The sequence below is a fragment of the Squalius cephalus genome, assembly GCF_949319135.1.
Source record: "Squalius cephalus genome assembly, chromosome: 24".
NCBI classification, from domain to species: Eukaryota; Metazoa; Chordata; class Actinopteri; order Cypriniformes; family Leuciscidae; genus Squalius; species Squalius cephalus.
In genome coordinates this window covers 14,825,592-15,110,264 of record NC_137145.1, presented here as the reverse complement: position 1 = coordinate 15,110,264, position 284,673 = coordinate 14,825,592, and the positions used below count along the sequence as shown (strand labels likewise).

At 37.6% G+C, this 284,673-nt stretch overlaps 9 protein-coding genes across 26 annotated transcripts; 3 read left to right on the top strand and 6 right to left on the bottom strand.

Moving 5' to 3' along the window:
• Window positions 1–23,249: 23,249 nt before the first annotated feature.
• On the bottom strand, window positions 23,250–42,941 carry postna (periostin, osteoblast specific factor a). 3 transcript variants are annotated; one of them, XM_079862033.1, is made up of 27 exons: window positions 42,741–42,933; window positions 41,784–41,882; window positions 37,894–37,958; window positions 37,208–37,365; window positions 36,814–36,975; window positions 35,636–35,782; window positions 35,330–35,471; window positions 32,980–33,192; window positions 32,682–32,816; window positions 32,319–32,467; window positions 31,914–32,050; window positions 31,654–31,784; window positions 31,440–31,570; window positions 30,197–30,299; window positions 29,910–29,977; window positions 29,720–29,765; window positions 29,566–29,598; window positions 27,047–27,112; window positions 26,549–27,007; window positions 26,386–26,451; window positions 25,986–26,078; window positions 24,919–24,978; window positions 24,777–24,836; window positions 24,631–24,690; window positions 23,878–23,964; window positions 23,749–23,790; window positions 23,250–23,511 (listed from the first exon to the last, which is right to left on the bottom strand). In XM_079862033.1, exons 1-27 carry the CDS (start codon window positions 42,857–42,859, stop codon window positions 23,459–23,461), a joined length of 3,084 nt encoding a protein of 1,027 aa, XP_079718159.1. In that variant the 5' UTR covers window positions 42,860–42,933; the 3' UTR covers window positions 23,250–23,458. The 3 variants fall into 3 exon arrangements, with proteins under 3 accessions (XP_079718159.1, XP_079718157.1, XP_079718158.1); XM_079862031.1 differs by having other exon boundaries at window positions 26,549–27,112; window positions 42,741–42,941; XM_079862032.1 differs by having other exon boundaries at window positions 26,392–26,451; window positions 26,549–27,112.
• Window positions 42,942–45,835: 2,894 nt separating this feature from the next.
• ftr54 (finTRIM family, member 54) lies at window positions 45,836–50,167 on the bottom strand. The gene is made up of 4 exons (XM_079862034.1): window positions 49,372–50,167; window positions 47,677–47,833; window positions 47,513–47,569; window positions 45,836–47,433 (listed from the first exon to the last, which is right to left on the bottom strand). Exons 1-4 carry the CDS (start codon window positions 50,014–50,016, stop codon window positions 46,880–46,882), a joined length of 1,413 nt encoding a protein of 470 aa, XP_079718160.1. The 5' UTR covers window positions 50,017–50,167; the 3' UTR covers window positions 45,836–46,879.
• Window positions 50,168–54,039: 3,872 nt separating this feature from the next.
• Window positions 54,040–70,999, bottom strand: trpc4a (transient receptor potential cation channel, subfamily C, member 4a). Its single transcript, XM_079860952.1, has 11 exons — window positions 70,623–70,999; window positions 67,285–67,688; window positions 63,262–63,780; window positions 60,949–61,315; window positions 60,713–60,852; window positions 57,565–57,884; window positions 57,273–57,468; window positions 56,888–57,082; window positions 56,436–56,477; window positions 56,128–56,217; window positions 54,040–55,382 (listed from the first exon to the last, which is right to left on the bottom strand). The coding sequence occupies exons 2-11, from the start codon at window positions 67,660–67,662 to the stop codon at window positions 54,843–54,845; spliced, it is 2,787 nt and encodes a 928-aa protein (XP_079717078.1). The 5' UTR covers window positions 67,663–67,688; window positions 70,623–70,999; the 3' UTR covers window positions 54,040–54,842.
• A 40,657-nt stretch (window positions 71,000–111,656) lies between these two features.
• ufm1 (ubiquitin-fold modifier 1) lies at window positions 111,657–118,783 on the top strand. The gene is made up of 6 exons (XM_079862116.1): window positions 111,657–111,928; window positions 112,034–112,090; window positions 114,621–114,678; window positions 115,915–115,954; window positions 117,045–117,077; window positions 118,116–118,783. Coding segments are annotated over exons 1-6 (273 nt in total). The 5' UTR covers window positions 111,657–111,926; the 3' UTR covers window positions 118,199–118,783.
• A 10,980-nt stretch (window positions 118,784–129,763) lies between these two features.
• Window positions 129,764–200,154, top strand: frem2a (FRAS1 related extracellular matrix 2a). 2 transcript variants are annotated; one of them, XM_079860949.1, is made up of 25 exons: window positions 129,764–134,819; window positions 136,768–136,857; window positions 147,337–147,483; window positions 151,297–151,527; window positions 160,509–160,634; window positions 162,383–162,634; window positions 184,900–185,049; window positions 186,185–186,394; window positions 187,345–187,542; window positions 188,609–188,773; window positions 188,983–189,165; window positions 189,414–189,544; window positions 189,647–189,805; window positions 190,728–191,031; window positions 191,222–191,353; window positions 192,564–192,895; window positions 195,040–195,232; window positions 196,192–196,296; window positions 196,404–196,433; window positions 196,538–196,665; window positions 197,430–197,564; window positions 197,782–197,908; window positions 198,211–198,398; window positions 198,967–199,113; window positions 199,263–200,154. In XM_079860949.1, exons 1-25 carry the CDS (start codon window positions 129,824–129,826, stop codon window positions 199,755–199,757), a joined length of 9,354 nt encoding a protein of 3,117 aa, XP_079717075.1. In that variant the 5' UTR covers window positions 129,764–129,823; the 3' UTR covers window positions 199,758–200,154. The 2 variants fall into 2 exon arrangements, with proteins under 2 accessions (XP_079717075.1, XP_079717076.1); XM_079860950.1 differs by having other exon boundaries at window positions 196,407–196,433; window positions 199,263–200,146.
• Window positions 200,155–202,419: 2,265 nt separating this feature from the next.
• Window positions 202,420–209,766, top strand: trim47 (tripartite motif containing 47). Its single transcript, XM_079861374.1, has 8 exons — window positions 202,420–202,720; window positions 202,990–203,207; window positions 203,414–203,459; window positions 205,736–205,831; window positions 205,964–206,188; window positions 207,087–207,109; window positions 207,207–207,322; window positions 207,572–209,766. The coding sequence occupies exons 1-8, from the start codon at window positions 202,535–202,537 to the stop codon at window positions 208,099–208,101; spliced, it is 1,440 nt and encodes a 479-aa protein (XP_079717500.1). The 5' UTR covers window positions 202,420–202,534; the 3' UTR covers window positions 208,102–209,766.
• A 1,398-nt stretch (window positions 209,767–211,164) lies between these two features.
• trim3b (tripartite motif containing 3b) lies at window positions 211,165–240,924 on the bottom strand. 8 transcript variants are annotated; one of them, XM_079861364.1, is made up of 14 exons: window positions 240,795–240,924; window positions 239,834–239,897; window positions 222,632–222,813; window positions 220,684–220,924; window positions 220,204–220,355; window positions 219,402–219,582; window positions 218,589–219,321; window positions 218,372–218,475; window positions 218,025–218,192; window positions 215,838–216,006; window positions 214,938–214,997; window positions 214,559–214,629; window positions 212,358–212,498; window positions 211,165–212,239 (listed from the first exon to the last, which is right to left on the bottom strand). In XM_079861364.1, the coding sequence occupies exons 3-14, from the start codon at window positions 222,775–222,777 to the stop codon at window positions 212,087–212,089; spliced, it is 2,319 nt and encodes a 772-aa protein (XP_079717490.1). In that variant the 5' UTR covers window positions 222,778–222,813; window positions 239,834–239,897; window positions 240,795–240,924; the 3' UTR covers window positions 211,165–212,086. The 8 variants fall into 8 exon arrangements, with proteins under 8 accessions (XP_079717490.1, XP_079717494.1, XP_079717491.1 ...); XM_079861368.1 differs by lacking the exon at window positions 214,938–214,997; XM_079861365.1 differs by lacking the exons at window positions 239,834–239,897; window positions 240,795–240,924 and adding an exon at window positions 236,095–236,318.
• A 2,306-nt stretch (window positions 240,925–243,230) lies between these two features.
• Window positions 243,231–250,318, bottom strand: fhdc3 (FH2 domain containing 3). Its single transcript, XM_079860951.1, has 12 exons — window positions 250,239–250,318; window positions 248,810–249,314; window positions 247,738–247,799; window positions 247,446–247,545; window positions 246,980–247,065; window positions 246,722–246,822; window positions 246,280–246,350; window positions 245,980–246,087; window positions 245,799–245,869; window positions 245,601–245,718; window positions 245,286–245,450; window positions 243,231–244,816 (listed from the first exon to the last, which is right to left on the bottom strand). Exons 2-12 carry the CDS (start codon window positions 249,254–249,256, stop codon window positions 243,563–243,565), a joined length of 2,583 nt encoding a protein of 860 aa, XP_079717077.1. The 5' UTR covers window positions 249,257–249,314; window positions 250,239–250,318; the 3' UTR covers window positions 243,231–243,562.
• An 801-nt stretch (window positions 250,319–251,119) lies between these two features.
• arfip2b (ADP-ribosylation factor interacting protein 2b) lies at window positions 251,120–268,634 on the bottom strand. 8 transcript variants are annotated; one of them, XM_079861106.1, is made up of 11 exons: window positions 268,383–268,634; window positions 265,445–265,555; window positions 263,457–263,489; window positions 260,690–260,798; window positions 258,015–258,077; window positions 257,066–257,152; window positions 256,676–256,791; window positions 256,356–256,577; window positions 255,492–255,649; window positions 254,460–254,634; window positions 251,120–253,809 (listed from the first exon to the last, which is right to left on the bottom strand). In XM_079861106.1, the coding sequence occupies exons 2-11, from the start codon at window positions 265,541–265,543 to the stop codon at window positions 253,654–253,656; spliced, it is 1,218 nt and encodes a 405-aa protein (XP_079717232.1). In that variant the 5' UTR covers window positions 265,544–265,555; window positions 268,383–268,634; the 3' UTR covers window positions 251,120–253,653. The 8 variants fall into 8 exon arrangements, with proteins under 8 accessions (XP_079717232.1, XP_079717226.1, XP_079717225.1 ...); XM_079861100.1 differs by lacking the exon at window positions 257,066–257,152; XM_079861099.1 differs by lacking the exon at window positions 257,066–257,152 and having other exon boundaries at window positions 263,433–263,489; window positions 268,383–268,616.
• Between the last annotated feature and the right edge of the window lie 16,039 nt (window positions 268,635–284,673).

Sequence of the window (284,673 nt, the reverse complement as noted above, 5' to 3'; positions counted from 1 at the left end):
CGCATTACTTCTGCAGTGAGTTGGGCAGCTGTGGTTTTATGTTTTTTGAATACAATCTGGGTTAGAACCTTTCAGACAGCTCCTATTACATTGATAGTTCCTCCTGTTGGATGCGGTTCATCCTTCATGGAGGTATGCAGACATTACCCTGGATATCATAGCTCTCAAAACACCACAAAGACTTGCTGTCCTGGTCACAGATTAGCCAGCGAGACGCACACCAACAATTTGTCCTCTTTTGAACTCCAATATGTCCCATTATGTTGTGTGGAATGCAATATTTTATGTACAGCTGTGCTATTGCTCTGCCAATTCAACCTTCACACGGTGCTCTTACTGATGGAATGTTAAATCAGTGAAGATTGGCCACCAGGCCGCACATAGGCGTGAAACCTCCAACATACTGGCCACTGTTTCACTGTTTCATATATATATATATATCAACGCATTCTCATCCTTGGGCGTCATAACATTTTATATTACACATTATTCCATAATTTAGAATTTTATTTTTATTTTTATTTATATAGTTTCAGTTTAATAAAGCTCATTTTTATTACATTTTATTGCCATCTAACACTTGTATGTACTCAAAAGTCCAATGCTACTCTAGACTTGACCGAAAGTTAAAGATCACTGGATCAGAAAGGAATGTTGAGGGAATCGTAACTCAGGAACAAATATAGACCAGCGCTTCATACTGTATTATTGTTGGAAATTTTGACAAATTACTTTGTGGTTGTGCGATGTGGTTTTATGAAAATTTACAAGGGTTTTAAATTCATACCAATGAATCAAAATGTTGACAGACCATGAACACGACCAGCTTTCAAACCTATTTGGGTTTTTGTGCATACGATCAGCTTGTTTTACTGACCATGTTTCTCTGTGGGTCAGAGTGTGTTAAACACTTAAACCTCAATCAATTACAGAAGTGCCGCAATAAAACTGTAAATCACTGCCATTTAAACCACAGGCGCTATAAACGAATTTACCAGTATTTATTCAAACAAAGCTCCATAATGATTGAGGATAATTACTTGTTGGATTTGAGAATGTAGCGGCTTGATTTTACCTCAATGAAAATGCATTTTTAGAGCTGAGATGAATTTTTTTTTTTTTGTCACACTGGATGCTTCACACATTACAATTTCAGTTTGCACAACCTTTTAAGGATCAATTAGATACAACTACTCATACTGATCATGTTTGCTGTGATTCTTCCTGCAAAATCTCATTTTGACAAAACACAGACCTTTTAAATACCAAGAAAATCCACTAATTGGTTTCAGGAAATGCAAACAAACAATTGCTGAAAAGAACAAAGCACCAAAGGGAATTGTAATGAGCTCACCAAGAAGTGTTCACAGCAACAGTCTATTTACCTTTACATGTGTGCTCTGGAGCGCCTTCAACTTTGTGTTTGTAAAAATGGCCAGCCAGCAGGAAGAATTTAAATGAGTCTTGCAGCAATCATCTTTGTTCGCAGTACTGTTTGAACTGAGGTTTCTTATTGCTCAGCATCTGATGGGAGGAAATCATTCGTCATAAAGGACGACTAAAAATAAATATGTAATTTTTTTCTTGATTGAAATGTTTATAGCTTTATTATATAAATGAGAGATATGACTGAAAATGAGGCCATGATTTAAAAGGCTGATGGAATTATAGGCCTGCATTGTATTGCATGTGTTACTTTTATGCCACATGTTGTGATGCACAAATACAAATTTGACATTTCTATATGTAGTGATGAAGAACTAAACCCGCATTGTTTTTAGCCGAGATAAAATATTAGCTTATCTACGCATCAGGCATGTACTGGACACTGTGTATGTATGTTTTCACCACCATTGCATCATTTCCCATTGGGTAACTGGGCATTTACAAGCCTTGAAAAACTGATAAATGACTTTTATTTCCCATGTGTCACTTACAAGTATTTCAGTTCTGCATCTAAGTCTGTCCATCAAAAATCCAGACTTAATTGCATGAAAAATATGTGATGGGGGAACGATTATTTGTGTTTGGCAGCTAAAATCCCTCTATGATTTTTGAATTTCTGAAGCTGGCACTGCTACTACATTCACTTCACAGGATGCACTATGCAAATTATTTAATATATTCATAAACCAAACCCTAAACAGCACAGAGATGTGTGCACATATATTAGGCTTATCTCCCATGTGGTGTCAAATGCACAATGTGAGCGATTTCAACAGCATTCAGAAACAACACGTCAATTTCCTGTATGATCACGTCGAATATTTTAAAAATGGTTTCAGGGGACCATCTGGAGCTCGACACACATAATAAGGACAGAGGGGAATGAATCTTCTGAGTGAAACAATGCCTGCATTCACAGAGCCGCTGAACATGATTGTCACTCCTGTTTTATAGTACTACATATACATATTATATAGAAATCTTTATCTTGTGTGTATAGTTTATGAGTTAAAACTATATTTTTTCTCATCGCAGGTGTGAGCATATAAAGTAATTATGGGCTTCAGTGAATCTAGAGCAGGGCACAACAGATCTGACACTCTCTGAGTGCCTCTAACAATGGATTTTTCTGGAAGTGGAAGTAATTTGACTGACAGATGTTATTTACTGTTGTGAAAGCCCAGCCTGGGATCCAAGTCCCGTCCATCCACGCAGCCCACATCTCCTAAACCTGGCAAGACTCTCTTATTAAGTCATGTTTCATGCATTTTACAGTCTGGGACAGAGTCTGTTTTCTTAATCCTTTATTTTCGGCCTGTTTTTATTACTGAACACTGAGGTGACTTAACAATTGTAAAAATATTTGTAAATATGTCTGTATGAAAGCACATGTTTCACTCTCTAATGAAGATTAAGCTCATGGGCTTTTTCCATTGGTGGTGCTGAGTAGATTCCCTTTTGTCATTTGATGCAGTTAAGACAGTCATAATATTACCTTATCCTATTTCTTTTCCATGGAGTAATGGGGTCTACCTGTGACAGGAGGATTAACTAAGTGTTAGTCTTAAATAAAAGCTTTCCTCTGTAAATTGAGCTGCCAACCTTTGCTCCCTCAAACAGCTGCATTAGAAAATATGTATTATTTTAAACTCAAATCGAGCCATTACAGGTTTGGCAATGGCAGCCTCACACAGCGAGTGCACAGATGGCTCAAAAAGGAGAATTACAGAATGGAAGAAGGTGCTCACAGGCCTTTTGTGTGCTCAAGAGGAATCTTTATAGATCAGATATAATACATCTCACAACAGAGCGCACAATAGAGAACATTTAGATGGAAAGCTGACACAGCTCCTGGTTTGTCTTGCTTCCTCTTGGTGTAAAGGTAGTTAAACCCTAGGTTTTAATCTCATAAAGTCTCCTGAGGACATTATAATATATCCTTTAACTCACTAGTTGCCTGTGGTGTGAATCAGTATATCATGAACATAAATTCGGACTCTAGAAAGGACATTGATTCACTAATGATCATTCAAATACCTGTATAAGGGGCACAAAGAAAGCTGGTAACATATTGTTGTAGCTCTTAAAATATTCAGAAAATTGTACAGATTCACCATTTTTATAAAGAAAAACAGATAATGTACATAAACATCTGCATTCAAACATTAAACAAATTTAGGCTAATACAAATCTGCAGAACGCAATGCTCAGAATTTAAGTTTTATTTATCAATAAAAAGTGTACCACGTTTTCTTTTTTACAAAAATATTAAGCAGCACAACTGTATAATAAGAATAAGAAATATTGGTAACACTTTACATTAAGGTTGCCTTTGTAAAGGGTTTAAAAAAGTTTTTGTTAATGACTAATTAGTAATTTACAAGTGCATTATAAATAGTTGATAATCATTTACAACTGCATGAATAAAATGGGCAGCTTTAACGCAATACCTAGTGAGCCTTTTCTAACTCACATGTTATTAAAGGGATAGTTCACTTTGAAATTAAATTTTGGTATGTTTTAGCTTACCTCAAGGGCATCCAAGATGTAGGTGTCTTTGTTTCCGCAGTAGTTTCAATTTTGATATTTTTAGGTCAAACCGTTCTTGTCTGTCAGTCATATAATGCAGGTCTATGGTCACTATCTCAAAGAGCATGCACAGAGAAGTCCAAATTAAACAATTCCCCATCGTAAGTACACATTGATGGCCTAAGACACGAAACGAGCGGTTTGTGTGAGAAAACGAACAGTATTTATATCGTTTTTACCTCTTGTACACAACCACATCCAAGTGATCTGAGGGCGCGCGCGCTTCCTGGTTTGTGACGTGTGCGTGCGTTCTGGCTTAGTCTGCGCAAGATATTTCGGATATATCGAAATCGTCTTCCATTGCGATTTCCTGTACGTCTAAATATGTTTAGATCTTCACAGTGAACGGTAACACTTCCGAAATCTCTGTGTAAACAATGAGTGACATAAGAGTGACACTTCCGGCGCTTGCGCAGACTAAGCCAGAACGCCAGGAAGCGTGCGCGCCCTCAGATCACTTGGACGTGGTTGTGTACAAGAGGTAAAAACAATATAAATACTGTTCGTTTTCTCACACAAACCGCTCGTTTCGTGTCTTAGGCCATCAATGTGTACTTACGATGGGGAATTGTTTAATTTGGACTTCACTGTGCATGCTCTTTGAGGTGGTGACCATAGACCTGCATTATATGACTGACAGACAAGAACGGTTTGACCTAAAAATATCAAAATTGAAACTAAACAAAGATACCTACATCTTGGATGCCCTTGAGGTAAGCTAAAACATACCAAAATTTAATTTCAAAGTGAACTATCCCTTTGAAGAAGAACTCCGGTCAATTTTAACATTGAGCTAATTTTTTTGTACATTTGGAGTGCTGTCAATACAGAGAACAATGACAAAAATCGGTGTTGCCTACACCGTGTTATCCTCTTTTTAAAATTTGCACCCTGTTGACTTCATTGGGGCACGTTTTAAACCTGCTTTTAGCCTCTTAACATCCTTGATGTGTCATTACAAGTGCCCAGCCATGTGAGTGATTCCTTCAGAGGGAACACGGTGAATCTGACTGCAGTAGATGTGAAAGATATGAATAAAAATGATGTTTATTCAGACAGCGCACATACCTGTATTTACATCCTGTTTTCGGTCGAAGTCCATAGTAATCGATTGTCGAGTTCACGCGCATGATCATAGGTACTAAACCAATGCGCGTGAACTCGACAATCGATTACTATGGACTTCGACCAAAAACAGGATGTAAATACAGGTATGTGCGCTGTCTGAATAAACATCATTTTTATTCATATCTTTCACATCTACTGCAGTCAGATTCACCGTGTTCCCTCTGAAGGAATCACTCACATGGCTGGGCACTTGTAATGACACATCAAGGATGTTAAGAGGCTAAAAGCAGGTTTAAAACGTGCCCCAATGAAGTCAACAGGGTGCAAATTTTAAAAAGAGGATAACACGGTGTAGGCAACACCGATTTTTGTCGTTTGTTCTCTGTATTGACAGTGACTCCAAATGTACAAAAAAATTAGCTCAATGTCAAAATTGACCGGAGTTCTCCTTTAATGCTTTGTAAATGTACTTATTCACACTTATTTGACTTAAAACCAGGGGCCGTATTCACAAAGCATTTTATCTTACCACTAGGAGTACTCCTAAATCGCACTAAAAGATTTTAGCTAGGAGTTTTCTCTTAAAAGTTATTCACAACGCCTTTCAGACCTACTCTTAGTAAAGAAAAATGACAACTCCTAAACTAAGAGTGAGTCTTCGTTGCTATGGATGACGTCATTACTCATGCACGAGCTTGACTGAAGTGACCACATTGATTGGCTGATGATTGTAACGCGGGAATGATTCCAAACACCTCCCCTACGATGATGAGTGACAGGTGACAGGTCTGAGAATGCGTGCGCTACACAAGTAGTGCGAAGGACGGAAGATGATGAATAACTGAATAAATAGTCTAAATGAATAAAGAGTAAGGCAAAACAAATAGCCTAGTAGCCTAATGAAACATATGGATTGATGCAATATCTTTGCAACATTATTGAATTAATCTGTCACTATATGCTTCTGCCTACGTTTGCAAAGAGAAGAACATTTTAATTTGATTCACAATGAAACGTTACAATTACTTTACATGCAATGAGTAGTCTAGTTTTGGTTGTTGTTGGCGGCGTTATTGCATCCCTAGTTATGCCTACAATGCGAAATTGTTCCCTCGCGATTGGAAGCTCCTGTAGCCGCCGCATACGCATTTCAAAACATCGCAACGTGAAATGCCACAAAAAGCGGTTTGTGAATAGGTCTTAGTGAGTTAGGAGTCCTCTCGACTTCTTTTAAGCTGTCCCAGGCTTAGGTGCTACTTTTAGGGCTAAAATGCTTCGTGAATTACTCTTAGTCAAAAAAATTAGGAGTCCTAAAGTTACGAGTGACACGCCCATTATTTTTAGGAGTTGCTCCTAAATTCGCCAGTTAGGAGCTACTTTTAGCCTTAAAATTCTTTGTGAATACGGCCCCTGATTCCTGATTTATTTCATGATGCAGCAAACAATGACTATCATAGTGAGACTGAAGGGTGTTGTATTTGTGGTTTTGGTAACACTTTACAATAAGTTTTATTAGTTAACATTAGTTAAAGGTGACCAATTATCTCAATTTTAATGTATAATTAAATTATATTGTAATATATTTGTACATTGTAATATTGATGACATAAAATACATTAAGCTGTTAAGTGTCTTGAAAAAGGTGGTTGCTAACAAGTGGCTAAATGGCAGAGGCTGTCGAGGAGAGTAAACGTCATCACACGTACTGAACAGGTTAGCTCGTCCGCTATTACAGCATCATTATGCTTATAATTGTGATAAACTAGTCTAACTCAAGTTTTTAGGTAAAAACTGAAAGAGTTGTCGGAAGCTTAGTGATGGTGATGTTGAATTCGTTGGACCGTGGTGTAGTCCGTTTATTGCCTACCTTTAGTTTTTTACTTCTGGCGACTGCATTCAGGCTTCAAAATTCATAAAAGTTGGGTTCATATGTGATAATTATATTGATGGATAAAATGTGCAAGTATCATAAACATAAACAAGAGCTTGTTTTTAGAGATAATCCAAAAGCCTATGGGAAAATGCTATTGGGTTTTTCTCAAGGGAACCAGCGTGATGCTATCTGTCGGTTGGCCTATAAGTGACGTCATACATGCACCACTCTATTTTGATGCTGACTCTGTCCAAAATGGCATACTCTTTGATTAGGTATTTCTTTTGCTTTCTGACCATTTAAAAAGTATGTTATATATATGTGCGTAGTATGCAATCTGGACATAATACATCAACCATGTGGTTAGTGGCATGTGACCCGCAACAAGCATTGCATTACTTATGCTGTGTTCACACTATACCGCTATACCGCAATTTCGGGATGACAACACGTTAGGTTAGCTGACAAATAATTTATTTGTATTTTTTTTACAGTGAAGGGTGTGTTGTATTTTATTAACTGATGTGTGCAGACAGATTTGTGGGAGATTGTTTGATGGATGGTGCTGGAGTCCGTTCAGAGAGGTACAAAGGAGATCGCTCCGAGCTATTTTTTTTATTGTGCTTAGCAGTTTTTGAGTTATAAGAGAGACGCTGTCCGCTTTAAGAGTAATGTCAAATAACACAATACTTGACAAGATTAACTTTGGAATAAAAAGAGAACGAAAAATTGATCACACAGCTGCCTTGCCAATTTGCTATTATAAATTCAGGTGTTACAAAAGATGAAAGATAGCCTGTGCTGCCCAGCTTCTATGTGTGGGTTCATAACAAAAATCATACTATGAAACATATTAGCCTTTGCTCATGTCCTAAATAAATATCATTTTTCCTGACAATTCTGTTTTTAACCAGCTCTCACAACATTTGGGAAATGGAAACTTTGAGTCACTATGGAACTAGCACATGTAGGCTACTAGTATTCAAACATGCCTAGGCATCACGCTCTATGGAAGAATCTTCTTGAGCTTCTCATGTCACTGTCCAACATGAGACGCCTCAACAAGTTTGAGCTGAAATGAGTCCCACTTTGAAGATGTGATGTATTCATCATCCAAAAGAAAGAAAATATAGAAACATATTCACTAAAAGATTTATGACCTGGACATCTTAGAAGTTTTTTTTTAATTTGTGAGTTATATATCTCTGAAAATAATAATAATAATAATTTCTTTCTGAGGCCATACCATCATGCTTCAGTTGTAATTGTTTTCACGCAATTATACATTTCTATGAAACTTCATACAATATTCAATATTTTCAGTTATCAAATTCCCCCATTAACATAAAAAATATAGAAAGCTTAAAGAAAACATAATATGTTAATAAATAAAATTTTTAAAACTGTGTATAACACAAATTTATGCCATGGTCACACAAATTGTGTGATAAATCAGAAAAAGTTTCCTTGATGCGAACACAGAAATACCAAGCAATACAAGTGTGATTCACATTTTCTAAAAATCTTCCAAAACTATGGTAACTGAAATGAATTTTCTGGTGCAGTACAGATGTTCTGTGATGTTCTTTTCCAGCTAATGAAAGAGAGTTATGGCAACTGATCAACAAACAAACAACAAAGTCCTGCTTACAACTCAATATGACATAAAATGAATTTATATGAAAGACTCCACTGGCCAAAAGGATGTTATAGTTAAGGTGTTTATTTTTTGACGACTCAGATTCATAGAGCCGATGGTGTTCCCAGTATGATTTATGAAGATATGTTGCTGTTTTAACCTAACCTATACCCTCATTTTTTTTCTACATGAGACTTACATTAATCATCACTTCATCCACAGGATACATCAGTGTCTAGAGAACGAAAGTTTAAGAAGGGACTGTTTTATTTTACACCCTGACTAGACAGTTACAAGGAATGTTACACTTCACAATCCTTTAACCGGCTTTCCTCAGGAGTGGTGTGCTAAACAGTGATGAAATAGTGAGGAGACTCATTTATTCTTAGAATTAATCTAAAGTCACGGGCCAGTTGGACTGGTTCTCATGAAGTGCACAACAGAAAAAGCAGGTCTGTTAGTATTCCCATTTTGTACATCAAGAGCATCAAACTAATAACTCTCTACAGCCACTTCCATAAAAGCTGTCACAGCATTGGAAAAAAATGTATGGTGCTGATCCATGATGACCATAGAGAGTCCCAAAAGCCAAAAACATATATGAAACCCTTTAACACCTTATCTGGCCACTTCCATTGTATTTGCCTGTAATGTGGTGTAATGGACGTTGAGTTTTTCAATGAGTCATCATAGCAGGACTTTTAGATAGTCACATATTCCATTTCCTTCTGAAGAAACAGTTCCATTGGTAAGTTCATGTTTTGAACTTCATGTCATGAACTTCATGTTCGGAAGTTCATGTTTTGAACTTACCCCCCCCCCCCCCCCCCCCCCCAAAAAAAGGAAAAACACAAAACAACACATTCAGTGTGAAGCCGAGTGTGAAAACCACTGTAAAACCTAAATATCAATATTTACTATATTAAATAAATACATTTTATTTTTTTAAATAGTATGTTCCCTGATATTAGACAAAATATTTAGTCTAGGTTTAACACACATTCTTAGCTATCTAAATGGAGACATACCCACACCGTAACGTTTTGCATTTGAATACCTCGGGTCAAAAACAAAAGAATAGGAAGTATCATCAGCAAAACTTGAAATGGCTTAGCGATTTACTGCAGAGCAATTACTGAACGCAATCAAATGTAAGTGTCACTGTCACTTGATGGTGGATCTGGCGAAGAAGCTGTCAGCGAATGTTTTTCTACAATCCATTATGATCACAATTTCAGCATATCATACAAATTACATCTTCTCTTCTCTTTACTTATGAATTGATTTTCCAATTTCAGACGTCCCCAAAGAGAGACTTTGTCATATTTAGCTCTCTTTTGGGGACAATTTAGTCTATAAACCACAGCTAAGCACGTACAGTACAAACACACATGCACTTTTTCACTTTTAGATGACGATCTTTCTTGAGAAAGCAAAATGTGTAAATGCCAGAAACAAGGATCCAACTTGAGTCCCATCCAGATTAGCCATTCCAATTGAAGAGATACTGTAACCTCAATGGCTTCAGTTAAAAGAGCTGCATAAAACACGTTCCAAGCCTCGGAGCATCCCATCTGTCTGATTAGCCAATGAACTTTGGTCACATTCAAATCGTTTTTTAAATGTTCTTTAGAAATGTCTTTAGGGGACCAGATGCAGAAATTTAGTCATTAATCTTGACGCTTTAGAGTAACAGTCATAAAGAACGCACTCTTTGAACTTTGTATTTAGTTCATAAATCAAGAAATCATCATGCACGTGCGCTTAAACAGTTTGGAGTATAGTTCTTCTGTGGCAGGTATACTGTGTCTTCAAGCACCAAAAAGTAACTCTCCATTTCATCTCAAGTAAATAAGTCCAGCAATATCTCAAGGGTGTTACGCAACACTGTGGGCAAGGTAAACATTTGTGTGATGACCCTGGCCTGAGTCACTTTGGGCCAGCTGTCAGATGGTGACTCACTGTGTGAGGTGGGGCTGAGAATATTCTCTGTCTGTGAGTTTAGGTGAACGGGACCCTGTGGTGCCATCATCAAGTTCCTGATGACTCCACTTAAGAGTCACTACAAAATCAATATCAAGTCAAGATCAAAAAGGAAGGATTGATTATATCAGGTGCATTTACGCTAATTGTAAGAGATATTCAGACCAAAGCAACAGTGATTTCCTCACCACATCTGAAGCACAATTTTCATATTGTTTTGGAGGCTGATGACAAGATATGGTCCAAACATAACAGAACAAATGTTAACATCACCCCATCTGTGTTGTTTTTATCTTCATATTTTGGTGACTGTGAAGTATTTATGGTGAAGTGATCTAACAGAATTTGATGACATGAACTTTAAAATAACAACAATAAATCCTATTGTGTACTTTTTCACTTATTTTAAATGATCTTTATAGACAACAAATTATTACGTGAATACCACCCCACCCATAAGAAAAAGAAGTTTACTCAAGTGTGCTATTAGTATACTGATTTTAAACTAAAAATAATAAAGTGTACTTTTTATGTACTTCTCAGAAATATCTACTTAAAATTGCACTCAAGTTTACTTGACTTATACTGACAGAAACGTATATTTGGCCTACTTGTACTCAGTCTTTTGATCGAGGTATACTTTACCGTGTAATTAAATATTCAAAGTATACTTGGCTTGATTGAGTATCCTATTAAATACTTTTTTTTTCACATAGTTTTACATACAGCCTTATAAACTTACATTATGTTACTTACATACATTATGTTCTTAATTCAGAGTACCTGCATTTTTGTGTAGGCTAGTCCACTGGTAGTGTACATAGGAGTTTTCTTCAAATATACTTTACTTTTTCCCCACCTTTGACTGAATATTCCATCTATCCATGTTTTCACCATTATATGGTAGGGGGCGCTATTACACATCATACATCACACATACAGAATCTCCAAAAACACAGGTGAAGAATCAGAAACAAGTGATAGAAGATTGCTTACGTAAATGTAAAACAACATGATTATCAAACATTAAACAGCATATAAACTACCCAACGTTACCGAATGAAATGTCGACCAGGTTTAAAGACTGTGAAGCTTTGTGTGTTGATGAATTCGATCTACTCCATCTATGTTTTGACCATCCTTCTGAATCCGATCAACGAAGTCTTTGACAAAAATACGATTTTCTCAGCTTTTTGTTTAAAATGTTGCTTTTTTAATGAAACTTACCCAGATTCAAGTGTTGATAAAAAAAGGGGGCATGAAGCTAAAATAAAATGTTTTGAAAATGCAAAGAGTTACAGCACATTTAAAGGTATATTTCATACCTTTACATAGTAGTATAGTACTTAAAGTGTAAAATGAATATATAAATAGTTAACTATACGTAGAAATTTAGTTGTGAACTTAAAATTTACTACTGTTACAGTATTTATATACTAAAAAGTGGGCCACTTTTGTCACAAGCATTATTGAAATAGTACACATAAAGGGATAGTTCACCCAAAAATGAAAATTCTGTCAGTAATTACTCACCCTCATGTTGTTCCAACCGCGTAAGACCTTCGTTCATCTTCAGAACACAAATTAAGATATTTTTGATGAAATCTGAGTGCTGGATCACTTCTCCATAGGCTGCTAGGTGGCCCAAACTTGCTGGCCCAGAAAAGTTATTAAAGAGATCGTTAATATAGTTCAAGTGACTACAGTGGCTCAATCTTAAGTATATCAAGCGACGAGAATACTTTTTGTGCTCAAAAACAAACAAAAATAACGACTTTATTCCACTATTCATTTCCTTCTCTCTGGGCCTCGTAGTGTTTTTGCGCTGCGCGTCTGTGTTATACGTCATCACGCATCACACACATGACCAGCTTCGGCCAATAGTGAGCCTTCGTGGTGACGTGTAACACAGACGCGCTGCGCAAAAACACTACGAGGCCCAGAGAGAAGGAAATGAATAGTGGAATAAAGTAGTTATTTTTGTTTGTTTTTGCACACAAAAAGTATTCTCGTCGCTTGATATATTTACGATTGAACCACTTTAGTCACTTGGACTATATTAACGATCTCTTTAATAACTTTTCTGGGCCAGCAAGTTTGGGCCACCTAGCAGCCTATGGAGGAGTGATCAGCTCTCAGATTTCATCAAAAATATCTTAATTTGTGTTCCGAAGATGAACGAAGGTCTTACGCGGTTGGAACAACATGAGGGTGAGTAATTACTGACAGAATTTTCATTTTTGGGTGAACTAGCCTATCCCTTTAAATGTTTACTACTAGTACATCAATAATAGTATACGTACTACATAAAGTACTTAAAATATACTTGAACTTTACTTAAGTATACTTCATAAAATGAACTTGCTGTGCTCGTTGCGTTCTGTCTTCCAGTTTGTATTTCCACAGCATGAAGATAAGATCTTACGTATTTGTAAATGAACCGCTTGTTTTAAAATCTTGCCGCATTCGTTGACTTGCTAACGCACTTTTGATAGCTTTCATTAACTCTACAAGTAAATCCTCTTCACCAGCTAATTACACTTTGACAGCGATGCCATAGAAATATACAGACCTACTGCAAAAATGGAAGTTCCAAGACAAAATTCAAAAGATGGCAGAGCAATTGTTTCTCTGGAGAATAAAGTCAAAACAAGCAATGTTGTCTGTTGCCAGTGTAGATAATCTTGGCAAAATGTGACTTAATGAAATAGCACCATTTTGATGATCACAATTTGAGACGGTCTTTATGTAAGCAATTGTCAAGAGAGCACATTTTATCCGTAATGGGGAAAAGATGGTTCCACAGTAGGGGACATTAAAAGCTGACCCTTGCAAGATGACCATGATGTTCCAAGACAGACAAAGCACGAAAACACAAGATTTAACTGAAAAAGACAGAGCTTCACAAGCTTGTAGATTAATGGGACTTTAATGAACACAAAGAATCACTAAGTGCACTACACATCAAACATATACAACACAGATTATAGAACTAAGAAAATACGCATGGAATGATAATCAATGGAAAAAGGAACAGGTGTGTAACTAATTAGAAACCATAACAACAAACAATGACCAAGAACTCAAATAGTGACAGGGTAAACGAAACCAAACAGAACAGACCGTGATATTTAGGCCTATACAGCAATCATTGAAGGGCTGCATGCAGGCAAGACAAATAACGAATAAAGGCTTATTTTATATCCGTAAAAAACATCTGTTCTCCAACTCATTTTAAAATGTGCTATACCCAGAGGTTTGGCGAACTCTTTAGACATAATAATCTAGTCAGACTTCCAGGACTTGCATATTCATGTCCATTTATTGAAATTGACCCTTTTGGCAGTGTTAACTTGTTAGCTAAGTGCACTGTCTCCTGCTGTTTCATTTGTGAAGGCAACATTCATGTTTTCTGCCATATTCTAAGTCCTAAGGTTGATTTTTGGCCCTTTGTTTCATGTAATTATGAGCAGCACTCGTATCCAGAAGTTTTAGTGAATTAAACTTAAATACACATGGTTTGCCGCCAAATGGTCACCAAAATGTGGACTGTGCCAAGGGTAAATTACAGATCCGTGTTTACATCACAGTTTGTGTTGTGATTGTTCTGTTCCATCCCCAAAAAGTACTAAATAATGCACAACTCATTTTAAAACAAGGACTCCTTTTATACCGTCAATTATCCTCACACAATTAAATGCACAACAACACTGAAACCAAAGCATTCTGTGGTTAATAGGCAATAAATACGTCTGTACATGTTTATAGATGTCACATCTATAAACATACGGGCGTATTTATTTGATTCTATAACCTTATGAAGGATGTAAGCATCGTAAACACAGTGGGCTGTAACTAATTTTGCAAATCAAAGCGTGTCCTTACATAAAAGATTGATTTGCTGGGTGTGATGTTCCCGTCTATCATATGTGTCCTGCATCTCTTGAAAAAGCAGCCTGAAGATACATGCATGTCATCGGGTCTTTTTTTCTTTGTAACTAGCCGTAACAAGGTCACGCATGCTTGTGTGACTGCGCATGGATGTATGACTTGAAACATGTTTATACAAAGAATTTTTTAACATGCCAGGTTGAAACGTTGAAACCCTGCGAGCTTTCCATAAACTCTTTGTTGCTTAATACAGCCTTTCAGAACATAACCAGTGGTAATAATGACAAACCTAGACATTATATTTTAGGATCTCAATTCTTTATGGCTCCATTTTAGAAGGCTTGCAAACCTAGACATTATATTTTAGGATCTCAATTCTTTATGGCTCCATTTTAGAAGGCTTGCAATTTTAGGAGTTTTGGGATCCGGAGTTCAGAAGAACTGTGCTGAAGTGATTTGAGGTAAAAGAGATCAAGGCAATCTAACAAATGATTCTTCTCTCCAAATGTCATGAAAAGGAATGAGATCATTTTGGCACTCAGTTACAACTGTGTTGTGAGCCATTTTAAAAGGATAGTTTGCTCAAAAATGAGAAATAATGTCATCATTTAGGCTATTCACTCTCATGTCGGTTTAAACTGTCTTGGAACACAAAATAAGATATTCTGAAGAATGTTTCTGTGTGATGAAAGTCAGTGGGATTTAAATCAACACTGGACTGACTTGTATAAATGGAAGAAAAAAAAAAGCACTGAAATGTATATATTTTTAAATATCTTCTTTTGTATTCAGAAGAAAGAAAGTCACTTGAAACAACATAGAATGAGTAAATAATTGTAATTTTTCAATACATTTTTTTTGAAAAACATGTTCCAGATGACACTGGGACTAATGTAAAGCTTCTTTCACACTGTTTTTTTTTTCTCTCTGTTCCTGAAAAAAGTTTAAACAGCTGTAGGCCTGAGTTCTACCGCAGCTCCAAAACCAAGGTCACTCCTGAGTAAAATAAAATGGTCTCATCTCTCACATATCATATTTCATCAGATTTTCCCTAGAGCCAGGTATGACAGATGACAAATGAATGCATGTCTTCTGCTTGTTATCTACCACAGACACATTCAGCTTACAAAGCACTATAATTTGTTAAATAAGCCTACATTTACATTTCATACATTTCAGAAATGAAAAATGTAAATCATCCGTTCAATCAGAGCATAAAATAACTGCAGCCTCTTATAGACAAACATTGTTTAGTTTATCAAACAAAACAATGAATTATTGGCCAATATGATTGGAATTACACAGAACTCAGAGCGAATGTCAAACAAAAATGTTATAGCCATGGTGTTTCAATATGAAATGTCATAAATTAAGTTCAAATCAGTTCTCTTATTCTCTCAGTATGGTGCACAGCTGAGGAATTTCAGATATGACCTGTAAAATAATGAGCTAAGAGCCGTGAAGCTGAACTTTATGTCCACTCCATTGGAATATGTCTGCTTCATCTAAAATGTCTCTTAAAGAGCTTAATAGAAAATTCCAAATAAAACACAAACCCACAGGAGCTACACGGTTAAATTACTGATGAACAAAATGTTCTCAGTCATAGAAGCCATAAAAGCCTAAAAGCACAACAAAATTAAAACTAAACCCATATGATAGCAAAAGTGTGCCTGACTGACAGGGAAAAAACAGGAATATTACCATATTAGCAGTTATATTAACAGTATTGAAAACTGCAGAGGCAAAAATATTAAATTGATGGATTCCTTTTAGCTAGCTTGCTTGCTTGCTTATTTGTTTATTTAAATGAATAACAAAACTGAAATTCTAAAGAAAAATGTTCTTTCAGTTTTGGCTCTTCTGTTAATGACGACTTAATTTTCCTTATAAACTTTATGTGATAGAAATAGCTACATTTTGATAACAAATTAGCTTTTGCAATATAAATATATACACTCACCTAAAGGATTATTAGGGACACCATACTAATACTGTGTTTGACCCCCTTTCGCCTTCAGAACTGCCTTAATTCTACGTGGCATTGATTCAACAAGGTGCTGAAAGCATTCTTTAGAAATGTTGGCCCATATTGATAGGATAGCATCTTGCAGTTGATGGAGATTTGTGGGATGCACATCCAGGGCACGAAGCTCCCGTTCCACCACATCCCAAAGATGCTCTATTGGGTTGAGATCTGGTGACTGTGAGGGCCATTTTAGTACAGTGAACTCATTGTCATGTTCAAGAAAACAATTTGAAATGATTCGAGCTTTGTGACATGGTGCATTATCCTGCTGGAAGTAGCCATCAGAGGATGGGTACATGGTGGTCATAAAGGGATGGACATGGTCAGAAACAATGCTCAGGTAGGCCGTGGCATTTAAACGATGCCCAATTGGCACTAAGGGGCCTAAAGTGTGCCAAGAAAACATCCCCCACACCATTACACCACCACCACCAGCCCGCACAGTGGTAACAAGGCATGATGGATCCATATTCTCATTCTGTTTACGCCAAATTCTGACTCTCCCATCTGAATGTCTCAACAGAAATCGAGACTCATCAGACCAGGCAACATTTTTCCAGTCTTCAACTGTCCAATTTTGGTGAGCTCATGCAAATTGTAGCCTCTTTTTCCTATTTGTAGTGGAGATGAGTGGTACCCGGTGGGGTCTTCTGCTGTTGTAGCCCATCCGCCTCAAGGTTGTGCGTGTGGCTTCACAAATGCTTTGCTGCATACCTCGGTTGTAACGAGTGGTTATTTCAGTCAAAGTTGCTCTTCTATCAGCTTGAATCAGTCGGCCCATTCTCCTCTGACCTCTAGCATCAACAAGGCATTTTCGCCCACAGGACTGCCGCATACTGGATGTTTTTCCCTTTTCACACCATTCTTTGTAAACCCTAGAAATGGTTGTGCGTGAAAATCCCAGTAACTGAGCAGATTGTGAAATACTCAGACCGGCCCGTCTGGCACCAACAACCATGCCACGCTCAAAATTGCTTAAATCACCTTTCTTTCCCATTCTGACATTCAGTTTGGAGTTCAGGCGATTGTCTTGACCAGGAGGACCACACCCCTAAATGCATTGAAGCAACTGCCATGTGATTGGTTGATTAGATAATTGCATTAATGAGAAATTGAACAGGTGTTCCTAATAATCCTTTAGGTGAGTGTAAAACTGATACTTCTTTATGTTAGGAGTAATTTGAAAGGAATATTTTTTGAAAATCCTCACCTCAAGATAGGTTGGTGATTGTAACAGGCTATCCATATGATTCGTGTCATCTTCAGAAGTCATACGATAGCATTGTGTGAAAAACAGACGAAGATTGAAGTCGTTAATAACGTTAACAAAATTTGAATTTGACGACTGTTTGTTTACGCGTGGCACTTGTGAACGTGCTCTACACCATATTCGAGAAATGCACACAGACATCATTAGGGTTGCCACCTTCAGTGAGGCAAAAATAACTACACAAAAACGGCAGCCCCTCTGGTGCATTCAGTGTCTGAATTCTTTCAAGTGAACTGTAATGTAGTGTGCTAATGTATCAGCAATATAGTAAACCACAATGATCCAATCAATTCATGATGGACAAAATCAAGTCCCGCCTTACATTTTTTCTTGTTCAAGAAGCCATTCCGCTCAGATACACATCATAGGGAAGAAAATACTATTGCAACCTTTTTATGCCGACTTTAATTTGCGAGAACTAGCTTTGAGAGGGTGCGGCAATATTGACATATTGGATTAGTGAAAATATTTTATCATTATTTTTGTGAATGTACTCTAAAATGTGTAATAGACAGGACCCTGCTCCACCAAGTGTTGCATAGAGCTCCAGCAACATGGAAAGTCAGTGAATGTCATTTCACCAAGTGCAACATGTTCCTGGATCCACATTTGTGTTGATCCTGGAACAAAATTCCAATCGACCAATCAAATTTGAGAGACAAGTTTACAGTTAATGTCAGTTTAGGCTTACAACCAGGGTTACATGCTTCTACATCAGTGATATTCACCTATCATTTCCCTCAGATTTTAGGGATAACTTATGGGTATGGTTAGGTTTCACGGGTAGGGATAAGGTTAGGACAACATTTTTGGATAGGAATGTTGTTTCAGGATCAACAAAATATGTTGAAACATGTCTTACTTGGCTATCAGAGTGACCATGGAAAGTCATGGATATACTGTTGTGTGCAACAAGTCCCTCTTTACAACTCGTTTATTGTTAAATTCGATCTCTAAGAACTGACACAGAGCTTCCAGTGAAGTCTTACTTGGAGCCAGACTTCACTGGAAGCTCTGTGTCAGTTCTTCACTGGAAGCCAGTGTCCATCAAGAGTGTTCCTTGGCTGTCAAATCAACGAGAACGATTCTTGACATGAAAGTCACAAGAGAACATATTTTACTCTGAATTTGGGCTTTTTGGCCTCCAGTGTTGCATACAAACAGCAAAGTCACCATTTTGCCAGCAAGCTGCATGCTATCTGTCATTTTTACAGCTTTGTGTAAGACTCTCCAAAGCCATTAGTCTTACAGATTTGTGTTATTGACCTCATTGATTTGCTCTATATTCTATTCAATAAACTTCCTGCTGTGAGAGAAATAAGGCATGCTTACATGTTTTGGTGTTTCAACAATCTCATGGCAATTAAAAACATATTTTGATGATGGATTTTCATATTTAAAAAACAAAGCTGTAATGTTTACCACCTTAGACTTAAAAGTAGCCATAAAATCACCCTTATTCACCTTTAAACTATGTGCTAACTGCTAAGTGATTTTTTGCAAGTCAGAAAAAAGTTAGAGACCATAATAACTTTCGGTGACAGCAAGAAGCAAAAGTACAGTTATTTACTTGGTTTGAAAGGTCTGAAGCCCCATGATGAAACGGACCACAGCTGCTACAGTATGTTTTATGACTCGTTTGCTCTCGTAAAAACTCCTAATCACAGCAATCATCCCCACGTGCAGGGATGTTTGGGCAAAGACTGTTGTGCACCGCCAGAGAGCCTTCTCCTTTCTGCAACTTGACACACACAGTCTGATCTTCCATAGAGATATGTCACAACTGATACAAGTCCAAAATTATCCTGTTTTATCTACTAGAATGTTCACTGTGATACAAAATGTAAAATTTTAACTTTAAACCAATGGATGGATGGATGGATGGATGGATAGATAGATAAACCATCAGACATATGGATAGATAGATAGATAGATAGATAGATAGATAGATAGATAGATAGATAGATAGATAGATAGATAGATAGATAGATAGATAGATAGATAGATAGATAGATAGATAGATAGATAGATAGATAGATAGATAGATAGATAGATAGATAGATAGATAGATAGAAAAAAACAGCCCGTTAGATTTAACTGCATGACCATGAGAAACTCCAATAAAATAATAATTGTTAAAGGGTTAGCCCTTTAATGATCATCTCTCTGGTTTTATCACTTAAATTCCCATATTTCAACATGAATGCAGTGAAAAGAGTGTTTATTCAGTTCTCTTGCCAATGGCACTTCAGCAGATGTACTTTTGACTTTCTTAGTTGGAGCCCATCTCTCAATACTGAAGCAGCCAAAGGAGGGAGTTCTTGAACCCTGTAGGCATATCACTCCGCATCACCTCACTCCCTATATAAATCACTGTAAAACTACATGCTTACAGACATGATGACTTTATGTCAGATATATGACTGGAGTCAAAGGCATGCCAACACACTTATGTCACGGACAGCATCTTGTTAAACAGAAGGAGGTGCTTCTCAGCTCTATCATTCCCATCACTGCCGATCTTGACACAAAGTTACTAATTAAATATCAGTGATATTGCACTCAATTAAGGGCATTTGTGGTAAATAGAAAAGTAATCATAATTGCTCAAAAATATAAATACATTAATTGTATTAAAAATATTAAATACAATTTTTTTAGACACATATTTAGTTGAATTGGTCATAACAAATGTTTTTATATAAATAATATATTTTATTAGCCTGACGTTGTCACACTCAGATTCTAGTCAGAATATGAGTCTGATACTGCTCATAGACAGTAAAAGAAATGAACACAGCGACTCCATTGGATTCAACGGAGAAAAGTGAAGTCAATTAGAAGTACTCACTTCCTGATGGCTGAGCGTACTGCGCAGACTCAAACTGATCTTGACGACGTAGATGTGACGTGAGCAACCCGTCTGTCTTCTAGTAGCTGTGCCAAGAATAATCTGAATCATTGCCTTCCGAAACTTGCAGAGACGGAGAGTGTGAGTAGGAGGTGTCCATGAGCTAGGAGTAGGAGAAACTTTTGCTAAGTATTTTGATTAATAATTTTGTCATTTTGCCTCCACGTCCCCCCGATTGCCCGCGAGCTTCTCCTCCTGTCCATACGGTAATCTCTCTACTGTGCGACAGAGAGTCGCGTGGTTATGACGCAATCGTTAGCCTATTTTTACAAAAACTGCATCTACGGGGCCATAACGTAAGATACAAGGTAATGGAGCCTTTTATACATTGTCGTGTTTCTTTAGAAATAAATAATGGACAAATGGAGTCTTTAAACGCCTCAGATGTAAAGTTATTCGCTGTCAAAGTGACGCCAAAATGAATGGGAGTCAATGGAATGCTAACAGCAGGTGATGGTCTGCTAATCAGTAGCGTCGCCCGGGGAAGCTTCAATGTTTTCCGAATGATTGCCCCCCTGATACTGCTCCATTGGGCTGTGATTAAGGGGCGTGTTTCAACCGAACCAGGAAATAAAATGCCTCTGCACTCAATTAGATCAGAGCCCATCTATGGAGAGCCTGCGCACTCCCTATTAAGTCCTATTGTACAGAATTTTGGTTGTAGTTCCACAAGAGTTCCACTGGGGGCATTCAATTTTCGACCTATAACCCGGCCATGTTGAACTTGCAAAACCTACAATTAAATCTGAGATTTCTCAACGGCAATCAGGTGAAAGAGACCAATTTAGCCGTCTAGCCCCATAGACTCACATTCAGTCTGCACTCGCCCGCGATCACCTCCAGTGGAATTCTAATGGAACTGCAACCAAGATCGATACAATAGGAAGTGCCAAGGCTCTCCGTAGACGGGCTCTGGATATACCTACAACCTGTCTATATGCCTACAACCAATCAGAGCAACAGAGTAAGTGACGCAGGCCTATGTTCTTCATTCATCTTTCCGATCGACAAATGCCTTGATCGCGGTTCTCTGTTCCTCTTTTAAAATGAATGCGCTGTCGATATCTTCTATAACAGACGCGATGGCGGAATCTACACATCTCAATTCTCCAGCGGCAGCCTTCTTTGTTGTAAATGTAAACGAATTCAACCCAAGCGCTCTTTGGTGACGTGAATGTTTACGTTACTGTTGATCATCTGTCCATCATCGTATAAAGCCCGCCCTGACAATTGGATTGGTCCGAACAGCTCTGGTTCGAGCATTGTTGCTCCACAACGGATCAAGTCCAGACCGAACTTTCAGACCTCAAATCAAATTTGATTCTGGGCTGTAACTTCTTTGTGTAGTTATCCAAGCATCTCTCATCTCTCCAAACATGAGAAATCCTGTTCTCGCATACATAGAAGAATAATAGAACACATATGTGAACCTGCAAGTTCAGCCACAATACACAAGACTTTCTCTGTGGTATTTGTGTGGAGAAAGAAATGGCCTTTTCTATTGTCCTTGAGTTAAGGTCAGTTGTTGTTGGCTAGCTAAAGACAAAGTAAGATCACTAGCCAGTATGACACTTGCACAAAGAACTGTTAAAGGAAATGTGCTGAAAGCTGGCAATCTAAAGTTAGGCTACATAGCAATCACTAGCAATGGCAAAAACAATGTATGTTTCATATTAAGCAGATTGAAGTCAGATTGTTTTTGCAACTGCCTGAAAGGTTTTTATATTTTATTTAATTTTAATGAAAATGTTTCTTTATGGTTTTAATTTTAATGGATCATTTGGATCGATATTAGGTGTGAATTTAGCAGCTTTCACTTTAGACCATTGCAAACAATGGAGAATTTTGAGTATACATACATCTAAAACAACTTGCTAGACATGTTCATCCTCCCAATGTTTTTTCAATAAAGTATAGGGTTTCAGGTTTAGGAGCAAAGCTTTACTTCTTTCAAACATAAAGTCATCCATATGTCATGTGTAAAGGCATATACATGCAGCTACATAAGCCCTTATGTCAACATGTGCTTCTTTTACTCTGCAGTGTTAGTTTTTGCATTCACTTCATGTCATTTTTGACATGCCATGTATCTATAAATGAGGACATAAAGGGATTAACGTGTTTAGCTCACAGTAAACTCAAGATGGATAGCAAATCATCATGACTTTTTTTCCAATAAAATCACAAGTAGAGTTCTTTTAAAATGAAATTGTTTTATTTATTTATTTTAGCTACATTGAGGCTTATTTCAATGTGATGATTTTAATTTGTACAATTGAAAAGTCTTGTCTGTTTTAAAAAAAGTTTTAAGTGAATAAATTCATAAAAATGAACTATAGCTGAATGATGGACAGTTAAAAGCTGCATAATTTAAAGTAAACACAAAAGCCAAAGCTTTGCTGATCCTGATCAGATAAAAAACGCATTCAAGTGTCGGAATGCAAGCACCATGAAATATAATGTGCATGACAAGCTCAATGACAAGGCTCATACAGTATATATTCAAAGAAACAATATAAACAGCTGGAAAAAAAAAAGGAGCAAAGTCTCTTTGTAACCACCACCATTTCAAGTACCCCTTATCTGAGTTGAAGTGGGGTGTTTGCCACACAGATCCAAGATATTACTGCGCTGGTTTGTAATGTGTAAACATTCCATGCGGTTTGTAGCAAAAGTGTATTTTCAGGACAAACACACTGTTCTACAACACTGTCTTTCACTTAAGCTGGATCTCCAAGTACAGTGAGCGTCCATTCATCTCATTGTCTTGGTTTGGAGGGATGCCTGACCAGTCTCACTCTTCGTCTTGATCCTGTGTTTTAGTCCACAAACAAACACACACACACACACACACACACACACATATAAAAGTTAATCTACACATCTAGGGTTCATTTTCCTCTTTGTCGATGGATTATGACAAAGTTGGGTTTAAAAAAAGAAAAAGGTGCTAAAACTATTTGAAAGTATTTTAAATCTTAATCGGTATAAAAAGAGCAACACAATGACTTCAAGAACACATCAGATGTTAATGAACTGAAATGCATACCGTGTGGTTGTCTGATGGCGGCTCGTTTTTTAAAGCGCCCCTCTGAAGACAAAAAATAAATAAAAAATCAATTAAACTTTCGGCATCAGATCCTTCATATCATTCGCACCGAGCTATGAAGCCACTAACCTTTGATGATTCTGGTGATTCTCTCAGTTTCTGATTCAAAGAGTTCTGGATTGTCCTTCAAAGATACAATCTTTGAGAAATCTGGTACTAAAATAGGCATAAAATAAACTTCAGTAAATATTCAAATATGTAATATTATTACACTCAATCATTATCTACTAAAGGGTTCTGTCAGGCACTTCATATACAGTATAGAACCTTCCCAATATGGGATCATTTTATAGATTTAGGTTTGGTTGATTTTTTAATTACATTTTATGAATTAAACAGCTCATAAACATACTTTATCGCTAGAATTTTTTAAATAACCCATTAAACATGAAAGTATTATGCCATGACATTTCTCCTTATACAGAACCTTTTTGGCATAAAGTGTTCTTTAAAATTGAGTGACGAACTGTAAGGTTCTATATTAAACCTAACTGAACCTTTTTTCTAACCGTGTAAAGTTATTGAAACTGATATTTAAATTCTGGCTGATTGTGATAAGCCAATAATTGTCATGTTATAATAATCAAATTCTTTCACTTTAAACATCACAGCTGAATTTAGGCATTAAACATTATAATGTACAGCATAAAAAAATGACATTTTGAGAGTTAATAAAGATATCACAGTGTTAATTAATTTATGTTTTTAAAGATCGTAAAAGTAGGGGAAATTAGTATGCATAATTGCATATCAAATATCAACTTAATTAAAAAAAACTACAACAAAAAAATCTCTATCAGAAGTGTAAATATCACATCTTACCTTCAATGATCTGCGGTTCTGGTTTAATTACTCTGGTAATAGTGGTTTCCCCTGGTGCACCTTTGAGCACAAAAAGATGACCGTTTGATTTGGTTCAAATTTTAAAACCACATATTACCTCTATGTATTTATGTATTACGTCTCACCTTCAGTGATCTGAGACTCTTTCTTGATTACTCTGGTAAAGGTGGTGATCTCTGGTTCGCCTTCAAGCAAAAAGAGAAGTCTATGACACAAACATCTGGGCAAACCCTATATCATATCATCATTTGCTTTATTAAGTCTTACTTTCAACAACCCGGGGCTCTGGTTTGATTACTCTAGTTATAGTAGTGATGCCTGGTCCACCTTTGAGAACAAGGAGACATGAGAACAATGGATGAACAAACTTCTGGGCAAAAGTGAAACTAACCCTGAGCCAAATCAGTGAGTAATAGTCAATAATGAAAGCCTTAATCTTACTTTAACTGTCCTGCTTAAAGATTCTGGAGTAAAACCATTCTTTCTTTTAGCTAAATCATAAGTGTGATCTTGCCAAAAAATGAATGAAAACCATAGGGTAGGAATTTAAATCAAAAGCATCTGGAGTAGAGCCATATGAGTGAGCCATGGGAAAACCAACGGAGCTTTATTCTATTACGTAACTAGGGATTGTAATCCGTGGGCATAAAATTAGACAGACAAACAAACATTAAACATTACTACACAAGAATGAATCACCGAGTTCACAGCTGTTCTCAATAAAAATGTCAAGCTCTTTAGGAAGCTACAAAAGAGTCTTACAGATTGCAAGCCTTTCAAAATCATAAATCAAATTAATGTTTGGATCAATGGCATAAAAAAAAAAAAACACAATATGGGAAAGAATCATTGATCATTACATATGCCAAGGATTACAGGGAAAAAATGTTTGGCAGCAGAGAATGATATCTGAAAAAATTGTGATTTGTTGTAATTGTCTCTTGGGTCAAGTGTAAATGGCCCACTGATTTAAGTTTGATCTGTTCAAAATACATGAACCTTTAAATACAAGTACCAAGGTCAGTGTTATTGTTGACTAAAACTATTAAAAATAATTTGCATTAATTGATATAAAGATGAAATTTAAAAAAACTATTAATATTAGATTAAAATTTTTAAAATGTTGACTTGGCAACTGTCTAAAATAAAATACTAAAACTAAAATTTAAATGAAAACCGAAAATATAAAAATAAAAAGCTAATTAAAATTACTTTAACGCATAAATAATATGTTGTGTTCAATAATGCAGTTAATATCAGATAAAGGGTTGCTTTTACCGTTCAGCAACATTACGTTCAAATCCATAACTCAATTAAAACTCTCTTAGACCAACCTCCCTGAGTGATTGTGTCAGTGATTTGTCTGATGTCTTCCTCCCGGAGCATGTGTACGTCACCATCCTGAAACGTCTGAAGCTTGGTTATATCTACAACATATAAAGTGATAATATTTGACATGGCTGTGCCACAAGAATCCTTTCAATGTTGTATCAGACAGAATAGGACAAACAACTTTGTTTACAGCCACTCTGAACCAAACTGAATTGTTTAAGTACGAGGAACTTGTTTTGAGAACAGACTTGAACATGCTGAGTATCTCTAATCCAGTTCTAACTACACTAGAATCCTTTCTCAAATGTTTAATAAAAGCAACTGGACATTTTAACTCTTAACAACTTGGCCAAATAGGAATGTTGAAATATACAACCAAATAAAGCTGTTCAAATTAATGACCTTCACCCATGATTCTCTTGATTTCTCCCTCAGAATCAATTTCACCATCAGATGAGGCACTGTGAGCTGAGCAAAAAGAATGAATGCAAAATCAATGTTACAAGAAAACAGTGTATTTTTTTATAAAATTAACCTTGATACTTAATTTGAAGTTTGGACATACTTTCAATAAGCCTTGTGTCCTTTGAAACAGACGGCTTTCCTTGAACCACTCGTGTAACTTTGGTGATGCTTGGTTCTCCTTCAACCACTCTTGTAACTTTGGTGACTCTTGGCTCTCCAACCACTCTTGTAACTTTGGTGATGCTTGGTTCTCCTTCAACTACTCTTGTAACTTTGGTGATGCTTGGTTCTCCTTCAACTACTCTTGTAACTTTGGTGATGCTTGGTTCTCCTTCGACTACTCTTGTAACTTTGGTGATGCTTGGTTTTCCTTCAAGTACTCTGGTAACTTTGGTGACTCTTGGCTCTCCAACCACTCTTGTAACTTTGGTGATGTTTGGTTCTCCTTCAACTACTCTTGTAACTTTGGTGATGCTTGTTCCTCCTTCAAGTACTCCGGTAACTTTGGTGACTCTTGGCTCTCCAACCACTCTTGTAACTTTGGTGATGCTTGGTTCACCTTCAACCACTCTTGTAACTTTGGTGATGCTTGGTTCACCTTCAACCACTCTTGTAACTTTGATGGGCTCACGCTCAATGACCCTGGTCACCTTGATCTCGGGACCTGTGGGAAAGGTACAGAAAACCAATCAGGTGTCGTGTCAAATAATAGTGGTCATGATATTTTCAACAATGTTCTCAAAAATTATTCAGAGACATTTTCCTTTCTTGGAATAAAGTACGACTGTCTTTTTAGATACTTTTAAGTTAAAGTTAGTGTGGCAAGCAGGGAGGGCCCGAGAGCTGAGAGAACGGATCCTTGAGTGACTCACGGAGAAGCTCCAGATGCATAAAAGGAGGAGTGACGACAGTGAAGGACGAGAGAGGACCAAGCCTGGACTTTAAGTTGTGTTTTGTTTATGAAGGTGCGGCAGTCGTTCGTGAGGGGCTGCCGCTTTACTTTCGTTTTGTGTTTGTTTATTTTGATATTGAAGTATGCTGCTCGTTTGCCTGTTCTGGCCTCCTTCTTCCCTGAATTACTAACCTTGCTACAGTCAGGTTTGCTTCCAATTGCGGCAAACTTGTTCTGAAATCTATTCGTGCATTGTGCCAAAGTGAAATAAATCACAAGTAAATGATCAAAGATGAGAATGGAAGTCAAAGCCAGTCATTAATAGTCACTGGAGCTTTCAGAGCTGTTAATGAACACCACGTCGGCCTTTCTCTCTAGACACTGCAACAGGGGTCACGTTTCGTGCTACTGCTGGATTCATTAAACAAAAATCAGGATATTCTGCCAAAGATGAGATAAGACATTGTGCACATGTGGCTGTGGATCAGGATCCTGACTTTTTTTGATTGCAGGCTCAGCATAAATGGTACTTTGTGATTTATGGTGGAACTCAAACACAGTGTGCACTGACTGTATATAAGAAACTGTAAAAAAATTAAATACTACATTACACACACACACACACACACACACACACACTACCGTTTAGGGTCGGTTTCATGTTTCATCATTCAGTAATCAAGTCTTGACTGGTAAGCAGTCAAGAAGTGTCTATATGAATTTTCTATTTTTGTATATTTTGTTGTGAATTATAGTGTAGTGTATTTCTGTGATGCAATGCTGAATTTTCAGCATAATTACAGTCTTCAGTGTCACATAATCCTTCAGAAATCATTCTAATATGCTGATTTAGTGCTCAAGAAACATGTCTTATTTTTTTATCAATGTTAAAAACAGTTGTGCTGCTTAATACTTTTGTGGGAACAAAATATGATACACTTTAGGATTCTTGATGAACAAATTAAAAAAGCATTTATTTTAAATTGAAATCTTTTGTAACATTATTATTATAATTATCATGATCGTTGTGCCCTTGCTTAATAAAAGCTTAAAATCTTACTGTTATGGTTTGGTCACACTCAACATTTAATTCATTGATTAAACCATTTACTTTGTCGTTATAAAGGTTTCATTGTACTCTGTGTGGTTTTGAAGACTGATTGGAACCATGACAGATGCACAATTCGATAAATGAATGACATATGCGAATGTTTCTCTGTAACATCGACTTAAATTAAATTAAATTAAGCCGTACAAAGACTCCAAATGACTTGACTTTCATCAGTCACATCTGTATTTCATTTATAACTTGCTTTGTCATTAAAAGATCTTTCATGGAAAAAGTTTGCTCATTTACTAATAAGTAAGGGTCCCGCTATGGGATTGGGTCTCTTACAGCTGTACCCTCGCAAAGGTTCCAGAGAATCTGGGGTTGAATCTGAGGTTCTAGATCTGACCAGCCCTCAGAGGATTCATCAAGACTTATGATTGTAAAGTAACACATAAAAGGCTTCAGAATTTTAGATGCTGTCAGTGTGTATACATTGGTTCAGCCAATGTCGGGCTGTTTTGACACACATTAGCTTTACAAAATTGTGGGACTATTTTTTTTTTTTTAAGAAGAAAGGTAGCTCTGCTCTAGGTCGTAATTCTCGCAACCACTGCCAGTACCTAAGCTTTAATCAGTTTTTACCTTCACAAATACACATTTTAAGCCAAGTTTCCAATAGCTTCAATTCACATAAATTCCATTTAAAATTTTCTGAGCTTCGACATTCACTCCTACTCAACAGGAAGGTCTCCAGCCATGGTCTGAGGCGAAATCCGCTCTCTCTCTGTCTCGAATGGCTCTTTATCTGCTGTATCTGTCCAGCGACTGCCACAGGAGATGCCAGTGCTGGTTCAATCCAACAAAACAACACGTTCTCGCTCTCCTCTGGGGCTCTATGATCAATCAGGTTTACTTGGAGTTGCATTTAAGGCGAAGTTCAGGCTTGTTGTTGTATTGAATAATAATTGAGTAAATACATAATTGTACAAATATCTAAAAGAGCTTCTGGGAATAATTGGCTGGCAGAGAAGGGCTTGCCTGAGGAGCTCAGTATCACATATAAAATAAATGAATGCTTATGGATGTAGAAAGGGTGTGAGTGGATGGGAAAAAGAGTTGTCATTTAGTGAAATTAAATTAAATAAAATTCAAAAGTGATGAAATAATGTTTTACCTTTCTCAATGACATGTGTAGTTGTAGTCCTCCCTGCAATGAGAAGCACAATATTCATTAATAAAAAGCATGTCAAATATAACCCATATGTCCTTGATGATGTTATGTGGAACTTAAAAAGAAATGAAACTGAGAGGGTTGAAACTGAACTTACTGATGAATGTAAGTGGAATCTCACGGTAGGTGAATCCAGATTCAAACTATACACAAACCAAACCAAAAATAAATAAAATAAAAGCAACTGATAAAACAGGATGTGTGATTGTACTGCGATGTACTGGACTGTGATGGATCTGTTATATAATGTGAGTAAGTGTTCAGATATGATGTGTGTTCTGCTGTACCTTCAGCTGCATGTATTTAATGAGTCTCTTCAGCAGAATCAATATGTCTTCACTGCCAACTGGCAGATCTGTGAAATTCAGTAAAATCTTCTATTAAGCTCTAGGGACTGTTTCTTTTGTTTCAGGAATTGTACAGTTATATAAGAGTTGTGAAATCAGGTTCATTGAAGATGTAGTCGATCTATGCAATTGATTTAGACTTAATGCATGTAAAAGTCCCACCAAACAATATCACATCTTAAATATATTTGCATATAAACGCACATTCATTGCTTTTAATACTTTACCTTGTGGATATAATATAGTCTTCACTACATGGACCACTCCATTGGATGCCATAAGATCAGAATCTGGAACCTCCACTGAATTTACATGGATGGAGTTGTTAACCTGAGTATAAGGTGGTGTTAATCATTAAATTACTTTTTTAAAACTAGCATTGATTAGACGAGAGGAAAAAAATATATACAATTGATATTTCATAAAAATATTATACACACACACACATTATATATATATATATATATATATATATATATATATATATATATATCATGCATAAAATAATATTAATAAAAAAATATATAATAATAATAATAATAATGTGAGCCGAAGTGGGATCATCTTACAAAACCCTTTGAAACACTTCAACACATTTAGAAAAATACAACAGCTGGACCTTATATTAAGAAGTCACTTCCTAGCTTTTGCTCTTTTTGTGAAATATCTCTTGTCTAAAGTAAATTTACATTTACAGTGCTGATCTGTTTTCAGCACGGGAAGTGTCTGGACATTAAGAGACCTATTGTTCCAGCTTTTAGAGGGAGTTAGGATGGAGGCGTTGGAGGCTGAGATTTGAGCTATGTTGATTTTGATTGATGGCAACAAACTGTCTGGAAGTTATGACCTTATCACTTAGCAATGCTCTAAATTCACACACAAATGCCCAGTGCCATAGACCCTCGGCTCTACACAAGCATACACACATATATATATATATATATATATATATATATATATATATATATATATATATATATATATATATATATATATATTTTTTTTTTTTTTTTTTTTTTTTTTTTTATAATCAAGTCAGTTTTATACTCAATGTTAACATGCTGGTATGGTTTCCTGTAAAGGATTTACGTGAATGTTCTGGATTTGGTTCATGGAATTTCTGAGAACAGACACAGGAAATGTGTCCTGCGTCTAATTGCATTGTCTGACGATAATCGCATGTCAGGTCCTTCCCTCTCTTTTGCTACAAAAACATTAGTATTGGCTCAAATTCAATAGTCACTCTTTCCGAGTCAAACAGTTTTATTATTGGGTGTGCAAAGGCCTTTAAACATTAATCTTGTAACTGGAAAAGCTAATTATAGAATTTTTTTTCTCATGATCACTGTTGGGAAAAAGCTGACATTTGAGGAATTCTCTGTTTTCACTGATTACGGTGTTTAATCAGATAGACTTGGCTTGTTAGTCGCTAAAAACCACGACTGGTAGAGATCCTATCAATGTACTTACAGACTGCACTTGAAGGTTGTTGCCCTGTATGGTCTTGAGAAGATTAGTCACTCCACCCTCCAGTCCTCCATTAATAAAGACCCCATTGCTAAAATGGTAGAGCAGGATTGCCCTGAGCGCGTTGATGTCACCTGGATAAGAGAATAGTCACTGGTCACCTGTGAGGTAGCAGACCAAGCTAATGTTGGACATGTTAGAGAGAAAAATCGTTTACTTTTTAAAAGAGTGATGTCTTCCTCTGTCAGGGTGGCAAAGGAGGCATCGACAGGAGCAAAGAGTGTGTACGATCCCTCCTGTTTCAGCAGGTCTGTCAGTCCAGCACTCTCCATCAGAGACAGGAAGACTCTGGAACAGATCAGCCAGTTGATAAATCATTATGGACTTAAGAAAATTTTTGAATAGAATTCTATAATATAAAAAATGTATATAGATGAATAAAATAGTAATCATTTCACATCACGATGATAATCTCACTTAAATCGTCCATCTTTAAAGAGCAGCTCATAGATGGTCGCCTCGGGTGGCTGGATCAGGGACCTCATGAGATGAAGGACTCCATTACTGCCTTCTCTGCTGCCTCTGACCATACATGCATTCTCAATACACACAGCCTAAAAAACACACACGAGGAGGAGAATGAAATGATAGTTGTGCTTTGGACATTTTACAGAGTATTGAGAAACAAAATAGTCAGACAAGGAGGAATTTCAGGTCTACAAACTTACCTGAAGCAAATATACAAGTGTATAAAACTTAACTGCCAAAGACCAGAGCAATAAAGCATGTAAAAAGTGGTTGTTTGCACAATAATTGTTTGCAGGTCCTCAATCTTTCTCTAAGTCTCTTTCTCTTAGACAAAAACAAGTCCTTGTCTCTCACCGTGCGATAAATAAAGACTCGGAGCAGTTTTCCTCCAAGGGTCTCGAGCAGCTGGCCGTTGTAGAGTTCATTCAGAGAGACCTTGAATCTCAGGATGTGGTTTTCCAGAATAATCTTCAGGAGACGCTGATCCATGGACATTACCTCATCTGCATGACAGTTGATGAGGAGACATTTAAAGTTATTCTGATATTTTAACCAGGACTGAGTGGAATTCAGAAGTGTAACTATTAAACCCAAACTGAAGACCATACATATATATATATATTTTACATTAATAAAGTTTATTCAGGTCTTTTCTATTAGAAAAAGAAAGGAAAAACAGACTCCTCTCTCTACAGAAACCTCCTGTATTTTGCTCACCGGAGAAGGCTCCATTCAGGGGGGCGAGAAGAGTATACTCAGTCTCAGGCTGCATGGCTGCAGAGAGGCCGAGCTCGGACACCATGTCACCAAAGATGCTCTGAGATTTGCTCACAAGCTCCATCACCTGCTTGGCTGCAAGACATATAAAAGATACACACTAAACTTCAGATTGAGATTTAGATATTATATTAGCATTAATAAAGTTGTATATTTTAATATCTGTTGATGTATGATATGTGGGTGTGATTTTTTGGGAGAGTTAACCCTTTAAGATCAAATAATGTCAGAGTCTCACCCGAGTCAGGCATGAGCACCTGGTCGATCAAATGAATGACCCCATTGCTGGTGACAATGTCCTTCTTCAGCACCATCTTGATCCCATTGACCGTAAGGCTCTCGCCATCACATCCGATCTCAATATTACTGCCCTCAAGAGTCCCGTAGATGGAGCCTGCCATAATTGCTTCAGAGCACTGCGCTGAGTTCAGGAGGTGGTACTGCAAAAGGGCTTGGAAAAATAACCAGAAAGAGAGAGATAAAGAAAGGATTGAAAGATAAACAGTGTGGTGACCTAAACTGTTGAAATGTCTTCATCTTCATAGTCCAGAAAGCTTTGGTCTACAGACCTCCAAAGACAATTAAAAACACAGAAGCTCATGTTGACCACTGAGACATACACCCAGTTCTTCCTTTGCGGGGGCAATCTGGTGGAGAGTTGAGATTCTTACATCAACTGTGATCTGTGATATGACTTTCCCAGCAGCATCTGTTTAAGCAGTACATGCGTGTGCATTTTGACAAGTTTAAGTGCTTCGCCAAACCAAAATCCAAATCAAAACCACCTTCATAAGACACTTAGGCCCTATTCAAGATGGCCTTCTCTGAATCTACACTTTGTAACATGGGCTACTGTATAACAGTCCGCTGTGGGGTCAACATCAGTACTCAAGGGTGGCCACAAAGGGAAAAAAATGGGAAACTTTAGAGCAGTGGTTTACAATTCCACTTGACAGCCTCAGCACACTTTCAAGGTGCCGCAAGATGATTAAAATTATTTTTAAAAGAAAAAGTAAACTTTAAAATAAGCTCAAGTAGCTAAAATAAAGATCTTATCTGGCATTATTTTTTATATTTAATTGTACATTCAACGCTATCTCACGACCAATTCGTACAAATTCGAATGAGTGATAAAAAGTTGGCTAATTCGTACGAATTCGTACGAATTCGTACGACCTCACTCGTACGAATTTGTACGATTTGTCTAAACCCACGTGATGGGTAGGTTTAGGGGCGGGGTCAGGGGTAGGTCATTCGTATGAATTCATACGAATTGGGCAATTCGTACAATATGTACGATTTAGCAAAAATCGTACTAATTCATACGAGTGAGGTCGTATGAATTCGTACGAATTAGCCACCTCGTAGAATTCGTACGAATTGCCGTGAGATCAGGCTGGTACATTATATAATATTTTAATTGATTTCCTCAACAACTGTCATTTTTATTAGGAACCATATATGGGATTTCTTAAAAGTGTGATTTCTATACCTAAAAAGTCAAGGAAATTAATAAAATCTTAAAAAGATATTAGGATTTCTTTAATGAATATATCATTTTCTAGTTATTTCAAGCTGTAAAATGTTTATTGCGAAGAAATTGCTATTTGTGAGTAAATAATAATAACTATAAATCCCATAATCATGAACAACTGGAAAAATCATGTAAATGTCCTGGTCATAAAATGTGTTAACCCTGAATTACGCTCAGTACTTGAAACTTGAGGAATTTTGAGTAGTTTGAGAACCAGTGCTTTAGGACTTTTTCCTACATGCTATTGGCCAGAACCCTGATGTCTGATCTGCTTTAATGATTTGTGTTTTTGCACACTGCATTTGCATCAGTATAGGTTCTTGAGAAAACTAGCCTCAGAAGAAATTCATGTTAACATCAAAGCTAGACTTTGCTTTCAATAAAGGTCTCTACGTTATTTTCTTTTAACACTTTTCCTTTAACGATAATCTAATCTAAAAGGTCACACAGATTAGATTAGTTGTAAATAGACCCTTTTCATAACCAATATTTGTGCCTATTTCTTTGTGAAACTGTGGGGAAAACAGACATACTTTTGTCTGTTACAACACTTATAATGGTCTGACCACAAAATACCTAATCTTTTTCACCAAAATCCGATGAAGTATTATTCAACATTTAAGCATTTCCCATCCTGTTAGACTTCTTGACCAAACTTGATTTTGGATCCCTGCGGTCAGATCTGCTGTTTGCCCGCCGTCTGAGAATGTGGCACTGCTTGAATTGGACTGCATTTGTGGAGTTTACTTAAAACATGAGGCTGCTAGTCTTTCAAATCTTTGAGGGTGATTATTTCATCCTGTGCATGTTTTGTGTGCACATACACTACCGTTCAAAAATTGAATTCTTTGATGAATAAAATAATTAAATTCTTTCAAAGAGAAAATCTTACTGTCCACAAAGGAAGTGCACTATGTGATAAAGACTTTAAAACCACAGTAGCAGTATTACCTCTAGCTTTGTAGTGCATCAAGACTGCAACCCCCTGAAAACACTTGAAAACAGAAATAAATAATGTTCTGTGGTTCTGGTCTACTACAAGTAATATGTTTACCTTGAAGCACAGTTGGGTCACTCATAAGTCTCTCCAGGACGTCGCCTCCTAGTTTATCAAAGGCCTCGTTGGTTGGAGCAAAAAGTGTGTAGTGTCCGGGCTCTCCCAGTTGGTTCTGGAGACCCGAATTCACAGCAACTGTCTATAAAAGACATCAAACAAGATGTTTGTATAAACTTGACTCTCAGAAATCATATGCCCCTGCTGAGGAATAATTTTTCATCTGTAATGGTTCCTAGGTTCAGAAAGCCTCCAAGGATTTTTAGTCATATTAATTTACAATAGCACCGTCATAATAACACATACGTTCAGTGTAGTCAGCTCATCATTGTTTTCGATCACATCCTTTATCGTTCGGGTTATGGCGCTGATGACCCGATCAATGACATGCACAACTCCATTAGTGGCAACCTGGTTGCCGTGAATAATCCGGGCACAGTTCACAGTGACAACCTGTAAACCATTGAAACAGATCAGTTTAGTGACTTTAAACTACAGTACACAACAGTAGTTCAACAAAAAATTTAAATTATGTCATAATTTACTTTTCCTCATGTCGTTCCCAACCGGTACAACTTTTATTTCTTCTTTGGAATCTGTTTTTTTTTTCACTTAGTGAAAGTCAATGGGGTCCAATCAATGTTATTTTGGACCCCATTGACTTGCATCGTATGCACACAAATTGTTGAAGCCTTTTTTTAAATAATATTTTGTTTCACAGAAGAAAGAAAGTAATACAGGTTTGAAACGGCATGAGGATGACTATATGATGACGGGATCTTCAAAGAGCATTTCATAACAGTTTGGCAATTGTTAAAGGGATAATTCAACCAAAAATAACAATTTTGTCATTACTTACTCACACTCAAGTTGTTCCAAACCCGTAATACAGTAGTTTATTTCTTCTGTTGAACACAAAAGAAGATATTTGAAAGAATGTTGGAAACCAAACAGTTGACAGTAGCCATAACTTCCATAGTAGGAAAAAAAATACTATGGAAGTCAATGTCTACCATCAACTGTTTGGTTACAGACATTCTTCAAAATATCTTCTTTTGTGTTCAACAGAAGAAAGAAATTCATACAGGTTTGGAACAACTTGAAGGTGAGTAAGTGATGTTAAAATTAAATAAAAAATTTTGGGTGAACTATCCCTTTAACTAAAACTAAAAACAATTAAAAAAATGTTTTGTTAACTGAAATAAAGCAGAGATAAAATATTACAAAAAAATACAAAAATTAAATAAAACTACATAAAAACTAAAACGGAAATAAATTAGCTAAGCTAAATAGAAATCAAAACAACTTATAATACTGACAAAAGCACAAAACAAAGTTACTAAAAGTTATCCTAAAATTTAAATGAAAAAATCAAAATGAAAGTTAATTCAAAATATGAATAATAGTATACAAATAATACTAAAAAAGCATATACTGTACACAGTTTCACACACACAGTAAATTTGAAGAAAAGAGAAACATACTCCATTCGAGTAGTGATTGATATAGAGGCCTTGATTGTTATACATGGACTTCAGGGTCATATCATTCTTCAGGTCCTTAGTGAGAAGCCGTTTGTTGACCATGTGATAGTGGAGTGCATTGTAAAGCTCAGTGTTTCCACTGACCATGGCAGCTTTCAGTGCCTGCAAATATACAGAAATGACGTTAAAATGTAATAACTTTGCTCTGGGAAAAAAAAGTTAGAAGAAAATGACAGCATGATGACATATTCCTCAATTTATTTCTTTTTAATAAGTTCCATTCAGTGCTCCAAGTGTGCTTATTAATAACGCATACATTTGATAACCGATTTAAACATAGCATGCAAATACTGCGGCTCGAATGAAGCAGAACATGGCCTGGAATGCGACTCACGGGATCTAACTCTTCCCAGGCATCGTCACTGGGCGCAAACATTGTGTAAGATCCTGCTCCCTCGATTTCTTCCCTCAGTTTGGATTGGTCAGCGTATCGCTGGGTGATCTTGGCTTTCACCAGATCCAAGGTGCCATAAACACTGTCGATAGGGGCCACTGGGTGTGGAGTGAAATTTACAGGAAATAAGCAGAAAGAGTTGCATGCACAGTTTCTATCAAATAAATAGATTCAGTATATAGTTACAATACAGGATATAATCCAAAATCAGATGATGTGAGCCTCGAGTCCACGTTCAAGACAATCTGTGGCTCATTAATCTCATGTATAAATACAGCCAGCTGGGTCTGGGGTTTGTTTAGAGAACAAAAACTAATGTTCTCCTCCACTGAACTCATAGCCAATGAATAACCTGACATTTAATCTAAGCATGACCTTAAACTGAAGTTAAATATATCATAATTGTTGGCGCAATCCAATATACCAATAAAAATAACCATATGCATTAACTTTTGACATGTGAATGTTAAGTTATTTGCGCTACAGACATGATTGACACCTCAAATCGTGCTTCTTGGGCTTAACAATCATATAGCAACTTGCTAACAACCACTCAGACAGCAAACTCATAATCAAAAATGAAACACTATGTAATATTCCTATTTATGGAATGAATGAATACAGACCTGCAGGGCAACCACGCTTCCCGTCTAACTTCATATAACCTGGGCAGCACTCATATAATATCATCCTGCATGGAAAAAAAGAGTGAAAAAATTTATGGAACATATGACATGTTTTTAGTATAGCATATTTAATATTTTTTTATTCTCTACCTAATTTGTTCCTTTGTTACAAAATGGAAGAATTGACATTTTGTTCGTATTCGGTCCAGAAAACTCACGATAAATTATTTTAGCATGTCTACACAGATGTGTCTTTTTCATATAAAACATGTTTGTTCAACCATCTGGAGTTTTATCTGGATTTGTTTTTAATTTAGCATGGCCTTTTTCTCAACATTTTTGCAGTTTTTATAAATCAAAATGTGTCCCAAACTGCTGGACTTAATATTCATGGTTACATATAAGATGAACATTTTACATAATCCACTATAATTATATCAAGACTTAGAAAATACCAATGAAAAGACACTGAAATACCCTTTCTATTCAAAGACAAAAAAAATCGATATATTACAGACAACTATATAACTTCTCAGAATATATGTTCTATGACGGTAGGTTCCACAGTATTACCTCATCTGCAAATCCTCAAATATTTGACAACATAAGAGGGCAACGACCCAAATCTGAGCCAGGCCTGGCAGAGAAAGTATATTGTCTGAAATGTGTGAGGTCACTTGCCTTTGGGCTGTTTTGACAGAATAATGATTGATGTTCATTTTTGACAAATAACTTCAACTGGTATCTCTATAGTATATCTGACATGCAGTGGGGAAACATGTGAAGCATTCCAGTGGTTTCTTGAACACATCAAGAGCGTCCAGGTTGATATGAGCTCTCAGGGGAAATTTTGTCGCTCAGGGGGGGCTCAGGTCTCAGTTACGTTTTAGATACTTTTCATTAACTTCCTAAGGGAATTTAAAACTTGATGCAAATTTAGACAGTAGCAGACATATAAAATTAGGGGATGTTTTGCTAATGTTCCCATTAAGTTATAAAAACATCATTTGTGAACGTTAAAAACATCCCTTTTTTTGGTTATGCAAACTTTAAGGGAACATTCAATTGTATCATTTTGCAAACATTACTTTTGAAAGTTCTCTGAATGTTCTGAAACAAGCAGCAACATTTAAAAACATTCTGAGAACGTTCCCTGTTAGCTGGGATGTATGTGATAATGAAAACTCTTTTACAAAATCCTGATTTCAAATTTAAATCTTTTAATGCAAAACTTTTTATTTTGGCAAATCTGAGCACGAGATCTCTTCTGAAACTCAAGAGGAGACACATTTGGTACATTTAAAGCCTTTTCGTCATGAAAAAAAAAAATTAAAAAAAAAAAAATATATATATATATATATATATATATATATATATATATATATATATATATATATATATATATATATATATATATAAAATTAAAAAAAAATTTTTTTTTTTTTTTCATACTGTGGAAGTCAATGGGGTCCATCAACTGTTTGGTTACCCATATTCTTAAAAATATTTTCTTTTGTGTTCAGCAGAAGAAAGAAATGTACATGTTTGGAACAACTTGAGGGTGAGTAAATGATGACCGAATTTTCATTTTGGGGTGAACTATCCCTTTAAGAGTAAATAATAATTTGAATCTTAGCACTTGCCTAAAAGCTAAAAGTTCTAACCTTGTATTAAAAAAAAGGCTTTCCAACAGCTGTCTGCAGATGGCGTGTATATAATTCTCCCATGACTAATGCCGTTACACGCAGTTCTTAGCGAGAGATTTGTTTTTGAGAATTATCGTGCCGTGCAGCCCTGCTGTTTGTCAGAGATGGTGGTAAACACACACCTGACACTGCACAGATTAAATTGCTCTTTTTTCTTTTTGCTATCATCATGATAGTGTCTAGAGGCGCAGACTTTGCAGCTGTGGTGGAGTTCATCCACTGACATTGAACAATGTTCCCAGTGTCGATAAAGGAAGGAAAAAGGAAGCCAGCAGGATCCCTGAGAGAGGCCTGACTCAAACTTTCCCCTAGGCGCCCAGAGGAGAGACAACAAGCTGGGCAGCTCCGGACCTACTGCTGCCCAGATTTTAGTCAGGGGGAACTGGGGGGAGACGCCAACCAGGGGTGATTATTTCGTGCTTTTATTATTTACCTCCCAGTAGACACATTTAAAATTGCTTTCATATGTTTTCTACTGTGACCAGAGAGGCTGCAGCCATACTGTAAACCCAAGAGTAAAACAACACTGCAGGTGAGAAAAAGGATGACAATTGAGCTGTATCATAAATCTCACAGGACATTAATTAACATATGTAGGAGACTCTTTCTTTATAATTCTCTGTAAGTCTCTCTTGAGAAGATTGAACTGGGGGCAACGGTTATTTAATGGAAAGCTTAAAAATGGAGCTGAGAACATTTTATTTGCTTTCTCATTACCAAAATCAATGTATGTCTGATGACTACAGGCATGAAGAAGAATCAGTCATTTAGGTTCCTGGACATGCTGCTGCATGATTGAACACAGCCGAACACACACACACACACAAACACACGCACGCACACACACACACACACGTTGTATTTTCATGTTTCATGGGGACATTCCATTGACATAATGATTTTATATTGTACAAACTGAATATTCTATCCCCTAACTAAACCTAACCCACCCATCACAGAAAACTTTCGTATGACATCACTTAGTATGATTTATAAGCTGTCTTCCTCATAGGGACCAAAAATGTCCCCACAAGGACAAGGATTTCAGATATTGCCATCTTTCTGGGGACATTTTATCATTATAATGAGTCTACCAGGCCACACACACCACACATATAATATACATATATATATATATAGACCCATACCCATATGATTAAAAAGATACAATTTATGATATATATATATATATATATATATATATATATATATATATATATATATATATATATATATATATGATTAAAAAGATACAATTTATGATTTTTGTATATATATATATATATATATATATATATATATATATATATATATATATATATATAAAATCAATTATACATAAATGGCAATATAAAAACAAATAACATGAACAATGAACACAAATGACCATCAACAATGACATATGCAGAGACATAAGATAAAAAAAAACTAAAACAGAAATGACAGGAAAAAAAAGAAAAGAAAACTACAATCAAACACAGACTTTTCCTGAGGCCAAATGTTTTTCTCTGTTCTGTCACATATTGCAGATCTCTGCCAGTGGAAAGGCTGAGTTGAGCCTGAAAAGTTTAGCCAATTACTAGTCACCAGTCCCTAAGGCTTCCATTGCAGTCTAACAGAGCCCAGAAACATGCTTACCTCATCCTCTCAGTGAAGATGCAGTAAATTAGAGTGGCATTTGAGGAGAAAACGGAGAGAGAAGCCACTGGAGCAACAATAAATATGTCAAGTCAGAGTCAGCGCACATGAGCTGCGGTTCATCTGCCATAAACAAGTACAGTTAGATGCATTTGGCTGACAACTGTTCTATCATCCTGCCGAGAGCTGAGAGAAAGGCTCCAAAGTGTAATATGTTTTTTAATAATAAATCATCTCACTCTAGGAAGTATTTGGCCCAGCTTGTTTTGGCAAAAATCCAACTTGAATCCTTACTAATACAAAAAAAAAACTGATCTGTATGAAGTGTACAAAATAGTTTCAAATGCTTCCGTTTCATTCACTATCCTTGAACACACCCTACAGCACAGAACAAGCCTAATCAATGCACCGGTAATCCATCACCTTTGTGACCCATCTTTACCCTGAGAACCACAGGCGCTGCTTCACGGCGACCTCTGACGAGATCACGGGCAGAAACCTGGCTAAAGCAGAGAGTGTCAGAGTGAAAAGCGATGGATGACTTACGCCTTCTTGCCACAGATGGATTTCTTGTACCAGTTCCTGCATGTGCTGAAGTACTTTTTCTTCGTCCCCATGACCTGCTGTAAAGCGCACACATTGGGCCTGGAAAAAAAAGAGCGGAGGGAGCATGTGTGTTAAAAAAAAAAAACCTCTTGGAATGGTTGATAACTGCAGACATGACAGACTCAATTAGGCAGGTGATTATATAGAAGTCCTGACAAATTGCTTTAAAGAGCTGACTGAGCAAATCGAAAAAAGGCTTTTATTTATGTTTTAGAAATACATTTATGGTTAATGAATAAAATTAGATTAAAATATTCTAAATTTTTAAATGCCATGTTAATGATACACAGATTTCTGTAATTGTAAAGTGAGTAAGTTTAGCAAAAAAAAAAAAGTTTTGACAAATATTATATCATAAAAATATTTACATTTATACAAATATATCAATGTAACAAGTAATATTTTAGGATATCACAATATTTGTTTTAATTACATATACATAATATATTATTTATGATTGTAGGTTCATGCTGTATAACAAAAAATAACAATAAAAAGATACAGTGGGGGTCTGAGACTCCTAGATAAAATGCTTAATTTGTATTTCCTTATAATTCAATACATTTTTGTCACATTACAAATATTTTGTCAGCATAATTTGAGAGAAAAGCTAACAAAAAAGATTGGTTTTTGGTAGGTATATAACGTGGTACAATTCAAAAATTATGATATTTAATTAGTAATAAGAAACAGTAGAAAATCATTTTACGTATATGTATCATACATATCATTGGTTGTTATTGTTTTAGTTTTTTTAAGGTTTAAATAGAATTTTGAGTCCCAGCATTTTTAAAGTGGACTTATATGTAATTTCTATGTTTGAAGACATTAACAACATTACCAAAATTAACCCCCTCTGTCCCAGTCAGCAAAGGTGAACTTTTAAAACAATCTTACCCTTCTTTCTTAGCCCTGATGCGACTGTGTGTGACTATCTTGTCATAGGCTGAAGACTCCACCTGGTCCAGGGAACTGAGTGCCAGGATGGTCAAGGTGGCTGTAAACAAGATCATCATACTGGAGAATCCCCTGCAGAAGGAATGGGAGCGAGCAACAGGGAACCAGCCTTTATATCACCCCTCCCCTTCTCTTTCTGTCTCAAACACACACAATGACAGAGATTAATACAGAGAGAATCAACCTGCTTCCTATGGATCCGCCCCCTCCATGAGAACCCTGCACGCCTAAGAAGGACCTTCCATATTTACAGAGACAGAAAGAAGAGAGTCAGAAGGTTTTACAATGGTATGACCAAACCATCTGGAAATGTTTAGGTGCATTACATATAAAACATCTACATTATATGCCAAATGTTTTAGACATGCTTTGTTCCTTTTAAAAACACATATTCTGCAAGCATTACACCTTTTTTTTATCACTACAGCTTAATATTAATCTTATAAGTGACAGGAAAAGCGGTATCATTCATTTACACCATCGCTTACTCAGGTGCTCTGCAGGTTTGTCCTTAGAAACAAGATGTTCATTGTCTGCAGAATGCTACTGAGGGAATCAGATGAAAGGATAATGTCTAATCATACTGCAACTGTTCAATCTCCTGCCAGTTTCTTTATCATCGGGCTATTGTCCATATCTGGAATCTGTCGGTTTTAAGCTGGAGCTCTTGGTTCAGGCCTCAGGCAGTCCTTTGGACAAGTCAAAGCCAGATGGGAACTTTTTAAAAGCTCCCAAGAAACATCTGCATTTATCTCATGCTGTCTGGCATGGAAAGGTGAGCGGGGGAAAAAGTGAACCGAGTATGGGAATAATAGTGGGAAGGGGTCTGAACAAGTATCAGAAAACACAGGTTTAAGAGCTATGGTCATTAATTTATGTCTTATGTTTTAACCCTGTGTGTCCATCTACCTCTAGTGGTGGAGTCATAGCAGTACACGAATTACAATAATCAGCGTCCTGTAATGAACACCACAGACACAGTGTAATAATCACCATGGGAAAATCTCAGAGTAAAACTGGGAGTTGTGAAAAATATGATACACCGGTGTTTTGCCAGATGAGAAGTTTATCTATGTATCATCTTTTTACTCTTTTAATTCATTTTATAACTGTACCATATATCTCTTTTACTTTATTTTATAACTTTTTTAATTTTCCTTGCTTTTATTTTTGTGATTAATTTAATTCCTCTCTGTAAAGCACTTTGAATTGCCATAGTGTATGAAATGTGCTACATAAACTTGGCTTGCCTTGATGAGGAGGTTGAGAAACGTAGTAAGGCAATAGCCAGCCAAGAACAGTTTTCTAGAATGACAAACATAATGAATCTTCACTTAATTAGGCCATTTCATTATTGTATCAAATTTGTAACTTGAATTAAAATATAACGTTATCGCTGCCACGAGCTAAATGTAATATCACACGAGCAAGACGGCGTTGTTACTACTATCAACACGGATGTGATTCGACCGTAGCCACACACCTACAGGCTTTTACACGACAGTTTAACAAACAAAAAGTTTAATGTTGCGTAACTTACATTTTTAGAAATGTATATTGCTTGTTGCTAGTGACGTAACATTTGAACCGAGGCGTTGGAGCTCGAGTCGTGTCGAGCATAAGTGGGCGTGGCCAGGCTTCTGTTGTTAACGTAGAAATCATGTGACCAATGACAAAAGAAGCCTCACTTTCTGTCCAATCACGTGCGCGATTCATTTTGTGTGTTGGAATGTTCGAACTCCCAGCTCTTAAGAGTAATGTTTTTTTGGCCACAGAAGTGTTTTTTGACCACAGCTGCTTCCGTACAGATTGAGTCGTGTTACTGAGGATGACTGTATGGGGGATTCGATCTTTCCAGGACAAGGCAGTGGATATGGAAGGCCTCTAGGTTGATGATGTGCTGGCGGTATGGGGTCCATGACTCTGCCCCATAAAGCAGAGTGGAGAGACATACCACGTTGTAAACAGCGACCTTGGTACTGACCTTCAGGTTACGGTTTTCAAAAACCCTGCTGCGTTGGCGTCCAAAAGATGATGAGGCTTTATTTATCTGGATGTGTATTTGTGTCAAGGGAACAGCATGAGGACAAAGTGGAGCCGAGGTAGGTGAATTGGTCCACTGTTTTATGTCGAACACCATTTATATGAAAAGTGGGGGGTGTGGGGGCGGGGGTAGTGAGATAGGACATGACCTCGGTTTTTTGAGTGTTAACCTGTAGGCCAAAAGATTGGTACAGACTGGATATTGTGTTAAGGGCGAGGGCGTGCTGCTGCTGCTGCTGCATAGAGTCCGGGCTGTGGGCTAAAGGTGATGATACACGGGGCAACTTTTTGAGCAATGTTGCTGGGCTATGTTGTCATCAACGGGCAACCAATTTAGACCCACAACCGATCTATCCAGATAGAAATGTATTGCCCATTTTCAATGGGAAAGTGCCCAAGCAACAATCGCTCGGCAAGATTGCCCAGCAACATTGCTCAAAAAGTTGCCCTGTGTATCATCACCTTAAGACTGCACAGTCATCAGCATACTAAAGCTCACAGATTTGGCGGGTCTTTGTCTTTGTGCAGGCCTGGAGCCGACGGATGTTGAAAAGGCTTCCATCAAGTCGGTATTCCACATGGACACCGTCTTCATGTCCCATGACACACACACACGCACTGTTAAGGTTTTTATTTTTGCACGTAACATGAAACTATCTAGGCCATGGGATTGGGAATTACCAAACGACGCCACAGCAGGATTAACTTTTGCAACAAGCAACACGTAACAGTAGCCTAATATTTCGTTACTGAATCATCTTTTCTAAAAGAATCAGTTCATGATTCAGTGACTCATAAGGACCAGATTCTAGTCACTTCGAAAACGAAAAAAGAATTTCGCTGTGAGTATCTTTGGTTATTTGCACACTGATATTATCTTAACTATTTACACCTATTTTGTCATTTTATACCACAGTACTTTCTATAGGCTACATGCTATTCTAGGTCAGATAGTCTACATTTAAAATGAGAAGGACACACAAACAAAAGGAACAATGGTATGACCAGAACTTGTTTTATTACTCTTTAATGTAATGTAAATTATTCCTTTTTTGAGATACATTAAACTTTATAAAATTTTGCCCCAGTCCAGCCCTGGGTGTTCAGATAGGCTGTAATTAGCATAATAACTGAAATGGAAAATTATTACTTATTTGGAAAATACTTGTAGCTGCCAATCATACACGTGGCCTTTATTTATATAGTGCTTTATACAATACAGATTGTTTCAAAGTAGCCTCACAGTAATAATCAGGAAAATAACAATGAATGATGCAAACATCACATAGGCCTATGAGATCAATTCAAATTAGTTCAGTAACTGAGTTCAATTCAGCATAGACAGCTATACAGAAGACAATTAGTGTTGTTATTCAGCTCGAGTCAGTTCAATGTTGATTTCATTCAGTGTTGATGTTGCAAATTCGTCAATTATAAATCAAAGTCCAATCAGCTATAAAGCAGCTCTGCAGAAAATGCTGGTGTCATCGTCCAGGGCTGCGTTTCCCAAAAGCATTGTAAGCCTAAATAGATTGTAGAACCATTGCCACCAATAGTGACTATGATCAACTTAGCTCACAATGCTATTGAGAAATGAAGTGCACCTCAATTCAATTCAAATGTAGTTCTCATCCAATAGTGTAAGTGCAGTTAAATCAATAATATTACTGACTATTAAGTGTCTTTTAAAGCCCTACTAAGCAAGCCAAAGGCGACAATGACAAGGAACCCAAACTCCATCAGGTGATAGAAATGGATGGGTTTTTTTTTTTGGAGAGACCAGGCTCTGTCAGGGGGATATTTCTCCTCTGGCCAAATGAAGGAGCATGGTGTTATTTATGACTCCAGTCTGCAGCACAAGTCAGATTGTAGATTGATATCATTCAAAAAATTTCGGCCAACTCCTTTTTCTTGATATGTCACAGCGGCGTTATGCATATAACCTTGCTTTGTTGCTTTTTTTAATGGTACTGAAGTGAGAGAAAAATTGACAGAAAAATAAGAAATAACATCTCACTGAATCTCACATTCCTAAATCATCTACAGTTCACTGATGGATCACACAGTTTCACTGCTGATCCAAAATGAACCGTAAACCCAGGATAGATCGGTTGCGTGAATTTGCCCTGGACTATGTGGATGAGTTTCATTGTGTCAGAGATGCTGAAGTAGTTCACAATTCCAGCAATGTAATCCACATACACTCCTAATCTAGCAGACTTCAATTTAGAAGTGTTTACATTGAGTTTAGTCTTTTTGTTACTGTCCCAGAATGTGTATTTGGAAGGAGAGCAGTATAAATTCGTAGACTGATCATTGCTTCCAAATTTACACTCATCACCCCTTCCCTTTCTGCAGATGCTCCTATACGACAACGAAATACCCACGCCAGCACTCCCACTCCACTCAACTTCCCAGTAGGCACGTCCACACACACTCTCTCTACACAACACCTGAGGCCAACAATCAAATCTCTCTGGATGATTGGGATATCGCTGGACTTTGCCAGTGTTAGAAGCCACTCTGTTCCCCCCAGACAGTCTGAGTATTTCATTCATTGTGTTTGAATCCATTGAGAGCTCTTGTGAATCTGATGGAAATAAAACACAGTTTAAGATCACTATAAAAACAGTAGAAGTCAATGAAAAGTCATGTCATGTGTGACATACATTGTAGGATCTCATTTCTGTTCCTGGGTGCATCTGTAGGATTGTTGTAGCGCATTACTAAGAAAAAACAACAACATATATTTATGCATGTAAGGTCACACCTTTGTTTTCATATTCACAGTTTTTATTTAAATGATTCGTTCCTGAATTAATGCTATACTTACCCAAACCAGACACAACCACTACCTCTGAATTTAGGAAATTGTCCATTTTTTTCTTTATTCTTTTAGAGAAAGTTTTTCTCAGATTAGAAGGACGAGAACTGACATTAAAGCTGAAAAGGTCAGTAGGTTCACGAGAAACAGAGAGAGACGAAGAACTCTATGAAAAAAATAAAAATAATAATGAACATCCTCATCACTTCCACACTTACTTGATTGTTACTGTGATTGTTTACTCAACATATGACAATATAATGTCTTTAGCCACCTAATAGCACATTGACAGTGTTGTGCGGTATTTCAATCACTGAACTTGGTATGATGTACAGAATTTACCTAAAAAATCATGTTTGTTAGTTTGTTTAAATTGACAACAAAATTAAAGCAAAAACTGTTTATCCTTGAAGGGAAAAAAGCACATTAATTGTACCTCACCTGTGTAAATTGTGTATTAATATGCATTTTTCAATTAATTATCAAGGTAAACATGGTAACATTTTACAACAAGGTTTCATCTGATAACATAAACTACATGAGTTAACATGTAGCCTAAATAAACAATACTTAAGTATTTATTAATCTTAAAAGTTTATCATTTACTAATTTTTAAAATCAAAAGTTGTAACTGTAATAATGTACTGTAAACTAACATGAATATGAACATTTTATTAACTAACATTAACAAAGGTAAAAAGATTCTGCTAAAACTGCCCAGAAAAAAAGAGAAGAAAAAAATCTCTTTCAATGATTGGATCATTATTGCAGTGATTATTAAGTTTCTAGAATATTATGTTTGGCAACACTTTTTCCTAACCCTAATTGGAATATGAAGCTTTTCATTTCTTAAACAACCATGTAGGAAATGCCGTAATCCAGGATGACAAAGCCAAGATTCATCAGGCTCAAATTATGAAAGAATCATTAAGTCCAGACCTTAAATGAATTAAAAGTCTTTGGGATGTGCTGAAGTAGACTTTACAGAGTGCTTGACTTGCATTGTCAATTCAAGATCTTGACCAAAAATGGAAAACATTTAATGTAACAATTCAACATGATAACATCAGAACACTTATTTCCATCAAGAGGTGTATATTTTTTGGTCAAGATCCTGGAATATGCCCATGATGTGTCTTCCTAAATGGTTGTTTAAGAAATGAAAAAGTACATGCTCCATCAATTATGGTTAGAAGAACTGTTGGCAAACATATAACATGAAACATAATAATCACTGCAATAATGATCCAATCGTAGACTTTTGGCCGTTTAAATCCAAACAGCGACTTTTTTGGGGCTGGGCAGCGTATATGTTAGTTTGTGTTATAGTTAAATTCATTAACTACTAATGTTAACAAAAAAGACCTTATTGTAAAGTGTTACTCAAAAAATTGTAATATATCCTACTGTCTGCTATCCATATACTTGCTTGGCCAGAGGGTTTGGATTCAGTTATTAGGAACTACACTCTTAAAAATAAAAGTTCTTTATTGGCATCTATAATTTCATGAGAAACCTTTAACATCACAAAAGGTGTCTTTATAGTGTAAAAAGATTTATATAAAGCCTTAAAATGTCTTTCACACTTCAGTGGAACTGTTCATGGAAGGGTTCTTTGGGGAGCCAAAAATGATTCTTAGGTGTTGCGCTGGCCAAGCTTTCACAGACTTGCATTTTTAAATATGTTTCTGGTCTAATTCATACCTGATTCATTCTCTCTGCTACTGGTGACACGTCATGGTTTTTGTGGATATCCATTGTACACCGCATACAAATACTCATCTGGTCAGTGTGACAAAAAATCTCCAAAAGCTCATTGTGTATTGGACAGATCATCTCCTGGAGTTGTTCGGTAGCATCTATCAAACAGTGTCTCTCAACTTCGAAGAGATTCTCATGTTGTTGAAAGTGAATTGGACACAAAGAGTTCAGACACACCAAACAGGATTTGATGGCTTTGTATTTTCTGCCAGTACAAACATCACACTCCACATCTCCAGGTCTAGCGTCACAGTGAGGAACATGAGCAGTCTGGGGAGCAGCCTGGGGAGCAGCCTGGGGAATAGCCTGGGGAGCAGCCTGGGGTCCAGCCTGGCGTCCTGTCCTCCTCAGTTTCTCCACCATTTCAGCAACCACCACATTCTTCGCTAAAACTGGTCTCAGATTGAAGTTCTTTCTGCACTGAGGACAGCTGTAAACTCTCAATTGAGCATTTTCATCCCAATAGCGTCTAATACAGTCCATACAATAACTGTGTCCACAGGGGATGGTCACTGGATCGTTCAGTAGATCTAGACAGACTGGACAGCTGAACTGTTCCCGGCTCACAGCAATATTAGCTTCTGCCATTTCAGTACATTTAGATGGAGAAAGACAGTTCGACAACACTTACCACACTAGTTTCCTGGTTTTGTGTTTAAGAGAAGTGCCAAACCGGTGTGTCTATAAGACGTGACTGCCTGTATTTTGCTGCACATTAACAAAGTCCCATAAAAAGTCCACTAGGGTCACTAAGTAGTGTGCCAACTTTCGATTTTTCAACATTTCTGAGAAATGCACTGATAATAAAGATAATTTTGCATATGGCTGAACAAAGGTCTTGTCATTTAGATTATGTTTTATATTTATTACAGTCACAATTAGTCTATGTTAAAATTGCTTTACCAGAATAGCAATTTAGAATGTGCAACACCCACACAAACAAACATAATGGACATCATGACTTGCAGCACATGGGGCTATTGAAATTTAATAGAGAAGATTCTTTGGATCATTGCCAAATTTGGGTCGGACAATGTTAAAACACACATCAGTGAAACTTTTCAGCCTTTAAGGGACATGGTGATGGAGGAAAAATATGAGATGGGAAGATAAAATAACATTTAAATGATTTTGCGTTCACTCGCAAAAATCAATAAACTATTTTTTCTTCCCATCTCATAATATTTCCATAATCAGTTTTGCTTTCGCATGAAGAGTGTGAAACTTTTCAGAGAGAATGCAAAGGTTTTGAGAGATCTTGCAAAAGCATTAAAATATACTTTTTCCTCTCATCTTTACTTTTTCCCATCACAATGTTCTATTCAATGGCAATAACTATATAGTATAACATTTCTGATTAATAATTACATAGGTTGTTTGCAACCAACTTAGAGAAAATTCATACTTGTTTTATAGTACTTTTAGTTACTGAAATATAACCCTTCGTTCTCCGTGTGGTGACTAGCCCCAGTCTCCCCTACATGTACAGTGCACTCAGGCCCGGATTGGATATATTTAAATAACATCTATTTTTGCTCCGCCAATGAAAATAGTTCCAAAGGACGTCAAAGTAGTATCAGATGTTACGTGTCATGGATCCTGAATGAATCTGTGTTTTTGAATGAATCGACTGAGTGAATGATTCTGTGACTCACAGAAGGTTTTAGGTTCTGAATAAACTCAATGGCTGCATCTGAAATACACCTTATATACACTCACCTAAAGGATTATTAGGAACACCTGTTCAATTTCTCATTAATGCAATTATCTAATCAACCAATCACATGGCAGTTGCTTCAATGCATTTAGGGGTGTGGTCCTGGTCAAGACAATCTCCTGAACTCCAAACTGAATATCAGAATAGGAAAGAAAGGTGATTTAAGCAATTTTGAGCGTGGCATGGTTGTTGGTGCCAGACGGGCCGGTCTGAGTATTTCACAATCTGCTCAGTTACTGGGATTTTCACGCACAACCATTTCTAGGGTTTACAAAGAATGGTGTGAAAAGGGAAAAACATCCAGTATGCGGCAGTCCTGTGGGCGAAAATGCCTTGTTGTTGCTAGAGGTCAGAGGAGAATGGGCCGACTGATTCAAGCTGATAGAAGAGCAACTTTGACTGAAATAACCACTCGTTACAACCGAGGTATGCAGCAAAGCATTTGTGAAGCCACAACACGCACAACCTTGAGGCGGATGGGCTACAACAGCAGAAGACCCCACCGGGTACCACTCATCTCCACTACAAATAGGAAAAAGAGGCTACAATTTGCACGAGCTCACCAAAATTGGACAGTTGAAGACTGGAAAAATGTTGCCTGGTCTGATGAGTCTCGATTTCTGTTGAGACATTCAGATGGGAGAGTCAGAATTTGGCGTAAACAGAATGAGAACATGGATCCATCATGCCTTGTTACCACTGTGCAGGCTGGTGGTGGTGGTGTAATGGTGTGGGGGATGTTTTCTTGGCACACTTTAGGCCCCTTAGTGCCAATTGGGCATCGTTTAAATGCCACGGCCTACCTGAGCATTGTTTCTGACCATGTCCATCCCTTTATGACCACCATGTACCCATCCTCTGATGGCTACTTCCAGCAGGATAATGCACCATGTCACAAAACTCGAATCATTTCAAATTGGTTTCTTGAACATGACAATGAGTTCACTGTACTAAAATGGCCCCCACAGTCACCAGATCTCAACCCAATAGAGCATCTTTGGGGTGTGGTGGAACGGGAGCTTCGTGCCCTGGATGTGCATCCCACAAATCTCCATCAACTGCAAGATGCTATCCTATCAATATGGGCCAACATTTCTAAAGAATGCTTTCAGCACCTTGTTGAATCAATGCCACGTAGAAGTAAGGCAGTTCTGAAGGCGAAAGGGGGTCAAACACAGTATTAGTATGGTGTTCCTAATAATCCTTTAGGTGAGTGTAGTAGCTGAAAAAAGTAGGCCTATGTGAAAAGAGTAGTATGTCTGAATTCATAAAACAGTGGGTGAAAAGTACTAATTACGAATTAGACGAATTACTTCCAAAGTGTGCATCTGATGGACAGTTTGCTCTCCCATGAGGCCATGAGAGAGGGTTAGTGAAGCGACGCAACTGACACTTTAAAGTCACATGACAATGACAACATGACGGATGTAGTGCATCCGGATTATATTCATACTACACACATTCATATTATACAGAACATACGTTTTTAACGCAAAGTAATTACTTATTCAAAAGAAGTAACTACCCTGACAGTATGCAATTTCAGATGCAGTCAATGTCTTTGAATGAATCGGTTGAATGAATGACTCAATGAATCACTCATACGTCACGTATCGCCACCTACGAGTGTAACTTTCAGAAAGTGTTACTGAAAATAATCCTCACTACTAATGCACAGACTGACAGCCTGTCTAGAACGCGCAAACGTAAAATTTTAAGCATTTTGCTATACCTCGTCTGTCCCTGTGAGGTCCACTCCACAGTTCTGGATTTTAGCATGCAGAAAGCAGAGCATGTCTGCGCATTTCCCCTTGCTGAGGTGCAAATGACTCGCTGCTCTTTTAAACTTCATTCAAGTGCCCTTGGGCTGCACACTGGACTCTCTAAGGGTGCTAATTCAAATAAATTATAGATAGGCCTTTGTACCTTGGTGAAGGATGGAGGATGTGAAATGAATTAGATAGTAAAACCTGCCCAGTGTTTAATGCTTCACCACACCCAATCTCACTGTGCAGGAGTCTATTTAAAACCATTATTGATCCACCATTTCAGGACAGTAGATAACCTGTTACTGGTTTAAATATGGCATACTGGGTCAAAATAAAATACATTTCTTTACAGTAGATCTTTACAGTAAATCTAATATAACTGCAATGTAGTGTAAGATTTTTCTTCTTCAGGTGCTGGAAATAGTTTATTATATAAATTGCAATATGCAATCAATTTTCTTGATTTAGAAAGAATACCAACAATACAGAAATAGAAACAAGGAGGAATTACCTATTGCTAATATTTTCCATAGAATAATTATTTCAACACTAATATGCTTTCTGTTAAACAAGTCATCTCAGTATTTTATTTTGCTTGCTCTGCATAGATTTGCAGTTGACAGCGGTTCGCCAAATATTTACTTTACATATTTATATGGTTATATTTGTTGCGATCACCTGAGACCAGTGGGAAAATATTCTTCCATGCCAAAATTTATGCAAATACTTACAATGAATACATTTTTAAGTGAAGAATGTCAAATAGTCTGCAGTCTCCAACTGCATACAAACTCTTGTTTTAATTCAGTATGGTAACCTATGGCTTGATTGACATATTACACTCACATATATTCAGAGTATATACAGTTTCACCCTACAGCCTACACCCTACATATTTAATCAACAAATGTATTGGTGCTTGATCTGTGCCCACATTATACATTACACTATACTAATTTCCCAATTTCTAAACACTCACCTTTACACATGTTAGTCATGCAGCTTTGCAATGGTCAAATTACATAATCTTATTTCTGAAATAAACTTGGATGGGAACCAAGATCCCAATAATTCACAAGTCATAGTACAGCATATATTTATTTATTTATTTATTTATATTTGTGCATTAATTCATGATCTGTAATACGAGGCAGTAACCTGTTAAGTAAACAGTGAGGATAGATGGAATAAGATGTTCAGGTGCTTAAAAAAGAATGAACTGATGGTGTGCAAACTGTAATAATACCTTGTTCTCCTTTTCATTCTTCATTATGAATACAACTGAGAGTAGGATGAAACATACATGATTACCGTAACAAGACTTTACAGTACATTTATGATATACTTTGGACTTGTCAAGTGTTTGTATGACCAAATTCATCCACGTTTATTAAAAGACACCCTTCAGCTTGTCCCTTCTCTCATACATGCGCAATGCAAAACGTGACTAAAAAGTTTTAAAAGTTGTAAATAGTTGCATAGTAAACTTTATTAAAGATATTAGGTTGCATGACGGTAATGACATCTCTTACGGTGGAACCACAGATAGCATAAAATGCTAAATCTAACGGAGTAAGGCAGAATGAAAGGTCTGAATAGCAAAGGGTCAGTAATTTCTCCTTCATATATGATTCAGCAGAGAGGAGAGCAGAGCAGCGATAAACTACAGGAGCATTTACACACTTGACAGAGTGTAAATCACTGTGAATGACAACGTTGGACCCCGTATTCTCCTAAAAGAGACAATCATCCCTGAGACCCAGAATGACACTTGATGTTCATATCATACATATGCAACACCCTGCACTGGACAGTCACCACAGCTGCTCCTGAGATAGAGCGAATGGTTCAGGAGAACAGCATCTTTCTCTTTGATTTCCAGCATTCGGCATGTGATCGTCACTTTAGAATGCCGAGTTTGAATGCCGTTATAATCTGCTTCCTTCATATCCGTTTTCCTCATTCATTTCTTCCTCACACAATTTACGCATGTATACCATTTCCTCGTCCTCTTCCTCAGTCTCATTTACACTGTCTCTCTCTGTTTCTTTGTTTTGCTTCTTTGCTGCCTTGAAATTGAGGTTTCCTCCCTGTTTGACATCGTCCTGTTCTTCGGATTCACCAGCTTCCTCTGACACGGAGTAAATCTCTCCCGGGTTGTTTGGCCCTTTGCAGTTCATTTGATGGCTAACAATCTTGTTTGGGACAGAACCACCCGTTAGGCCACTAAGGCCGCCAGGCTTCCAGGCATTGGCTTTGGGTGCGCCCTCCTGGATCATAGAGGTGGTGACACTCTTCAGTCTCATTTTGCCCTTCAGTTGACTTCCAGCTGAAGCAGAATTGCACTTCGAAGGGTTATCAGGATGAACAAGGCTTGAGGCTCCTGCGCTCCCTTTTGAGGTCGACGTGCCAATCTTCATCATTCCCATCACCTCATACCGGAAGCTTGAGATGTCCTGTTTAAGTTCCTATTAATGATATTATTCACACATTGCTCAGTAAAACATGATGTACAGTTATATCACACTAAAGATTAACAGGATCTATTTAAATGCAAAAAAAGTATATATTATTTAATATGACTGATTGAGATTGGCCAGATGTGGCATTCTGTGGTCAAAAACTTTTGTAGTATAATTTTGGAAAATCTCCTACACTGCCAAGATTTATAAATATAATTATTAAAGGAATCTATAGTCTCTTTTTTTTATCTCATATAATGAAATTATTTTTTATATATTTTTTTATAAATTATATTTATTCATAATAAATAAAGTAAATATCCATTTGAATGTATAAATATTTATTTATCCATTTACATATGTATTTACTTTTTATTTACTCAGTAGCTATGTAATAAACAAAGTTTATAAACAAATAAAAGAAGTTTCAGTTCAAAAACTAAAATTACTAAAACCAAAACCAAAATAAATCAGTTTAATAGAAATATTTGTAATAAAAATAATAATAAAAATGACAAAAGCACAAAACAAAATGAGTAAAACTTAAAAAAAAATTAAATGTAAAACTAAAATTGAATTCAAAATATTATTAAGTACTATAATAGTAAGTAAGTACTACTAAAATAATACTGGTAAAGAATGGAATATTGTACAGTTACACAACCTGATCACGGTTTGTTTTGTGATATTGGTTGGCTGATCATTGTTCTTTACTTATTACAACATTAAAAAACAACCATACACAATTTACCTTAAAGTTCTCTTCCGTTAGTCCCTCTTCTTTTTTGGCATCCCTGATCATTGCTGCCACATACCGCTTAACCAGGTTTCTAAGTACCTCCTAAAAAATGAGATTATTTCAGTTATGAATCTAGAAAAGATTAGGCCAAACAAGCAGCCCTAAGGCTTTCAGAGGAGTCGAAGTGTATTTGAAAGGGAGATTAATCTCTCAATTCAGAAGTTGATTGACACCGTGTGAAATAAAATGAAATGGTGGCAGGCTGTAACCTTTCATCTGGTCCATTTAATGATCAGTTGCTTTGAAAGAGACACCATTACCTGGTACTGGCGGTTTGTGCGGACATTTTCAGCAGCTCGAATCTGGAAAAAAAGAGAATAAATCAAATGTATTAATATCACCTATACTTTGCTATACTACAAGGTAGTGAAAATCTCAGTATCTCCAATCATTTTGTTCACAGAAGCATTTTGTTTCGTCAATATATTTGATTTTTTAATACTGACTGTTGTTTATTCCTCATACATCGCAATCGTATGACTTAAGAAGACTTATGCAAGTTCTATAGACTAGTTTAATGGTGCTTTTTGGTCCTTTATAAATCTTGACAATTTAAATCACCATGTACTTTTTGTCTGGTATAGAGCAGAATGAACAATCTAATTATGTTCCATGGAGGAAAAAAAAACAGTTAAACAACATTAGGGACATATGGACTAACCCATGTTTCATATTAATTATTAATAGTAAAAGAGAGCAAATAGCTCATTACCCCAAGTGATCCAAGCGTCTCTGTTCTTTTTCTTTGATTAACTTTGAAGCAGTTGCTCTTGATCCATTTGATGAGGTACCACGTTGATTTTGGACTCGGGATGATGTTGAAGGGAGGAGGCAGCGTTCCGCCCTCTTCGAAGTAGCTCATCCAAAGTTTAGTTCTGGCAAACTTCCACTCAATATCAGCATGGTCCTGTGGACCAACCAAAAACATGCCAATCAAACAGTAAACTGAAAGGTATAGAAGAATATTTCCTTTTCACACCAAAGGGTCATAAAATGAATGAAAGCAAAAAAGTGATTACAAAATATAAGTAAGTTAAGTAAATACATACATTTTGATGTACCCAAAAGCAACAAAAGCAACCATTTATAATACTTACAGCAATATGTTGGTAGGAATTATTCATCATAGCAATAAGCATATTAAGAAGCACCACCAGAGAGATTATGTTGTAGGTCCCAAACATTGTGGCTCCAACAAACTCTGTGAACTCGTGTTTGGGATCAACATTGGTCACATGCAGTTGAACAAGACCAAATATGGACCAGAACAATGACTGCAGTGTCTCAAACATACTGTAAAAAACAACAACAACATGATATCATTATTTATTGCACAGCAAGTAAAATGAAGGTTAAATCTTTAGATCTGAGAAAACTACAGTTCCTCACGTGGTGAATGCATTGTTCTGCTCTTTGCAGCGGATACCCTTGCATGTGTCGTTTGTTTTTGGATCATCATCATAATAGAAATACAGTTGATTGAGTCCATTTGCAAAGGCGAGCAGCACCAGGCAGTAAATGAAGAGAAATTTGAGGATGTCCAGAAGCATTCGGCCAAGGGAGATCTGAAGAGGGCCCAGGTGGGAGTTGGCTGTGAAGAGTGAAATCAGTCGTAGGGAGCTAAATATATTGGCAATGGCGAACAAGGCCTCGCCCACCAAGGTAGGGTGCCACATCACCCAATCGTCCCGGGGCTGGTTGCCAGAGTCCTGCAGAAAGATAAATGTTGTAAGTATGTCATCGTATTCAACATCTGGTCATAATCTGTTCTTGCTTCCAAATAAGACTAACATCTTGTCTAACCATGCACAACCCAAAATGTTTTCCAGCAACAAGTAACCACAATGAAAGGCGAAATGTGTTGAATGCTAATCAAAAACAATTTTTTTAGGTTTAATGTACATTTATGTGGACCATGATTTTGATTTTCACTGAAATTGAAATTTCAATTTTATTTATATTATTTATTTAGCAAATATACTTAATTGGGCAGTTTCCTGGACAGGGTTTAAATTAAGCCAGGAATCTAGAATAGATAATCGTGGCTTAAAAAATTGGTTTTCTGAAACACAGATTAAGTACAGATTACTAACACCTGGACTATGGAGTCATGAACTAAAATAAACCAGATTAATTTAAAACAAACTGTGCTAATCTGAAATAGCATGACAGAGGTCTGACAAAGCTTAAAATTATATGGAACTGAGAAGCAAGGAAAACAATGGCAGCAGAAAAAAAGACTGCAATCAAAAAAACTTTACTGAACAAAAGATAACTCTTTTAAAGCAAATAGCAAAGAACAACTGCACACATCAGCTGTGGAATCTACCTAAGCGCCTAAAGCATAGGTCAACCCTGCTCCTGGAGGGTCACTGCCCTGCACAGTTTACCTCCAACCTGTTTCAGCTTGTGATTATCAGGCAATCCTGAAGAGCTTGATTAATTATGTGTGTTTGATTAGGGTTGGAGCTAAACCCTGACAGTGCCAGGACCAGGAGCATGGTTGAGGAAAAATATGAGATGGCAGAACTAGGGGTGCACGATATATCGGCCGCCGATATAATATCGGCCGATATGGTCATTTTTTTTACACATCGGTATCGGTCCGATGTCAAAATAGGGCCGATGTGAACAGGCCGATATTTGACGTGTGAAGTTGAAGATTAAGTTACTGATGCTGACTCCTGCAGTGAACGCGCCTGAGAGAAATACACATTTCATACAGATGACATAAGCAGAGAACAGTCTGTTTTCTTTCATTTTGAATTGTTCTGTTTAAAAATAGATGTTTCAAGCTTTCTATATATGTCTCAGGTCTGTGAGGCAGGTAGGTTTCGGTTCATTTGAGACGCGCTTCAGTTCACGCGCTTTCGCCTCCATGTCCTGATTAAATATTTTCTAATATTTACTTTGTTTATTTTTGATGAAACATTGATCAAAATTAAGATACAATTAATACAAAACGAAATTAAATTTAAAGACAGGCTTTGTGCTTTCTGTTTGAGGTCTCTGTGAAAGTTTTAAAGCAGTCTTTGGACGTGCGTTACAGAGAACTGTCCCGTCAGTAACATTGTTAACGCAGTCCAGTGCGACTTATGATTTTTCCCTCTTCATGACACATTTTTGATTGATCGTTTTTTGACTCGTAGATATTTGAATATTGCTTGATATTTGATACCCGTTCGAATTTGATTTTTCTCAAAAGTGACCGCACGTGTGATTTGTGGATTACTGATAAGCGCGAGTGGAGAAACAGGCGTTTATTATTCATTCTCAGTGTTGAGAAACGTAGCCTTCATGTGTTACGTTATTGTGTTAATAATAACTAAAGTAGCCTACCTAATTATGTTACATATTTATTTTGTATGAAAACTAGCGCGTTCGTTACTTATGGATTAAAAAGTAGGCTACCGATGTATCAGTGCTGCGCGAGCTCTCCCTCACAAACACGGACGCGCGCATAGAGATAGAATATAATTGTAAAATGAAAAATTGACGGGCTAAGTTTAAATTTTGTTCTTGCTTGTTTTGTTTTTTTCTTTCAAAATGTCAAAGCATTTTGTATTATCCATCCGTGTTTTTAAAATTCGTTAAATGACGGACGTTTTACTGTTAACACAGCCCATATGTCGGATTCGTCTTATAGCCTACTTGTTATTATTTTTAGAATAAGTGATTCGTTATGCTATTATTGGACTCCTGTCTATTCATTGTCAACTGTTTTCTATAAATATGTTTGAATTGGCTAACATTTATTCAGCTAATGCATGTCCTGTTTAAAATGTGCAATGTTCAAAGGCAAAGACAGCACGTCACAAATAGAAGCCCTTTTCCCAGTGCTATTTAGTATCATATTTGGATATTGGAATAATAAATTAAGTAGCCTATCTTAATTGTACACAATGTTCCTGTTTTTTTTTCCCTGTTTTCTAAGGGTTTCTTAATTTTAGACAAGTTGACCAGCACACATATGCAATGCAATATAATGCATGTGTGTCGTATGTGTGACATATTTTGCATACAGGTAAAGGTGCCCAATATCAGTCATTTCTAAAGTAAAAAAAAAAAAAAAAGTGTTTTGGAAAATAGCTCTTTATTTGATAATCATTAAAATTTGTTTTCTATACAGAGATATCGACATCGGTAAATATCGGTATCGGCCATAGCAGCAATATTAATATCGGTTATCGGTATCGGCCACAATTTTCACATCGGTGCATCCCTAGGCAGAACAAATTATTTGTCAATACTTCTGCGTTCTCTCACAAATCTTTTGCGTTCCCTCAAGAAACTTTGCGTACACAAATGTTGTGAGTGAACGCAAAGTTTCCTACTCTACCCACTCCGAGCAGGATTCGAACCAGGGTCTCCATGGAAAGCAGGTGCGTTAACAAGGACGCTAGTCTCTAGCATTGATCGCTAATGCGCCTCTTCCTAGCATGCCTGTGTTGCACACACACACAGGGAAACCGCCCCAATAGGGTTCATTTTATATAGGAATAAAATAGAACATTTGAACATAATTGAAATTTGTTACCCTAACGTGAGCGACAATCTTCAATGAGATAGTGGCCAGATACAGAGAATTCATGACAAAGTCCATAAGGTTCCACCAGTCATGAATGTAATCCTGAAAGCCACCGTCCCACATTTGTTTGATCTCAGCCCATACAAAGCCTGTAAAGCAAAAGATATGAAAGAAAATGAATCTACAACTGATCAAAATCCGACTGGTCAAATCAGAAAAAATATCCAGCCCTAAAAACACATTACCTAAAACCCAGGGTAGAATCATCCATTCCACAGTGGTAACGGTGGGCTTTGAGGCATGCTTAGCTTGGTTCATAGTGTCATTCATACTGGTATTCCTGGTATCCACATGTTGGGAGGCCAACAGCAGGAGAAAGAGGAAGGTCAGATAAGAAGCAGTGTGGCATATAAACTTGATGAAGGGTTTTCGGATGAAGAGGCCGTAGTGGCTCTTGGGGGCGATCAAGTAGAACAGCGAAAAGAAGGGGAAGAGGAATCCGATGAACATACAGGTGACAGACTTGCTGGCCCAGTGGCGGCGTCTCCAGCCTGGGAACTCATCGTACCAGCGAGATGCGAGCAGCTGCTGACAGTTTGGCTGTGCTACAAACTAACCACAGAGTAATGAAAAGAGATGAAATTGACTAATTAAATAAATGAACTTTCTTAAAGGAGTAAATTCACTGTTAACCACAAATAAATCAAGACATACAGTAATGTATAGAGTTGCTGAGATTTTGCCTGAACTGTAATTTAACGATTTGCTTGAATTTTCTGTAATGTGCAGTGAAAAAATCATTTTCTGACTTCTTTCATGCATGGAGACTGTCATCATCTTGTTTAGTTTTTTTACAGTTGCAAAAGAAATGCTCTCTGCGGGAGAACACAAATAACGGAGCCATGTCCTAATGAGAAACAAGTGCCATTTGAAAAAGAGCTAACACAAAAGGCACAAAAAGGCTTACAGTAACACACTGTTTTTTTTCTCTCAGGCTGCTCTCTCTGGTTCTCATCATATCTGGTTTAAATCCCTATATCTTTTCTGCAGCTTTTCTGAAAACCATCTGGGCCACACATGGAACGCAGCAAGCCAAACACTGACTCATGTTTGAATTAAACATAGATATATGTGATTTTCTTTTTGTAATGTCAATGATACTTAACTCTTACTTTTCCCCAAATCTGCAGAATATGTGGTATTTTTTTTAATATTAATTATGTATTTCATTAATTAAATTAAAAACATGATTATTTAATTTTTTTATATTTATTAATATTTTTTTCATATACAAAAAAACAGATTTAATTACTATTTATATTACTATATACAGTGTAGTATATATCTAATATCCCTTTTTTGGTTCTGACTGTAATTCATGAAAGACAAATAATGAAACAGAATGGTTAGCTTGTTGTCAATTGTTTGTGATGTAGAAGATCTTCCTGAGGAATTTCAATGATACAGCAAAAGAAAAGTAATATTCTGCTGTGCATCTGTTAAATTACTTACAGATGCTACATGTGAATAAAGGGCAAAATCTTCCGCAGCTTGTAAGCATCACTTCTCCATTTTCAGTCATGTTTAAGCAAGCACACACATACAGTACTGTACACATGCATGACAAAGTAGCTTGCAAGATGATATATATCACCACATAGAAACCTTTCCTGCATAAGAAAAAAATGTCCTTTAACCTTTTAAACAGAAAGAGCTTGTAATGTTTCATCTGGACAGAGGGGGGCAACATAGATCCACATAATGTTGCAGCCACCCTGCAAAATCCCTCTGGGGTGGGCAACTCTGGCCCTTGACATCCACTTTCCAGCAGAGGCTTAATCAGAAATCGCCCACTATTCCCTACGTTAGTCCACTAACACAGTTCACTTGAAGAACTGAATGAAAACAAGTAAGTGAATTCGGACAGCTGTTGAGCATACATCGGCTATACACTCGTTATTGCGGTGCAATGTGGGATAGAATGAGTGCACTCAATTACATCCACTATGGTTTCGGACACCACTACAAATGTCTGTCCCTTCAAATAATGCCCTATTTGAGGGTATGGGGGGCGATTTCGGATTCATCCAGAGTTCCAGTCCTAATCAAACACATCTGTACAAGCTAATCAAGGTATTCAGGATTACTAGAAAGCTACAGTCTGTTTGATCAGGGTTGCAGACAAATTCTACAGGGAAGTAGATCTTGAGGGCCAGAGTTGGCCATAAAAACTCTACCTATTATCTTGAGGTGAACATTTTCTTCTCAGCTTTAAAGACCCAAATTTGCTAATTTACGCACACCACCACCTGAAATGATCCACATTGTGTAAAATACACCACATTGCTAAATCAACAGGGCAGCCATCCAAATATAATCCCAGACTACTGAAACAAACAGCTGAACACCTGTGAACCTTTGCAATATGCTTGAGTGCTGTTCCTATCTGGAGTGATTGTTTTGCGCTTCTGCTAATGATCTAGCAGCATTTGAGGATTGCTTTCAAAGTTCTTGTTGTCACAGAACAATTGCTGACATTTGGAGAGCAAACAGCTTACCTCTTTCTGATGGTACTTGATAGCCAGTTTAAGCCTGGCTAGATCATTACTCCCTTCCTCCACCAGGAAATTGATATCATCCTTGTAGTTCAGAATCAACTCGAGCTCTCTGGAGCTGCGCGTCTGGTCGAGCATATCTTTGGCAAACTGCTTGCACTGCTGTGAAAGCTCTTCGTACTCTGACTTGAATTCATTCTCCACCTTGCTGAGCTCCTGGAGCTCCCAGCTGAGCTGAAAGGCTGTCAGGAAGGGGTCCTCGCTGGATAGGGCGATGAGCGAAGGACTGGCCAGGGCCCGGTAGATGTTGAGACGGGATCTGGAATGTCGCAGGCTGTCCACGTCTGAGCCGGACACGCATTCCATGCAGTTGCAACGCACCTGGTGGGGCTGGGGCACGGACACCCCCTTCTGAACCAGCATCTTGATGATCTCATAGTTGTTGGTGTGTGCGGCCAAAATAATGGGCGTTATGTCAGGGGTAAAATCGGAGAACTGTTTATCCAACAGGATAGGGGGCACCTAGAAAAAAAAAGAAGAAACCAGAGCTGGTAAACATAAAGTCCACTGCAAAAAATAAATAAATGAGGGAGCAGGCCCCCAATCAAATAGCTTTGCTGCCATATTGAATGTTATGATTTTTCTCTACAAGTGTTCTTGTTCCTCTCCCTTATAATGTCTGTGATGTAATTTGCTTTGAATGAAAGTGTTAAATGAAATACTAAATGTATACACTAACATTCAGAAGTTCGGGGTCAGTAAACATTTTAATGTTTTTGTAGTCTCTAATGGTCACCAATTAGGCTGCATTTGTTTCATCTGAAACAGTAAAGTAAAATCTGTAATATTTTGAAATATTATTACAATGTAACATAACTGTATTCTATTTTAAAATGTAATTTAATCCTGTTATGGCAAAGCTGAATTTTCAGCATCATTACTCCAAGTCTTCAGTGTCACATGATCCTTCAGAAATCATTTTAAAATGCTGATTTGATGCTCAAAAAACATTTCTTACTATTATAAATGTTGAAAACAGTTGTGCTGCTTAATATTTTTATGAAAACCATGATGCATTTGAATAGAAATGAATAAAAAGTTCAAAAGAAAATTATTTATTTGAAATATAAATCTTATTTTATTTGAAATGTAAACTTTTGTAACATTTTAAAATGTCTTTAATGTGACTTTTGATCAATTTCAAAATGCCGTACTGAACCCCCAAACATTTGAATGGCAATGTAGCTCTACATCTATGATAACACAAGAAATTTGTGGAAAAAGACCTGTTATCATTAATGAATACCATTTCTAGTCCTATAATTATATTACTGTTTACTCATACTTATGAGAGGACTTTCGTACAACATAGTTAGCCACATTTAGGGTAAAATTGAATGAAAATTTGTGCATTTGGACACTATTGTCGTATTGTGTATAACATTACACACACGCTGTGCCATGAAAGATGCAAAGATTTTAAATAAAGACTGAAACAAACAAATTTTCAAAAATCCAATTTTAAATGGGTTGCAAACCTCCTACAAATGTGATCTGGATCAGGTTAGTTTTTCTGTTTAGACTACAAGAAATTTGAGCATTTGAGAGGGAACGTCTGGTAAGCCTGGTTCCCTGAAGACCAGGAAACTGTAAAGCATACCCAGAATCAAACCGCGCTAGTTTCTGATAGGCTGAAGCAAGTCGATCACAGGCATGCAGGTAGTATGGCAGGGCGACGCAGCGTCTCGTTCCCTCTTCAGGAAACCAGGGTTACATGCGTAACCTGAGACGTTCCCGCTGTGGGAACTTTATACCCACAACGTCATAGTAACAAATAGCTGTCCGTGTGAAATTGTTGCGCACACTAAAGCTGCATTCACACTACAAGCAACTTTGTCGCTGCATGTCGCCAGTGGCTGGCGGTTAGGTCGCTAGTGGGTGTTCCCACTACTGGTTGCCTAGTAATATTTGTGAGTGACATTCATGAATGTGCAAACCGCAGCAAACCACCCCATCCAGTCGTAAACGGTCACTGTCGCTCATTACGCTGGAAATCGCCAGCTCTCCATTGAAATTAATGGTATTGTGTCACTTTGTGGTATTGTGGTAGTGTGAATGCAACTTTAGACGAAAGAACCATAGACCAATGGTTCTCAACTCCAGTCCTCGGGACCCGCTGCTCTGCACATTTTGTATGTCTCCCTTATTTAACACACCTGAATCAGATCATCAGCTCGTTAAGAGAGACTCCATGAACTGAACTGAATGTGTCAGATAAGAGAGACATACAAAATGTGCAGAGCAACGGGTCCCGAGGACTGGAGTTGAGAACCACTGCCATAGACCCCAGAGTGGAGCATAAATCTAAGTTATAAAACCTGACAAAAGTGTGTGGAGAGGAACAGCCTGCCGCATCACAAATGTCCTGAAGGGAGACACGGCCATACTCCTGGTCGAGTGGGCCCAGACAGTCATAGGTGAGTGTCCGGCAGAAGCCGGACCCGAACCGCAAGGACCGCGCGTCGAAGAGCTCTCCTCGAAGAACGCTCGGCGGGAGCGTTGCGTCGTGACGGACAGCTTATCACAATGCTCACACTCGGCCCTCTCAGGGGTTTGGGCCCTCTCAAATGCTGATTGGGCATGCTCCACTCCCAAACAAGCAACACAAAGTTTGTGTGTATCCCCACCCGCAAGGAAGCGCAGGCAAGGAAAAGCGCACGGCTTAAATTGCTGCTTATTCGCCATAATATGTCTTATATAGTGTACAACTTGACAAACAACACCAAATAGACAGAGACAATTTCACAGAGAGTGCTTGCTGAAGACACAGAAGCTAGCGTGGTTTGATTCTGGGTATGCTTTATAGTTCTACCAGAAAGACTCGGGAGGCGAAATAACGTAACAAGTATGCATTTATTAACAGCCCAGCAAGCAAGTATTATGATATAAAGTTATTTGGCGTAGGCCCCGTCCGAAGCTCGCAATCCGAGGGTACGGAATCTGCATTTCCTGCCTGAAGACGAAGGCAGGGGCGCAGCCGACCCCCTGGGTGGTATGGGAAGGGACCATCCTGGTGGTGGTGGGGAGGATGGAGGGGAAGGAACCATCCTGGTGGTGTTGGGGAGGATGGAGCTGAATGTAGGCGTCAGCATCTGCGAACTCAGACATGTGTAAGTAACGATCTTTTATACTACAAGTATTAGAACACGACTGGATAGATGAGAAGGTAATAAGTGACGAAACAATTGAGTCTTCCCGGCAGAACTTACGCTAAAGCTTTCATTTTCCTGGTCTATGACCCGCCTATGACGTTCTGTCACACCTTTGGACTGATTTCAAACGTGCTTCATGACGCAATCACGCAGGGGCGTTCCCACATCGTCTCGACGCAGCTCGAGTTCCCTTGAAAGGGAATCTGATTTTTGCTGCCCGTCTGAACAAAGCCTCTGAGTTGCTCAATGCATGATTCAATTATTCTGTGCTATCCCACAAAAAACCTAACCAGCTAAAATGACAAATTCACCTTATTTTTCTGTGACATGGCTCATGATGATCAATTTGCTACACTGAGTGGCGATAAAGTCATTAGCAATGGTCATAGTGCTTCAAACAAAGTGAAAAGTTAATCTTCAGCTGCAAGACAGTGAGAAAGATTACGCAAGCCACCTTCATGCAAAAACAAGAAAAGAACTATTAATATTATTAAAAAGAACACTACGTTCAAAACTTTTAATTAAACAGCCATGTCTACAGGGAAAAAATGTCTCTTTCAGAGAGGATTAGTGCATTATCAGGTTCCAGGTGCGACATGGTCTGGAAAACTGTTTGAAACGTCTGAAACAGTTTGGATGTAATCTGTACATTTACAGTCGCTTCACAAAAGAAAGTAATACCAAGGCAACTGTGAATTCCTGCATGTTTAAGTAGAATTGAAAGGAGGACCCAAGAGCTGCTACAGTAGGAGAGATATCAAATCGTTTCGGTTTGGAAACTCTAAAGTAAATTTGTCATTGATTGCCATCTTACCTGCATGCCCCCGCTGGGCTTTTTATGATTCAAAAGCAACTCCACAGCCCCCACCACCTCCTTTCGTATGGCGTGTAAGAGCGCATCCCCCACGTACACGCCAAAGCTGAGCAGCAACTCGACGATTTCCAGATTCTCATTCTCAATGGCAATTAACAGAGCCGTCCGTCCCAGAGGGTCGATGCAGTTGATGTTGATTTTGAAGTAGATCTCTGCTTCTATCAGCGATTGTTTGACACTGGCGTAGTCACCTTTCTCCACAGCGCACAGGTAGGCCTTCTCCAGCGGTGACAGCTCAGACTCGGCTCGAACTATCTGCAGCGGGATCCGGTCTCTGTACGCGAAGTTGTCCGTTCTGCGGAAGTAGAGCTGTGACATTGCTGCAATGCCTTCATGTGACACGACTGGGCATGGAGAGAGATGGAAACAGAGAGAGCCAGTACAGAAAATGAAGAGATGCTGGTAAATGTGGGTAGGAATCATGCATTACACAGGAAATGGCTTTAAGCATCGCAAACCATCATCTCCACACCCAACATCCCATTAGCATGACACTCAGCCCTTATTTGCTTGGTTTTCTGTTGACTCTGAGGTTATTAGATTTAGGTGTTTTGTTGAAGGCCACAGTGAAAACCTCAGATACTTAATGGGACAAGCTCTTAATGGAGTTAAGAGAACACTTGCTATAAATTATGCCATAAATGAATACCATGGACTGGTGTTTATAAGCAACTCATTACCTTCAAAATGCATCATTAATGTTAATCAATAAAATATCTGCTGGGAGTTCAACCTGTTGAGATTATCCAAACTGTACATCAGGCCTCTAATATTCAATGTTGGGATCAGTTTTGCTTTCCCTCAACACGCAAATGATCTCTGGAAATGCCCTCTTATAAGCGTCATTTGGATCACAATAGATCACAACAGAGGGTGGTTAACTCAAGCTCAATATATTTTCACGTTTTATTCTACAACATAAAATACAATACATCAGTAATACCCCCTTTTAAGCTTCACTTGTCTTGAAAAAGGCAGTCTAAACTTATCTACCTACTTTAACAGCCTCACTGTTTATAATCATGCTCTTGCAAACTATTCTAAAAAAAAAAAAAAACTTTTCTTAAATGAAGACTGAAATAGTTGCCAGAAGCTTGGTGATAGTGATGTTGAAGTCATATGAAAGTGGTGTAGTTCATTTATATCCTACATCTGGTGACTGCTTCAAAATTGATAAAAAATGTGTTCATTTGTGAAGATTATCCTGATGAACAAAGCATATAGGAATCAAACTGTTGTTGGTCACAGAGCTTATTAATGCAAATAATCCCACAAAAAAAATAAAATCATGTTGGATTTGTGTTGAGGGAACCAGGATGATGCTCACTTCCGGGTTGGCCCAGATATGTCGTCGCTGCAGTACTCTATAGACAACATCAGTCAAATATTTGTAGCCGCTGAAATCTGCATAAACGTGTTCTTTGGATATGAGCTGGATATTTGTCATAATAGGTTCATGGCATCAGGGGTCTGCAGATGATGCTGATGTTTTATGGCAAGTGCTTTCTCTTGTGTGCTTTACAGAAATATGCTGTTAAAACATTTTGGTTCTCGACAGACTTAACAGTTACTATTCAATGACCTCATGGTGTTTTAATGGTCCAAATATACAGTACATTAAGTTAAATGAACACTTATACTTGTGACTATCTCCTAGAGACGTCTATTGTTAAGATAATTATAAACACATTAATGTTCATAATGTGGTTTCTTACACAGTCCTGAGTGTGTGATGAGGGCCAAATACAATTAATCTCTTTTACCACAGTAAAAGTATGAAAATGCTCTCTTGTGAACTGTCATTTGGATTAATGAAGAGAAAACATGGGTCATCCAAGTCATTATTTGTATCTGATTATCTGCATATGTGTCATAAGGGCTGAATGTGGCTGATTGAAAAGATATAAATAAACATAACCTGTAAATAATGATGGCCAGTGCTTGATGTGTAGTTTGAAAAATAGTCTACTGATAAAACATTATGATCTCCAGCACACTTCTTGGCTTCTCAGTGTGTCTTGTACAAACTTGTAATATATGAGGACCTTCCATAGGCTTCTATTGTTACACTCACTGTAAATCAAATTAAACAATTTTTTTTGCTATTCTTGTAGTTTTAATAAAGATAGTTGCACTGTAAACCCTAAACCTGTTATTAATAAAAGTAATCATGATGTTTTGGTTAAACATACTTTAAATGTCACGTTTTGATTATGTTCCCTCTGGTGAACCTGTGTCGAATTTAGCCTGTTATTTCCTTTCATAAAAATGTTTATATTTTTGTATGTGCACCAAGTGAGGAGAAGTCAGAATTTAATAACTGACCCAGGTGCCACTCATAATTCCCTTTTTAACCAACCATTTGCTATTGTTTTAGAATTAAAATTTAAGTAAGCAAAAACAACATATTTGATTTAAATGAATTGGTTCAGTCCACACTTTGAGAAGACTATGTGAACTTGATACAAGAGAATGACATGCAATTCAGTCCACTTCAACCAAATAAGTGTTTACTTCGATTCTAAAGGCTTTTTAGACAACGTTGCAATTCGTAGATTTGAATTCTGAGATTATTTTGATCTATTTATGAACCTTTTACCTAGTGAAGAGGCTTTATATTATGAGGGCATTTTCATACTGTGCGCAGAAGTGGTTGATGAACACAGACAGATCAGTGCGCAGTGCGCTCTTTAGTCGCCACTCATGATTGTGGTCTCAAAATATAGTGAGCTGTCAACCTCAGCAGCATTTCTGGCCATAGATGCTTGTTTTTTCCGCGTTTCGATTTAGCAAAATGTCCAAAAAATACTACACGCGCACCTAATGCCCAAAAATGATGCACGCGCATATGATGCCAGGTAGCAGCTCGTATTATTGTGAAAACAGGCAACACTTCAGGCGGTGCTGTAGTTTATGTTAAGCATTAAATTACTTGAGATTGAATAGGTTATTTTTAAATACCACAATAATTCCTTAACTGTGTGGAGCGCGTTGTTACTTTAAAGGAATCGACCACCTAAAATGAATTCTGTTGTCAGTCACACATCCTCGTGTTGTTCTAAACATGTGCGAGTTATTTTTCTGTGTTACACAAAATGAGATGTACTCCGTCTCCATCCACTTTCATTGTATGGGGGGGGGGGGGGGGGGGGGGAAACACCCCCCTTTTGTGTTTAACGAAAGAAATTCAGGTTTCGAACAACATGAGTGTAAGCAAGAACAGAATTTGCATTTTTAAGTGAACTACCCTTTTATGAAATAACAGAATATCACCTCACCTGTTGGATTTTGGATGTTGCACTGACTCGTGACTGGTTCGTCTAACTAACATACAACAGGTGCCCAGCGCGAAGAAAACCCGTCACACTCCAACCGCCTCCACTGAGGAAAAGCGCGAAAATGCGCATCGGTAGGAACAGAAAGCGGTAAAATAATATCCATTTGTACATGCAGCAAGGCTCAATGATCCTCTCATTTCGCATTCAAGATGGAGATAATCTGCAGAGTTTCCCAAAGCAAAACATTTTTGTTATCTCCAGAAAGTGCACGTGTGAGATCTTTGATCATTTGTCATCTTGCACATTCTCTTTCCCGTAGGCTATAGGTTTCATCGCACTTTGCTGTGACGCGTTCTCATCTTTCTGTAAGAGTTATTTTGCTGATTGAAGAGACTTGGAGCGCAAAGAGCTGCCAGATGTCCTGTCTGCATTCTCTCTCTCTCTCTCTCTCTCTCTCTCTCTCTCTCTCTCTCTCTCTCTCTCTCTCTCTCTCTCTCTCTCTCTCTCGTACATGTGTTACGATTCACCACTCGACGTCTAGTCACACAGTCTTTCAAGGTGCACTGAGTATGTTATTTAATTGATTATCATTACAATCTATATATCTATATATATTTGTGTGTGTGTGTGTGTGTGTTATAATGATCATATATATATATATATATATATATATATATATATATATATACACACACATATACATATATATATATATATACACACACATATACATATATATATATATATATATATATATATATATATATATATATATATACACACACACATATACATATATATATATATATATATATATATACACACACATATACATATATATATATATATATATATACACACAGACACACATATATATATATATATATATATATATATATATATATATATATATATATATATTACATTTAGATCTGCTCAAGTTGCATCAGATTTCTTTTTAATAATTTGTGGCAGTGTTTATAACCTATCACACATTTCTGTTGAGCTTATGAATGCAATGGCCAGTAAGATTTAGTCATTTTAAAACAAAGATTTTTGTTCAGTGCGCAGTCCTGACTTAATTCCACACTCTCGTGAATTCTCTAATCATAAAAAGTGCAGATAAAAAGTAAAAAAATTAAGTGGTTCTAGTGATTAACTGGATTGTTTGCCAGAGCGCATAACTCAATGAAGTGATGGACCACTTACTTTAGTAATGGGGAACAGTCTTTGTTCATTTTCCTTACGCCTATATGATTGACTCCCAGTTTGAATAACCATTTTGTTTTTCTTGCTATATAAGTCTTGCCAAGTTTTGTCTTTGTAGCCAGAATATAAAGCTGTACAACATTACAATTTAAAGTATATTAAATGGACAATCATTTTGACTCATTCAGATTGTAAGCAAACTTCATGCAGCATATCAGTAGGTGTCAGTGAAGTCCAAAACAGTTTATGAGCTGAATATCAAATAAGCCAGCTTGAAATTATTCAGATCGTTAACCATTACTCTCATTTTGTATAATTACAAATACTTATAAATAAATTATTTAATGAATATTAATGAAATATTCCTATGCCTGTGATGTTTTTATTTGAACATTTTCAAAAATTAGCTCAAATTAATCGTTATTCATTTCAGGCAAGGTTTGAAATAGCCTATAGAAATATCATTTTACATTGAGATGAAAATATTTAAGAGTAAGTCGAGACACTGTCCTTCTGAATATCATTTGTTTTGGCTTAACAGCAACCAGACAGATCTATCATCAGTGATTTATCATAATGCCAAGTTGTCTGTTAGAACAGATGAACATTTTGGACAGTGAAGTCTGTAAAACCAGTGTTATTCATATGTACACTTTACCATCAAAATGGTACAAATGAAACGTGTCCAGACACTGATATGATTTTTGTCTCTTCTGAGCCATACTGCTCTTGATCAAACCAGTGAAGCTGAGTCATTGATCTAGGTTTGAAGCATTAGGTGTGAAGAAGACAACTCTAAAATCCCTCCCGCAATTTGTCAGATTAATGGTTCAAACATCACAGAGCAAGACTAGCAGCAGCCAAAGACATCTCTCTGGGAGAATTTGATGTCATCTCGATGATCTGAAGGAAATACAAATCAAATATCTGGAGCCATAAAGCAAATTTCACATAATTTCTCAACAGCTATTGCAAAATGTTCACCACCTGTTATGTTGAAGCTCCTCTGGAAAAAAAAAAAAAAAAAAAAAATGCAGGTCTTCAGCCCAAACTGAAAATCTGTTTCTGTTTATCCTTTTTCCTTTTCCTTTTTAATATTTCTGTTTCACAGATAAATAATTAAAAAAAAAAAAGTTTTATTTTAAATAGGCCTAATATTTTTCTTTACTTATTAGACTGTCAAAACTAGCTTAGCAACATGCTAACAACAAACTATTTAAATCAATCGGTTCAGTTAAGTCAGTTTCTGTGGGGTGTAACTGGTCCTACTCGCATCGCTCCCTTCGAACCAGCGTCACCAGCATGGGAGGTAGGTGTGCTAACAAGGATGTCAAACCTTTGTCGCTAGATTAGCGACTTTTCACACCACTTTAGCGACTTTTTTTTCTTTAAAAAAGTGACTAGCGACCAAACTAGTGACTTTTTGAACAATAAGTTAACATGTAGTCAGTCACTATATCATATTGTTTCCGTTGTCTGACAGAAAATATGTAAATGAGAACAGCTTTATTGTTATTACTTTCCTTCGAAAATAGTTGGCAACACTGCAAGGACGCTAAAGGCCACAGTCAGTTGCAAGTGCGCCTCTTGAGGCATGGAGGGTGAGCACAGCTCTTTACTAGCTGGCCTCCATTACAGGAGCACATGTAAGCGAAAACAGCAGCAAACAAATCCTAAATAATTCATTCAATTAAAAACGTGCACCAAATAAGTTAAACAAATCAAATGTTTTTAGTATTGATTACATTACAGCCAATGGAGGCAAGCCAAAGATCAAATCTGTGTTTTCTCAGTTCAGAAATGGTTAATTGTTCATCCTTCCAGTGCTGCTGGAGACTCTCTATCCTATATTTTAAAGTTTCCTCTGGCTATAATTGTTTAGAATAACACAGGGTGAATAAATCATATAATGTCTGTACAGTGCTACCCCTGTAGATGCCTTGCTTTAGAAAAATACGGCAGTGCGAGGTAGGGTGATGGGGAGACAAACAGTTGAATTAGCTTTCTGATGTTTCTATGAGCCACTTTGTGGATGCTGGGTATACTGCTACCTCCAGGCAACATAAATATCTTAGTATTCACACATCTCAATATAAATACTCATGAGCTTATACCTAGAGATATAAAAATGAGAAAAAGAGAAGGGAAATCAGAATGAGAACAGGGACCAAATCTAATACCAACTTCTTGGTTTCAATCTTTCCAAACAAATACCAAGATCTTTAGTGTATTCTCACCTCAAGTACCTTGATTTGGATCATTAAAGCATGAGAACAGATAATGGTACTCTGAATTATTACAAAATGAGATAATCTTACAGAATGGCAGTATTGATTTGCTGGGCCAGACACCATAAATGAAATGTATCCTGTTCTTCATTAATACAGGTAGGAGAGTTTGTCTGTAGCCTACTTGTACAAAGGAAAGGCTTTATCACGCCTCTGTATTCATGCCAGCTGTTTTAAAACCGTATTTCTGTTAGAAAAACCCGGATAATTAAAATTGATTGGATTTTGCCAAGACAGTGCTTGTTGTAGTCACTGCCAGACACTGCTTGTTGTAGTGATTAGCCTTCTTGGACCCTAGTATTTGTATAGGGACAAGAGATAAAACCGCAACTAATAATGCAGTTAGAAAGACATATATTTTTATCATGCATATGCATTGGTACTTACTATTTTCGTTTTTGCACTGCTTGAAACTAGGGGCGATGGCAAAATAATAATAATTCATAATTATATTACAATAAATCATTGAATTGCAAGTTGTGAGCTTGCAAGCTAAATTTAATGTTAAGAGATACATGCATGCAAAATAATGTGAAGAAAAAGGTATTTCTATTAATTTGTCCTTGCAGGCTGCATGCAAACACAAACAAATACAGCATGACTATTGTAATCCAATTCACAAACAATTGCTTTTAGTGAATCAAAAGCATTGCACAGCCAGCGTAGTTAAGTTCACGCACAAATGACTTGTTCTTTCAGTAGCTTTGATACATTTCTCGAATCATCCTTAAAGTGATAGTTCACCCAAAAATGTTATTTCAATCCCCATTTACTTACCCTCAAGTTGTTTCAAACCTGTATGAGTTTCTTTCTTCTGCTGAACACAAAATAAGACATTTTAAATAATGTTGGTAACCAGACAGTTGATAGTTTAGTACACTTCAATAGTATTTTCTTCATTTTCTGTGGCTACCGTCAACTGTCTGGTTACCAACATTTTTCAAAATATCTTCCTTTGTGTTCAGCAGAAGAAAGAAACTCATACCGGTTTGGAGCAACTTGAGGGTGAGTACATTATGACAACATTTACATTCTTGGGTGAACTATCTGTTTAAGATTTGCAAATCAGTAAGTGCATTTTTCAAAACAATTCATACAAACAGCACCACACAGTGGATTACCTGCAAAACCCTGTAACTTGCTCAAAATCCTTAGTTCATCTCTCAAAAGTAAGTATTTATTTCAATGAACATCTCAGTGCCATCAAAATGACAAGTTGTGTCATACAAGATAGTCAAAATGCTTAGTCATGTTGTCAATATAATAGTGTACTATGTCAGCATTTTCAGATGTAAACTATCTATATGATTTTGATGACCATGATTAAAAATGCAAAAGACTTTACTGTATCTGTATGGCATATATACATTTGAACAGTACAAATTTACACATTACTCTATGTGTGATATTGATTGCAAGAGACTGGACAGGATTCACAGTTACAGTTTTACAGTACAATGTCACTGCGATATAAAGAAAAAGATATATATATATATATATATAAACACACACGCACACATTCTCTCTATAGATGTATGTACGTGTGTATACTGTATATGCACACACACATACTCTATGTATGTGTGCGTGTGTGTTACATTATGTCTCTATAAAGTATAGCCTATATTTACTATATAATGTAAAATGCAAGTGGACTACTGTAATATAGCATTACAGTAAGTATTTAGTATTACAGTATAGTGAACATTGACTGATTACATACCTGTTCTGTCTACAAACATTTGAATGACTGAGGACACGGTTGTTCTCCCAACATTCGGCTGTACCTTTCGACTCGCCTCGCCCTCGGCCATACGATCATGATTGAGAACATGGTCCACAATAGTGGCTCTTATTTCATCAGAAAACCTGCAATCTTGGCCTCTTCTACCTCTTCCTCTGTTTTGCCTCCTTACCCTTCCTCCATGCATCCTTACTCCTCTTCTTCCCGGCTGTTGACCCTGTTTGTTTCCTTGTTGTTCTTTCATTGTCAGAGTGTGTAACACTGTGTTGTGCTCTGTCTATATATGCTTGCCAAATGAATCTTCATGAGATGCACAAGCTATTTTAGAGAACTGGTTGATCATTGGTTGATCTAATGCTCTACATTCCCCTTCATTGGTGAAAATCAAGAATTAGCAATTCAGGGCACATTTACAAAAAACTGTAATAGAAATGTATAGAAAATGCTTGACAGTTTATGACAACTAGTTCAACCATTATGCATTTAATGACTCATGCAAGGAACAAAACTATATTTTGATCAACATGACGCAATTGATAACGTAGGAAGCAGCAGACAGTTGTACATATATTGTCAATTGCATGAATGTATGAAAGCGTTTGCAATTTGTACAAAATAATGATAAACTGATTTTATGATGTGCATAAGTGAGATGATGTGGAGGTTAATTTTGAGAATTTCAATTGTGATCTGAGAAATGTACCAAAGCGAATGAGAAAAACTGGAAACAAAACCACACCTCAACAGTTTACGAACAAATGATAGATAGATAGATAGATAGATAGATAGATAGATAGATAGATAGATAGATAGATAGATAGATAGATAGATAGATAGATAGATAGATAGATAGATAGATAGATAGATAGAAATATATAAGTTAAACAAGCTTTTTGGTCTTGCATAATTGCTCATTTCTCTATTCTTGCTTGCACAAAATGTGCTTACCAAACAAACAAATGCTAGTTTACTTATGATTTCATTATCCAAAGAGTGGCATGTCATATTGGCAGAATCTCGCCAACCTTAATTCATAAAGTTGCCTTCCATTTGCAGGCTTTTTTCATTAGCTTATGGTTAATAAATGCAACATGTTCCTGTATGGCAGCAGAATATGTTCCTTTCTGTGGTAGCATGAATTTGTCTGGCTCTTTCAGTTTGAATGGATTGCAAACCTGGCTTTTCTCCGTGCTGACTTCACACTGCCGAGCTTGATCTGTCACGCAGATGCCACAACAGTGGAAAAACTCTCTTGGAGATCTGAACTGTCATTGCCCAGGGCACCGGCTTGCTTATTTTGAATGAACAAATGTGAGAGAGGTTAAAGGCGGACTGTCACTTCAGCAATGGGGACTCAAATCCGAAATGTCCAGAACAAAATAAATGAAGAAAATAGGTGGATGGGGGAGGGGGAAAAACACCTCCTGTTACCTAGGCTACAGGTCTCTGGAGATGGTGTGATGAGCGCCCGTCACATTGCAGCCCTGTGAATAAATATGTCATTAGCATGTGGATTGGTTGGGCATTTCAGTTGTTTCCCATCAATGACCAAGTGGACAAAAATGATTGTTTTAGGCTTAAATAGACATGCATAGAAATACGTCTATAAAAGGATCAGAGTTCAGCGTTCCCATTAGCAATGGTTATCATTCTATATGTGCTCAGATTGTGACCTCACTGCCACAGGAAGTCAAATGAAGCGGCACAACTCGGAGAAACATTTAGATACGCTGTCAATCACAGATCGGTGTGTTGTGTTTGTTTGTAATTGGACTGTGTGTGGACAAATGAAGAATCTGAGAGGGCAATAGAGAGCAGCATTCCTGCTGAATGCTGGATGGATTATTTAGAAGGCTGTTGGCAGCACTGGAGTGGGATGAAACAAAATAAACTTAGGAGCAGCTTGATAGTCTTTGATGGCCTTAGGAAGCCTTACTGAGAAGGATGGTTTTCAGGGGTTCAGGGCTGTTAATGAAAAGGATTTGCGAATTACAACCTATCCAAATGGAGCGACTTTTCAATTAGGGTGGAAGATGGAGATTTCAATGGAAGGTTTACATCCCTATAAAAAGTTGAAAGACTTTGAAATCTTTCTGTTTGTGTGTTTCTCACTCTCTCTTCAAATCCCTAGCAACAACAAACACAAGCTTAGAGCTCAAAAGGTATAGAAAAATTGCATCTCCAGTCTCCTTTCCACTTGACTGAAAAAACTTGAAATCCACACTTTGATGTAAACATATTGAACTCAAAAGTTGTCCACTTTTTTTGTAGCATAAATTTTCTTCAGAGACCCAACCAATTATATTGTCAATATATTTTAATTTTTACTCCTTCCTTATAGTGTTTTTCAAAAGTCACTGATTATATATATATATATATATATATATAAATATTATGGGATGAATTTCGGAAATTACGGAGCACCTAGGGACATGGTGAAGAAAACAAAAATGAGATGAGAGGAAAATTTATTTGCCAATGCTTTTGCGTTCTCTCGCAAATGTTTTGCGTTCCCTGAGAAACTTTGCATTCACTCTTATACTTAATTTCTCACACTTAATTTTTTGTTTTGTTGATCAGGTGGCTGTGAAATTTTCAGTGAAGATGCCAGACATGCCATATATCAAAGTGCTTATTGCTTCTCAGTCACTGTTTCCAATTTATATACTGTAACGTCTTATATTCATGTTAATCACAGACTACAAATGATTTTTCAGTGGCAAATTGTTTGATTTGTGGACTAAGTCCGTATTTGGGAAACCACCTCCATCTAACTGTCATATTTTGTTTCTTTTAGCCTGGTCATCCCAAACGCCTCCCCCTGGAGATCGGCCTGACATTGATGGCCATTAAGGGCCCCAGCGTTCCTCAAAAAATTAAAATTCTGGACTGGCAGGATGACACAGACCACTGCATCATGGTCATGGAGCGGCCCTTGCCTTGCATGGACATGTTTAGTTTCATGGAGCTCCACGGAGGAAACCTCAATGAGGGGACAGCACAACATGTTATGTGGCAGGTCATTCACGCCGCTAATGTTTGCTGTGAGTGCGGTGTCTTCCATTGGGACATCAAACTGGAGAACGTGCTGGTGAACCATGCAGGACACTATTGAGTTTAATTTGATTGACTTCGGCTGTGGGGCGCTCATGAAGAAATCAGCCTTCAAAGTCTTCAGTGGTATGTGTTATAAACTGCTTGGTTAATTAGCTCACTAGAAACTCACCCTATATATATATATATATATAGTCAACATGCTATTGAAGGCAAGGCAAGTTTATTTATATAGCACATTTCATACACTATGGCATTCAAAGTGCTTTACAGAAAGGAACTAAAATAATCACAAAATAAAAGCAAGGAAAATTAAAACAGTTTAAAAAAGAAATTAAAAGAGAGATATGGTACAGTTATAAAATGAATTACAAGAGTATAAAGATGATACATAGATAAACTTCTCATCTGGCAAAACACCGGTGTATCATATTTTTCACAACTCCCAGTTTTACTCTGAGATTTTGTAAGAAAATGTATACAAAAGTCTTATAAATGTATCTTTATATTGCACTGTTGCACTAGTTTCATAGTACATTGCCCTGATATAGTCGTTCTTGAGGCTCCTGCAAAAGTCATTTATATTTCTTCTGAACCAACTACGGCCCCAGAGCTCCCTGTCATGAACTCAGGCCAAACATCTACTGTCATCTGCCATCCGCCATCCCTCACACTTCAAAAGGAATACAATTAATGAAAAGATCCGAGATATTTAAAAACTAAATATCAGACACTGTTAATGTGTTTACCTTGAGATCAACACCCTGGAATTTGGCATGTTTTCTCAGACTGTCCTGTTGTTCATGTGTACAAAGTTTTGTGAAGTCTGGACATTGCATTCACAAGATAGAGTCCTTTCGTAATTAATTATTTAATAATTTTCGTAATTATTAAACACACCCAAAAATTAATCATAAATGTTAACTTCTTAATTTCTAAACTTTTGCATACCTAAATTTGTGAGTGTCAGACAAATTGTCTAGGACAAGTTTGAAAAAAATATTAAAAATAAAGTATAATACTGGAATGCAGAAATACAACACAAAACAAAACTGTCATGATTCTTAAGACAGCATGAATAATTGTTGGGCTGCAGGTGCTTCTGAGCTGCTGTCAGGTTATATGAGAATGTGCTGTCTTTATGATTGCTTTTGCTTGCAGTTAAACACATAAAGTTTTGTTTTATCAGTAATACCACAACAGAAAGCTAGAAAGATGGAATATCAGTATGTTCATGTCACAGAACATGAACTTTCATATATTCCTATACCACACTGACCCCTGGTATAATACCCCAAAATACTATGTTATAAGCTTATAGCGCAGTATCCTCTAAGCTTTCCCATCAGAGTATTTTCTTTACGAAAACTATATTATACAATGAAAATGTATATGCCATTTATCTATTACATTTACTTTCTGTTATAAAAAGATTTCTCTTGAATTATCTCTTCATTTATTTTTATTTTCAAAAAATTAAGCAGCACAGCTGTTTTTAACAATCCTGTTCTTAAGAAACACATCAGCAAATTAGAATGATTTCTGAAGGTTCGTATGACACTGAAAACTGGAGTAATGGCTGCTGAAAATTTAGCTTAGCCATCACAGGAATAAATGTCATTTTACATCCCGGTAGAGCCATGAGGACGACAGTCCCAGGTGGAGCTGGGGGGGGGGGGGGGAGCCAATGTGGAGCCGACAGGTCAACGGGCCGAAGTAGAGTGACCGGCTTCAACTCTGAGGTGGAGACAGGGGATCCATGTGCCAAGGCAGAGCTGGCGGCCGGAAGACCCGAGGCGGATCAGCGCAGCAGAGTGGAGTAAACAGAGGAGATGCCGAGGAACTGAAGGGAGGTAGATGATGCGGAGCCGAAGAACTAGCTGTCTTTGATAGAAGAGGCCGGAGAGGGAGGCTGGGTCCATCGAAAATGCAGGAGACTTGGAGCTGGTCGGGACCACAGGAGACATGGAGCTGGGTGGGACCAGTGGAGACAGGAGACCACAGGGAATATCATCTTTTACTTCCTCATCAATTAATACAGAGACCAAATGCGGCTCACTCTCAGTGTAGGCAGAGTACTCATACTCCATGAGCACACCCACTGGGAAGGACGATATTGGTGGCTCACGCACCTGGTCAGACGCTTTGTTGGGCTCAGGCTCCGAGGCGATGATAGGCTCAGCCGTCCGCTCTGGCATCGCGGCAGGCCGTAGTGGATCCTGGTGTTTCATCCGTGAGGGGTGTGTGAGTTGGCTGGCCTGGCTCTGTGTCCGGAGGGGGGCTGGTAATGTCCTCCTCAGCTGGGCAGATGGTTAACAAAGACCTGCAGTTCATCAGCACCCACTCCATAAACGTGGCAAATGTCCCTCAAGGAACATCACCAGGCAGACATGCTTTAGTTCGCTCATGGAAAAAAGTCTAGTGCCTGGTCTATAAAGTCTCTCGTGTGGTCCTTGAGGGTTCGTTGATCCTGCTCCGGGCTGAGCAAGTGGACTGCTGGCATGACCATTTTGGTTTTGTTAAGGTTCAGTGTTCTGTCAAACATGGCTGTAATAATTGTACTGTGCAGGAAATTCAATAAAGTCTTTAATAACAAAAATAAACCTGGACATACACTGGAATAATGCTCAGAGAACACAATGTATAATATAAACAAGACGAGCAAAGGAATCTAATCTTAAATACAGAGGGTAAGATAATTAACTGGAACAGAAGCATGTGTGTAAGTAATCAGATACCATGCAAACAAACAAGCAAAGGGAACACTGGCAAATAACAGAACAGAACCAAACTAAAACACGATAAAACTAAACATATCTATGGTAATTACTGTTTTTACTTTATTTTTGATCAAATAAAGCGGCCTTGGTGAGACTTGTTTCAAAAATATTCAGATATGATACAAATAGGAGATTGCAGATTGGAATTGTAACCAATTGTTACTACTAAAATATGTGGAATTATGGGAAGTGCTTTTAACATTTAGTAAAGAACAAAATGTTCAAAACAGCTGCTACAATTTTGCTACAGTGGGTCTCTGCAGTGCTAAGTGGAGAACCAGTCGACTGACTCAGATACCCTTCTAAATAATAGCAAACTACAGCTGAATTAGGCTCTAATTTCAGATAAAGTTCATCAGATGCCTCAGGACAAAAACATTAATGCTATTAGTGTCACTCACTCACTTTACAAGTATGAACACCCCCTCTCAGCAGGCGTCTCTGAGGGGATTTTACTTAATTAAAGATTGATCCATCACAGACAAAGTCTGGAGAGTGGCTTCAAATTCATTTCTAATGACATGCAGAATGGCCAACTGGAAATGTAAATCGATAGTTTACAGAGAAAAAATAAGAGTAAGACATTATGAGATGTGATCAAAGATGGCTTAAAAAAGGTTAAATGGTTCCTGAAATTAGCAGAGACATGTTAGTTTGATGATCAGAGGAAGGTGCGTCAAATAAGTTAAAGATCACACAAATAATGCCAACATTTAACGGCACAGATGGGTTTTCAAATACTACTATTTGCAAGCACTTCCCGCTGCTCCTATTCCTGGAATGAATCCTTTGATAATCTTCCCCATTAAATGGATGGCAAATTCAGGTGTGATGGCAAGATAAGCTTTTGTCATGAGCCAGGGTTATAAGAGGTATCTGTATTCTGGAGGTGGTTTTATTTCCAATGTGGAGCGAGTGGGTGGAGACAGAATTTGAAACATATTTCCCACTGTCTGGAGCACAATATGAGACACGAGTGAGCAGCTAATAAAATTTACTCCAAGCACAGCCAGGAGAGCGACCAGCTACTGTAATAAGACAATTCTGAATTAAATGCATCTGCAGAATTTTCACTCCAACCACATCACAAAAAGCTCGATAGTATTTTAAAATTCATAATTTAAAGTCACCACAGCTCAAGAGGAAATAGCCATTTTGCAACGCATTTAAAAAATAATAAGGGAGAGAACAGAAAATAATGGATTTACTTATATGTTTTAACAAATAAGGGGTCAATTTGCTGGTGACAGATAAGAGAGGAGAATCCTGTAGGTTTCCGAATGGTTCATCTATTTCGGGGATTCAATTCACTTGATTGACAAGTCGCAGATTAAGTCAACAAAACAGGATTTGTTCCATTACAAGGGTCCAGATAATTACTCCTCACCATGAGCAGATGGAATTGGAATAGGGCTGAAAATAAAACCTTGCTCATTTCTTGCCAAAAAAGTTTTAAGGCAGAATGTTATCACTATTTAATGTATCAACCTCATTTCCTCTTGTGAAACAAGAAACAAGGTAAAATAGTATAGTGACTTTTTAGAGCTCAAGGTTGTCTCTCAGTTTTTAGCAAGTGACTGTGCACTCAAAATATAAGAAAAAGCCTGTTATTACAGAACACAGTCTACAAGAGCTAACAGTGTGAACATTTAAAACAGAAAGCACTCTGGTAATCAAGCGTTGTTGATTTGTTATTAAGGGAATAGTTCCCCCAATGAGGATTTTGTCATTACTCTCTCACACTCATGTAATTCAAAACCTGTATGCTGTTATTTCTTTCTGTAGAACACCAAAGTAGATTATGTAGATCTTTCCATTCACCAACAGATAAAAATGCCATAAAAATAGACTATAATATACTACACACTATATTCTATATATTACTGAAGCCTTCTGATAGTTTTGTGTGATGTATAGATCGCAATTTACATATTTATTGATTAGGGCTGTGAATCGACACATTTCTTATTAATTTGGTTAAAAAAAAGTTTAAAAAAAAAGAAAGTGGAATCCGATGACGTTTGGTTCCTTTCATGTTCCAGTCCGCTGACTTGTTGTTCATTTGACAACGTATATTTAAATATTTTTGTCATTATTATAAAAAAGAATGAAATGTGTTTCAACATTTTTTTGTTTGTTTACTATTAAATTTAATATAAAATTAAGGCCAATTACTGGATTGCATTTATGCACAGTTGTAGAGATTTATTTATTATTTAAATTATCTCATCTTTGGCAATATAAAAACGACTTCAGAAGACCTGGAATCCAGCACATGACTTTTATGATATTTTTTTCTGACTTTATGGTGTTTTTTGTCAGACCTGGGTCACTGTGAACTGTCATTATATGGCAAGACCAGTGTAATGATGTCTAGTTTTGTTTTTCAAAGAAAAATGACAGTAAATGGGTTTGGAATGACATGAGGGTGAGTAAATAACAGCACATTTATATAAAACAAAATCTTGGCAAATGTGTCATATTTCATATAAATGAAATCAATAGCAAATGTTTCACATTGCTCATAAATTGATTGAAAATTAACCCATTAGAACCTATTACTCAGAATAAAGAATGACCCAGAGTGTAAATTTATCGTGCGATTATCTGGTAACAAGTGAAAGAGGAAGGTAGACCATCTCTGACTTCTTTAGGGTGAATAGAATCATAATCGAGTAGCGCTGGGGGAAGTGGCTCCAATGAAAGCCAATACTTCACTCCTGTCAAACAGCCTAACAATGAAGTGCGTGTTGTGCTGGTAATTGAGGAAAGGAAAACCTAATGGAGCCCAGAGGGCGGGCGAGTGTTTTTCTGAGAGTGAGGTAATGACTGTAGCCTCTGCTGCCGCCCCATCTGACCGCTCAGGCTGAAAAACCACTCAAAACCAACTGAGGGAGAACATGCCAGGCTATATTGGACTGCTGAAAGCGGGAAAGGCAAGGGTTATCAAATGCTTTAGATGTGTGTGAAATAAAGGGGAAGCACAAAGAACCAAAAAATGTCTGATCAGTATAAATTAACAAACATAAGCTTCATAAGCTACAGGAAATAGAAATGTGTTAATGATCTTCGAAAATGACATTTTAAATGGGTTTTCTTTGTTTTTTAATGCAATCTAATGCTTTGAGGAACTAAGTTATGCTCACTAAGGAAAGAATCAGCTGCTGGGTTTCATTTAGTCTAATGAATCACAGAACTGGTGCTAAAAAAAAAGTACATTTAAATCTAAGAAAATGAGTTGTGTCTCTGCACGGATCAAAGATCTTCTCAAAGGCACCAGAAGTGTGACATGAATGCCCCAGAATGAGATTTCACCTAAAGGAATTATTCTGAAAATAGCAGGTGCTTTCAGCTGTTCATTCTGTCGACTCATAGTTTTTTAGATTGCACTGGAGTCTGTTCTTCTGCAACCTAGTCAAAACAGTCCTACTGTGTAATTGACTTGCAAGGACTTAAATCAGAGTGGAGAGGGATATTTTCGAGAGGTACATCAATTAAGATAAGACATCGCTCTGAGATTTAATCAACCAAACCACTCTGAGCTTTTCACTCTAAATATGAATAAGAGAATAAGATTAAAAAAATGTAGAGTGCATAATTTTCAAGAAATGATCACTACATTTATTAGATATACAGTTAGGCTGTCTCAAAACTATATCTCGGATAAGTATTGAAAGTGCAAGAAATAGTAAGAAAATACAAAAATGTGATACAAGGAAAATGCTGTCCACTAAAAAAAAAAAAAAAAATTGTTGTCTCTATTTTGATTTTAGATCATTTGAATTGTCCTGACAAAATATGTACAGTTGCAACTTGGATGGGTACAATGAGAAATTGTGTACTGTGAAATAAGCTATTTTAATGCAAGCTCAAGGCTGGCTGCATGACCGCGGTGACTGCAATATTGTTTTAATACATCGGATCATTAGTAAATATCAAGTATCTTGTACTTAAAGGAGAACTCCGGTCAATTTTAACATTGAGCTCATTTTTTTGTACATTTGGAGTGCTGTCAATACAGAGAACAACGACAAAAATCGGTGTTGCCATACACCGTGTTACCTCTTTTTAAAATTTGCACCCTGTTGACTTCAATGGGGCAAGTTTTAAACCTGCTTTTAGCCTCTTAACATCCTTGATGTGTCATTACAAGTGCCCAGCCATGTGAGTGATTCCTTTAGAGTGAACACGGTGAATCTGACTGCAGTAGATGTGAAAGATATGAATAAAAATGATGTTTATTTCAGCCAGCGCACATACCTGTATTTACATCCTGTTTTCGGTCGAAGTCCATAGTAATCGATTGTCGAGTTCACGCGCATGATCATAGGTACTAAACCAATGTGCGTGAACTCGACAATCGATTACTATGGACTTCGACCGAAAACAGGATGTAAATACAGTGTATGTGCGCTGGCTGAATAAACATAATTTTTATTCATATCTTTCACATCTACTGCAGTCAGATTGACCCGCGTTCACTCTAAAGGAATCACTCACATGGCTGGGCACTTGTAATGACACATCAAGGATGTTAAGAAGCTAAAAGCAGGTTTAAAACTTGCCCCATTGAAGTCAACAGGGTGCAAATTTTAAAAAGAGGATAACACCGATTTTTGTCGTTGTTCTCTGTATTTACAGCACTCCAAATGTACAAAAAAATGAGCTCAATGTTAAAATTGACCGGAGTTCTCCTTTAAGACAATAGTGTCTTCAAGAAAAATCATGTTTCGATCCTGAACAAATCAGCTGAATGAATGATTCAATGACTCTGTCGGTGCCACCACCTGCTGAAATCAAAAATCAACAAATCAATTAAGCATCAGTAGTGCCAAATAAAATGTAAAAATGAAGTAAAATAAAAAGTAAAGTGCAGAGTAAACTAAGGAAATGCCCATTTTAAAAACTACATTTCATTTTAATTTCTCTCTCTCTTTGTGATAGTCTTACAGTAGTCATATGTTTAGACTTTTTGACTAGAAACATCAAATGGTGAGGAAATTGCTTCCCGTTCTTCTTTCTGAACACATTAGGACCACTTTAGCTGTTTTTTTTATTTTTTATTTTTTTTATTGCTGTTGGTTTCCTGTTTACCATGTTGATTGTGGCAGGGGAAAAGAGAGACACTCATACTTTTTTTTTCCGTCTAATGTGATTGGATGCAAATGCGAACAAAGCTATTTAGACATTAGGCCATCCCAAACCACAACGACAAAATGTTCCATTTTCCTCATGAAAAATTAAGCGCTGATATGTTTGAAAGTCATCTCTGAGCAATATGATACATGCTGTACAACAACATGTGGTTTACCATATAATCAATACACATCAGAGCATGATGAAAACTACCAGTAATGGGGGTTTTCTGTCCTTTTAATGGTGGAAGATGCATTTAGCTCACTTGACTGATATTATTGTATGTATATGACTGCAGGCACATACTACACATAGTGTATTTTAAATATCTGATCTACACATAAAACCATGATACCACCATAATTGCAGCATCTACAATTCACCCTGACCCATCTTCTGTATGTCTCTCTTAATTATATAGTACTTATGATCTCAGAAAGCCTCAGAGAACACCATACAAGTTTTGTACTGGAGCCACATATGGAACAGACGATCAAAGTATAGCGTAGGCTTGACTATATTCCCCAGGTGGTCATCATCGGCCCTTCAAATTACTATCCAACATACTGACATTTCTCATATATTTATAAGGTTGTGTGAAGAGTGTCTAAACCCAGGTAAAACTATCCACAGACATTCTTTCTTTGAACTAAAATTAATTATTAGTGACACGTCCAATACGCCTACATGATTCCTTAAAGAAATACATGAATTACTGAACTAAAGATTAAGATCACAGAGCAGGTTTCGTGAGACTCGCACTGTAATTTTAAGCGATGGGTTTGCAGCTGTTCCATGCGTAATAGTTACATACCCTGTTACTGGTGTATGACTGAACCTTTGGTAAGCCTGGAATTTTTCCCACATTGAACCGTTCTGGTTTGGTTTTTAGCATGTTATTGTTGTTTTTCCCAGATACATTGTCTGCCAACGGGCATAAAGTAATACAGTTATCACTTTGGAACAGCAGCTGCTACAACACAAGCATAATGCAAACTCGAATGGAGTCCTTGAGATTAGACACAAATGAATCATGTGGATAATAGATTTTTTGATTAGCAGTAATGTACACAGAAGCAGGTGGCAAATGTTTCTGCTGGCAAAAGTATAATCAAATATATAGAAATGACTGAAAATGGGCCTCATTAATTAGTAACTGGATCAAAAACAGAATACATAAAATGTTAGTCAAATGCAAGAAAAAGAGATTTCAAGTCACAGAAATCATAATTTCACAAAAAGTGCCTGCGTAAAAACAGCTCCTATAAATTATATATATATATGTGTGTGTGTATGTATGTAGCCTATATGTTAAGTGGAAAAACATCTCTTAGCATACTACGGTGGCCATTAACAAGTTCCTGTGATAAAATAAATTCTGAAAAAATAAAAAATAAAATTCTAAGCACAGCAAATGACTATATGTTATTTCTGCATGGTTCGTAAAAAAGAAATGGATATGTTTCCCTGGTGCAGAATTCAAATATAGAGGTCACCAGATGTGTTTTTTTTTTTTTTTAGTGATCTTGTGGCACAGCATTTGCACTCTTTGGAGGGGAAACCAACTACAAATGGCAGAAAAAAAAAAAAAAAGGAAAAAAAACACACTTCACCTTAAGGGAGAAAATCAGTTAAATGTCTCAGTGTGTAGCAACTGACCACCCTCAGACCAATGCAGTGCAATACCAGCTCAATGTGGATTCCAGAATCCAGGGCTAAAAATCAATTTCCAGTCTACAGGTGTGCTTGATTGTCAATCAATAAATCCTGTGAAATGATTTCCCTCTGCAATGGCACAAAAATATCCAGATGATTCACTTTTCCTTCTGTGAAGTGGAAATTCAACTGCCTCTCAACATGGGGGTGTTCTAATTTTAGCACCTCTCTGTCTCGCTAGTCGCTACCTTTCTCTCTCTCTTTCTGTCTCCATCTTTTCTCTTCTGAATTTGACATTCTGTCAGACAGAGACAGATACACATGCAATCTTACAGTTTTTATTATTGTTATTATTATTATATAATAAACCATTAATCACATTGCTATAAACTGTTAAAATTCCAGTTGGAACAGGTCCAAAATCATCAAGAAAGCAGTGTGTATTACAGTTCTCAACCTATATAGACCTCAATGGAGCCCACAGGTGTTGCCAAGGGAGAGATCAATGATTTGGAACGTGCTGTTTCTAGCCAACATTGAGCTCAAGAAGTGAGGGGAAAGACAAGGTTTTATGCACATCAATGCAGCTTGAAAGCTTAACGCCCAATATCACCATGATATCTCCCTTATATCTTTCTCAATTAATCTCCTCCATGAGGGCTGGTGGTTTCTAGACACTTTTGCTTCCTCCAGTATATCATTCAGTGGTTCTCAACTGTTCTGACAGGGTAGCAGAAATGTCCACATTTACACAAGAATATTTCGATGTCACAGTAAATGTAATTTGGTCATATTCTGATTATGCATGCATCATGAAAACATGATAAAAGTACACTGTAAAAAGTGAGCAGTTGACTTAACTTAAAAAAATTTGAGGAAACCTGCTGCTTTAAAATTATTACGTAAATAAATGTCATGCTTAATCGCAAAAAAAATAAGTAATGTGGAATTTTCAAGTTCACATAACTTAATTTTTCAATTAAGCATTACAATTATTTAATAATTTTAAGGCAATGGGTTTACTAAAAAAAATTAAGTGAACTGAACTGAATGCTTTTTGCAGTAGACAATTCTTATTTTTATGGGATATAACAGTATTTATTATAAATGAATTATCCATGCACATCATCATTTGTTTTTTTAAATTTCATATGCCCTTGTTATCCAATAGCTTCCCCTCCCTCTTGGGGGGACATCTCTTCTCTTCTCTGATGACACAATTGCATGAGGGGGCGACAACATTTCACTTCCTGAGATCACAGCAATAGCAAACCACAACCATTCAAACAATTTCCCATGGACAAAATCAAGTCTCAACCAAGGACAGAGAAGAAACTGCACACAGACCTTATTAATTATTATATCAGCCCTGCATTAGACGGGATAACGCAATCCCTCCTGTAGGGGGAGCGCCCCACACTTCCAACTTGACAATTGCCCCAATACTAGACGACTCTTTCAGTCTTTATCTTGCAGTTTTTTTAAATCACATACTGTTTTTCACCTATATAGAAGAGAAGTATGCATAAGATGCAGTCTAATAGAAAACTATATTTTTGGAGCAAGAAGGAAACTGAATTTTTTTATAAGCATTAAAAGAAACATCATTTTTGTCAGGGTGTGTGCAGGCAGAAGAAGACGAGGAAGGCAGAAGGCTCCAATACAAATTACAAATATTACTCAAGCGATACAAAATGGCCGGATACACACACAGGTTGAGACATTACATAGACGAGAATGGACAAAGACTGACTGAACAGAGGGAACTAAATACAGACACTGATGAACATAAACCAGGTGACACAGAACAAGACACAGGTGATGAGGATGAACTAATGATGGTAGACATGGCAACGGATAAGTGGCGGGAAAACAAAAGACACGTGACTAATAAGACTAAACAGGAACACAACGGTTAAAATTATGAAGTTCTATTAAAAAAATAATAATAAATAAATAAATAAATGAAACCTGGCAAATCCTGCCGAACAGTTTTATTCACTGTAACATTTTAACACTGTAAAATAGCTGACAATCATTTGATATATTTGTTAATATATAATATTTGTACATTTTTTAATTACAATGGGTTAGCATAAAACCAGTAGACAACCACTGATCTACCTTCATAAAACTATAAACAGGAGTCATTCAAAGTCTTGTATAAAATATCTTGTATATATTCTGAATATATCCATGTCTATGTCAGGATGAAGTACAATTTCAAGTAAAAGTGAGATGCGCAGCTGTAATGAGGCTTTCTGCTCTTGACATAAATCGTACAGGTACCTTCATTATCACTGCAAGACATGAGAAATGTATTTCAATCTGTGTTCTGGAAGGAGCAACGGGGTAAAAAGGACAGTTCTATAAAGGTTAAGCTCACAGTGTGGTCATATGTCTTTGTCTGTATGACATCTGTTAATTGGGCAGGCGCCAGTGTCACGCACATCGTGGACGGTAACAATAAACGAGGAGTGAAGAGAGGAAGATCAAGGAAGATGGCAACAATATTAGATGACACAAAGCTTGGTGCATGGCTCCAGCAGTGCATGCTTCATTAAAGGGTTACTGGGTGATGCCTGAAAATGTGAGGAAGGGAGTGGGTGTATTTGTAATGTTTTGCAGAAACAGGTAAAATCACACATGGAAAGATTTTTTTGGACCCGCAAGATCACTCAGACAATCAATAAATATATTTCTATTTACTGAATATTGATGGAGCAATATTATTTTTGTAAGAACAAATGCTTAAATATCATAATATAAAAAATATCAAAAGTAAGTTTTTTTATATATATATATATATATATATATATATATATATATATATATATATATATATATATATATATATATTATAGCTGTTTAAACAGATTTTGGGGAGAAAATACAGATTTTATTTTTTATTCATACAAATTATTGCTGCATTTTCAATAAATAATAATATTTATTACAATATTTTATAATATATAACACTGCATATAATACACATATAATAATATAATATTATACATTTTATATAATATGGTAACACTTTATTTTACAGTGTCCTTGTAACATATGTTACATGTACTTACCATAGTAATAACAGTAAATTATGCATAATTACATGCAACTAACCCTCAACCAAATCCTAATCCTACCCTAACCCTTAAGTACATGTAGTATTATTAGTAGTAATATTTAAATATATAATTACACTGTAACAATGACACCTTAAAATAAAGTGTAACATATTAAACAAAATACAAATGATTATTTAAATATATCTGTAAAAAAATAAGAATAATAATTACACGATTAATCTGTGTGTGTCCATATCACTTCTGTAATGGAACTCATTAGAACATATCATTTAAGTTGCACACTGAACTTTATAACAAGTACAGAAACAGCTGGACGGTCAATTATGGTGCCATAACTGTGAGAGTATTGATCATTTAAATGTAGCTGTATGTTATTTCAGAGCGAGTCTCAGCTGCCCACGCACTAAATGAAGCTCAAGGCGCTAATTAGTAAATCTGTGATTGCGGTTCAAGCCTCTGACTCCTTGTCATCAGAGCCTGATCATGAAAGCTAAATATAGCGGTATAAAAGGAGAAATGAAAAAAAAAAAAAAAATCACACCATGACTCTCTGCTTATAAAATGGAAAGGCCTTAAAGGTAAGCCTGAAAATTAAACTGCACATATGAATATAAACTGTACCAGCTGAGATGGTGCTTTCTGATCTTTGACCTGCAGATGTTTATTCAGACCCTTAAACAGCCTGATCAGCTTAAAAGGTTATGTTGTTATATCATAAGCTTATTAATAATGATTATTACATATAGAGAGAGAAATCCCACCTTCCGTTATAAAAAGTGAGGTTTACATGGCTCCAAAGCAAACTCTTCTCAGCCACACAAAACAGGATGGAAATGCTTCTCATTTCTAATGCTGTTTAACAACTGTCATTTCTTATAATCACTAAAATGGGGCATCTGTGGTTTTGTTTTGATCTTGTGATCACTGAATTGCATTTTAATCATAATGACTCACAGCATGTCAGCTTTCAGGTGAACAGACATTTATTTGCCATCCTTGGCTGATTTGCATACATGCAAAAAAAATGTCTCTCCAGAAGTTGCATATCTTAACACAATGGAGCCAATCAACACATGCTTTCCAAAATCAGTTTCTAATATAAATTTCTAGAGGAAACATCAATCAAATAATAATAGGGATTTGGTTTTCCTGTATAGAGAAGGTTTTGCTGCCATGGCCTCATGAGATCTCTGATTGTGTTTGGCATGGAGATTACATATCGCAGGGACCTGTCAGAAGCAAGTAGATGTGCAGATGGTTGATATAACCTACTGAAATCAATTAAACCTGCATGAAGGGTGAAAGATGTAGACTAGACTACACTGACACAATTTGATCACCAGCAAGACTCTGTATTTTACATTTTGGCACCGAAAAAGCTCCTCTTTATAATAATTTAGCAGCTCATCTATTTGGTGCAATCAGCAGATTTGCTCTGAGCCATCGCTCAACATGAATGCACACATTTTTAAATGCATGAGGGTGAGTAAGCGATGACAGAATTTTCATTTTCAGTAAACTGTCCCTTTTTATCTTCAAACACTGAATATGTCATGATCTGTCAAACGGATGTGTGTATGGATTTCTCTCAAAGACAAATAGGATGTAGCTTTGGCTGGAAGCCCTGATGAGCAAATGTGTGTCTCCCTCCTAGATTAGCACAGTTAAGAAATCAGTTGTAGCTCTACACAGTTAAAGTCTAGGAAAGGCATATAATTGGTTTTGACCATCATTGTATTTGCTGAGCCAAATGGCTTATTTGTTCCCTCTTGTTTCAGGTCAGTGCAGCCCATAGAACCAATCGAGTGGACACAAATGATTGTGTAATCTAATTCAAAATACATTTAATCAATTAAATCCTACAACCTCTGTTTGTCCAGATAAGGTTGAATTGTGTCCCATGTTATTGAATGGAAGTGGTGGACCTGAACAGAGTAAATCAGATAAGATGGTGTTTAACTGTTCACCTGAACACCTTTCCCCTCTTGTGCACTACTGCATGACTTGAAACAACCTTGACTGCCACCAACAGACATGCAGATGAGAAATAAAATGCTTAGAAAACACCTTTGTCGCTTTTATTTGTATTCAGAGCCAGCTCTCCCGAACTAAGCGGCTGCTTAGGGCCCCGCCGCCACTAGGGGGCCCCCTAACTACAGATGGTACTCGCCGGTGTCGCCGCGGTTTAACAGTCAACAAACCGTGTAAAATCGTTGTCTTCCCTGGACTTGGAAATTTGACCGCAAAAAATGAAACGGGTCTATCCATCGGGTGCAGAAAAAGCAGCCTCGGAGGGTGCGTTAAATTGGACATTATCCCATTATAGTAGAGCTACTACTCTAACGAAATCCAAATTTTAAGCAGTTTTCACTTTAGAATTATTTTTTTATGAATTTTTTTAACTTGACATTACACTATGCACAAATAGTTAACCGCCTATTGCGCCTTCAGCCCAATTCGCGGTGCTATTTCACGGCAGCCTCGGAGGGTGCGTTAAAGGAGAACTCCGGTCAATTTTAACATTGAGCTAATTTTTTTTTTTGTACATTTGGAGTGCTGTCAATGCATAGAACAACGACAAAAATCGGTGTTGCCTACACCGTGTTATCCTCTTTTTAAAATTTGCACCCTGTTGACTTCAATGGGGCAAGTTTTAAACCTGCTTTTAGCCTCTTAACATCCTTGATGTGTCATTACAAGTGCAGGTCATGTGAGTGATTCCTTCGGAGTGAACGCGGGTCAATCTGACTGCAGTAGATGTGAAAGATATGAATAAAAATTATGTTTATTCAGCCAGCGCACATACCTGTATTTATTTCCTGTTTTCGGTCGAAGTCCAGAGTAATCGATTATCGAGTTCACGCGCGTGATCACCAATGCGCGTGAACTCGACAATCTGCTTTTTTGGCAGTATAGTGTCCCCATCACTATACTGGGGCGTTAGGTCCCACACAGACCACAGGGTGAGCATCCCCTGCTGGCCTCACTATACACCTCTTCCAGCAGCAAGTCAGCAACCTAGTGTTCCGAAGGATGTCTCCCATCCAGGCACTGACCAGGCTCAACCCAGCTAACACAGTTACGTTGTGAAGACGTAACCGGACCGGACCATATTCGTCGTAGCGACGTGCCACATAACGTTCCAGCAACGTAACTTTGTGATTCCTGTATTCGTCGTGGCGACGTTATAGTGGAACGTCGCAAGAACGTGATGAGTACGTCTTTATGACCAAACTGGCACGTTGCGAGGACGTAACATTAAAGGACCATATAAGTCGTTGCGACGTGCCACATAACGTTCCAGCAACGTAACTTTGTGATTCCTGTATTCGTCGTGGCGACGTTATAGTGGTACGTCGCTGGAACGTGGCAGGTACTTCCTAACGACCAAAATACCACGTCCGCATTTATTTTTAATATACTTCTCACCTTTAGTCCTGGGAATTAAGATGTGCTTGATCGTAACCTTGAAATCCACATTGAACTGATAAATTCAAACATTTCATTCTCTGTAAAACCTTATAAATTCTAATAGGGAATTGTGTAGTTTTCTGTTAATACATTTAGGGATCAATACAGATAATGGAAACCAATACAAACCCCTATTAAATTCTAAATAGAAAATGCCCCAAAACCACACTGCATTAATTTATTAATCAGCATTTATTCAGTGTTTCTTTGTACAAACTAAGCCAATACATTTTGAACATTAACGATTTTTTAACCATGTTAACAAGTAATGAGTACATAAATGTAACATCAATTAATTAAGCAAAAAACATAATCAATGAATAATGTAACCAACTATTAAAATGTTTTATTCTTTTTACTGAAAAAAAAGTGTTTGCTATTCTTATTGATACTGCTCTCTATAACTGCTCGCGGAAAAACAATAAAGACCTTAAAAAAAAGAAATGAAAAGATTCAAAATTTTCTTTATTATTAATTTTATTTGCAGAAATAGGTTCAATTGTTTCCTCTAGTGTCCTATGAGGCACCTGCTACAAATGTCTGGTGGTGATGTGCTTCATTGCTTCACTACCAGTAGCTAAACCTGAACAATGCGACAATTATCAAAGTCTATAGTCCTTGAGCTTCTCTGAAGACAAATAAAAAATAAAAATAAATAAAAACATATCGTTCATAAAGAGTAAAGATATGTAAAAGGAACAATATAGATGTCTAGCATTTTTCCTATTATTTCACCCACCAAAATATACATAAAGAGTTTTTTGTTCATGAAAATGAGCATGATGACTGCGTCCCAGCTGTGGAAACCGCTCTTTCAGACAGTGTTGAGGAGGCAGAAGGAGATGATGGAGAGCTGTGGGAGAAGAGGAAGAGTTTCTTTCTTACCCCACCAGCGGAGGGCAGGGTCTTTTGAGACAAGGAGAGGAGGATGGTCTCTGTTGTCTAACTTACGTATTCCTCCTCCTCCTCCTCTTCCTTATCCCGAGCTGCACTGTCACCTCATCGTCCTTCTTAAGGTAGCTAAAAACAGAGGAGTACTTTATTAATGTTGCTAATCTACGGCTTTTAATGCAGTTTTTCGAAAATACAGTAAAAACAGTAATATTGTGAATATCATTCAAATGTAAAATAGCTGTTTTCTATTTTAATGTATTTTAAAATCTAATTTATACCTGTGATCAAAGCTGAATTTTCAGCATCATTACTCCAGTCTTCAGTGTCACATGATCCTTCAGAAATCATTAATATGATGATTTGATGCTCAAGAAACATTTATGATTATTATCAGTGTTGAAAACAGTTGTGCTGCTTAAGATTTTTTGTGTAAACCATGATGCCCTTTTCAGGATTCTTTGATCAATATAAAGTTCAAAGAAAAGTTTGAAAGTTAAATCTTATAACATTATAAAAGTCTTTACTGTCACTTTTGATCAATTTAATCCATTCTTGCTATTAATGTCTTCCAAAATCTTACTGACCCCTAACATTTGAATTGTAGTGTACACAAAAACATGAAACAGCATAACTGTTTTCAACATATTAGATAATAATCAGAAAAATGTATTGAGCATCAAATCATATTAGAGTGATTTCTGATGGATCATGTCACTGAAGACTGGAGTAATGATGCTGAAAATTCAGTGACGTCATCGATTAACAGCACATACATTTATGTTAAATATCAGTTTAAATAAATTAGTCAACTTCCAATCACCCATTGAACTGCCAGCAAAGCCTTTACAAAACTATCATAACCTCTTATCTACACAAAGATGTGATTATAAGCCCAAACTTTTGTAAACAAGAGCTAGGTTAGTTAGCCTACGTTAGCAGTGCCTCTTCTGAAAACGGTTGAGATGCTAACGGACTTTTTTGAAGACACTAAACCATTTCTATAAAGTAAATATTCAACAGATGTGTGTCAATACCACGTAAGAAAAGTGTCAGGAACAGTTTTGTATATTATGTGTGTGATTTTAGAGACTAAACTCACCTGAAAGCAATCGAAAACAACAGCAAGAGAGGGAGCTTTGCTGCTTATCAGGCATGTCGCTGCGCCGTTTCCATGGCAACTCTGCGCCGCTCCAGGGTTTGAAACGGTTTGAAAGCTAACCCGCACGCTCATAAAACACGTCAGTCACGCAGCATTTACATAAATAAACATCTAGAATTAACATCAACAGAAGTAACATTACATAAATACAAATCTCATGAATTTAAAACTCATTTTGAAGTTCTTCAAGTTTGAAGTTCAGTTTGAAGATTTTTTTTTATTGTTGTTTTTACGAACACCCAACCTCCTTAATAATAATAATAATAATAATAGCAATAATAACAATTATATACAACGTTATGACAACGTTGTGAGGACGTCGTGGTAAAGTTCCATTTTTTTAGAATCTTGGCTAACGTTCCAGAAACGTGGTGGGCACGTCCTCAAAAGACGTCGCTGGTTTATCCCATGGAGAACGTTGTAGAGACGTGGTCCACTGGTCTCCAGATAACTTTCCAGATAATTTCAATTATATAAATAAATGCATTACAAATATTATCCTAGTGATACTATGCCATTTGGATATTATATGGAACATTTATTTAATTCATCAAAGATTTTATTAAGTTATCTGGTGACCAGTTGACCACGTCTCTACAACGTTCTCCATGGGATAAACTAGCGACGTCTTTTGAGGACGTGCCCACAACGTTTCTGGAACGTTAGCCAAGATTCTAAAAAATGGAACTTCACCACGACGTCCTCACAACGTTGTCATAAAGTAATGTCACGCTGACCAAATGACGACTAACTGACGACGTCGTCACAACGTACTGTGTTAGCTGGGAACCTGGCTTAGATTCAGTGGGAAACCAGTCTTTGGCTACAGGGTGATGGTTGCTGGCCATCTTGTTAAGCTTGTTTGCCCCTGTGTATAAATAGCCTTTGTGTTTCACTTGTTTTCTGTCAGTTGTTAGATGTAGATATTTGCTGTTCATTGTGGTCCTTGTTTCCCAGTGTTATTTTGTACCAGCTTTATTGTGTTTGTTTGTTTGTTTGATTAAACTTGGAACCCCATCTTTGATTACCCCCGTTAGTTATATATAATGTATGTTAGGCACTTGTGTGTATATATATATATACGTATACACACACACACACACACAATTAACAAAAAATAGTACATTGCATAAAAAAAATATGTAATAAAATTACAAATTTAACTGAAAAAAAAAAACCTGGGCATGTTTACTGTAGTATCAAATTAATTTACTTTGATATTTAAAAATGTTTTAGCATAAAACCAGAAATGTAAATATTTATTAAATATGAAATATGTTGTCACATGACAAAAACTTAGTACAGTTTACTTAAAGGGGCATCGAACACATCTTACCCCACTCTCACTTATGTTACAACTTTTTTATGGCTTTATCTATGACCCTTGACGACATCTGCAGCAAAGCAAAATGTCACAGTGACCAAGTAAATTTGATTAGCATTGGGTCCCTTTTGTAGCTTAGCCTTTCAGACTGGTACCAAAATTTGATGTTCTGTGAACACATATGGGTAACTTACATGCACCTTTAGTGAAGAGAGTGTAGGTGTTCAGCACAGTGCCAAATTAATTAGAGCAAAAATATGAATACCTTAATAAGGAACTGTTACACCGAACTTCCAATGAAATCATTTTTAAATTGACTGATTTAATGGAATAGTTCACCAAAAGTAAAAAAAAGTCTGACCATTTACTCAGCCTCAAATTGTTCCAAAACTGTATGAATATCTTCTTCTTCTTTTTTTGTTTAGCAGAAGACAGAAACTCATACAGGTTTGGAATTTTCATTTTCAATGTCAGAATTTTCATTTTTGGGTGAACTATCCCTTTAAGTGCAGGCTAATTTTCCACAGTTGTAGTTCATTTTGACTGAGGTCTAAAGCAGAGAACGTCGTTCAAATGGCACTTAAAATATGTGGCAGAACAAATACAATAAAAGATTAATAATAGCAGGCAATTAAACCTTGTGAAATTATTGCATATGCTCTTTGTTTTAGAATATGAAATTGAAGCATAATGCTGACCTTTTCTGCATTTTATTTTTTATTTCTTTTGATGTAAGCACTTCAATTGACACCTGACAGGTGTTTAAGGCTAATGACACACAGTTCTATTCTTTTCAACGGGGATGTGGCAGATGTTTGCACTTCTAAACACCGTAAATGGAGAGAATTGCCAGTCCACAAAAGAGGCCCATTTTTCCACATGACTGGCACTATTGCTGCATTCATACAATGTCGTAATTACCATAGTCTCGAGATGACAACACATGACATTCTATTCGGGGCTGTTCAAGTCCTCGGACTGGGAATTATGCATTTCTATGGCAACACTATCAATACCTAATTTAATCTACAGCGCTCAGGTGATACAAGTAGGAGCTCTCTGAAAATTCTCATCTTATAAGCTGTAACAACGGACTCTACGGGGACGTGAAAGCTTTTTACAAGTTGAAATCTTGTAAAAATAAAGTTCTGTCTTGAAACTCTAGATGGCACAGGCTGATAGGTCCTTAACTCAATCTGCTTGCACATCATTCTCTATAAGGCACAGCTGATCAGTAGCCAATGTTAAAGTCAATGTTAGCCACTGCTGAAACCTTCAAATACTTGGTCAGCATGTACTGTAGCAGTTGCAGCACGCTTTCAGAAATCCTCCACCTTCCCCAGCTCCACCTGTATAGATCTGCTATGGATAATTCATGTATGCTATATTGTACAGCAGCAGCATAGCATGTCTTATTTGCTCACAGCAGTATGAGGTAAAAGAGTAGCAAAACTCGAGAGCGCATAGATGTGAATTTGAGAACTTGTACAATAAATATTCGTACTTGTACGAGAACATTTAAACTAAAAATCTGAAGCTGAATGATAAAAATCTGAAGCTGAATGTTGAAATTTGCACTCGCAGACAATAGTCACAAACCTGTATTCTGAATTTTGAGCTGCAGACAAGTAGTCACAAATGTGTAAAATGCCATTCACAGAAATACAATGACAGACAAAAACTTGTAATATATATTTGCATTTATTCTTACATTCACATTCGCAGCACAACCTCAATTAGGCACTTGCAACTTCTCAAATCTGTCACTGCAAATACAAATTTCGTGCCTCGACATTTGCTACTCTTTTCGTGATATATTACGTGCAAAACCAACTTGTGCACTTGAAACTCAGTGGCGGTGAGAGAGAAGGGGGGCGGGAGCGGGGGTGTTCAAAGGAGCCGTTTTATTGGTTGGCGCATAGCCAATGAAATGGGACTTCTATTGTCCTCGGGACGCTCTGAAACGCTAACATATGGCTTAAAGGGATAGTTCACTTTGAAATTAAATTTTGGTATGTTTTAGCTTACCTCAAGGGCATCCAAGATGTAGGTGTCTTTTTTTCCGCAGTAGTTTCAATTTTGATATTTTGATATTTTTTTGGTTATTTTTTCAAACCGTTCTTGTCTGACAGTCATATCATGCAGGTCTATGGTCACGGTCTCAAAGAGCATGCACAGAGTCCAAATGAAAACGAGCGGTTTGTGTGAGAAAACGAACAGTATTTATATAGTTTTTACCTCTTATAAAACAACCACGTCCAAATGATCTGAGGGCGCGGGAGCGGGCGCGGGCGCTTCCTGCTGTGTGACGTGTACGCAGACTGGTGCATAGATATATATACACTAGATGTCGCATTAAAGACATTCGTTCCAATGAACTGCCGTAGCCAAGGCGACCTCTAGTGTATATATCTATGCACCAGTCTGCGCACACGTCACACAGCAGGAAGAGCCCGCGCCCTCAGATCACTTGGACGTGGTTGTTTTATAAGAGGTAAAAACGATATAAATACTGTTCGTTTTCTCACACAAACCGCTCGTTTCGTGTCTTAGGCCATCAATGTGTACTTACGATGGGGAATTGTTTAATTTGGACGATGGGGAATTGTTTTCATTTGGACTCTGTGCATGCTCTTTGAGACCGTGACCACAGACCTGCATTAAATGACTGACAGACAAGAACGGTTTGACCTAAAAATATCAAAATTGAAACTACTGTGGAAAAAAAGACACCTACATCTTGGATGCCCTTCAGGTAAGCTAAAACATAACAAAATTTAATTTCAAAGTGAACTATCCCTTTAATGCATTAGACTGATATTAAAAGAAATTAATTATCTATCTATAAATTACAGAAACGTCTGTCTGTCTGTCTGTCTGTCTGTGTGTGTGTGTGTGTGTGTGTGTCTGTTCCTCGCATATCTCTCGAACCGTTAGTCCGATTGATTTCAAACTCGACAGGTGTCTCGCCACGGGCACGAGTAAGTGCAGTGCCAAGTTTGACGTTGTTTGGATGAGAAATGCAAAAGATATCGTTAAATATATCATTTTTAAATGGTTGTGGTTTAAAAATAAACATTCTGACATAAACACTCAGTCAGCTACACTGTTTACTTCTGAATATTATAGTTTGGTTCCAGAACGTGATAAATCCATCTATTATATCTATAAATTACAGAAACGTCTGTCTGTCTGTGTGTTATTCGCATATCTCTCGAATGTGAGATAACCACTAAATGTGTGAAAACCGCTATTTTCTGTTTCAAACTTTCACATAGCATCTTCTTTAGGTTATAATAACTTAAAAAATTCAAATCCAGACTTTGATTTTCAAAGATTTATTATAAAAACGGATAATTTTTTCCCAAAAATGCAATAAATTCATGACTTTTTTTTTCCAAAATGCAATTAATCCATTCAATCAATATAAAGTTATTTTTGATCATATTGCCATCGCAAGAAATATCTCCTTAACTTTTTTGACGGCGATCAGCTCACAAAAACTGATTTTGCACGGGCATTTTGCACTGCTCCCTGAATCGAGGCACTTATTCATTTGTGGATGTTAACTGAATCTGTAAGTCAGCTATGCTGTTTAATTCTGAATATTATATTTCATTCTGGTGCGCTAAACGTTATCGCTACTGTGTAATAGTAGCCTATGCTATTCATCAACTAAACATATCCTATTCAATGCGTTCACAGTCTCTTTCACGGGCATCATTTGTAGTGGCCTATTCACAAACTGTTTGCTCAAGCATAGCTTTTTCTCAGAGTTCACTGTGTGCTTTCTACCATGCAGAAATAAAAATGTCACTGAACTTTTGCTGTGTAATTGTAACAATGAGCACTCAAACACACCAAACCAACAATTACTAAAAACACACACAAAAACTGATTTTGCACGGGCATTTTTTGCACTAGTATTATCAAACTCAGTAAACACCATACTAATAATGCATGCTACAGAAAAGCAGATGCTAGTCAACAGCTGAATGACTAATCAAATGAGTAACCATAGTAAATAATAACGAACTCAGGCAGAAAGGAAAACAGAAATGACAGAAAATTCATAACTGAACATAACTGTGACAATAATAGACACTAGATTGCTTGTTTGCCTATTTTTGTTCAGTCAAAGCTGATTTAATCAAGGCGATCCATAAACACGGGTTATTCCCTAATTGACTAAGTGAATGATTCACTGATTCATTTATGTTCATTTGTTTCGTTTCTGAACTATTCAGTTGGCTGAATCAGTCGATTACTCATTCACTAAATATAATCACTTACACCTACTGGCATAATAACCTGCAGAAAGAGACTCTGAAAAAGTATTCTTTCTAAACTTTTCTAAACTGTTCAAATGGATAATTTTTTTCTGTACAAAAGTACGTAATTTGCAATTAATTGTCTCTCCTCCGGGCTCAACTGAAACATTTAACCTTTTGAAATGACTAATTCACCTTTCAAACACAGCCAAAATACATCCGACTACTCAACAGTAGAACCTGAATGAACAAAGAATTGCGCAGTCAGAAAAAAAGCTGATCAGTTAGATTTGAAAAAAGACAAAATGTTGGTTTTGACATGCAGGTCAAAATTTTCTATCATTCAATTTCCAGTTTTAATGTACTGTTATTTAAGCTTTACAATTGAAACTGAATATAATTACACTGCAGACATGCACTGTATTATGTTTTTATATCAAGGACATTCAAGAAACTTTGTGCACAAGAGCAAGTAGAGATATTTAGGAGCACATATCCCTGAAGGCAGAGCTCGGCCTCCTTAATGCTCGTCTGTTCCACTGCACTGAGGATGCCACACTCCTTTACCCTTATCAAGAGCCAGCAGATGTTCTAAACCTGTCCAAATCCTCTCTTCCCCCAGAAAACAGCACAATTCTGCCTAAAATAGCCTCCAGATTCTGCTGTCAAGCCCCAAGGAACCACAAACTGACTGTGTAATTTATAGCACAGGTGAGGTTTCTCACTCGAGAAGACAATGCAAGGGGAAGTGGGTTTTATAAGTCTAATGGTTGCCTATGAAAATCTTACAGTGAATGCAAAGACAATATCTATATGAAATCACAGTACAGAAGGACCTAACATGTAGGTGTGAAAGGTTTTATTTTTAGAAACGAAGCAAACAAAGATTCCTCATCCTCCAAAAATATGACTCATTTTAAATCAGAAATTGCAAATTTCACTGTTTGGATCTCTCACATTTTTGTTCACTTGATGAAATCAATCGAATCACTAGCAAAAAAAGCATTACATTTGTTTAAAGATACAAAAAACCTGAACGGTCCCAACTTCAGTCACAGTGACTTCTCTATATTTGTACTGTAAGGTTGCATTGCTCTTGTAATATCGATACAGGTTGCTTCTGGTCTTTTGCTTTAGATTGTACAGCTCAGGTTTCAGGACCATGGACAGAGACACAGTGAGCCTTTGAAACCACGACTGTTTCAATTCTGCTAAATATATCCTCTCATTATAAATAAACTAGTTCTGATCCTCTGACAAGCTTGGTCAGAAGAAGGTGTTACCATTTCACACATTAAATCAAGCCTGTCTTAACACAAAAAAATAAAATAAAATACAATGGATCTTACACATAAAGACATGGATTTCCTTTGGAGCCAGAAGATATAAGGCAGGAATTCTTAAACAATAAACACTGACCTCATTTATTTTGTTCTTGCATGTTCCTGGTCTTCATCAATGCATGTAACACCCAAGGAATGCTTGTCTTTCTAAGCTTTAATCAAAATAGAATGTAATTTATAATATTTCATTATTGTTGAATATCTTTTGTCACTCTGAAATACGTCACAGTACACAAGTAGCCTAATAATGCTTATCATATTTTATTATATACTATACTTATACAAGCCAGTGCAAATCTATTATTTTTTTAAAACACATTATTCCATCATATTTTGTAAACGAATCAATATTTTATACACTATCTTGGTAACACTTTACTGGTGCACTAATAATAATTTATTCATACTTAATAATGCACAGATTATTATGAGTTTGTCTGGTCATCACCTGCACACTCTTCTGCACCACTCCTGTCTACTATCATGCTCATCAACTCCTGGCTCATAAAAGCCAGCCCCACACACACAGGGGTTGTCTGGTCTCGTCCTTGCTAACTTGGTCTGCTTCTATTGCTAATCGCTACTTACCTTCATCTACCATCTTATCATCTGTTCAGCTCCTACAAAGATGAGAGACATTATTATCATCATCTTCAGCGATCATCAAGGTGTGTGTGGAGCAACTTACCTGTTTGGACCGTTTCATTCCTCATCCACTCTGGTTGTTGTGATTTGCTACATTTGCCACCTCATTTCACCCTGTTGTTATAAGAAATTGTTTCATCATTGTAGTCCCCATTCTCCTGAGTCTGTATTACGTGACAAGTTAATGTATGACGCATGAAGAAACAAACTATTCGTTAATGATTACTGCATCAGCAACTAATGAAGAGTATCTCTGATTAATTAATGTATTCATTAAATGTGTCATCATGTATTAATTCCTTAACAACATGTATTAACTATGTGTTACCACAATGGACTGACGATATGTATTTCAACTTCCAGTTGTCTGCTTTAAGTAATCATTAGCAAATGATTGGCAAAGATAACATTACACTGTAAAAACGTGCAATCTACAGTAATTTACTGTATACAAGTTCACAGTAGAATACTGTAGATTTAGTCAAAAATTGCGGTAATGAAAAGTACTGTGAGAGTCACAGTAGCCATGTCCATGTCCTGTTGAAAATCACAGTAACCAACAATGTGCTGCAGACAATCACAGTAACCTATTATGTATATAGGGAAGGAAAACACATTGGCAGCTGGGTTGCCAGCCCAGCCTGGTCTCATTGTTAATACGTAGTATTAATACGTTATTTTCAAAGATAGAAAACGTACTTTTTGTACGTTTGGATAGATGCTGAAACGTATGATATGGACGTATCTGCAACAATTAAACGTACCATTATTACGTTTTTACAGCTACAATACGTTAAATATTTACGAATCTTTCATATCATAAAGATATCTGTATAATTTACCTTTTACCGTTTTTTAGATAAATGGAAGATCCCTTAACCCTACTCCCAACCTAAACATACCCATTTTATACAGAATATAAAAAGGATAAAACGTACAGAGATGTGTAGGGAAATGGCAATTTTATTAACAATAAAGCATTAAAAGATATTTTGAGCAGCTAATCCTACTCCTAAACATACCCATAACCATTTCTTAAAACTACATAGGCTACATTATGAAGAAAAACAACATACGAGTAAGTAATCACAATAATTTATTTATTGCGAAAATGTCAAAACCGGTACCAAAAGTCGTTCATATGACGATGTGTTGCAGTCGCAGTCCTCTCTGTCAGTATATAATAGTTTTGAATGAGGTACAGACAGAGCAGAATTTAAATTGATCCATGAAAATGTTAATCCGGCTTCGCTTGCTCTGTGTGAACTGTGAAGGCGCGCGCGCTTCTCCATTTCAAATGTCGTTTACCGACTGAAACACGGCATGTCGCAATCTGTGACGAACAGGCGAGAGCCAATGAGCGTTTGATATCACTGCCGTAAAACATGTCGTAACGCTTTTTGAGGGCGCAATTTTTGAATTTGAATTCATCACGAGCGCGGGATTTGACATTACGGTCGCTGCTGAGAATGGAGATGAAGATCGCTGGATAAAGGGCTGAATTTGGATCTCTTTCTTGCAAACGTATGGATTCTAAAGATTTGGATTATATCAAGCTAATAAAATGTATGTCTTTTGTGAATTTATGTTGGGTTTTGGTGTGGTTCTATTGGAGAAAACGCATTTTGTGTCTCACTGTAAATAAACTAAATATTACAAAATGGTTAAACGATTAAAGAAGGTATTTTAAAGTTTTTAAAGTGTTGTCTTGTTTAACACCATGTAGGCTAATCCTCCGAAACGAGTTTGCAGCAGAAGGCACGAACAGAGCGAAATGTTATTATTTCTTGAGTAAACTTCATTTAATAAATGCGACTGAAAACGTAATTGATGAGACAATTGAATACAATAGAGTCAAAACATGAATGCCACGATTTTAATATGCATATAGGAATACGTACAAATTTGTACGTCGGTAGAGTTGTTCATACGTAAATAATTTACGTTTTTGTGCTGTAAATACGTAAATATTTTACATTTTAGTGCTGTAAATACGTCAGTATTATACGTTTCTGTGTGTATAAAACGTAAGTAAATGTACGTATGATACTATGATAGAACTACACTTTACGTAAAAATACACACGTATTCTCATGAGATCACGTTGGCCAGCAAAATACTCATACTGTCTATGCAAATACTCCATTTAAATTGACCTCACTGTAATTCAATTATATTTTCACTCTGCATAGAGAATACAGGAAGCAAATGTATTTAATAAAACTTCAAAAGTCAAATCACCAGAAGTCAGATATTTAGTTGTTTTCAACACACCTAGCAATTGTGAAGAATTAATAATGAAGCTTGTTATAATGATGATTTGTTTAACTGTGACTGTAGATAAATGGATATTCACATTCATATTCAAATCATGCAATATGCATTAGTTTTATTTATTTGGGCTGAAACAATATAACTAAACAGTACTTAAACATTAAGAACCAGCTGGTGCCAATAGCCTAAGGTTAGTATACTCCAGTGATCCTAGTTCGATTCCTGTCCTGCCTCGAGGTCCTTTTCTGATCCCTTTCCCCTCTCTCCACCCCACACTTTCCTGTCAATTGCTACACTGTTCTGCAAAAAAAAATATTATTTTTTTCATGCAAAAAAATTACATGGTTGCTACTATAAATAAAAACAGAGAAAATATGGTAATTTCTTCTAAGGTGAGTTACTTGACAATTGCTACCAGTTAATTACTGTGAAATTCACAGTCCGTTTCTTACAGTGTATATTAAGACTTTACTTGTTGAGGCACATGACTATTAACTCATTAAGTAATATGTCATTATGGTTATGGTTATGGTTGACATCCCCATACTGTAAAGTTTGAGATCTGACAGTTGCACAGTCAATAATGCCAGATAATGTGTTTAAAGATGGGTAAGTTGGGCTAATAATAATATTGGTCTATTATCCTCATAAACCATATTTAGATGTTACATTTTTCTTCTTCAAATTTTTTTTTTTTTATAAAAAAGTATGCGTTTGAACGTATATCTGAACGACTCCAGCTCTTGACATGCAAATGATCCTTTGTTAAAGATCCATTGTTTAAAGTGTTCAGCACTCCTGCCTTCCGCCTTCAGTTGTCACAGCTGAATTATTAGTTAGATTGTCTACACAAAAGCTCACCTGTCAGTAGAGCGATGTTTTTGGTGTCTCATTCCCAGATCACCCCATGAACCGAACAGCTGCTTGTCGCCACAAATGACCCACTACAGGCTTCAACACACAACATGATTAGGATAAATTTAGAAGACAGAGTCAGGAAATTCCTTCAGGGGATGTTTGTCAAAGAAAGAAACAGACTTTTGTTCAAAGATCTTTCTGTATACATGTCTGTAATATTAATTACTCAAGGTTTAGTAGGCTATCTACTGTAGCTATTTGTCATTTTAAAGGTGTCATGGCTCCCGTCTCTGGGCGCGATTTGCCAAGATATGATAAATTCGTAGTGGTCTCAATAGCTCACATTTGATACAAAACTTTATCCAGTGCAATAACGACGCAAAACGTTATTCTCTGGTTGGTATTCAGCAGATCAACTTTTCCAATCTATGTGGTTTCAATAAGCCTGTGATGAAAGCGTAATGGACTCCTGCAAAACTGTCAGCGTCTAGTGAATTTGTGTTTCGAGTCACACTGAGAAGTCTGTTTTCTTCAACACCCACATGTCCCTCTAGGCAAGCTGCTGGCAGTGTGCCCTATGGTGCCAACAAGCAGGCTTTGCTTTATGAGGATGACTCATGAGACTCAAGTTAGCTTACAGCCTTCTGTAAATCCAGCAGCCGCCAGCGCTGTATAAGCTTCACTCCAGCCAAACAATAGACCTTTGGGCCAAACAGATTATGGAAAATGTGTATTTAAAATATGATTAATTAAGTATTCCAACACCAGTCCACCCCCGATTCCTAATTGGGCCTAAGTGGCAGTTTGGAAAAAATTGTGATTTTAAAGGTGCTCTAAGCGATGTCATGCGTTTTTTAGGCCGAAACATTTTTTTGTCACATACAGCAAACATCTTCTCACTATCCACTAACTGCCTGTCCCCTGAACACACTGTAAAAAAACGCGGTCTCTGTAGACCGCCCAGGCTCCAAAAACGGCAACAAAAACAAACTGGCCCAGCCTGGACCACGAAACATAACAAACAGTGTTCCAGCCAATAACCGAAAAGAAGGATTTGGGGGTGGGGGTTGGGGGGTTAGTGCGTGTGCACATGAAGGGGGGTGTGGGGAGTGGAGGAGAGAAAAGCATGAAGAGGGAAGTTAGCTAGAGGAGAGATGTCCTAGACAACGACTAACGTTAGAATTATATTCTCTTGAATTTTGATATGGCCGACACACGACCAAAGAGACGACGTCCCGATGAACAAATAGCAAAGAAGAGGGAAAAAGGAGAAGGAACGTGCAAAGTCCCGAATTTACATCGGAAAAGCACGGAAGGGAGGGGGAGGGGACGGGATGAGGAGGAGGGAGGGTCGAGCTAGCCTCCGTTCTGTTTGACAATACTTCGAACGTCAACAAGAAGAGACGTCACCCAACATCGCTTAGACTATTTCCATCAATGTTGCTAGACTGATCCTGGTTATTCAGCCTAAGTTGAAGAAGCTCATTCCCAGCAAGTATGCTCTACGAACATTGTGTTAATGTTCCCATTAGGTTATAAAAAAGTTATTTCTGAATGTTATCTGAATGTTCAAATGTCCATTTTTTTATGTTTTAAAAACATATTTTTTTATTGTTATGTAAATGTTAAGAGAACATTCCATTTTGCAGAAATGATGGGAACGTTACTCTTGAATGTTCTCTGAATGTTCTGAAACTAGTAAAAATGTTAGATGAACATTTAATGTATAAAATGCTTTTATGCTAATGCTTTGAGAGCATTAGTAAAGGCCAGATAAAGAACGAACGTTCTATTAACGTTACTGGAAAAGAACGTTTGTGCATAACATGAGTTTGAGAGAACTTGCCAGAATAATAGGGAAGTTCTAACAACGTTCCCTGTTAGCTGGGTTGTTATCTGCATTGGTGATTCATAAAAATGTACGGTTCAACTTTATTTTAAGGTGTCCTTGTTACAGTTTAATAAGGCTTTACATTACTGAGTAATATTAATTAGCCTATGTAAGAAATTGTAGTCTGTCTCGACCCAGATTCACTCCAAAATATATTTTAGAATGAGCTCATCCCCAAAATGGCTTAATTATCATAGAGATGAAGGAAGTCAAGTTATTGTTTCTTCACCATTTGGGTTGATCACATCCTGAACAAATGATCAATTGTAGAATGGGAATGGGTGTGGGACACAGATAACCATCTCAGACAATTGGGTGTCACAACTTAATTAACATACAGACCACAGCTGTTGCAACCTGGTAAACTGTAACAGGATAAAAGGTTTAAGATTTGGATGTTCTGGGTTCATTCTGACGCCGGTGAACCCAAGGTGCTTCATGTATCTTGCCATTGCTGTGCTGTAAAAAAATTCCTTTTTGAGATCTTCAGCGTCCACATAATTTTTCCTTACACCTACTACATGTATTTACTACAGGTTTAGGGTTAGGTTTAGGGTTAGGGTTAGGTTTAGGTTTGGTTTAGCGTTAGTTACATGTAATTATGCATAATGTATAGTAATTACTAAACTACATGTAACATGTTTGACAAGGACACTGTAAAATAAAGTGTTACTAAATTTACTTACTGAACTTCTTTAAAAATACAGGTTTTTGTATTTAAAAAAAGTAAATACAAGACCTTCTTCTTTCTTACAGTAACTCTTTTTATACGTGTTGTTAAGTCAAAGTCTTTAAACGGCAAGGCACAATGATGATATATAGGCCTTATACACACTGTAAAAAGTGAATAGTTGGATCAACTTAAAAAAATTACTTCAATTGGTAACACCTAAATAAATTAAGTTTTCTCAACTTAAATTATCATGTTTTATCATGAAAAACGTGATAATTTAAGTTGAGAAAACTTAATTTCTTTAGGTGTTACCAATTGAAGTATCATTTTAAGTTGATCCAACTGTTCACTTTTTACAGTGAGCTAATTCATTTTAATTTTGGCTCCAAAAAATATTCCACAACTTTAAAGCACAAGTTAGAGATTTAACTTCCAGTGGTTTTGCCATTTCTAACTAAAATAAATTAGAATGACAAGCAGTTTTAAACACATCAATATTCATAATTGGGATTTTAGCCTGTCCCTTAAAATTAACAATTATTTGACCCTATTTTGTTCCTTGTTTGTGGGAATCATTTAATTTAATATTTAAAGAATTCAAGACTCTTTGGTGACAACTGACACCTAGAGTGCCCTCCATGCTGATGTCAACCCAACTTTAATTTCCAACCAAAATCCAACGTCTGTCCGACGTCGGATATTGACGTCAGTCTGACATTGGGTTCTGAAGTCAATCCAACTTTCGGCACTGACACCTAGAGTACTTGTGAACCCAAATGTTATAGATAACCTGCTGCAAGTATGCAACATTAAACATTTTAGAACTAGTGAACACAACTGTTACAGGCATAATATAATAAACAACTGTTTCACTTCAAGATACAATATCATTTTGAACAAAGCATGCTGCAAAAAACAAAAAAACAAAAAAAAACCATTATATATATATATATATATATATATATATATATAAACTGAATTAAATCTAGACAATTGAAAATTGAAATGCAAACATGCCAAGGTTTTAGACTGATCTTGCAATAACATCTTTATAGCTAAATAACCTAAATAACCTCTATAGCTAAATAACCCTACATTTTTTTAACACAAAACTTTTCACAAAAATATGTTTGTTAGGTTTAAAATTATAAACTGATTTCATATCCATTAGGCTACTTGATATTTACACCAGCTTGATGAAGGCAATTCACCACTATTGCCTTTTATTCACGTCTTAAAGTGTAGGTGCATTAACAACACACTTTACGGTAATACCCACTTCGAGTCAGCTTGCAACTTGCCTGACTGAAATGCACAAGCTGCAACCGTTTCTGTTTTATCTGCTCTTGTTTTTTTCTGTTTCATTTCTCTAAATTACCTGAATATGATCCAATTCGATTAAATGTAACACTAGTCGATTGAAAAAGGGCAACTTGAGAGAAACGGAAAAGAGAGGGCCATCGAACAGATGACGTGTTACAGCGGGTCCTTGCATCTTCCGGGTCGGTGTAAACAGTGTGCGGTCTTCTCATACAAATCAGTAAAATGTAAGTAGTAAAGCCATAATATCATATAACACCACTTTATTTTAGTTATACTGTGTATTTCATCTTTAAATAAACTCCTTGAATATGTGTCTGTGTCTGCATTAGGTCGAAAGTAACGTTTAAAATCACGCTGACGTCGGACCCTCGGTTACCATATAAAGTGTGAGTGACACATCATTCAACACATGACACACACCATCAACATTACTATTCCTTTTTTAATTGTTTCATTAGCGCTGATTTGCTTGATTTTATTGATTCTAATGGGAGTATATTATTATGTTCCGCAGATCTGCTGTTTGAGTTTTTAAATCTTGATTGCTTAATTCTATAATATATGAATTTATTCATTCATTCATTTCTTCGTTAAATAAGTAATTCATAAAATAATGGCCCAGCTGGTCTCTTTATATATTCGAAAAATTAGTTATATTGTTAATGAATAATAATTAGCTTTAGCACAACTATCAACTGAGGAATGTAAGACAGTCCTTTAAGGCTAAATAAAATAGGTATAACCCGTTGATTAATCAGTTTTTTTTTCTGGTTCATCAGTACATTAAGAGACAGTTGTTTTTATTACAAGTTGTCTGAAATGTTATTATTAAATGAGCACATGAGACACTAATTTGCATGCTTTTTCAGAACATAAATCAAAACATTGGATACAGCCAGGTTCAAAATTATTTCATTTTGTTGATATATTAAAGTTAAAGGTTTTTGTATAATATTCCCACTCCATAAATCAGAAAAATATGACCATATTTTTAGGGGGGACAATAAATAAATAAATCAAGTGAAGAATATATGTATATAAACCTCTTTGTAAAAACGTCAGAATATAGATAGGAATACATTTGGTGAATGTAAATGGTAATAAAGTGTAGATATATGGCTCAAAACGATGTATTGTAATTCAAATCTGCAGATGCAAATAGTTAATGTGTAATAAAATAAAGTCTTAAATGTGTGTTTTAGATATTTTCTTTCCACTAGTCTGTAAGAAGACGTGTTATGGAAGCAAAATAGTCCAAAACCTCAAAATTGATCAGTGTCTTGCCTTATGACAAGCTGTTCTTAGTCTGTTTGCAATATTGATTGCAATCAATGCAAGAGCGTTATGGTGATAATAATCTATAAATGTCGCACTGTGTCTGATTGGTTGGCAGACACATTGACACTTGTGAGAGTGGTCTATTAAGTGCCATTCAATTTCAAACGGACTGATTTACCAGCTGAGCTCAGTCTTGAGCACCTGCAGTGCTGATGCACCGGCCAATTTAGATGATGTTTTATATGCAATGCTTTGAAAATATTATTGATCTCCTCGAGTGACAAGCGACCAGACATGAGCTGGTGAAGATGACCAGAGAATAATTTGTTTTAAAACCAAATTAGACAGTAATTTGTGTAATACAGTGCTGGTCAGAATTATTTGCCCCCTTGGTAAATATGATCAAGAAGGCTGTAAAAAATAAATCTGCATTGTTTATCCTTTTGATATATATATATATATTTTTTTTTTAAAATGCAAAAATAAAAAAAATTATTGAAGTAAAATAATTGAAAGTGGGGATCACCATTATGAAATAAATGTTTTTCTCCAAAACACATTGGGGAACAATTATTTGCCCCCTTTTATTAAATACTTTTTGCAACCTCCTTTTTCCAAGATAACAGATAACAGAGTTTTCTCCTATAATGCCTGATGAGAACACCTGACGAGATCAGAGAACATTCCTCCATACCGAATCTCTCCAGATCCTTCAGATCCCCAGATCCATGTTGGCGCTTCTTCTCTTCAGTTCAGTCCACTCATTTTCTATAGGGTTCAGGTTTGGGGACTGGGATGGCCATTGCAGATGCTTGGTTTTGTGCTCAGTGACCCATTTTTGTTTGTTTTTGGATCACTGTCCTGTTGGAAGATCCAAACACGGCCCATTATAAGATTTCTAGCACAGGCTGTCAGGTTTTGATTTTTTTATCTGTTGGTATTTGATCGAATCCATGATATCATGTATCTGAACAAGATGTCCAGGACCTCTGGCAGAAAATTAGGCCCACAGCATTAAAGATACAGCAGAGTATTTCATTTTACACATGGGGTACTTTTTTATCCTTGTGTGAACCAAACCCATCTTAAGTGTTTGCTGCCAAAAAGCTCTTTTTTTTTTGTTCTTTTTTTTTCATTATTCTGAAGAGAAGCAGCGCTAACATGGATTGGGAATCTGAAGGATCTGGAGAGATTCTGTATGGAGGAATGGTCTCTGATCTCTTGTCAGGTGTTCTCCAAACTCATCAGGCATTATAGGAGAAAACTCAGAGCTGTTATCTTGGAAAAAGGACGTTGCAAAAATTATTTAATAAAAGGGGGCAAATAATTGTTTTGGAGAAAAACATTTATTTCATAATGTGTTTCCACCCCACCCCACTTCCAATTCTTTTACTTGAATGAAATAGATTTTTGCAAATTTTGTAAATAAAAATATAAAAAGGATTAACAATGCAGATTAATTTTTTACAGCCATCTTTGATAATATTTACCAAAGGGGCAAATAATTCTGACCAGCACTGTATGCTACTGTTGTGCATCATTTCTGGACAACACATTCTTTATGTAGCATTTTCTTTAAGGGTAGTTTTTTTTTTCTTCATTGTTACACAAAGATTCATCTGCATAATTGTATTTCAGATTAAGTGTACCCGAGAGCACGCCGTTCACTGCAGTTTTAAAATTTGCAGCAGAAGAGGTGAGTTGATTCATTGTCTGTAAAAAAAAAAAAGAAAGAAAAAAGTTCACAGTTCTATTGCAAAGTCATTTAAAACCATATTTTTGACAGATCTGCTGAGGTGTAGTATTATATCTTTGCCATAAAGTGCTTTTGTCTGACATTAGTTTCATATTTTATTTAAAACATGATAAAAATAGTCTGCATGATATTGACATTGATCTTCAACAATGGTTGTTTTTTTAAACTGCCTTTCTGCTCAATTCTGTGAAATCATTGATTAAAATGGTCTATATCCCATAGCATGGATCATGATGTGAACTTTAGCTCAATTATCTTCTATAGCTTTAATACTGTCTTTTTTAACCAAATGATGACTGATATTATAAAGTTATACTGTTTAAATAATAAAAAAAATAACATAAGAGATTGACCAATGTTGTTGTTTCCTAATATATTGTTTTTTTATTTATTTTTGCTCTTTATACCAGTATCAGTGCCATTAAAAAAATAACATTCCAGTTCCTCGATTTTTTTAAACTGGGCATAGGCATAGAAAGAGTATAGACCAACTATTTAAACTGGAAAAGTAAGGCCTTATCTTTTCAAGCTGATACAATAATAAATGAATAAAAACACAAATTATGGCTGGATACCAATATGTTCTCTGATATGCATCCTTCATGATTAGACTTAAATCCTTTGAAATTGGGTAAAAATGTGACAGATGACAGAACAACGCTGCAGATTAGCTTAGGTCATTGTTCCTTTTTGACATAATGAAATGCCAAATCTGACAACCTCATAATAGGAAGATGTAATGCATCAAGTGGAAGTCAGAAAGAATGATAAAGTGCCTTTTAAAAAACGCATGGCTTATTATCATTTTTTTTTTTCACCCTCTCACTAATTCTTAGTATTGTATACTCAGTATTGTAGAAATGATATCAGGACACCCAGAAAGTTTTTCATTGCTCTTTCAGAATGATTTTTTAAAACTTTCGTGGTTCTTTGTGACAGTGACAGTTTCTTCAAAGATCAAGCCGGAGAGCTCTTTCCACTCAAGTTTTGAAGGCTTCTGTTTTCTAGACTCTTTAAATCAGCATGCATTACAAACACACACTCAAGTTGAATTTTTCTTATCCCTGCCTGGCAGTGGGACTGTACCGTGCTGTTGTGTCAGACTGTCAGCAATTTGCATCAGCAAGTTGTTGATGGATGAACATAAAACTATTTTTTTTTCTCTTTTATTTAAAGTTTAAAGTGCCAGCAGCCACCAGTGCCATCATAACAAACGGTAAGTTGTTGATATTATTGCTATTGTCACTATCATAATGCTCATATTTGATCATATCTTTAAACCAGTGGTTCTCAAACTTTTTGACACCAAGGCCTCCCATTGTCCATAACAATATTCAAAAGCCCCCTAGCCCCAGTTTTGTCTTAAAAACTGTAGCTAATTTCTGTAAATAAATAAAAAGTCATTACAATAATTATAATTAAAATGAAAATAATAACAAAAAAAAAGTTGTGAGAGCTGAATGTTCTTCAGGGATCCCATTCTTTTGAACCAATGCATGTGCATGACTCTTCCAGTTATTTGTGATAAGGATCAGAATTCTTAAGACTATTTCTATTCAATAAAATATTTTAGATCTTGGAATAACTAGAAACATATATGTTCTCTATAAACATGCCCATGGCGATTTAATATTTTATTAATAATTTACATGACTTTTCCAGGAATAGAAATCACACTTTTAAAAATCTAGTTTTCCAAGACCATGGGAACAATACCAGAAGGAAATGACTGAGGTGCCCTTGTGCAACTGAATGGCTGCCCACTGCTCTGTGTGTGTGTGTGTGTGTGTGTGTGTGTGTGTGTGTGTGTGTGTGTGTGTGTGTGTGTGTGTGTGTGTGTGTGTGTGTGTGTGTGTGTGTGTGTGTGTGTGTTCACTACTCACTACTCCTAATGTGTGTGCACTAACTTGGATAGGATAAATGCAGAGGACAAATTCCGAGTATGGGTTACCATACTTGGCCTTCACGTCATGTCTTTAATGAATCAGACAAAAAGGCTGGTGAATTCTTCACTAAAACTCACTGAATTCTGCCAGAGCAGATTCAAAATGAACCATTGTGTGTACTTGTATAGCTGAAGTTGGAGACTCCTAATGCTGTGCCATGAGTAATTATTGATCAAATGCTAAACAGACCGAAGACATAACACGCCTGTCACAACGCAAGGCAGTTATTGTAAATGAGATGGTTTGAATTGGGATTGTTCAGCATTTCAGTGCTGTCTGATTCATTGATTGTTTTTAAGAATGATTGTTTTGTGTATGTATTCACATTGCTGATGTTCTTTGTGATTATGATTTGTGTAGATGGCATCGGAATCAACCCGGCGCAGACAGCAGGTCGGTGTCTCTACTTCACTCGATCAGGGCTGCCCTCTGCAGCAGTATCTGGCTGTAATAAATGTCATTTTGACAGCTGTAAATTATTTCAATATATCCAAATATCACACAGGGGTGGAAATGGTGATATTTCTGTTCTTTTTGCCTGTGCAAATGCATGTTTGTTTATTTTGTCTGTGCTTTAATCCACCTTCCATTTTTTTTTACTTCCTCTTCCCTGCATTTTCTCATCTTATGAAATGAGATGCCTCATCTCACTCTCACCATTTACATGCACGGCTGAGATTTTCCAGCCTATCCTTTATAATCAGCCGCATGCAAATGAATGGATCCTTCTGTTTACTCCTTCATATTGTTCATGTTTATCCGCCTGGGGACCTTTTGAGAGATCGAATGATTTCCTGACACTCCTTCAATAGACTCTGCATGTAAATTTCACATATTTCCTAATGAATATTGATGATGTGCTTGAATTATACAATTCCCCATTGTTGTGAGTTTATTCCCCTGACTAAATGTTTCTTTACAGATGTTTTCCATCCTGCATTACTTGTCATTTAAGTCTGAAGCCATCTGTCTCTAATCAATGGCATTCTGTCAATATTTTCTTCCATAAGTGCCATGCTCCATGTTAATCGCATGAAAATGGCCTGTTATTTTTCATACATGTCATGGGTTGAGCCCTAAGTGTCAAATGAGCTGTGATTCATTAGTTTTATAGTAGCGACATGTCTAGCCTGACCCTATGCAGCAGGTTTGTATTATGGAGACATGCATCTTTAGCTTGGATTGAAGTTATACAATCACATACTAAATATAGCCTGACACCTGAATAGATTTATTTTCATATGCTGAGCTATGCGAGTTTCTTATAGCCGAGGGAACTGAGCTAGTCTCAGTTTGTTGCTTTTATGCAACGTAAGAGGGCTTTTATATAATTTTATGAAGTTGTACTTAAAATTAACCAACATTTGATATGATTTTAGCTGTAAATGTGCCATATGCTGGTTGTAATATCATGGATGTCTGATTATACAGGAAATGTGTTCCTGAAACACGGCTCGGAGCTACGAATCATTCCCAGAGATCGGGTCGGAGGAGGTCGCCGACCCAGGATTTGACTATCTGGCGTTTTTCTGTCACAGACAATAAACATACCTGCGTATTTATTGTCCAGCCCTGAGGTGTCAACTCTCAGCTACTCTAACAGGCACTGCTATGGCTCCAAGTCTGTCAGAGGACCACTCAAATCTCACAGAGCTGCCATCATTTCCCCGTTTTCGAACATATAAACTCACTGGACATTATCGTTTTTGCCCCAGAATTTCAAACCACTAGGAATTTTGATCTTTCACAAAATCTTCCAGCTGTATAGTTTAAGATCACATACTTAATGTGTTTGTAATGCATATTTTTATAGTCAATTTAATGACTTAAATAGGTAATGTTTGTCAATTTAATCACTTTTTCTTTACATTTTATGGTCCCATAATGGTTGTTTTGAGCTCTGCATTGTTATTATAGGCAGATAATGACAATGTCAGTGTGATGAAAGTCCATCAGTTGTGTAGCTCAGTAACTATACAAACTATGTATGGTTAAAGAAGCTCTAAATATGATAATAAATTGAGCAATTCACAATATACTTACCATGTAAAAAATAACTCCCCATAGTTATCAAAAATCGCAATGTTACATAAACCAAATTGATGTCAAAGCTGCTTTTTGTTGTTTTCTTGGTCACTCAGTTCAGCGGCTGTGCCTTTTCATTAAGGCTTAAAATCGTGACTTACTGCAAGAGCTGAATAGTACATCAGGCTAATGAATGACAGGCCTCTACCTTTGCTTATGCACCCTCCACTTACATTACTGCCATGCGTAGGAGAAGAGTCTGACTATTCAGTGTCATAATGGATCTTTCGTTTGTTTTAATAAAAGCAGGCATGCTGTGCCCTTTCCATGCCACTCATTACTGGGAAAAGGGGAGAAGTGCATTATAAATACAGCAAGGCCAACATTATTCAAACGCAGACATGTTACTCTGGGTCACATTTGAAAAGCCATCGCTTGTCTCCAGCCTCATTTGGCAGGAAATGATGCGGTTTGTACATTAGCCATGGAAGAAGCTGTCCTTTTACGAAAGCGGATGAGGTTGCCCGTTTAACAAATATCAAACTAAAAAGTAAAAAAGTTACAAATACACTTCTGAGTGTTCATGTCATAAACATTAAAGAAAGCATTGAATACCAAACTGTATATTGCCTATTTATTTTTTGTTAAATAATTATGTTCTGCTTGTAGTTGTGCTACTAAGGATGTTTTGTCTTTTTTATTTGTTCATTTAAGGTAAACTTAAACCATGTTTCAAAGCTTTAAATGATAAAACAGGCTTCAGAAGTCTCCTTTATGGTACAAAGACATGCAGTAATGTTGCTATTTGCATAAATTCAATCCTGTGCCATCTGTAAGAGGCCTACTTAAGCAAGCAAATGAGAGAACTGTTGAATATTTATTTTCGGTATTGGGTATTTTATATAGGTGTCATGGGCATGATTGTGTGATTTGAGGGGTTTAAACGAGGCATTACTCGGTAACCTTTTTATCAGAGCGTAAAGTCTTGTGATGGCACAGATATGGGCCAGCTAAGCCTAGGAAATAGCTGTAAAGTACTGGGGTCTTGTTTGTCTGACCGTGTTTTCGCTCATATTTCTATAGAAACTTAATTTGGACATTTCTAAGAGGTTTGTGAGAGATTGAAAGCTTGCACAAAGGCTGACACTCTGAATTGCTGTTGTCAAAGAAGTAATTTACCTCCTGAGTGGCTGAATGTTGTCCACATGTATTACAGATAAGCTATAGCTGCCTGTCACTTCTGCTTCTCACTCAATGTATCTTTCAAATGAAAGGATATGTGGCATGAATTTAGATTTAGCTTGTGCATTCAACCGGCAGATTCGTTTTCTGGAGTTCACAGAAGTAATTAATTTGCTATATTTTTTCAAGCAAAGGAAATACTAGCTTTGCTAGTGTACTGCAGCAAATTGGTTTGGCCTTTAAAAGAATGTTGTTTTGTGCTGTTCTGTTTTTCGTTCACAAAAGTGGATTATATGTGTTCCTTTGTTATAACAAGGTTCAGGGAATATCAAAGAAATGCTTTTTTATGACACTGCATAGTAATTTTTTTTACTTTAAGAGACTGTAACATCATAATTGTCAAAAATGCTTTCTGCAAAAACAATAAATGAGGTACACTAAACTTACATTAAGAATTAAAGCAAAGCAAAGCCAAAAACAAAACAAGAATCAAAGCAAAGTCAAAAATAAAACAAAAATCAAAGCAAATAAAGCCAGAAGATCGAAGACAAAACAAAGATCAAAGAAAAAGTAAAAACAAAACAAAAAGATCAAACAGAATCAAAGCCAAAAACAAAACAAGACTCAAAGAAAAGCCATCAAACAAAACTAAAATCAAAACAAAGCCATCAAACAAAACTAAAATCAAAGCAACGATTGAAACAAAATAAACTCCTAACCAGAAACATTTTCAAAGTAAATGCTTGATTCGGTTATGTATTGTTTGTTTGGTTTGGTTGGATTATTATTGGATTTCAAATCTATACTGTAGCATTGTCTAACTTCACACATGCTACCACTAAATTGGCTCAAAGAAAATAGATAACATTTATCTTGGAATTCTCTTTAAATTCTCTTTTGCAGCATATTGTTTGAGATGTCATCCTTATGAGACCAGTCCCTCGCCCTTGCACCTCTCTTAATTTCTTGTTTCGTATTCAAGTGGTGTCTTGCCCTGCTTTAAATTCTATTAAATGAAATGTCATGCTGGCACGAGGTTGCACCTTCTTAAAGCTTAAGTTTCATTTTACACTTGATGTGACAGGAATGACTAAACAGGATATTAGCAGCGGTGCACAGAATCATCTGCGATTCCAACATGCGAAGAAATGTTGATTCAATGTAATATGTTGTGAAAATGTGTTTTTCATGCATATTATTTGCTATAAAAAAGCATCTAGTCAGGCATCTCAATTTCATTCCATCATAACTTGAAATCCATATATATTAGAAATGTTTTGCATGACATTTGGCACTCATTTTTCAACAAACCAATCAGATATCCGGCTAAAAGCAGTGGTAGAATATAGGGATGCTTACACATAAACAACAATGTTAGACAAATAGACCAGCAGGGAATGGAAAAACATCAGGCTAACATGGAAACACCTTTAGAAGGTTGGTCATAGATCAGCATGAAAAGCACATGCAGCTTGAGGCTAATGTCACAGTGAGCATCTGGGTGTGCTTGAAGAAAATGAAAAGCCTCATGCAGTTCAAGTGATGATAAAGCTCTTGGGTAGTAAAATGCCTCTGTAGGAATAGAAATATGTGTGTCTGAGAAAGCTAGACATACAATAAGATTTATTTCCTCTTGAACCAACGCCTAGTGTTGGCACTGGTTTGGATTTCTCTGCATGAGCCAACTTCAGTTAAAAACGTTTTCATAAGCTAATGGGAACATTAGCAAATAACATTTTTTGTTACCATCTTCAGAACAAAGCTTCAGAGAAAGGCTTTATAACTCCAATTTATGATAATTCAATCAACAAACTCAATTAAGATGGAATCTGATACGAATGAATCTCGAAATATGAGACGGATGTAAGCTAAAATCCTCAAAACCAATCAAATCCAGCGTTCTAATGATAATCGTTTTGATTCACTATTGTTTACCAAATGTTACTAGCATTTCAACCTAATCAGCTCCTTATAAATGTGTTATTCGATATGAGATTTGAAGAAGCACATTTGTGCCTGCGTACAAACAGGCGAACACTTATGAAAGCACCATTATGTCACTCTACAGCAGGCGGCCCAATAATTAACCCCCATCCCTCTCTCCCTCTCTTTCTCACGCCACTCCTCCTTCCCTGCTTTCATCCCATTACTGTGGACAGGAAAAGTATGATGTGGCAGCGCCAATTATAACAGCCTATTTTCTTTAGTGGCTGCACAGAGAGCAAAAGCTTGAGGTTGAAAGTTGGCTCTACAAAACATCAGCAAGGCTCTCCAAAAAAGCCAGATTAGAGCGCTCAGTGCTCACTGCTTTTGTCAGCCTCATTAATGACCATCTCAATCCGCAGCCACTGATGGATAACTGTCCATAAAAGCATTTTGGAAAACCACAGATCAAACTGCTATGCAGCTAAAGTACTTTGTGTGTGTACAGAAAGAATCAATTATGGCTTGTGTAGTGATTTGCGTGCATGTTTGATTGGTTTGATCCTCTCTGAGCCCCGAGCAAAGAATTCATTTCAGTGTTTAGCTGTTGTTAATATTGGGATCTTTGATTAGAAAGTCAAAGGGCCTCATAATAAATCTGACAGAGGCTTGTTGCAGGCAGGCAATATACAGAATGCCCTCAGTTGGAGTGTTTGGAAATTAAACAGCACCTTTTCCCATGTCAGATTAACATTTTTAATAAGAATCAGTAAAGGCGCTCATATGACTTGCGCATATGATGGTATTGCAGAGACGCGGTACAGTCTAGGTGAACTATGGGTTTTAGCCCTGTGGACTTTTTAGAAATTAAAGTCTCTGAAAACGCATTTTTAACATTCTCAGTAGTTTATTTAATTTGTCTATATAGACATAATAGAAGAACTGTGATTTTTTTTTAAAGTAATTAAAATTCTCACAGTGTCATCTCGCTCACATCGCAAATCATGTATTATGTTTAATAGCATTCAAAATTACAGCTTGATTGGAAATGATGCACAATAAAACTATTCTGTGATATTTAGTAATGGGATATTTGCCTTGATTTTTTTAGCCCATTCATTAAGTTTTATTTTTAACTTAAGCTTTTCACTGACACTGTTGCTCTCTTGGTAAAAAAAATAATAATTAATACAATTTAATTTAATTTTCTTTAAATTTAATTTAATAAAATTTAATAAAATTAAAAATAAAAGCGATAGAGCTGTGGGACAGTAATAATTTTGGGAAATAATATGTAAATAATTTTCGCACTATAAATAATAACATTTATAAAAATTATACAAATGTTCTTTTTAATAATATAGAAATAATAAATTTTATATTTTATGATGCATTTTCATAGTTTACTGAAAGAACTACAGACAGACAGGCTCTGTTTTAATTTGTTTGACTTGGAAAATCAGATCAAATTGTATGGGTAATTTTAGGTAAATAGGGTTCACATACCTATCCCTTCTTTATATGTCACATTTGTGACCAAGGAATGTAATTAAATCTGCTGCAGTCTATTATAAATGGTCTTTTCTCCTGCATCACGATTTTTAATTTACAGGTCTGACCTTTTCACACTCTGTTATTTCAAAAAGCTTTACACTGGCTTTGCTGGATGTTGGATTCTCTCTCAATCACCACGCTCAGATTCAGTGTCAGGGTCTGACTTAGCCCATTATTTCATTCACATTATATAGCCTGATGTGGCACAGTTCTTTCTGGTTAACAGTGGCAGAACTAGAGTTTTATTCATGGGGTGGTCACTGCTACTTTCACACAGACACACAGAGAGAGAGAGAGAGTAATCAGGTATCTGTGTCCTTTCTTGATACATCTATTTATAACAAAAGAACCATTAGTGTATAATCACAATATAAATGCCACAGCCATCAACATCAACAACACACATGAACCAACATTGTAAATGTCCAAACCTGTATGACCTTCTGCGGAACACAAAAGAAGATATTTTAAAGCATGCTGGTAACCACACAGTTTTGGTTCCCATCAACAAGTATAGAAAGAAAAAATACAATGGAAGTCAACGGGAACCCAAAACTATTTGGTTACCAACATGCTTTAAAATACCTTCTTTTTGTGTTCATTTATGGGTATATTTATAATTTGACAAAATCTTCTCAACTTAGATTCCTGAATTCGGTATGTGATTGACTGCCTGTGTCTGGTAGATGCTGCATGTATGAATATCTGAACATGCAATATATCAAAAGTAAGAACAGAGCCTCTACTTTTAAACAAAAAAATCTGTTGTATTCTCTTCGTGCATCCTTTTTTATCAACACTTAAATGTTGGTAAGTTTCATTAAAAAAGCAACATGATCAAAAGACGGATGAGTATCCGAGTCCATCAACACCCCCAAAACTTCACAGTCTATATAGTGATCGCATTATATCACTTCTTTCTGCTTCTTTGTCTGCGTTTTGATCTGGAGGTAGGCCTACTCGTGATGTGTAATAGTGCCCCATACCTTATAACAGTGAAAACACAGAAAGTCATAAATTCGTCAATGGCACGGAGAGAGTAATCTAAATTACACTCATAACTGTCCATTAAAATCAACTACCAGTCTAAGTTATCAATTTGATCATTGCTAGCCCTATTCTTAACTGAATTAGCCTAACTGAGATACCTAATCGATTTCAAACTGCCAAATGTACCTCGCTGAACACTGACAGCTGTAGCCTACTTCCCCACATTAGGTAAACATTTGTATACTGTAACGTACACACGGACATGGTATATGCGTGTATTACTAGCACAAAGCATACGGATTATAATGCTAAATTGCCGAAATATTTCGTCCGTTTGAAAACTGCGCGCGCTGCCGGCGAACCAATGAGCATCAGCAACTGCCAGTAACTAATAACATTTTGGGGTGGCCAATCGGATGTCAGGGGTGTCCAGTGCCACCCCGGACACCCCTCACCAGTCCACCCTGGGGCATGCATTAGATCTCATTTTAGATTATCTGCCTCTAATGAAAATCCAAGAGACCTTTCACTGACAGGGCCTGAAGACGCATGAAAGACAAACATTGTTTCCTTCCTTGATTCTTCTCCGTTCTTGTTCAAGCGTATTATTTCAATTACAACCTGACACTGTAATGTCCCTTGAAATTCTGCGCTTGATGGATCAATACTGCAATCAGCTGAGACATTACTATCCTTTGGCTCATCGGTGAAGTGTGGACATTAAAGGGATAGGCTAAATGAAAATTCTGTCATCATATACTCACTCTCATGTTGTTTCAAACCTGTATGAATTTCTTTCTTCTGCTGAACAGAAAGGAAGATATTTAGAAGAATGTCAGTAACCAGACAGTTTCTGGTGTCATTGACTTCCATAGTAGGAAAACATATATACTATGGAAGTCAATGGGACCAGAAACTGTCTGGTTACTGACATTCTTCTAAATATCTTCCTTTCTGTTCAGCAGAAGAAAGAAATTCATACAGGTTTGAAACAACACAAGGGTGAGTATATGATGACAGAATTTTCATTTTAAAGTGGAGTATCCCTTTAAATGATTTGCTATGGTACAACAGTGCCCTCTTCTGGATCATAAACCTCATTGCATGAGAATTTTGGACATTTGCCATGAAGCCATAATGATGCCTAATTATAACTTGCTGCCACAAAGCTGATGAGGTCTTTGCTTTTCAGCCCCTACAATCAGAACCCTTTATGTAACACTCAATTAATTTCTCAAACAGGCAACAGTTCTCTCTCCTGCATGTTACTTTTGAAAATTAGCCTTGGTGACGCACCGCTGGCTGCCAACTAATATAGGCCTATTATACCTCGCTGACAAGTGACTCATATGTACTTTTAGACTGTACATGTAAAAAAGAAAAAAAAAAAGATATAAAACCTAACATTTAACAGTGACTGGAAAGGGCTTAAGATGGTAGTTTGTCCTTGAACTTTGACAGCGGTCATTATATGTTGTCACTCAGCAAACAAGTGCTTGTGCACATACAGTTAGCCTATAGAGTGAGTGCAATACAGAGAATAATATGCAAATGAGGCACTAATGAGGGCTCTTCTGGTATGTCTAAGGGAGATATGTAAATATTTACCATGGAGTGTGACATTTAAAAAAAAGGGTAACAATTTATTAATTAAGCTAATTATACCCCAGCCACCCCAACCACACACACACACACACACACACACACACACACACACACACACACACACACACACACACACACACACACACACACACACACACACACACACATTAATACAGAGAATTAGCCTAAAATGTTAAATTGTGTGTGATAAACGTGAACCTTCTACAGTGATTTCTAAAGTTTCGTCATATTTCCTCATATTGTGTTCTGTTAGCCTCTATTAAATTGTTATTTATTCAGTAAACATGATTTAAAGAAAATGTAAACAAAGAAATTCAGAAATAAAAAGGTGCAAAGCTATGTTTAAATTTAACATCCTCTTTTTTGGCATTTTCCATTAAAGAGAAGGAATAATAAGAAGCCAATCATATAAAGACCAACAGTATGTACTTCTTTTAATGACTTTCTTTCAATTTTCTTATGTAGCAGAAATGGGCTTCCATAAAAAAAAATATATGATGTGAATTATGCTAATTATCTCTAAGCATCTCATAAGTGTGGCTTTTTATCTTATAATTTTGACCCTAAATGTCATAATTATGACTTTTTATCTCATTATTCAGACTTTTGTCTAATAATTATCACTTTTATGTCATAATTACGATTTACTAAAACATGTCTGTGACTTTTTATAATTTAGAAAAATTTTGTCCTAACTATTTTTTATCTCACAATTTTAATATTTTATGTCAAAATTCTGACTTTTATATCATAATTATCATTAACCAAATATTACCATGATTTTCTTTTTCTAATGTGGCAGAAATGTATATATAGGCCTATATCATTTTAATTATATATTTTTTTTAAAATTTATTGTCAGATGCTGCCAGTTTATAGCAGCTGGAATGGGAATGTTGTTAGAAGAAGAAAATGGCAAGTGTTATCAGAGCAACCGCATGTCTGGTCCGTCTGACTCAAGCCCAACGGCATCAGCACAGCAGTTGTTCCTCAATGATTGTCATTTAGCTCCAAACAGAGCTCTAATTTGAAACTAAAGCTTTAGAGGTGGGTAACACTTCCCCCCACCCACTGTTCCCAGGTCTTTAGAGCGAGAGTAGATGAAAAACATACAATGTTAAATGAATGTTTAGACAACACCGAGTACTGGCTTAAGAAATATGTCCCTTCCCTTCAAGCATCTGTAACAGAAATGGCAACAGAACTCAAGAGGAACAAGTGACCTTTCAGAAAATTACATTGTAAAGCTCTGATTCTCTCTCACAAATCCCTTAGATGATGTTTTCTTTTGCAAGGTACAAAGATGCACCGTTGACTTTAAGGAGGTATTTTTAACTGTGGTGTAGATTCTTCCGGATCCATTAGGGAGACAAAGCCTAGAAAATGTTTTGTTTCACATATCTTTTCTTCAGGATCATTATGGGCAACCTATGTCCTTAATATTCTTACCAGTGTGCATCCGAGATAAAGTGAGATAAATGAACTCCACAAGTTTGTGAAGAACCTGATATCCATAATCATCCACACATGATCACTTTAATGACTGCTATTTGTATTTTGGTTTTTTTTTTTTTATATACTAGACATGTACTATTTGGCATTGTAATTCTGAACATTTCTCAGTCTGCAGTCATGCCAAATGACAGACTGTCACAGGAGAACAGAGGAAACCTTAGAAAGGATGTTCAACAGCTGTGAGTTTTAATATAAGTGGGCTGCCTCATTTCTCACATGTATTCAGATGATGTTGTGTGTATGAAAATAAAATGCAATGTAAAAATCCTCTAGGAAATCAAATAAGTAAATAAACAGATGTTTTTTTTTTGTCAGTTATTGATGTGTGCTTTATATCAATGGACTTGATTGCATGATTTTTAATACCTTAAAATCCTTATCATACCAACGTCAGTTTAAGCACCAACACATTTTTGTTTCTCTTTATTGTTTCGAAGTGCTGCTTCACTCAGAACTTCAAACTTTTCAATACTTTTGGTCCCTTTGGACAAAGTTTGTTGTATTCTTGTATCACAGAGATTAGAGATCTGATTGATTCTGTCTACCTCCACCAATAAAGTGGACATATTTTCCCAGAGCTACATTCAGACGAAAAATTTAATTGAAAAGCTGAGATGGGGAGAGAAAATACCAAGACTCGGACTCAGTCAAGCCATCAGGAGTTTTTATGGTGTCTGAACAGATGATTGATTAGAGGTTTGGAGGCTTGTGGGAAACAGTCATTCTCAGAGAGCACACGTGAAAACACTGACTGTCGTCTTTCATACTGTAATTATAAAACACATGTGTCCCAAAAAACTTCTGACGACTCTTTCCTGTCCTCTCCATCATGAATTTCTCTTTAACTGAAGAAGGAACCATTGTACAATGTGTCATGCCCAAAACCATCTCATAAACTGTAGAGAAGACAACAGCATTTTTTTAAATGTTCCTTCTTATCTCAGAGACTACACAAAAACAAATCATTTTGGTATAAGAAAACAAAATATTTCCCAAATGTAATAGCACCATTTAAGACCTGATCATAAGTCTGAATGTTATTGTCTTCTTATGGACAATATGAGTTGACTATATGTTAAATCATTAATGTTTAATGCAATGTCGTTTTTATCTTTTTGTGATACTTATTATTTTATCTGCAGGAATAACATGTGTTTAAAGCAAAAGTCTAAGTGGTAGCCTCTACATCATTAGAAATGTTTCAATCATTTTTACTAAAAATATATTCATCAACTGAAGTCAAAAACGTCATTAAACTAGACACTTTAATCAGGTAATGTTCATTACATGTTTTAAATATTCAGTACGTCAGTTCGGTCATACAATTATTTCATAGCTAATGGCACAATTGCCCCCGGCCTTGTAGCTAAGATAAGATTAAGTCTTTTATGGCTCCCAGTGACAGTGTGAGTATGTGTGACGATTATATTAACTCTATATCCTGGGGTTTCTGTATCCTGGGGGCTATAGATATTTGACAGGCTGAATGAAGGAACAGTGAGTGAGTGAGTCAGCCTAATATCTGAGTAAAATATTAAAAAGGGTCCCTAAGGCAAGTCGAAACACTTAACTGTAGATCTGACTTTAATGTAAATGTTGTATATTATACAAGTTATTTATTTTTATTAATTTGTCATATTTTTTCGATCCAAAGCAATTTACACTTCATTCAAGGGTCACATAGGCCTATTTTCAATGTGTGCATTCCTTGGGAATCAAATCTTTGCATTGCTAATACTAAGCTTTACTGTTTGAGCGACATGGGAAATACAAACTGTGAAAAAGCAATATTTGATGTGTGTTGCCAAATGAAAATAATTTTGTGTATAAAAAGATATAATATTTATTAAGATTACTATTTTGTGCATTAAAACTTAAGTATTGGATATCCATGAGAAAAAAAAATAGCATATAGGCTACATATATAGAAATATGATAGAGATCATTTTACTGACAATAAACAATAAATCACTTTAGTTTATCTATCTGAAGAACCCAGACGGTTTTCCAAACTGGACTATCACAACTAACAGTGACAGTCAAATCCTGTGAGAATCCCACCTGCGGACTTGGGAATGCAACTCTCCATCCAATGAAATGAGGCTATGGGCGTGTCCTCCTGCTGCCATCCATGCACAAGTTAAAACTGAGCTCGCTCTGAGTCCGTGGGAATGCCGCGCGAGCATCCTGGCGCGCGTGTGGGATCTCTGAACTTTCTGTGTTTGTCTCCTGTTCCCTCGTGGATGTAAACATAACAGCGGAAAACCCGTTCGACCACTATTTGGATATTTAAATTACTCAAGGACATCCTGTGACTGTTCAGCATGGAACTTTACAGATTTCTCATTCTCTTGCTTTCACTGACAGGTAGTTCAGCGCGAGGAGTTGAAACACACGGATTGTCGTACGCGTACACGCCAGAACTCTCCGAGGACGCGATACTGGTGGCAAACAACGGCATACACGTGCCTTTCGGGAGATCTGTTTACATCGATCCCATCAACGACTTGGTCATTGAAGTTCAGCCTGGAGACAGGTGCAGTATTACCGTTCTGGATAATGATCCACTGTCTCAGAGACCGGGACATGTGTCTCCTAAAAAGTTCCCTTGTGAATTTGGTCCTAACGATGTGAGATACTCTCATTTCGGTTCTAGGAGCCCTGCGGGTGACAGGGTGAAGCTGCAACTCAGGTATGACACTCAGACTGAAACTATTATCATCCCCTTTATGCTGGAAGTTGAGGTTGTTTTCACACAATTGGAGATTGTTACTAAGAACATGCCTCTTGTTGTTGATAAACTGAGTGGTACTAGTAATCCTATTGGCAGAAAGGTTTTAGACTTTACCTATGATAAAGACTCTGAACAATGTGAGGTAACATCGTTGGCTGCCAGCAGTGTTCTTCCTAGATATGGTAAAGTTGTTGATGAGAGCAAACTGGAGAAAATGATGGACTGTGACCTGTTTCTCAAATCTAATATCCAGTATGAGCACACGTCTTCCCACAAGTCACCTAATAAGGATTATATCCCAATGGTCGTGGAGCTACGGAACAAAGAAAATAATTTACTCAAGCAAGAATTTTTCCATGTGATGATCCGAATAAAAGAGGGCGAAGAAAACACTCCCCCCAGACCGAGTTTTGTGGCTATGATGATGATGGAAGTTGATCAGTTTGTTATGACTGCTTTAACTCCTGATATGTTGGCTGCGGAGGACAAGGAATCCAATCCTGATGGTCTCATTTTCAACATCACTTCTCCTCTGTCCTTTGAGGAGGGTTATATCGTGAGTACAGATGATAGGAATTTACCCATCACATCCTTTTATCAAAGGGATCTGAAAGATCTGAAAATAGCCTACAAACCTCCCTCTCTGGACTCCGATACAGAGAGGATCTTTCAAATAGAGTTTGAGGTCATAGACACAGATGGTGGCATTTCAGACCCTTTTGCTTTCATGATTGTTGTGAAGCCCATGAATACATTAGCACCAGTAGTCATTAAGAATACCGGCCAGCTATTATATGAAGGCCAGTCTAGGTCTTTGTTTACTCAGAGCAATTTAGAAATTAGTGATGAAGACAATCTGGACAGTGTGAGGATAACGGTGGTTGATGGACTGCGCCATGGGCTCTTAACTGTTCTAGGCACCAGCAGGAAGTATTTTACCCCAGCTGACCTGGAGGTTGGCATCGTGGTTTACCAGCATGATGGTAGTGACACATACAGTGATAATATCATTTTCAGAATGTCAGATGGCAAGAATGAAGTTGAGTTTTTGTTCCCCATCACAATTGTACCCACAGACGATGAGCCGCCCATCATAAATGCAAACACTGGGCTTATTTTATTTAAAAATCAGATGGTGCCCATTTCACAGCTTGTGCTCAGCGCAGCAGATATTGACTCTGAAGATTCCACTATTAAATTTACAATCGAGCCTCCCCTTTCTGCTATTGGTGAGGTTGTGGTGAGGCAATCTGAAGCACCTGAGGACCCGTCATCCTGGAAATTTAATGCAGAAGATGGTGTGTATGAGAAAGTAGTGACACAGTGGCTACAGAAAGATATTACAGATGAGAAGCTCTTTTATAGGCATACAGGTCCACACATCACAGAGATGGTTACTGATCAGTTTGATTTTAAAGTACAAGATGATGCTGATCCTCCGAATCAATCTGGTGAGAATTTTTTTATTATAAAAATTTTGCCTATTGACGATATTCCACCTGTGCTGTTCCCTGGCACTACTTTGCAGATGACAGTACATGAGTACCAGCTGACTCATTTTAGCAAGAATGTTCTTCGTTACACTGACTTGGACTCTGAGGACCGGGACCTGAAATATATAATAACTCGACCACCAACTGACATGGATGAGAATAGTCCCATTAAATTCGGGTCTGTTGTTTTAACGGACAGCTCAGATACTGACATAACAGAATTTACCCAAGCACAAATTAACCATCATAAGATTTCCTACAGTCCACCAGACCTTGAGCTTGGCATCATACCTCATGTGGTGCAGTTCCATTTCACAGTAGAGGACACCGCTGGAAACGGCGCTGATGGAGTTTTTACAATTTTTCTGCAGCCTGTAAACAACAAACCCCCACAGATAACAAACACTGGATTCACAGTCCTTGAGAGAGGGGTGCATGTCATCACGAGTGCCGAACTTGACGCAAATGACCTTGACACTGACAGTAAGCTAATTTCATTCACACTAAGTAAAGCCCCACTACACGGCCATGTTGAACTTATATTTACTGAATTAAAACAAGGGAGTAGTTTCAATTTGATGGATATCTCTGATGGCAGAGTATCTTATGTCCACAATGGAGATGAAATGACAAGTGACTCTTTTAAACTTGATGTTAGTGATAGTGTTCATGTTGTAACGATCACCGTGAAGGTAGTGGTAAAGCTTATTGATGATAAGGCACCAACGCTCAGCCTCACAAAGGGCACCTTTGGCTCTCGCCTGGACGTGCTGGAAAATGGTGCCACAGAAATTACCGCTAATGTCATCCAGGGAAAAGATGAGGACACTGATGACTTGAGGTTGACGTTCATTGTGGAAGAAGCCCCTAAGTTTGGAGAAATTCTGGTGAGTGGAGTTTCCTCAAGCAGATTCACCCAAGCTGATATCATCAATGGTCTGGTTGTGTATGCTCACACCAGCGGTGAGATTGGTTTTACTTCGATAGAAGATTTTTTCAACCTGACCCTTTCTGACATGTCTGATGAGTGGAATGTAGGGGGTAACCGAGTAAACGGATTCCGTGTTCACGTCACCGTTCTCCCTGTAGATAACCAGACTCCAGAGGTCACAGTTGGTAATACCTTTAACGTCTTTGAGGGGGATAAAAACACAATCGGTAGGCATCAGATAAGGGTTGAGGATGCAGACACTCCAATTGAGGACATCCTGTGCACCATCATTGTTCAGCCCACATTAGGATATGTGGAGAACATCTCTCCAGCACCAGGCTCTGAAAAGTCAAGGTCAGGAATGGCAGTAAGTGCTTTTACCATCAGAGATGTGAATGAAGGTCATATTCATTATGTCCAAAGCATACATAAAGGAGTTGAGCCAGTGGAGGACAGGTTCACGTTCAGATGTTCAGATGGTGTGAATTTCTCAGAGAGGCAGTTCTTTCCCATTGTTATTATTCCCACCAATGATGAAAAACCGGAGATATTTATGCGAGAGTTTGTCGTAATGGAGGGCATGAATGTTATCATTGACACACCGCTCTTGAACGGAGTTGATGCTGATGTTCCTGCAGAAGAGTTGACATTTATCATCACCAAACCCCCACATAATGGGTTCATCCTCAATCAGCTTGCTAGTGGCTCCATCCCAATCACCAACTTCACACTGGGACAAATCAAGGAAGCCTCTAGCATAATTTATGAACATGATGATTCTGAAACCACTGAAGACAAGTTTTATGTTCTTCTTACAGATGGGATACATTTAGTTGAAGGCACCATTATGATCATGATTATCCCTGTGGATGATGAAACTCCAAGGCTTGCCATTAACGATGGACTTGAAATCGATATTGGTGAGACAAAAGAGATAAATAGTAAAGTACTAAAGGCCACTGATCTGGACTCAGAGGATGATTTCCTTACTTTCATTGTTCGCTACGGCCCCAGTCAGGGCTTCCTTCACAGAAAATCAGGATATGTGGAGAAAAGATCTGCAGAATCTCTGGAGAACATAACAGTTGGCATGAATTTTACACAAAACGAGGTGAACAAAGGTCTAATTTTGTACACTCACAATGGACAGGAAGGCATTCGTGACCTTGTAAAGTTTGACGTAACAGATGGCATCAATCCTCTAATTGACAGATATTTCTATATTACCGTGGGCAGCATTGACATGGTGTTTCCTGATGTCATCAGTAAGGGGGTGTCTCTTAAAGAAGGTGGCAAAGTGACGCTCACTACGAACCTCCTTAGCACTAGCGATCTCAACAGCCCTGATGAGAACTTAGTCTTCACAATCACAAGAGCCCCAGTGAGAGGGCATTTGGAAAGCACAGATACACCAGGTATGCCTATTGTGTCTTTTACCCAGTTACAGCTGGCCGGGAGCAAGATCTACTACATCCATACTGCCGATGATGAAGTCAAGATGGACAGCTTTGAGTTTGAGGTGACCGATGGCTACAACCCTGTGTTCCGCACATTCCGTGTTTCAGTTGTTGATGTTGACAACAAAAAGCCAGTACTGACCATTCATGACCTTCTAGTGACTGAGGGACAGAACAAACTCATTACCCCCTTTGAGTTGACCGTTGAGGACCAAGACACAGCCGAGCACCTACTGAAGTTTACAGTCACCCAACTGCCCATTCATGGCAAACTGCTCTTCAACAACAGCCGACAAGTGACTTTGTTCACAAAGCAGGACCTAAATGAGAATATGATCAGCTATAAGCATGATGGCACTGAGTCGGACAAGGACAGTTTTTCTTTTACAGTCACTGATGGAACCCACTCAGATTTTTTTGTATTCCCTGATACCATTTTTGAGACAAAAAGGCCTCAGACCGTGAAGATCACCATTGTGTCTGTGGACAACGGTGTGCCTCAGATTGTGATTAATAAAGGTGCACCGACTTTAAAGGTCTTGTCTGCAGGTCACTTCGGTTATCAAATCACAAGCAAAGTCCTGAAGGCAGTGGACAGAGACAGTAGCCCGGATGCTTTGGTTTTTCACATTACCGCACAGCCAGAGCATGGCTACCTGATTAACCTGGACAGAGGGAATGACTCCATCAACACCTTCACACAAGGTAATATATCATCAGAACAGAAATGTTCTTATCACCATTGATTGCATTTTGTGAAAGTTATTTCTTTTACACTCAGTGTGCTAGAACTGTGCAATGCATTTAAAGATACATATAAGAATTTTCTTCAAATGCTATGTACCCATCATGTTCAGGACAGGTTCTCTGCTCTTATTAATGCTTGAAATAATGTAGTTCCATCTTGAAACAGACACTTTGCCCTTTGCCAATAGTACAGGCTGTAAGATGTGTCTGTCTCTTAGCCTTCGGCTTAAATTCTTGATGAGACAACTAGAGCGTTCACACATCTCCTTTCAATTATTAAGTTCTCATACTTTTGCCTTCTAACGTCCCTGTAGTGACTGACTATTGTATGAAAAAAGTTACTGGTTGGAGGCAAACCACATTTTAAATAGAGTTAAATGTGAAGTATGTAATTTCTGTGCCGCTAGCCATAACAAACTATGGCAAGGGGTTTGCAAACTTATTAACACAACTGTTAATAAGTTTGCAAACCCCTTGCCATATTATCTGTAACAAGTTTAGCTTTTTTTAAGGGAAAAAAACACAAAAAAACAAAACGTATATGAGGGATGAAATCTTGTCATTGTAAAAAAGTAAGATTATATATAATCACTTAAATTTTATATCTAAAATTATAATTGTATACATAAAAAGCTTCATCAGCATTTTTTTATTAAATTATATAGATCTTGCAGATTTTGCAAAGGGGTTTATAAACTAAGGAGCAACTCTTGTTGCTTTGAAAATTTGATCATATCACCATAATAATTATGTAATCAATACAATAATTTTGGCTTAACCATGAAAATACATAAATGAGTGTCTTTTTAAATGTTTTAAAAGCTTTGCATAATGCAAACAGGTTAGTCTCCAAACCTATCAAACTCTATGCAAATTTGCAAATATTTTAATCAACTTCTCTGGCTTTTCAATTTGAAAAACGTCCTTTTGCACATCCTTGTAGTGCCTTTTAGCCAGAATAATAATTTTCCCTGATCAGCAAAGGTTCATGACCTCTAACAGCTAAAGCACAAACGCACTCCTTCAAACATGAGTGTCAAGTGAAAAGATGCGAAATCCATGTCAGACTAACTTAGTCTGAAATGTGTCCCAGACGTTGGAAGAGGGCAGAAGTGTGAAAACGAGAGGGAGAGACCTGGCAAACCTGACTTGACCTCATCAATACGAGCAGTGAAGCAGAAGGGACAATCACTTCTCTTTATTTACTTTGCCCTTTCCCCATATTCTTCTACCACTTGCTCTTTGGCATTCGCTAAATATTTCACAATGAGAGTGTGTGCTGGTGATGAAAGTAGACATTTTATTTTCAATATGAAAAGCGGTTTCATCCATGCATAAAGAATCATGGGTTTACATTTTTATGAGGCTTCTTCCTCTAATATAAATAATTTAAAGTAGTGGGTCGGAGCAAAAGGAACAGAGAGCCATGTTGTTCATGGTACACTGAAACATAACCATTGTGTATCAGTGCAGATGTGGTTAAGGGGTCTAATTTGGTAGATGGGGCAGACCAGATGTAAGGAAGTCTTAAGCTGGAATCCTGTGTTTAAAATTCTTGTTCTCACCTGTCATTATGTAACAGCTTGTCACCTGTTTTGCTGATTGTTTTGAGTCCCCCTCCGGCTGCTTTGGTGAAAATCCTCACCTGGATTTATTTAAACTTAAAAAGCCTTTTATCTCAGATGTGTTTTGCAAAACCAAGAATGCCTTTTGCATTAAAATGAAGATATTTGTAAGTTGAGCGGCTTATAGAATAATTTGATCTTTGAGCATTTCACTCCAGGGTCTGTAGATCATAAAATATGAGGATTTTTATAGATTGTTTTGATCTATTTTCTTCTGAATGAATAATACATTATATTTGTGAGGTTTAATCTTACAGTTTTGTGTTTTTCTGTGTTTTCAGCTGACATGGATGATCTTAAGATCTGCTATATCCTGAAGGATGAGAAAAATGCCACCAGTGACCTCTTTAGTTTCACCGTGGAGGACAATGGTAAGTCCTAAAAAATCGGCATTAGAAAATAAATGCACCAGTTTTTTAGGCGTTTTAATGGTTTAATTATGCATTTAGAATTATTATTAATGCACTTAGCCATATAAAGTGAGGAATGATACTGCACTAATTATTTGAATTCATGAATGATATAATGTGCTCTGATTTTAGGTGTCATTGCATACGGAATAGCTTAGATGATTAATTGTGAATGTTTAGACCCGAGAGGCATATATTCAGATACGTAGCATTCAAATAGGCTTTTTCTTTCCATGGTAGATGAACTGTCTGTGTGCAGCTTATTACATGCTGTGCTACCTTTGACTGGTGAAAAAAATAAAACATTAAAATGAGTTTTTAGTACATCAAAGAAAAACTTAAAAGTGAGTGTGGGTTAGAATGACCCTAGGAACATATCAACAGGGTAGGATTAAATCTGGTGAGGCATAGGTAATCATGTATAAATTAGGTTGGACTTGACGATCCAGTCACTGTTACTGGATTCGCTTACAGTTAAAGACCTTGTTGCGATTGAGCTTGCGGCTAAAGACCTTGTTGCGGATACTGATGATTTGTGTTTTAGTTGGAAAGCCAAATATGTGATATGCACTTTACAAAGCACACTATAGGAGTGCCACGTTGAGTGTCTTTGTCAATGCCTCAGAAGGGCACATCATGGATTGAAGGGTCTGCATACACACAACACAAAGGGCCGTTGGGTGCACTAGAGGCAAGATGACACATAATTAGAGCTTGTAGCCGGGATTTTAAGCCACACACCCCTTGTCTAGCTTACAATTACTTTAAGTATTAGAGGGTCTCTGGCATTGAAAAGAGTTTGGAAAATACAAGCTCTATAGAAAAACAGCTGGAGAACTGCATTATAAAGGCTTCATGTCTCTCTCATGCTCACAATCACCAGTTGTGTCATGAAATAATCTGTTGCGGCCTGAAACGATAATAATTAAAGTCTGCTTAGCATCTTCAAGTCAAGAGGCATTAACTGGTTGAAAGGATCGGTACATGGCTTCATTTTGTCTTTTTAGTCAGGATGTTAAATAGGGCTGTAAAGATACACTCATGTCACGATTCGATACAAATCGCGATACTGAAGTCATGATACAAATTATTACGATATTTTAAGCCAAAATATAGAAGAGTTTTTTGTTATTGTTATTATTATTATTATTATTACTTTGTTATGATTCAAATATTATTTTATTATAATCATGGACCCACAAATATCCTTCACTGCATTATTTTAAATTATATTCAACATTATATATGTAAGGAATAATTGACGACAGGCCGTTGAATTATTAGAAAAATAATGCACACCCGAGGTGGTAATGGCCGTTACACCTCGGGTGTGCATTATTTTTCTAATAATTCAACGGCCTGAAGTCAATTATTCCGCTTATACTACAGTTACCACACCTCGAAACATTGTTCAGATTATGTATTTCAAGACGTTTGTAAAGTTTTTGTCATTAAAACGCTCTTGTATGTAGGACTAATTTCTTACGCATCTAATCCCATGCCTCCGTTGCTAATTCCAAAACGTCATTTTAGAGTTAGTAACGGAGGTTTGAGCCACTGATAGCACACTAATGCTGGGGACACACGACTAGCTGACACATTCTCTGACCGTTTTCATCGCAGCATATTTTAAACACCGACTTTGAACACAGACTGAACGCGCTGAACACGCGTTTGGGCATGATCAGTCATCAAATTACATTCATAACCGGCCTTAAAGTGTGTCCTCGGCTCGGCTTTATGCAGTTATTAGAGAGAGATGTTGCAATAATGAGACAGAAAAGCATGTGCGTCAATATTATTATTTATTTATTAATTAATTCGTTCATTCTTTTTTTTCTATTATTGACAGATGACAGTAGACTAGCCAAATAAATGAAACACAAAGTCCTTTAACAAGTAGGCCTATCAATAATTATTTATTTGTTATATTATCTGCAATAAAAATCCGTGCTGCAGGACTATCCATTTATTTAGCCTATAGTCAGTTTAATTTTCTATTGAATTTATAGATAGGACTATATACTTTATTTATTAAAATTAAACTGCATGTTTCCATTGATTGTAAAGCTAGACATTGAAAATTGCAGATCAAGTGCATGGGGCTAAATGTTTTTTCTTGTTATGAATTGTATCCTATTTTCTGTTATTACAGTTAACTACGCGAAGTGATATGGAACTGTAAGCGTAAAGAGAAACTGAGGGCATATAAATCTTTAGATGCCTATAACTGTACTAAATGCCTATAAACCGTACAAGACTTGTGTGGTAGCCTACGATCCGCAGTTCTGCCTAGCCAGCGCCAAGGCCAGACAGAAGACGGCAATGTAAAGAGTGACATTACGGTGCAATTTTAATGATGTGAATATTTTCTAGAAATAAAAATTCCAGAGACAGTATATTCATTTTTTAACAATGTATTTGATTACCCTTTCTTACCAGGTTCTTCAAAAAGTCTAGTCACAATCAATCAAAACAATGTATACAATCATAGATGATTCACAAATAATCACAATCATTTAGAAAACATTATGCGATAAAATTTCAAATTGGAGCCTGTACTCCGTCGATTCTTGCACCCAACAACACAACAAGATGACATTTAATAACAATAATAATAATTTAAGCTCCTTATTATGTAGTCGAATCTGTGCTGGTTTGTATTGGCCACCTCCAGTTTTCCCTTTGTTTTGCCACCAGCTAATGCCGTGACGTAACTGTGACGTCGGCCCGAAATTGGTCTATTTGTTCCTTTAAGTTAACCCCCCATTTTGGGAGTGGTTGTCATTTGTCCTACTGTCAGTCATCTCTCAATTCAGGAAAGACTGAAAAGAAGGAACTCTTTGGTATGCAGCTGTGTTGGTGTCTGACCCCTGAGCCCAGTGGGTCATTACCAGTTTTGTTTCTGTGTATTGCTGGGGGATAGTTTCACTCCATTGGTGGCGGAGGCATTTATTTTATAGGAAAGATCCCAAGCAGTATGCATCTATTTTTACAGATGTAGTGTGCAAACACAAAAAGGCTCAGTTTAGCTGTTTTTATCATGAGGTGCCTCAAGGTTTTCTCCTAGGACCCTTTTTTTCTACATTTGTGCAGTAATATACAGCTTCAGCTTGAAATTCAGTGATACAAACACTCTGCCACATTATGCCTGAAAAGCTGGCCTAATTAGACTATCTTAGATTGTGCTTGTCCAAAGAGCCCAACAACCACAGCAAACATCATAAACCCCATTTTATGTCCAATTTGTGTTAAACAGCTGCATTTATATAATGCCCTCTGTTAGATTGCGACTTGCATATTTAGTACAAGTAGTATTCCAGAGGGGTTTAATTAATTGTTTTGTTTTTCAAAATGTTCTTGCATACCCTATAATGATGATGAGCCTGCATGTTTTCCACATGCAGTTTAGAGGATTGTGGCCTTCCAAAGATATTTTCTGGATGTACTTTTTGTGCAAGTCTTCCATCCTTTATCTATGTCCGTAAACTGTCCATCAGAGTTTGGCCTAGATCATTTAGTTTTTGTTTATCTTTGCCTCCATCTCTTTTGCTCTGTACCAAAACCTTGTGATCTGCCTCTGGAGACAACATTGTAAGGCATCAAAGGTGTGCTCCAAAAGTGAAAGCTGTTCCAAGATGTTGGCAACTTCATTATTCTGTCTCCTAAAGCCCTGTTCAAATTCACAGAGGTCGGCGAGTTGCTGGGCTGTTGGTTTTTGTTTGGTCTCTGAAATCACCAACTTTCATTGAAAATTAATGATATCTGGTTGTTCTGTTGTTGCAAATAGTTGTCATTAATGTGCCTAAAGAAACTTTGTCTTAGCCAAATTTATCGCATGTATCCCTTACTGAAAAGGTAATCCAATAATGCAGTTCAGTGAAAAAAATTAGTAAAAGGTGGACAAGGCAATTAATAAATTAACTTTAATTCAATACTGAAACCGCATTGACAAACATTATATTTGTTTGTGCTATGTACTTTTATACCTAAAGAGTTGCGCTGTTAGCTTAGCAACATGCTAACTGCACACTCTATCGCTGAATCCGAAATCTGCTGTACACGCGTTCACCATCGCCGACATTACTCCACTAATATTGTGTGCTTAAAGTAGCCTAGTGAATAAAAACAAGTTAGCAAATTTGAACACTGCACCAGAAGTTCTGTGGACGCCATCTTCTGGAGAGACACGGGAGTTAATTTGCTGCTCAGTGAATGGGTATTCTCTAGCTGCTAGCCAATGAGCTTGCATCAGTTGTACACTCGTTATTGAGGTGCATTATGGGATTGAATGAGAGTACACGATAATGGCCACTATGGAAGTCAGACACCATTACAAACGGCTGTCTCCTCAAATAGTGCAATATAAGGGTATAGGAGGCGATTTCGGACATATTTAAGATGTTCTGCCTTCTGTTTTGTCAGTGATGCAGCTCATTAGGTTTTAGAACAGAGCTAATAGATGTTTAAACTGTTTTTAGTCACGTAAACACCCTCTGACTGACACTAATAAATGCAGTTCTCCATTTAAATGATTTTGCAACTTGTGGCCCCCAAACTTAACGGTTAAAAGAGGACAGATTTATCAGTTACCCTTCCTTTGCAAAAGGTCATGACGGATAACACTCATTCTGAATCCTCTACCCCTCTCCCTGCAATCATGCCTCTGAGGCACGGATAGATATATGACAGGAACGACTGCAGGGACACACAGAGGCTACAAAGAACAGAGGGAAGCTTTACGTGACACATCATAGCTCTGGGATGTTTGGTTTTTTGCTGTTGGGCTGAGGGAATTATTTTTCAAAAATGTTTGATGTTAACTTACAGCGGTGTTCACTCTAAAGCAAAAATGCCATTATGTGCTCAATTGTTTTTTGTTTTTTTTGGATCATTAAAAAGAAAGCTCGGTATATTTTCAACAGACCTGACCATCAACATCTGGTTGAGAAACAAGACGGTGCCTAATTTATGGCACCGATGGTGAATGAGTGCCTAATTTATGCCATTGTAAACCATTTTTCTGGAAACCAGTTTTGCAGACTGATTAGGTTGTTCCTAAAGCTCTGTTGTGTCTGGTTTTTTTTTAAAAAAACCTCATTGCTGGCTCTGTTTTTCTTGTTGTGCACATTGTATTATGGAGATTTTTGCTGGGGATTTGTTGAACATGGTCCAGTTCGCTGTATGAACAATAAAGAACAATGCTTTTTTTTAGCGTGGATGTAGATAACCATATGTTTGAGCCATTTATTTTTTTCTCCCATATCAAATTAACCAGAGATAATGCTAAAATGGGATGTTTTTGTAGCTCTGTTTCTCATTGTTGTCTAGACATAAGATTGTGGATTCACATGTGGATTGGCAAGAGCTAGCATTGAATTTCCACTGAATCTTCTGGTGTTCTGTTTGGTTTTTTGGGGGTAGTGCAAGTATTTAGGGTCAGTTCAGATGTGGATTTCTGGTTTAACCTTAGACCTGCATGGCTGATTGATTCAACGACAAGACCACACCTGCAGGTATTCCTGCTTAAACATTTTGAAGTGCCGTTGATCGAGTAGACGGGTGTCAGACCAAAAGTCTGCTGTTCTTCAAACAACGTTCTTCTGAATAAGGTTAAGCAGGTCGTTGGCGAAGACAGATGGACAGAAGGGATTACTTGAGTGCATCCAGACAAGCTGTGACCTTCGCTGAAGAAAATGTACTGTGTTTGTGAACCTATTGTTTCAGTCTGAGCAGCCTAGAGACTCTGAACTGTCTTCATTGCCCGTCCACATGTTCTTGTTGAATGTATCCAAGTTCTGCTAGACTAGCTCTGTCTTCTCAATCCAACCATAAAACAGTAAAGCAGACAGCCAAGACTTTGTGGCTGCAGCCAAGAGCCCATTGAGCTAGATGAGGAAAGGCTAGTAGGATCCGTGAAAAGACCAACAAGCTGCAGTTTTTAGCTGAAGCGCAGTTTGAGCAAACATCCATCAGAATGAATGTGTTGATAATCTAGCTCATAGTTATGTTGAGATGTTACTCTTCGAAAAGCACCTTAATGCAAAAATTGCATTAATGACTGGATGTATTCTGTTCCTAATGTTTATGATCTGCATCAATGGTGCTTGTGAGGGAAGGCATAATACCTTGTCAGTGGCACACAACTGCTTAACCATAGATGTGCATGTAATCTTTGAATTAGTGTTATTTTTTAAATTAATCTTAGACACTAAAATCTTTGCAATTTTAATTGTTGTTTTTTCATTTCGATTAAAATATATTGTATTACTCAATATTTGTCAATATATATACTACCAATCAAAAGTTTGGGGTCAGTATGATTGTTTTTTTGTTTTGTTTTTTAAAGAAATTAATATACTTTCATTGAGCAAAGATGTGTTAAATTGGTCAAAAGTAGCAGTAAAGACTTTCTATTTAAAATAAACGCTTTTCTCTTGAACTTTTTATTAATAAAAGAATCCAGTTAAAAAATGTATCACAGTTTCCTCATAAATATTAAGCAGCACAACTGTTATCAACATTGATAGTAATAAGAAATGTTTCCTGAGCAGCAAATCAGCATATTAGAATGATTTCTGAAGGATCATGTGACTCTGAAAAGTGAAGACTAAGGGAAATGAAAATAATGAAAATTCAGCTTTGCCAACACAGGAATAAATTACATTAAAAAATTTATTCAAATTTTAATTAAATATATTAAAATATTTATTTATTTTAAAATGTTATTTTATTTAAATTTTTAATATTTTTTTTTAAAATTAATTTTTTTTTTTTTTTTTTTTATTGATTATAATAATATTCCACAATAATACTGTTTTTACTGTATTTTTGTCCAAATAAATGCAGTCTTGGTGAGCATAAGAGACTTTTGAATGTAAGTTTGTTACAGGAAAAGCATATTCACAATGCAACTTGTACGTTTTAACTTGCACATATCTTGTATTATTTGATACACTCATTTTCTTTTTCGATTTTTCTTATTCTAATTCAGTTATCAGATTAATTCTATAAACTAAAGGTGAGGAAATCAATCTAGAAATATTAGTATGTGCAACAGATAAAATAGTTTTTGACAAACAGGCCTCAAAGTACTTGTTTTTGACTTGTTTAACTAAGTATTGAGTGGAGTTAACTAGTAGGAGTGTGGAGCTCCTGAGGATTTGTTGATGTTGATGCTTTCGGCAAACTGATAATAAAAAGAAGCAATTGCACATAAAGCCTTAAAGCACATAATACTCTACTATTCTCATTCATTTTCATGTTCAGATACATTTTCCAACCCTGTTAAGATAAGACCTTTATAAATCACTAAAGTACGTATACCCTCGGGGGTCATCTCCATTTGACTTCGGTCTGACTTTATCCAGTCTTGAGATTTGTACTATCTGATGAATTATTTGTGAGCTCTATTTTTAGATGTTGTTAAGAAGTTCTTTAAAGTTCCTGGATATAGTAAAGCTTCTCATGCACCAGGCACTGATTAGCTTTTAATGAGCTATTCTGAGTGAATGTCAGCTGTTGTGCATGTCATGTCTTTCTAGGAAACTCTGTCTGAACTATCCGCCTTTGAAACACTACTGTTTAATAAAGTCATTTGGGGCAAGTCATTTATTTTTGTGTGAGAAGCTTCATGGAGACTGTCAGTATCAGGGTTTGGACAAATCCACTGGGCTTCAAAGCAACTTGTCAGTAGGTTTTTCAGAGACAAAGCTAATGAGAGCATTGTTCAGCTTGACAACTGAACAAATACAAACACATTTTATATTCACATGTGTATATTCACATTTTTTTCTCTTTTCTTCTCGTGTATTTAGATTATTATTTTTTATATCTTTTCGGTGGCCTCTACTGAGGCAAGAATCAATATTACTGTTTCTTATATTTTAACGTTTTTCAAAACCCCAATATTAAACTCATTTATGCTACAGACATGACACCTTAAATATTTTATTTTATTATTATTGTTATTATTATTATTATTATATATTTTTTTAACATCAATTTTGGCTAAACCTGACTGTCACATTAATATACTGTGATACTTATTATTTAAATCCTTTGATACTAATATTTTTGATGACAAAAATATGCGTTGGTTATATGATTGACAGCATCTTTTGCATCCCTAAAATCGGCAGAGGAGTTAACAATAGCAATTAGCATTACAGCTGGCATGTTTTTCACAGGCATCACTCACAGTTTTTCTTTAGAAAATGTACAAATCCACTTGATTTTTTTTTTCTTTCTAGTAACTGATGGTGTTTTGTTTGCTCAGCTCACTGACCTGAATGAACAAACTAAACCCACAGAATAATGAAGTCCTTGAGCTGAGAGCTTTTTCTTTACTCGCAAATGGTCTTTGCAGACATTTAAACCACACCCTATCAATCACTTCTTCCCTAAACTGATAGAAGATGACAAGATGAAAGTAGAAGTGTCATTGCTGCACGGATAACGTGCTGCATTAATATGTTTTCTGCCTTACAGTGGTATAATAAAACATAAGAAACATAAGACTGTAAATCAAATCAAACATTGTCACCTGTTAATAAGTGATTATTAGAGTTTTAACAAATGGATGTGGCTGTATTGTAGCCTTTCTTTTATATATATATATATATATGTGTGTGTGTTTAATTTATAATTTATAATTATATGTATATTTATTACAGCTTCCTTTTACCATTTACCTACAATCTACATCTATATGTGGAGTCGAAATATGAATAGATAAGTCCTAACAGACACTGGACTCTTAATTATATGGACCACTATGATAATTCAATGAACCATGAGGCTTATGTTGCTAATCTTCATCAAATGTCAAATATAATCACTTTAACGTGTAAAATGGTTTATTTTCCTGCATTCTGAATTTGTATACGCTCTATATCATCTGCCTAACAGTTATCACCTTGCAACCGTACATAATTACAGACTAATATTGAGTTAGAATTAGCAACGTCCATTTTTTTCCAGTCATGACATCTCTCAGGCAAGGTTAGTGAGTGAGATATTAAGAGCCTGGGGTTAGCTCGAGGAAATCAAGTGAAACAAGCATTGAAAAGTCATGAATATACATGGTCTAGATAAATTGGGAATTTGTCTCTGATGTTTTCTGTGCACGTGAAGTGAATTATCAATATGCAAAGTCCAATACATGATGTAAATATAGATTAGAGATGTAGTAGGTGTGAAAGTATGTGTGCACTAAATGTGATGACTTTTGCCTTTGACACAGATTTAATCCTAGGCTTCATAATGCATGAAGTCTAAACTCTTTGTTCTTGGGTATTCGCTCATTTTTAATGTATTGGAGCAGACTGCCTTTGGGAAGTGCGGTTCGACTGGGGCCGGGGGTACCATGGTAATAATCATGGTATCAATTTATATTTAAACTACATGAAGATGGTGATTGAGAGCTACAGCTGGATGATCCATTTAATGCGAGATACACCAAGAATTGTGAAACCAAGCATGAGAAGTGCGAAGTCAGCATGCACAAGATATAAATATTACATTGTCTGTTCTTCACTGAACTACATTCTTTTTCTATTTAAACAAACCATTATTTTTAGTGTGCATGGGTAAAAGACCGCTGCTAAGGCAATCTGGGGCAAGTACCTGAGTGTAGAGACATTGTGGATGATCAAAGTATAAAGATTTTCAAAATAACAAAGATTATGCTACATGAATCCTGTACATTGTGCTGTTTTTATGCTATAAAACCCAAATGGTTTACATCTAAGATGTAGCATATGAGAGAGTTATTTCCCATGAACCCCTTAAGTAAACACAACTGGTGGTGTGCACATTATGTTTGAATTATAATCTCTAATTAATCCCCTCTGAGTCCATTATGAGGGTCATATTCATAAGGTATTAGTAGGAACACAGAACTCCACTGAAAAGCTCTGCAGATTTCCACAGATTGGTAATGACCTAAAGTAGAACACATCTCTACCGTACCTGGACTAATGTTTTATTTTTTTAATATTTACAAAAATATTTTATAGAGCTCTGCAGGAATGAGTCCTAAAACCCATTTTTGAACTTTGTGTTATATTTTCACAAAGTCAATAGGTTTGTTTTAAATTGGTATTTGGTAAATTCCTGAAATGGGGTCTGTGGTTAACACAAGCTTAAGATATTTTTAAATATTTGAATACATCAGTAATAGTGTAAACATCCATCACGTAAACTCGTCTACTTATTAGTCTGCTTTTACAGCCTCATTGTGTTTATTATCATGCTCAAACCTTTCAATTTGTAGCATTTAAATGATTGAAAGTGTCGTTGGTGGTGACACTGAAGGGAATCAGTGTAATGGTAACTTCAGGGTTGGCCTAAAAATTCCTGCATCACTGCAGCACTCTTTTTAATTTCATAATGCTTTCAGCTGGCAATAATAGTGCCATAATAATCTGTTATTTTCAGGAGGGAACAAATTGAAGAACCAACAGTTTCGTCTGAACTGGGCTTGGATTTCTCTGGAGAAGCCGAAATATGTGGTGGATGAGGAGGATAAAGTTCTCGAGGTGATCCTTAGACGTCGAGGTTTTCTGGGTGAAACGTCTTTTGTTGGTGAGTATCAGAGCACTGGATTCAATTTAATTCACATTCATTTGTATGCCGCTTTTCACAATACATAGTTTCAAAGCAGCTTTACAGAAAATGCATGCGTCTACATTACAGTTTAGAGTGATCTGTTATCAGAGGTGACTGTGTCCAAGTAATGTATTTCAGAAATGTACATATACAAATCACCACAGTTAGCAAACAATGTATTAATTTATGGCGGAAACAATGAGCACATTGAAGGAATGATTACAAGTTGTGAACATAATGATTATAATATATAGAAATTTTAGCACTGGATCATTCTTTATTTGATTCTCTACCAGCAAAATACTTTATTTCACACATTTTCCTTCTCCATCACCTTTTTTTTTTGCCGCAAAAACATTATTATCCAGAATTGATTAAACTTGACAAGAAGTCACCAGTACAGCCGTTAAAAGTGAATCATTAGCATTCAGAGTGAGAGCTTTTATTACTTAAGCTTATCAACGGGAAGCTGTTAGAGATGTTTTTCTAAGTAGTTTTGGCTTCTTTGTGTCTGAGATGAAAGCCCTCGCTCTCTGACATCCATAGAACATACTGACTTTTTTTTTTGAGCGTACACCTGCTTATCTTGCCCTGCACCGGGCTCAGCACAGCCCTACATGTGGTCAGTATCCATGAAACCAAGAGTCTTTGTTTACGCTGCTTCGGATTTGTGGTTTGTGTGTGTTGGCTTTGAAGGATGTTGAGGTTAAAAATAGGGAACGTGAAAGTGGAGAGCAGAAGGCAACAAAAGAGATGAGAAGGAAGGGAGCTGATAGAAAAGATGGATATGGGGTGTTAATAATGAGGTTCTATGCAGGGAAATGAAAATGAGTGAAATGCGACTTGTGTTTTTAAACTCAAATACGTGTTCTGTGTGATTGGCCCCATAGGCTTCATTTTCTGTCGCCATTGCTAATTTAGTTCCTACCACTTTATAAAGCAGTTACCAAAGAGATGTGTGTAATACAGAAGAATCATCTTGTGTAGTTGAGACAGCATTTTTGGTCATTTAAAATAAAATATATATTATGTTACATTAAAACCTGGAACTATGGAAGTTGCATTTACTTTTTTTTTATGTGTGAAAAGTGAAGTTGGATGGAAAGTTGGCTTCCATATAGAAGTTCTTATAGTGAAATATTTGAATATACGCTATATCAAAAGGTTTGGGTCAGTAAGAATTTTTATTTTATTTTATTTTTTAAAGAAATGTATACTTGATCTAAAGGGATAGGAAATACATTTATATAATTGGTGCAATGGGATCCAGGCAGTCAAGCAATGATGATGTCAAAGATCAAATTTGAATAAGGGACAGTAAAATTAAAAGTAAAAACGTTAAATTATAGAGACAAACAAATTAAGTAAATAAGAGTTTATAATAAAATCAAAAGTATTGTATCTAACATAAAAATTGTGAAGATCACAGTATAGAGAAAGAAGGATAAAATAAGTGAGATATTTGCAGAATGAAAGGAGAGGTAGAAGAGACAAAGCAGGAGAAGAAGCAGAAGTGAAGAGCAAAATAAGAGCAAGAAATATACATTCAGAAAACGTACAGCCTCTTAAACTTGTATGTTTTTGGTCTAAAAAGAAAAGGTCACGCAGACCTTAGTTTTATTAAATAAAACTATTTTGGACCGCAAGAATGATTGCTTCAAATCACTGTCTAACAGAAGAAACAAAACGCAAACGGGTTTCGAATGACATTAGCGAGAGAAAATTATGCCTATTTTCGGATGAACCATCCTTGTAACAGCAAAAGTGTGATAGTCTTAGTGCTCTTTCTCTGTGCTCTTTGGAGCCTGGCGCTCCGATCTCTGCCAAACATCATCCCCCCTCAACAAAGCTTTCTACTTTTTCACACCCGCCTGCCTCTGTCCTTTTCTCCTTTTCCTCACGTCTCACTGTGGCTGGCGTCCTATGCCGCTTGTTGTGGGGAGAATGGGCCCCCCTGTTGTTAGAGAAATGGAATTGAAAGTGAACTCTCTCGCTCTCGTTCTCTTTTTATTGTATTCGCCTTATATCTTTCAATCAATTTCTGTCTTTCTGTGCTTTCGTGGAAGATTTTTTTTCACACGGTTGGGTGGAACATTTGAAGGTTTTTGTTCCTTCTGAAGTTGTAGCTGAATGCTGCAGCTAAAAAAGCAAAAAAACTTTAATGGTCACTTAAAGGAACATCAGTTTCACAGCCCCTCTAGTGTAACTGAAATAAAATGATTTTATTACAAAAACCATGCAATTCTTTAGTCCTTATATAACTTATATTTACTAGGGCTGGGGAAAAAAGCTAATCATCTAATTATCACGTTTTTTTTTTTTTATTATTCCAGAATATATATTAATATGAATTAATAATAATAATATTCATAGTAAATTACATTTTTTATTTATTTCAGCAGAGGGCGATATGGGTTGAATCAGTGAGTATTACATGACATATCTCTTATTAATGGATACGAGATAGTGAAAAATGGTGGACGGAGATACCGACTGATATATGAACTGCACCATCATGTATATAATGTTTACTTTAATGTATATAAAGTGTATCATTCAACTTTTCTCCATGGTCTAAAGTTGAAAAAGCAAACAAAAATCTCAATACATAGCAATATCAAATCACAATACTTGCAGAATCACAATGTTTAAAAATCACTATGCGTATCGTATCGGCACCCAAGTATCGTGATAGTATCGAATCAGGGGATATGTATATCGTCCCTGTCCTATATTTACTATTGATATATCTATATTAGAATAAACTTCTCACTTGTGATGTTTCTAATTTCTTAATGGGACTGTTGCCCAGATAAAATACCAGTTCTCGAAGAACATAGTATCAGCCATAATTTCTGCACTAAATGGTAGAATAGTCTCCGAAAACTGTGTCTGTGTATCAATAACTGCTCCAATCAGTGGTCATTTTTCACAGCTTTTTGTAGTCATACATTTTTAGTCACAAATATTCTTTAAATTTAGTCAATATTTTGTCATGACAAATTCATAAATATATGAGTCAAATGAACTTGTATTACAATGGCATTTAATTTTAGCTGACCAATATATTTTAGATGACAATGTGCAAAGAAAATAAAGTGTTTAACTGTAGCAAAGTATGTCAATTTATGATGCTTATCATGTTTCTAGTCAGTCAATATAAAAAAAAAATCTATATTTATAATTAGATCCCTAAATCTACAATCTTTTTCTACTACCGGTATTTTGCTTTTCTTGTCATGTTGTAGCTTAAGTGTTATGGATTGAAGAGCAGCGATCATCCAGCATTGATCTGAAAGACCGCGGTGATTTAATTCTTCACATCTGTTTGGGAGGTTCTGGCAGACGGATCCCTGACGGTGTCTCTGCTTGATGTATCAGAGATCAAACGCTTCTGGGCAGGTTCACTTCAGGTTTTCTCACTGTGTGGGAATCCCATCACAGCTTCATTCCTCTGTTACAGTAGAGAGGAAGTTGAGTGTACATGCTGTACTTCAGTTCAACATGTTCCTTGATTTTGTTCCTAGATCTTAGTCTTGAAGCATCAGACACCAACAGACATGTGGCTTTTTTTAAACTTCTATACATAGTGCATCTCTTTCTGCACTGTTGTGCGCGATCTTTATAAATCTGGGAAATGCAGACCTTAGCTAATCCCAGCTCATACATTTCGTAATAAGCTTCTTTGAGTAGATCATTCTCGAAGTCTTGAATTGTGACACATCTGGAGGCTGGAGATAGGAAGTCAGGAAAAGTTTGTCAAAGTTGTTGAATTTGTGCTGTTTTTAGGGATTGGTACTCTGGATGGCAGTGCCGAGAAGGGCAAGGATTTCCTGGGAAAATCTCAGAAGCAGGTACAATTTAACCCCGGCCAGACCAGAGCCACATGGAGGGTGAGGGTTCTCTCTGATGGGAAATACGAGCAGTCCGAGACGTTCCAGATTGTCCTGACTGAGCCGGTGATGAGTGTTTTGGAGTCACCAGCAATAGCCACAGTTGAGATCGTGGATCCAGGTGATGGTAAGTCCAACAAAAGTTGACCAAACTAAGATTTAGTTTAAAATTTCAAACCTACCCGAACTATAAACTGCCAAACTTTATTACAGCTGAAAAGCTATTTCTTCACCACTGAGCACTACAGAAAAGGAAAAACAAGGATTAGAAACTAAATGTTTTTCATTTTGGTACATTCTGAGCAGAAACTGTTTTATGTTCTGGCTCCAACCTTTACAAAGGGTAACCAGTTAGAATGAATAAAAGATCAGTTAATGGTCTTTTTTTTTACTGGTGTTAAAATCCTGATAAGCATTCAAATGTGATGAAAAGCCCATGTGAGCTAAGGTGATTTACAACCACTGTTCAAAAGGTGTCAGTAAGATTTTTAAATGATCTCATATAATCAGTTTGTGTCTGAAAAGCCAACGCGCATTAGATAAAATGTGATATATACTTCTGTTCAAAAGACTGGTAAGAATTTATATGTTTTTGAAAGTCTCTTACCATGCTTACCAAACCTTTATTTATTTGACCAAAAATGCAGTAAAAACAGTAACATTGTGAATAAATAACTATTTTAAACTCCCATCATTGGTTGAGTCAGTATGCCACTGTTGTCAGGCTGCTCAAACAAGACAGAGCAATGTTTAAAAAGTGACTCAGTGTTTACACCTTTTTTGGGTAAATCGGGTGTAAACTTGAAAAATGGCTTACTTATGGTTGTCTTTGCATATTAAGCTGGGGTAGAAGTATTTTATAATTGGAAAATTGCTGGTTGGTGCAGACCAGTACTTATATTACACTTAATTTTAATTTTTAAATATTTTTGTTGTTGTTGTTGTTGAAAGAAATTAATACTTTTATTCAGCAAGGATCCATTAAATTGATTGAAAGTGACAGTAAGGACATTTATAGCATTACAAAAGATTTCTATTTCAAATAAACACTGTTCTTTTGAACTTTTATTCATCAGAAAATTTAGAACAAATTATGGTTTTCTCAAAAATATTAAGCAGCACAACTGTTTTCAGCATTGATAATATTAAGAAATGTTTCTTGAGCATCTGGGCCCGTATCCCTAAAGAATTTTTGTGCAAAAAGTGGCTCCTAGCGGCCAAATTCTAAGAAAATTCTCAGAGTCATGACGTTTTCTTAGAATTTCCCCTAAAAGTGACACGAAAATCCCAGTTAATATAAAAGCTATTCCTCAAGATTCCTAGCGCTTAAAAGGGCTCCTAAGGCGAGATCTGCTAAGAGCAGGGAAGAGGACTTTTAGTGGCTTAGGAGTTCCCCTAAGCAGCTGCACAAAATGGCCAACAGAGGATTTTTCTCCATTTTCTGTATTTGTAGGATATTTGTTAACAAGCCTTCATAAATAGACCAGCCAGCAATCACAGACATTGATAAAAGCTGAGCCGTGTTACCCTCGTTAAGACCACACTGAGTTGTAACGTTGCAATTTCTACTTCATTAAGGACAGCCCCTTGAGATAGGCCATCTTGTTTTCAATGGGGTCCATATGGGAGTGAAAGTACAAAATATGCCAGCTAGGATATTAATATGAGCAAATAAGACACAAATCATTATTTGAACAGGGTGTAATGAGCTTAAGTTTTCACATATTTTAGATTCTAATGTTAGGCTATAACCCCTACAGCTTACTATTCATTTTCCAGATATTTTCTTGAATGTGAAATATTATTTACAATTACAGTCTGCATAAGATTAGAGTGTATAATTATGTTTATTGATTTGAGGGTACATCCTTTGCTCATTATCACCAAAAGTTCATTTTCATCAAACTTGTAGGATCAACCAATCACGGCTTTTGAAATGATGACTCATACCTAGCAACGGGGTCAACCACACCTCCTCACTAAGATAGGATTTTCCATGCATTCCTTGCTCAGAGTTCACTGAAAATGTTCTGGAATCACTTCTAAGCTAAAACTCCTGGCAAGGAATTTTTAGGTTAAGTTAGGAGCTCTCTGAGAGGATTCTCAGAATCTTTAGGGATACGGGCCCAGATCATCACATTAGAATGATTTCTGAAGGATCATGTGACACTGAAGACTGAAGGAATGATGCTGAAAATTCAGCTTTGCAATCATATTGATAAATTACATTTTAAAATATATTACAATAGAAAACAGTTGTTTTTTAAAAAACTTAACTTAATTTTTGATCAAATACAGTAAATAAAGCCTTGGTGAGCATAAGAGACTTTCAAAAACATTAAAAAATCTTAGCGACCCCAAACTTGTGAACACAAGTGTATATTACATTCTATCTAATGTGCATTGGCTTTTCAGACACAAACTTATCCAATGATTATATGAGATCAGGGGCCGTATTCACAAAGCATTTTATCTTACCACTAGGAGTACTCCTAAATCACACTAAAAGATTTTAGCTAGGAGTTTTCTCTTAAAAGTTATTCACAACGCCTTTCAGACCTACTCTTAGTAAAGAAAAATGACAACTCCTAAACTAAGAGTGAGTCTTCGTTGTTATGGATGACGTCATTACTCATGCACGAGCTTGACTGAAGTGACCACCTTGATTGGCTGATGATTGTAATGCGGGAATGATTCCTCACACCTCCCCTACGATGATGAGTGACAGGTGACAGGTCTGAGAATGCGTGCGCTACACAAGTAGTGCGAAGGATGGAAGATGATGAATAACTGAATAAATAGCCTAAATGAATAAAGAGTAAGGCAAAACAAATAGCCGAGTAGCCTAATGAAACATATGGATTCATGCAATATCTTTGCAACATTATTGAATTAATCTGTCTCTATATGCCTCTGCCTACGTTTGCAAAGAGAAGAACATTTTAATTTGATTCACAATGAAACGTTACAAATAGTTTACATGCAATGAGTAGCCTAGTTTTGGTTGTTGTTGGTGGCGTTATTGCATCCCTAGTTATGCCTACAATGCAGAATTGTTCCCTCACGATTGGAAGCTCCTGTAGCCGCCGCATACGCATTTCAAAACATCGCAATGTGAAATGCCACAAAAAGCGGTTTGTGAATAGGTCTTAGTGAGTTAGGAGTCCTCTCGACTTCTTTTAAGCTGTCCCAGGCTTAGGTGCTACTTTTAGGGCTAAAATGCTTCGTGAATTACTCTTAGTCAAAAAAATTAGGAGTCCTAAAGTTACGAGTGACACGCCCATTATTTTTAGGAGTTGCTCCTAAATTCGCCAGTTAGGAGCTACTTTTAGCCTTAAAATTCTTTGTGAATACGGCCCCAGTTCTTTTTTCAGACACATTTAGTTCTTTAAAAATATCTCCGGTTCAGCCGCTCAATATACTGAACCACCATTACATCTAGCAAAGAAGTGGGTGACTCAGAGGTAGGCATGATGTTCAAGAGACCGAAAGAAAAAAAACAACAACAAAGCTTCTAAAAACATCCCAGGCTATTTTGTATATTTTTTGTTCAATGTTGCAGATTAAACACATGCATTATCTCCATATTGCAAATGCTTTTTTCTGTCTTTCAGTAGACCTCAATTATCATAGCATTTGATATCTCTTCCTACCTGCGAGCTTTCAGCGCACCCCCGCATGTCCGCGGCCCTTCTTTTCATCTCGAATTCTCCACACAGCTCTGTCTTGCTTTGAAAGCGTCTCGTCGATTAATGTAAATTGTCGACAGGTGTTTGAGAAAGGTTTGATAGGTCTGCACTGACTCTGTAATTAAACCATTCGAATTGGAAAGTTAGTTGCAGATTTCAAAGGGTCATTTCTGAGGGAGCGATGCACTTTTGTCTGCGAGGACCCAAACAGAGATGGCGTGATAACATCAAAAAGCCGTCGTGGATAAACCTGTCATCAAAAACACTTTTTACACAAGCTTTTTTTTTTATCTCCAAGCAGCTCGTTACAAAATACGTCTGTTTTTTTTAGCCGAGAGCCGTGGCTGAATCATTTGCCTGTTCATCATCACGACATCATCTCATATTCTCACAATTACGAGCGTATTTAAATGTGTAGCTTGAATAACCGGAGGCTTACATTGTTTTATTCTGTGTGTTTTTGTCTTTATCGCCTCCTCGGGGTCCCTGGATAATTAAAATTTTCATCTGTAATCCCAAACGCTGCGATAGTTTCCATCTAAATGTTACTTAAACCTCGCTATCTTTGCAGAAGTTATTTCTCCTTAGAAAAAAAGAAAGAAAACTCTGCTGCTTCCCCAGTGAGCTAATTATCAGTCTTATGGTGGGGTTTGTTTGCTGAGGCTGATGCCCCATGGGAAGCTTGACGTGACAGAGTCTGGCTGCTCTTTTTAATGGCGAGAGGGAGGGGAGGATGGGGTGGTCGGCATGCTGCGGTCCTATTGCTCCACGTGCAGTTTTTTCCTTTCAGGTTAATTATCCTTTTAGCTTTTGTGCGTGTGTGGCAGTGTGAGGTCAGGCATTAATATTTGAATGCGAGAGGGAGGTGGTTTTCTTCCGACGGGGCCTTCGGAGACCTGTCTGACCCAGTTGCCACAGAGTCGTTCACACATGATGGCTTACAACGACCCATTGGCTTAGACAAAAGCGTGCATCTGGAGTCACATCTGTGACAGGGATGGCTGTGATGTGACAAGCTTCCTGCTTTACAGCCAGAACCTTTCACTGCTTATTACCGTAAAGAGCCATTACGGAAGAGGAGACGCTACTGCATTACTGCAACTTTGCTTTCTGGTTTTATTAGACTTATATTGAGAAGGGGTTTATTGAAAGTTAAAATGGCTTTATCTTTTCCTGCTGGATTACTGAAATACTTTTTTGTTTTGAAGATCGTGTGACTTGAAAAGGTCAAACAAACCACAATGCAAAAAATACTTTTCTAAATAAGTATTAAAACTATATATCTTTAAAACAAGATGCATTTTCTTGAAGCAAAACTGCTTAGGAGATTTAGGGCCCTATTTTAACAATCTAAGCGCATGGTCTAAACCGCATCGCGCAAGTGCACTTTATCAAAAGTGGATTCGGACACACCCTAGTTTAAAGACGGGAAAAATGGTTGGCGCGCCCAGCGCTTGATCTTAAGTGGTTGTCCCTATTCTCTTAATGAGTAATGGGTGTGTTTTGGGCGTAACGTGCAATAAACCAAAGTGTAATTTCCCATTCCCTTTAAAAGCCAGTTGCGCTCGCGCAATGGAGGATTCGCTAATTACATGGCGGAATTTGCAGTTAGTCCAGAGAGGAAACGGATCTGCTCGTGCGCAAGGTTAAAGAGCGCAAGCAGACCATCTACGGGACAAGCCGGATTCCACCATATCTCTATGTACACAATAATAATCTTTTACATTGTAATCCTTTTATTTTTAATTTCTGGCATGTTTGTGTGCTGCTGCACGTCCCTGTTGTGTGTAATAAGCAAAGTGTACGCGCGTTGTGCACCCGCTTATAGGCGCATATTACTAATGCACCCTTTAAATTACAAAAAAAAAAAAAAAATACTGCACCATTGACTTGAGACCTGGAGTGCTTCTCAATATCCCTCCTCGTTTCCTCGCTCCTCCGTCCTCCATCCAATGACCCGGAAACCGATCAAGCTCAGCCATCTTGGAGGACATCTCAAATTCTCTAATTGCAGGAGGCGAGGATCGAGGAGTGAGGAGGCTTCCTGAGGAGTCATGAGCGAGGATACACAGGTGTATCCTTTGCGGAAGTGTTTTATCAACTAAACATGACACACTTATAAATTCTCATTCCCCTTCACATTGGTCACAATCATTTGAATTTATACTTTACCTTTGCAGTTTATATAAACCACACATCTCACATATATTATTATTATTTCTGAATTTCTTAAATAACCAAACTAAAACAACATAAGGGCCGATCCTTTGTGCGCTTCTGATGACACTGTGAAGTGAAGCTCGAGTTATCAAGTATTCCAATGTATAAATAAGCTTTTCTTCGATTCTTCCGTCCTCCTTTTCTTTCCTTGTAGCCTTCCCTCGCATCCTACAGGGGGTGGAGCTGAGAAGCGAGGAAAGGAAGTGAGGAAAGGAAACGAGGATCACCCCAGGTTTCAGTTGGTCAATGGTGCAGTCTATTTCAGTTGCCTCAAAATAGCAACGCTCCAACAATGCACCTGAACACAGCTCGTTTTCAGACCAGCACGCCCATGGGCGCACAGATGGGCCCAAATGCATTTGCTATTTAAACCACGCGGCGCAGGACGTGAAAAGGATAACTGCGTGAGGCTGAAACTAGCAAAAAACACTTGCGTAGCGCTGCATTGCATTGTATGATAGGGCCAAGGAAGGAAGGAAGGAAGGAAGGAAGGAAGGAAGGAAGGAAGGAAGGAAGGAAGGAAGGAAGGAAGGAAGGAAGGAAGGAAGGAAGGAAGGAAGGAAGGAAGGAAGGAAGGAAGGAAGGAAGGAAGGAAGGAAGGAAGGAAGGAAGGAAGGAAGGAAGGAAGGAAGGAAGGAATTTACCTAATGCAATATATATGTTTGTGTGTTCATTCAAAGTGAGTATAGAAAAGTACTGCAATACTTTTTATAAATAATCTGTTATGATTGACATGTATATAATTAAAATAAATCCTATCTATACTATGCTATTCTGTCAATCAAAAGTAATTTGACCGCCTATCTGCAGAGGACTCAACCAAGAGCTGAATATAAATGTAGAGGATTTTACTTTCTAATCGGTCTTGTTTTTGTTCCTTATAAAACAAGGTCATTATTTTGGCCCCTGATGCATGAGTGTTTCCTGTGTGAGTGAGGGTAAGACACATTCTCTCAATACATAAGCCTTATACCTGAGAGGCTATATACATTTGCCTCATTGTTATTCTTTTCTTAGAGCCAGTGTTTGAGTCTTGAGGGCTGTAAGATTCATTCTTTTATCAGCAGAGCCGTCACTCAGTCTGCACAAAACTCAGAGACCGAAGAGAGAACAATGTTTTGGTTTTGCAGAGGATATTTTGTTCTGAAATTCACAATGTCATATGGCTGAAAAAATCTGGGGTGGATAAATTGTTTCACAATATAGTAATTGTTGTCTTTCTCTCTTTTTTCATTTTAAACAAATGGGGAGAATAGATGATTGACATTTTCTGAAATACCTGTCAATCAGAGGATCAAACTACTGTAATATTATAAGAGCAGTTTTATTTTCTATACATTTTCTATGAGTTTTGAATCTTTTTCAACCCTGTTATCATGTCTAAATACAGAATAATGCCTTTGATTTGATGTTGCATTCTATTGATATGCATTAAATAAACATGGAAAAGTAAAGAGACCCAATTAAAAAATTATATTTGAAAAAATATGTCGGAATTCGTAACGGGTTGCAACAAATTTAGCCTAAATTAAGTTGCAATTCAGTTCGGGTCAGCTAGTTTTAGACCAAATATAGTTGGCTTATATTTCCTGTAAAAAAAAATATTTTTTTAATAATAAGTTGAGTAACTATGGAAGCTTGTTTCCGCCACTGAATAAAACATTTTAAAAGATAATTGCGACTTTTTATCTCACAATTGCGAGTTTACATCTCGCAATTCTGACTTTATTTCTCAGAATTGCGAGATATAAAGTCAGAATTGCGTGAAATAAAGTCGCAATTGCGTGTTATAAAGTCAGAATTGCGAGATATAAAGTCAGAATTGCGTGTTATAAAGTCAGACCTTTTCTGACTTTCAAATTCTGACTTTTTTTCTCGCAATTCTGACTTTATAACATAATTGCAAGTTTATATCTCACAATTCTGACAGCAATTGCGTATTATAAAGTCAGAATTGTGTGATATGAAGTTGCAATTGCGACTTCATTTCACGCAATTCTGACTTTATATCTCGCAATTCTGACTTTATAAGACGCAATTGGGACTTTATATCTCGCAATTCTGACTTTATATCTCGCAATTCTGACTTTATAACACGCAATTGCGACTTTATTTCACGCAATTCTGACTTTATATCTCGCAATTCTGAGAAATAAAGTCAGAATTGCGAGATGTAAACTCGCAATTGTGAGATAAAAAGTCGCAATTATCTCTTAAAATGTTTTATTCAGTGGCGGAAACAAGCTTCCATAAGTAACAGAGTTGAGTATCAGTTTGTGTAAAAATTTTAAACATTTGATTTGTTCACAACTAGCCCATTAAGTTAATTTTATCACACAACATTTGTGAATATAATATTTTAAAAAAAAGTCCTGGTACACCAAATTCTACTGTATTTATTGTATGTTATCATTCAAAGCTGTCACTGAAAATGCATCTGTCTAAATGTGTTGTTTTCTTCACTCTCTTTCCCTCCATTTTACCTATTACTTGCTCTATTTTTCACCTCCACTCTCCCTCGGTGACAAAAGACCACTTGTAGACTTCATTGGAAATGTTTGCAAAGGATCATGTATAATTGCATAGAAGGATCTGGGGCATGACAGGCCATGCAAAGAGGGAACTTCTTTTTTACTATTGGTCCCTGTGTGCGCCTCTGTTTCAAAAACATCACCAGGCTTTCACTAGTTCTCTTCACTAGTCTTTTCTATAGATTTGTCTCTGGCTAGAGTTTTCTTTTTTTTCTCCATCAGTTCAGTGTGCTATAAAAAAATCTGTTTATATGTTGACTCAATCCTGACCTACGGTATTTGAAAATAGCAATGCCTGAACAAGCTCCCACTCAGTCAGATGGTTTACAGTGTAACACAATGCAATACACAGCCAGTACAGACAGATATCGATGCCGCGCTGTCCAAAGGCCACTAAAAACCTTATATGAAGCGCTCAATATGAAAAATCTATTTTCTCATACAAAATGTGTTTTTGCCTTTTGTGCAAGATAAATGTGCATTACACGCCCAGTATAGAGCCATATGATTTGAAATAATTATATATTGAAGAATCAATCCACCGCCTGTGGTGTTATAAAGCCCTGCGGTAATAGTGTTTCTGACAGGGAGCCGCTAAATCCCTCTGTGACTGATATAACAGAACAGCAGTCCTAATACTGAGCCAAATCTTCTTTTTCTTTTGACAGAGTGCACGGTGTTCTTTCCTCAGGCCAGCTTTGCCGTGGAAGAAGATATCGGAGAACTCCTGATCCCAGTGCACAGAAGGGGAGATGTCAGTGAGGAACTGATGGTGGTCTGTTACACCCAGCAAGGTGCAATACACAGCATACGCAACCTTATATATGCACTCGTTTTTAATCAGACAGTCTTTATATTTAATAGAATGGCAGATTATGATGGCCAAAAGTACTGCACAAACACTAAACTGGAGCTTGTAATTGTGTAAAATAAGAATATAATATTATACAAATATGCAAATTGTATGTACAAATACAAAACTGCTCATTTTACGTTAAGTTATTTATTTTCATGTAATGCTTTTTGTTAGTGGTGAAACTGCAGGGAGTTTGTGAAATTTCAATAGATATTCAATGCTAAAATAAATAAAAATGTATAATTAAAAATTAATTAAATTAAAGCTGCAAGCAGCATTTATCGGGGTTCAAGCAATTAAGGCCTTTAAGGCCTTTAAGCACAAAAACATCAAAAGTTATTAAGTTTTATTTAGCAATCATGTAACCACTGACATAATAGATGGAAAACACCATTTACAGCCAAAACAGGCAATTTAACATAGGAAATATATGGTTTTCAAATCTTTTTGACAGTTATAGCGCCATCTATGGTCTGATCTCCATGAAATTTTACATGCTTGTTCAGAATGTTATGGTACATATGCTCACCAAATTTCGTGAAGTTCTGAGTTTTCCTTTGGGATTTATAGGCTTTTGAGTGTATTTTTGTCCCGCCCCTTTGCTAAATGACCCTGTTACAGCCAGGCAAATGCAAAAGTTCAACTTTTTTTCGATGATTATTGATCTAGAGAGTCCAGAGAATTGTCCTAGACTGGTCTGGTTCCGATCGGGCGAAAAACCAGGGACTAGTTCGCCAAAGTAGGTTTTGGACAAAATTGCCCATAACATTTTTGGAGATAGTCATTTTGTCCGTCTGGAGCCAGGGATCACAGTGATGCTAAAATTGAGAATCTAGGACAAACTGTCTAGGAGTTATGAGCAATTTAGTAAATTTGGTCATTATAGCGCCACCTATGGGCCAATCTGGATCATAATCTCTGAACCTCTCCTCGATTTTTGTACTACCATCTGGCAAAGTTTCAAGTCTCCAGCCCTTACGGTTTGGGCTGCACGATGCGTTTTACGGCAGAAGAAAAATAATAAAAATCAGCACAATTACAATAGGGTTTCAGCACTTTGTGCTTGAACCCCTAATGATAGCCTCTACAAGATCTTATACAAATTATTATAAAATATGCCAACAGCTTGGTTGAAAAATTCATTAAATTTATTGAATGTTTAGTATTATTTAAAATCTTAGGGGCTACAAAAACTGTAAATAATTGATGATTCACAACGCTTGACCTGAGCAATATTCTTGTTTTCTTAATTTGTTGAAGAAGTGGTGTAGTTCAACCAAAAATGGGACACAAAAGTGAATATTTTTCAAAGAACCTCGGATGGAATAAACAGATGGAAAGGCTTTTGAAGTTATTCAATAGCTTTTTGCAACAGTCCAAATATTAGTCATCATTCACTAAGATTTTTTCCTGTCTTCAGAAGTCTTGTCTCTAGCCTTTCTTTGTGTTGAAATGGTTTTGTCTGTGTCATTCATTCTAAAACAACATTCATTTTTGTGTGTTTCTACTTTTGTGTCCATTGGTTTGCAATGGCGAGTAAAGAATGACAGTCATTTTTGAAAAGTTTCATTGTTATTTTTGGGTAAACTATCCCTTTAAAGATTCATACTTGCAACATTTCCTCAGATGTGTCTTATGTGGCTTTGAATGAATTCCCAGCATGTGTCCTTTCTGTGCCTGCTGCAGGCTCTGCCACAGGAACCGTCCCCACTTCTGTTCTGTCCTACTCTGACTACATCTCCCGTCCAGAGGAGCAGGTCAGCATTCTGCGCTTTGATAAGGATGAGACGGAGAAGCATTGTCGTGTGGTGATCATTGACGACTCACTGTATGAGGGCGAGGAGAGCTTCAACGTGACCCTCAGTATGCCTATGGGAGGCCATCTGGGGCCAGAATACCCCACTGCGAAAATCCTCATACTGCCGGACCAGGACGACGGTAAGTACTTGGTTGCTTTTGTATGATTTAAAGGAACAGGAAATTTTCTCTCCAGGAAGTATTGATTCTAATATTGACAGTTTGATGATGTATACACGTGACCTGAACAAAGAAAGTTACAAACGTGCATCTGAGTCATAAGTGGGAGCCGTGGCTTAGTGGTCCGCACACATGCTCTTGAGCTGTGGTGCTCATGTGGGAAATTTGAGTTTGAGTCTGGCTTGCATCATTTCCTGTTCCAGTTTTTTCCCCTCATTATTTCTCTCTCTCGCTCTCCCTTCTTTTTTATCAATAAAAAGTGCCAAAAGTACCAACATTTCTTTCAATAAAAAATTTAAATGAGGCAGACTTACAATTCAGTCTGTGAACCATACAAATTAGAGCTATTCACAGTCCATATCATGCTCAGACAGATATGTATTTGTCAGTTCAACACACAGTGATATCTCCAAAGCCTTGTATTGCGACAGAATTTTTGCGCGTCTCGTGTGCATACGGCAGCCAGCGGATGAACCCAGAATAGACACAATGCACATGTAAATGGGCAACGCTGAAGTTTGCACGGGAGTCTCTTTTTCCTCCAGCATTATGAGGCCTGAAATCACAGATAAAGTTGAGTTATTCTAAAGCCTTCTTTCCTCAAAGCAAGAGAATTAATTATTTTTCAGTGGAAAGCGAACAGATTTTTGTCCTTTTATCTCTGTTTTGCTGTTATTATGGCACCTCTCAAAAGTTTGCTGAGGAAAATAGGAGCCGGTGGCTTAGCCCACCTAAGACAGAAAGCGTGAAATTATACTCAGGAGAGAGCTGGAAGGGATAGAGTTCATCCTTTGGCTCACTATGACTTGGAAACTATACATTAACATTCGTGTATATAACGCTGTGTGTCTGAATCCCTGTGCTGCTCGACGCTGAACGTGGATTAGTGGTAATTCCCATGTGACACGAAAGTGAAAGCTTTCATCAAGTTAAGTTCAACTAAGCGTGCTGCATTCGGCATCAGACAAATAGTGTTTATTAAAGCGTAAATAGTGTGTGTGTGCGTTTAAGAAAGGTGCCGTGTAATTAGAGGATGTTCTTGACGCTTTGTTTTGGCATGTCTTTCTGACTCTTTATCTACCTCTCTTTCTCACACACAAACAGTACACCTCAGGCTACTAAAGTTTTTTTTCTGGGGCAATCCTCTTGTCTGTGGTACAATATCCTAAGGGTATTAGATCATATCTGCCTCTATCTGAGGCTGTTATCAGTAAATCTGGGCTAAAACCACCAAAACATCAATCAGCAGCTTGCAAAAGCAAAACACTTCTTAAATTCAGGGATAGAGCTGCAAATGAGTGTATCATTTCAGCCTATTGTGATTATTTAAGCTTAACGTAGAGGTTACAAGGCTTCTAAAGGCTTTAAACAATTATTATAAGATAAGTGTAACTATAATGAATTGTCTTTACTTAATCCAGGACATGAGCTGTGGAAGATAAAATTCAAATGAAACTCAAATCCAAGTGAGCTACAGTATTTTAAGACATTTATAAGCATTTTACAGCACGACAAGGTAGGAAGCAACATTATTCTTCCCTCTAAAATACAAGATTTTGGTCAAATTCTGAATTCAAATTCAGTTTTTTTTGTATTGCAACAAACTCAAATAGTTCAAAATCAACAGTCAACAAAAAGTTCATTTATACTCTATTCTGTAATGAAAGGTATCGATAGAATAAAGTCGATGACTTTTATTCAGCAAGGTTGCAATAAATTGATCAAAAGTGACAGTAAAGACATTTATAAGGTTACAAAAGATTTATATATTTTTTAAAAAATCCTGTGCTTTTGAACTTTAAATTAATCAAAGAATCCTGAAAAAAGTTATGGTTTCCACAAAAAAAATTAAGCAGCAACTGTTTTCAAAATTGCTAATGATAAGAAATGTTTCTCAGCATATTATTATGATTTCTGAAGGATCATGTGACACTGTAGTGGCGCGGTTAAGTGCTTATGTTTGGCAGAATCGTTCAGTTTATGATACAAGCGTGAAAATTGGCATGAGCAGTCTCCATAGGTCACTTGACAAGAAAATTGTCCGAGCCACTTGAAATTTCAAGATGGCGGCCATTTTTCAAGATGGCCGACACCTTAGTGGAGCAGTTAAGTGATATAGTGGTTTATTTGGTGATACAAGCATGAAAATTGGCATGAGCAGTCTCTGTGGGTCACTTGACAATAAGCCACCTACAGCTACTTGAAATTTCAAGATGTTTTTTTTTTCAATTTGAATTTTTTTTTTCATTTTTCAAGATGGCCACCACCTTAGTGGAGCAATTAGGCTTAAGAAATCATTTAGTTGGTGATACAAGCATTAAAATTGCCATGAGCCTAATTGCTCCACTAAGGTGGTGGCCATCTTGAAAAATGGCCGCCATCTTGAAATTTCAAGTAGCTGTGGGTGGCTTATTGTCTAGTGACCATCAGAGACTGCTCATGCCAATTTTCATGTTTGTATAACCAAATAAACCACTATATCACTTAACTGTTCCACTAAGGTGTCAACCATCTTGAAAAATGGCCGCCATCTTGAAATTTCAAGTAGCTGTGGGTGGCTTATTGTCTAGTGACCATCAGAGACTGCTCATGCCAATTTTCATGTTTGTATCACCAAATAAACCACTATATCACTTAACTGCTCCACTAAGGTGTCGGCCATCTTGAAAAATGAAAAATCTTGAAATTTCAAGTGGCTCGGACAATTTTCTTGTCAAGTGACCCATGGAGACTGCTCATGCCAATTTTCACGCTTGTATCATAAACTGAACGATTATATCACTTAGCCGCTCCACTACTGAGACTGGAGTAATGATGCTGAAAATGCAGCTTTGCCATCACAGGAATAAATTATATTTTAACATATGTTAAAATAGACAACAGTTCTTTTGAATTGTAATAATATTTCGCAACAGTAATGTTTTTCCTGTCTTTTTGATCAAATAAATGCAGCCTTGGTGTTGGTGAACTTCTTTCATAAACATAAAAATAATCTTACTGACCGCAAACATTAGAACGGTTGTGTATGTGTACATGCTTTCTATTTTATAATAATTTTAGAGCATTGCTTCATTGGCTTAGCATCGTGATCATTTCAAATTCATTCATTCTTTTTTTAAACTTTTTTCAAAAATGCGACATTCGTGTAAGAGATGAAAAACAGCAATGCCACAATCTTTCTGTCTGTGTGTGTGAAGAGGGTTGTTTTTCTACATTCTTTCTATTTGAAATGCTGACTGTGAATAGTAAAAATGAAATTCTACGTAACCCCTAAATCTGCATCATCCTGTTCTCCTCAGTCTCTCTATTTCTCTCTTGTGAACACATACTCGCACATACTTAAGCATGAATTATTGATCTGGTGGCCCTAGTTGGGCTGCTCAAGTAGGTTGTGTATCATTTCTGTTTTTATTTTTCTGTTTATCAAGGTTTCAGATCCAAATGAAGAGAGTCTGTGAAATATTTGCTGTGTGATTTAGATTTATGTGGAGTGGTTAACTGCAGATGGAGAGATAAACATCTCTCCAGCAGAGTAAAGCAGAACACCTTCCCCCAAATACCAGACACCATGAGGAAAAAGACTGCGTGTGTGTGTGAGGCAGGAGTTTGCAGGTAAACAGACAAAGGTCGACTCCCTCAGGCAATGCACGGGTGATTTTATCTCCGAATGCTGGAGAGAAGATCTCAACGAGCGAGGAAAGAAGGTCAAAACTACAGCTGAAAATTCAGTCCAAAACTCAATTACTCTCTCTCAGTTGTGTGTATGTGTGCTAAACATGAGAACTGGTTTGACGCTGCCTGTGTATGAGATAAACCGCGTTGGGAAGTTACTACATCTTGCGAATGAACTATAATTTTTCCAGTTGCTTGAAAGTAGTTTAGCTGTTTTTTATTTTTAAATAGTGTTGCTTTTTCATTCGTTTGTTGAGTCGGGTGGACTGAGTTTGGAAGTTCCACTCCGCACTTCTGTCTCTCTCTGAGAGCTAATGAACTGCATCAAAACAAACAAGGTCTGGATGCCGAGCTCAGTGTTATTTGGCCGACAGCGACTGAGCTCACTGCAGATTAAAACTGAAGAGATGTTCTGCTGCAGGGATAAATAGTACTGCAAAAACTAGTGGAAATAGTCGAACATAGACAGACTGCAGGATAATCTGGCTACTTAAACAGAAAGAAACCTCTTGATTTACAGTATTTGTAAAATAACCAATCATAGGTTGCTGAAAATGAGAATTTACTACAAAAAATATACTTGCACAGGGAAATTAATGAAGTGTGGTCAGCAGCAACAATGAGAAGAACAGACAAAAACTTTAAAAAAAAATCTTACAGACCCCAAACCTTTGAATGGTACTATATATTATATTATATTATATTATATCGCAGATAGCACATGCATATCATTGAGACGTCAATTTATTGTGTGTGTTTTCATCTGGATTTTTTTAAACGAGCATTAGCTTATCTGCAAAAAGTCAGATTTTAAATAGGCATTATATTATATTATATTATATTATATTATATTATATTATATTATATTATATTATATTATATTATATTATATTATAAATACGTATAATATAATGCTCTAAAATGCATAGAAATGCTCATATACAAAAGTTCAGGGTGTGTAATATTATTTTAATGTTCATGAACACCAAGGCTGCATTTATTTAATCAAATCAGTGATCAAAAACTGTAATATTGTGACATATAATTCCAATTTAAGGCTTACCTGAGGCCTGTTTGTAGTGCTATGTAAGTGCCTACAATTGCCAGATGAGTTTTGCATTTTGAACAGAGTGATAACAGGTGATTTTGTTTTTGAACAAAGTGTCTAATGTAAGAAAATGTGTGTAGTGTTTCGCAATAAGTGTGTTACAGAATTGCAAACAAAGTGCAAAGTTGACAATGTGTTTAAGGTATGCTACAAGAAGTTTAGGTATTGAGGCTTTGGTCTAAGCATTCGGTTTTAGTGTGTAAGCAGTGGACAAAAACTGTAATGCTTGACATGATGCTTTCTGCTCAACATTGTTTGTATAACAGTGTAGCCCTGAGTGGAGGTGGAGAATATGAGAAGTACATGTCTGTTTGACGGAAGTAAATCTACAGAGGCACCTGTCTATAGTTTGAAATTAATGCCTTGACAGCATGCGCTTCTGTCTGACAGATGTTCATAGTTGGAGACTAGCAAATGTTTATGTCTAGAGAAACTCAAACATTAGCACACAACACAGCATGCTCTGACTGTCAATGAGCTTTGCATTCACATTAAATACACTAAATAACCCCCTCGTGCATTAGCTTTCAGGGTTGCCGATTTCAGGACGCAGCATAAAGATGCACCCCAAACCTTGTAGATCATCAAGAACTGCCGCACACTGAGCTAAAATGGTGTTCTCAGTCAGCAGTATCAGCAGCATCAGAGAGCCAGCTGTCTGAAAAAAAATGCTTTGTGCTGTTTCCTGTTCTGCCATTTATTGTGTGGAATGTACACACAGGTATTATTGCTCACATAAATCTGTCAGTACTAAATCAGTGGTGTTGAAGCCTCGGGGCATAAAGACTGCCTCTGCATTAGTGAACCACCTGTGTAGCTCCAGACTAAATCAATACTTACTTTAATGCTCAGATGTGGATAGTGGACCAGTGCTCATGCTGTTAGGTGGTATAGTTTATCTTGGTTCATTTAAATTTTTTATTGATTTTGAATATTTACCATGCATGTGTATTATAGTTGATATTTTTTACAGGTCAAGAGAAAATACAATATTAATGTTAAATATCTATCTATCTATCTATCTATCTATCTGTCTATCTGTCTGTCTGTCTGTCTGTCTGTCTAGTTGATATTTTTTACAGGTCAAGAGAAAATACAATATTAATGTTAAATATCTATCTATCTGTCTATCTGTCTATCTGTATAGTTGATATTTTTTACAGGTCAAGAGAAAATACAATATTAATGTTAAATATCTATCTATCTATCTATCTGTCTATCTGTCTGTCTGTCTGTCTGTCTGTCTGTCTGTCTATCTGTCTATCTGTCTGTCCGTCCGTGCGTCCGTCCGTCCGTCCGTCCGTCCTAATCTTAGAATTTACTTGTCTGTCTGTCATTTTTAATAATTAATACTTTTATTCATCAAGGATGCGTTAAATTGATCAATATGGCAGCAAAGACTTTTACATTGTCACAGAATATTTATATTTTGAATATATACTAACTTCTAAACTTTCTATTTATCCTGAATGAAATGTTTTAAGTTTTTATAAAATTAAGCAGCACAACTGTTTTCAACATTAAAGGGGGGGTGAAATGCTATTTCATGCATACTGAGTTTTTTACACTGGTAAAGAGTTGGATTCCCATGCTAAACATGGACAAAGTTTAAAAAACTAAGTTGTACGTTTGAAGGAGTATTTTTGTTCCAAAAATACTCCTTCCGGTTTGTCACAAGTTTCGGAAAGTTTTTTTCGAGTATGGCTCTGTCTTACGTAAGATAGGGCGGAATTTCCTTATGGTCCTAAGGGCACTTCTCCGGTAAGATCGCGGCCGCGCGCGCACTCGTAGACTAGATCAAGAGAGTGAAAGCAGTTCGCCATCAAAGCGCCCTGCCCGGCTTTTGGGAAGTCAATGTCACCAAAGAAGTGTGTTTTTGGTTGCCAGGGCAAGACAACCCTGCACAGATTCCCAAAGAACCCAGCGTTAAGGAACCCGTGGCAGTTTGTTTTCCTGAGCATAAACGGAGTTGTGTAAGACTTTTGTTCCCTGCATTTCGACGATGATTGTTTTATAAACAAAGCCCAGATCTACGGATTTGCAGATCGTCTAATGCTTAAGGATCGAGCAGTCACAATTATAAAGGTTCGCGGTCGTGCGTTGGAACCGGACGGTGAGTAAAACTGTTTGTTGAACAAATGTCTCTGTGTGTTGTCACTAGCTTGGCGCGTTAGCACAGCTTTAGCTTCGCCCACACGGCCCGCCCCCAGCCGCTCGGTTTTTTCCGGAAAGACTCGGTACAGCCTATCTTTATGTTAAAAATTTAATAAAACAAAATACTTTTTGGAGATATGAAGGATGCAATATTACTCTATAGGTACTCAAGATTAACAGGAGATTGAGTGAAAATGAGCATTTCACCCCCCCTTTAATAAAAACATTTCTTAAATAAATTAGTTATTTAAAATTATATTAAATTGTAATCAAATTTTACAATATTAGGGCGATTCCACAGTTTCTGTCCACAAGGGGTGTAATGAACAATATAGATTGAATAATACCCAGTTGTTGTAATTTTTTTATTTTTAGTTCACTATTTTGTTAAAGATAGATGTAAGAAATAATAAAGTTACTTTTATCCCACTAAGCCTTGGCATTATCGTGTAATGAGACTTTATTTTATTTCCGTCCCCAGAAATTGCGGATGTCAGGGTAGGACATTCAGTGCATCTGGTTTTTCCTAAGTCATTTCTTTCATTTCCTTTAATAAAATCCTGAATTTTGGCGCATAACATTTATTTTGGTGTGTCTTCTACAAAATACTACTACTAACACTGAAAGTAGAATTCCCTTAATCCACCACGATGCAATGGAAACATTTACTAACGTTCGTTACACTTTCTGTCCAAGCAGTTACGCACGTTAAAATACGATTCTAAAGGAAGCGGAGATATAATTTTTCCATGTAATTCTATCAGTAGCATAACGATAAAACCATCTTGAGTGGGTTAAATTCTCATATGCGTTGCTACATGATAAATTGTTAATAAATCGGGATAAAACAGGGGCCGAGATTTTCTGTCAAAAAATCATAACGCTCGAACATTTTATTCTGACGCTGAATTTCCATCTCCTAATGTCTCAACGGTTCTCATGTCAGAAATAAGATTGTCTAGGTCACGGTCGCTCTGCGCGGGAGGAAGAGTTAAAAGGATTTCACGGATTTCGACGAATGTGGGTAAGTTTGTGGATTCTGTCCAAAATGTTACAAACGTTAAAATGATACGAACGTGGTAAACTTTGGTTAAGTAAACATTAAATAGGATCATTGTGGTGAGAAAGGATAAAAGAGTGTGCAAGTCGGATGATTGCGAGTGGTTTCGGACCGAAAGCGTCGTTCATCGTGAAAGAGCATGCATGAATGGTGGTTCTCTTACGAGAGGTTCTCTCGTATTGCGTAAGGAACTTACGCTACGGGAAAAGTCATCTTTTCTCGAGATACTGAAGCCAAAAAATTATCCTTAATTAATTTTTCATAATTTGTCAACGCAGTGCAGCAGGCAGCACAGCAGAGCTAGAGCGGGCAATACTGCGTGCTCATTGGCTGCCGCGCGGCAACTGCTTAAGCCTACCAGTGAGCCCCGCGTGACGTCACGCCCAATCAGGGTGCGCGCGCCCTCGCGCGTCACAGCCCGCCAGAAGGGGCGGCGTCAGAGCGTATAAAAACAGGGCTCGGAGGCTTAATTCTCTGATTTCTGTCTCTTCAGCGAAGCTCTTCGCATCGCTGCTCTCTGAGAGAAGCCGTCGCCGTCGAAACCAGCAACGAGCCAGCCTAGGACAGCCTGAGGAAGCCGGACGAATCTTCGCCGCCTTCAGCCTGCCGTGCCAGCTCAGCTATCCGGCGATATATCCTTTCTCATTATGTGTTTCACTGATGTATCTTTACACGAGGCGTTGTTTCAAATGCCTCGCACCACTCCCCGCTCTCTCTCTCCCTCTGTCGAGCCGCGCAACTGCGCCTCTCACAAGGTGTGTTAGAGATGCGGATGATTACGGGGCTCGCTCTCTCCCTCTGTTCGAGCCGCGCAAAACGTGCCGCTCACAAGGGATCGCAGACGCGTACGGTCACGGGGCTAGCTTTCTTTACGTTACAAGAAAGCTACCCCCCTCCCCCCCGCCCGCCGTCTCCCGGCGAAAGGAGAAAAGAGTGTTCTAGACCCGCCAAGGCAGTTCTAACCTCCATCTATAACATATTTCTCAGTCCCCTCCTAGTTCAGGCTACTGGGAATATCTATACTGCAGTAAACGAGCCTGTCACAGCACACGCACGCCTGCAAACAGGATAACGCTCTCTGGCTACTCGCCCTCCCCGCACTCTCTCCCTCTGTTCGAGCCGCGCAGACTGCGCCGCTCACAAGGGATTGCAGAAGCTGACAGTCGCGGGGTTAGTTTTCTTTACGTTACAAGAAAGCTACTGTCCCCGCGTCCGTCACTCGCCGGTGATAGGAGAAAAGAGAGTGTTCGAGTCTCACCGAGGCTTGGCTACCGCCTTTCTCACATATTTCTCAGTCCCCTCCAAGTTCAGGCGGCTGAAAATATTAATATTGCAGTAAACGAGCCTGTTACAGTACACGCACGCCTGCAAACATGATAACGCTCTCTGGCTACTCGCTCTCCCCGCACTCTCTCCCTCTGTTCGAGCCGCGCGGACTGCGCCGCTCACAAGGGATTGCAGAAGCTGACAGTCGCGGGGTTAGTTTTCTTTACGTTACAAGAAAGCTACTGTCCCCGCGTCCGTCACTCGCCGGTGATAGGAGAAAAGAGAGTGTTCGAGTCTCACCGAGGCTTGGCTACCGCCTTTCTCACATATTTCTCAGTCCCCTCCAAGTTCAGGCGGCTGAAAATATTAATATTGCAGTAAACGAGCCTGTCACAGCACACGCACGCCTGCAAACATGATAACGCTCTCTGGCTACTCGCTCTCCCCGCACTCTCTCCCTCTGTTCGAGCCGCGCGGACTGCGCCGCTCACAAGGGATTGCAGAAGCTGACAGTCGCGGGGTTAGTTTTCTTTACGTTACAAGAAAGCTACTGTCCCCGCGTCCGTCACTCGCCGGTGATAGGAGGAAAGAGAGCGTTCGAGTCCCACCGAGGCTTGGCTTCCGCCTCTCTCACATATTTCTCAGTCCCCTCTAAGTTCAGGCGGCTGGAAATATTAATATTGCAGTAAACGAGCCTGTTACCTTACACGCTCGCCTGCAAAACATGACGACGCTCCGGCTACTCGCCCCGCTTCCCGCGCAAACTGCGCCGTTCTCAGGGATGTCAGAGCGGACGGTCACGAGTAATGCTCAGCACCCCGCGTGCCTCACTCACCGGCGGAATGAGGAGGGAGATGTTTGTAGCCCCGCTGAGGCCGGGCCATTCTCCAATTCCCATACGTTTCTCAGCCCCCTCTGAGTTTAGGCGGCTGAAAATGTTAATGTTGCAGCAACGAGCCTGTTATAATACACGCACGTCTGCACGCTATCGCCGACGAAAAACATGACCCGCACTCTCTTATGCTCGAGCGAACCGATAGCCTATGCACTCTTCCCCTGTGGCTCAGTGGCAGAATAACAGGCTTTCACACCAGAGACCCGTGTTCGATCCCGGCTCTGGCAGCAAAAATTTTTATGCTGTTCGCTGATCCAAGCTCGCGGCCAGCTTCTCACACGCAGAAAGTGTGTGTATTGCAGCCAATGAGTCAGTTATACAACTCGCTCGCCTGCACACAAACGCTGTTCGTACAGCGGCCCAGAAAATCTGGCAAAGAGTGTTAATTCTGGTTATTCGGCTCACGCCGACGGTGTTTGAGTGTAGTAAATATGCCCACGACCCAGTGTTCATTTCTACACACAAGCACAATTCCCCCTGTGTACCCCACAGAGCACACTCACATAAAGCGCGCACTTGCCGCTCGAGTGTTAAGTGTAGGAAAGGTGCCCGCTCACGAGTGCTCACAACCACACGCTGTTCGCTCTGTCTCACACGTTCAGGGTTCAGATATCGCCACTGCCACCGGCCGTGTTTTAATAAAGAGTCCTGTGCCCGCTCCCCTGCGTTCACACTCTGCTATAAACACTCACGCGCGCTCTCTCAGCGCAATCCGGCCGGTCACTGCTATCAGCGAGTCCCCGTCTCGCAGCACTGTCTCGGCGCGCACCGCGCGCCCGCCACTGCAGTTCCCTCGTCCCGCGCTATGCAGCGGGCAGGACTCAGAGGCCATTCGACCCGTAGCTATGAGTGCGAATGCATGGAAAGCTATTCCGGGTGTGTCGACATGGGTGCTGGACACGGTAATACAGGGCTATTCGCTACAGTTCAGTCGTCGGCCTCCGCGCTTTCAAGCCCGGACCGAAATGAAAGTGAACGCAGAAGCAGCCCATCTGCTTCATGCAGAAATAGCGAAGCTGCTACGAAAAAAAAAAAAAAAAAAAAAGGCGATAGAGAGAGTTCCTCCTTCTCTGACCGAGGCGGGCTTTACAGCCGTTATTTCCTCGTGCCCAAGAAGGACGGTGGGCTCAGACCCATATTAGATCTGAGACATTTGAACAGGGCTCTCATGAGACGGCCGTTCAAAATGCTTACGACCAGGCAGATCCTCGCGCTAATTCGCCCGAGGGACTGGTTCATATCTCTCGATCTGAAAGACTAGCGCAGTCAAAAGAGGAACTCATCTCTCACAAGATAGCGCTTCTCAGTCATCGGGAAAGCCTGGGTCTTTCGGTGAACTGGGCCAAGAGCTCACTTATCCCCAGTCAGTCAATTTCCTTCCTAGGAATAGAACTGGACTCGGTGGCGATGACGGCCAGGCTGTCAGAACAGCGCGCGCGCTGTGTTCGACACCTCGCGGCATCCTTCCAAAAGGGCAGATACCTCCCTCTGAAACGTTTCCAGAAGCTGTTAGGCCATATGGCATCAGCCGCAGCGGTCCTACAGCTGGGTTTACTTCGAATGCGCCCGCTTCAATGCTGGCTGAAATCGAAAATACCCCGCGGAGCGTGGGTTTCGGGCAGCGCTCAAGTCAGCGTGACTCAGGTCTGTGTCTCAGCCCTGCAGCCCTGGCTAGCGCCCGAATGGTACCGACAGGGAGTGACAATGGGAGTCATCTCACACCGCAAAGTGGTCTCGACAGACGCGTCCAACATGGGTTGGGGAGCGCTTTACGGGGGCAGACCAATCTGCGGCCCCTGGTCGGGCCCAGAGCGGAACCTCCATATAAACTGTCTGGAGATGTTAGCGGTCGAGAAGGCTTTGAAGCATTTTCTCCCATACTTGCGGGGACACCACGTGCTAGTTCGCTCAGACAACATGTCAGTGGTGTCCTACGTGAACCGCCAGGGCGGACTCAGATCCAGAGCCCTGCGCGCTCTAACAGAACGCCTTTTGGTCTGGGCTCAGGGCTCGCTGCGCTCGCTGAGAGCCGCGCACGTGCCCGGGCACCTGAACGACGACCCGGACAAACTGTCCAGGGACAATGTTACCCCAGGGGAATGGGCGTTATACAGCCAGACGGTACAGACGTTGTGGCGCCGCTTCGGCGAAGCGAAATTGGACCTTTTTGCCACAAGCGAGAACGCTCAGTGCAAAAGGTTCTTTTCGAAGAGCAAGGATGCGCTGGCCCAAGTTTGGCCCAGTGTCCCGTTGTACGCTTTCCCCCCGATCTCAATGCTGCCTCAGGTATTAGCAAAGATCAGGGAAACGCGCTGCGCAGTGCTCCTCATAGCCCCGCACTGGGAGAACCAACCCTGGTTCCCGGAGCTGGTGAGCCTGTCAGACACAGCCCCGTGGCCGATTCCGGCGAGGAGAGACCGTCTCTCTCAAGCCCGAGGGTCAATTCTGCATCCCCATCCAGAGCGCTGGTCTCTGCATGCGTGGGTAATCAACGAATATTCGCTGATCTACCAGAAGGGGTAGTTAACACGACCTCGCAGTCCAGAGCCCCCTCGACGAGGCGGCTCTATGCGTCTAAATGGTCAGTGTTTAACAAATGGTGTGCAGGGAAGAGTTTGAACTCTCAGTCCTGTGGGGTTCCACAGGTTCTGAACTTCCTCCAAGAGCTCTTGGACGCGGGCAGGTCCCCCTCCACGCTCAAGGTGTATGTTGCGGCGATTGCTGCGTTCGCCGACTCGGCGCGCGGCCGCGCACTAGGAAGAAACAAACTCATTACCCGTTTCCTGCGAGGCGCCAGGAGGCTGAACCCTCCGCGGCCACCTTCGGTTCCGATATGGGATCTGTCTTCGGTCCTGGAGGCCCTTAAAGCTTTTCCCTTCGAGCCGTTAGACTCTGTGGGTCTCTAATACCTCACTTTCAAAACCGTTTTTCTGCTGGCCCTCGCCTCAGTAAAACGTGTGGGTGACTTGCATGCGCTATCAGTTAGCGCGTCGTGTCTCGAGTTTGGACCTAACGACTCGTTAGTCATTCTCAAACCTAGACATGGCTATGTCCCTAAAGTGTTGGGTACTCCTTTCAGAGCACAGGTTATCTCCCTCTCAGCCCTGCCGCCGGCAGCCAGCGAGGTCGATAATAACCTCCTTTGCCCTGTCAGGGCGTTAAGGCTTTATATTACGCGCTCTGCAGCCTTCAGGCTCTCAGAGCAGCTCTTTGTTTCGTTTGGTGGGCACACCAAGGGTCTCGCCGCCTCGAAACAGACGCTATCCAGATGGATAGTGGACGCTATTGCGACAGCATACGCGTCCAAAGACCTGCAGTGCCCTCTGGGCATACGGGCTCATTCCACCAGAGGCGTTGCCTCATCGTGGGCATGGTCCAGTGGGATTTCCATTTATGACATTTGTACGGCAGCAGGCTGGGCCTCCCCGTCTACATTTGTTAGGTTTTATAACCTGGAAGTTCCCGCCCTGCAGGCTAAACTTCTTGCAGTCTAAAATCATGTTCATGCCCTGCTCTTCGCAGGCTGGATATTAGATTTGACTCTTCTGGTCGAGCCGCACTTTCAGGGAAAGCTTTTATATACAGACCGGCTGCGCCGCTCTGTTTCTCCCTACGGGTGCTTATGTACATGTGTTGGCCCGCATTGCTGGCCACCTCTCTCCCCACTCTTCACTCCCCGGGTCCCCTCCCCCTGGAGTTGTGTGTGGATGCATGGCGCGCACGGCGTTGACAAAGGGTTCCCGTAGCGTAAGTTCCTTACGCAATACGAGAGAACCTCTCGTAAGAGAACGATACTCGGTTACTCACGTAACCTCGGTTCTCTCTAGAGAGGGAACGAGTATTGCGTTCCCTGCCGTGCTTGCGCCTCGAGCTCATGTCGCTTCATTCGACAGAAACCAGAGAATTAAGCCTCCGAGCCCTGTTTTTATACGCTCTGACGCCGCCCCTTCTGGCGGGCTGTGACGCGCGAGGGCGCGCGCACCCTGATTGGGCGTGACGTCACGCGGGGCTCACTGGTAGGCTTAAGCAGTTGCCGCGCGGCAGCCAATGAGCACGCAGTATTGCCCGCTCTAGCTCTGCTGTGCTGCCTGCTGCACTGCGTTGACAAATTATGAAAAATTAATTAAGGATAATTTTTTGGCTTCAGTATCTCGAGAAAAGATGACTTTTCCCGTAGCGTAAGTTCCTTACGCAATACTCGTTCCCTCTCTAGAGAGAACCGAGGTTACGTGAGTAACCGAGTATCGTTTTATACATTTTGACAGATTCTGCACATCTTGTTCGTAAATTAGACGGAAATTTTCAGTCTGTCCAACTTCCAACGTTGTTTTCTGCGTATTTTTGACTCAATAAGCTGTTCATGAAAGTCAACATCGTCAATGACATTTTTCTTTTTTTTTTTTTTTTTTGATGATTTTTTTTTTCTGTCCAATGTTCATAAGAATATAGCTTTAGGCTGACGAAGTTAACATGTTAATAGTGCGTTAACACAATCTGTATGATCTTTAAATTTGATAGTATGATGACAGGTTATTTTAATGTGTTATGAACTTGTTCTATTCTTTGCCAGTTTTCATGAAATGGTATTATTTTGTGTTACAGAGGCAATCTTGCAGGATTGTTTAATTTTTTCCGTCCACGTTACACACGTTATAACTTAGCACACTTGTAGGAGTTCCTTTGTCTTCTACATTTGGCAAATAAATTTGAAAAATATACCTGTGGTATTTGTTAGTATTTTGCTGGCTTTCAGTTTGTGAACATACCAGACTCAAAAATGCACCTTTAGGTTTATAGAACAGATAATATTAGATGGCTACCCTGCCTGCATGGAAGTCCTATTACCAGTTTTGTGAACCATACACAACGCATGACTCATAACTATACCAAATTAGGAACAAAGTAAAACATGAACTGGGATTCAACCAGAATTTTATTAAACTGAATTAGATTAAGTACACTTTCTGCTTGAACTTACATTGTTTTTCCGTCCATGTTACATACGTTAAATTTGACATCAACTCAACTTTGATCAAAGTTTACTAGTTTACCATTGCCAGATTTATCCTGCCTTTCACACAGCTGTACCCCAGGTTTTCTCAGGATGTTAATCTGAGGACAATGGCTTTCTCCATGAAGATTGATTTTGCAGGCTGTTGTCCTTGCAGTTGGCCCTAAACTGTGGAATCGCCCATTACTGTTTTTACTGTAGTTTTGGAAAGATTCGTGGCTGACTTGTTATAAAAACTTCTTAGCGACTTTTTAACGATAATGTTTATATATACATTTTTTATAAATTGTAATTTAATCAGAGAAGTATTTCTCTAACTAAAAGCAATGAAAGGTGATAAAAAAGTGGGTTTCATATGAAATCAGAAATATTTCTAATGCATGGGTTTTGTAAGGTAGTGAGAGAATCAATGTGATACCTTAAAACTAATAATACACAACATTGCGTGTTATGCATTTTTATGATTATTGTGGTAATATAGTCGTTTTTGAATTGTATTGAGCTGGGTTTTTTTCTTATCACCATTGTAGTTAGTTTCTAAAGGCTTTTATTTAGGAAAAATAAAAATTTTCACAACAAATATTATATTTTGCATTATAGAAATAACAGTTTCCATTGATTTCACCACCGTAATGATAGTTTACCTGTGATTTAGTATGGTTTCACTACAAATCAGTTCAGCTATGGTTAATATGCAAGAATGTCATAAAGAAGATACTACATGTCATAAACACGCTTTTGATGTCCCTTTTCAGAATAATTTTCTTTGTTAACAGTAATTTCTAATCTTATTTCTCCCTTGAAGTGTAAAAATAGCTCCAGCTTTTGACAGATACAACTAAATACAGCACAAATCTCATTGCTTCCCACCTGCTATTCATACTTAGTTTTCTCAAAGATGTTTCACAAAGCTGTCAAAACTGCACAAACCCATCTGCACTGCACTCCATGCTACCGACAGACACACTAGCGAGTTCAAACATGAATTTCCACAATTGAAGAACACAGACGTTTTATCAGTCACCTGAAGCTTTAAAAAGCGCTGACAGACTCGTGCCTGAGAGCAGGCTTCCGGAAATAGACATGTCGTGCTGAGGTTTTGATTGGACCAAGACATCTCGGGGTAGACAGCCACCAATATTTGCCAAATATAATGGAGGTTTTGAAAGAACACAAGCTATTTTTGATAATTGGAATATGGATCTAACGGTGCTGCAGATGAAAATGTGTCCGTCTTATCGAAACTCTTTGTTTGGACACCTGGTTATGAATTATCCCCATGTGCCTATATCCATACGGGTTTGATAATGAGCTGTTTTGTCTAATTGTATCTTCTTCATAAAATTGAATCTTGTGCAAGTTTTTGCTCTCTGTGGCGCAAATGTCGTTATGCATCTGCTTTGTGCATGAATCCTTCCTCATTAGCCCTACTGAGTATGATAACGCTCAGATGATTCAGCTAAATTCATATATACTATGATAAATCCTGAAATGGGTTTTCTTTATGCTTCTGCCTGTGTATGAAAATATAATGCAGTGTGAGATTTTACCCTGAGGGGCTTCAACCTTCAGCTTCACCCTTCGTCTCTGACTATTTCAACACGCTAATTCTTTAATTAATGCTTCCCCCCATCTTCAACAATTTAATCAGTTTAAAACATCTTAACCATGAATACTAGTCTTTCTTTTTATTCTTTTTTTATTACAACCTTTGTGCCTAAAGCATGATTTTTAATCAGCAAACAATAAAATTATTGTAAAAAAGGGAAAAATCACATTACAGAGAACACCCTAGCAACGAACTGAATAGAAACACATTTGCAAATGCTCACAATACTTTAGCATCTTTTGCATAGGCAGTTTCAAGAAAATGTTAAATATATAAATATAAAATAATCTTATTGTGAGTGTTTTAAATTAAGCACTGTAATTCAATATTTAAATTTTTCCTCTATAAACGATAAATTGTTTCTCTACTTTATCCAGAATCATGCAGTTATATTTTTAGCATATGCAGAATTATTTAACATTAATGATAAACTAAATCCTATGAAAATAATTAGCTGCAGTCTAATGCAGATATAGATTTCCATACATGCGTATAACTGTGGACACACAATCAACTTGCTCTCTAGTTTTTTCAAACAGGTGTTTTTACTGTTCCAATATGGCGAATGGAGACGCTATTGAGGCATCTACACTGAACAAAATTATAAACGCAACACTTTTGTTTTTGCCCCCATTTTTAATGAGCTGAACTCAAAGATCTAAGACTTTTTCTATGTACACAAAAGGTCTATTTCTCTCAAATATTGTTCACAAATCTGTCTAAATCTGTGTTAGTGACTTCTCCTTTGCCGAGATAATCCATCCACCTCACAGGTGATTATTGCACAGGTGTGCCTTAGGCTGGCCACAATAAAAGGCCACCCTAAAAAAATGCAGTTTTACTGTATGGGGGGGTCTGGGGGGCTCCGAAAACCAGTCAGTATCTGGTGTGACCACCATTTGCCTCACGCAGTGCAACACATCTCCTTCACATAGAGTTGATCAGGTTGTTGATTGTGGCCTGTGGAATGTTGGTCCACTCCTCTTCAATGGCTGTGGCTCCTCTTCAGAGTTGCTGGATATTGGCAGGACCTGGAACACGCTGTCGTATACGCCGATCCAGAGCATCCCAAACATGCTCAATGGGTGACATGTCCGGTGAGTATGCTTGCCATGCAAGAACTGGGAAGTTTTCAGCTTCCAGGAATTGCGTACAGATCCTTGCAACATGGGGCCGTGCATTATCATGCTGCAACATGAGGTGATGGTCGTGGATGAATGGCACAATAATGGGCCTCAGGATCTCGTCATGGTATCTCTGTGCTTTTAAAATGCCATCAATAAAATGCACCTGTTTTCGTTGTCCATAACATATGCCTGCCCATACCATAACCCCACCGCCACCATGGGCCACGCGATCCACAACGTTGACATCAGCAAACCGCTCACCCACACGACGCAATACACGCTGTCTGCCATCTGCCCTGTACAGTGAAAACCAGGATTCATCCGTGAAGAGAACACCTCTCCAAAGTGCCAGACACCATCGAATGTGAGGATTTGCCCACTCAAGTTGATTACGATGACGAACTGCAGTCAGTTCGAGACCCCGATGAGGACGACAAGCATGCAGATAAGCTTCCCTGAGACGGTTTCTGACAGTTTGTGCAGAAATTCTTTGGTTATGCAAACCAAATGTTGCAGCAGCTGTCTGGGTGGCTGGTCTCAGATGATCTTGGAGGTGAAGATGCTGGATGTGGAGGTCCTGGGCTGGTGTGGTAACACATGGTCTGCGGTTGTGAGGCCGGTTGGATGTACTGCCAAATTCTCTGAAACGCCTTTGGAGACGGCTTATGGTAGAGAAATGAACATTCAATTCACGGGCAACAGCTCTGGCGGACATTCCTGCAGTCAGCATGCCAATTGCACGAAGGAGATGTGTTGCTCTGCGTTAGGCAAATGGTGGTCACACCAGATACTGACTGGTTTTCGAACCCTCCCAATACAGTAAAATTGCACATTTTAGAGTGGCCTTTTATTGTGGCCAGCCTAAGGCACACCTGTGCAATTATTATGCTGTATAATCAGCATCTTGATATGCCACACCTGTGAGGTGGATAGATTATCTTGGCAAAGGAGAAGTGCTCATTAACACAGATTTAGACAGATTTGTGAACAATATTTGAGAGAAATAGGCCCCTCAAAAATATTTTTTGAGGGGCAAAAAATAAAAAATGGGGGCAAAAAACAAAAGTGTTGCGTTTATAATTTTGTTCAGTGTATATTTGGCGGTGTGTGTCAAAAGCATATGCACTAACCACTAGCCCACAGCTAGAAAATAAGTGTTTTGGTCTGTTAATTTCTTACAGATATACAACAACATTTGCAAAAACTTAGATCAGGGTATTTATATTTTGAATGCTAGTTAACATGAATCTAAAATTACATATGAAACCCTGTAATTTGTGACCTGATCTTATGTTCGTAGTGTGTTCTGAACAGAGAGGTTACAGGCATTTCTTTGTAAGTGGCTTCCTGTAGATAATGCAAGATGACAGCTGTTGAATCCTCGCAGGAACCTCTGCTCTTAGAAGCCGCGGGTGAGAAAAACAGAAACCTCCATACAAGGTGTCAGTTTGTTGTCATGGAGACCAGCATCCACTGTTCAGTCAGCAAACTGAACAGTGGTGTTAAGATGGTGAATGTGGTTGTTATGAAATAGAGCTGGCTATCTTACACGTTTTATTATTTGGTAGAAGGTTGATTTACTGTTCAGTACATCATTTATTCAAGTTTTTTCTCAAACTTAACAATCTAAGATGATCTTGAATGTCACAGAATAAAATGGAGAAGAATTTTAGGGTTGGTACATGTAGTTTAATTTCAATAACTGCAATCAACAGGGTTTCACAGTCATGGAATGCATATCTGGAAATATCATTTGAATTAAAAATATCTAATTTTAAAAAGAGATCTTAAAGGTCGTGGAAAATTAATTCCTTTCTGTAATGAAAAAACTTTAAAGTTATGTGCTGCTCTAAAATACTTTTTAAATTGGTTTGATATTGCACCTTTGTAACTGTGAACATTAACAGTGAAACTTTTGAACTTTATATTTAATTTGGTTTTACATGGCTTTCATATTTTCGTCCTTCGTTTAAAAGAAAATATATTAAAGCTGTCCAATATCATAACTAAATAAAGCAATGAACTATAATAGCATTAAACATAAATAAACATGTACATTTAACAATAAAAGTAAAAAGTGTGTGTGTGTGTGTGTGTGTGTGTGTGTGTGTGTGTGTGTGTGTGTGTGTGTGTGTGTGTGTGTGTGTGTGTGTGTGTGTGTGTGTGTGTGTGTGTGTGTGTGTGTGTGTATATGTACTGTCATATTCTTATTGGTTGATCGTCTTAATTGTTCACAGGTGTTTCTTGTAAGTCATTAGTCTTGGTGTTTAAATAGCCCTCATGTTTCCATTGTATCTTGTCTAGTTTTGTTTGTGTAACCGATGTTGGCGAGTCTTGTTTTTTGTCGTGTCTGTGCTGGTGCCCGTGTACATACCATTGTCCGTGTACGTTCTGGTGCCGGAGCCCGATGCCGGTGTCCGTGTACGTTCTGGTGTCCATGCCTGTTCCCGATCCTGTGTCCGTGTCCATACCGGTGTGCCGGTGTCCGTGCCGGTGCCCGTGTACGTTCTGGTGCCGGTGTCCGTGCCAGTGTTTCCATGCCTGTGCCGGTGAACGTTCCGGTGTCCATGCCAGTGTCCGTGTCTATGCCAGTGTGTCCATGTCCGTGCCGGTGTCCGTGCTGGTGTGTCCATGCCGGTGTCCATGTATGTTCTGGTGTCCGTGCCGGTGTGTCCGTGCCGGTGTCCGTTCTGGTGCCGGTGCCCGTCTATCTTGTCTAGTTTTGCTTGTGTAACCGCTGTTGGTGAGTCTCATGTATCCAAGTCAAATTCACTTTTTCGTCGTGTGGTATCCGTGTCTGAACACAACAAAAAAACATTAATTTGACTTGGCTACATGAGACTCACCAACAGCAGTTATGCAAACAAAACTAGACAAGATACAATGGAAACATGAGGGGTATTTAAACACCAAGGTGTCCATGCCGGTGCACAACTGAAGAAAGAAACGGATTTGGGTTTAAAACAACTTGAGAGACGCTTTTGACACTTTTCATTTTTGGGGTAACTATCCCTTTAATGTTATTAAAACAACAAAAAACAAAGAGAAAACCACTCACTGCTCTGAAAACTTTAATAGTAGCTTTAATAAGTATCAATGTATAACTTATACAGTGAAGTCTATGTAGTGTTTTATTTTTAGATTTGTTCATTTAATTTCTTTCTTGAATGCTTCTGTTAAATACACCTACTTTAGCTGAAAAAAATAAAACACTGTTTATTTCATTTGTATATTATATGTTTTGTATATGTAATGTGTATCTTTGTTCTTATCTTTTAATAGCAAAGATAATAATGACAAAGATTTTTATCTCCGCCACTTTGGCCTAAATATCTGCCATTCTTTTTTATTTTAGATTTTGTCACCTTGTAAGGCTTTGTTTTTAAAATAGGGACATTAGTTTGGTTGTAATGCTCTGTCACTTGCAAAATAGTAAAACCAACATGAAAAAGAATCGTGATAAAATCGTGAATCGTGATTTTCCTGAAAAAAATTGCGATATGATATTTTTGCAATATCGCCCACCCCTAATACGTTCATACTTACTTTTATCGTTAAATGTACATGTTTATTTATGTTTACTTAATTGCTAAATTATAAGCTTTTAATTGCCTTAACCACAAATTATTGGTTAGGAAATTAGCAATATTTAAGCAAATGCACTACTTAAAAGGCATTGCTGTCTCAGGAAAATTAAGGACAAAATTAAGTATTTGGCAGTACATGGGAAGTTGTGTGTGGAGTGATGAATCACAATGAACACGAGTTACGTGGCGATGCTCCAAAGCGGTGTCTACAAAAATCTACTGAGAAATATAATAATAAATGCATCTCTACCACAGTGAAGATTTTTCAACAAGACAATGCTCCTGCCCAAATTGCAAAGACAACCAATAAGTGGCTTGAGAACAAGTTGAGAACAATATTTAGTCTCACATTAAACTCAAGCGAACTGGGAGACATTTTTCAACTACTCATGAACTGTTGTAAGCCATTAACATTGAGTGGAACAACACTGGCTCTTCTTCCAAAAGCTGTCTGCGAATTGGGGAAGGCTATTCTGTGCTAAGTTACTTTTATCTACGGTATTTGTGTACTTCTGAATAATTTTGGTTTGGCCCATTCTTTTGCCCAGGAGTGTAATGTGGTATAGATGTATAAATAGCTAAACATAGCAATAAAATAAAATGAAGAAAAATAATAACGTTAAATTAAATAATACACTTTTTTTTTTGAATGCCTTTCAAATTTAAAGAATGTAACATTCACGGAAAAATTATGAAAATTCATTGTCCATGGAAATGTTCTGCTTATGCCCTTACAGCTCCTGTGTTCTACTTCAGCAATCAGGAGTATCACGTCGATGAGAGCGATGGCCACGTTGAAGTCCGTGTGTGGAGGACAGGGACGGACCTCTCGAAAAAAGCTACAGTCACTGTGAGATCCCGCAAAACAGACCCTGTTTCTGCTGAAGGTGAGTGATACCATTGTATTTTCCCAGTAATCCATTGTTTTTCCCCATCCTCAACCAGCATTGTTACTCATTTCCAATCATAACAGAGTTCATAATCATAACAGAGGTCAGCACAAGCCCTATTTTGGGGTTAAAAACTACTGTCAGGATTTACTATCAGGATAAGACTAGCAGTGAAAAATTAGCGATGAAATGGTCTTATGACCTTATTGCATATGCATTTGTAGGAGTTTCCCTTTCAGCTGCAATATATATGGATGGAGAGTATTTAAATGAATCATGCAACATGATTTACTAAGGTTTGTGCTAGTCAATTTACTAGTATTTATGCCATTATTTAATGCCCAAAAAACATGTCTTAAGCCATTTTGTGTTGTTGCTAGATCACACGCACCTGATTATCATTGGCTCTGCTTGTTTGCGACCCTACACGAATTCGCAAGCTCTTGATAGACTGCGTTGGTCATTATGGAAATGATCTGGCTGCATCCGTGTTCTTTAATGTGCACATTGTCAGTAAATCACCTGCAGAACTTTCCACTCCCTTCTGAACTTTATAGGATTGCGGTCTCACGCTAATTGTCCTGTTTAGTAAATCTGGCCCTTAGAAGAAGAGTTAATTTAATTAATGGCCGGTGAAACTCAATGTAAAACTAAATAAAATACCTTTTTTTGGTTGAGGAAGCCTGGCTTGCAGTATGTTAGAAAAAAATGTAATGCTACAAATTTGTGTAAAAAAGTGTTTTCAATCTCCAGTTCCTGTCTTCCCAGCAAACTCATGAACTGCAAAATGCTGAACAGGACAGTCCAGAGTAAATGTGAGAGTTAAGTGTTATTGACTCTTTTGGCTTAGTCCTTGAACAAGTGACGTGAGGCATCAAAGATGCATTTAGGAGCTCTTAGCAAAGCTGAAATAAAAAAAAAAACTCTGTTCATCCGAGTCCTCTGTGTTCAGCCAACCCAAACTTAGCTGTAAGTTCTATACTGTACATTGATCCCTCAAAAAAAAAAAAAAAGAAGCAGCAGTCTCTCTTAAAAGAGGATTAATCGAAAGTGAGAATCCTGTGCTTCTGCCAGTAAATACCGTCTGACCTCTTTCTGACCATAGCCTTATTTCTGTGTGTTCATCCGCTAGCGGGGGTAGACTATGTGGGAATCAGCAGAAACGTGGACTTTGCACCGGGTGTGAGCATGCAGATGGTCCGAGTCACCATTCTGGATGACCTAGGCCTGCCCGTTCTGGAAGGAACAGAGAGGTTTGAGCTTATTCTTCGGATGCCCTCCAATGGGATTTTGGGAGAGCCAGCGAAAATCGCAATCTTTATCAACGACTCCATTTCAGACTGTGAGTATTTTTGAAGAGTTTTCCTAACAAAATTGTGACTGAGACACACACACACACACACACACACACACACACACACACACACACACACACACACACACACACACACACACACACACACACACACACACACACACACACACACACATTCACGTTGTGTTTAATGGGGACTTTCCATAGACATGATTTTTATTCTGTACAAACTGATTCTATCCCCTTACACTAACCCTGCTACTAAACCTAGCCATCACAGAAAACTTTCTACATTTTTACATTTTCAAAAAACATCACTCATACTTTACCTAGGATTAAGAATTATTCCTGGTTATTCATAAGATGAAGTTTCACACTTTACATTCCTAAACCCTGGGTTAACATCCTTATTTGCATATTTGCGGTGTCAGGCTGAATGCTGCGCTCGTCCAATAAAACTGTTTACATAAAGGCTCCATCATTGCACATCCTTATATTATACATTGCTGACTGTACTATAAAGGTTTTCCTGAGTATTCTAAAAAAGGTAAGAATAAAACAGTTTTTTCTTCACTCCAGTTTTTGCTTTTTCCGTCGCCATTTGCCATTTTCCCCCTAAAAAGTTGAGACTGTTGTTTATGCAACACGTGGTGTTTCTATGACTGTCCAAAGCATGTGAATACGAAGCATGTGATTGGGCATCTGATGCTAAGCATCTAGCCGTAACATTCTAAAACCGCATGTTTGGCTAGGCAAAAGCAGTGCTAAACCTGCTCTAGAGCAGAGTAAACTACGAAACGTTCCTCTACCCAGGGTTAAAAGCCGGGTTTAGAACAATGATAAGCACAGTGTGAAAAGGCCTATAATGTTTCATATATTTGTCCACAGAATGAATGACCAGTTTTTGTCCATGATGCGTAGGTAGATTGTTGCATATTAGAGCATCTTGATTTGTATATTCCTTCTTTTTTTTTTAGTGCCAAAGGTTCAGTTTAAACAGGCTGTGATGACTGCGGAGGAGAGTGAAGGTCACATCACTGCAATGGTTCACCGCAGCGGAGACATCAGACACAAGTCCACTGTACGTTGCTACACCCGGCAGGGCTCTGCACAGGTGGTATCTGACTTTGACGAGAGACCCAACACCGATGCGTCCATCGTAACTTTCTTGCCTGGTAAATAACCTCTTATGCAAGCCGGGATGTGGAATGGAGGGAAGTACAAACAAATGGATGATGAACAAATTAATTAATAAATGAATAAACAAATAAATGAATGAACGAATGATAAATTAATGAATGAACTCAAAAATAGGTGAGCGAATTAAACTTGAATTAAACAGTTTTAAAAAATCACATTCTTCACCTTTATTTGCCCAAATTCATATAAGTGATGACCCTTTATGTAAGTTGGGATGTGGAATGGGGGTGAGGGGTGTGTTCAACTGAAGTGAACTAGTGAACAAACAAATAGGTTAGTCAATTAAACAGTTGAGCAAAAAAATCACATACCTCACCTTTGCAAGGTGCGCCATTAGTCGCTTTTCCACTGTCAGGCCGAACGGTTCTAAGAACAGTAAGGAATGGGTCCAGTTATATTTCCACTTGAGCTTGGTTCGGCACGGCACCATTACAAACCGTTCTCAGCCCTGAATTCTCAACACGGTTGGCTAACCATGGTAGAATGTGTGTAGGGATGTCACCACTCAGAATTGGTCACCTGTAGTGCTATTTGAGAAATGTTAACTCAAGTTGGTAATAGAATTAAAACATGGTCACTATTTACATATCATCTGTAAACTCTTGCGTTTCTAAAGTAACAACTGACACATTTGTATTACATTCCAAAGAGCTCTGTTATCAGCCCCACAGTGGAAAATGAAACCCTATCGGAACTAGCTGGGCCGGAATGGCATGGAATGGAATGGTTAAGCAATGGGAATGGCTTGGCATGACAGTGGAAAACCAGCTTTTGTAATATGCAATTAATGATCCTCTTTGTAAGCTAGGATGTAAAATAGGAAGAATACAACTGAATAAATTAATGAATAAAAAATGGATATAATGAATGAACGAACAAATAAACAATTGGATGAATGAATTAAACCTGAATTACACAGGTAAAATGACACGCTTCACCTTTACTTGATATCTACCATTCAAGTTATTTCAAACATTTGTCTGAAAAGAAGGTCATGATGAAAAATTTGTTGAGCTTTGGTCTTCATGTTTTGATCCCTAGGTGAGGCTGACAAACCGTGTGTGCTAAAACTGGTGGATGATTCTATTCATGAGGAGGAGGAGGAACTGCGGCTGGTTCTGGGAAATGCGAAGAGCGACTCGCCGTACGGAGCGTCCGTAGGCGAAATGAATGAAATGCTCATAAAGATCAATGACAAAACTGACAGTAAGAAAAAATAATAATGTCATCGCAGCGGTTTTCATTTTAAATGCACTTTAGATGAATATTAATAGAAATACCTGACATTTAGGTTCAGATTTCTAGAATTTGGGTCAAATTTCAGTAAACTCTCTCTTTGGCTAAGAATCTTTTAATGAACAAAAAATCCTCGTTTCTCATCTGTCTTTTTCAAACCATTCATTTTCCTCTGTCAGAGCCCATCATCAAGTTTGCCGAGACAAAGTTCAGTGCTAGCGAACCAAAAGAGCCGGGACAGGTGACGTTGGTGAAGATCCCCATCCGCAGGACAGGAGATTCTTCGAAAGTGTCTCTGGTGAGGGTGCACACGAAGGACGGCGCTGCCATATCCGGAGAAGACTACCATCCCATCTCCCTCGGTAAGGCTTCTAGAGGCCAGAACGGGTCATTTGCATTCTGAATATGCCGCATCTAATTATCCTTGGTAGATTGGCAGGTGGCTCCAAGCTGCTTCCACATGCATGCATTTCCTGTCTACATCAGGTTAGATAGAGTTCAGGATGCAAATGACAAATGCAATCAGGTGTGGAAGCGTTTAGGAGAAGAAATATCAGGATGTTGTTTATCTTTTAGTGTATGCATGTAATCAGATATTTTGTGTGTGCAGATGTTGAGTTTAAAGCGGGTGAGATTGAGCATGTAGTGGAGGTGGAGATTCTGTTTGATAGCGTAAGAGAGATGAGAGAGGCCTTCACTGTCCACCTGAAACCAGACGAGAACATGATTGCTGAAATCCAGGTGGGAAATGTTCATAATGTTTCCCTGTGGTACGTTCCTCATATTTGAGGTTTCACACACAATTAATGTTGAATTACAAGTCTGCGTCTCTTGTATTGGCAGGTGACTAAAGCCATAGTGTACATTGAGGAGAGCAACAGTATGGCTGACGTCACGTTCCCTTCACTGCCTCATGTTGTGTCACTGTTACACTTTGATGATGTGAGAAGAACCAAAGAAAATGCCCACCCAGCTGCTGGATACCCCGTCGTCTGTGTCACGGTAGGTTTGTCAGTAGAAAAAGTCAGTCAGAAGGTTTTCAAAACGTTTTTATCAAGTTTCTGTAGATCCTTGAAGTACAAGTGAATGAAAAAGATTATAATGATTTGTCAAAGTTTAAGCTATAAAAAAAAAGGTGAATAAATGAAATAAAGGCCTCACAGTTGATGTGCTTTTCTTAAATCATAAGGACTTAATGAAAGAGCATAAGAAACACAAACAACGTTTAATGTTATAAATCCTCAGTGTTGTTCCTTGTGATAAATTATTAAATACTCTGTGTTGTTCCCTGTGATGAATCATTAAACATAAGTCAGTTGTGTGCAGAACTTTGTTGTTTAGATTTTTCCCTTACAGTTAGGTATAATGATGATACTGAACAGTGATGGTAAAACTATTCATTGATTACCATATTACATTACATTACTTATGCTCACCAAGACTGCATGTATTTGATCAAAAATACAGTGCAAACAGTAATACTGTGAAATATCCATAATAGTGACCACACAGTATGTTTACTATGTCTACCAGATGTTTATATCTTCTGTCTTTTTACAGTATACAGTGCATATAGGCCTAAATAGATGCCCCTATTTTACATTTGGGCCCCCGCCACAAGAAACTCTCTGTACATCCCTGTATACATTGGATTGATTTTAATAATTTTAATGTACTTGAAGTGTGTGCCAATCACTAGGAAAATACCAGTATCGGATCAGGACTCAGTATCTGTAGATATCAATATCAAATGGTCAGATTGGATTGGGGCACAAAAGACTTGATCGAAAATCGGGACATCCCTAATATTAACACACACACACATTTCATTTCTCACCCCAAACTTTTAAACCACAGTGTTTTCATTGAAGCTGCATTATCTGATGTTCTTTCTTGTCCTTGTTAATTTCTCTGACTAATCCAGGCCTGCAACCCCAAATATCCCGACTATGACAAAACAGGCTCCATCTGCATTAGCGAACGCATCAACGACACACTGACTCGTTACCGATGGCTCATCAGCGCCCCCAGTGGTCCGGATGGCGTCACCAGCCCCATGCGAGAGGCTGACTTCGATACCTTTTTTACGTCTTCCAAGATGATCACCCTAGACTCCATTTACTTCCAAGCGGGCTCTAGAGTGCAGTGCGCAGCCCGTGCCGTGAATTCTAATGGCGATGAGGGGCTGGAGCTGAGCAGCCCCATTGTGTCTATTAGCATGGAGGAAGGTGAGCCTGAAACCATTACATTAAGTGGGATCATATAAAAATGCTTTGCTTTTGTACAGCAGCACCGAAGAACATTATGCTCTTCCTGAGCTGCTGGTTTATAATTTACTATTTGCAGTGTGGAATTAGACTGTCAGTAGGTGGTAATATGCTTGAAGTAATGTTTCATGTCTTTGATGTTCCTGGGCAGGGATGTGCCAGCCACGTAAATTGGGCACAGTAGGTGCTGAGCCCTTTTCTGCCAAACTACGTTATACAGGCGCTGAAGACTCTGAATATGCCAATCTCATCAAGCTTACTGTCACCATGCCCCACATAGACGGTGAGAGAGTTATTTCCCCTCTGGCTGCCAGGTTGTTTGCTTAGTTCAGCCTCTCCGCGAGAAACCCTACTCATATATTCCCTTGGGGAGGGAGTGGTATTGTTTTGGGATTTATGTGTTATTTGCTGTCAAAACTAAATATTACAGCTCTCTTCAAAGGCCTAAATCAAAGTCTGAAAGATGCATAAACGTATAAAATGTCATGACACAAATTTGCCAGCAACGTTTTCCATCAAAATCATGTTTGTCTTCCATCAAAGATTTCTGGGATGAAAGTAATAAAAGGGTGCAAAGTATTTTGAAGTATTTTGGAAATAAATTGTCACAAGTTATATTTCACGTCAAAAATCTAGGCCAAGCCAGACCAATTATTTTTGCGTTAATATTACCTTCTTAACTCGTCAAAAGCTGCTTCATCTGTCCTTTTCCATAGCTTTTCCTACAATACTAAAAAAATCATTTTACTGCATGACAAAATGTGTAATATAAAGATTATCAATATCAAGATTATCATTATTTACCCTAATGTTGTTCAAAACACATATATCTTTATTTCTTCTGTGAAATTTTTGAAGATTGTCAAAAAATGAAAAGTTTTTGGTTTTTTGGGGATTATCCAGCATAAACAAATATTTCTCGTCTTCTGAAACCATATGATAGCTTTGTGTTTCCAGAAAAGCACTATATAAATGTAACTAATAATAATAATTATTATTATTATTATTATTATTGTGTAAGGAAAATATCAAAATGTAAGACATTATTAAATGAATATCTTCCTGTCTGTAGTAGCTCTCACATCGCATTTGCACTAATACGCAAGTATAGATTTGAATGTGTAATAACTGGTGATAAAGTTTGAATATATAGCTTTAAAAGATTAGGAAAATAGTGCATTGTTGTTTTGATTTGCTAAAATGTTATATAGAAAAGAGGAGCATTCACATTCTTCAAAATATCTCCTTTTTGTGTTTAAGATAAAAAAAATAACCTCATTCGGGAAAATAAGCAAATAATGAATGATAGTGAAACATACCTTATATTGTCATGTAATACTTCTAAGCCTTTAGGATACAGATTCTTCTTTTTCAGATTCATATTTCAGTGGTATATCTTATAAATAATGTTATGACATATTCTTCCTAATCAAGGCGGTATAATGAATGTGATTTCAGTTTGTTAATTGTCATTTATTTTCTATGTGCTCCAGGCATGCTCCCTGTGGTCTCCACTCGTGCGCTGTCCAACTTCGAGCTGACTCTGAGCGCTGATGGCACTCGAGTGGGAAACCACAGGTGCTCCAATCTGCTGGACTTTAATGAGGTGTCCACACGACATGGCTTTCTAACCAAGGCCACCCGGAATATAGAGAGCGTCGGAGAGACTTTGCCGTATCAGTACAGCCCTGTCGTCAGAGGCCAGAGCACTCTACGCTTCTACAGGAACCTAAACTTGGAGGCCTGTCTGTGGGAGTTTGTGAGTTATTATGACATGTCTGAGCTGCTCACAGACTGCGGGGGAACGATCGGAACAGATGGGCAGGTGAGACGTCGTCTCGATGATTAGTGGTTCATAAATCGCAACTGTTCTTGTCCTACAGCTAAAAAACGCACTTAAACGAATTCCTAGGTTTGAGAAGACAATAGATATCTGGTTCCTCATTTGTCTCTTCACTTTTGTAGACGTGTTTACACCACTATAGTTTTAGCCAGATCTACAGGCCCTTAGGGTAAGTTGTCAAAGTAACCCAATTTAGATTTTTTTTTTGTTGTTGTCAAAATTACATGAATCTGACATTTTCGATTCTGATCTGGACCGCTTTCATACACTCAAAACGTTCAAAAGTTTAGTCAGTGAAATTGTTGTTGTCATCTTTTTTTTTCCAAGGATGCAATAAAGTGACTGTGAATACATTTCCATATCAAATAAATGCTGTTCTTTCGAGCTTTCTATTCATTGAAGAATTGTAATATAATATTAATTATCACAGTTTCCACACAAATATTAAGCAGCCCAACTGTTTCCAACATTGAGAATTATAAATGTTTCTCGAACAGAAAATCAGCATGTTAAAATGATTTCTGAAGGATCATGTGACACTGAAGACTGGAGTAATGATGCTGAAAATTCGGCTTTGCAATCACAGGAATAAATTACATTTTAAAATATGTATTTAAATGGAAAACCTTTATTTTAAATTGTAATAATATTTCACATTATTACTGTTTACTGTATTTTTGATCCAATAAATTCAGCCTTGGTGACCATAAGGGACTTCTTTCAGAAACATTACAAAAATCTTACCGACCCCAAACTTTTGAACGTTTGCGTATGTGGAAATAAATCTAATACATATTGTAGCATAATCTGATACAGTCAGGCTGGAATTCATGTCATTTTTATGTGAATTCTATCTGTATTCTCGTTTTTTTGTTCAGTCAAATTCAACAGTCGTGTGTGTGTGTGTGTGTATTTGTGTACATAAATGGTGACATTTGCTTTTAAGAATTAAGAGAATGTGGTGTAAATTTAGCCCATCATTTCCTTTACTGGGTTCATTGTGTGTTATGGTACCAGTCTTCTGCTACGCTATAGAGTGTAATAGCTAGAGCATGTTTAAACAGAACATCCTAGTTACATAAAGTTGATTAACACCTCTCCACGAACACACGTCTCCATAGGTAGGGTTCTGCTTTTGGACTTTACTTTTGTTTTCATCTATTATTATGCACAGCATAAACCGGCAGCCATAGCACTCAGGATTTATTTCTGCCACTCTCCTTGTTGTTCACAACAGAAGAGGAGACTGATTTTGCTGTAACCCGCAGAGCTTTTGTATTCATTCATTTCATTTCTGAATGTAAGGTCTCGCTTCAATGGCTCCCCTTCGTAATCTAGGGTCTAAATGTCTGAATGATCTATGTTATTACAAACATAAGCCTTAAAATCTGCAATAGCTCCATAAAACAAGATGTGAATTCAAAACCCTTCATCTAAAGGACGTACTCGGATTCTGCTGAGGATATTGAACACGGAGCTGGTTGAATATGAAAAGCCTTTCTCTTCTTTCCCTCAGGATGGGATTTTGACAATGTTCATGGGGATTTTTCTCGTCTTGATTAAACCCAGTCCAGCAGGTGTTCAGACCGGCCTCATTACCGAGGAGCACATTTTTATAGCATGGTATTTTGATTATAATTGACTATGTAAATTAGCAAATGTTTCATTCAATCAAAACAGATTATGCTTTGAGACAGCTAATCTTTTCCTCAGACAAAATGCTTCCTGGCGTATTGATGATCTTTACTTTGTCTAAACGCCAGCACTGATTAATAGCAACCTTTATTTTTCATATATTTTACATTTTTGAAGCAGCTTTCTTCGCAGTCTGTCAGTAATGCTCTGTTTAGTTCCTGTCTTTATGTAGCCCCTCCTTCCGAAAAGCGCAATGTGCTCTGATTGGTCAGTATCTTAGACCGTGTTTCGGAAATATCAGTATTCAGAGATTACCTTCTTTTGGAGTGTGCTTTGTCATCTTTTTCATGCTGAAACAGCAACATTGCACATAATGAAAGTTGAAAATGTAAAAAAAAAAAGCATTTTAAGCCTTCTTTGCAGAGTATTTTTGCATTTTGCATTGTTTGTAGATATTCATCTTCAGTATTATTTGAATGTGTTTTTAAAAGGTGCTGAACCTGGTGCAGTCCTACGTGACCCTGCGAGTTCCTCTCCACGTCTCATACGTGTTTCATTCCCCTGTGGGCGCAGGAGGCTGGCAACACTTCGACCTGCATTCTGAGCTGCGGCTCACCTTCGTGTACGACACTGCCATCTTGTGGAAGGATGGTGTCGGCAGCCCTCCGCAGGCAGAACTGCAAGGCAAGTCAGGAATTTGAGCTCCAAATTTATTTATCATCTGATAAAAAAAGAATTTTCCACCAAAAAAAAGGGGGTATTCATGGGGTATCCAATCTTTTAGATGCCATGGGCCCACAAATATGATCATCTTTGATCATCAAAAAACCTCAATTTATACTGTGAAAAATGTACATTATAAATATGTGTAAAATATTTTCACTTATTTTTTCTACTCATTGTAATACTGTCCTGTTAGATGTATTTATTTACACGTTTACATACTTTTCCATGGACCCCTTAGCACTCTCTTGCGGCTCTGAAAACCTCTGCTCTAAGAAAAGCAAAATGTTATATAAATTATACAGTACATTGTTAAATGTTATAAAAAACATTCTTTTTTAAATTATATATTATAATAATTTTATAATAGTCTCTTAAATGACCTTTTCTCTATTTATGTCTGGTGTTAATGCCACAATTTCTCATTTTCCACCTTTTTTACAAGCATAAAATCATATATTGAATACATTTTTGTTATTTGTGTACACTACAGTACAGTCATTTTTATGTTATGTTTGGCTGTCATGGAAATGGAAAGCACAATAACTGATGTCACACGTGGACATGTAGTGCAGGGTGTGGAAATTGGAACTTTAAGTGAAAAGTCATACAATATTTAGAATGCAGAATCCCTGGCAACTTTCAAAAGACAGCTGAAAACCCATCTCTTCCGTGAGCACTTAACCTCATAAAAAAAAAAAGAACAAAAATTCTCTCCTTTTTCCTTTAAATACTCAATTATCGGGCTTATGCTACTCTGAACAATGCCTGAACTTTGTATTTTGAGCACTTCTTGCGTTGTTTCACGATGACTCGCTTAATTTAGTCCTAATTTGTAAGTCGCTTTGGACAAAAGCGTCTGCTAAATGACTAAATGTAAATGTAAAAGATATTCATATTGGACCATGTTTACTCTGCAGGAGCTTTATATCCAACCAGCATGAGGATTAATGAGCAGGGGAGGCTTGTGGTGAACTTCCGCACAGAAGCTCGCTTCAGAGGGTTGTTTGTAGCGGTACACACTGGTAAATCTCCATTCTCTACACGTCTTCTAAAAATGAAATCTTATTAATGTTATTAATTATGTTCCTATTTATAAATACTTATTATAATAAAGAGCTTTTCTTTCCAGCAGCAAATTCGAGGGATTTGAAGACTGCAGGTAGAATCAAAAGATCATGTACTTAGCATATGGAACTAATGCCAAAATGTTTCCTTTGGTTGAGTTGATTAAATTAACTTGCTATCTCTCACCTGATTACCCAGCATCCTCTGTGAAGTCCATAGTGTTGAGTGCGGACCACCCAGGCTTGACCTTTAACCTCACTCTGGTTAGGACTGAGCCGACCTACAGCCATCCCATCCAGCAGTGGATGTTTATATCAGACTTTGCTGTGAGTTGATCACTCTTTCCACAGTTTTTGACTTTAACTATATATATATATATATATTGCATGCATTATATGTTTTACCTCCATAATAAAAACTACAGGACTTTGATCATAAGACTAAGCATTTAAATATTGTCTTACATATTACATAAAACATATTATTGGGAGATATAGAATGACAACTGATATTTATATGCATTTTATGCAAGTAGTGTGCTCTACTGTTATAAAGACCTCATTGACTTATATTACAAGCTACCAGGATTTCATTTGACTTTTTTTGCCATATAAATATCAGCAACTTCACCAAATTGTGTATTTTGAATAAAAATGGGGTGTTTTTTCCTAGGAGTATGAGCTCCATATTTTCCAATATCATACAATATGAGGCATAAAAGCCGGATTTATCAAATATGGTACTCAACAAAAAACACAAATGCATTTTTTTTGTGGAATATTTGGTTCAACAAAACATTAAATGCAAGTTAACAACTTTACCTAATCTTGTAAAGCCTGACATATAGAATAATAGTCGAATAATTATTTAATTTAAAAGTTAATTCGATTTTTCTGACTATTTCATACGTCAGGCTTTACAAGATTATGTAAAGTTTTGTTTATTTTGTATGATAAACAATTATGGTTCTATTGGGTCGCCGCTTGATGTCCAATGTAAAATGTGGGTTCTGAAGATTTGTGAAAAACGAATGTAAAACAACTAATGCAATGTTAAACATGTATGATACCTGTGTGCCTGTGACCCGCAGGTTCGTGATTATTCGGGCACGTACACAGTGACGTTGATCCCCTGTACAACAGCGCTCAATGTGGAGTACACCGTTCCTCCGGTCTGCAACCCTAGAGAGCCCGTCACTTTTGATCTTGACATCCGATTCCAGCAGGTAAACTAAAAAATTATTCCATCTTTAAAATAAATTCTCAAATTCATATTAATTTTTTTATTTCAAATGCTCACTCAACTGATGTTTATAAGATATATATATAATGTATTAAACGAGGAAAAATGTGTTGCTTGTATATTAAAAAACCTGTATTTTGTAATACATTGTATCAGTTAAACCTGAAGCTCTTCTAAAGAAGCATTCATGTCTTGTTTAGGTGAGTGACCCTGTTGCTGTGGAGTTTAGTCTAAACACACAGATGTTCCTGTTGTCTAAGAAGGCTTTGTGGCTGTCAGATGGATCTATGGGTTTCGGTCAGGAGAGTGATGCGGCTTTCTCTGCGGGTATGTCTACTGGAACACCTACTGTATAACTTAATCAAACCAAGAGGCTATTTCTTTAAGTATATGTAGATATGTAGTTGCTTACTTGAATGTTAGTAACTACCCAGAACATCAGGAACCACCTAGCAATGCACATATGGACCACAATGGACCACCACATAGCAACGTCCTAGCACTGTATGGCATGACAGCGAGTTTTGGACGGACAAATATCAATTATGTTTCCATCAGAACGTGTAAAAATCTAGGTTGTTTAAGTTAATGTTCTGGGTTCTACTGACACTGAGCTTGTTCTCCTCAAGGCGACACAATCTATGGACGAGTGATGGTGGACCCTGTGCAGAACCTAGGGGACTCTTTCTACTGTAACATCGAAAAGGTGTATCTGTGCACCGGAGCTGACGGATATGTTCCTAAATACAACCCCACCAAATCTGAGTTTGGATGCCTCGCAGACTCTCCCTCCCTGCTCTACCGGTTCAAAATTATTGTGAGTATGTTAGCAGTATTGTTATTGTCAGCTAAAACTAAAAAGAATTTTCATAAATTTAAATAAAGTGGAAATAAATGAAATAATTAAAGAAATTATTATGAAAAATGTCTGAAAACTTTTTAGTTTGAGATAATTGTCAAAGCAAAATTTCTAATTTTAAAGCTTTTTAAGTTTAAAAGTGCTAAAACACAACCTGAAATAAATATAAATTAAAGCTAAATAATAATATTAAAAAATGATTAAAAAATGGCAAAAGCACATAACAAAATGATTAAAACTTAAACTAAAATTAAAATGAAAACTGAAAATACTAAAAATTCTAAATATGAATAAATACTATAATAGTTTATAAATAATACTAATATAACTATATATTAGTCTTCAAAATAAAATACGTGCAAATAATATTTTTGTTTATATTTTATATTATAACAAATTAATTATTATTTTAATACATTTTATATTGCATAATATAATTGAAATACATTAATTTATATATTTTTTAAAGTGGTCTGTTGAGAAATTTTTGTCTAAAAAAAGTCCCATGACTTCAACTTGCTTCTAGGACAAAGCCCAGCCTGAGACTCAGGCCAAGAGTTTTGGGGACGTGGGTTTCAAAGCCCTGCTGGCCGTAGATGACCCCTCTGCCCTCTCTCTGGTGAAGCAGCCAGGATCTGACGGATTCAGACTGGATTCTACTCCCCTTTTCCAGGTCTAATCCTTTTAAACCCTCATTAGTTATGGTGTGATTACACACAGTCGAGTACTGCACATCTGTGACCTCACATGCTGGATTCCTGTCATTTAATAGGTCAATCAGCATGACTTGATGAACTCCTCTATTGTCCTTCTGTTCTGTAGGTGGCAGTAGGGAGAGAGTGGTTCATTCACACCATCTACACTGTGCGTTCCAAAGACAACGCCAAGCGTGGCATTGGCAAGCGAAGTGTGGAGTACCACTCAATAACATCAGGTGACCTCGTACGAGGACGCTCCAGACGGTCCAACAGAGACGTCCCGATACTAGCGGAGGAGATCGGACCCGACAACAACCGAGGAACGAATATCATGCGCGTCGCTCTGGACCGCAGGCAACGGCGTTCTGCGCCAGGGGAGGAGCTGTTCGCGGATGGACTGTCTCCACGGGAGCTCAGTGGGCGAGATGCCAAAGAGGACGCGGTAACGGTGGCGGGAGTCCTCGTGGGACTACTTCTCACCATCCTCGTGGGTGTAGTGTTGGCACTGATGGTTCGCTCAAGGCGGACACCTGCAAAAAAGGCCCTGAGTGTCTCGTCCAGCCTGCAGCCTGTTATAGTTCGATGTAGCCTTGATAATGGAGACAGCTCGGAGGTCTGAAGGACTAATGGACTACTTGGAGACTGTGCGGTTCTCCTTAGTCATTCATCGGATCAGTTTTTGTTTTCTTTGTTTTAAACAAGTGCCTCTCACAGGTTTTATCTTACAGAGATCTCACAACCCAGTTCATCACCAGCCCAAAGAAATCGCCAGCCACTCCTCATGCCATGGCCAAGTGACACTGATTCTGAATTTTGCTCATCCAGCAATTAATTGTTGAGGTGTGCCAAGTGACGTGTGGTCAAAAAAAAAGGACATTAAAATCAATTCAAATAAATCAATTTAAAATCAATTCAAAATAAAAATTAAATTATCCTTTGATAAATTAAATGTAATGTATTAACAGAAACAGGAGCTCATTTGGTTCCATTTTATTTACATTAAATTCCGAAATACCAAAAAAAAAAAATTTAATCATTAATGGAAAAATGTTTTTTTGTTTCAGAACTGTTTTCTTGTTTTCAATATTTCAACGTTTTAAATCAATAATAAAAAAAGACCTCCAATAAGAATAAAAAAATAAACTGGGGGTTTGTTTTCTTTTTCAAGAAAGAAAGAAAGAAAGAAAGAAAGAAAGAAAGAAAGAAAGAAAGAAAGAAAGAAAGAAAGAAAGAAAGAAAGAAAGAAAGAAAGAAAGAAAGAATCTTTTACCCTGAGGTAATTTATTTCTATCCAACCTTTAATTCGTTACTAATACAATTTTTTTGTGTATTTCTATAGTACATACACAGTGATTATTCAAAGTGTATGAACGTTCATCAAAAAAGTACATTTTAATGAAACTCCCTCTGAGAACCCCTCACTTTACTATATCTACCACTGTATTGATAATAAAGAGGCATTTACAAAAAATCTGTTTCTGAAAGGAAAAAATACATGTTCTGAGAATCATCGTCCATGAAATGAAATGGTGAAACGGTGCACTCAAATGAACTGATCACAACACTGACACTGATATTGTGTATTTCACCTTTATCTCAAGTATTTACTTGTATTACAGCATTGGCTACTGTATTTTGGGATATGTGATGTCTTTGGAGAATATGACTTATTTTCTCCCCTGCTCAGTGTGTTTTACATATATGCTGGTTTTTAACAGCAAGTGCCAAGCTCTCAATGGAGAAATGCTGAATATGCATTTCATATCAAACTGTCAAATAGTTGTTGTCAGAAAGTTTACATTCAGTCTGTCAGATGTTGTCAAATTTCATCTTGTTGCTGCTGTTTTTATTAATATTAGTTTGTTATATAATTTAAGCGTTTGTATTCATGAGAGCCGCATGCATTAAAAATTGCCGTCCCATCTCATTGAGTGTTGTTTTAAAATAAGGGGAAAACTGTGACACCGGAAATCCCTCAGATTTCCACATTTGTGTTTCACTGTGTTTTGCAGTTGTTTTTTTTCCAGACCAGGTCCACTTTTGTATCAACTATCACAAGCGTTTGTGTATGCATTTAAAAAACATATCCACAGGTTTATTAGTCTAGAACTGATCTATGAAAAACCAGCATCATATTGTCAAATTCATTTCACCTCCTGACAAATATATTCCTCATCAGGCTGATAATATTTAAAAATAAATGTGCTATGCAATAAAATCAGTGGATTTTTCCATTTTCACAGAGGATTGTGAGGCTGATTAACAAACATGAGCATGACATTTTGGGCACAATGAAATATTCTTTATGTTTGAAATGGTATTTATGGTGAGATATTGTGTTTTTGTACATGGTTCACAGCTAAATATTTCCAATGCTAAAAGCATTTTTATGTACTGAGCCTTGAAGCACAAAATAAACAAAGTCTTAAAACTTGAAAACTTTGAAAGTCTTATTACTGTGCCGACAATGTTCTGTTCAGTTGTACTTAAAGGGTTAGTTCACCCAAAAGTGATAATTCTGTCATAATTTACTCACCCTCATGTTGTTCCAAACCTGTATGAGTTTCTGCGTTTTGCTGAACACAAAACTAGATATTTTAAAGAATGCTGGTAACCAGACAGTTGACGGTACCCATTGACTTTCATGTACTTTTTTCCTACAGTGGAAGTCAATGGGGACCGTGAAACTCTTTGATTACCAACATTCTTCAAAATATCTTCTTTTGTGTTTAACAGAAGGAAGAAATTCATACAGGTTTGGAACAACATAAGGGTGCGTAAGTGTCCAGTAGCATGAACTAATAACCCTCTAATTCATAGTTATTGAGGAATTTAATGGAATTGTTTTGGTGCAGAACTTGCTTAAACAAAATGAAATATCCGGATGTAAGTGTAAATTGGCTCATGGCAGCACCAAACTCAACTGGGATACAAGTCAGAACATAAGCACAACAAGCCACTTTGTTGGATAAAATCGTATTAAATGTGCTCATATGGCTTTTTAATGGTGTAATTAGCTTTTTTTTATTGAAAACAAAATATGTATACAGATGAATGGCATAAACAGTCAATTTGCATGGATAGCTGAACACGTGAACACAACACAGCAAGTTCGATTAGGAAATCAATAAATTGTACATCAGCTTTTTATTTTGTAAAGGTTTATTAGAATTTTGTATGTATTTCTGAATATTAATGGAGTAATTAATTAAGTGGTGACATAAAATATATGCTGAACCGTAACCAACGGTAACGTACTGATAACGTAACCAATCAGAATTGCCACTGGACCCCACATGAGTGAACCCGGAAGTGAGTCCAGAATGGGCTCTCTCTCTCTTCCGTCTAGATTCGCTTCTAGCCCTGAAAAACTGTTACACTGTTGCTTGGGGAAACATGGCCACTGCCGGAGATTCGAGGGGAGAGCTTCAGAAGGAATTAGTCTGTTCTATTTGCCTCGATTACTTCGACGACCCTGTTATTTTAAAATGCGGCCACAATTTCTGCCGCATGTGCATTTTGATGCACTGGGAGGAAAATGGAGGCGATGATGTTGGTTACCAGTGTCCGGAGTGCAGGATGGTGCGTGGTTTGTTTTGATAAACGTTGCTACATCCTGGGTTGCTTAGCTACAGCTGCTTATTTGCACATAACGGGTTTATATACATGTGCGTCTTAATCATGCAGAGTGACTCAAACCGACAGTCTAAATAATAACCGTACTTTACTATATTGTTAATATTAGGATTGATCACTCCGAGCACGCTTATTGAATCACGAACGTTTTCTCAGTGCAGCACCAATAATTTTCTGCGTCGTAACGTTACATGAAACGGTGTCCTTTTTTGCAGGTGTTCGCAAAAATGAGTTTCACCAAGAACTACCTGGTAAAGAACTTAGTGGATAAACTGAGCGACTTCGACTACCTGAAGACGTGTAGGCCCTCTGCACCCCCAAAACCCGTGAAAATGGACGGGAAATGTGAGCGACACCACGAGGAACTGAAACTGTACTGCCACACGGACAGAAAGCCCATTTGCGTGGTGTGTCGGGAATCCAGAGCGCACAGGTGAGGCTCTCTGTGGACCCCACATTCAAGCGCAGACCGCGGCTTGTCTCAGCCTAACGTTACCTAAACACTGAATTGATAGCCAGAACCGATTGATAGCATCGGTTATGATGCATTGACAGTGGACCAATGCTCTTTGTTGTAACATTTTACATCAAAATGGTCTTAGAAAGTAAACATCATACATAATTTTATTATTTTTCTAGACACCATGATGTTGCTCCTGTACCCGAGGTTGTTGAAGACATGAAGGTTTGTTCTAGATTCCTTTTTTCCTCAGAGTTTGTTGGTTTTGTCTAATTATTAGCCTTTCTGTCTCTATCACTCTTTTGTGGTGTCTTTTTCCTCTCTTCTTGTCCTACTTCCTGTTATCTTAGTGTAAATGGCTGACTTGGCACTAGAAACCGTTGACGTTGTTTCTTGGCTAACCTTGGAGATAGCAAGGAGTAACTATCTGTCACCATAGTGCTGGATGCACACGTGGGATTTAGCACTTTAAGTGTTTTTATTTAACAGACGCAGACAGCCTTGAAGTAGCACATAGACATTGTTTGCAGTCTTAACGTTGTTTTCAGAAGTTGAGACAACTGTTAGAACCAGTGTTGTTCGGAACTAGGTGTGAAATTAACGCCTGTGAAATGCGGGTACTTTTTGCACAGCAGCAGGTCATTTTTGTCGTCTAGTCACTGTAGCTTATACACAGATGTTTGTGAGCCTGTGAGGAGATTTAATATTTTCTTCATGTTCATGGTCTCATGTGAATGCTCAAAATTAACCTTGACCATTTACCTATTTATTTTTTAACAACTTTCTCATTTCACTTTGAGGTGCATTGTGAATGTAGAGCACTGTATATTACTTTTTTTTGATAATTGGGGAAAAAAAAACTCCATATTGTTAAAATATATTATTATAAGTGATGTTATATGTTTGACAACAGTTCTTCTAACCCTATTTTTAATTTCTTAAACAACCTTAAATTTCTTTAAAAATGTAGGAAGACACATCATGGCCATATTCCAGGATGACAAACCCATGATTCATCAGGCTCAAATTATGAAAGAATGTTTGGAAGGGAGCATGTAGAATAATTTTTACACCTCTGAGTCCAGACCTTAAATGAATTGAATGTTGTTGGGATGTGCTGGAGTAGACTTTACAGAGTGCTTGACTCTTGCATTGTCAATATAAGATCTTGACGCACCTCTTGATGGAAATAACATCACATCAATTTCTGGTCTACTCCAGAACATCCCAAAGACTTATAATGAATTTAAGGTCTTTGATCATAGGTGCCAATTCATGTGTGAAAATGATTCTTTCACAATTTCAGCCTGATGAATCTTGACATTGTCATCCTGGAATATGACCATGATGTGTCTTCCTACATAGATGTTTAAGAAATGAAAAGCTACACACTTCATCAATTCAGGTTAGAAGAACTGTTGCCAAACATATAACATGCTAGAAATATAATAATCACTACAATAGTGATCCAATCATAGACTTTTGCCTATTTAAATCCAAACAGCGACTTTTTTTTCTTTTGACTGGGCAGTGTATTATTAAAATATTATATTGTTAAAATGTACATATTTTATTTTTAAACTAACTAACTATAGTTGTATAATTCCAAATATTACGGTTAATGTTTGTAGTTAACCTAAATTGGGTTCCAACAAGATGAATGGGAAGTTAAGTGGAACTCTATATGTTATTTTTATATTATTAGATTATATATTAGAATTTTTTCTACATTTGGAAAATCAAAATGGCTGGTAAAAAAAAAAAAAAAAAAAAAAAATCAAAATGGCTGATAAAATTGTAGCCTGGAAATCCAGACCCAAATCTTAAAATTATGGATCTGGCATTGAGTAATCAAAATTGCCCAACTCGTCATCTGTTTAGCTCGCCTCTGGCCCGCCTATATCAGATACACCGATGTGATTGGTGCAGCTCGGCTACAAGGGCATAGTTAATGAGCATCATTACTCAATGCCAGAGGATCTCGCTGAGCAAATTCAAATTGTGCTCTCGCGAGAACTCTGGATTTCCAGGGTAATAAGATTGTGTTTTCATCAGCAACTGTGACTGGTGGGCAAAAGTTTATTTCTTACACTTTTCTGGAAACTTTCACAAGGAAAGTGTGACGTATTTCACACATGTGAATTATCCGTTCCTTTGGATTCTTTGTGATACTCCTTGTTCACAGCCCAAGGTTAAACATGTTCAAATATTTGATGATAATGCAAAGCAGCAAGTGAGTGTAGCTCTACACAAGAACATTCATAGATTTTGATAAAGTCTGCAATGCTAAACTCCCTCACTGTCTCGTGTCCAGTTTCATTATGGGAACTGTTGACCTCTGCGTTTAACTATTTTGTATCTTTGCGGATACAGTAATAAGGTCCATATATGTCCACAAGATCCTTCCTAGAAATATTTCTTCCATTACTGATTGTACTTTGCATAATAATTTGTGCTGTAACACTACAAGTTTAAAGTTTTCTCTCTCATTTAACATGCAGAGTGAGCTCAAGCTAAGACTCATCAAGCTGAACTGGCAGAAATCCATGTGTACTAGAGTAAAGAGCACAGACGAGCAGGCCAGATCTGATGTCAAGGTATGAAAGCTTGATTGTTCCCACGCTGACTTTGCGTACAAATGACTCGAAATTGTTGGTTATATAACTTACTGAGGATTTATGATCCATGTTGAGGCCCTGATGTCGAATCTCAAACATTTGTCTCAACAGCTTAAAAAACAAGCCTTGAAGGAGAAGATTGAGGAAGATGTCGGCGCCCTGGTTCAGTTTTTGTTGGATGAGAAGGATGATCTGTTGGAAAGGTTGGAGGCCGAAGCGGTGGCCACTATCGGGCTGATCGATGCCAACCTGAAGCGTGTGGAGAGCGAGGCAGCCAAAGTGGATAAAGCCATCACTGAAATTCAAAATCACCTGAGTGACAGCGCTAACTTTGAGGTGAAGAAATTCAACAGCTGATATATTATAAACTAAAATTTCCCTAATCACACACGCACATTTGTTAATATGAAGCCCATTTACGCCTCAGAGTAAAAAAAGCAACAAGACAATTGTGAATTCTTATCCCTTACAATTGCAACTTTATTGAAAAGGCCCGTTCACACCAAGAATGATAATATTAGCTATATAATAACTATATTAGCATCCAAAAAATATCATCCAGTTGTGTTGTATGCTGCCTTACAGGTTGTGAACTATTCCTTTATGAATTTCTTCTGCTGAACACAAGTAGATGTTTTGAAGAATGTCAGTAACCAAACAGTTGATGGACCTCATTGACTCCCATAGTATTTTTTTCCTACTATGGAAGTCAATAGGGTCTATCAACTGTTTGGTTACCGACATTTATCAAAATATCTTTTGTGTTCAGCAGAAGAAAGAAATGCATACAGGTTTGAAACAACTTGAGGATGAGTAAATGACGACAGAATTGTAATTAAGTAACTATTCCTTGCTCTTTAAAGTCAGGTGGATTGTGATTGACTGCAAAAAAAATTGACATTCATCAGCTGGAAAAAAATTCTGGAAGTGATTCCTACAATATTGTTCCTTTGTCATTATCATTTTAGCTGTGGAGGTCTCTATTCTCATAAAATTGTCTTTTATAACTTTATAGCTAGCTATAGTTAGTATTACAAGTATCGTCCTTGGTGTGAACAGCCCTTAATTGTGACTACTTCTCATTTTGACTTTTTATAAAACAATTATGACAGTATATCTCGCCGTGTCTTTATATTGTGCAAATTGCAACTGTTTTTTTGTAATTGTGACTCTATATATCTTCCAGTTCTCACTGTGTGACATTATTAACATTTAACTTTTCCCCCCTCTCCAGAGTATCAGTAATTCATACTTAAGGTATGTAAATCTGTTAATTCTTTAACCTGTAGCTAAATGTATTTTAGGATGTTATCTCTCATAATGTGTTTTTTTCTTTCTTTCTTTTTTCTCATAGCCCCTGCCACGTCAACCTCGGTGTCCAGGCCTCTAACTCTCCTCCAGATTTCTCCGAGTTCACAGGCCCCTTTCAGCTCATCATGTGGAAGAAGATGATGCACGTGTTACACACAAGTGAGTGCTTTTGTTGCGGCCACATTTACCATTGGCAAATTTTCATGGGTGAAATCTAGTCATTTCCCCACACATGCAAAATGCAGAAGGCTGCTTGGTTTAAAAATGGCTTCTGTGTGAACGGTGCATCGCAACACTATTTTCAATAGACAATGAACCCTTTGTTTGCCCACAACATTTTGCCATGTGCGATATGTGGTGTTGAGTTAACATGACGAAACGGCTAACCAGATGTTCCCTGTTTTCCAGTGCCTCAGAATTTGACTCTAGATTTAGACACCGCTCACCCCTCGTTGACCATCAGCGACTTTGATACCAAGGTGGAGGAGGGCCGCGTACGCTCCCAGGAGCCCGACATGCCGCAACGCTTCACTCGTTTTTTCGGGGTGCTCACCACCGCCCAGTATTCGAGCGGCCAGCACTACTGGGAGGTGGATGTGCGGGACAAGGGGGTCTGGTATCTGGGCGTCACCACTGAGTACAGCAACCGCAAAGGTTTTGTAAACCTTTCGCCTTCCGCTGGCTACTGGAGCCTGTGTCTCCAAGACCGACTGTACGCCAACGAGGAAGACTCGCGCGTGCCCGTGGCGGACTACTGGAACTCCCCTCGTGTCGGCGTCTTCTTAGATTACGACCGGGGCCACGTTACTTTCTTCGACGCCGTCACTATGAAACGCATCTATAACTTTGTCACATACTTTGACGAGCCCGTCTCACCCTTCTTCAGCCCGGGGAAAAACGACCCGGGTAGCCGACTTCAAATATGTCATTTCTACTGAAAACGAAGCGATGCCGTACATGCAGTTCACAAGAAATAAAATTTTAAAAAACGATAAATGCTCCTGTTGTTGCATCGAAGTAAACATTGCAGGGCATTTTCCTTCCTGGAAGTAGGGAGGAAGTTTGTTTTTAAGCTCTGCTGTGTCTTTGGATTCAGTTGATCTGAATGAATTAGCTGCGTAGAGCTTTGATACAGCATAATATGAAGGAGTGAGATGAGTTTTTCTCGCTCGTGAATTATTATGTAGCCCCACTGAAATTCAGGTAGAGAGGCATTGCAGGTTTTCACGCAAATGTCGACTTTAGCTGCTCTGTGTCGTCTCGTCTTAGACCTCAGTGTTGTTTTTTGTACATCAGTGTAGAGGTGAAAATAAGGACTAAATCAGGCCAAAAATGTATTAATGCTTGGTATCAACATTTCAATTTGTAGAAATTTGTAAAATGATTTGGGGGGAAAAATGTTTTTTTTAATCGCCATGTATTCCATTTTATGGCATATATTTAAAAAAAATGTCTCTCTATTATTTTACATTTATTTGAAATGTTTACATATTCTTTTGTTGCAGTTTTGTTTTTTAAGGAATGTGTTTGTTAGACAAATAACCGTGTTACATAAAGACTCTGTGTTCGAACATATCGTAATAGCTCAGACTGCAATAGGTGCTATGCAACTTTGAGTTTGTGAGTTTTCGACAGATATGCTGCAAGGGGCGAGCGTCCTTTTGTTCATTTAATTATGTAAATGAGTTTATCCTGAAGCTTTGTGCCATTCGTGTTATGTCATGTACCTTTCAAATCCATTATATTAATTTTAATCTCTTATATTTGTTTAGCAGTAGTCAAATCTGTCTTGTGGGCTGATGGTGAAGAGAGAGGCTGAGAATGTTTGCTTTTGTACTGAAACATTTCAGCACCTTTTTATTGAGCTCAGATGGTTTGTTCGTGTTGATATTTCCTGAACTAGTTTATATACTAGAACCGCAGCAGTCATTTGTTCAAAATGTCTTTTGAGCTGACAAAGGATCAAGAAAACACTGGAACGGGTCACTTTTGGATCTTAAGATGTTTTGTACATATGCTGTTAACGTGAACATGCTCTCACAACACTCCATGATAAAAGCTAGGATCTAAGTTTCTTTTAACATTTAGTAGTTTTGGTAATCACTGTCTATTTTCTCATGAGAAATGAGTTCAACTTGAAAACATTGACTCTTTGTATGTTTAGTATATATATTTTTAATTTGGCTTTCTTTTAATTGCTGATGTAAGAGAACTTGCATCACATTTGAGCATAACTGCTGGATGGCACCATGAGTACATTTTACTTTTATGAGATTTAAAACCACTGCAATGTTAAATGTTTTCCTCTACAGTCATCTAAAAAATAAAATATTACAACAATTTTTTCATTTTAGCATTTCATATTTCATAGAACTAGGAAGTTCCATTTTATATCCATATATAATATTTTTTAAAAGTGAATCATTTTGATTAGTGGTTTAAAAAAAAGACGACAAAACTATGATTTTCAAATGAATAGGATTTTATTCTAAACTCCAATATTGTCCAGTGAAATGTACATATGGTTGTTTCTTTGCTGTATAAGATTGTTGTTTTTTTTAAACCACATTTATTAAATCATCTGTCCAAGCACTTTATCATGCATTGAATAGTGTAAAGGTCCATCCATACCAAGGACAAAATTAGCGTTCACACCAACGGACGATAATGTAATTGATCCTAAGATCGCTGCTGCAGTTGTCACCATGAAATTGTCTCTTCAAATGTATTTATTTTTTAAATATTGCAGTATTTTTGATTTATCTGTGCACATCAACATTTTTTTTTTATTAATGTGCCATTGTAATCTTTAATCAAAACATCTCTGATGATGTGTTCACTGGCGCGAGGGCGGGACAACCTGTCAGTCACATGAGATCAAGCCACAACCATCCAATCAATTCCAAATGCGCAGAATCAAGTCCCGCCCTACAATTTTTTGTTGTCCGAGAAGCCGTTTCACTCGAATATACTTCACGATAAGAAAGAAAAGACTATCTTCTGTTCATATCATTTCAATGCTATTGTTCCTCTGCGTCCTTATGGTGTGGACTTCCGCATTCTGATTCTGTTGTTCATAGAGACATTTTGCAGGTACAAAAAGTTTATTGTCAATATTTTAGCCATGTATGAAGCACAGCTCACACTTTCAAAACGAGCATTTTTTTTTAATGTATTGGTTAACGTGACCAATTTGAAGCCGTTGTGAAATCTGCATGCTCTCGCAAAGTTCCCGATCGCGTGGATTCCTATTGAAATGACTGGATTTTAAATCCCTTCTCGGATTTCACCCACTAAAATTCCCAGAACAATTGTAAATGTGACTGCACCTTTGGAGCAGTTTTAAAACGTTATAGTTATCGTTCTTAGTGTGAACAGGCCTTTACTGATGACGGTTCTCCAAAAAAGCCCATCATGATAGAATCCCAGACAGCAACAGTCTCGGCCCAGATCCGGCCCACATATGGGCCGTGTGTAATCCACATGTATCAGATGTGGGCCGACACTATGTTGCTGTCTGGGAAGCAACTGTTATATCAACTTGCAATTTGCATATATTATAAATTAATATACAGTATAGAATATTTGTTTTTGGCTATTACAGTATTTTTTTTATTTCCAGCCTGGCAATAGCAAATCATTACAAGTATCTCTGCTGCAGAAACCATATTCAGACTGCTGGTAAAATCATTATCATGCAAAAACATCATTTGCACAGATATAAGATATACGCTCACCGTTTCAGCTGTGAGCCACCGTTCATTAACCTTACAGTATCACATAGAGCGAGTAGCCTATTAAGGAGACATGGTGTCACATAAACCTTCAAAGAGACAAAGGAAATATCCACAAAATTAAAGGGAGGTGATTTTGAAATCATTCGCTGGTGATGGACAATCTTGAAACAAATTATTCAGGAAAATGTGTACAAAACATTAAATAAATAGACAAATGAACAAACTAATACTGACTAAAGACAACATTTGGTTGCTACACTGTGAACATCTGGCGCCTGCATGATTATTTACAGAGAAGAGATATAATTCCATACAACTGATCATCTTTATAGAACATTAAAAAACAGAGGCAACAGGCCTATACTTGAAATACTTGGGTTTGATTATATTTCTATTTGCTTGTTGGATTTTTCAACACGTAAAGTAGCCTTGTGCTTTAGAAAAATAAATAATTTGGAATGGAACAAATATGTCCTATTTTAGCTCCTTTTGTTAATTGGTTTGATTTTTTCTTTTTTTTTTTTCTTAGAGAGAGAGAGAGAGAGAGCAGGGATGCGCATCACTTCCTGTGCTGTTGATATCTGTGAGGAATAATCAGCTCAGATGTTCAGTCTGAATGATTTAAACACCCAGTTGGCTGAAAGCGCTCACTGAATAGCTTGGATATAGTGAAATCCCAGTGGTAAATGCTGACAATACAAGAAGCCAGTGTCATTTACATGTTACATACACCAAATATGTTCATATGTACATAAATTTGTATATTTACAAATGCAGAATGTAACAGAATTAAGATACACAACTGTTGCAGTCATGGGAAGGTCAATCACTGAGACGGGAAAGGAATCTTGGAAATAATCGCCTTTTCGGGTAAGGGTTTAAGACGCGATTAACAAAATGTATATATATATACTTTTTATTTATACACAACTTACATGATTTCTAATAAGAATCTGTGCTTATTGATATGGTTTCTGTTATTTACAATCAACATTCCTGGTTTAGTACAGAAGTAGTTCTTCGTTTTGGAACATGAAAATCAGTAAAAGATTAAAGAAAAGTGCTTTTTGTTCCTTCGATTCTTCCTTTCTGGTTTGGCTGAGGATTTCGCTGATATGACTATGCAAACTGTGATGAACCGAAGTCGCAGGAGAGTTTGTGTCACCCCGTGGCAGTGCCTGAGGGGTTACTGCAGGTACCGGTAGACTTTGAAGCAATGGTTACCAGAATCGGCCACCACAACATGGCCGTCGGAGGTTAAAGCGAGACCCTGCGGCCCATACAGTGGGTCAGCGGTTGTGTTGATGTAGGAGAGAAATGAGCCTGAGCTGTCAAACACCTGAGGAAAACAAACAAACTTGTATTGTAGAGATTGTCATCTTAAAAAAGTGCTACTGAAATGACTTATTTCTTGGAGATTTTGTAAAGAGGAAGTGGATGTTTAGAGGAGTCAGTACCTGTATTCTGCTGTTGCCCCAGTCTGCTACGATGATGTTGCCGTTAACATCAACAGCGACCCCTGTGGGCGCATTAAACTGGCCGTTTCCCTCTCCATGGGACCCAAATTTAAACAAAAACTCCCCATCTGCACTGTAGACCTGAGGAAATACACATTTTAATCACCCATATTAAATACATAATACACAATTTTACAATGATGCATTCTATGATTTCTCCCATCATTTAAGTTTTACACATATGAAATGAATAATAACTGCAAATATATTTCAAATCATCCAGTCATGTCAGTAGTTTTTTTTTAATGGAACAGGTTACCTCATGGGGGCAGCCATTTTGAAATCACATGACAGATACATATTTTGTTTTACCTCTGTAAACCCCATTATTGGAAACTTTGGTCACACTTAATTAATAGTTAGTTAATAGTGAGAATTGGACCCTAAACTATTACTTTTGCCTCAATTAACTACTAATTACTGCTTATTTATAGTTAGTAAGGTAGTTGTTAAGTTTAGGTATTGGGTAGGGTTAAGGGATGCAGAATATGGTCATGGCAAATAAGGCATTAATATGTGCTTTATAAGTACTAATAAACAGCAAATATCCTAGTAATATGCATGTTAATAAGCAACTAGTAGTGAGAATTGGACCCCAACTAAAGTGTTATCGAAACTTTCACTTGTGGAATAAATGAATCATTGCTGACTGCTAATATTGCATATTTACAATGATGACATCAACACCTGAAAACTATTGCATTTGTGTGAGATTGAGATTACATTACTACACCACTAAGCCATATTGTCAAAGCACTTAAATGATTACTAAGTGCACCTTTAATATTTATTAACATTTAATTGTACAGTGGAGAAATATATTAATATCATATACTATTTTTTTAAGTGTAAAGACTGATTTAAGGCATATTTAATGAATACTACAATTAAATAAATTATTTGACTAAAGAATATATGAGTCAAAAAATATTTAATTTAAAGGGGTGGTATAATGCCCCTTTTTACAATATGTAAAATAAGTCTCTGATGTCCCCAGAGTGTGTATGTGAAGTTTTAGCTCAAAATACCCCCGAGATAATTTTTTACAGCATGTTAATGTTCGCAAAAACTCGTCGTTTCGTGTATGTCCCTTTAAATGCAAATGAGCTGCTGCTCCTGGCACAGAGGGCGGAGCTTCAACATCTCATGTGTGTTAGCAACTCCGATTACCTCACGCAGACAAGCACTAAAATGTCAGAAACTGTTCTGCCTTTTATGTTCAAACCGGAGTCGGACAATGATGGAGAGACTCAAGAAGAAGTGACAACATGTAGAATGCAACAGGACGTTTCTGAATGGTTAGTTGATGAATTTATGTTTCTGATGTCGAGTTAACTGTCTTCAAGTCTTTAGTTAGCATATTCTGTCATGATAATCTATAAATCGCTCGTGTGGGAACTGTTGTAAGATGCATACAGAGTGGCATGCAATTGCATTTGTGTTACGTACTGTATTGCATATGAAAAGACAAATACGACAGCTTGAGCAGACTCACAAATGTGCTCTACTACAACAACTCTTCCTCTTCTCAACATGGACTGTGTGTTCCCGGGGGCGGGGCTTATGTAAATTTTAGGGTTAGTGATGTCACTAACCCGGGAGGAATATCATGTAGTCCCTACCAGCCGTTTGTTGTAGTCCTTAAAAAACGACTTCTTTAAAAGCAAATATCTTCCTTTGTTTTGAACTTTGAGCGTTGTAACTTTGCAGATGTTGTTTATGCTCAAACAGCAACATTACACACTAACTAAAGTTAGAAAAGTGAAATCATAATCAACCACCCCTTTAATATTCATTATGGTGTATGGAGTGTAGATTGATGTGGGGAAAAAAAGTAATTTAAAGTAGTTTAACATAAGACAGCAACATAAAATGTGAAAAAAATGAATGGGTACAGATACTTTCCCAAGGCAGATATATATACATAAAATACTAAATAAATCTAGTAATACTGTGAACTATTATTACAATTTAAAAGAGCTGTTTTCTATTATAATAAATTTTATTAAATTATGAAATAATTTATTCCTGTTGTGGGTGATTCTGGTCTCTAGATATGGTTCAAGTTTATGGGATTTTTTTCCCCCCGGTTTATTGTCCACCAGGTGAAAATTGTAAGAACGACCGAGAGATACACTCACCTTGACGGAGTGGTTATGAAAGTCTGTCACCACAATTTCATTCTTGTTGTTGACAGCAACAAAGTGCGGGCCTGCATGCGAGGAAACAGAGAGAAATGGGGGAGAAGAAAGATTCAGACGTGATAAACACACAGAAAGAGAGCGGAGAGGAGAGCAGGGATGTCATGTGATCAAGATCTCATAATTGATTAGATAGATCTCGTGATGTAATGTGTATGGAAGCCTGCATCCTTATCATTGAACAATTTGATTTTTGCCAACATTTGATTAGAAAGACAAAGCACAAAATCATTTGCTCTTGAATTCAGTTCTAGAATGAAACTTAATTTCAATAAGATAAATCACCACATTCTGGGATAAGAATTCACTCAATACTTACTGAACCCAGGGCCAGATTTACTAAACTTTTGCTCCAGTGCAAACTTTACACCACTTTTTTCTAAAAAGGAATGGGAAAAACACAAACAAGGGTAAGCGGAGACAAATAAATGACAGGGCAGAAGGGATTGAGACAAAAAAAAGCGCAGAAACATTTCAAACGGTGCAAGGATGAAAATCATCCTTAAATGCTGCAACAAACATGGAGCAGACCAGAAGAACAATGGAAGACTGTCTAGAGATGCACATCCCAAACCAGTCCGCAAGCCACATGCACTTGCCTAAAAGGGTTAGGAAAAGGGACTGATGTATTTCAATAGTAAAATAAGCAGCAGCAAGAAAGTGTTGGACGAGCTTCAAAAAGCATATGCGTGTAGCTATCAGTCTCTTAGAAAGAATATAGGCTCATTCATGTATGCATGCATTGGCCTTTATTATTTATCATACTGACAGATAATGCAACTGAAAATATAGCTTATAAAGCTAAAGTGAAACAGGAACAGAACTGAGGCAGGGGAAATATACAGGTTTACATCCTTTTAGACACTGGAACTGAAGCCTGTGTAAATCTGGCCATTTCTGTATAAAAACACCAGCCTTTTGCGGCGTTTTTTCTTCCCAGAATGGTTCTTAGTTGTTGCTTTTGTAGTGAAACACCATTTAGCTCTTGTTTCTTTAAAGTTTGTTCATGAATTGCAACAGTTTTGGTCACAAGAGTTCCTGAGCTGGACAAATGAGGTATTAGGAAGAGATGTTAGAGGACAAGCAGTCACAGCACACAACAGTGGGCGCCAACAACACCTCTGCAGCTCTTTAGTGCTTAGGTTAACCACCACAAACCACATTACATTATTCAACGTTGGGTTTATTAGCATTATGATACAGTGTTCAATCGCTGTACCTGCGAACTGTCTATCTGAAGTGCCTCTGGCTCCAAACTTGGTCACTAGTTTGCCATTAGACTGAAAGATGAACACACAGCAAGCTTTATTATCCACTGCGATGATATGACCGTTCCTGTCCACAGCCACTCCTTTGGGTCCCATCAGACGGCCAGCACCGATCTTATTCTGCATGGGGCACAGACATAAAGAGAGGGTCGTTTAGACTAGAGGACCTTATTAAACGGCTCTTAGGATTATGTAATTCCGAGTAGCCGAATCCTCGTCTCCTCCATGAACAATCAAAGTCCCAGTGAAACGGAAGTTGCAACCGACTTTACTTCAGTGTTGTGACTCATTTCCAAGTGAAACGGAATATTGAATAGAGGGCGGGGTTTAGCAGACTGACAGTTGGAGGGGAGTGGTTAAAGGGGGGGTGAAATGCTCATTTTCACTCAATCTCCTGTTAATCTTGAGTACCTATAGAGTAGTATTGCATCCTTCATATCTCCAAAAAGTCTTTAGTTTTATTATATTTATAAAAGAAAGATAGGCTGTACCGAGTCTTTCCGGAAAAAACCGAGCGGCTGAAGGCGGGCCGTGTGGGCGGAGCTAAAGCTGTGCTAACGCGCCAAGGCCGAGCTAACAACACACAGACATTTGAAGCAGTTTTACTCACCGCCTGGTTCCAACGCACTACCGCGAACCTTTTTCAATGTGACTGCTCGATCCTTAAGCATTAGACGATCTGCAAATCCGTCGATCTGGGCTTTGTTTATAAAACAATCATCGTCGAAATGCAGGGAACAAACAGTCTTACACAACCTCCGTTGATACTCTGGAAAAACAAACTCCATCCACTGGTTCCTTAACGCCGGGTTCTTTGGGAATCTGTGCAGGGTTGTCTTGCCCTGCCAACCAAAAACCCACTTCTTTGGTGACACTGACTTCCCTAAAGCCGAGCATAGCGCTTTGATGGGCGTACTGCTTTCGCTCTCTTGCTCTGATCTACGGTTGCGTGCGCGCCCGCGATCTTACCGGAGAAGTGCCCTTAGGACCTATTTAAGGAAATTCCGCTACATCTGACGTCACACATGCCCATACTCGAAAAAAACTTTCCGAAACTTGTGACAAACCGGAAGGAGCATTTTTGGAACAGAAATACTCCTTCAAACGTACAATTTAATTTTTGAAACTTTGTCCATGTTTAGCATGGGAATCCAACTCTTTAACAGTGTAAAAAACTCAGTATGCATGAAATAGCATTTCAACCCCCTTTAAGGATATTCAACCCAAGCCATCAAACTGACGTCATCAGAGAAGGAACGCCATTCCAGAGCGAAAGCAAAATTTCAATTTATTTTGATTAAAGATTCCCACGTCAAACTAATTTTTTCTGTGTATTAACATACACTGATTCATTTTTCACCACAAGACTAGTAATGCGCGCTAACAAAGCAAATAAAGTCAATTTTGATTTCATGACGACTACAACCGCATCCTGCTGACTTACAACTTTTTGTGTTTTCACTATTTTTAATATTCCTCCTTGTTCTAGCTTACTCTTGTATTCCTCATTTTGTAAGTTGATTTGGGAAAAAAGTGACTGCTAAATTAATACATGTAAATGTAATTAGTCAACCATGGCATGGAGTAAGAAACAATATTTACAGAGTGAGCAAGAAACAAATTATGGCTTCAAGTATACATTTTAATTATTGTCATTTAATTTATGTCAATATTTAAGGACTTGTACTGCTTGAGTTGTGCTGCTTAAATCTTTTTTGGAAACTGTGATTAAAAAAAATTTATTTTGATGAACAGAAAGATAAAAGGACAGTATTTATTTTAAATAGAAATTTGTGTAATAGTATAGTCTTTCCTGTCACACACAATCAATGTTTTATGGGGACATTCCATACACATAATGATTTTTATACTGTACAAACTGTATATTCTACCCCCTAACCCTGAACCTACCCATCACAGAAGACTGTCAGCATTTTTACACTTCCTAAAAACATCACTTAGTACGATTTATAAGCCATTTTCCTCATGGGGACCAAAAAAATGTCCCCACAAGATCAAGGATTTCAGATATTGCCATCATCGTGGGAGACATTTTGTCCCCATAACGTAGGGTATACTGGAACCACACACACGTATGCATGTATGTATGTAACTGTAAATTATGATGTAAACATCACCTTGAATTTCCCATCAGGGGAGAAGATGCTGATCCATCTGTTATCATAATCAGCTACTATAATGTCTCCATTCGTGTCGACTGCCACTCCTGTCGGCCTCTGCAGTTGTCCTGGAGAACGACCTCTGACCCCAAACCGTGCTTTGAACTGGCCATCATTAGTAAACACCTTCATAAAAACAAACAGATGATACAATTTTGCACTGAATGCAATGAAAATCTGTCTATATCTCTGTATTGATCCCAAGTAAGATTACTGTGACACATTGATTCATTAATTTAATATCCACTAAATTGATTTAGAAATAAAGCCTATGATTTTTATAAAATTGCTATATATCAACTAACCTGTATACACTGGTTGTTGCTGTCCGCTACAATGACCCTCCCATTAGTGGAAGCAGAGATGCCCTGTAGATTAGTGAACTCTCCCTTCTCCCTCCCCCGAGAGCCTGATGGGTCAAAGGAAATTCACAAAATCAAAATAATATTTAACAACAATTTAATATGTCTAACTTCTTATTGTGCACACACACAAAAAAAATAATTATCCAGTGTTTCTTACCCACTCTGTAAATCAGCTCATCCTCTATGGGGTTTTCCTTCTTTTTGGTGGTGCTGTACATGCTGGAGGGTCTCCGTACGGCTTTCTGCCTGATGTGTCCTCCTGTCCCGCTAGGAGATTTAACCCTCCTCTTCACATCATCCGGAGACTGGGGCACATCTGACGGCTTTATCGCCCGCAGTCTGAACGGGCTGCCCCGCACGGGCTGTCCATAAAGCATCAAAGAGAACGAGTACTCCCCTTCGCTCTTAATCGTGTACCCTACCTCATACGTTCCGTTTTTATTGTCCACGACCTCCACCTCGACCGCCCGCACTCCGTCCTGCCCCGTTATCTCCCCTCGGAGGACCGCGTTACCGGTCCGCACAAGCTCGCTGTCTTTATCCTTAGTGGTAACAGTTGCAGTCACGTGCTGACCGACCAGGGCATGTCTGAGCCCTTCTCCCGTTGCCACACTGGTGTGTCCCACGGCACCCGTCGTCAGCAGGACGCCCAGGTTCTGGATGGAGCGTCGCAAGCCCTCAGTCTCTATCTGGCAGTCCAAGTGGGCGTTCTCGTGCGGCCGTTCAGGGAAGTCGTGGCAGGCGAGGGCGCTCACCCGCTCACTCATCTGCTTTTGGACCAGCAGGACTTCGGTGGCGCTGCCGTGGTTCAGGGCCTGCTCAGTGAAACTGCAGCTGTTCTGGATGTGCTCTTTTCCCTGCAGAAGACAGGATAACTGTGCCTGAAGCACCTGCAGAGAACACAGCAGAAAGGAGCGTTAGAGAGATAGGAGAGGAGTACAACCTGTTTAACAAATCAGGACATTCTGACCTTCTGCTTAGTGCTACAAATGTTCTCCAGGTCGGTGATGAGCGCAGCCTGGCGTTGGTGCAATGCCTTCTCGAGCTCCTCAAATGTCATGTTGATCTCATTGACCGCTTCGTTCTTCCTCTCGATCAGCTGTTTAGAGATTTCATTCACCAGCTCAATGGCCGCTGTTAGCTGGGGCAGCCTGACCGAATAAAAAAGAACAGATTTTATCAGAGAAATGATGGAAAAGAGACAAGTAATTTGGAAAACAGGCCGCAATATTATTCACAATCATCACTAAAAACAGCTTATAAAAGCATAATTTTGTTTTATATTTAGTCACTAGTAAAATGATTATATATTATTGTATATTCATATTTTTTAATATCATGATATCAATATCATATTTTAATAATATCTAAAATAATTTTAATAACAAAGACATGATAATGTTTTAAAAAATTATCATGTATTTGTTGTTTAAATTATCTTAATAATAGTAATAATGAAATAAAAATAGTAATAATAGTAATAATAATGGTGAATATATTATGTTAGTTTTAAATAATTTGTTTCATTATATATATATATATATATATATATAAAACAAATGATTTAAAACTAACATAATATATTCATCATTATTATTATTACTATTATTATTATTATGTAATGTTTTTTGAATATAACATTTTTCGAATAATATTTTTCGAATAATAATGAAAATTTATTTGAAGCAGTATGTATGTAGTGTGCTCTGTTGTTATTATTGAAGTGATGAATTGTATGTAACAGCTGACTATTCCGAACGGTGCATATGTACCTGTTGCGTATAGCATCCAGCTGGTTCTTTAGCACTGCTTTGTGCTGTTCTAGAACATCCCGCAGTGGAACGGTCACATGCTCCCGGTGTTCCCCCTCCGTGCAGTCCAGGCACATGGCCGTCTCACACGACTCGCAGTAAAACTCCATCACCTGCAGGGGCACCAGTGAGCAACCCTTTCATTCAGCATACTAATGGATTATCAAAGGGAGCTAATGTATGCTAACAGGCCTGAACAGCGTAAACACACATGTATTATGACTTTGAAGACACATAAAGGAAAGAAGCTGGTAGTGACACAGCAGCCTCTGCCAATGAAAAATTGGCTTAAATGTAGAGAAATCAGTGGTGGTAAAGGAATTCCCAACAATCCCTTGTAGCCGCGATTTTCCCTGCAACCTCGTTTTTGATGGTTTCTCCTTCATGTTCCCACCAAGTATTGCCAAATGTGGTTTCATCATCAGATGGTAATAGGCTTACCTTGCCCTCGTGATTGGGACAGGAGAGCGGTTTCCCAGCGGCTGCTGCGCTGACAGACTCCAGCACGCTACAGGCCTCCGGCCGAGAACATTCTGGGTCTCTCTGCAGCACCTCCATGAGGTTTGTGATGAAGAAGTTGTTCTGTAGTGCCGCCACACCTTTCTCAGGCAAGATGGAGGTCTGTCTGCACACCGGGCAGGACAGTGTCAAAGACTGAGAGGGAATGTAGTTCTGTAGGCACCTGTGAGATAGAGAGAAGGACAGACATGATTAACAACCTCAAACTAAATCAATCAGCCACAATCAGTTGTTCCAAACCCTTTATTTCTGCTGTGGAACACAAAAGGAAATATTTTGAAGAAGGTCCACTTTGCTGTTTTCCTAACAATGTAAGTGGATGGGGACCAAGGACTGTTGAGCTCCAAAAAGGACAAATACAAAACCATCATAAAAGTAATCCATACGACTCATGCACTATATTCTAGAGTCATACGATAGCTTGTCACCATTCACATTCTTTTTATATGGAAAGGAGTAACATATATTTAGCTATAAATAACTCCCTTTGTGTTCTACTGAAGAAAGTAAGACATACAGGTTTTACAAAGATCAGAGGGTGAGTAAATGATGACAGAATTTCAGTTTTTATGTGAACTATCCCTTTAAATGGGTATATGATGTATTTTAACATCATATATTACACGTCGCCTTTAATGTAAACGTATCTTTGAAAAACAGATACCAACAACAACCATTAACATACACTACATTTCAAAAGGATTTATTTATTTTTTTTAAATTAATACTTTTATTTATCAATGAAGCTTTAAACTGTCAGTAAAGACATTTACATATTTATATTCCAAGAAATGCTGCTATTTAATCAAAGAATCCTGAACAAAACTAAAATATTAAGAAGTACAATTGTTTTAACAACAATATAAAAAGAAGAAATGTTTCTTGAGTAAATCAGCATATTAGAATGATTTCTGAAGGATCATGTGACACTGAAGACTGAAGTAATGATGCTGAAAATTCAGCTTAGCAATCACAGGAATAAATTACATTTCAAAATATATTCAAATAGAGAACAGTTATTTTAAAATGTAATAATAATCCATAATGTTACTGTTTTACTGTAAATGTGATCAAATAAATGCAGCCTCTGTGAGCATAAGATACTTTTTTTCCAAAACGTTAATTAAAAAAAACAATTCCAAACAAAAATCTGACCAAACCCAAACATTTGAATGCAGTGTATCTCACATTTCATAAATGATGTACTCCTGCGGGACAGTGTGAGAGCGAGAGGGCTAGGAGGGGAAGTGTTGCTGAAATTTCAGTCACAACACGAACAATCACAGTGGAAACACTCCACTGACATTCAACCCCACAGATACAAAGACACGGAGAGTCTCACTGCACACATCTCATGCCATCTATGCAGAAGAAAATATTTGTGGTAGAGACAGAGCACCCATGCCAAGCTTTGTCAGCAGGAAGTAAACAGTTCACGCAATCCTAAGGTTTACAACTGATCTATGCTTCACTATGGGGGGTGTTGTTGTGGTGTGTAAGTGATGTAATCGGTGTGCGGCTGAACACCGTGTAACACCGATCATCACAGCAAGCCTATCTCATGCCAGAGCTGTGGCATTGTGCTGTGGTGCTCATGTGGGAAATATGAGTTCAAGTGTGGCTCGCGTCATGTATTTCTGGTTAGGAAGTAACCAGGTGAGTGTGGAGACGGGGGGGGTGGAGGGATGCTGAAAACTGTTGAGGAACATAGGTGGGTCAACTATGTACATATATGCCTCCACTTATGCTGACTGGGTAGACATGTTGATTACCAATTGCTGGTTTGAATGACGTGATGATTGGATAGATCATTTGAACGTGTTCCTCCCAAACTTTGTTAATAAAACATAATTTAGCAACAGATACAGACCTTTCGCAGAAGGTGTGCAGGCAGGGCAGGACTTTAGGGTTGTGGTAGTGATCCAGACAGATACTACACACCAGGAACTGCTTGTCTATCTGGCGCACCACTGGGCTTGTGCGGCCGGTCTCAAACTTCGCCATGGTGACAGACATCCACAGAGAGGGCCGAGGGCCAGGACACACCTTAACCTGAAATGAAGAAGATGCTGAGTTATTAAAAGTCTTCAAACAGGAAAAAAAACACCATGTGTCATCATTTAAACTTTGAAATTATAAAGAGGCCAATTCACACTGCACCGACACATGCCAAACAGCACGGATGATCAAAAGATTACAGCACGTCACTTCTCAGACATTACATGACTAGAAAACAAGCGATGACAAACACCAAAAGTAACACACTGATCTGACAAAACCTGACAAAGTGTCTGTTGCCATTGGTCAGCGACCTCTGTGTCTGTCGGTACAGTGTGAATTGGCCTTTAAAGGGATAGTTCACCCAAAAATGAAAATTCTGTCATATTTCACTTACAATCATGTCGTTCCAAACCCATAAGATTGGTTAATCTTCAAAACACAAATGCAGATATTTTTATTGATTTTTTAAACTTGAGAGGTTTCTGTCCGTCCATTGAAAGCCCAGAAAAGAAGGTCCAAAAAGGTCATAAAGGCATCATGAAGCGAATCCATGTGAATAGTGCAGTAAGTCCAAGTCTTGTAAAGAGATACAACAATGTGTTCATCAAATAAAGTGATCATATCTCTCCACAAGTTTTGGAATAAACCGCTCAATTCATATGGATTTGTTTTATGACGTCTTTATGACCTTTTTGTATCTTTTAAAATGGTTACCTGGACTTTCAATGGAGAAACAGAAACCTCTCAGGTTTCACTAAAAATAATACATTTTTGTTTCGAGATCAACCAAAGTCTTATGGGTTTGGAATGACATGAGCGTGAGTGAATGATGACAGAATTTTCATTTTTGGGGTGAACTATCTCTTTAAAGAGATATTGAGATGGCAAGAGAAGACAAACTCCTATATGAACAGGAGAACCTTGAGAGTGAGACAAGAGGTGCTGCAACCAACACATTATTCTGCTGAGCAAAGAAGAAGAGAAGAGCACGGAAAATTGGATTACAGAGTTGTGGAGGAAAATAAATGTCAACAATTTTCATGCCACTTTTCCACATGTGCCGCAACAACAGCGGGCAGACGGATAAGTAATGATACAAGGACATGAGCAACTGCTGAGGCCATTACATGCTCCTGCAATGTGGACACACTGTGCCACTTTTTACTTTAGTTGTCCTCCAGGCAAAGAGATATGAGACAGAGGAAAAACTAATATTTCAGGTCTAATTCTATTTAAGGATGTAAAAGAAAACAACTAACATAGGGCCATAGAAATATGACCGTCTTTCAAAGACATGTCATGTTACATTTTAAATAGAAAATTTAATAATGCACAATTCCATGTTTACGTCTTATTTTGTTGCACATTATTCACATACTGTAAGTGAAACATTGTGAATATAGTGAAAACTTAACACAGTATTTCCTGCATTCAGAAGCAACAGCAACCATTTAAAAAAATGCTTCAATTAATAATTCATGGATATTTAAATTATGTGACCAAAATTATGTACAATTTGATAGATTAAAGAGAGTCCCCAAAATGAAAATTCTGTCATTTACTATTCACCCTCATGTTGTTCCAAACCCGAAAGACTTTCGTTCATCTTCGAAACACAAATGAAGATATTTTAATTAAATCAGAGCTTTCTGTCCCTCCATTGACAGCAACGCAACTACAACTTTGACGATTCAAAAAGCCTAATAAAAGCCTAAATTAAATCTGTTCATCATATACTAAAGTGATTCAGTCTCTTCAGAAAATTGGGACTAAACCACTCGATTCATATGAATTCGTTTTACAATCTCTTTATTAACTTTTTAAAGTGACAAAGTGGTAGTTGCATAAACTGTCAATGGAGGGACAAAAAAAATCTCTCAGATTTCATCAGAAAGACCTTCATTTGTGTTTTGAATATGAACAAAAGTCTTACAGGTTTGGAACGACATGAGGGTGGTGAGTAATTAATGAAATTCTTTTTTTTTTTTTTCTCTCATTTTTGGGTGAACTAACCCTTTAAGGGGCAACGCATCTTAACACACTCTCCCATACAAATCAGATTCAATATTCATACCTCACATCAAAACATAAAATAAGGCCTTAATTCAGGAAAGTCTCTCAGTCTGATCAGTTTGCAGGCCAGTGTTTCATTATCACACTTTCAGTCTCTCACTTCTGCTCTCTGTCATGTTTTGACAGTGAGCGTTTTGCTCTCAGTTTACTTCAATGCCCCTGGTCCCAGAGTTGCTCTGATACTTCTGCAGGACTGATATGTGCACTGCTCTCATGGACGTATGAGTGATGGTAACATGAGAGCGTTAAACATAGCTGATATTAGTTCCCTTCTCCCGCCTTCTAAAATCCTCCACCCCCAAACCCCCCCTCATCCTTTCTGATTTGATGTGTTGATGTATGCGGGCTATATTTAGACGCAGGTCTCACTGGGGTAAGCTTAATAAGGGGTCACGTCCAGCAGCGGGGGGCTGACATTCTTGTGCACAACACAGAAAGAGGAGCCAGAGTAGGTATCTGGGCTGACAGTTGATCAGATACACACTGACACGTAGAATTCATTATCATGGGAATAAAAATGCAATTTACAAATAAGATTTACTGGTCTGAAATGCACAGAAAAATAAGAAATATACACATCTGAAAATAAGTGCACAACATTTTCTGCCGTCGCTACATGGTCTATGACATATAACAATGTATATATGATGTAAAAAATCTTTTGAAAAACTGATCTGCAAACATGTGAGAGTAGTACACATCACATTAGTACATAATTATTATCATTTTCAATATGTTTTTTATATATTATATAATTATATTATATAACCCATTATATATATACACACACACACACACACACACACACACACATACATATATATATATATATATATATACACACATTCATAAATATTCCATTTTTGGGAAGTCTGACCATTAGTCAGTTAGTCGTTAGTCAGCCATTAATTACTTATTGACCCTAACACAGTCATGAGGGGTCTGCAGGGGTCCTCTATATGACATAATTTCCTTTTTATGTTTTTCATGATTTTGATTTGGCAGGCAAAAATGTTTAAATATTAAAAATCACTGAAGCAGTTTTATTATACACACTGCATATAGAAACTAAAAATAGCAAAACTACTTAATAAGATTTTTTTTTTTGTATTTTATTAATTAGAATAGCAGGACAGTTGTATCATCCTAATATTATATACACACACACACACATATATATATATATATATATATATATATATATATATATATATATATATATATATATATATATATATATATATATAGTGTGTGTGTGTGTGTGTGTGTGTGTGTGTGTGTGTGTGTGTGTGTGTGTGTGTGTGTGTGTGTGTGTGTGTGTGTGTGTCTGTCTGTGTGTGTGTGTGAAAAAAGTTTATACATGTAACTATGTATTTTTAGATGGATATCGATAGATAGATAGATAGATAGATAGATAGATAGATAGATAGATAGATAGTCTTATTATAAACAGGTTTATTCAAGTAGGCTAATTCAAGTATGTATAAACTTCACAATATATTCTTTTTTTATAAAAAAATATTAATATTTTAAAAAAAAGGCTATAGGCTATATAATAAGAGTGTTATGTCACTAACCCACATGCATGCCAACCAAAACAAAGTGTTTTGCTCTAAATGCTGACTGGCATAACTCCACCTGTTTCAATAAAACAAGATCTGTAAGATCTTATGGTTCAAGCCACCGGTCAGCAAACCTGACCTGACCCAGATACAGCCACAATCGAGAAACCAAACACTGTGTCATTGTTCAAAAAAAGAAGCCAACAACAATCCGCAATTGTGTCATGCCGCCACTTACAAAGTTATCCCACAATGCATCCCACACGTCACTGTGTGCATGGCACATACACCTTTCAAACACAGCTGCTTCTGACATCCACAAACATTCCATGGGATGCTGAACTCATGACTTAGACATCCAAAACTATAGGTATATAGTTAAAATAGTTAAAAAGAAAAAAAGGTATTTACCCCTAACTGCTCTCCCACACGAGGGTCTCTTCAAACCGTAGTAAAATCAGAATAGGCAGTAAAGGTGTGAACAACATGACACAGGGTGAAGCAAGAGAACGTTCCAAAACCTCAGACCAACTCTGACCAGATGTGAAACAGGAGACAGAAACAAAAGCATTCTTCCCTTTCAAAGCCACAGCTCTTCACTGCTCCAGTGAACACGCACAAAACAATGACAACCGTTCACGTGCACACAGCAACACTCAAACGCACTAGGGTGAAAGAGGAAGCACACTTACACGAAAAAGCAGAGTTGATGCTTCTCAGGCAGGTTCCATTGTTGTTTTGTGAGATTTCAGCAGGGCTTGGTGGCTGAATAGCACAACAGATCCCCTTCCCTTTCTCTAGCCCCCCTCCCTAAATGAATGCATGCACTGCTCGTCGTCCCTACGCCTACTAGTGCACTGCACTCTCACTGCCCGTGCCCGAGCAACAGCTGTGATGTCACGAAGGGGCGGCTGGCTAAAGCCAAACCACGTACCGGGCTACACCATTGGCTGAGGATGAATGCACAGCGTTTGCTCCTCCCACAAGCTCTGCTGTGATTGGCCGTTCAATGTTATCTTCCCAAAGGCATGGATTGCATCACAGAGAAACAATTCCTGACAGATTGGGTGGGTTGGGAAAGGGAGAGGATTTAAGTTGAATGCCAGCTTTTTAGTGCATCGACTTTAGCATGTGTGCGTGTCTGAATGCTTATGATGATCAATAAACAATAATAATCATATAAAAAGATTGTAGTGTGCCACAAAACTGTTCAGTTCACTTTGCACCTGCTTCGAAAGGAAAAAGCTTTAACATGGAAAAGCTGCTTTAAAAATGCACTTTAAGGAAATAATTGAAGCGTTTCAGATGGGATGTTTAATTTCTGTGTGTTATCTTTATGTTTCAACTATTTTAACTTGACAAAAAACATCAAAATGAATGTAAATCTTGATTTAACTTCGGACATTGCCCTGCTTTTGCTTGCTTGTGAACCGACTGACATAAAAAGTCTTAAAACAATCACTCGTATGATGGTTATATAAGAGATGATGTCATTAAAGCTGGGTGGAGCGACTCCGGATTGTAGGATTATGAATTCCAATACCTCTGTTTTTATGAAATATAATAAAACAGCAATAAATAAACAAATAAATAATATAAAAATAACAACAAATTTAATAAGCGATATTTAAATTTATGCAAATGATATAATCTGACCTAATACCAATAGTTTTGCATGTTTGTGTATGTAATTGTTTATTTGTTTAAAATATTGTGAGTGGATGGAATGTTTAATCTGTCAGTGGAGCGGGTGGATTAGATGGAAAACATCAACTGTCATTAATCTGGAGGGATTGACTGTCTGATTTCTCCCACAGCGGCTGGTTTTCAGATAACACCCACACCTCTAACTGACACCACTGCTCCAAACTTGCACCAACACAACAGGAACAAATGGAGCTGGACTTTTTTGTGGGAGAATACATGTTGAAACGTGTGTAAAAGAAAATTAAAGAGAGAGAAATCACTCTATTTGTGATCTTTGTGACAGAGTAGCTTTGTGGTTAATGATCTGGGCCGACATTATAAATATTGTCTGCTTGCTCCCACAGGAACCCAGCATTTACTGGCCCTGAAAAGCAGAACTTTGTTCAGCCAGATCTTGAGAGGCAGCCAACTGAAATCTTGAACATATATCCACTGCAATTTCCTGTTCTTCAAAGCGCTAATATCATGTGTCAGGGATTTTTGCACTGGCCATATCTCCTCCAAGCTTGTAGATCCGTAGCTTACTCAAACAGCGAGAACTATGGGACAGCGCTGTGGGAAACTCCATCGCAAACCAGGATTAGTTCCATTCTGCAGTGCAAATAGCTCAGAAAAAGTTTCAGTATTTTAATAGGAGATAATTAAGTATCATCTTATATATTATATGTTCATCTGTGTAATAACCAAACATATGGCGCTCATACAGCAAAGACAGTGAAGCGTAATTAAAGTTTCCTGGTAACTGCATTCATTAATCTTTACATAAAGTGCAATAAGATGCCACGTCTAGTCCACTCGGCTCAGATGGAGCCTTCGGGCACCGTCCTCTTACTGTGTCCAGTTATGTAATTCAGCATCTCGCTGCAATTGCAGAGAGGAAGAGCACTCATGCCGCAGGAAACATGACTCAACAGAATGCTGTCAGGATACCGCAGGCAGAAGAGAGAGAGCGGGATTCAACAGAGAGAAAGAAACGATCTTGCTCTACCTATGTCACGGTCTTGTGGTCATTACTCACATTTGGGAGTATAGAGCTACTACACTATGGGACTTTTTTTGTTGTGTATATACATGCTGTAACTTGTGTAAAAGAGAAGTTAAAGACAGATAAACTGTGTGCGATGAAAAAGCTTTTGTATATTTGTGATCTTCATGACAGAGTAGTTTTGAGTTTACACTATGTTAATACATTCATGAGCTATAGAGGATTTATTTTTATATCAGCGGTTCCTCTTTTATAGCTCAGGGCAGGCTATAAAATATAGACATTATTAAAGCTCAAAGTTATGTTGACACATCTTACCCCAGTTATGCTCAGTTATTTAAAGACCCCTGTGGTGGAAAATCAAGTTTTTAATGTTGTTATGTCTATGTGGTGTTTCTAATATGCTTTAAGACAAACCATGTGCAAATTCATAAGTCAACACCATTGCTGAGTATTCTCTCCTGAAAACTGCAGTAAAAAAAAAAGAGAGTCTCAAAAACGCCGGAGTTTCTTATGTCACAAACTACCTTGTAACCAATCACGTCACGAAGGGGGCGGGCTTTAACTTATCGTCTCAAGAGGAGCCAGGTTATCCCGGTATATTTTTTCTGTTAATAAGAAAAATCGGTTCATTTAGCAATATAGGGGGTGAATTATGTATATGATGTAGTATATTACACGATGTTACTGACATTCTAAGTTGTTCAAAGCGTTTCTAAGGATGCTGACATGGACAGGAACATGGTTTGTGTAACATTAGCAACACGTTATTAGCTGTTTGATAACGTAGTCAAGCAAAAGGCAAATCATATTAATTACTGTTATGTGTCCGACGTTGTAAAGAGCCATTGTACAGTAAAACTGACCGAGTGGATCTCTGAGCTGGTGTGAGTGAGTGGAGGCGGGGCTAATTAGCATATTCATGTATCCATTTATACTAAATGAAGTAAGGGTGTAGAGTTACATTCAAGCTATTTTAAGGCATGAAGACTTTTTTCACAGGAAAAAAACGAAAAAACGACTTTTATATGTCATTTTGGTGATCAAAGAGTTTTAAGGGATACAATTATTGACTACAGGGGGATAAAATTTAAGTATAAAATTTGTCTCAGATGTTTCTGATAAAATAACCTTAGAAAAATACAAATAGAAACAAATCAGGGGAAAAAAGAGAAAAGAATCAAATGTATGTGTATAATGTGTAGACCAAATTAGACCATTAGACCAAATGTGTATGTGGATATTTAAATTTGAAAGCTTTTTCTGTTTAGTAAATTTTTTATTAATGTGGAAAAATTATAGCCTAACTAAAAACAGAAGAAAATGCACAAAACTATTGTGTCTAAACATAATGTAATGTAAATGATGGTAAAACAATTGTATTGAATTGGAAGACAAAATAAAGTTCAAACTTTAGACTTTTGGGGTATATTCTTAAATCCTTAATGTAGAAAAACAATCAAGATATTAAAAAGGCAAATGGGCCTGAGATTTTATAGATAATAAAATGAAACCTCCTTTTTTTAAACATGCTTAATCCAGAACTTCCCTTGCTAAATATAAAATGAGGCGTGACATTAAATTTCCTATTCAGTCATTAAATATCCATCAACCACAGGAGATCAATGCAAACTTAAGACGGGTTGGAGTGTTGTTAAATTGGAGAGAGGTGCACGCGACTCTATGCGTTCTAAGTGTGTGAGAGGGACCATGAATAGCTGACATGTCCATATCTTACTCTCTGTCTTTCTCTATCTCTCTCTCTGGACTGTGGAAATATTCCTGGAGGGAATGCCTGCATAGCTGGGTACATAAAACGGGCCAGAAATAATCTGATCCTTCAAATATCTACTGTTTATGTGTGTGTGTTTTCAGAGGAGATGCTTAAAAGAACACTTAATGCCTTAAGCATATAAACAATACCAACAAACAGGTCAAATACTTCCGAGTTTAATACAATATACTTGCCATATGTAAAGTAGTGTGTTTTAACAAAGCTATATGCACATGTGCTTTTCGTAGATAGGTGTGAGTCACCCTGCGGATAGGCCTCTGGTGCTTCGGTGGAAAAACTCACTTATACAGTATATTTGTCAATTTAGAAGTATAAATTATGCAGAAGTGTCCTCGTTCTGTGGTTCAGGACTAAACAAGTGTTTTTTTGAATAGTGAGTAGAGGAGCAGACTCCTGAGAGTTCAGACAGGTTACGGTTCTGGTGGGCTATGACGCATGCTTCACAAATAACCAGAGCAAACATGGAATAACAAAACACTGCCAAAGGCATTACGAGATACATTAGATTGTTACGCTGCGTTAACAGCATTTCTTTGGATTTTAAGTGTGTAATCTTTATTTTGTTAAAAAATGTTCACCTCTTTTAGCTTAATGTGCACAGACCACTTAAAGTAAGCCAAGGTGTGGCTTTGGCGCTTTCAACATGCCCGGTTTATCAACTTCAGGCTCAACCAATGGCATGAGTTTGGGGCAGGACAAGCTGTTGGGAAAGAATCTTTATTTCTCCAATTCCAATTGGTGCCACACATCCATGTGAAACAGATTATCAAAAAAGAAAAAATGTTGGGCAGGGACTTGGTTCTTTCCATTTCTTTTTGATTGGATGGAGGCAGATCTGAATGCGAGCTTGTAGTCAATTTTAAGAAAGGGGCGGGATTTAAGTGTACTAAAGGATTGGAGAAGTCCGGTATACATCACCAGAGAGAAGTCTGTTGTTTCACCGGAAGATTGAGTGATGAACTTGATAAAAAATGACAAGGTCAAAAAAGTTTAAACAAATAAAACATGCATTGACTAATTGTTCACAATAAAATCAACGCCTGCCCACTTTTCCAGTGGCCTTGGTTCCAGAAATATTTTTCCATTCATTTCTCCCATAGAGATTTCAAAAAAGTCTTTTTTTGTAAACCATTATAAGCCATGAACCAAGGAAATTATCTACCAGTTGAATCATAACATTAAAAACTTTGATTTGAAACAAAAAAGTATTTGAAAATCGGACAAAAATACAAGACTGTACTTGCAGAAAGAACTACAATCCCATGAAGCATTGCGAACAGCATAATCAAATAAAAAATGATGGAGAAATATGAAACATTTAAAAATGTTGATTATTTATATACAAATGATATACTTTGTTTATTGCAAAATATGCGTATATATTCAAATATTTAAGTATTTTGAGAGGGTAGAGAGACTGACTCGATTACGTCATTTGCGGCGCTTCACGAGAGTGGACGGAGCTATAGAAATTTTTTGGAATGTTTTGCTTGTTTCGACTCTGATTGGTGGAATTTTCTGCACAGCATCATGGGTAATGTAGTTTTTCACCACAAATTCTGCTGTAAAACACAATTATATAATAAAAAAAAAGTTGAAATAATGCGGGCTGAAGTCTTCAACAGAATCAGATATCATCAATTAGCAACCTTGTAGCTCACAGTAAGGTTATCTTTAAAAATTTATAAGTTATTGTTAAAAATCAATTTCCCTTTGGAGAAAATTAATGGAGTTCTAACTTTTGGAACCTGACTCAATGAATTTAGGAAATAGATAGGGTGATTTTTTAATTAGGTATTTAATAGACATTCCTGTTCTCATTGTGCACGATTCAGTGTGTTATTCCAAAGACAATTCCAAATTTGTCTTCAAAATGTTTTGTTAAAATTCAAATTCATCAAAATTAAAAGTGACATCATGTGGGCTTCTTTAGTGTATTTAAAAGTATTAACCAATCACCAAAAAGCTATTCAAAGTATATTATTTAGCAATCTTGTATTCAGATATGGATTCATTTTTGTATTTATGACCTGCATTTGACAATCCAGCCCATTTCCAATGGGTAATAATTTTCCTGTTGAATAACATGGAAAACCATCACATTATGCAATTGAAATGTGTTACAAATGTGGTTCTATGTTGACAGCTGGGGGTTAGCATATGAAACATTAATATCAAAGTTAGCATGTGATGTTAAACCAAGAAGGATCAATTGACTCGCATTAGCAAAATAGTTGTGCTACCAAACAGGATCATTAAATCTGACTGTATTTCTTCAGCATTCACCACCAGTATACTCATACTCACACTGTATGGGAGCATTTTTTCAAGTTCTCCTGACCCTTCATTAATTCCTCCTTTCCTTCATTTATCTCTCTCGCTCTCTCGTTCTCAGAAACGCCTTCATAATCAAGGAACAATAGTCAATAGTGTCTGTAACCAAGCCAAGAAAGACTAATTCTCCCTCAGACCCATTACACTGACAGAAATAACACAACACTCCAATCTCTGAATAGTTCAGATTCAAAATAAACCTCTACAACCCAGCGGAGAAGTAAGTGATTGTTTTGTTGAGGATGTGCATATTGTCATGCTTGTTTTATCACGTTTACAGCACGCTTGATCACATCAAACACACACAAACACATAATGCAAACACATCCGAGCATTGCTCAATTGGCACTGTTTTCTCAGGCTGTTTCACATGAACACTGACATTCACAGTCAGCTGTCTTCAAAAGGAAAGGATCCACGTCTCCTTCGGGTCTTTTTAAAATCAGTTCTTCAAACACTTTGGATCTGTCAGTGAGTTCAACAAACCAGGTGCAGGTTCTGGCTAAAAGCCATTATTTTAGCACTAACAAGTTTAGTGATCTCTTTTGTCCCTATCCATCAAACTACTAGCTCAGACTCAGAGGATGACTTTATGCACACTAAACTGTGATATACATTTCTGTTTAAAGTCAGAGTGATCACGCAGGAAGAGTGTATGTCAAACTTGCATGTGCTATACAAATTTATTGACATTCCAAATAATAAGTAAAAAACATCTAAAGCCATCTGCCAAAGAAAACTAAAATAATATCTGCCACAACTGACTAAGAATGATTATATCAATAGACTTCAGGAAGTTTTCCTTTTGAATACAAACAAAGAGTGCACATATTTTAGGTACAATAAGACATGAATCAGCGAAAGCTTTTAAATAGAAACTGGTTAGTGTTTGTATTGTGATTATGAATGTCACATCAAAATAGCTGTAAGTTTAAGTGCGTTTATGAACTGGAATGGCTGCTTGGGTCTCGCTATAAACCACGTTGAATGAGCAAGTGGTTCTATTGACCGACTACCGTTCTATCACAAACTTATCACACCCAACAGACAAAACATACATCGCAAGTCAAAAGCTTTCTCCCATACACACACACAAACAAGACACATATGAATACCCTAAAGGGGAAGGTTAGGTAGAGTAATGGTTACTCAGGCAGCCATAACTCGCACAATAAAGGCTGTATGTCACTGGCGAGGCCTTTAATGCGATCCTACAGTGGAAAGAGCACAAGAACACACACACACACACACATACATGAACAATGACCATGAATGGCAATTCATGTCACTACACTAAAGCAGAGACATCTGTCAGCGGAGCTCCATCTCACTGCCCTTACATCCATCTTAATCTCCAACCAAATGCCATTTGTGACTATGACAATCCCTGTTTGACCTCCCAGTATCAATAAAGGGGAATTGTACAGTCAAACCTGAAGTAAAATCATTCTGAAAAGCATTGTATTTGATTTTATCAATTGAAAAAAAAAAAAAAAAAAAAGCCTTGGAGGAAATGCTTGCTTCATAATTTGTTTGTTGGCTGTCCAACCACATTTGTACAGGTCCCAACTGCCAATTGTGTCAAAAAAGACCATACTTTACTTTTAACTCTAATGGAGACTTTGAATGCACCATCTACTCTTACTTCATTTTCTCTGGAGCCATTACGTCAATGCCAGCTGGATATTCCTCTGACATCTTTGTAACTGGCTTCCCTCTTCCACACACACACACACACACACACAAACACAATGGAATGTAAGTGCCATTCACTTGTTCATGTGCTTCTTACAGCCTTTATTGGCCCACAGAGTTGATAGTACAGAGAGGATTAATACATATTGATAATCTTATTCCTCTGAAAGTACATCAAAAGCTGGATCAGTACAGCAAAATTGCAAAATGTGAGAGAAGAAAATGATATTGTGTGTCATACACTGAATGTTCATATCTAAGAAATGGCCTGTGTGAATGCAGAATCACAGATGAGATCTCTTTATATCAGTTGTTTCTCCTTTCTTAAATGGAGAGCAAATTAAGGGTTTGCTAAAATCTCATTTATCATCTAAAATTAATACAATTATTCAAATTATACAATATTTTTATAGCTCTATACTCATATGTCATCACTTGTCTCATTGTGTCTACTTTTATTTGTCTAAGTATATAAGAGCAGTCAACTAAAGCAAAATGATAATGAGTGTCACCAGTCCTGGCCTGATTGCACTGTTATGTTGTCATTATTACATTATTTATATCTGTCTGCTTGGATGATTACTATGACTGTACCTGTAATATAATGTCAGTGTAATAGGGTGTGCCATTTAAGTCAATAAATGCTACCAAAACAAAATGGTTTTATTCTTGAATAGCCTTAATTAAGATGTATCACACATCCTCTGTCTACAGACACTTCCTATCATTGCTAAGAGACAGGAAGCCACAGTGGCATTATTTGAACACACTCGAATGTACAATTCAATCTGAAGCCATTCATTTAAAATCCCACGAACAAAACTGAATGTTTCCACCTTTGTGACTCGGATCAGTAAGTACAGGCAGCAAAGCAGGTGATATTGAGGAGAGAGCCGACAAACACGCATGCACTGTTGTTTTATATAAGCGCTGAAAGGCTTGCGGGGTGTTTGTGATAATGTCCGTTCACTCATGTGTGTGTGTTTGTGCATGAGTGTGTCAGAGATGCCCAGCTGACTGAAAGGGAGAGGCCAGACTCTACAGTAAATTACCCATCACAGTCAACCACAGCTTGATAAAATGCATACAAAACGTATGGAGAGTTGAAAGAAAGTGATGGTGGCACGACACAAGAAGAGAGAAGGAGGGAAAAGGGGGGAGCTCCCCGACGCCGTACTCACGTGAGTTCTCGCAGCTGACAGAGATAGAGGGATGAAAAAGGGAAAGAGAAAGATAAGGACAGGTCTCAGCGAAGCATCCGAGCATACACCCGTCCAGCCTTACAGCCCCTCATCCCCAAACAGCGAGATTAAAGGAGCAAATCTAGAAAGCAGGAAAGCAGACAGGAGAGAAGCAGCAGCAGGGTGTGTGAGCAAGCGAGGCTGTATAATGTGTGTGAGAAAGAAAAGAGAAGAGAGAGACTGATGAGGAGGGAGGGGAAAGGCAGATAGTGGAAGGGAATTGGCTGAAAAGAAAGGAGGTGGGGATGTGGTCAGCCAATCCTCTGAGTGAAGGTGCAAGGCAACAGGAAAATGGCAGATGGAGAACACATCCTTTAGATACAGAGGAATCTCTTGCTCTCTCTAAGGGTTGCCATAATACCATAAACACTGCAAAAAAATCATTATTTTTGTCTTGTTTTCAAGTACAAATATCTAAACATCCTCAACATGAAATCAAAATGTATTTTGTGAATAATTCATTGGTGCATTGTTTCACTAAGAAGTGTTTGTATTCTTAATCTTTCCCCCCTGAAACGACTTTGATATTCTGCTGATGTCACTTGGGCCACACTTGCTATTGGATAATGTTCACCAATCGCCAAATAGCTAATTAGATGTTTTAGAAAACTCACAATTGATCTGCCTCGAAACACATTTTTTACGATTAAATTTCCAATACAACATTTCTTTTCACTTGGAAACAGGTCAAATTGGTTACGAACGGCAACTCAAGTTTGCATTAAATAAATAAATTGAGTTGAGCAGCAAAAATTTAAGTTAACAGTTAAAACATTTGGGGTTGGTTAGAACTTTTTTATCACTGTGTAATTTAAATACACACACACACACACATATCATTCTAATCACTGATTATTCTGATATGTTGATTTGGTGCTCAAGAAAAAATTCTTATTATTATCAATGTTGAAAATAGTTTTACTACTTAATATATTTTGTGGAATTTATAAATGTTTTTATTTTTTATTTTTGTAGCAATATAAATGTCTTTACTTTCACTTTTGATCAATTTAATGCATCCTTGCTGAATAAATGTATTCATTTCATAAAAAGAAAAGCAAATCTTTTTAAACCCCAAACTTTTAAACAATGGTGTACATTGTTTTCACTGAAGTACATTTGATTTTTTCCATAAAATAATAAAGAATTACATTTTCAAAACAAAATTGTATGAAGCATTAGATTTACGCATACAAACTGCCAATGGAGTAATACAAATAAACTTCAAAAACAATTTTTTTCTTTTTTTCACAATGTAGTTTTAACATTTGTATTATGTTTAGATATTTTTACTGGAAAATCTTTTTTTGCAGTGTACAGCACCATGTCAATACAACAGACAAACATACACACAAACTATGAAAGAAAGTCCTCAAGAGTTCAAAGGTGAATATCCAAGAAAATGAATGACTCTCCTTTGTGATGAAATTGCATGATGACATCTTCTCTGCTGACACAAGTGACTTTTATTCAGTTTCCCAGAGTGCTATAAGGGGGAGGGTGTATTTGTATTCACAATCAGGAGAAATGAGGGGAAACGAAGAGATAGCAGGAACAACATGATAAGGAGAAAAATCGAGGGGACAAGATAATGACTCAGTACTATCAAGATAATGATAGTAACTGCATGTGAGCTAATGAAGACAAATGACCACAGAGGCAAAGAGAGAAAGAGAGAGACATGCCACCACTGTAGATATTCTATACACAAAATAAGACCCAGCACAATTATAGTCTTAGAAATTCCAGCTTGGGCAGCAGGGGTCACTTAAGTCACATCAGTAAGACAAGCTAAAAATATCCTTTCTGTCAACTGGAGGACAAGGACTCATGGTGACATCTTGGACTACCAAGTTACAACCCTTTAAACTATTATCACCAACATCTAGAGTGACAAACTGAGTTCAATTCATCACTAAGTACCAACCTAAGGGATAGAAGGGGTGGAGACAAACGGCTGGGGGCGTGGCTTAGCTGATAAAAGCATCAAGAGCGTGCTCGCTGAGGGGGGGTGGGCGGGGCCTGATCTCATTCCTTGATTTGATTGCATGAGAGAGCGATGTTACCATGGAGACTGCATTCAGTGCAGCAGAACCCAGATGGCAGACCGCCTCGTTCACCCTCCTCCTCCTCCTCATCTCTCTCTCTCTCTCTCTCTTCCTAAACTCATAGAGGAAGAGCACAGACCTGCAGGACCCAGAGTGTAAATTGCATGTGACTGCAACACAAAGCCAGCACTCAGCACAGTGTGTATTTGTGTGCTTTATTGGTATGAAGACAGACTTCTTTAGGAAGCCTGAGGGTGGTGATGCCATAACATGTGATGCTGCAGATTCCTGTGTCATGGTTTTGTAAATAGACTCTCCAAAAAGCACCAAAAAACATTATTTTTACAACCTTTTTTCTGAAAATTGCATTAGCATTCTATGGTGGTAATGACACTTTATCTGTATGTATGTATGTATGTATGTGTATATATATATAATGTTGATCTAAAGCTTAGTTAACCAACTACTTGCATGTCTGATGTCTGTGATTTGCAAGACAACATTAAAACAGCAAATGATATGCATCAGCATTTATCAGGATCTAATTATATTTAATATCTTAGCCTATGCAAACAGGGAATACCAGAGCTTAATTACTTAATAACTGCCTGGTATGAGAGAACTTTAATATTCACTAGAGTTAAAAAGCTGCCACTGTCTGCACTAATGAATGCATTGTACTGAGAATGAACCACAGGGATTAAAACCATTTTAAAGCTCAGTCTTTCTTAATCAACTAAGGAACAAAGTTCACCTAATAGTCCTGCCATACTTTACTTACTCAGCTGCATGTTCATGTAGAGGATAAATCTGGTGTAATGAAGCAAGTAATTGCAAAGAAACTGTTTCACAATATCTCTACCTCATTCTGATGCTTAAAGGTGCTGTATGTAAATTTTTCACTCTACTAAAGCATAAAAGATACCATAATATGCTTGCATATATTGAGGAAACATGATAAGTTCACTCGTTTCTCTGAAAAACACTTCTACAGCCAGATATTTTACTTTGAAATGTGCGTTTCCTGGCTGGAATGTTTGTTATTGTTTTGGTCTGTGATACTGCACAGTGACAATTTGCCAATTTTCATTGTCCATTGCGCTCGTTCCTGTTGCGTGTCCTCAAACTGGCAACCCGTGTGAGCGCCGTCCAGTCTGAGGAGCAGGTGGAGGGAGAATCGCAATATTTTGAATTGGACTGCAGTACCTATTTCGACTGCACCTTTAACATTGAATGGTTTTGAATGTGAATCATTTGGTCACCATTGTTTGTAAGTCTCTGTTTTTAATAATGTGTGAGGTCAAATACAGGTGATATCCAGTGTTACTCATGACTGACGTAATACATCAGTGAATGGCTTCACAGGCTCATATCCATTTTCACACTTTTCCGGCAAACATAGGTCCGGAAATTACTCTGTGAATGCCCAGCATTGTCCTGCTATCAGTTGCAACCTTACTCAGCTTCCTCCCATGCATGTCTATTGGACCATTTATGCTGAGCCACAACAGAAGAGTTATTGAGAAAAGCAAATTGTGACAATCACAATGACAGATTTTAATACCAAAATACATTTTATGCACTTGAGGATTCATTTCCCAACACAAACTTAAGGCACACAGAAAACTTACCTCAACATGCTGTTGCTTTCAGTGATCAAGCTGAATTAGAGTGAGGCATCTTTCTATGTGTGATCTGTAAACATAATATGACAAAAATAAAGAGTTAATAAATCACTAGGTTTTAAAAGTGAGTACAAGTCTACTAGCAGTTTCCATTAACACAAAATAACGCCTGAGAGAAGCAAGTCAGGGAAAGGAGTTAAGTTCAGAAAATGTTTATTGCCAACCTCAGAGATCAAACGTTTTTTATTATTTAACATACATTTTATGTTAGTTTAAAAAAGTTATCACAAAAAAACACCGAATTTCTAAAGTAATGCTAGTTTTATGTTATCGTGATCATAGACATAATTATTATTATGCCTGTAATCGTGATGACGTCGCTATTTCCCACGCACAGAACACAGTCAAATCGTTTATTAAAATATAGCGACATCTCCTGGCCACTTTTGATACCACAATGAATAACTAGGTGTGGGAAAAGCCCAACTGAGCCCAATTAGACAACATTTAATTACAAACGTAAACACAAATGATGTACTATTTAATTGTTTTAACAACCCAGAGGCGGTTCACTGTTATTGCTTGAATAACTCGCTCCACAGCTTTACTTGCTTGCTATGAACAAATGTTAAAACGATGTTTACATTCCGTCACAATATCAATATATTTAAGCTATTTAAAAATATATATATTTTAATAATTTTAAACAACACAGCCCACACCGTTGGCTGGTCCTTACAAGTATGACTTCAGGTTTTACTCGGGGACATTTGCTCCCCAGCCCACAATGTAATAAAAACCTGACTCACAAATTGAGTAGAATCTTAATTTGGTAATATAACAATATAATAATCTAAAATAATATTAAATGTGGCTGAAATGTTTTCCAGTTGTAGTAGTCATGCATGAGGCATACTTCTTTCCATTTCTAATATTAAAATGTTTGTTAAATAAATAATGCACTTACTTCAAGGTGTCACAAACATATCACAGGTTGGCAGTATTTAGTCTGCAGATGTGTGTTTTGTCAAAGAGAGAATTCTTAGTCCCCAACAAAGTGATCCTGTCCTTTCCTTCAAAGCTCGAGTTTCTTCCTCGTTTTTTTTTTTTTTTTTTTTTTCTGATCCTGTCCTCTCTCTCTCTCTTTCGCTCTCTCTCTCTCTCACACACACACACTAATCATCACGCATTTTCCACATGCAAGATAGTTATTACTTTATTAGTATTATTTTATGACACAGATTTTAAAAACAGATAGCATGCATAGAAAGCATCCCATTATTTAGGAGTGGTCTAAATGGTGGGATACTAGATGAGCAAAACAAAAAAGGATTAATTACTTTGTATAGCCTGTTTAGCCTAAAAATAAGCTACATCAAGATAATTTTGAAGAAGTTCTAGATTGTTTCATGGACAAAATCAGCCTTTGTTGTGAGAGAGCTGAGGACTATGAAAGAAGACTCTGTGCTCTGCAGGTTTTTTTTCCAGGGGGTATTATTTCACTGAGACACCAGCCAAGTGAGATCACACTGTAAACATACACCATTACCTAGACAACGTGGCAAATTCTCCTTATTTCCATTTATATCTTGATGAACAAGAGCAGAGAAAGAGAGAGAATGTATTAAATTCAGACAGCTGAAATAATGTAGAAGAGAATCACATACACACACAAAATACAAATACGTAACTGAGTAGTGACATCAACACCATTCTATCCAGGGCTGCCATATAGTCCTTCATGCTACAGTGGAAACTTCTTATTGCTTTCTCTGTCATTATTAACCTAATAGTAGAATAGTCCAGATACGTTTTGTGGTCATTTTGACCATTATAGCTATTCTTTTAGCATTTAAACAAACCTCTTTTTGTGAAATATTTTGCTTGAAAACAGCATTTGTGCTACATTTTATTAAAGGCACACTATGCAGTTTCCGTTTTTTTCCAAATAGCGACCCCTAGAGTCGCTGTGGAGTACCAGGGAGTAATTGAATTTAACATTACTGTCGTAAATACCACTCACGCAGAGCAGTCTCTGCACTCTTCCAACCACGGTTTCTTCGTTTTCTTTGTCGACTCTGCCATGATTCACGTCTGAAATGCGTGCTAGTGTCTTCCATAGAGGCCGCTTCATATGTTGTTGATGTATGTGACGTAGTGCCATCGTTTGTTTACCATCGAAATGATTTCGAAGCTGTTATATTAAGGTACAAATCTTTCATAGTGTGCCTTTAAAAGGGTGGTTGATTATGATTTCACTTTTCTAACTTTAGTTAGTATGCAATGTTGCTGTTTGAGCTTAAACAACATCTGCAAAGTTACAACGCTCAAAGTTCAAAGTAAAGGGAGGTATTTGCTTTTAGAGAAATTGCTTTTTAAGGACTACAACAAACAGCTGGTTGGGACTACACTACATTAAAATTGTAAAATTGACAAACCCTAAAATTGACATAAACCCGCCCTCTGAACACGATTTATAGATTTTCAAGACCGAATATGCTAATCAATGACTAGAAGATAACTACATAAGCTACATAAATTCATCAACGAACCATTCAGAAATGTCTACATGTTGTCACTTCTTAAGTCTCTCCATCATCGGACTCCGGTTTGAATATAAAATCCTAAAAGTTTTTGAAATTTTCAGGGCATGTCTATGTGAGGTAAAATGACACAAGCTGTTGAAGCTCTGCCCCCTGTGCAGGGAGTAGCAGCTCATTTGCATTTAAAGGAACAGACACAAAACAGTTTTTGCTCTCCCTCAAAGTGACTTTAACATGCTATAAAAATATCTCTGGGGTATTTTGAGCTAAAACTTCACATACACACTCTGGGGACATCAAAGACATATTTTACATCTTGTGAAAAGGGCATTGTACCACCCCTTTAACACAGTGGTTTTCAACCTTTTTGACTAGAAGGCCCCCATAAACACAGCAGCACCATCTATTTGATTTTAAACGGGAATGACAGAGAGGCTGTGAGGGATAGACATAGCTCTTCAGTGTTCAGTTATTTAATGTGTTTTTGAAACTTCCAAGAAACTTCAGTAGACAAAAAAAAACTCCAGAAAACATGAGCTGTGGAAAATTTACAGTGGATGCTATTGAAAACATGGTAAGTCTAATCGCTCAAACTCACAGCCTTGCTTTCATACATGTCATGGTGCTGTTCTGAGTAAAAAAAAAATTTAAATTTACAATTTTCTTTTTTTTTTATTAAATAATTTGAAGTCATCTTGTTTCCTGCACATCTGTTTGAGATCCACTGCTTTAATAAACACTTTTGCAATACGCCTCATCATTGTCTCAATGCTTTGATATTTTAAATGTGGCTTCAGTGTCCAACTTTTTGCCGTCACTGTTGTATTACTAGTTGAAGGGGGAAGGCACACACAACAAATGCTTTAAAGGTGGAATCCACACTTTATTACATACAAACAAGACAGACTTTAAAAAGACAAAGAACAAAAATAAAATGCATTTCAGTCCCTGAAATTCAGTGTTGTAAACTAATACAATCAGCTTGTTAGAAATAATGCTGAAGACTTCAATTAAAATCTAATAAAATATTAAGACATCAACATCAGCACGCATTATGTAGTTTTGCAGAATATAAATAAAAGAAATCAAAAAAAGTTGTCAGACAAGTCCCCGATTGTCTACATTCATCAAATATTTTACGGCAGAGTAAAATCCTTAAGTGTAAAACCTCTGTAGGCCATGCCATGGCTTCTTAACCAACAGTTCCTGCCCTGTTTCTTTCCCCGAAGCGTCGAAAGAAAGATACAAGTCCTGAGCTTTCCGGTCTCTTATCTGGAGGAACCTCCTGTCCATTGCGTCTAAGAAAGATCTGCCCCAGTCTGAAGTTAGATGCCGGCTCTTTTTCATCAGGAAGTGATGCAGACCTTATAAACATCCCGTGTGCTGGAGTTCGCTTTGAAGGACAGTCTGGTAATGAAGATGTCCCCACACCGGATTTATGAGAGAAAGAGGGCTTGTCGCGTACAGGTGTGTCAGGCAACGCCCACACCCCATCATCAAGGATGTCCACCCTGGAGACAGAGAAGGAGTGTCTGCGGTGGGGCGTGTTATGGGGAGATATACGAGGGCTGAGGATGGTCCATGGAGAGCCTAGACCTCCCAGTCCGTTCTGCAAGGCCAGATCCACTTCTTTTATATTCCTCTGCCGAGGGGTAGAGGTGCGGGATCGATCTGGTGTAACGGTTCCACTCAGGCCGCCGCAATCCTGAAAGTGGAAGATCTTGCCGGAGAGCTCAGGCATTTTGTCTGCCTCCTCTATTTTCTCGTTGTTCTCATCTCTTTCTCCTCCTTTATCCATGCCTCCGGTCTCCTCCACTTCTACTTTATCCATGTCTCCAGTCTCCTCCACTTCTACTTTATCCATGTCTCCGGTCTCCTCCACTTCTACTTTATCCATGTCTCCGGTCTCCTCCACTTCTACTTTATCCATCGCTTCAGTTGCCACAAACTCTTGTTTGGTCAAGGTGTTGCTACACCCACCTTCCTTATGGTCGTTGCTTTCAGGAATCAGATCATCAACAATGCACTGTCCTCTTTTGGATGCGGCACGTGCCCGCTGAACATCATTAACGGCGCAGGGTGGAAGCTCCTCCTTCTGGCAGATGTATTCTGATTTTTGCGTTCTCGAGATCTCAAATTTCTCCTCGTTGGTTTCCACAGGGCTGTCCAGATCCCCTCCGCCCTCACGTTCCTCGACCTGAGGGCGGCTGTTCTTGATGGGGCTGTCTGTGACTGGTTTGATCCCACCGAGCCTTCTGCGAGAAGGACGTTGGCTGAGAAAGCTGGTCAGGACACATTCTAAAACAGAGGCTTCATCTCTCACATCCTCTCTCACATCCCGACTGGAACATGTGGTGGTGGATCGGCGCTTAGCCGTTCTGGTCAGCATTTCTCTTTCTCTCTGCTGTTGCTTGCGAGTCTCGGCCGCTTCTCGGTCACGGTTATCCTGCAGATGGACAACAGATGAACTTTTTTTTCCAAGTATTTATTTATTTGTGCTACTTTTAAATGCCTTATTGTAACCGGATTTTTTTTTGTTTTACCCTTGTCCCAGTCCCAGGCTTTAAAACTTAAAATATATAAAAAAATCATAAATTTATCAATTACATTTAAAACTAATATAAACGCATTTTAACATTATGTGTTAATAATTAATGACAGAGATCAAATAAAACATGAACAAAACTATGCAAAATCAAGATAAATGTGTTGTGCAGTAAAATTCAATTCATCCTAGGCTAACAAATAATACCTAAAGTTTTCATATCTAATACCAGAACACATTTTGTAAACAATATGCAACAGAAATTGGATGCAATGCAAGTATTTGTGTGTATTTTGTGTGTAACACCCATGTGGCACCACCCTGCTAATAAAGTTCTGTGCATTTGCCCTTATAAGACATGACATTTTACCTGTGTAGCTCTCTCAAACCTCTCACAGAAGGAATGAAAGATAGAGCAACATTCCTCTAATTTAAATGCGGCTGGGTCTTCACAGAAGTACTCTGCCACAGAGGTACTGATGTTGTCTAGTTCCTGAAGGGAGGCCTCCACGTCCGCAAGCCGAATGTCTGCCATCTGTACAAGAGCAGACATATTATTCCCAGAATACTGATACACCATGCTGTTTTGCCTATTATGGTAATTATAAAAATCACCTGACATTACACTGCAATTTCAGTTGAAGAAACGTTCTTGAAGGTTACATGGAAAACCAAAATATCTTACACAAAGAAATGCTTCCATCTGATGTAGTACATCGGGCTGTTTACTAGCCTCCATCTTTGCTTCCCTCATTTTCTCCAACTCCTTTTGAAAGTCCATCTCCACCTCCTGCTTTTGGATCCTATATTGAATTTATGAACAAAGTGGCATTTTAATCCTAAATGTATCTCCTATACATTACAGAACATGTATTCTACCTACCTTGCAGCAATTCCAATGTGTTGAAGCTGTTCAGGGAAATGCAGCAAAGCTTCATCAATCTGTTGGGCTTGCTGTAATTAATAGAAAATGATCAACAGTCACTGTATCGATTTTTTTTTAAAACAGATTCAAGAAATCAACATCCAATAATGGCCGTGAAAAGTGTGATCACTTAATTTACCATGGACACATAGTGCATAAGGTTCATGCCAGGTTTATTTGCTTTGGTATCCACCAATTTGAGCAACGATGCCATTCTGAAGCCAATAGCACTACCTGCATAGCCACCCTGAACAAGATGCAGCAAAAGTCATTTATCTGCTCCAGCTGTAGTTCACACTCAGGAATAATGTATTTATTTCCCAAAAGCAATGCAAGTCTAAGTTGATCGTAGAACCATTACCACCAACGGTCTTTATGATAAACTTAGCTCACAATGCTTTTGAGAAACGCAGCCCAGAACAGACCATGTGACACTCACGGCATTCATATAGTTGCCAGCCTTCAGCACCAGTCTGATGATTGAATGCAGGTCATCACATGCCAGCAACTCTAATAGGTAGACAAAAGTTTGGGGTCAGTTTTTTTTTGTTGTTGTTGTTGTTGAAAGAAATCAACACTTACAGCAAAACTAATGAAAAATAACAGTAAAGACATTAATAATATGATTTCATATAAATGCTGTTCTACAAAAAAAGAAAAAAAGAATTGTTTCTTGAGCACTAAATCAGCATATTAGAATGCTGAACTTTGTACAGACTGTAAAATGTTCTTGCTTCCACTGAAGCACAATATGCTCTCTGGACCATTTTCAAATCATGCTAGAGAACATGATCATGAGGTTTTACACAAACATAAACCAATTTTCAGTTAAATTCATATGCTGATAATTTCTAGTGAAAAAAATTAAGCATTTAAAGTACCATTAGCAGCGGTTGTCATGACAGCAATGGAGTGCTTGATCTCCTCTATAAATGGAAAAAACTCCTCTCTGAGGAGCAGGCTCTTTAATCTCACTTTATACCTGAAAACAAATAAGTCACAGAATTATTAGCAGCTTTTTAGCTAAAGTCGCATTTAAATTAGCGGTTAACGTATAAATATGTTCCCACTGGATTTCCCCCAAAAACATCATAGAAATTGGCATTTCACATGCTTTGAACAATGACAGAAAAACTCACCCTGGTACTTGAACCAGCATCACCATGAAACGGTCAGCATCATTTAGTTGAGATAAATCTCCATTGAATGACATCAACTTCTTTGTCTGGAACGTGTCAATACATAAGCAGTGTTAAAGGGACAGTTTACCCCAAAATCAAAGTTCTGCTATTATTCACTCAGCCTCAAGTTGTTCTAAACCTGTATGAGTTTCTTCTGTTGAACACAAAAAGATATTTTGAAGAATGTTAGTACCAAACAGTTGACTTCCATAGTATTAAAAAAAGTCAATGGGGACCAGAAACTGTTTGGTTACCAACATTCTTCAAAATAACTTATTTTGTGTTCAACAGAAGAAAGAAACTCATACAGGTTTAGAACAACTTGAGTAAATGATGCCAAAACTTTTATTTTTGGGTGAACTAACCCTTTAAAAACAGAACTATAGCATAGCACAATGCAGTCATATAGAGAAAGCCAGTTTACCTCCATGTCATCAGGCAACAGCTTGTTGAGTTCCTTCAGTTTCCCGGAAGCAAAGCACAGTTTACCGTGCCTGACAGCATCTACAATGTCCTTCGGTTGCCTGAGAAGTGCACCGAACCACAGACGAGATGTTTTTAAATGTTAATGTTCTTCTAGATGCTCAGTTTAGATTGCCTTGCTATCCAGGCAATCATAGTACATGTACAAGATTTGCTGAAGAGATGCAAAAACATTATTGTGAATTATGTAATTAGGAATTAAGGAAAACAGACAATTTAATTTTATAACTTACTTTTTAAACTGTTTTAGCAAAATCCCAATACTCATACTTTTCTTAGAGTTGAGAATTGATACCTAAAAAAAGACAGACGCATGGTGTCAATTTCTCATAATCTGGGAAAGTCTACCCTGAATATAGCATATTGTATTCAGTGACAGCAACTAAAAATAAAATGTAGGAAGCATGATGCTGAACACGCACCATTCATTGTATAAGAGAAGATGGAAGTGGAGATGTATGAGCCTACATTGTTGTGAAAAGTTCAACATTTCTCAACATAACTTCCTAACAAAGAGTACATGTTCCTGAAATAGATGTGTAACAAGTGCAGATGAGTACTTAACTCAGAACACTATAATGAGAGATTCATTTTAATTTCAAAATTATTATTACTTTGCATATACTTTTAAACACTTTCGAAGGGGAAATGTGATTGTGTTTATTCATTTTTAATACCTCTGGTCTAATACCCATGAATCAGGCATGTAATATAAATGTCTTAATGGAGGACATTTGAAGCGTGTCATCTAGACATTTTATTTTTATTTGAGCTGTGAAATGACCTCTACTGAAATGACCTGACCTGACATGAACATGACATGACATGACAGCTACTGAAATGACCTTTGGGAAAGTTGGTTAAAATACAATGCACTGGAAAATAAACAAGCATAGCTAATAATCTTGTTGTGCTTCCACCTAAATGAGTCTGAGAAGACAGTATGACCAATTCTGAAGCTTTATCAAAGCATAAGTACTGGAGTCACTTCTCCAGATCATTAACCTGAACTTTTGAAAGGTGAGAGACACAAATGAGGCCACTAACGAGAACTACATGTCATGTTTAATTCACCCACTTGCTACTAAACTTTGAATCTTGATACACAAGAGATGACATCTGAGCTGTCTGTCAACCCTGCAGTGCTGTCCCAGCCAAAGGGCCTCACTGGAAAGTACTGTAGGTATCTAACTAGTTATTAATGACAAATCCTCAGCTTTACAAAGTTCAGCTTAACAACTGTCCCAGTAGCGGCTCACTATACATTTATCTATACATATATTACTTTTAAGTAAAGGCACTTACATTCTCTGATTCTGTAGTGATTTGCGAAAGGCCCCACACACTTTTTCTGACCGTCCCACCCTTACGGACCAAACCATGGTGCTCATTGTGGCTGAAAAGTTCCTCCATGCGCTTAGTATCCAGTTCAAAGTTCTCAAGGTTGCGTTGGGCTGTCCACACATTGCGCTTGCCCAATACGCTGTGCCTGGGGATGGCGTCCCAGTTGAAGTTGCGCATTTTTGAGCGCCGTTGGACAGTCCGGGTGAAGGGGTCCCCCAAATGTGAAGGAGGTGGGGGCGGTGGGGGTGGAAGTGGTGGTGGTGGAGGGGGAGGAGGAGGAGGTGGAGGGCCCAGAGAAAGGGGCAGGGTGGTACGTCTGAAGGGTGAGGTCTCATTTTGAAAGCACCTGGACAGATCAGGAGGAAGAGGAGGTAGAGGTGCCGTGGTTACAACTGGAGCTCCATCCATTGGAGGACACAAAGTGGACGTCCAATGGCCACAAATCCAGTTCACTGGCTGGAGGGATCTGAGAGAAATATAAAAAATATAAATAAAAATACAAAACAATGAGAGGCAAATTATGTGCTAAACTAGTCCAGAATATCTACAGAAGCAAGAAATTAACTTCTGAAAAATAACTTCCAAGATTTCTACCATCAATAACATAAGTAAAGCCGCAATTTAGGACCAGATGGTGGACCATAAAGCCTGTTTGTTGGATACAGTGCATGCAACCAAATGTCCCGAATTAAAAATAGCAAACATGTGAATTTCCAATGATAACACTTAGACAGGAAGAGCAAGCTGCTTATTTGAAAAAGCCATGTGAGCAAGCCACAAAGTCAGATAATACTTTACAAGACCAATTTGCCTAGGCACTTTAACAGGGAGTTAAACAAACTATTTGATTAACATTATCAGGCATATTTGCATATCACACATACTTTGGTCTCTACTTTTAAACTCTACTGGCTGCTTAATCTACTTTTCAGATGTAAGAGGAGCAACAATTCCAACATTTAAAGAAGTACTTTTGACGTGAACATCATATATCCTGCACTTTGGGTTATTATGACAATGCATATATTCACATCTTTATTAAAAGCATTTTAAAAAAAAAAAAATGAAATTACACTAGCAAAAAAAGACTTTATACATGACGACTTTAACGCACAGCAATTCCACTGTTTACAAAAAAGACCGAGCAATCAAATAAGTTTATAGAGATCATTATATTTTTCGAGTTCTGCCGTTTGAGACAAAACATTTAACTCCGCATTTGTCCAAAATTATAGTGAAAATACACTGACATTAATAAATCTGAAATGTGTAACTCCCAAAAAAGTGAATAATTTAAAGTTAGTCCACATCACCGATTATCAGAAAACCAGGAGAAAAGCAACGTTAAGAGTAAGTGACAGAAAAATAACTTCATTTTGGATGTACGTACCGGTAAGTAAATACCAGATTAAAGCTGATGAAAGCTTAATCAACTGGCGTCCATTGCTGGAGAAAGTCATCAGACACTCCCCAGGTCAAACGCAATCAACTACTAGCACGAGCACTTTAATGGATGAGAGTAGCCACGCCCCTCACGCACGAGTATCCTCCCCTCACCTGAGCAACACTCACCTTTGCTTCTTAAAAATACTTTTTCAGAAATAAAGAAGAAAATTGTACATAGTTAAAGAAGAAAGGAAACTACACACACTGGGTTATAATTTTCATTATTTTTTAGTAACAACCCAGGTGGGTTAAAACGGGTCTACAGTTTAAAATGTAACGGTTGTGTAACAACGTTAGAGGCTTAAACTAAGGTAAGTCAATTGCGTTGTATTTCCTCAAAAAATGAAGTTATAATGCCCTCTATCGGATTTATTCAACAAGGCAAACATAAACAATGTCAGAAATTGTCTTTTGATTCCAGTCAGACTAAAATCTGTTACACAATCTACTTTAGGATAACCAATAAACATTAAGTTCTTCCTATTCAGAAACAGATGTAACGTCAACGTTAAATTTTTTTGTTGTTGAAATAGCTCGTTGGTTATATAGGCTATTCAGTCAATGTTTCAGTTGTGTAAAGGTTAACAATCGATTTTTATTTATCATCCACTGATTTAAAGTTTTAATTACGTTACTGGAGCACTGGAACCTAAAACATCTTAAGTATCATATTCAACATTACCTTCTAGTGGTCAGCATTCATTTTGCATGGCCTGACCCCTGTTCTTCTTTTGGATGTTTGTTCAATTTAGGATGTAAACAGGGTCAAAGCAACAAAGCAAAACAGGACATCAGTCAAGTATAAAAGACACAAAGTCCATTTTTGCAAACTTTTCAAATTTTATCTGGCGGGTTCTTGTACATTTGTCGGTCAAAGGTTTGGTCAAAGCCAGGAGCAAAGGCTAACATCATGAGTTTCCAGTTTCAAAATCTGTCTTAATGATCTTTACATATATACAATCATTCATACACTACAATACTACAAAGCAGCCTAAAATATTGATTGTACATAAATATGGTAACATTTATAACCCTTTCATTCTGCAATGCTAAACTAGGCTGACTAATGGAGTGACCATTTCAATACCAAACAGAAATCAAAATAAAATCAACAATATAATATCCAGGTTTAGTGTTGAGGAGGTCTAAATTTAAAATCCTATTGCTCTGGAACAAATGTCTTTCACTTCATGGATCAGTTCAGTCTCTATGGTTTGAGATGGAATCCTTTTCTCCAGCTCTCAACAAGAAAATAATCACACACAGCGCCGTCTCTTCTGCCGGACAATTGTACAGGATGTAAAAAACGAACAAAATAATTGGTATAAAAAACATCTGACACATTTTTCTTCTTCTGAGGTGACAGAGTGGCCTTTACAAAACAAAATGTAAAAGGCAATTAAAAAAAAAAAAAAACCTTCACTAAGTTATACGACATTCAAACTAAATTTCAAGCATTCTTTAACATTCTTGAGTAACCTTTCTCTTTTTTCCTAGAAACAATATTTTCCTACACTACTACCCATGTAGTGTTTTACTGAAGCATTGAACAGGAATGAATCACAATGCATGGAAATGTACAACTAATATGTCATCAGACCTGCCATGCAAAAACACACAGGGAATAGCCAATACAGGCATCCATGGGAATACACTTTCTAGAAACATCTTCAGTATTGCTTCGTCTCAAGCTTAGAAAGATTTAGTGCAATGTCCAAAAGTACTGAACATTAGATCATAGTCGTTATTTCAGTCTTATGCAATGAAATAAAAAACGAAACTAGACTGACATAAACTAATCTGACAGTCTGCATTTAACCCCATTATCACTGCATCAAGGCTATCGCATACTGTAGATATTTTAGATGAAAAAGGATGTAGTGAAAACCCAGTAAGACTCATCTGATTATACCAACACATCACAAATAAAAAAAGCAATTATTTTGAAATATTAATTTTTTAAAATATATTTGATTTTGTACAACATTTCCTGTGAACATTGAAGGTTAAAGAAATAATATATTAGTAGTACTGTGACATAAAGCAAAAAATGCTACTATGATATTAATCAGTATATAAATCTTTCATTGGGGAAAAAAATATTTTGTTTTGCTAAAAAAAAGGCAAATAAAGGCTTTAATAAACTGGGTGCATCAGAACCAATTTCTAAGGTGGAGAATATTAGGGCTTTGCTGATGCTAACAGAACACAACTCAATACATAAACTCTAGTGCACATTTCATTAGATAAATAGGCAGATAATAGTGGGCATTAATCACTGGCCCAATCATTAATACAATTCATACATACGCTTCCTTGATTAACTGCTGATTATTAACTTAAAATGATTGTAACAAACCTATAAACATACAGTATTCTGAATTGGTACATAATACCACAATAAACTATAATTGTCAAAATAAAATAAAAATGACACTCCTCTCCCTTCAAGAAAATAATCATGTTTCAACTATCCAAAGCTGTAAAGCAAATGTAACAGTATTGACAAGAGACAGTGATATTTAGATTCATCTTCCATTCTGGGCTTCGTTAAAATGCGCAGGAAACTGCACCCACATCAGCTGAAATTCAATCCATAACATATGTCAAAGAATTATTCATTTGAGGCAAAATAGCTTAAAATGAGCAGCTCATTTTAAGATATTAAATGTAATATTTCATGTATTGCAAAGAGAGACAACTGGACAAGCATTGATTCAACAGTACTCTCATGGCCTAGTAAACATACAAGGATGCAATACTAATATCAGATAAACTCATATCTGGATTTTAGCCAAAAAAAAATCTATTTAGTTAGACCCACCAACACTGAACACTGAAAGCTCTGTGATGGGAATGATATGAATCCCCCATCAGCTACAATACCAAATCTACAATACAGAAAAAAAGGGACAAAATAAAACACTTTTCACAGAAAAACAAAAGGAAAATGTTCCTTAAAATGTGTTCACTGACAGAGAGAAAGTGTGTGTGACGACTTTGAGTAATATTGAGGGGGGAAAAAAAATAGTTGTTCTGACTGACATATCAGAAGGATTGTTTCAGTCGGTTTAATGATATTTACAGGGATGAAGCTTAAACCGATACCTTTGACATTTGATTGGACACTTTGGGACTGGTTACATACCAGAGGTGACTATTCAGACACTTGACAGTCTCAGAGCAAGAATAGGAGGAGAAGAATCAAGGAAGAGAAGTGTAGAGAGAGTTAATGGAAAGAGGCTCTGTTGTAGCCCCGTCTCTGCTAGCATCTCAGATTGCTGGTCTCTTGTGGTCCTACTGTGTTTCTCTGATTGGCTAAAGACATATATCAGGAAATCAGGGGTGAATGGGCACTTTCACTGTTCTTCCAGCCAAGACGGTTTGTCGGCCCCTGGTGGTTTGAGTTTAATGTTGAACTGCTTGAGGGTCTGTTCCAACTGCTGCTGGTTTCCAGCAAAGTAGGCAGAGATGGCATTATGGAACAGCAGAAGTTGCTTGTGCATCACTTTTACCTGTGAGATAGATACACAAACACACCATGTTAGATGACAAGACAGAGACAACAGATAGCTCAAGGGCTGCTTAAAGGGATAGTTCACCAAAAAATTAAAATGACCCCATGATTTGCTCACCCTCAAGCCATCCTAGGTGTATATGACTTTCTTATTAAAAAATATCCTGGCTCTTCTAAGCTTTATAATGGCAGTGAATGGGTGTTGATATTTTGAATCCCAAAAAAGTGCATTTATCCATCATAAAGGTACTCAACACGGCTCAGGGGGTTAATAAAGGCCTTCTGAAGAGAAGTGATGCGTTTAGGTAAGAAAAATATCCATATTTAAAACTTTATAAACTAAAATAACAAGTTTCCGACAGACGGCCGTACTTATTGATTTACCGTGTGGAGCCGTGTGGTGTACCTTTATGATGGATGAATGCACTTTTTTGGACTTCAAAATATCAACACCCCTTCACTGCCATTATAAAGCTTGGAAGAGCCAGGACATTTTTTAATAAATCTCCGATTGTATTTGTCTGAAAGAAGAAAGTCATATACATCTAGGATGACTTGAGGGTGAGTAAATCATGGGTTAATTTTCATTTTTTGGTTAACTATCCCTTTAAGTGGCTTAAAGAGGAAGTTATGTAGGTGGTCATGCACCTTATTTTCTTCCAGGAACTTGAGCTTGATGGTGACATCATTGCGAAGACGTTCATATTTGTCCTTGTGGATCTGGTACTGCTGCTGAGCAGCCTCGATACGAGCCATGGTAACAGCATCCCGCGGGCCCAAGTTCAACTCCTCTAGATCTGCTCTGTACGCATCAAACTCTAGCCTACAGGACATCAGAGAAAAATCATTAAAAAAAGGGCACATACAACATTTAATACTTTTTATACAATGTGATGCCCAAAGTTGAAAGTTATTTATGGTGAGATCTGTTTACACTTGGTGCTAAGATGTGTTTTGGTCGATCGGATCACAAGTGAACGACGCTAAATACAGGTGTAAACGGGGTCTAAAACATTTTGAGCTTAACCACTTTCGACCACTTCCAGAGCGCGTTTTCGACCAGATTGCTTTCGTAGTGTAAACACTTATGTAGTTGAATGTGTTCGAACAGCCACAAAAGATCGCCTACTGACCTAACGTGCAAACATTATGGGAAGCGCGCTAGCCAGATGGGATTTAAACTTTGTCGGTTGAAGACCCAAGTTTGGTTTGAAGACGAAAAACGTACCAAGCACAATGTTCTCTCCCCATTCCTGATTTCTAACTCACACTCACTGCGTTCGCGTAGTCTTGCGGCTGTCGCAGCAGAAACAAAAGCTGCTGGTCTCTGTATGTTTTTGCAAATAACTGTGATAGAGGATATGCTTCTTCCTTTTTTATTTTCAATCAAAAGACTGAGTGAGAGGGCCAGCCAGTGTCAGTGCCTGTTGGTGTATCACTCTGAGTCCATTCAATACCATCTCTTCTGCACGTGCAGCAATATTCGATACTAACCCAGACAACTCTAACGTATACTTACCCTCTCAACGTCCAGTTGCATCAGAGGCTTATTAACTTAAAACACAATTTAAGTGCTTGAAGTCCTGACAGAAAGTACTGCCCAGTGCCATTTCATATTGCAGAGAATTTAATCACTTTAAGCACCTTAAAGAATTTTTTTTTTGCTGAAGTAGCTTTTACCTGGCATTCTCATACATCTTGATAGTCATCAGTGTGTCTTCCATCGTTTTGTTCACCAGTGTGTTGATACTGGACACAAAGAAGTTGATGGCACCGAGCAGAGTCTCTCCATTCTTGCACAACAACTTCTGTGTTTCTGCATTGTATCCAAACTCATCCTGTGTGTAAACGGTAGACTATTGTGAGTGTGACTATTTGACTCTATTGCATTGTTGTTATTTTAACTAAAATGAACAATTATTAAAAACATTTTAATTGAAGTGAAGCTAAAATAACATAAAATATACATTTTAGATAAAAAACTTTATGAAAATTAGACATGTTGGCTTGGCAAATAAGTTTAAGTTGAAGCACTAAAATTGTTGTAAACTGAAGTAAAAAATAAAGATAAATAACTAATAAAAATGACAAAATACTAAAACATATATTGATGTCTCAACCACCCTAATTATGAAAGTTCTGTTTAATATGACATTCCAACATTTTATTATGCAAGTTTAGTTGCTTTGCTTTCAAATTACGTCACATATGGATGTATCTTAGGTATATATATGGCCAATGGCGATATATATATATATTTGGCAGTATGTCTGTAGAGTGTTGACTGCTCAATTGTTTAACTAGTCTTAGACAATCCATCCAGCAATGTTAGAGACATTCTTGACTGGTCTGGTGTAGAAGTAGCAAAACACAAAAGCTAAAGTAAACTGTGTTCTTGATGACATAGTTTTTTCTGTCTGTAAGCACTAGTTATTTTTAACACTGACAGTTTGAAAATACATGAGTAGGTTTACACCAGTCCCATAATTTTGCATGGCAGGCACAACAAATATCATAAATCTTAAGATGACCGTGCCGTCTCACCCGGAGTTCTGGAGACTTCTGACTGAGGTCGGCAAAAGTGTCTCCAAGGGCGTGCTGCGTCTGCACCATGCTGTAAAAGTGGTTGGTTAGCGCTCGCGCTAAATGCAGCACACTCTCGTACTTCCGTTTGGTTTCCCGCAGAACCTCGATCTGAGCCTCCAGCTCCAAATCCACAGTACGTGAGCCTCGGCCAAACCTCTCAGAGATCATCTGTTTGGTGCACTAAGGGAGAGAACCATAAATACAAAAGGCTTCAAAATTGGAGTGGCTAACAGCACATAACATCTAAAATAGAAAAAATAAAAAGTTAATTGACAAGCCTTGTATGTGTTCAGGCCCCATTTCTTCACGATGTCAAATTTCTCCACAGCAATGCCTCTTGTGGCCTCTTCTGCTGTCATGGAGGAATTGCTACTGGTGTGATGCATGTTGGACCCTGATACACAGAAATTGCTTACAGTGAGTCTCCAATTACACACACATACACTGTCTACATACAATGTCTAGTCTTCCACAATAATATACACATTTGCAGATATGGTGGCCATCATTAATTGCATCAGAAAGACAGACAGACAGACTGACAGTGTATCAGCTGTATGTGAAACAGATGAGATGAGAGAATAAATAAATGTGTTTTATTAAATAGGGGGAAAATGTTGTCAAAGAGCACTTAAATGATCCAGCACCGTTTGGGATACCTGGGATACAGGGGATGTCATCTGATTGGCTGGCTATTCGGCAGGCTGCAATTTGGCTTGGGGTAATGCTAACACCCCTGGACTTCATTCGCAGGTCTGGAGGGGGTCATGGCCAGGAATAGCAGGGGATGTTGGGGGTATATACAGTTATGGGGAAGAGGGAGTGAGTGGTGGATATGTTAAAAAGTTATTTAGCCAATTGGGAAAATTACGTTTTACAATGGAATGGATTGCACCACATGAGAGTGAAGTGTATAGAATAATGCCAGTGCAAATGTGTGTGAATGTGAAGGAAGATGGAGGAATGGGAAAGGGGAAAAAAGGGAGGGTGAGAGAGAGAAGGTGATAAAAGTAACGAGATGAAATGAACACGGGAAAGCACATGACTGATATTTTGTTAAATCTGCTGCCTCATGACAAACAGATGGAAAAAATTTACAGTTCACTCAAAAACACACAACTGTTATTTTAAGCCCCAATATGCCAGATAATTTATTTTTAGTGTTCATTTTTTACACAGAAACAATGTGACTAGGAGTATCAGACAGTAACTGTTCTGAAAGTTTCCAAACATACTTTACACCCAGCCATTGTGCAGCAGATTTTTCTAATCATTTCCTCGACAAAGTCAGCTAGATTAAAGACAGATTAAAGTTTCAAAACTAATTTCCGAAGTAAAATGACAAAAGATTCATCATTACAAAGTTTCTGCCAGAGAAAAAAAGCAACCTTAACCCAGGGTAGAAAGAAGAGAAATAAAAATACAGCCTGTTTCAATCTGCTTGGAGAGAAAATAAAGGCCAGAAAAACAGAAGTGATTAAATTTATTCGTGCAGAACAGCATCCTATGCCCTAGGAAAAGACAAAATGACTTAGAAAAGGCCAATTATACAAGGCATCATGGGAAGGTGGAAAAAGAGAAATAAGTGAGATCGGGTACGAATGAGGGATGAATGACCTTGCCCTTCATTTGGAATGCGTCTGTTGCCTAGAAAGTCAGTGTTAAGACGGATTGCAGGGCCTGAGAAAGGGTAAAAGAGAAAGAAGGTCCTCACTGAATCAGAAGGGAATAAATTTACACTGATATTAAGGCCCCAGGTGATCGCCTTACAATCAGATCTACAACATATCCTGTCCAGACAAGTCATTTTGTTAGATACATGCAACTAAATTAAAATAAAATCAAAAGCAGTCCGTTTTGGTTAGAATACTTTGCAAAAGTTAGCCTAATTTTTCATTACAGAGGACACTCATTTAAAGGGGACCTTTTATGCCCCTTTTTACAAGATGTAATAGAAGTCTCCGTTGTCCCCAGAATGTGTCTGAAGTTTCAGCTCAAAGTACCCCACAGATCATTTATTATACCATGTTGTAAATGCCCATTTTTAGCAGAAGGAAAAGCATGCTGTTTTCGTGAATGTATCTTTAAATGCAAATGAGCTGCTGCTCCCTACCCCGCATTTCAGAAGAGGGCGGAGCCTTTACAGCTCTTGCCACAGATACTCCGCCAAAAACTAAAACATCTGTTTGGTTTTGATTATCATCTCTATCACGGTCACGCTCACGTGACATTGAAGTTCGTCATCATCATGAAAGTTGTTTTAAAGCTATTTCATAATATACAGTAGTTAACATTTGAAGTGGATCAAAAAAGTTAATCAAAGTTGTCCTAAGACAAGAACTGGTATTGTTCAAAATTCATGTATAACTTTGATGAAAGGTTTTGATCCACTTCAAATGTTGACTACTGTATATAAAGCCATATAGGTTTTGAGCGCACATACCCAAAGTACGCGCACAGAAAGCTGGATGTCAGACGGCGCGTCCCATGAGTATTAAACTAAGTTCTCTTTCATCTTATTGCACTTAAACTGTCAAATACACACACAGTTATGTCAAAAACTAAAATTCCACATAAACATAAATAAACAAAAAAAGTTCACAAAAACACAACTGTTTTTTGAAACCCCAATATGCCTGATCATTTATTTTTAGTGTTCATTAACACAGAAACAGAGTGTGACTAGGAGTATCAGACTAGTAACAGTAACTGATCTGAAAGTTTCCAAACATACTTTACACCCAGTCATTTTCTAAACATTTCCTCTGCAAAGTCAGCAAGATTAAAGCCAGATTAAAGTTTCAAACTGATTTCCGAAACAAAATGACAAAAGATTCATCATTACAAAGTTCCTGCTAGTAAAAAAATCAACCTTAACCGTGGAAGAAAGAAGAGGAAAAAAGTGCAGCCCGTTCCAATTCAATTCAAGTCACCTTTATTTATATAGCGCTTTTTACAATACAGCTTTACAGTGATAACAGGAAAATAATGCAACAAAGTTTGTTTCTGCTGTACAGCAGATCTAGAAGAAAACAGCGTCATTGTCCAGCTTAAAGGGGTGGTATAATGCCCTTTTCACAAGATGTAAAATAAATCTCTGATGTCCCCAGAGTGTGTATGTGAAGTTTTAGCTCAAAATACCCCACAGATATTTGTTAAAATTGTCACTTTTTGAGGGTGAACAAAAAAACTGTCTCTTTAAATGCAAATGAGCTGCTGCTCCCGGCACAGAGGGCGGAGCTTTAACAGCTCGTTCTTAGCAGCTTCGATTACCTCACGCAGACATGCACTGAAAATTTCAAAAACATTTAGCCTTTTATGTTCAAACCGGTCTTGATAATCTATAAATCGTGTATGTAAATTTTTAAAAGAATATATCTTCCTTTGCTTTGAACTTTGAGCATCATAAATTTGCAGATTTTGTTTATGCTCAAACAGCAACATTACACACCAACTAAATTTAGAAAAGTGAAATCATAATCAACCACCCCTTTAAGTAAGTTCAGTAATGGTTAATTTATTTTGTAAAAAAGTTATTCATTTAGTTCATATATATATAGCTGCTCTGGAGAAAACAGTGATGTCATCGTCCAGCTCAGTTCAGTTCTCATATAATGGCGTCAATGCAGGCAGATCAATAATATTGTTGAATATTAAATGTGCTTAGAGAGAAATTAAAAGCCAGAAAAACAGAAGTGATTAAATTTATTTCTGCAGAACAGCATCCAGCAGAACACATTTATGTTCAAAAGTGAATTTAGCATAACAGGTACCCTTTAAAAAAAAAAAAAATTCTAAAACTAAAGGATATCTGAGGATCTGTGGCCTTTTTCACTCTGGTTAATGTCAAACTTTAAAGCCATTAAGAATGACTCACACACTACCTATACACACAATGACCAATGCCAGAGGCCCTGGCTCTCATTTGGATTGCACCATAGGAAAGAAAGGACCGGAAAACTCAGCAAGGAAAATATGCAAACCATATTGTACAATTCCAACTTCTTCTCCACAAAAAATATGTATGTGTTTGCATCTGAGAGTACAAATGTCAGCCAAGTCATTTCAAACATGGTAAATGCCACCAATTTAAAAAAAAGAAAAGTCAATGTATGTTTGAGGTCAAGTGAATCTAAAGCCAGCCTAATTACTGGAATTTCTTTGTATATGCAGTTTTACATATTGCTAGGTGAGACTGTATTTTACGTGTTCACTGCAGAAGTAGCAAAATGGGTTTTGGAAGAAGATTTGAAGAACAGTGAAGAGTTAAAGAATGACAGGATTTCTTATACCTTTGATAGAGCTGGTTGGAATGATGCCTTCCGTCGTACCTCCATAACCACCTGAAACGATGCTGGTTTCATTCAGGTTGGGCCCGGATACCATGACCTGTTGCAAGTCCTACAGACATGGAAACAGAGAAAAGAAGAGATTTTAAGTATTCAAATTGGCGACCTAAAAATTATTTTGTCATGTAGTGAGCCATTTGTGTAAGTTCTACACACACAAACATAGGCAAACGTTGTTAATTGTTAGAAGGAACATTTTAGGGTTAGAATCACATGGGACCTAGAATTAATAAGAATCATGTGTCTGTGAGACATAACAAAATTCATATGTAACTTCCTGTGAAAACAAACCCTCTGAAAAATCCATGCGTTTCCTTGTTGTAGTAAAGGAATTTGACACCAAAGCTTACCAGGCAATTACAGCACAAGGAAGGAAACAGTCTGAACAGTTATCTGAAACAAGTCACATTAGTGACTATAAAACAGTCAACAACCCACACCAAAGCATACATGTTATCTGAGACCATAAACTACAAAACAGAGCCTTCTTACAAATAAACAACAAATCCGCATTGATTTGATCAAATAATTGTTTTTATGTGTTAAACAATCACAATATTAAGTCAACTTTCTTAAAAAGTGCACTATGTAACTTTTTTTTGTAAAAAAAAATAAAGAAACAAAAAATAAAGTTGTAAATAGTCCATACACCATCAATCCTTCTTCAAAAAAGTGTTTTTGTCTTACTTTTAGACAACTAGCAAGGAAGGTTGACGACATGGAGCACGGTAAATCTCAAACCTCTGGGGAATCAACCATTTTAAACAAACGCCGAACAGAGGAGCTTCTGCTTGCAAAAAGAGAACTTTTTGAGTTTTATTTTAGCTTGTAATAATACAAGAATCAACATTGGCCTGGCTTTTTGGAGATGGCCAGAACTGAGGGATTTGAAATGTTGTAAAAGTGACACGGAGATTGCGTTTTTATATATTTTATTGAACTGATAAATTGGCATAATGTAGCTCTCTAACAGACAGAGTTCATTGTAAAGAATTATCTATTGTGAAGGGTCATTTCATTATGTTGTTGTAAAGCTGTGCTGGAATTTATTTTCAAGGAAGTACCGTGTCTATTAATGGGTAAAGCTACTGTAACATCTTAAGCAAGTCAGCTTGAGATCCTTTCCATCTAAACTGCTTATATCTCTTAAGCCTAGTAGTGAATGTTTTATGAGCGGTAGGATAACCATATTCATTCGCAAAGTCACGCAGAGCTGAAGCACAACCAAAACAATGTCCTTCCGCAAAATACATTCAGTTTTGTTTTTTAACCGCTAGAGGGTCAAAAGTTGCATACTGTACCTTTAACTAGTTAAAGGAGAAAGTTAAATTAAATGTAGCATTATTAGGGCTGTCAAAATGAACGCATTAACGCTTTCGATTATTTTTTTCAGTTTAACGCATTAAAAATATTTTATGCAATTAACGGAGCATCCGTTTTTTTATATAGCTAGCGTTACATTATATGATCACTCTTCTTCATGTAAATACTTTTAAAAAACCATTAAAGCGCAATAAGAAACAAACTCAGTGCGGAACTGGCGTGTGCCGGCCGCACGGAGTTCTCTTTCGCGCTTGAACAGACAAAAACACACTAAATTATGCCAAAATGCCCATTTTGTCGAGGATCCTCGTAAGGACAGTCTTAAATGAAGGTAAAGATTTATGAAACTGGGATGCGTGTCAGATCAACGTCATGTGCAGCAGGTCTTAAAGTGACAGGAGCCTAATAAACCTGCTCCTGTCTGTGTCAATGTAAATCAAAGAACAAAAGAAAAAGAGAAAAATCACTCACTGCTCTTGACTGAAAAACTTTTGTAGCTTTGATAAAAATGTATCTATATTAAATGTATAGTTTACGCAGTGAAAACTATGAAGTGTTTGATAACTATTAAATTTTTGTAGCCTATATTTACTACCTGTTAAATCAAATATTTAAAATATACTGACTTTATGTTTCTTTCTACATTAATTTGGCAATTGAATGTGAAATTATTCAAATATAAAAATGTATTAAAAACTTTAATGTAAGGGCGATTAATCATGATTAATTACAAAGAAAATGTGCAATTAATTTGTTTTTTTTATTTTATCGATTGACAGCACTAATTATTATACATTTTAACAAGGGAGGAACAAAGCCCATTTATATAATGGACACTTATGTAATGTACAAGTATATGACAATGTATACAACAAAATATCACTGACAAAATATACAATTTCATTCATTTCCATTGTAAAATAAATGTCAAATGAATGTGTTGTTTTTGCCAGGACATGGGATACATATGCTGGTACACAGTACGCTCTGTACTGTATGCAGTGGCCCCTTTAAATAACAAAACAGAATGAATTATTATAATACAAAATCCACTGAACATACTATATAGAGTTAATAGGTACTAAAAGGTCACTAGCCATTGGTTAATACCACAAAGGGACAAAACAGGATGTTTTTCAAAACAAACAAAATCTGTATAATTTGGATTTGTATCTAACCTCAAACACTGATTAATATGGAGTGACAGAGGCCAAAAAATAATGCATGTGATTTGAAAAACATCCCATTTATTGAGACAAGATTATGGGGAGAACTAAAACCATTTTCTGCTGGAAAGACATACACGTGCAAGCAAACACACACACACACACACACTGCCACCCTTCCCAGTGTTCCTTCTCACCCTGAGGGCTGCGGGACTCCCTACCTTCTCTCTTAAGCTCCACTGAACCTTTGCAGCCTGCACAGACATCAGGGAAGAACATGACAACAAAAAGACAAAAGAAAGAAAACAAACCAAAAATGAAGCACAATGTGAAACAAAAACAAACTTGAAAACAGTGATGATAAAATAATCTATCAAACACAATGGAATCCATATTTTAGGGTCGATTAGCGCCTGTTAATACAACAATGACAGACTTCAAAGCTTGACAATAAGAAAAAATACATTGAGTTACACTACTTTACATAATTTCAGCCCTCATTGAGCACCTCTTCATAAAGTGGGTAGCTAACAGATCCTTGTCACTCCAAACATCAGTGAACAAATGGATGGGGATTACAAAAAAGAAAATGCCACTCTTTCTCTCTCTGGGTAAAGACAAGAACACTTAAAAAGTCTGTTTTCACATTCTGGCTCAATGCTACCGATCTATTTAAAGACCCAATGTAACGCCAAAGTGCCATCTGTCTTTAGCTTTGCCATTATTGCAACTGTGAACATGATCAGCCATGATGAGCTTTTTGAAATGGACTTAACATGAGAATGACAAAAAAATAAAAATATACCTATTTTTAAAACAAATAGCCTTTAGTTCCCTATAGGAATGATTAAACCTCTTAGCAAATATCTCGCTTGTGTTTGCCCAACACGTCTTCTCCCGGATCCAGTGCCACAGTTTAGTTGTCTTACAGAGGTGTGTCTTGTGACAACATTACCACTATTTACAGTGGTTTGAACAATAAGGAGATTTACACTTTGTGCTTGGCTGCATTAGCCTGTTACTCCTGAAACACAAAGACAAGGAAGACACATCCTAGACTTCCAATGAAGTCATTTTTACGAAACAAATGCATATTACTATTACTTAACCTTAAAGGAGAACTCCGGTCAATTTTAACATTGAGCTCATTTTTTTGTACATTTGGAGTGCTGTCAATACAGAGAACAACGACAAAAATCGGTGTTGCCTACACAGAGTTATTCTATTTTTAAAATTTGCACCCTGTTGACTTCAATGGGGCAAGTACTAAACCTGCTTTTAGCCTCTTAACATCCTTGATGTGTCATTACAAGTGCACAGAAAATGTGAGTGATTCCTTCTGAGTGAACACGAGTGGATCTGACTGCAGTAGATGTGAAAGAACTGTATAAAAATTATGTTATTTAAGCCAGCGCAAATACCTGTTTACATCCTGTTTTTCGGTTAAAGTCCAAAGTAGTCGATTGCCGAGTTCACGCGCATAGGTTTAGTTACCTATGATCACGCGCGTGAACTCGGCAATCGACTACTTTGGACTTCAACCGAAAAACAGGATGTAAACAGGTATTTGCGCTGGCTTAAATAACATCATTTTTATTCATATCTTTCACATCTACTGCAGTCAGATACACTCGTGTTCACTCTGAAGGAATCACTCACATTTTCTGTGCACTTGTAATGACACATCAAGGATGTTAAGAGGCTAAAAGCAGGTTTAGTACTTGCCCCATTGAAGTCAACAGGGTGCAAATTTTAAAAATAGAATAACTCGGTGTAGGCAACACCGATTTTTGTCATTGTTCTCTGTATTGACAGCACTCCAAATGTACAAAAAAATGAGCTCAATGTTAAAATTGACCGGAGTTCTCCTTTAATTTGTAACTGCTTATTTCAAATCTCCAAGAAAAAGCTGAAAAATGATGAACTGCAATGTTTGCATCACCTGCTACCTTGAGTTTTTTTCTCATGGCTGATATTGCGAAACAACACTAAACAAACTTGTTAGACAGCTAGATTTCAGACTCTAACAATATATATAAACCTAAACGCTGTGACCAACATTTTGATGCTTTGATACTTTGATTCAGCTTTGCAAACAGAGGAAAAAACTGAATCATTAGGGTGGGTTCAGGTAAACTGGACCACTTTTTGACATTGAAGTCACTATTAAAATGTGGCCCAATGCAGCTGAATCACATGTATCACTCACCTGCTCCAGGCTGTCATCTTCTGCCAGATTCCTAGAGTCCCCATTACTGTTAATAGGAATCTCCATAGTGGCTGCTTTACTCATCATACTCTCCGCCATACTGGAGTGTTGCTGAAAGACAGAGTGAGATAAGGAAAAAAGATAAGAAAATTAAACAGAGAGAGCTTTTCATTATATTACAAAAGGTAGTCCATGACATTTCAGAATAATATATTCATGAATTCACAGCTGCTAATTAACAATGTAGACCAGAACTCACTTCAGACAACAAGCACTAGAGAATAAATTATTATTACAGTCTAACTCACAAGGTCAAAGTGAATGGTAACCAAGGCTGGCCGTCATTCTACATGACACATCCTTTTGTAAAAAAACATGAGGGTGAATAAATGATGACAATGTATGTAAAATATCCCTTTAACTAAAATATTCAAGGTCTTCTATACTCCACATACATTTGGTGGCAACATGGAAAGAAGTTTACACAGGAATGTTCTGTTCAAAAGTAGCCTACTTATCAGATCTGACAGAGCCCAACCCAGTCATTATCATAAAAGGCACTGCAATGGAGTTCAAGGACTAGATCTTTCACTTCAAACCAATTAACCAGGTTAAAAACCCCTGTGAGTTTCTGTACCTCTGTGATATTTCCATTGATACTTGCTTTGGTTACTCCTTCAGAGCTCAATCCTCTCACCCCTGCGGGAGGGGCTTCACTGCAATGAGTGAGCAACTTCTCAAGCAGGCTTTCATTGTTAGCTCACATAAAGCTCCCAAGCTCAGCCTCCTCAATGGGCAGAGGAAAATATAGGAATGCAGGGAGCTATGTAACAATCATGTGACTCATGCAAGTTTGTCTAAGCTTCAGCTTTAGACAGGCGCTCAGAGAGCCGATCTGAGCGGAGACATCATAGCCTGCCTTCACATAAAAGCCATTTAATTCTCCTGAGTGCTGAAGCATGAAATTTAGGAAGGGGAAAAAAGCTAATGGTTCAAGTCTTATCTGTAAACTACAGGAATGGAAAACTAGCATTAATAAATTTGCACTCAGTTGTGATGGCGGTGAGCCAGTGCAAGTGCTCCTTTACTATAATGAAGGAAAGGAGGGGATAGGACTGTGGTCATGGGATGTGGGATGTTGTGACCTTACTGAAGACATTCAAATAAGCACCGTTTACTTAGCGTAATGAAATTGTGGCAATGTCATTACGAGAGAAAACTATTCAATTTGTGGCTTGCAGTATGACCCTTGCTTTACCAGCTACCTGTTGATGTGAATTACATTCTCTCTTACTGTGCAGCTGCACATTTGAATGATCCAGTCAATGAAGAAATGCTATTATTTAGAAGGACATCTGGGATCAATTTGGTTGACATGTCAGTAACCCATTGTCAAATATGCAAACTCTCAATTACAGCTCATCTGATGGATACATGCATGTGTGGAAGCAACTGCCTAGCAATTCCCTAGCAACCACCCAGAATACCTTAGAAACCGCCCAGAACACCATAGCAACCACCTAGTAAAACCCTAGCAACCGTGCCGAATTTTTCCACTGCAAGCACCACTCACATTTTCTTCAGGAAATGTATATTCTAGTTAATTATGTTCCTCTACCTAGCTACGTGGACAGGGTGAACTTATGGAGAACTTTGCAATGGCTTCAAGGATCTACAAAATAATCTGATAGAAAAACAGGCTAGGCCTGTAATTTGACAGCCATGACAACACAACAAAATACATCACTGACTTTGGCCTTTTTTCCTGTGATTTTCCACTGGTTTTGCGGAGGCAGCATGCCATCTAACCAAGGCTGCATCTATGACAACAAGTACAGTACAGACTCAAGCTAGCAGGCCGAGGTGATGTTGCTTCATTAAGCACCTCCCTAAAAATATGTCTCAAGGGACCACAGTGGTAACAAGAGGCTCTTTAAAACAAAACAAGACATATTCCAAATCTACACTAGTGGTGAGGATTTTAATCCAGCCCAGTGAACTATTCTTTCAGTTGTCAGTTCTGCATTATGTCAGTAGGTGGTTACAAGTGTGTTATGAAGAGTCATTAAACCATTCACTCAACCTTGTCAGTCAACAAAAACTATTTTTATCCTTAAATAAAATGTTCATGCTTACAAATCTACTAATAGACTCAAGAGTGTCATAGTCATTTTCCACATAAACAACAAAGCAATTCTATCTCTATTTTGTCAAATGAATGATTCTTCAATACGTCCAACCACATAAATGCTCCTTTACAGCCAGCTCTCAAATGCTATTGGCTCGTGCTATACTTAACCAGCTACTATATAAAACATGAATGCAAACGAAAGTATTGTTAGTACATGGACATGAACGAAAACAATTCGTCTACTTAAGTCTAAACTAGTAGACGAATTGTTTTCTTTAATCTTTAATCTGCCTGCTGTCTAAAGTATATTGGGCTACAACCTGGGCGAACAGGTGGCACATGTGAACGTTGACAGTTGGTTCGTGACATTTTACCTACGACACCATTCACCTCGATAAACAAACAATACCCTCAATTCATAATTTCTATAAAAGCACGAGAGTTATTTATCTACTACGGATATTTATATAATCGACCTTATGGCTCGTTCAACCGTGAAACATTTTATTTCTCAAAACGCATCATTGTCATTATGTGTAAGGTACAGTCAGCTGACTCAAGCATCCACTGTCAAAGTGACGGTCCTTGTCGCCCAAGGGCCTTTTCTTAAAAGAAGCCGCTTTTCATGCATCAAGACAGATAAACACACTTGAACCATAAAATCGCTAAATAAAGCCACATTAATTTTCGCCGTCATATTTCACAACAATGCATGCAGTACATTAATGCTATTTCGATGTCTGCTTACTGCTTAGTGCGATAATGACTGCATAAATAATAAAGATCAATACATAAATGTTATCTTACCTGTGTTTTCTATTCTAGGATTAGCTATTTGACACGCGTGCTGAATATTTTATCCCAGTTCATGCGCAATCAAACACTGACACTTCAAAAAGAGTGAGGAAATTATAAAAGCATGCATTCATTGAGGCTGAATTTATGTTAATTCATAAGCAGGCGGTTTTTCCCATGTTCAACCGATTCCACCATGTCCGGCGGCTTGTTTGTATTATTGGGCGAATCAGCCTCCAGTAGCCCGAAATGCCTTGCGGATCTGACGACAGGCGCCGACCTTCCTTTAGCCGACGTGGAACAAGCAGCAGGCGCGAGGAAGAAGCCATGATGAGAAGGGAAGAGAGGAGGCGATTAATAAAAACCAAACGTACAGAGAAGAAGAAGATGATGATTATTGTTGTTATTATTATTATATAAAAACAGAAAAGAAAAAATATTTTGAGAACTGTTTCTTAAATCTTTTCAGTATCCTACATTTCCTCAGTCTGTCTTGATGTGTTACCTTGTGGGAATTCTTTCAATATTTAGCCTACTTAAAACTATCTGTTTAATGGTTATTGATAACAACAGTAATAGTTAAGACCACATACATAACATAAGAAAACCACTAGATCCAGCAACCAGTAAAATCCTCTGTTTGTCAGAGGGTGGCAGTATAAGCAAAGAACAGGAGACATTTCTCAATAAAAGAGCTAATCGTTTTTGCGTCACTGCAGCTGCCGTTAGACATTCGTATTATCAAAAGTTAATTTACTGTAAAATTTTCTGCTTTAAAACTATATGTATTGTGAAAAAACATTATACGAGATAAATGTGAACTGAATGTAAATGATTATCAATGACATGTAGGCCTAGCTGAAAGGACTTCTAGATATCATAGGACTATTGTTTTGTTTTCCTGGCCCTCAACCATCTTCACCCACAAAAGCATTGAAATGCTGCAGGACTGTAGAGTCGCTTGCCTTGGGGGGACAGCAAAATTTAGCTACAATAATGCAAGGCGCAAAGTTCTATTATTTTAAAGTGGTTGAACCATGTAGATACTGTTTTCTCTGCCAGGCTCCTCTGTCCCATTCTGACTTGTGCTCCTACTTTCTTCATCACTGGTAGGCATACTTGAAGATTCACTGATATGGTTCTAACAACTTTCAATAACAGAACTCATTAGAAATCATAACGTGTTAAAACAGTCTGGTTATTATTTTAAAACGTGTGCAAGCATAATATTCCATTCACTCTATTTCTTTTTCATTCCCATCACCTAGACATACTCTCACAGCTTCTCACTCAAAGTGCCATGAGAATGTCTACAGACCCGAGAGGAGAGTTTGTCTCCAGCGTTGTGGTGGGTCCTGGTGTTTCAGTGTCTCAGCAGGGGGGCTCTGCATTTCATATTAACCTCACTGATAGAATCAAGCAAACAACCATCCAAAACATAAAGGGATATTTTTATGATTATTGATGCAATATGCAATTGCTGGCCTTTTCAACCATGCGTAAATGCATTCCTGCTATAGCTTTGTAAAGCAGCTAACTTAATTTGGCATGTGAAGGCTGTTAACAGGACAACCTGCCATTCTTTAGAGGTGTTTCAGAAGTTTCCCTCAGCTGCCAAATCTAAGCTTTTACTGTTTTTGTTGGTTTATATTTCACCGCACTGTAAAGGCACTTGTGGAGCTTGCACGTATGACTTTTTGTTTAATGAGTAATTTGCACGTACGGTGATGTTGGAAACCTTCCCCACACACAAACTGTGAATACCCACAGTCATTACACACATAAAACAAGCTCCACAAAGAAAAGTGTTTCAAACCTCAGATTAGGCAACAAATATACACTCACCTAAAGGATTATTAGGAACACCATACTAATACTGTGTTTGACCCCCTTTCACCTTCAGAACTGCCTTAATTCTACATGGCATTGATTCAACAAGGTGCTGAAAGCATTCTTTAGAAATGTTGGCCCATATTGATAGGATAGCATCTTGCAGTTGATGGAGATTTGTGGGATGCACATCCAGGGCACGAAGCTCCCGTTCCACCACATCCCAAAGATGCTCTATTGGGTTGAGATCTGATGACTGTGGGGGCCATTTTAGTACAGTGAACTCATTGTCATGTGCAAGAAACCAATTTGAAATGATTCGAGCTTTGTGACATGGTGCATTATCCTGCTGGAAGTAGCCATCAGAGGATGGGTACATGGTGGTCATAAAGGGATGGACATGGTCAGAAACAATGCTCAGGTAGGCCGTGGCATTTAAACAATGCCCAATTGGCACTAAGGGGCCTAAAGTGTGCCAAGAAAACATCCCCCACACCATTACACCACCACCACCAGCCTGCACAGTGGTAACAAGGCATGATGGATCCATGTTCTCATTCTGTTTACGCCAAATTCTGACTCTCCCATCTGAATGTCTCAACAGAAATCGAGACTCATCAGACCAGGCAACATTTTTCCAGTCTTCAACTGTCCAATTTTGGTGAGCTTGTGCAAATTGTAGCCTCTTTTTCCTATTTGTAGTGGAGATGAGTGGTACCCGGTGGGGTCTTCTGCTGTTGTAGCCCATCCGCCTCAAGGTTGTGCGTGTTGTGGCTTCACAAATGCTTTGCTGCATACCTCGGTTGTAACGAGTGGTTATTTCAGTCAAAGTTGCTCTTCTATCAGCTTGAATCAGTCGGCCAATTCTCCTCTGACCTCTAGCATCAACAAGGCATTTTCGCCCAGAGGACTGCCGCATACTGGATGTTTTTACCTTTTCACACCATTCTTTATAAACCCTAGAAATGGTTGTGCGTGAAAATCCCAGTAACTGAGCAGATTGTGAAATACTCAGACCGGCCCGTCTGGCACCAACAACCATGCCACGCTCAAAATTGCTTAAATCACCTTTCTTTCTCATTCTGACATTCAGTTTGGAGTTCAGGAGATTGTCTTGACCTGGACGACACCCCTAAATGCATTGAAGCAACTGCCATGTGATTGGTTGATTAGATAATTGCATTAATGAGAAATTGAACACTTGTTCCTAATAATCCTTTAGGTGAGTGTATATGCAATTTAAAGAAAATCCAATTATTACATTTGCCTGCTTCAGACTATTTACTATTTGGTGACCTGAACTTAATGGTCGAACCCAGACAGCAACATAGTGTCGCCCAGATCCGGCCCACATCTGGTACGCGTGGAATCCACAGATGTGGTCAGGATTTGGACTGACATGTTGCTGTCTGGGAAGAGATGCTTATGTTTTTATTCTGGATCTTTTACAGACAAAGACTTAAATAATAAACATGTTTTACATTTTTTAATTAAAATTTAATTTTGTATATATTTTTAAGAACTTGTCACATGCGTTTTAAAATATATACCTTTTTAGTATTTTGAACCCCCTTATTTGTCAATTACTCTTATATGAACCACTTGGTGGCGCTGTAACCTACATAGATGATGACCTACATGATTACATGAGAATGTATGTTTTGAAAACTAGCCGCCACCTCTCTGTAACCTTGTTCACCTTAAATGGCTGCATTCGTCTTGAGATGTGTGACATGTTTGTGTGTGACTTTTGGTAGTTTGCAGTCGGATGCTCATCATAACAGGTGAAATCCAGCTGCCACACATCAGCACACATCATCATAGCATAATTTGTACTTCTCACGCTGCCAAATTTTTCATGTCCCTCATCATAAAACCTCTAATAAGGTCACTATTAATGGGATCCTGATCAAGCTATTTCTTAAACACAGAGCTGTTCATCCTCTGAATATAATCTGGTTTTGACTAACTCTCTCAACAATGAACTCCGAAAAACAGTTTAGGTCACGGAAGAGACTGGGCAGAAACACATGCGTGAAAAGATTTATTGTTGACATCAGCTGATTATATTTTGCAAACTGTCAAGCATTATTTGAACCTTTTTTTAGTCTTCATGTTTCAAATAATTATGTCTTTGTTTATCTGCGAATGAACAGCTTATTATTTGTGCATGTGATTGGAAAACACTATTGTTACTGTACATGCATAAATCTTTTATCAGTTTGACACAGGCACTGCATTTGATCTAAATTAACTTGTGATTGCAATGAAGATATACACTTAAATTGATCAACGGTGACAGAAGACAATTAAAGACAATTATTATGTTGCAAAAAAACTATTTTAAACAAATTTTCTATTCATCAAAGAATCCTGAAAAAACCCAACAGTTTTCAACATTAACAGTAATAAGATACATTATTAATAACTGAGTACCAATAATAATTGAGCACCAAATAAGCATATTTTAATGATTTTTTGAAGGATCATGTGACACTGAAGATTGGAGTAATGATTCTGAAAATTCAGTTTAGCATCACAGGAATAAATTACAATTGAATATATATTAAAATAGAAAACAGTTCCATTGAATTCTAATAATATTTCACTTTTTTACTGTTTTTACTGTATTATAAACAAATAAATGACAAATTTCAAAAACAAATTATTCCAAACTTCTATCTGGCAGTGTATGTTGAATTGAACCCATGACCTTGGAGTTACTAGCGCCATGCTCTACCAGCTGAGCTACAAGAAGACACATCACACCTTGTGTATGTACTTGATCTCCCCTCAGTGTGGTTCTTGTTACTTGGGTCCGGACCAAAGCGCTGATGACTGATTCCTGGATGCCGAGTACTACGGCAGCCTGTGGGATCAACTCTGGAATGCTGCCTTTACTTGTGAAGAATCCAGAGTCATGTTTATGAGATTAAGTACCAAACTGCACTCCCGGCTCAACGGATGACCCCAACATCCCACCTCGATATCTTTCATGAGGAACCAGATGCCATTTCGGTCTGTGTGTGTATGAACACGGACATACCGGTATGTATTCATATGTGTGTATTTGCACGAAGACGCACAACTAGAAGCAGCTGCTGGAGCCCCTTGCTCTCGGCCCACAGCTCTCGCCCCAAATCACCCTCCAGAGAGCACAGAGACATGGTACATCAGAGGCTGCTGACTGATCCAAACCAGCTCCCACGGGACGCACAGCACCAGTTTGTCTTCGTATGTCAGAGCTGGCTGTTGTTGAACTCCTCTGGCCAAAGTTAAATCAAAAAGTTCTGAGCAAAATATATACTGATAACATTATGTAAATTAATTAGGGAATGTAATTAAATAATACACAGCAGTTAGTTCTGGTCTGGCTTTGTTATTATTAACTAGAATATTATGAATGAATATTAGATGAAAAACTTATAATTAGATAATTAGAAATGTTGATCATTTGAAATAAAATATGTTGAAGTACTAAAATGGCTAAAACTAAAGCTGGAATAAAAATAAAGCTAATAGAAATGTATTTCTAATTTGTTCACTGATCAGTGAGGAACATCACTATATGTTTCTCGGAGATGCTCAATGCTCAGTTCTACTTTGGCTTCTTTTGGAACTATTTTCACTGGTAGAATAAATATAGACTCGTAATATTTTCAAAAATGTCTAGAAGTTTGTTTATTATATGTTAATTGATATAGATCTATAGACATTTAATCATGTTTTTCTGTTAGAAATTGAATTTACAGCATCTAAATAATTTACAGCACCTACTAGGCAATTGCACAAAGCGCCTTCCCACAATTTCCTAAATGAATTCAACTCTCAAGGATGGCTTGAGAAGCTTTCACTTTCACCCATTTAACAGTACATGGTTGCCAAACTGCTGCCAAAAGGCCACAAATACATTGCCAAGGCATCTAAACCGCAAAGTTAAACGAGAAACAGGGCTGTTGTATTTTAGAAGCACTGAACTCTCGCTCGTTCCAAACACCATGAGGTAAAAGTCTCTATGTGGCTTTGCCCTCCACATTTTGAAGTTTTTCTCTGCGAGCATAGCAGGAGAGAGTATTTGCGCATGTGTGTGTGCATCTGTGTTTGTGGGAGATTACTCTGTGACAAAGTGTTCACACGCAACTCAGCAGCCAGCTGCAGAAATTCTGCTTGTTTTCTCCACAGAGCTGTCTCTGCCCAAGGAATCTAAATGTTCCCATTAAATCACCAAACCATATCTGTGGACCAAAATCTAGACCCAAAATGACTTAATTTATCTAAGCCTTTATCATTAGAGATCTGTAATTCATTTGCTTCAATACACGCTAAATTAAGAAAGAATTCACATGGTAGACGTTATTTGTTAATACTAAGTGGGCGAGAGAGAAGGAAAGAGCAGATTTACAGCTGTGAATACAGGTGTGTCCTGCGAGATCCATCAATAAATTGTCTCAAGACACTCAAGCGTGAAAAGCAAGAGTGAAAAAAAGATTGGTGTGTTTATGTCAGGATATCTTTTGACACCGCTTTACCATTTCACATTCAATCAAAACCATAGGTCTGAAACCAAACTGGAGCCACACTGACTTAAGCAAACAGATTTGGCTCCAGTTTGGTTTCAGCCATGGTTTTGATTGAATGTCTAACCCTAACCCAGTAGTTGATTCAAAACAAGAAATTTTGATCTCAAATCTCACCCCCTTCAGTCAGAATTTTCACCAGGGCTTGAAAATTAACTTTTGACATCAATACCATGGGGGAAAACTACCATTTAGATTATTTTTTATATTATCTCATAATTTGGCAGCAGGTATATTAGGCTGCTGTCACTTTAAGACTTGACACACAGATCCATTATCCTGTTACACATGCATTTTATTTTTTAACTGTTTTATTTTACTTTCACTTAAAATGTAACTGTGAATACTCACCAAGACCGGCATTCTGACGTTATTTTGTGTGTATTTGACTGTTTAGGTCAATAAGCAGCGAAAAATAACTCAATTTAGTACTGAGAGGTGGCTTTATGTGCGCACTTTGGGTGTGAGCACAAAATCTGTGGGGATGAGTAAAATGCTGTGCAATACGTGCAATCCTGAAATTTAAGCCCTGTAACACCAACAATATTCATCTGGAGCAAATGAGTTGAGGGGAGGCAGGTTTATGTGTCAACTCACTGTCAGAGAGATGAGAGAGTGCAGCTGGGATCGTGTATCTCTGTGGAAAATGAGCGTTTCAGATATTTCAATAAAGTAGTTTTTGACAACACTACATTGCACTTCGTTTATTATTTCAGGTGCCTTTATAAAAGACTACAATTAAAATATGTATAGCCTATATACATAAAATGACTGCGTTACACGCCACTGCTGAAATACACCCGCATTTGGTGGGTTGGTAGGTGTGAATGTCAAGCCGTGTTTGTCACACTAAGGGCTTTCAATTAAATCATGCTTTAATGCTAGCATGCTAAAACGTTATAGCACGCTAGATGAGCGTGACTCCCTCATTTTGTTTAATTTCGAATGAATCAACTCAATTCATCAAGTATAAATAGCTCATGTTCAGGCCTGTGGCCATAATAATCTAGATTTAAGTGTTTACATACTAATATTCAAAATCTGCTTTTGATGTTGTGTTTCCCATAGCATTGTCTCCAGCACGGCTTTGTGTAAACCATGTGTCTCTGCCAGGCGGTCACCTCCTGGAGTTCAGTCCTGTAATGCGCAGAGAGAAAGATGGATGGTCTTCCTCAACAAAGTCATTAAGAGGGTGAGCAAACATTCCCTTAGCCCCTCTTGAAATGACAAGCCTCTCTCTCTAAATAAAACACGTAGCTGCACGAAAACAAATAACTTTTCCAGAACACTCCTCTCCAATGTCATCTGATCCGGGAACTGCTTTCTGAAAGATGTACTGATAAATAAATGCAAAGGGGTGACCTTTGACCCATAAGGGGGTCCTATAGATACAGGGGGCCTCAGTGGTTTGGGAATTGAAGGGAGGCACCACTTAAGGTCAGTTTCACCTGTAAGTGAATAACGATTAGCTTCTTTGGTTATTTGCACCCAGTCATTCGACTAAACACAGAATGTTTAAATCATCTAGATTTAGCATACACTTCTCTTCCAGACTACCTATTGCCTAAACTAACCAACTCTTGCTTTAAGGACAATGATGAAAAGAGCAGCCACTAAATTTAGTTTTATAGGCCACAGGTTTTGTAGAGAGATAATTTATAATAGGCATTCTGTTTATTTTGGTTTAGATATCTAAAAGGACTTTAGAAATGTTTCTCACATCTTCAGATACAGTGAGGAAAATAAGTTCTCCCACTTAGAAATCATGGAGGGGTCTGAAATTGTCCACTGTGAGAGACATAATCTAAAAAAAAAAAATCCAGAAATCACAATGTATGATTTTTTAACTATTTATTTGTATGATACAGCTGCAAATAAGTATTTGAACACCTGAGAAAATCAATGTTAATATTTGGTACAGTAGCCTTTGTTTGCAATTACAGAGGTCAAACGTTTCCTGTAGTTTTTCACCAGGTTTGCACACACTGCAGGAGGGATTTTGGCCCACTCCTCCACACAGATCTTCTCTAGATCAGTCAGGTTTCTGGGCTGTCGCTGAGAAACACGGAGTTTGAGCTCCCTCCAAAGATTCTCTATTGGGTTTAGGTCTAGAGACTGGCTAGGCCACGCCAGAACCTTGATATGCTTCTTACAGAGCCACTCCTTGGTTATCCTGGCTGTGTGCTTCGGGTCATTGTCATGTTGGAAGACCCAGCCTCGACCCATCTTCAATGCTCTAACTGAGGGAAGGAGGTTGTTCCCCAAAATCTCGCAATACATGGCCCCGGTCATCCTCTCCTTAATACAGTGCAGTCGCCCTGTCCCATGTGCAGAAAAACACCCCCAAAGCATGATGCTACCACCCCCATGCTTCACAGTAGGGATGGTGTTCTTGGGATGGTACTCATCATTCTTCTTCCTCCAAACACGTTTAGTGGAATTATGACCAAAAAGTTCTATTTTGGTCTCATCTGACCACATGACTTTCTCCCATGACTCCTCTGGATCATCCAAATGGTCATTGGCAAACTTAAGACGGGCCTTGACATGTGCTGGTTTAAGCAGGGGAACCTTCCGTGCCATGCATGATTTCAAACCATGACGTCTTAGTGTATTACCAACAGTAACCTTGGAAACGGTGGTCCCAGCTCTTTTCAGGTCATTGACCAGCTCCTCCTGATTTCTCACCTTTCTTGATCATTGAGACCCCACGAGGTGAGATCTTGCATGAAGCCCCAGTCCGAGGGAGATTGACAGTCATGTTAAGCTTCTTCCATTTTCTAATGAATGCTCCAACAGTGGACCTTTTTTCACCAAGCTGCTTGGCAATTTCCCTGTAGCCCTTTCCAGCCTTGTGGAGGTGTACAATTTTGTCTCTAGTGTCTTTGGACAGCTCTTTGGTCTTGGCCATGTTAGTAGTTGGATTCTTACTGATTGTATGGGGTGGACAGGTGTCTTTATGCAGCTAACGACCTCAAACAGGTGCATCTAATTTAGGATAATAAATGGAGTGGAGGTGGACATTTTAAAGGCAGACTAACAGGTCTTTGAGGGTCAGAATTCTAGCTGATAGACAGGGGTTCAAATACTTATTTGCAGCTGTATCATACAAATAAATAGTTAAAAAATCATATATTGTGATTTCTGGATTTTTTTTTTAGATTATGTCTCTCACAGTGGACATGCACCTACGATGACAATTTCAGACCCCTCCATGATTTCCAAGTGGGAGAACTTGCAAAATAGCAGGGTGTTCAAATACTTATTTTCCTCTCTGTATGTTCACCCGGTCTGTTGTTTTTATTAAATTTTTTCTGCTTAAGTGAATACCGAGAATTAAAAGATGTTGTAGAGCAAATATATCTAGAAACTGTATCTTGACATGAAAGCCTAATGATACATTTATATAGTGCTGGGTAGTAATTTATTACATGTAATCTGGATTTTATGATGAATTTTATGGATTACATAATCAGATTCCAAAAATTAAGGACTTGTAATTAGATTTTTTTTTTTTTTAAACTTTGCAAGTTTCTCTTCTTTAGGGGCGAGTTTTCATATAAAAGTATACGGTAAAACCAAATCAAATAGTGAGAAATGTAATATTTGAGTTAGCTAATTTATTGGCTTAACAATAAATCTAAAACAAAAGACAATCTAAAATAAACATAAAACAAGATTAATATAAAAAATAATCATTACTCATTTCTGAACAATAATTACCTTTGACAAATACACAGACTAAACAGAATATTTAAGGTAATTATTACATTGGCTTGACAGTTCAATGCATCATGTTGCCAGATTTTTTCAACAATACCTTTTTAAGAGATTATATTCAGATCTGAAATGAACATACTATAAGAAAGAGTGAGAGCGCTGTGTTTGAGTCTCCACACACATGTCGAGCACATGCAGAAATAGCTGTAAGGTGTGAGCTGTGACCAATCCCAAACAATAAACCACCAGAACGTTCTAGCGTTCAGCTTTCATAAACCGTCAAGACACAGTCTCTCATTATGCAGCTCTCCACATGAGGAAACCATCCTGAGAAAACCCAGCTCAGCTCATATCTTGAGCGAATGTGTCAGCAAAGCTATAATCACAATGGTGATGCCCTTATAAGGGTACCGAGTGTGTTTGGTTTATGCTTGTCTCCCCGATCCAGCATCCATGTTCTTATTGCATTCCATCATTTTCTCTCCTCTTCTGCCAGCTAGTAATGCCGCCTCAAAGAAGGGATATACACAGGCTAAGAAGAGAGAGGAAACAGACTACTGAGTATCAGTATTAATGAGGGCACATTCAATTATTATTATTATTTTTAAAACCTGTCAGATTAAAACTAAGTAACTTTCAAATAGGAAAAGTTCACACGCAAAAAAAAAATTTTTGATTAAATATATATATTGTTTGTTTTTGGAGGCTCTCAGCCATCAATGGTTATTCACAGGTGTTTATAGGATTACTTGGGATATTATTTTGTTATATTTTTTGTTAACCCACTTTACATTCTTTGGAGAAAAAAAAGCAGTTTAATGTCATAGATGTGGCCTGGCAGTGCTGGGTAGATATACTTACAAATTTTGGTCGGTTACTGATTCCAAATTACATGACACAAATTTTAGTTAGTAGGTCTGGGTGAATATTCGATTCTGATTGGCTGCAGGGTGTCCATTAAAAAGTGATAGAGGACACCTAGTAAATAAACCGTCAGGCGTAACCAGGGAAACCAAGTTATTGTTTGTAAAAACTTTAGATTTCGATTGTAAAACTAATTAAAATATAAACTAATGTTTTAAAAATGTGTTATTTGGCAAGTGACCATGGTATAAGCGGGTTAATGCCCTTTGAGGTGTCCATTGTCAGGTATTAATGGACTTCGGTGCGCGTCGGACGGTTCATGCCTCGCCGTCGTCCATTAATACCTGACAATGGACACCTCGTCGGGCATTAACCCTTACATAATCTGACTACTTTTAGATTTGAATAGGATCTTGACTACACCATATTGATTTAAAAATACAAAGAGAAAGAAAATATTTTCCATTCTTTTTTTTACAAAATCATGTAATCAATAAAAAAGTCACTTTAGTCTGATTACAAGTACTTTAAAATGTAATATAATCAAATTACTAAATAAGTACTTAATTTTTGGAATCTGATTACGTAATCTAGATTACATGTAATCTAATCAGCACAGTGCCTGGTGGGTTGCATAATGATGCTCACTTATTAGTAATATTTATAAAAATATCAAATATGCAAACATCAGAGAAGTTAACCATCTACACTACTCATACAATAAAACAGCTGATATTTAAAAAAAACGTCTGACATATCAATCTTTATTTTGGATTTTTATATTTTGTCACAATGTTTCCAGTGCTCTTCTGAATTCATTGTCTATTGTTTTTGTTAATCTGGTTCTCAAAAAGGCAATTTTACTGTAACACATCACAAGTGCTCTGCCAGATATCTTTCACTGCTATAATAAGTGAGAGCATTACTCTACTCTCTACTTTGTTTTGAACAAAACTCATAATTGTGTTTGTACAGAGTTCTTTTTTGCTGTATACCCTGCCAGACTAGAATCACGTCACTTTTGGGAAATCAGTAACTCTTTCCTGTGTGTCAGCTGAAAACAAGAGGTTGTTTGGCACGCAGTGGCATGAGAAAATGAAATCAAAGCATGCAACATGTCAGTGATTCACACTACATCTCTGAAGTCTTGTGACCATACAGATGGACTTTATTTCCCTGGAGCTGAATCATGCTTTTTGCGTCGATGACTATTAGCGGATAAAACTGCCAAGGTGCGTGACTTGCACTTGGATGAAATTACACAGTTCAAAATATTCAAGGTGAAGCCTTTTAGATTGCGTGACTTTAAAAGTGTGCACCCTTTTTTGTCTTTACCTTTCCCAGCAACCTTTACATCCATTTCAGGCTTTTTTTTTTTTAAAGCATGATCCAATACCGCTCAGTCCTAAGCCCCATCACCCCACCCTATAAACCTCTTGCAGACTTCAGATGAATGAATGGTTTTAGGCAATGTGTTGAACTCCCTATTCAGCCCAACATGGAGTCATTTCTTCCTTCTGTCAGTGTTTATCATATTTGCGAGCTGATCAGGTTGGCAGGGCTCTGGATAAAGTCTCTTGTGACTTCCAGAGCATAATGCTGGGTCTGATCTCTCCAGCAACCTGATCTGCCAGTGATAGTGCACAGGAGGTTTGTCTGGAACCATAGATAGGTCAAATCCAGCACTCTCCAGGGGAAATCAATTTCTCAAAAGGTCCAAACAGACAAATAAATATGCTGATGGTTAAATAAATCACACACTTCTAAAGAGAAGAACCATTGGTGCCATAAGGAGGTAAAGCATCACCTTGTAAAAATGAGAGGTTTGCAGTTCATCCTTTATGCATGTTCAGGCAACTTCATCTCTCAACACCTTATCCCAGGAGTGCGGGTTATAATAGTGAAGCAGAGGTGGACCAGGTCAATGGCTCCTGTAGAATCATACATCAAAAACTTGCCTTTATAATCATAAATACTGTAGATTAGCATTTACTAAGGAAAGGAAAGGAAACTAGGGAAATACTTGCTTTGACATTAGTATGATAATCAGTGCCTCTTGTTCTCTGTCAGCTGTACACAAAATGTAAAATATAGTCACATAAAACTTTAATAAAGAGTAAAAAATGCACTTTTAAGTATATGCAAGGAAGAAAATGCCAGTCACATGGTGGTGTCTGCTTCAGTCTTAAAATTCATAAAAAATAATAAAGTTTACAAAAACAAACAAACAACACACCAAAGGTAGAAATCAAACAAAGAGTTTATAGTCTCTATGTGGTTTGGTCTGAATTAATTGCAAAAGTTTAAAGGGGTGGTATAATGAACCTTTTTACAATATGTAAAATAAGTGTCTGTTGTCCCCAGAATGTGAAGTTTTAGCTCAAAATTTACAGCATGTTAAAAAAAATGATCCCTTTTTGAGGGTCAGTTAAAAACGCATCGTTTAGTGTGTCCCTTTAAATGCAAATGAATCCTGGCACAGAGGGCGGAGCTTAAACATCTCCTGTGTGTTAGCAACTCCATTACCTCACACAGACAAGCACTAAAATGTCAGAAACTGTTCTGCCTTTTATGTTTAAACTGGAGTCGTACAATAATGGAGAGGCTCAAGAAGAAGTGACAACATGTAGAATGCAACAGGACGTTTCTGAATGGTTAGTTGATGAATTTATGTTTCTGATGTCGAGTTAACTGTCTTCAAGTCTTTAGTTAGCATATTCTGTCATGATAATCTATAAATCGCTCGTGTGGGAACTGTTGTAAGATGCATACAGAGTGACATGCAATTGCATTTGTGTTACGTACTGTATTGCATATGAAAAGACAAATACGACAGCTTGAGCAGACTCACAAATGTGCTCTACTACAACAACTCTTCCTCTTCTCAACATGGACTGTGTGTTCCCGGGGGCGGGGCTCATGTAAATTTTAGGGTTAGTGATGTCACTAACCCGGGAGGAATGTCGTGTAGTCCCTACCAGCCGTTTGTTGTAGTCCTCAAAAAATGACTTCTTTAAAAGCAAATATCTTCCTTTGCTTTGAATTTTGAGCGTTGTAACTTTGCAGATGTTGTTTATGCTCAAACAGCAACATTACGTGTGTACACTAACTAAAGTTAGAAAAGTGGTATCATAATCAATTTTATTTTGTGCTCGAACACGTCATCCAGGAAAAGTTTTAGTCGAGACCTGTCATGTCCCAATTCCATTTCCATTTCACAAAGCTGTTCGAAACTTTGGACATCTGACGGTTAAAGCCATGAAAATATCAATGACATACTCCAATAAAATCTACAAAGTGTAATCTATAATAATATTAAATACCACTACATAATTATCTTTGTAATAATATGTGCAATTTTATGCATTTGTAGCTTAGCAAGTACATTTCTATAGATATAAGTTTAAAGACTTTATTCTGAAGATTCATGTTTATGAAATTAAATTATAAAACTAGAGCCATACATCAACCTCCAAAACCCCTGACTCTGAAGCACCAATTCGAAGGTTCATAAAGATTTGTAAAGGTTTCCAAGCTTGTCAAGCAGTGTTTTGACCTCTTGAGCCGATCAACTATTTAGATTTCCTTCTCTATATACAGTACCTCCTTTGCTTCTATCAAAAAAAAATTCAAAAAAACATACTAAGCTTTTGCCTCAGGTACTTTTATAGTGGCTGTTAAGCTGTTAACCTGTCAGTTACTGTACATAAAACTGTGTAATACAGATAAGTCAGCTGAATCAAATGAGTAGCGGGAAAAGAGAATCAATTCAAAGGATTCACACACCAATAAAAAAACAAACCTCATGTTTCACACAAGCAATATGATCTGACACGGGACAGGTTTTATACAGGTCAGTGGGAGAGAGAGGTGAGCTCTCACATCACCGTCTGCCTGCTGCAATATAGCCAGAGGGAAAGGAGGAAAAATAAAGAAAGAAAAGAAAAACTGAACAAGAGGGGGTTGGAGAGCAATAAAAGTGTTCAGGAGGGATCTTTATTTAGGTGTGGAATTGGACTCTAAAGTGAAAGCAGATGGTACTATAGTCTAGAATACTTTCCATTTGAAGTATGTGGCTCTTGTTTGAACTACTCTGGGTCGACTTCAGACCTCTACGACCCAGATTCTGGAGCTCAGACAGATTTCGGGGACTGCATTCAGGCCTGTGCACGAAAAAGATGAAAATCAGATCCAGGACTAATATTGATTATTCATCAATAATTGAATCACTAATTTATTTCAGTGGTCCTGCTGTGACAAGTGCACTTAATACAGACAAGTGTCTCAATAATATGAGGTCATCATGCAAAAATCAGTGTTTTGATTGGACGATTTGATTGGAAAACCAGTTTAGATGTAACATCATCTTCCGCAGTTTCTTAAAACAGAAACAGTACAATGCATGGACAAGATCTGGGACGGTTAAACCATTCATTTGAGATGGATGCTGAGGCACACTTGAGAGTTCTTACAAAAATATGACTTGTTTGAATTTATCTGCTGTTCCTTTTGGGAGTTTAAAGGGGAGCTTTAAAATGCAATGCATTGGAATTCACTCAAAGCTTTGTGTCAGTGTGTATGGAAGCATTAAGATAAAATCTCTGGCAGTGTCCAAACAGCTCTGCCTCAATGTCCAAACAACTCTGATGGGGTGTTTAAGGCCCTGATCTGTGACACACAGACAAACAGACAGATCATAATTACATTTACCAACTCTCACTCAGAACCCAGAGGCAAATCTATAATTTCATGAAATTAATCAGATATAGAGGTAATTGAAGAAAATGTAACCTAGTACTGAACAGTCTATGTGTTTCACAGATGATGATTACTGGATGAAGACCAATGGCAGAGGATTGAAGACAATAACATGAAGAGTCTATACTCTTAGGTATGACGAGACCATATTATATTATATTATATTACAGGTTTTATATAATATTACTATGATAAAAAGGGTTTTACAAACACACACACACACACACACACACACACACACACACACACACACACACACACACGCCATATCAGGTTTTTAGCCCTGGAATTTACTTGTTGACAGCAAATATCTCAGCACACATGTCAAACACTCACCTTCAGTACCTGGAAAGTATTTGGTTCCACCTCATTTGTCTCTGTTGGGTTAAAGTCTACTGAGCAAGTAAAGAAGTTAACACTTTTGCCTTATTCAACAACTCAGCGTAACACTTCAGTTTTACTTACACTGACTGCAGTGTACACAAAATGTCCCCCTTCAGTAGTGTAACATTGCCATAAACATATTGTTTTAACAACCTCAGCGTCTTGCCAAA

Bases quoted from the DNA above. Each gene is read 5' to 3' on its own strand.
- postna (XM_079862031.1), bottom strand. From the start codon at position 42,859: ATGATGATCTTGTTTACAGCCACCTTGACCATCCTGGCACTCAGTTCC. The intron at 32,817-32,979 runs GTGAGACTCTGA...TATGTCTTGCAG, and splicing joins GGTGCTCATGCCTGACTCGG to CCAAGCAGGTGATGGAGCTT. The intron at 24,691-24,776 runs GTGAGACGTAAT...TTGTGCTCAAAG, and splicing joins AGAGTCTCAGATCACTGAAG to GTGCACCAGGGGAAACCACT.
- ftr54 (XM_079862034.1), bottom strand. From the start codon at position 50,016: ATGGCAGAAGCTAATATTGCTGTGAGCCGGGAACAGTTCAGCTGTCCA. The intron at 47,570-47,676 runs GTAAGTATAGCA...GTTTTTTCTTAG, and splicing joins AGTGGTTGTGTCTGGTTTGG to TAATGCGCTACAACAATCCT. The intron at 47,434-47,512 runs GTATGTCACACA...TATTTCCATCAG, and splicing joins CAGAAATGAGATCCTACAAT to ATTCACAAGAGCTCTCAATG.
- trpc4a (XM_079860952.1), bottom strand. From the start codon at position 67,662: ATGTCACAGCTCTACTTCCGCAGAACGGACAACTTCGCGTACAGAGAC. The intron at 56,478-56,887 runs GTAATGAGCTAT...CTTTTTTTCCAG, and splicing joins AGACGCTTGGATCACTTGGG to ATTCGAGCTGCTGAAAATGT. The intron at 56,218-56,435 runs GTAATGGTGTCT...CTCATTTTTTAG, and splicing joins GCACAAACCGCCAGTACCAG to GAGGTACTTAGAAACCTGGT.
- ufm1 (XM_079862116.1), top strand. The intron at 112,091-114,620 runs GTGAGTGACACA...ATTGTATTTCAG, and splicing joins CCTCGGTTACCATATAAAGT to ATTAAGTGTACCCGAGAGCA. The intron at 117,078-118,115 runs GTCGGTGTCTCT...CTGATTATACAG, and splicing joins CAACCCGGCGCAGACAGCAG to GAAATGTGTTCCTGAAACAC.
- frem2a (XM_079860949.1), top strand. From the start codon at position 129,824: ATGGAACTTTACAGATTTCTCATTCTCTTGCTTTCACTGACAGGTAGT. The intron at 185,050-186,184 runs GTGAGTGATACC...TTCATCCGCTAG, and splicing joins AGACCCTGTTTCTGCTGAAG to CGGGGGTAGACTATGTGGGA. The intron at 188,774-188,982 runs GTAAGAAAAAAT...TTCCTCTGTCAG, and splicing joins GATCAATGACAAAACTGACA to AGCCCATCATCAAGTTTGCC.
- trim47 (XM_079861374.1), top strand. From the start codon at position 202,535: ATGGCCACTGCCGGAGATTCGAGGGGAGAGCTTCAGAAGGAATTAGTC. The intron at 205,832-205,963 runs GTATGAAAGCTT...TTGTCTCAACAG, and splicing joins AGGCCAGATCTGATGTCAAG to CTTAAAAAACAAGCCTTGAA. The intron at 206,189-207,086 runs GTGAAGAAATTC...CCCCCTCTCCAG, and splicing joins GTGACAGCGCTAACTTTGAG to AGTATCAGTAATTCATACTT.
- trim3b (XM_079861364.1), bottom strand. From the start codon at position 222,777: ATGTCTGTCACCATGGCGAAGTTTGAGACCGGCCGCACAAGCCCAGTG. The intron at 219,322-219,401 runs GTCAGAATGTCC...TGTTCTCTGCAG, and splicing joins TTTGTAGCACTAAGCAGAAG to GTGCTTCAGGCACAGTTATC. The intron at 218,476-218,588 runs GTAAGAAACACT...TTGACCCATCAG, and splicing joins TGAGCTGATTTACAGAGTGG to GCTCTCGGGGGAGGGAGAAG.
- fhdc3 (XM_079860951.1), bottom strand. From the start codon at position 249,256: ATGGATGGAGCTCCAGTTGTAACCACGGCACCTCTACCTCCTCTTCCT. The intron at 246,823-246,979 runs GTGAGTTTTTCT...ATTTGTTTTCAG, and splicing joins ATGCTGGTTCAAGTACCAGG to GTATAAAGTGAGATTAAAGA. The intron at 245,870-245,979 runs GTAAATTAAGTG...TATTAATTACAG, and splicing joins TTATGCACTATGTGTCCATG to CAAGCCCAACAGATTGATGA.
- arfip2b (XM_079861105.1), bottom strand. From the start codon at position 265,543: ATGGCGGAGAGTATGATGAGTAAAGCAGCCACTATGGAGATTCCTATT. The intron at 256,792-257,065 runs GTATCCCAGGTA...TCTGTGTATCAG, and splicing joins CCAATCAGATGACATCCCCT to GGTCCAACATGCATCACACC. The intron at 253,810-254,459 runs GTGCATGACCAC...TCTATCTCACAG, and splicing joins AGTTCCTGGAAGAAAATAAG to GTAAAAGTGATGCACAAGCA.